This window comes from Peromyscus leucopus, chromosome 1 (assembly GCF_004664715.2).
Source record: "Peromyscus leucopus breed LL Stock chromosome 1, UCI_PerLeu_2.1, whole genome shotgun sequence".
NCBI classification, from domain to species: Eukaryota; Metazoa; Chordata; class Mammalia; order Rodentia; family Cricetidae; genus Peromyscus; species Peromyscus leucopus.
This window is the reverse complement of record NC_051063.1, coordinates 63,157,664-63,411,400: the sequence shown is the minus strand read 5'-3', so window position 1 is coordinate 63,411,400 and position 253,737 is coordinate 63,157,664. Positions and strand designations below refer to the sequence as shown.

Genomic DNA, 253,737 nt, shown 5'->3' with positions numbered 1-253,737 from the left:
GACATCTGCACCTATATGCACATACCCACAGGAACACACATATTTACAAATAATAGAAACAAATAGTTTTTTTCGAGACAGGGTTTCTCTGTGTAACAGCTCTCACTGTCCTGGAACTTGCTTTGTAGACCAGGCTGGCCTTGAACTCACAGAAATCCGCCTGCCTCTGCTTCTTGAGTGCTGGGATAACCGGCCTGCACTACCACCATCCCACTAGAAATAAATCTTTAAAAGTTAAAGTTAAGGGCTGGAGAGATGGCTCGGTGGCTAGGAGTAGTTTTTGCTCTTCCGGAGGATAAGGTTTGATGGTGGGTCACAACCATCTGTAACTCCAGTCCTAGGGGTTCGGATGCCCTCTTCTGACCTTAGGCACCAAGCATGCATGTGATGCACAAACATATATAACATGCATGTAAAACACCCACACATGGGATTGGAAAGATGGCCCAGAGGTTAAGAGCATTGGCTACTCTTCCAGAGAACCAGGGTTCAATTCCCAGCACCCACATGACAGCTTACAACTGTAACTCTAGTTCCAGGGCATCTGGCACCCTCACACAGACATACATTCAAGTAAAACACAAATGCACATAAAAATAAATCTTTTAAAAAATCCATACACTGAGCTGGAGAGATGGCTCAGCGGTTAAGAGCACTGGCTGCTCTTCCAGAGGTCCTGAGTTCAATTCCCAGCAACCACATGGTAGCTCACAACCCTCTGTAATAAGATCTGGCACCCTCTTCTGGTGTGCAGGTAGAACACTGTATGCATAATAAATAAAATCTTTTTTTAAAAATCCATATACATAAAATATATCTAAAAATATTTTTAAAAAATGAATAAAGTTTTAAAAAGAAAAATAAAAAAAAATCAACCATAGTCTCATTATTCTATAGGATACCTCCTTTCTCCTCTTCTCCTTTTCTTCTTTTTGAGACAGCATCTCTCTACATGCCATGACTGTCCTGGAACTCACTCTGTAGACCAGACTGGCCTCCAACTCACTGCCTCTGCCTCCTAAGCACTGGGATTAAAGGTGCGCACCACCATGCCTGACTCCATACATTAGGTTCTTAAGTTTTGGTGTATTAAGGCCAAACATGGTGATGAAGCCTTTAATCTCAGCACTGGGAGACAAGAGGTAGGCCCGATTTCTGTGAGTTCAAGGCAACCCAAAGCTACATAGGGAGCTCTTGACTCAAAGATACTTTTTTTCCAAAAAAAAAAAAGTTGTGGTCAGGCACACACATGAGCTTTGTTGTATATTTCAAACATGTAAAACTTATGCATATGTTTATATGTTTGTGTGAACATGTATGCTCACATACATGTGAGACTGGAGGACAGCCTTGGTGTCATCCTCAGGAACACTATCAATCTCAGGTCCTTGCATTAATGAAGCAAGTGCTGAGCCAGGCAGTGGTGGCACACACCTTTGATACATGCTAGGCAAGCACTCTACCAACTGAACTATATCCTTAGCCATTTATTGTCTTGTTCAGAAAATCCTACCTAAGGGATTTTTCCCATTTTTCATGTCTGTCTGTCTGTCTGTGTGAGATGTTCATGGGTATGCATGTTTTTGCATGTGAGAGCCCACATGTGTATGTATGTATACACATGTGTACATGTGCATGGGGAAGCCTGAGGCTGCCGTCAGGAATCATCCTCCATTGCTCTTCCAACTTATTCACTGCAGGCAGACTCTCTCAGTCAAACCCAGAGATCTTGGATGTAGCTAGTCTCACTAGCCATCTTGCTCTGGGGATCCCACCTCTGCCTTCTGAGGCTGGAATTACAGGCAAGAAGCCACACCGCCTAGAATTTAGGTAAGTTTCTGGGGAGCCAAACTACAGTCCTCACACTTGAGCAGCAAAGGCTTTAACTGATGAGCCATCTCTTTAGCCCTGAAAAGATATCTTATTCTAACTATTTTTAAAATGTGATTTATTCAGTCAGGTTTTCAACCCACATAGACTTGAGTTTGGAAGGAATGGCTGAAAGTAGAAATGCAAGAATACAATTCCCAGAGCAATAGCTCTTTATGTGAAGAAGCATCAAAAAGGCCATTTTTCTGGGCTGGAGAGATGACTCAGTGGTTAAGAGCACTGGCTGCTCTTCCACAGGACCTGGGTTCAATTCTCAGCATCTACATGGCAGCTCACAACTGTCTGTAACTCCAGTTCTAGGGGATCCAATGCCCTCTTCTGACCTCCTCAGGCACTATGAACACATGTAGTACACATACTTACATGCAGGCAAAACATCCATACACATAAAATAAAAATAAATTTTATGTGCATTGGTGTGAGTGTCAGATTCCCTAGAACTGGAGTTACAGACAGTTGTGAACTGCCATGTGGGTGCTGGGAATTGAACCCGGGTCCTCTGGAAGAGTAGCCAGTGCTCTTAACCTCTGAGCCATTTCTCCAGCCCAAAATAAATCTTTTTTGAAGATACAAGTTAGGGGGCTGGCAAGGTGGCTCAGCCAGTAAGAGTGCTTGCCATCGAGCCTGAGGACCTGGGCTTAATCCTTGGGTTCCACATGGTAGAAGGAGAAATAAGTAAACGTAAAAAAAAAAATAATTTTAGCAGGGTGTGGTGGTGTATGCCTTTAATCCAAGCACTTGAGAGGCAGAGGCAGGCGATCTCTGTGAGTTAGAGACCAGCCTGATCAACAAAGCGAGTTCCAGGACAGCTAGGGCTTTTATACAGAGAAACTCTGTCTTGAAAAATGAAAAAAAAAATAATAATAATAATAAATTTAACACAGTTTGGGAACTGGCAAGATGGCTCAGTGAGTAAAAGCATTTGATGCCAAGTCTGACAACCTGAGTTCAACCAATTCCCACAAGTTGTTCTTTTACCTCCACACATATACTGCCATGGCACAGGCACACAGCATCCAGTAAATAAATAAAAAAATATAATTAGAAGCATTAAAAAATTTAAACAGAATATCCAAAATGTTTCACATAACCCAAAATGAAGGCAGGAAACGGTAAGTGGATCCAGCTTATTTTGAGCACAGGCATCTCGAGCGTAACCACCATGATGCTCTGGGTAACCCTGGTCCGCTTTCCTCCACGGTTTCCCAGCAAACTATAAACATATAAGCCCACTACAGAGGCGTGCTTTCCTCCTGGACCCTGCCTGCTCCAGTGACACACCTGACTTGCTATTACCTTAACATAAACCAGGCATATTTTAGCAAAATGAAGTCACCTCTTTCTCACCAATATGCACACTTGGCCTTTGACCCTGATCACAAGGAGCCAAGGGCCTTGCTGCTGCCCAGCACCACCTTCCTACCAGTGAGTATTATATAGCCTTTACCCTATGCAATCCTTGATCTTTGTTTTGAAGCACCTTGGAACCAACCAGTCTCTAGACCCTGGGACCAGACTGTTTTGCAACAAAGTGGAAACAGAAATTAGAAGGAACAGAAAGCAGTAAGATGCTGGAACTAAAGCCAAACATCTCAATAGTTACATTAAATTAAAACAAAGACAGCACATTAATCAAGAGAAAGATTGGCAGCATGTTTCCAAAACTGAGCCTGACGGCACACACTGCAATCCTCGCACTCCGGAGGCTGAGGCAGGTTCTAGAGCATGGGTAGTCTTTGGTGGGAGGGTCACTGAGCAGGACTCCACCCCTAGGGACCAGTTATGCAGCTCAGGAGTTGCTGCCTGCTGCCTCCTAAGATCCAGTTGGATCTCAAGATTCTATGGCCTGAAGAATGGAAGGTGTGTCCTATGCCATGAAATGAACCCACCAGCATGACCTGGCCAGGGTCCGCGCCTTTCCTGCTTTTTTCCAGCTTGGTCGCCTCAGTGCTCTAAGCAAGAGGGCAAAGTAGTGTCCTAGGTCCTCCCCAAGAAGGAACAACTCAGCTAATGCGATCATTTCTCGTGTTCTAGCAAAATTGACGGAAGTTCAGGTACAAGGAAAATAGCTAAGACCTGGAGTCAGTACAGGAACAGCAAAGGGTGAAGTGCTGAGCTGAGATTCCCTCAGACCACCTGTTGCTGTCAGGGTGGGTGTTACTTCTATGGCTCTCAGAAAAGAAAGAACACTGTTTTGACCTTGAGGACACAGGTCTTGGTTTCCGCCATTCCTGCAATGTCACCTTGATGAGGAAGAATCTGATACCAAAGCATGGGCCACTCCAGTTCAGGGGCAGTGGTGCCACCTGGTGGAAAGGAGGAATCAAAGTTCAACTCTGAGCCCTTGTCCATTCTTTAACCATGGGAGGCAAAGTCCAGTTTCAGGACGACTGACCTCTCCTGGGAGCCATGAGTCAATATGATCTCCCTAATCTCCACACTCTGGTCCTTCCATGATCACCCTAGACCTGCCACTCAGGATTATTATTCTCCCCACATACTTCTCCACGGGTCTGCTGAAGACCCACTGAGGGTCCTGCGACAGGTATGGTCTCTTCTGCTAGGGATCCAGAAAGCCAAGAACAAGGGAAACACCAGACACTATCTTTGTATCGTAGGCAGGAGCAGCATGAATAGACAGGTTCAGCCAGGAGTCTAGGTTTCCCACTAACCGGGGAGGTAGACAAGGACATGGCCAATTACATGTTCTGGACACCAGTCCTGCCCTAGTGGCAGCAATACCTGCTATGGCTCTGCCTGGTGTCCCTCCCAGGCCCACGTTCTTCATTTTGTGAGAAGCTTGTTCCCAAGTCCATCCCACACTTAGGATAAGGAACTGAGCTCCACTTTCCCAAGGAAAGAACGTTAAATGTCAGGGTTGGAGAAGAACAGGAGCAGGGACAGCAGATTCCCAGGAGGTACCACGAACAAACTGGGTTAGCCTGGCTTTTTCCTCCTAGGACCAGGCATAGAGTAGCCAATGGCATGGGTACAGCCTCCCCCACCACCCAACACAGGGATAGTCCAAGGTAGCCCCAACCCTGCAGCCTACCTGGGTATCTGAATTGTAGGAAGAGGCTTACAAATGGAAGATGTGTGTGTGTGTGTGTGTGTGTGTGTGTGTGTGTGTGTGTGTGTTACATTAAACTAAAACAAACAGAGCACATTAATCAAGAGAAAGATTGGCAGCATGTTTCCAAAACTGTGTATTAACTGAGTATGATGGTACACACTGCAATCCTAGCACTCCGGAGGCTGAGGCAGGGGGATGGCAAGTTCTAGGGCATGGGTAGTCATTGGTGGGAGTACAACCAATGTAGAACACACACACACCCAACACAAACAAACGGACAAACAAACAAAACAGAAAAGAGAGAAATAAAAAGATTCTTTGGAGGGCAACATTAAAACTGAGCTTCAACTAGGTATAGTGGCACATGTCTTTAATCCCAGCACTTAGGAGACAGATCAGGTGGATCTCTGTGAATTTAAGACCAGTCTGGTCTACATGGAGACCCCAGGCCAGCCAGAACTATGCAGTGAGACCCTGCCTAAACAAAACAAACAACAAACGGAGCTTCTCCCAGTCTGATTTGATTTGCAGATTTGGGGGGTGGGTAGAAACAGGTCAAGCATTCTTAGGGACCCAGAGCCACAGCCTGCTGTACAAAGAGAGTACCCCTGAGGGGAGACTAAGAACAGACCAGAGGGTGGGCAGGGACGCCAGAAGAATGGAGGCCAGGTATATGGCTTCTCCATCAAACACCTACTAGGCCTCCTCCTTGGAAGACCCTGGTTTCTCACAGAGCCAAACCAATGACGACCACATGGCCTAAAAGGCTCTACACTCTGGTTCAAACCTGGGACCATATATTCCAAAGGCTGAAACCATGTGCTCAAACGACAAGATAAATCACCAGAATGAAAATCAACCTTCATCCACTGGATCCCTGGCATGGTTTACCCTCAAATAGAAACAGCAGTGCCCTGGGAGCCTTGCTGCCTGCTTGGTGCATGGTTTCTGCCAGGGACTGCCATAGTGCCCGTGGGCACGGGCACTTTCTCTTAGGCAACAGCCTCACTTATTACCGTGGCCCTGCGACCGACATGGGTCACACTGTATGAGCGCGGGTAAGGGTGTCCCTTCACCATTGTTGCTTCTAGGGTCTGTTTCCTAGTCTCCCTCAAACAGTACTTCTCTTCCTCTTACAGGAAGTGGTTCATTTCCTCCCTTAGGCCTGCACCTTCACCCCAGGCTTCTCTATCACTATGCAGGCCGGACACAGCAGTGAGGATTAACTGTCATCCCTGCGGTGGGTGCAGCAAGGAGCTAGGGCTTCCTGGTCTAGGACAGGGATTGACAGGGTGTGGGGGTCCTAGCTCCTGGTCTCCCCGAACCTCTTTCTTGAGCTTACCCCAGAACCCCACAAGCTTGGCAGCGCTGCAGCACGCTATCCCAGAAGCACGTGGCAGGCTACGGAAATACCCAATGGACGCTACTGGTCCTCAAGCCTGGATCCTGAAAGTGCCATGTTACTACTCCAGCCTAGCAGAGTTAGAGGTTTCTAAGTACCTGGACCCCATAAGACAACAAGACCAGCAGGCAGTCCCCAGAGTGGCTGCTCCCCTCCCCAAGCCAACTTCCAGACCTCCTTCCAGAGGCTGGTCCACAGCAGGGCTCCCTGTCCTCTGGCCAGAGCTCTGGTACCAGAGGCTACACAGTGAATTTCCCTGGGGCCTTTGGCAGCCTCCCAGGGGACCTCAGCCCCCTTGGGTGATCTCCTCCCACAATGATTTTGACTCCTGAAAACAGGGGCCACTGCCTGGGCATGGGCCAGGTTGCCACTGTGCTGATGGTGGTCCTCAATAAGGAAGATGCCTTTTGGGCACTGGCCCAGCTGCCAACCCATACCGTCCAAGTAGTCAGGCTCTCATGGCACCAAACAGCTAGGCTGAGTGACCACCACACTGATTAGTGATGGCGATTTACAGCCATGGCACCTTCCCTTCCCTCCTCCTCCTGAACCACTGCACCGTCTGCTGTAGTCAAGGGACCCCACCATGTCCCCTGTCAGCCAAGAACCTTCTATGCATAAGCAAACCAGGTGACATGTTCCAGCTGGTTATTCTGCAGCTCTCACCATCTATCGCCAAAACCCCGGAGACAGCATCAACCTATCCATGTCCTCTCCTGATCCTGCGCCCAAGAGGCAGCCACCAACCTCCATCCCTGTCCCTGTCCCCTGCTAGCTTCATGGACCCGATAGGCTGGTCATACCCTATCCACCACAGTCTTTCCTCTGCCTCAAAGGCTACCCTGCCCTTCAGGAACCAGGACATAGTAAGACAACAAGTCTAGCTGGAACTTGTTTGGGTGTTCCTCCTTCCTTCTCTGGGGCTGCAAATGCCTAATGGAGACAAGGAGTGGGACGAGGGGAAGCCTCAGGTTCCTGGGACACCTGCTACTGCCCTCAAGCTATGGCTCCACCCCTCTGGAATAAGTTCTACTTGTAGGTTATAGGCTCTCAGGATGCTATAAATGGTTCCAGCCACTGCCTTTCAGCTCCCAGCTTATGAGAATGAAGTAGAAAAGTATAAGGGTGATGGAAGGGACCTGCCTCATCCCCAGAGGCACTGGGTGGGACCTGGAATAGAGAGGTTTGGGGGCCATTATGAGCAGGAGACCCCGAGTAAAGCAGGACTGTGAGGAGATACCAACTGTCCAGGGCTACTGCAGTGTTATGGCAATGAAGTATATATAGACAGGGAAGGACCTTCCTTGATCCACAGTGCTAGTTTCCCAGCCCAGGGGTCCCAGGAGCTCTCCCACCTTCCAAGGCCAGGAGAGCCCATATCCAACAGATGAGCTAGGCCCTAGACCTCCTGCCCTCCTGCCACACAAGCCCCAGCACAGGTCAGAGTTTGAGCAAGTGCCACTGGCAGAGCAGGCCAGGCCAGGAGAACCAGGGAAACTCCGAGTCTTGGCAAGCCCCTGATCCCAGGGTCACACCTGCTAAGTCCAGCCCTGAGCAGTTACAAGCCTGATAGCAGCCTTATGGAATCACCTCTACAGAGAACCCAGAGGTTGTGTGCAGGCCATTGGTCCCAACTGGACAGGTGACACCCTCTCTTGCCTGATGCATTTGCAGACCTCAAGCCCCGCCCCGAAGCTCTGGGATGTCTATATCCTGGAGGATAAGGTTGTGGTCACGACCATGGCAAAAAAAACAAAACAAAACAAAAAACAGCCCTCAAGGTACATGGAAGTCACTTCTCAGATATCCAATACAGACCTTGGCTAGCTGTGGGCCATCCTCAAACCAACCATTTGTCTACCTCTCCAGTTCAGAGTAAGCCAGCCACAAAGGGTGGGCCAGGCCAGCTGTGGTCAGCTGGGCAGGGGGCAAGGTATTGTCCCAAGCACTAAGACCACCCCCCATACCACAGATAGAAGAGCTGAGGGTGTTTTCCTGGCAGGATCTCTTTGGCTGTGGTCTTATGTATATAAAACCACAGGCCGGTGGCGATGGCGCACGCCTTTAATCCCAGCACTCAGGAGGCAGAACCAGGAGGATCTCTGTGAGTTCGAGGCCAGGCTAGTCTACAGAGCAAGATCCAGGACAGGCATCAAAACTACACAGAGAAACCCTGTCTCAAAAAACCAAAACCAAAAACAAACAAAAAAACCCCCAAAAACCTGAGTTAGAAACAGAAGGGTACAGTATCCTTAGTAAGATGGACCTAGGAACAGGCAGGTCTTGGGCAACAACCTTTCCCAGGGCCCAGCACAGAGTCGAACTCCATACCTTTGAAAATCTCCCAAAGCCTCTCTGTAGGACATGCTGCTTCAGGCTGAACTATACAATGCTGAAGTACCTCCAGGCCTCCATTGTGGTGTCTTGAAGGACAGAATGTGACATTCTTCCCTTATTAGCTCCAGTTTGAGGTCCATTCCCGGGGCAGTCATGTCTAGGCCCCACGAGCTCTGCCTCCATGTTTCCCACCCTACTGCTTCCAGCAGGAACACGAAGCTCCTGTCCACCCTTAGAATCACAGCCCAGAATGTGCCCAGCCTACTAAAACCCCCAGACAGGGCCAAAGACAACGATTAGCATAGCAGGCCCTGTCTCCAACCACCTTCGTGACCAACATGGCTCCAAAGGAGCCACTGAAGCCTCAGAAGACACCTCAGGAGCCTCAAATACGGTGGACAGGAAAGCTGAACTTTTGGCTGCTGGGGAAGAGGGCAGGAGTGGTCTCTTCAACCGCTCAGCAGCAGGCCCTACATCATGCCTAGAGGAGCCTCCTCATAGTGCAAGTATCCTCTGAAAGAGGGCGTTCACTCAATTCCACTTCAGTCTTGAGAGGGCAAAGCATAGCCACCAAGGGCCCCAGCAGCCAGGATGAGGACCAGGATAAGGAGATGGACCCTCCGGTCGTCATGACCAGTGCTAGAATGAGGTCCTGGGCATGGCATGCCCTTTAGGAGCCGTGAGCAGCTACCTGGCCGGCATGTGCCTCTCAAGATGGTACTGGTGACTTGGAGAACATCTGTACACCTCAGAGAAGTGGTAGGAACTGGTAAGGCAGCTTCTACCTTCTCAGGGTGTTGAGATTGCCAGGCTCTAAGCACTGATGGGACAGAGGCCTGTGGCCACACAGAAAACACTGATGACCTATTTCCAGAGTTCTAGAAACCCCATCACTGGTCAGAAGGCTGAAGGATGCTGGGGCAGGGCAGGTCTTACACTCTGCAATCCTTGGGGCTGTATTTCATGGATCCCAGGATGCAGGAAATGTGTTTCCTGCTGGAGACAAGGGATACCCCCTTACTCTTAAGCCCCCCTCCTTCCATTACTTAAAGGACAATAGGTCACTTTGCGTATCACCTGATTATTCTTTTGTTGCCTATAGCTTTCTGCAGGAAACACAAGACAGCTGGGGCAGGCAGAGGGAAGGGCTACACAGTCCAGGATCCCAGGCTAGTCTCCCCAGCCTCTTCTCAGGAACAGGAACAAGGCAGATGATGAATCCCAGGTTCCCAGTATCTTCTGGGAGGCCACAGGCACTACACCTCCTACTCCCAGCCAGAGACAAGTCAAGACCATCAAATAATTTACTGTGATTCAACCTGTGCCCCAGAGGCACCCAGAGGGAACGGAGAGGGGTTGAGGACTGGGGTGCCAGTGGCAACAGGGACAGTTCATGACAGTCTGTTCAAATTGTCCATGCGAAGGTCTTGGTCACCTCTGTCCACCATCCCTGGACTGGACCGGCTCCAGCATCACTTCCTTCCTTCCTTCCCTGCTCTTTCCTTCCTTCCGTCTGCACCTCCTCCCTGCATCCGGCACCTCCACGTCCTGAGCCTGTGCCGGGACGGGCACAAAGGACACCACTGACCGTAGGCAGGGGGATTGGCAGAATGGGGGTGGGAGGGAGCAGGGACATCAGAGTGGATATGACGTTCATTCGGCTAGCTGGGGCCACTGGCCCAGATGTCTGCTGGTCCCTGCCTCACCTGGCGTCAGGACAGCACACACTTGCAGCTCATGCAGCCAGGGCCACTCTCATCAGGAGGGTTCAGCTTCCGCAGTTTGTGCTGCCGAATCTCACGAACGAGTGTGTAGAAGGCATCCTCCACACCCTGGGAACAGAGGAAGTGGATCAGAGGGGACGCTGAGGACGAAAGGGGTGCTGTCTGGGTAAGAAGCTCCCTGCCTGGATCAGGTAACACTCCAACCCTGGAAAATAACCCTTCCTCGGCTGTACAACCAGCACAAACAGGGAGCTGGACTCTGCATGTCTAAAGGGCACAGGGCCACTCTCCTTAAGCAGGCTCACTCCAGAATATCCTTGAAAATCAGAGCCGCTCAACTCGGGACTCTCCCAGACCCCCAGTATGGCTCAGGTATGAATACCCTGAGCACACTTAAGGGCTCAAAACTAACAGGTACCCACAGGACACTATGGGGACAGGAAGGACTAGGCCCCTGGGTCACCGCTCCGGCCTGGCTCAGGGCAGCTCTCTCCACGGACCCCCTCCTACCCTGGCACTGTGTCAACCCAGAACTGCAGGGCCTAAGCCCGGACCCTGACCCTTGCCTCCCTCACAGCCCTGCCGTCTGGGAGACTTACAGCATGGGGGCCGCTGGGTCACATGGGTCCCGGGGGGTCCCAGAGGGTCCCGGAGCTGGAGCCAGAGCCAGAGCGGCTGCCCTGTGTTGAGGGAGAGGGGCGATGAGCTCTGCTCCCTGGCTGGGGTGGGGTGGGGTGAATCCCTGACTAGCTGTGGAATGGGGAGCAAGCTCACCTGCCGGGTCTTGGCTGACGTTTCAATGTAGGGGATGCCATAGCTGCGGGCAAGGTCCTGGGCCTGCCGAGACTCGACAGTACGAGCGGCCAGGTCACACTTGTTCCCCACCAGCACCATTGGCACATCGTCTGAGTCCTTCACCCGCTTGATCTGCTCCCTAGAGGGAGATGGAGGGTATGTAAGCCAACTAGCGGGCCACAGGCATGGCTGTATCCAGGACATTTGGGAGAAGACATAAAGCCTCAGTGTGCACACGGAACCTTGCTCACCTGTGCCCTGGGCTCATGGGCTAGCCCTAGATGGCTCACCTGTACTGATGGATGTCTTCAAAGGACTTGGTATTGTTGATGGCAAACACACAGAGGAAACCCTCCCCTGTGCGCATGTACTGGTCCCGCATGGCACTGTACTCCTCTTGACCTGCTGTGTCTAAGATGTCCAGCAGACATGTCTCCCCATCAATGACCACCTGTTTCCGATAGGAGTCCTGCGGAAGAACATAGCTTAGGGGTCCCGCCTCTCCTCAGACAGACGTCCACAGAGCCAGCCTACCCTTGCACCTCTCATGCCCTGATGGCTCAGGTGGGAGCCAGACCCACACCACCTTCAAGACTCGGCTGTGTGGGCCTGTCCTGACTCTTACCCATGACCACTGCCAGAACCCAGGCAGGTAGCCAGAGCTCACCTCTATGGTGGGGTCATACTCGTCCACAAAATGGTTCTGGATCAGCTGGATGGTCAGGGCACTCTTTCCCACGCCTCCAGCACCCACCACCACAAGCTTGTATTCTGTCATCGCTTCTATAGGGACTGTCACTCCAGGAGCTCCTGCCCCACCTGCCAATGAGAACCACACTTAGCCAGGCCCGGGTCACTTGAGACTGCTAATAGGTGCCTGACCCAAAGGCCCTCTCCAGCATGGAGGAGGCAGGCCAGCCACGACAGTGGCCCAGTCACTCACCTGTGGCACCTCCAGCTGGGACAGGGAGGCCCCCCACCTCCTCCAGCAGCACTTAATGGCTGTGTGAGGAAGCAGGGAGAGGCCCCCAAGGCAGGGCTGACAGCTGAGAGCTTCTCCCAACCACGCACCCAAATTAGAAGTCGCTAGGTAGGCAGAAAGCCTCAACTGGAGGCGCCTGAGGGCTGAGGCCACCCCCCAAAAACAGGTCCTGCCACGGCGGCCTCAGCGTGCCCAGGCAGGCCAGTGCCAGCCGACAACCGGCTCCGGCCCGCCGGCATGTGGGTGCAACCGACAAGTATTTACTGAGCGCCTACTGCATGCCAGGCGCGGTCCTGGCAGCGGGGGAAGGGTAGCTGGAGAGGGACCCTGCCCTCCACTGAGAGAGACCTTCCACAAGGGGCCAGGGAGCCTTCAGCAAGCAGGGGGGAAAAGGCGGCCGAGGGTGTGGGAAGCAGGTGACTGCGGGAAAGACTCACAAGGGGCACGAGGGGTGGCTGGGGAGCAGAAGGCCCTGATTGGGGCCCGACGTGGGTGTCCTTGTAGCCCCGAGGCCGGAGCGTGATGGCCGCGGGGTGCAGAGTCTCCGGAGGCCCGGGCGGCGCCTCGCCGGGAGGGCGGCCACAGGCGGGGCGGGCCCGGTCGGGCCGCAGAGGCGGGCAGCCGGGCGCTTAGGCACGCTGCCGGGCTAAGAGGAGCAAGGAAGCACCGATCACCTGCGCCCCGCGCCCCACCCCGCGCCCGCACTCACCGCTTGCTGGAGCGACTGCCCCCGGGGCCGGGGCCGGGGCAGGGCGGGGGCGCGGACCGGCGCCGGCTGGGCCCGCGCATGGGCTCCGTCCGCGGCGGGTGCGGCTCAGGCTGCGGGCGCCGGGCGCGGACGGCGGGGACTCGGCCGGGCCCGCGCTCGCCCCGCCCCGCTCCGCCCCGCGCCCGTCCGTCAACTCTAGACGGCCGGTGATTGGTCGAGCTCCGGCTCATCTCGACCTGTTGTGGTTGGCCGAACAACCCATCCGTCAGGAGCCGCAGCTAGGCGGGGCTTCCTGGAGTGGCAGGGAGGGAAGTGTGGCGACCTGGGTACTGCACTCAAAGAGCGACGCCTAGTTCCGAGGTGCGGAAGAGAATGTGAGGGTGACGGTGCTTAAGAGGCCGAGATTCCTCTGCAGAGAAACTGGCGTACGCTCGGGTTGGGTCGCAGGGCCTTCCACAGAGCCCCCACCCTGCAGCCGCACCAGAGGCCCAAAGGCCCAGGGAGCGGAAAGGTCATTCCGACGGGGACCTGGCGTCGGGGACAATCAGCACCGCGGACGCGGGATACCAGAGGAAGGCAGAGTCCGCCGGAACCCCAAGCTGCCTGTTCCCGTAGGCCGAGGTGGAGCGAAGGTCCCATCTCGGGGCAGCGTCGGTCCATCACACTGTGCTCCCTGTACTTTGGAGAAGACCCCCCCTGCCTCCACCAAACTCGAGGTCCCAACCCTGCAGCAGCTCATACTGCGCCCCATTTGAAGAACGATCCCGGAAGTCAGAAAAGTTGGTATTAGGGCGAAATGAAGTGTTCCAATCACTCAAGCAAGTAGGGTACATCTGTGTCAGACGCAAATAACATGTTTTCAACACTTTTTGAAATTTCAAAGGCACGAGTAAGGAAGTCCTTCTCAGAAAACCGACAGGGCTTTACTCAGGTGATGCAGGCCTCGGGGCGCGCGCTCAGGTGTCGTCCGGGGTCCGAGCTCGGCTCGGTCGATGCGGCCAGCAGGCAGATAACCCAGAGCCTGCCAGAAGCCCCTCACGGGGCAGCACTCGGAACCACTGTGGGTGTCTTCTCTGCGTTCAGAGGTCCCGCTTGCCGCCCTTACTCTGAGGAGCCCTCCCACCGCAGCTGCCGCGTGTCCCGGCAACCGTTGCTAGGGGGCGGGGCTCATCTTGCCGCCGCCCTGGATGCCCCGGGCTCACGAATATTTGGATATTCAAATGAGGCCCCGCCCTCGTTGCCATGGCGCCAGGGCCGCAACCCCTCTGCGGTGGAAAAAATAAAAAAGCCCTCACCTAAGAGAGCGACCTCCGCGGTGGAGGGGCCCAGGGCTGCGCCCCAGATCTTGGGCACCCTGGCCCACCCCTCAGGTGAGAGCTGGGCACCGCCTCTCCATGTCCCTTTTACTAGGGGAAACCTGGGCCAAGGAGTGGGGCCTACATCTTGTGGGGCAAGACACACTGGACTGAGTAAGTAATAAATCATGAAGTGCAGTGGAAGGAGATAACTCTTACTAGAAAAATGTGTCTGGGAAAGATAGGTAGAAAGTGCAGGAGTTAGGTGTCGGCCAAACCTGAATGGAGGTGTAGAGGCACCTGAAAAAACTTCTCCAGAGGTATGGGAAGGGTTCAGGAAAGGTGGGCCTACAGAAGATTCAGAACCCCACACCCAGGATCCCCTTTAGGAGCAGAAGAAGCTGCAGGATTTGATGAGGACCGTGTCTTAGTTTCCACTGGGTGACCCAGAGGGACCCTGACTGTATTCCTCAATATCTGAGCCTCATCCCCCACTAAAATGGTCACAGGGGGTTCAGGACCAGGCCCCCAGCTAACAGCACTCCATTCTTGTACCTGCTTGCTTCTGAGCTGACCTTGGCCAGCTCAGCCCAGGTGCTACAGAGCATGGTGACATAGCCAGGAAGCTAATCTAACTCTGTCTTACAGGTGTTACATGTAGATACATGTGGCCCTCTTGCCCGGATGTTTGACCTACAGCAGGAGCCAGCTACCTGCAGGTGCGGCCTCAGTCAGAGAAGTGGGTGGTTGGAGGGAATGTCTGCTATCTTGATCCTGAACCTAGACTCAAGAGATCATTAATGAAGAAGGATCCACAGCCAGGGTCTGGGGCAGTGCAGGGAAACTGTCAGTAATAGCTGCCTGCTGGTCAATATAGGCATCTTGCCCAGTATCCCTAGTCTCACAGCCTTAAAAAAATTATTCTTTATCTTATATATATTTGTGCATGTGTGTGTGTGTGTGTGTGTGTGTGTGTGTGTGTGTGTGTGTGTGTGTTTGTGTACCACAGAGCACAAGTACCCTCAGAGGCCAGAAGAGGGCATCTGATCTCTTGGCTACAGGTATTTGTGAGCCATCCACTATGGATGCTAGGAATCAAATGCAGGTCCTCTGCAAGAGCAGCCAAGTGCTTTTTAACACTGAGCTATCTTTACAGCCCCAGCTCACAGCCTTTGTGAGGCCCAAGATGGCAAAGCCTTGAGCCGGTACTCCTTGCATGGACGCTGTGGGAAGCAAATACAAGACCAAATAAAGGAATAGGGAGATCGCTCAGACAGTAAATTGTTTGCTTTGTAAGCATGAATACCTGAGTTTGATCCCCAGAACTCACATATAAAATGCCAGGCATGGTAATGCGAGCTTGTAATCCCAGCACTGGGGAGACAAAGACAGGCAGGTGCCTGGAACTTGCTGGCCAGCCAGCTTAGCCAATTTGGTGAGCCACAGGCCAGTGAGAGACCTTATCTAAAAAAAAACAAAACAAAAAAAATATGCACACACACACACTAACACATACACACACAAATTATAAAACGGATAAATACATCTCCTTTTTTCCAAAATACTGAAGCAAATGGAGAGAAGTTATTAGCACAAGCAGAGAGTTTGAGTTGAAACTAGGAGAGTGGACATGTGCTGTCCAGTTATCTAGACCGCTGAGGTTGCCCAGGGCCTCTCAGGGCAGGCCAAGTCAGGCTAGGATGTGGGGAGATGTCAGAGTTGACCTAGTGACTTTGTGGGCCATTGATGTGAAGTAGAGCCTTGTAAACTAGGAGATTTGGCCCTCTGCCTCTCCTAACAGGTTGGATGTGGATGGACCCAGCCTGGGATGGATCCCAGGGGCCTCGGCCAAGCACAGCTAGTATCCGGATACGGGAGCTGAGCTGGCAGGGCCTGAACAACCCCTGCCCACAAAACAAGAGACTGGGCAGCCATGGGGATATCCACAGGGAGCGGCAGGTGGAGGAGCACCTTTCCCCTGCTCGGCTGGTAAGTGATTGGGGCCTGAGGCTCCGCCATGGGTCTGCATGAGTTGACATACTGGCACCCTTTCTGCTGATATCCAGCTTTCCCTCTGCTGGGTGCCCTCTACCTTTCCACCATCAGGGTCCCTGACAGCAACCCAGTGACACAAACATCCCCAGGCATTGAGATCACTGGCGCTGTTGGGCCCAGGCTTCTGTAACTCTTGGCTGAGGCCTGTGCTCAAGCAGACAAGAAGCCTCTTACTCAAGAGCTAATGTTGTAGCAAGGAGGACTAGAAGATAGCATATTGGGATGCTGGAAGGGCATGGGTGCATGGCTCCCCTCCCAAGGCTAGAGTTCCTCAGTCTACTCTCAACCTGCCCAAGGTGGGGTTCGTCCTTGGTTTGCTGACTCTATTGGCAGCAGGTAAAGACCTTCCTCCAAACCCAGTGGGACAGCCCATTGGTGTACCCCATCCCTGAGTCCTAAGGTTCTGTAGAGTCCATCTGGGCAATCCTGAAGCCCCCAGGACTTAGAGTTTGCTACCCACTCATGGTTGGCCACTATGAAGGAGAGAATCTTGATAGATGGTATCACCCAGGACCTCCTCAGAATAAATGTTTGGCCTGCTAGGCCAGTACCTGCACATGTTCCCCAAGGTGTCCCCTGATGCCATAGCAGGTGTGGCCCAGGGTCCTGAGAGACCATGCTTGCATTTCACATACAAGAAGTTCTTGTCTAGTCCATCTACAAGAACAGACAGACCAGTAGGCCCCCACCCCTTGACTTCCAGCATGAGTGTTTTTCTGTGTCCTCTGGTCCAGGTATGCTGTGGCTGGGTGCTGCTCAGCAGGGCTCTGGGCGCCAACTGCATCGCTGAATCTGTTCTGAAGGTCTCATTTGGAGACTGGCACCCCGGGTGCAGGCCCTTCCCTGGCAGCACTCCTTCCCTGATAATCAGTTACAACCTCTGCTCATGTCATGCCCACCAGCCAAACTGTTATTGCAAGCCCCGCCTGGATGAGGCAGGGGAACACTTGCCACCTGCTCCAGTGGGCACCTTTACAGAGTCCTCAGCCAAAAGCATGGAGAACACTGGAGTGACACCTGATGATTTCTGCAGCAGGCCCTGGCCCGGGTAGATGACCTCCAACTGGTGAGGGTGCTGGAGATGTGTGTGGACACCCGTAAGAACAGCCTGGGGAACTTCGGTGAGAGCCGCTGGTCACACCCATGCCCCTGTGACTGTCACAACCTAGACCTTTCCCTAAGCCAATTGTATTTCCTGTTGTAAATGAAAAGCTAGCAAACACCTTGGACAGCATGTCCCTTTCCTTAAGATTGGACTGTAGAACTAAGATGTATACTCAGTTTAGAAAGAAGTTTTAGCCCAGAGTATATATTCCAAAATGACTTTTCAGGGACCATACCCAAAGACCAGTACCAGTATGGCAAAATAGCAAAGGTACTCTGCTCCCATACAAGGTGCTCCCAGAGCTTATTTGGAAAGGATTTGGAATTTATAGACACATTGCACAAATGTTATATTGATCCATCATGTATTCTTCCTCCAGAATCCCCTCTGCAATTGTCTTACCATTTTCTCGCTTTCATGTACACACACACACACACACACACACACACACACACACACACACACCTGAGACACTTGTTTTTTTTAATCTGAGAGACCATTACACTTGTTCACAATGCCTCAGTGCCTACTTCCTAAGAAGAACATTATCTTAAATACTCTCAGGATAATGATCCAAGTCAGAAAAGGACACTGATAGAACACTCTTATCTGTGTCACAGACCTTGTTCAAATTTCACCAACCATCCCAACAGGAAAGATTCTTGCTGTTCAGGATAGTTGTGCATTTTGTTTGCTTTTCTCTGATTACAAGTGAGGTTAAACACTCCCGATCCTGGTTAGCTTGGTTTTCAGTTTTGCATTTAAGTGTTTAACAGCTCAGTGCAGCATCTCTGTGCACCTGTGAGATCAGGGGACACAAGCTCTTCCCTGGGGCCTTATAGGCCACCCTATACCTCTTTTTTCATCATTCAGGGATTCTGTCTCAACCTTAGGGCCAGAGTCTCACCCTAAGAAGCTTTGAGAATGGGGGCCTGGAGCTTTAAGGCTGTGCAGGACACTGGCAGGACATTCCTGAGACTTGTTATCTAATGTTGCATGTTGAAAGACAGCCCTGGGGGCCAAGAAGGGGAGATGCTCAGGGTTCACCTTATCCATGCCAACCTGGTTCCCCTCTTCAAGTTAAGTCCTTGCCAGTGTGTTCGCCACCTTTTTACCTGTTACCTGTGCTAGGCTGCATATGGGTGGAAGGGCATGCAGCCCCCACATAGCAAGAGGAGAAAAGGCTCAGAACACCTAGGCAGATCCTGCAGAAGCCCCCAGAATCAGCGCCACTGTGTGCCAGAAAAGGCCATATGCCTGTGAACAGCCCTTCAGATGTTGATGCCTCTCGGGGGTGTGGGGAACACTGCAAAGAGGTGGGCAGTGTTGGTGGGGCTAGGCCAACCTCTCCTTCCTGTGGCCCACAGGAGTGCACCTCCCTAACCTGATCCAACTGAAGCTGAACCACAGCTGCCTGGGCTCCCTCAGGTGAGAGCCTGGTCTAGGGCAAAGAGGGGCTGGGCCTGGAACTCAGCTGCTGCAGGCTGCCCCTCCTCTCAAGACTCTGCTCCACCCTGTTGACCTTTGGAGGGTGAAGGCTGCCATCAAATGGTTTAGAGACGTTCATTCAGGTGTGGGCTCCGTGGAAGGGAGAGAGGGAGACTCCAGGGTAGGATCCTTTATGAGTGGGGCCCAGGTGTCCTGCCTTCCAAGTTTCTTGGAGTCTCTGGCTCCTATTTTGACACCCTGCAGTGAGGCAGGTCCCTCTTCTCCCCCTCAGTGGGAAGCCCCTGCTACATGTGAGTGATACAAAAAAAAAAAAAAAAAAAAACCAAAGCTGGGTGCTGGTCAAGGTGGTCATACCAGGTCCTGTGGCTGATAAACCAAATGTAGCCCCTGACCTTTAGCAACGTGAAGGGTCTCTGGCAGACAGCCCAAACCAGTCTAGACTTGGAGGCTCCAGAGATCCCTTACCTCACATTGTAACCCAGGCATTAACTACACCCTAAAGACCAGAAGATGGAGGGAAGTGGCTAGTGTCCCTAGGAAGAAGAGAAGGTAGGAGCTGCCTCTAAGCTGACTGTCCACCTGAAGCCAGACCCAGCAGAACATATATCTCCTGAACAGGACTGAAGTGTCGAGGAAGCTTGATGTTCTCAGAGTTCTTAGGAACCTGCTTAAAAGATGACATTCAAAATGCAAGGCCACCTGTGGTTCTGTCCCACTGGACTAGAAAGAAAAAAGCCAAGAGAAGAGCAGACTATATCTGGTAGTTTGAGCAAAAGGCGCTTGGGAAGATGCTGCTTCTTCAAGCCTAGAAGTGTAAGGCAGGCAAATTACAGTTAAAACTCTAGAAAGAGGCTGGGGATATAGTTCAGTTGGTAGAGTGCTTGTCTGTCATGTATGAGGTCCTGGATTCAATCCACAGTAATAAACGTGTGTGCACACACATGCACACACACACACACACACACACACACACACACACACACACACACAGTCTCCATCTCTCTCTCAAAAGTTCTTAACTATCTGAATTGGACTCCAAGTGTAGCATCCAGTTGTTTCCAGTTGATTTCCTTACATTGCTGTTTAGCAAATAAAGCACTAAACAGACTTCAGCAAAGCAATGAAGATGTGCAAATACAGGCAAAGATAAGAGAGATGATGTTTCAGCAGAAACCATGGAGGGACAGATGTCAAGGAGCCACCTGGTACTGAAGTCCAGCAGCCCTTTCTAGGGATGACATGGGACATACCTTCTTTCCAGCTGTGCACCTGGAGTCACATGATGTTCTAGCAGATGGCTCTTCCCCCAGATGAACAGAGACGTTTTCTAGGTCTGGGTGAACAAATAATCTCAAGGAACAATAAAGGTATATTTTTAAAGAGCACCTAAAATAAAATAAAGGATTTTGGACATGGTGGCACACACCTTTAATCCTGGCACTCAGGAAGCCAAGGTAGTCTGATTTCTGTAAGTTCAAGGCCAGCAAGGTCTACAAAGTGAATTCTAGGCTAATCAGGGCTACACAGTGAGACCCTGCCTCAAAAAACAACAAACAAACAATAAATCAATAAATAATGGAAAACCTGACAGAGAAGTAAATGTATTATAAAACTAAGAAATAATGAAACTGGGTATATAGTGGGACAGGCCTGTGACCTCATACTAAGTATCAAAACTTCAAGGTCATCCATAGCTCCATAGATAGTGCATTCAAGGCCAATCTGGAATACATGAGATCTTGTCTCAAAACAACAAAAACCTGAAGAAATATAAGCCCAGTGGTGGTGGCTTGCACCTTTGATCCCAGCACTTGGGAGGCAGAGACAGCCAGATCTCTGTGAGTTCGAGGTCTACAGAGCAAGTTCCAGGACAGGCTATAAAGCTACACAGAGAAACCCTGTCTCAAAAAGAAAAGAAAACAAAACAAAATAAAACAAAACAAAAAAACCAAGCATAAGATAGTACTTGTAATAAAACAAAATAATTCTAAAGGAAATATAGTCAGATTGCAAATGTTTTGAAAATATCCTGATCAGTTTGGTCACAGCAAGGAAAAACAGAGTGAAATGTTGAGTTCTTTCAGTTATCTAATCCTGCAACTAGGCTAGTTGGTAGTTACCACCTGGTAATAATTGAAAATGAATAAATATTTGTAACAGGAAACTGATTGAATAACAGCATCCCATAAACTGCTGTTGTAAATGTAGATGACTGCAAAGATGAGCATTAAATATTAAAGTCTCAGGCAGTGTTGCAAGAGATGGGAAATAATTTTAATGTAGTTTCTATCATTTCACCCAAAGCTGAGATAATTTAGCCCCTGAAAATAACTGCCAGCATGCACACAAATGTTCTAAATATATGGGCTGGAACTGCTACCGAATGGCTTCATGCTAGCAAGCCTGAGGCAAGCATCTTTTTCTCAGTACCACTGTGTGTGAAACTCTACCTACATGTTCTGATGATACTCCACAGATAATTTAGAAACTGTTAAAACATATTTGGATGCATCCATTTCATACACCTTCATTGCTCGTCATTCCTGCGCCATGTGCTAATTTAAGGATGTATCCTCTTCTCTTGTTGGTTACCAGGAATTATCTTTTATATTCTGGATCATTTTCAGCTTTGCAAGACTTCTCAGTATATCCTTTTAGCCTAGAGGTGACCACCTATGCAAGGCCCTTTGTTTTGAGTAGTTCCAGTCCAACCAATTCTGAATCATACCTGTCTTCTTATTGTCTGCAAAGCAATGTCATTCCACTGAACTATTTGTCTGGTCCGTCATTTGTAAAGACCATGCGCCTTTGTTAGGAACTCTGGGTCATTAGCTGGTCTCTTGCCTCAGGGCTGTGTCATCTGTATCACTTCGGTCTGTAATACACTTCCCTCATCTGTATCACTTCGGTCTGTGCTACATGTCCCTCATCTGTATCACTTCAATCTGTGCTACACATCCCTCATCTGTATCACTTCGGTCTGTGCTAAACGTCCCTCATCTATATCACTTTGGCCTGTGCTACACTTCCCTCATCTGTATCACTTCGGTCTGTGCTACATGTCCCTCATCTGTATCACTTTGGCCTGTGCTACACGTCCCTCATCTGTATCACTTCGGCCTGTGCTACACTTCCCTCATCTGTATCACTTCGGTCTGTACTACACTTCCCTCTGTTGTCCTCACTCCAGACTGACCTTGACTCTCTTGGGCTTTACTTATCCTTGCACTTGGATTTTATAAGCCAGTCAGGCCAGTGGGCCTCATACACTCATGCATACTAATCTGTGATTTTAAAACTGGAATTTAAAAGGATTTATGTACTAGTTATGGGCATATACTTGTTAGGTTAAATACATCCATGTATATGGCCTCTTTCCATCAGTGTGTTTTATGTATTTAAATGGAGTTTTAGACTTTGCTGTCTATAGTGTGCCAGTTAGCATGCTCACAAACAGAATACATCAGCTTACTTCATATCAGCCTAAACTAGAGAAATTATTCCATGCTGCTACCCTAGAGCAAAACCCAGGAACACCTCAGTGAGAAGACATCACTATGTCCTGCTTGCTGTGGTGACAAGCCCTAGGGTGGGTTAGTTGAGTAGTCAGACTCACAGCAAAGGCCCAGGGAGCCTGTAGGTGAAATATGACCCTTTGTGACTTTGCCTGTGCTATCATGGGGCAGTTACTACAGCCTTCAATACAGGTGGCTAGGACAGTATAACCATTTTTCTGGGGCCACTATAACAAAGGAAGGCAAAGGGGGGCACTTCATCTACAGCAGGGACTGTTTCCCCTGGGAAGTATAGGCAATATACCCAGAACACTTTTCCACACCCCTTGTAAGAACTGTACCTGTCACAGTCTCATCCACCAACTATTATCTAGGAGATGGGAGTTACAGTTGTGAAGGACCAATCAGCTCCCCCACCAACCCCTGCCCCAGGACCAGGCGACACTAGACTCCTTGACACTGCACAGTGGCTGTGGTTGTAAATGCCATCTTGTTTCTGGTTTTTCACTGTTGTTTTTTCTTTTTGGGTAATTATTGAAAATGTGAAGAAATACGATACTGCCAGGTGTGGTGGTTCACAACTGTATCTCAACACTTTGGAAGCCAAGGAAGGGGTATTGCCATGAGTTGTGGCCAGACTTCGTTACAGAGTGAGTTCTGGCCCAGCCTGGTCTGCAGAATGACACCCTATCTCAAAAACTTGAAAGGATGGATAGGAGAGAGGGAGGAAAGGAATGAATAGAAAAGCTTTTAATTGGCAGAAATTGGGCTGAAGATATAGTTCAGTCAATAGAGTACTTTCCTAGTGTGGACAGAGCTCTGGTTAGATCCTCAGCATTGTATAAACCAAGCATTGTGATGCATGCCTATAATCCCAGAATGTGAGAGTTCATCGTCAGCTACATATGGAATTTGAGGCCAGCCTGGGATACATGAGACTCTGCCTGCCTACTCCCTGTGTTAGAGAGAGAGGGAGGGGGAAAGGAGGAGGAGAGGAGAGAGAGGGGAGAGAGAGAGAGGAGAGAGAGAGGAGAGAGAGAGGAGAGAGAGAGAGGAGAGAGAGAGAGAGAGAGAGAGAGAGAGAGAGAGAGAGAGAGAGAGAGAGAGAGAGAGAGAGAGAGAGAGAGAGAGAGAGAGAGACTGGGAAGAAACACTACTAGTTTTCCTTCCTGTCTTTGTGTATTTGAATTCTCCACAGTTCTCTCTCACACACACACATTGCACCATCAGCACATTATAACAGATATATGCTGCATGTGTGCGCGTAGTGTGTGTGTGTGTGTGTGTGTGTGTGTGTGTGTGTGTGTGTAAAACATATAACAGTCTTGCCTCCTCGTTGCCAACTCTTATGCGATTCTTTTCCTTGCTTTATAGTACTTGTCAGGGCCTGGTAGCCAGAACCTTTTTAAACAGCAGCAATGATAGCAGCCATCCTTAGCTTATTCCTGCTTTTGAATGACATGTGTCCAATGTCTCTCTCAAGGATGATATGACTGATATTTACCCTTTAATCTTATTAATGCTGTGTTCTCCCTTAATGGGTATTTTTGTTGGTGATCATGGTGGGTTTTTGTTTATTTTTGGGTTTTGGTTTTTCAAGACAGGGTTTCTCCGTGTGGCCTTGTCAGTCCTGGGGCTTGTTCTTAGACTAGAGATCTGCCTGCCTCTGCCTCCCGAGTGCTGGGATTAAAAGGTGTGTGTCACCACCACCGCCAGTGTGGATCATATTTTTTTATGTTTTCATAATTATTTATGTGGATGGGTGTTCACCTGTATGCATGTCTGTGTATCAGGTGTATGCCTGGTGCCTGAATAGAGCAGAAGAGGTCTTTGAATCCCATTAAACTAGAGTTACAGACAGTTGTGAGTGCCATGTGGGTGCTGGAACCCAGGTCCTCTGGAAGAACAGCTAGTGCTCTTAACATCTGGGCACTCTCTCAAGCCCTGGCCTCTAATTTTCATCCTCCTGCACCTGTCTAAACCTCCCAGGTATTGGGATCATAGACCTGTGCTACCTCAGGCTAGCCTAGAATTCTGTGTAGCCTAGTCTATACTTAGACTCATGATGATCCTCTTGCCTCTGCCTCCCGAGTGCTGGGATTAAAGGCCTGTGCCACCACTGCCCGGCGTCACCAGTTTCATAACATACTTTTCAACTTGACTCAAACCAGGAGAGTCCTACTTTCAAATCAGGTTGTTGGTGGTGGTAGTGATGGTGAAAATGGTGGGATGGAGTGTCTGTGTTTGTGCACATGCATATACTAGTGCCCTTGCCCAAGGATACACACGTGGAGACCAGAGGTCAACATTTTGAATGGCTTCCTCTATCCACATTATTTTTTGAGAATGGGTCTCTTATTAAACCTAGAGCTTGCTGTTTCAACTAGCTAAGCCGGCCAGTGAACCCTTGGGAGCAGCCTGCTTCCTGCCTCTTGCCTCCCAGTGCTTAGATTATGTGTATATGCTGCCATTCCTCATTCTTGTACATCAAGCTTTTAGCCACTTAGCGACCTCCCATCCTGTGAGCCAAGTTTTCTGTTTCTGTTAAGTGTCACTCTTGTCAAGGCTTAAAGCTGTTGGTGCCTGCTTCCTTCATAACTGGTCTTTTATCATCTTACATTGCTGCTATGGCCACCTTGATTGTCTTTTCAGATGCATTCTATTTGTAATCTATCTGTCTGTCTATCAGTCTATCTGTCTATCTATCTATCTATCTATCTATCTATCTATCTATCTATCTCTGGCTCTTCGTCAGTCTTGCCAGTTAGAAAATCACCTCTGGGCTGTCGTCCTTCTCTGACTGTAACAGGTTCATCCTTGTCTCGGCCTCCTTTTTCCTTCTTGGCTTTTGTTACTCTTCTTTCTCCTGGAGCTGAGTGCTTGCCACAGCTGTTCTAAGCTTTTTTCTTTTTTTTCATACAGTCTCAAGTAACCCAGGTTGACCTAAAACTCACTGAATAGCCAAGGCTGGCCTAGAGTTCCTCTTTCATTATTTTATTTATTAATTTATTTATTTTGTGGATAGGTATTTTGTGTGTGTCAACGCACCATGTGTATACCTGATGCCCTCAGAGGCCAGAAGAGGGTGTCAGATTCCCTAGGGCTGGAGTTATGGTCAGGAGTTGCCATGTGGTTGCTGAGAATTGAACTCCCATCCACTGGAAGAACAGCCAGTGCTCTTAACCACTGACCCATCTCTCCAACCCCTGGTCTTGAACTCTTCGTCTTCCTATCTCTGCTTCTACTTCTCAAGTGCTGAGAATACAAGTGTGAACCACAGTGCCTGGCTTGGTTTTTTTGGGGGGAGATGGTGGAGCAGGGCTTTTTGAGACAGGGTTTCTCTGTGTAACCCTGGCTGTCTTGGAACTTGATTTGTAGACCAGGCTGTCCTTGAACCCAGAGATCCACCTGTATCTGACTCCTCAGAGCTAAGATTAAAGGCATGAGCCACCACATCCAGCTTGTTCTAAGTGATGGGGGTCTCACTAGGTTGCTTAGGCTAGCCTTGAACTGAGGTCATGATGTTGTTTCCTTCAGCTTCCTGAACTTCAATACAGGTATACCACTACACCAGGTGTAGTAGTTTGAATGTAATTGGCCCCCATAATCCTATAGGGAGTGGCACTATTAGGAGGTGTGGCCTTGTTGGAGTGGGTGTAGCCTTGTTGGAAGAAGGGTGTCACTGTGGGGGTGGGCTTTGAGGTCTCCTTTGCTTAAGCTTCGCTTAGTGTTGATACTCCTTCCACTTCCTTTTGCTTCTGATCAAGATGTAGCCAGCACCATGTCTGCCTGCATGCCACCATGCTCCCTACCATGATGATAATGGACTGAACCTCTGAAACTATAAGCAAACCACCTCAATTAAATGTTCTCCTTTATAAGAGTTGCCGTGGTCATGGTGTCTCTTCATAGCAATAGAAACCCTAACCAAGACACCAGGCTATTCTAAGTTTTTGGTAAGTTTGTATACAACTTCAGACATTCTTTGTGTATTATAAGACTCTAAGAAGGGCATGTGCTTTGCCTTTTGCCCTCAACCCTAAGAATTTTATAGTTTTCCTGTCATTACAAAGTATGGCAAAATCTAATTATTTCCTGATACTTATTCCGCTACAACAAGAAGAATCCATTTTCAGCTCTGTGGTCCACCAAAAGAAATGGAAGTTGCCTTACTCCCTCAGCGCTCAGTCCAGTCATGTGACTCTTATGAGCTATGGGTGACAAGAAGTGGGCGAGCTCTGAAAAGGAATGGGCTAACGCAACAAAAAACACTTCGGGGACAAGACAAAGTGACCCCTCAGGAAACCAATGTGATCTACAAAAGACAGGGGTGATGAAAACTAACTGTCCGTGACAGAATTTAAAAGAGAGAGAGAGAGAGAGAACAGTGAAGGACGCTTGCCGCTCTCCCAAAGGACCTGAATTTGGACCCCAGTACTCGCGTTAGGGGGCTCACAACCATCTTTAACTCCAGCTCCAGAGTAGAGGGCTAAGCCTCTTCTGGCCTCCCAGGATACCTTCACACACTGCATACACTCAGATACACATACACATAAACAAGTAAATCTTGTTTTAAAATGATCACAAAGGAAGGACAGAACCAGTTCCAACAAGTTGTCCTGTAACCTCCACATGAATGCCATGGTGTCATATATACATGAGTACACACACACACACACACAGAGAGAGAGAGAGAGAGAGAGAGAGAGAGAGAGAGAGAGAGAGAGAGAGAGAGATTGCTGGTATGGTGGTACATACCTGTATTAAGAGGCTGAAACAGAAAAACTACCTCAAGTTCCAGGACAGCCTAGGCTGCAGAGTTAGACCATCTCAAAAAGTAAGCGGGGTGGTGTGCTGGAGAGATGACCTGCCCTTCAGAGGACTTAGATTCAGTTCCCAATACCCATGTCAGGTGACTTGTCACCACCTATTACTCTAACCCCAGGGGGTCTGATATCTTCTTCTGGCCTCCATGAGCACCTGCACAAATGTGGTGTATAATCACACACACACACACACACACACACACACACACACACACACAAGAACCTTAAAGAGAAAAAATGATGATTTAAGGCAACTGATAGGGTAAATGCTGAATCTTTGCAGCTGAAGAACAAAGACTGAAGTAAAATGTGCAGCCTAGGGCAACAGCAGGAAATAAGCCCCAGACAGGCTACATAGTAGATGAGTCCTTGCCAAAAAGACTTAGGGCCGTGGAGAAATAGTGCCAGTTCATGAAGCCTGAGGTCAGGTGGCAGTTGTACTAGGAGGCAAAGAGCAGTTCAGTGCTACAAGAAGAGCACCAGAGCAGGAGAGAGCAAGGACGGTACTCAAACACAGTATCTGTACACACTGCCGAGAAAAGAGGTCCAGGGGGTGCACAGGGACGGACACCAACAGGGAGCAGGTACAGGTTGCACGTAGGGCTGGATCAAAGGCATCAGGTTGAAGGCAGCTCCTCGTGGTCAGTCTGTATGCCTCAGGCTGGCACTTGGCCCTTCCAACAAGGTGTGGGTGCTGAGCACCCAGTCAACATGTTTGAGCAGGGGCCTCCACACTCCAGGGACCTCTGTGCCCACAGACGTGGGCTCTCCAGGGACACATTTTAACCATGCCTAGGATGCTACAACACTGACGTTAATAGGGATCTCTGGAGCCCAAAGCTGGAAGCCACCACAAGCAAAGTCACAACTATCCCTGCACCCGAGGGCAGCCAGAGTGGGTGGTAATTGGCATTGGCTTTTGTTGGCTAAAGACAGAACCCTCAACTACATGTCAGCACCAATCACTTACAGTAGTAACTTTTGGGGGGGGGGGTTCGAGACAGGGTTTCTCCGTGTAGTTTTGGTGCCTGTCCTGGATCTCGCTCTGTAGTCCAGGCTGGCCTCAAACTCACAGAGATCTGCCTGCCTCTGCCTCCCGAGGGCTGGGATTAAAGGCGTGCGCCACCACCGCCGCCTGGCTAGTAGTTACTTTTTATTATTGCTGCTGTGGCTAAATAGCTGTCCAGAAGCACTTCATGGATGAGAGGTTTATTCACGGTTTCAGGGATACAGCATCACGGCAGGGAAGGCATGACAGCATGAGCAGCTCCTAGCTGTGGAGTGGAAGCTTGCTCACACCTAGGCAGATCAGAAGGGAGAGACAAGGGAGTGCCAGCCATCACCTGGCTTTCTCCTTTCCCTATTCTATTTTCTTCAGGATCCTTGCCCATAAGGAGATGCCACTCACATTCAGGGTGGATTTTCCCTCCTCAGTTAAACCTTTCTAGAAATGCCTTCACAGACACATGCTCCAAATGTGTCTCCTAAGTGATTCTAAAGCCAGTCAAGTTGGCACTGAAGATTAACCATCACACCACTCTGCCTGCCTTCTGCAGAGACCTGGGCACTTCTCTGGGCCACCTGCAGGTGCTGTGGCTGGCTCGTTGTGGCCTGACTGATTTGGATGGCATTGGCTCCTTCTTGGCACTGAAGGTAAGTCTGTAGCACTTGGGGTCAAGGACCGGAGATCAAGTTAGACCCCAGCTGAGATTCCCCCATGTGGTCCTCAGGAACTTTATGTCTCCTACAACAACATCTCAGACCTGAGCCCACTGTGCCTGCTCGAGCAGCTGGAGGTGCTGGACCTTGAGGGCAACAATGTGGAAGACCTGGGGCAGATGCGGTACCTGCAGCTGTGCCCACGCCTGGCCACGCTCACATTGGAGGGGAATCTGGTGTGCTTGAAGCCAGACCCCGACCCTTCCAACAAGGTGTGGGTGCTGAACACCCAGGCAGCATATATCTGGGAGGGACCTCCCCTCCCGAATGGGGACCTCTGTGCCCACATGCACCTTCTGGCTTGTTGTCTGTGAGACAGAGCTATCTCTTCTGTCACGGGACGCCTAAACAGCCTAACTGTTTGGATGTATCAGGCATATGTAAGCTCCTTTGTAGCAAGTAAATCCACATGCACTCACAAAGGCCATGCATGCTCCAACCTCACTGTCCACCTCAATACCTGTTTGATGTTGGCCTATAATCAGTTCCACATGCTAGAGGGCATCCCTGAACCTTGGCTATGGGCTTGGGGGGTGAGGGTACCCATAGGCTACGGTAGGATGAGGCAGCATCACTACCCTGTCTCCTCTGTCCTGCACCATCGCAGTCTGGAAGAGGAAGTCCCAGGAAACAGCTGGTCTGCAGGGCCCACCAGACCCAGGTCTGCTGTCCCCCTCCCTCTACCCTTTAGGCACCCCAGGACTACAACTATAGGGCAGAGGTAAAGAAGCTTATCCCCCAGCTCCACATCCTAGATGAGGTCCCCACCACATGCACCAACCTGCCTGCTCCCCACAAGCTGAACCAGGACTGGCTGATGGTGAAGGAAGCCATCAAGGAAGGCAGCGTGCTTGACATTCTCCTCCCTCGGCTGGGTAGGCTGGGTATGGACCTCGATACTAAGCCCTAACCCCTGACTCTGGAAGAGACCTCCTCCAGCCCTCCAGGAAGACAGGCTTCTACCACTACCCCAAGAGGACAGGCCTCCTTCATCCCCAGGAAAAAAGACCTCCACTAGTTCCCCAGGCCTTGTAGAGATGGGTGTCTGCATTTTGTTCCCTTTCCCAGCCTTATCTCCTAGTCCCAGAACCATGCAGATTGGCCCCAGGGGGTCAGGATATTCCCATTAGCAGCACCAGATTGCTTCCCTTCCCTATGTTGAGGGAGAGGAGGGTCTGAGGCTGAGGGTCTTTCTGGAAGGAAAAGGAACCATCCCAGGCCAGCCCCTAGGTCACACAACTTGTTGAGGGACAGGGCTGTGTTCTGTGGTCTGAGTTTGAAACATGCTGGCTAGCATGAGCCCAGTGATCTCTGGATCTGACCCTGGACAGATTGTTCCCATGGAACCACCCTACGGAAACTTGACCCAACCTTGCCTGTGCCTGAGACCCAGCCATGGGCTCTGTCCCTGCTGGTCCCTGAGGTCCCCTTGCCTGAAGGTCTGCTTTCTGAGAACCCAGCCACAGAAGACCATGCCAGCAACCTCACCCATGGTAACTGAACCTATTTGGCCCAGAGCTGCTGACCCTGCAGTACCTTGACCCCAAACCAGGCATAGCCACACCCTCTTCTTCAGGTGCTGGTCAAGTTCTCTGTGGGAACCCCACCAAAGGCCTGCGGGAACGTAGATACCAGTACCAGGTATGCCTTCCCCACACTCCAAAGTGGGCTAGGACTACAGCTCTCCTTCCCAAAGTAGACCATTACCTATTGCCCTCACCCCACAGGAGACCATTACCTAGAGTCCTTCCCCCACCATACATCAGTGCTCAGGACTGCTGCCATGTCCATACTCTGGCTCTCCCATTCCAGGGTCAGGGTCCCTATACCAGCCCTTTCCCTTCCTAGGAATGGGCACCCCTGGAGCAGCTGCCCCCACATAGGCCTGATCTGGCCACCAGCCCCTCCACCCCAAGGCCTGACCCTGCAGAAAGCTGTGACCTGGCCGTGACTGGGCTTCGGGCCTGGAGGGAGCCTGGCCTGCGGTTGGTGTCCCTCACCCTGCCAGCCTACCACCTTTTGTCTTGTCTCTGGGGGGTGGGAGCTGGGCTGGAAGCTGCATTGGCTGAGCAGCCATTGGTCCCCCAAGATGGCCACAGAGATCCATCCCAGTGTGATGACCATTTGGGACTGGGTCTGAGACAGACATGGTTGCAGCTCTGCCTTCTCCACCTCAGTCCCCTCCTCCACAGGCAGCTGGAGTTCCAGCAGGAAAGGCTTGCTCAGGCTCCAGCTCAGGACCCACAGAGGGCTTCTGAAGAACAGGAAGACCAGACTGAACCAAAGACTTCCCTAATCCCCCCACGCCTGACCTCAGGTACACTACCTCAGTGCCTGAGAGTAACCTGACCCCCACCACCTGGGTATGGATGTCCCCACCTCAGACCAGTGTAGTATATATAGTTCAGCCCCTTCCTTTGCCAGGCTCTTGGAGGGGCTGCATGAGACAGTCCTCTTCTTGGTGGAGTAGGGGTGGGAGGGTTTCACTGCCTATGGATGGTCAATCCCAGCTTCTCCTCCATACCAAGGACACCTCAAGGGCACCTGGGCTAAATGAGAGAGGGAGGCATTCCACAAAAGGATACAGGGCAAGTCCAGAGGCAAGCACCTGTTAGGAGCCTCATGGTGGCCAAGGGATCCAGAAGCAGACACCAGTTGTCAGGAGAACCTGGAAGGAATCCAGGGGTAGGAAAGTGGCCAACAAAACCAGCAGGATACCAAGGCAGAGAAGGTTAGGAGCATTCAGTGGCTTCAACCCAGGCAGGACTGGCCTGTGCTGGCATAGGGATGCAGAATGAAGCCAGGTAGAACCCTTTCCAAGGAAGCCAGAGTGACTGCTGCTTCAGTGGAGAGACCCTTACCCAGCAATGCCTTAGAAAGGCACACTGTGGGCGTGGACAAAAAGACTGATGGCATAAAGGTTGCCAACCACCCTCTCTGAAGGACCAAACAACCACACTTTTGCCCCTGTGGAGACTGGCTAACACTTGAGGCAGTGGGCGGGAAGAGGGTCCTGAGAGTAAAGCGGGACCAACAGCTGGTCCTCCAGTGGACAATTGCGTGGGTTAAAGAACAATAGGAAGGTGACCAGCAGAGAGTTGGCTGGAATGCTGTCTACCCCTCTTGCTACAGATGCCAGGCCTAGAAGGCACTGGATGACCCTAGCCACCCACCTCACACTATCACAGAAGCTTAAGAACTAGCCTGGAACTCCCAGGCCCTCAGGGATGAACACATTCTCAAGGATGGAGCTCGCATGACCCAGAGCCAGAGCCCAGCCACTTTGTTTGCCTTAGAGCAGGGGTTCTCAACCGTGCTAACGCTGTGACCCTTTAACACAGTTCCTCATGTTGTGGTGACCCCCAACCATAACATTATTTCCTTGCTACTTCATAACTGTAATTTTGCCACTGTTAAGAATCATAATGTAGCCGGGCGGTGGTGGTGCACGCCTTTAATCCCAGCACTTGGGAGGCAGAGGCAGGCGGATCTCTGTGAGTTCGAGGCCAGCCTGGGCTACCAAGTGAGTCCCAGGAAAGGTGCAAAGCTACACAGAGAAACCCTGTCTCGAAAAACCAAAAAAAAAAAAAAAAAAATCATAATGTAAATATCTGATATGCAGGATGTCTGATACACGACCCCTGTGGGGATGGTGACCCTCAGGTTGAGAACCCACTACCCTAGAGATAGCCACAGGGCTGAAGCCACATTTCCTCTGGAAAGCAGATGAGGCCAAGCAAAGGGATGTAGTCTAATGGAACAGGTTCAGCAAAGGCCACCGAGCCTCTCTACCTGTGGCCACACTGTCCACAGCCTGCCACCATCTCCGGGCTACAAGATGACGGGTGGGCAGCAGCTAGTAACTCCTCACCTTGCCTGCCAGGTCCCCTCTGACATGCTGTCTTCTTCCTTGCTTTCTAGAACTTTCCAGGACATCGGGCTTTCACCTGATCCCTTCTCCCCCGAAGTACCCAATGCCTCCTGAGTCAGGCAGCAGCTCCTCGGGGAGACCTGCGAACCTGCCCTTCAGAGGGCGTAGGCTTAGAGTCCTGGGGAGCTTAGGGCCTAGCCTGGGTGAGGGGTCTGGCCTGGGTGAGAGGTTGGCTGCAGTGACCGCCCTGAGAGCCCTGGAGGTGTCCTCGGGTCCCAGCCATCGAGTCCAGGGATGTCCAGACCCACAGCCAGCACTAGGTCCGGCAGCTTGCTCCCCAGGCCTCCACTGCCTCCACCACCTGAACCCAATCCCTCCAGCCCATTCTCTCCCTTAGCGGAACCCTCTCTTGGCCTGGATGGGACCAAGGCTGAAGTGGCTGGGACTGGGGCTGGGCTCTTTGGATGCCCCAGGACTCTGGTTCACCTATGTGACCCAAGTTCCAAGCCTGCTTGTCCTTAGCCTCCAAAGGGCACAGCCATCCTGGGTGGATTTGCAGGTCTCCCTATGTGGGGCAGTTCCTTTCTCTCGGGACACCATAGACCCTCTGTGAAAGCCAAGTGAATCATTTTCGACTCTCAAGTGTGCAGAAATGTGCTTTACTTTGTAAGCAACGGTTGGTTCAATAAATTATGCAGCTGGCACTGCCTGCCCGGCCTGGCTGCCCTACAACCGCCGGGACAAATCCTCAGTGATGGGTGGGTAGCAGAGGAAGCGGAAGCCATATCTGCTCTCGGCCGTGTTCTGCACTGACAGGGCCACCATGGGGCAGCTCAGGTCCACGCTCTTCCGGCACACCTGCAGAAAACATTGGGGCCTGAGAACTTCGTGGGCCGGCAGACCAGAGAACCTGGGGCCACAGCACCACACTCACCTGGACCTTGCGCTGGTCCTGCCTACCCAGCGAGTCCTCGAGGCACATTCTTGAGGCACACTCTGGGATTGCAGGCAGGAGTTCAGATGTCTCGGTCTTCACCCCTTCCTGCTGTGCAGGAACTTCCCCAGGGCAAAGAAGCTTGCGGGTGCTCAGGAGCGGCAAGATATCCCGGGTCTCGTTGAGGCGAAGAGATCCTGAAGTCCTCTGTCCGCTAGTGCTGGTGCGGGAGAGCCTTTGCTGGCGGACACCTGGCCTGGAGATGTGGGAGGGGCCTGAGGAGGATCCTAGTCAATCGGGGGCAAAGGCGGGTGTAATGCAGGACAGTAGGGGCCAGGGTAGTAGTCCTGTCCAAGGCGACGCCTAGGAAAATGGGGGATGGGTTTCCAGAGGCAGAATCAGGGGCTTGCACCTACCTCGGCTTCTTGCGCCGGGCCCCAGCACCCCGCACCCTGCCCTTGTGTGGGGATGGAGGACGATGCTGCTCTTCGCCAGGGTCAGCATTGGGCTCGGACTCTGAGAGCGGGAAGCGGTCAATGGACCAGTCAGTGTTGTCTTTGAAGATCTTCGAGCCCAGGGTCATGCAGGGTGCAGCTTGATGCTCACTGAGGACCTGCAAGGCCATCGGGGTGTGTGGTTAACGCTAACCCAGTCAGGTCGGCTCCTCAGCTCCTTAGCTAGGATCAGCACTGACCTGGCCTTGAGGGTTGACCAGCATTGTCACACAGCCGCGACTGGATTGGAAGTAGAAGGGGTCCTGGCCCGAGGACACCGGCAGCTGCTTCTTGGTCCTGCTGGTTCCTTCGCCCCATACCTAGGAAAAGGCTGGGTGGTAAGTGAGGAACAGTGTAGGCTGGGGCAAGACAGTTTGAGCTGGCAGGCAGCAAGGGTTCACCGTGATATGGTGCTGTGGGGCTAGCAGAGTACCAGGCGGGAATCGGTACATGCACACAGGGAAGTCCCTCACAAGCTGCTTCAGAACAAAGCCACCCAGGTCGACGGTCTCTGCCTGAGACTGGTTGAGGATACGGATGAACTTCTCTCGGTGGCTGACCGCAGCGATCTTCAAGGAGCAGCCAAGCAGGCTGGACAGAAAGGAAGGCTGGGTAAGGAAGAGGGCCCTACCCACCCAGAAAGCCCGCCCACCACGCAGCCCTCCCCGCTTTTTTTGGTGTGCTCATGGCTGGGCAGCTCTCACTTCAACTGGGGCCTTGCATACTGGTGGTGAAGGTCTGTACAGGACTCCAGAACAGTCTTGCTAAACGACGCTGAGCGCCTCTTATGGGGATCTAGAAAAAGAAGTCCTTTAGGGGAAGGAGAACACAGAAAGGGTCCAGTGGGGCAGTTCCCCAGGAGGCCCGACCAGGGGTCTGCATAACAGGGAGACGGCAGCAGGGTTCAGATCCCGGGCAGAAGCAGCTGGACCGTGGGGGCTGAAGAACCTGAGTAGGACTTTGGGCTGAGGTGAGAGCTTGCTCAAGGGCGAAAGGGAGAGGCACCCAACTCCACCTTCCATGTGTCCACTGAAGCTCCCAGTGCGCTCCTGAATCTGCTCAGAAGCAGCTAAGTCTGTTCCCTGGGCCGGGTGGCCCGACACCTTCTTTGTTCCAGAATGCAGAACTAGCTGGTAGCTGTTAGAGTCAGAGTCTGAGCTGCTGGAGTCTACCAAAGGCAAGGCGCTCCACTCCAGGATTTTGCCAGGCTTCTCCATAGACTTGATGGCGCACTCCGAGTCCCAGGTATCCATATCGGGGGACGGGTGGGGCTGGATCAGCCTGGGACCATGATATGTTCACTGGCTGCTTTGGCTCCTAAACCCAGGACCCATGCCCCCGCCCCAGTTTGCCTCCCCAAGGCAATGGGTACCCTGGTTTGTGTTCCAGGAACTCCAGAGTCAGACCCAGCTTATGGTAAATTAATGAAGGTAATGGTGACCTTGGAGCTCCTCCCCTTGTCTTGAACCCATTCCACATATTACATAACAGAGCTGAGGCTTGAAGGGGTTACATGACTTGTCTAGGAACACTTAAGGATACAATGGGAACTGGTCCACTTCTGTCAAGCCAAATCCTCCCTTCCCCTGACCCCTGGGAACTCCCTGTTCAATGCAGTTACTTTTGTTCTGAGTGGAAACTCATGTTGGAGAAGAGGTTGGGATATCGTTGGGCAACGCTGTTCCAATCTACATCCTCCAATCGGAAACCCTAGCAGGAAAAAAAGAGGTATGTGCCTCCCCGACCTTGCAGGGCTTGAGAGACCTTATCATACACATGGAATGCCTCCTGTGGCTAGCCTTGCTCACCTCCGTGCCAGAGGGAACCTCAACATAATCAGAGGACTCAGTAGGGTCTCTTAGAACCTCTGCAGTAACCACCTGAAAGAAGGAAACACAGGGGGCTGGAGAGATGGCTCAGAGGTTCAGAGTGCTGGCTGCTCTTCCAGAGGACCCAGGTTCAATTCCCAGCACCCACATGGAAGCTCACAATTGTCTATAACTCCAGTTCTAGAGGATCCAGCACCCTCACACAGGCATATATGTAGGCAAAACACTGATGCACAAAAAATAAAAATAAATAATTAAAAAAAGAAGAAGAAGAAGAGGGAACCACAGACTAGCTGGCAGGGAACTTGAGGGAGGACACCCTTCCCCAACAGGGCCTCTCACTTTTGACTTTAACAGCACTTTATGTGAACTAGATGAGGAGGATGCTGGTCATATATATGATTCCTTCTTGTGGAAACATCCCAAGGAAGACAAGGTTTCTCAAGCATGCTGGCTGCCCAAGGAGTGTTGTGGGGGAGGGGGAGGTTGTCTGAAAGGTATTGGGCCACGGGCACAAACTCACCTCTACACTGCCAGTCTGAGACCGAATCACACGTCCCACCCAAGAGGAACGGGCCAGCTGTAGAAGGCATGATTTCTCGAAGGTCTGCAGCTCAGCCTCCATCTGCTGCATTGTACAGAGGTTCTGGCGAAGTTTCTCCTCCAACTGCTCTTTCTCCTGATCAAGAATGCCTGCCAGTGAGAGAGGCCTCCAGCAGCCCCTCCCTTCAGACCAACCTTAGGTGGGTAGCTGCTGTCTGCCGAGGCATTGCCCTGTTCCCTGATCCCATGCCCTCACCAGCTGAGCGTGTTCCTTCTGGGCTTTCAGCTCCAGCGTAAGCTTCTGGACCTGGTTCTGCAGGAATTTGTCTTGATTTTTGGAGTGCCTGGTAGGAGGGGCAATCTCAGCCCTTCTGGATCAGGCCAGGATTCCTGAGAGTAGGTCAGCAGTAAAGGATGCCCCACAGCCACCAAAGCCTGAAGGCACACATTATAGCAGGCCAGAGCAGAATAAACCCTAACAGGTCTGGGCAGAGGTCTACATGCTCAGGGGTAGGGTTACATTTCCAACACAGTAACTTATTCAAAAGTACGGTGGGGTGTCAAATCATGCAAAGACTACAGATAGCAGCAGTCAGGTCGAGGGCTCAGGGGTAGAGGTTGGCGTCAGACAGAAACGGCAGGGTAGGACCTAGGTTGGCCTGGGGGTTTCGCCACTGACCGCTCAGCGGGAATCCCTGCCACCTCCTGCAGGATGTAGTAGTGTCGGGCATTCTGGCTATTCTGGACAGCCCACCGAAGTGCCTGGATCTCTAGTTCTCTCTGTTCCCATAACAGCCGCAGGGTACGTGGGTCCAGGGTTTCAGGGGCTAACCTGTAATTCCAGTTCCATGTGGTTTGGTCAGGGCTGGTTCTTTGGCTGGCCCAACCCAGGAGGCTGCCCCATCCCCTGCCTCCTTACTGCTGCTTGAAAGAGCAGCCTACTGGTATGGATGCACAGTAGGGCTTACTGCTCTGGGAACGCGAAGGAGTCACTGTGTCCACAGGTGTGCCAACTGGGGACTCTAAGTCACTGCTGTCTGGCTTTACACCTGCTGGAGCTGGGGACACCTGCTCATCTTCAGACTCCTGGCAAGACTTAGGGGCCATGCTCGATGTTGGTCAGGAGCTGGAGAGGAAGGAGGTAGGATGGAATCTGCCCTGTCTCCCAGGTGTGGGAAACTCATGGGGCTCCCTTTGGGTGTCAGAGAGGCCCGGGCAGCATTTGCCAGTTCTCTCTGAGGGGATCTACACATGTGCCTAGCCAACAGGACACAGGAGTGCTGGTCATATGAGTGTCCTCCTCAGTATGTTTCAGGCTAGGACAGCAGGTCACCTCCCAGGAAGCAAGTCCCAAGTATGTACATATATTCCCTGCTGTCTCCTCTTTGTCCCCCTAGAGCTCAGCCTAGAGCTAAGATCAGAGGTGCTAAGCTTTTGCCTATAACCCTTATTCATGTGCCTCCAAACCAGAAACTCACCCCCACACTCACCTGAGGCCTAAACCCACAGAAGGCCTAGAGAAGGAAGCGTTCTATACTGTTGCCATGGATTTCTGCACCTGGGGGGAGGGTGTCTGTTACCAGGAGCCTCCAGGGAGACGCAGGGCCATGAGTGCATTCTGTGCCAGTGAGGTTTAGATACGTAAGCTCAGCTAAGCTGAGGTCCAGGGAACTATACAGATCCCTGGAACCCATCCCTAGCCAGTGGTGATAGGCAGGTCCTGGGGAATGGTGTCCTGTGAGTGAACTGAATGTGTGTGTGTGTGTGTGTGTGTGTGTGTGTGCAAGTGTGTAAATGGTCCTAGGGATCTGAGATGATTAAGGGAGCAGTTGAGGATGGTGGTAAGAGACTGGAGTGGCTGTGCTAACTCTAGCCTATAAATGAGCCTGTCTGATAGATAGCCATCTACCTAACCCTTGGAAGCCTTATCTTCCTGGGTCTATCTCTGTACCTCTGGGCTCTCCCAATGGTGGTTCCACTGGTGAACCCTGGGGGAGGGACATTGCTTCTGCTTCAGAACAGAAGTGAGGCCCAGGAGAGGCTCCTTCTACCTTGTCTCTCCCACAGCTTCATACTTCCAACATTTGCTTCCTTATGGCCACAAGAGCGTGGGTACCCCCTCCCACAGCTCTGTGATTGGGACAGAGCACGTGGGGCTGGACTGGCTCGATTTCGCCCATTGAGACACAGGGAAGACGTTAAGGCAGGGGCCCGCTTCAGGGAGAAGAAGGGCTGCTCTGGAGGGCACTGGGCCCACTGGGGGAGGGGAGAGGATGGAGCTTCAGACAAAGACCCCAGGGTCTTTGTCGCAGGCAGCCTCAGGAACGGTCCCCTCCCCCACCAGGGCTACAGAGCCCACCAGGTCAGCCGGCCCCTAAACTCCACCTCCCTGGGATGGCGGGCGGGAGACATTCACGTCCTCTCTAACTGGTGTTCTCGGCTACAGATTCCTAAGAAAGCGGGGATGAAGAGGCCTAGCCTACGGGGCTGGTGAAGGGAGGGCGAATGTTGCGCTCGGGTACATGTCAGAGTTGCGGGGTTCCAGGCAGGATCCCTCTCGGTGGGCGGAGACCAGTCACACTGAAAGTCTGTTGAGGAAGTCCGCTCTGGAGCTGGGAACACACCTGGGCTAACCAGGCCAGAGCGAACGCAGCTGCCGACGCGCTTCCGCGTCGATCACCGGCGGTGAGCATCCCCGGCGCCCGGGTCCTGCCCTTACCCACTCAGGGCCCCGCCCACACCTGGATGCCTGCGGGCGGGACCGAGTAACGAGCCAATGGGGCGTGGTGGGCGGAAGGCCGCCAATGGGAGTGGGCATGGGGCGGGATGCACACGCCTCCGATCTAATGGGGTGTCGTGGGGCGGGGCGTGCGGGCCGCGAGCCAATGGGGCCGTGAGGTTGGGCGCGCCGCAGCGCTGGGACAGCAGGTTGAGGCGGCGCTGGAGCGCCTACGTCCCGGAGGCCAGCGGGCGCCCAGGTGAGCTGTGCCGGGTTCTCGAGCCTCCTGAGCACTGGGCGCGGCACCCGGGAGCCGTCTCCGTCCCGGGAGAAGCGGATCTGGGCGAAGGGGCGCGCGGTGGCTGTGCTGCACCTGCGTCTGCCAGCTGCGGAGTGGGGACGTCTGGATCCCGCGCGGCCCGGATCAGCCGTGAGGCGGGCTGTGTGCCCCCAGCGGGGCGGGACCACTGGAGCCCAAAGTGCTGGCTGGACGGGAGGGACTGCAGAGGCGGACCAGGGACTGGCGGGGGGCTGCTCAGGTCTGGGGTCGGTTCGGAGATGGAGGTCTGTCTGGGTCGTAACTCTCAGCTCCTCCCGGCCTCAGACTGTTCCTTCCCTGGGGGGTTGGGGGGGGCGTTCCCATGACTGTGGACGGCGTCGTATTTGCGTATGGTCGGTGTTAGGTGCCTGGGGACAGCCGCCTGCGTGAAAAGCGTAGTGAGTGGCCCTTGAGCCAGGTGACCGGGGGACAGGAAAACTTGGACCTGGTTAATAATTTGCCCTGTTCCTGGAGTGGGGTGGGTGGGGCAAGAGGAGGCTGGTGCAGGAGGGGACGCCTCAAAATGCTCAAGAGGGCCAAACTAGTTCCCCTGCCACTCCAGGAATGTGTGGCCTGCGGGTGGGGCTGGGCACAGGAGGGCAGGGCTGAAGGACCACAGTCCTAAGTCTGTTGTGGCAAACCAAGAGAAGAGGAAGGCCAGACTGTGATGGGAGACAGGCCCGGCCTGATCTTAATGGCCTGTGTCCTCCCCACAGGACAGGGATGGTCTTGGAGCTTGTGGTCATGGAGCTGAAGGTGTGGGTGGATGGCATCCAGCGGGTGGTCTGTGGGGTCTCAGAACAGACCACCTGCCAAGAAGTGGTCATCGCGCTAGCTCAAGCCATAGGTGAGTTCCCCGGGGACGGAGAAGCAAACGGGGGGGGGGGGGGGGGGGGCCTGGAGTCCAGCCCTGTCTTCCCTCCGAGGAGGGTGGGGTTGGCTCCACCCTTTTTACTGCTCTGTTCCTCAAGCCAGGTGGATAGAGAGGGGTGATATGGACTGACCCTGTCTTTCCCCCGCAGGCCAGACAGGCCGCTTTGTCCTTGTGCAGCGTCTTAGGGAGAAGGAACGGCAGCTGCTGCCACAGGAGTGTCCAGTAGGAGCCCAGGCCACCTGTGGACAGTTTGCCAGTGATGTCCAGTTTGTCCTGAGGCGGACAGGGCCCAGCCTGTCTGCAAGGCCCTCCTCTGACAACTGTCCACCCCCGGAACGATGCCCAGTTCGGGCCAGCCTCCCCCCGAAGCCATGGGCAGCACCAGGCCGTGAGCCACACAAAGCACTGACCTTCAACCTAGGATGTCCCAAGCTGGTCCCCAACCCCTCGATCCCTGAGCCTGCAGCTCTGGGAGGAGCCACGCCAGACTGCTTTGCAGACCTGCAGGGCCTAGAACTCAGGATAGAGAGGAATGCTGAGGAGTTGGGCCATGAGGCCTTCTGGGAGCAGGAGCTGCGAAGAGAACAAGCCAGGGAGCGCGAGGGACAAGCACGCCTCCAAGCACTGAGCGCAGCTACTGCCGAGCACGCTGCCCGGCTGGAGGCCCTGGATGCCCAAGCCTGTGCCCTGGAGGCAGAGCTTCGGCTGGCTGCTGAGGCCCCTGGCCCTCCTTCAGCTACCGCATCTGCTACGGAGCGCCTACGCCAGGACCTGGCCATCCAGGAGCGGCATAGTATGGAGATGCAAGGCACCTTGGCCCTGGTGAGCCGGGCTCTGGAGGCTGCCGAGCACGCTCTGCAGGTGAGCCCCCAGGAGATCTAGACCCCTGTCCACGCCCTGCCTGCTACACAGCCAAACCGTCAACACTCCCGTCTGCTGTCTGGGCAGTTTGGGAGTTTGATATGAGACCAGGGAGCGTGCGGTATGTGGGAAAGAAGGTCATGGTCTTGTTCCTGAAGGTCCCGTGTGCCCCCAGGCTCAGGCTCAGGAGCTGGAGGAGCTGAACAGGGAACTCCGACAGTGCAACCTGCAACAGTTCATCCAGCAGACGGGGGCCGCCTTGCCACCACCTCCTCCACAGCTGGACAGAGCCGTCCCCGGCACACAGGTCAGAGCAGTTCCGGGAAGAGGTGATGGTCGAGGGGCCACCCCAGTTCTCAACTGACCTGCTTTCCCACAGGACCTTCTGCCTCCAGCCAGAGAGGAGCCCCTCCAGGGAGTCCCCCAGAGCCATATCCTAGTGCCCAGCCTGAGTCCCGAGGGTATGTTTCTCTCCCTAGCCCCAGTCCGCAGGAAGGGCCCAGCTCTGGCTTCAGCCCATTCAGCCTGTGTCTTTCTCACAGTTCCCCCCATGAGGCAGAGCTCCTGGAGGTAGCAGTTCCTGCTCAAGTAGGGGACGCTGAGGACAGATGAGCCAGCACAGCTGGAATGAGCCACCTGGACAATGGGAGAGTATGATCACGAGATTCTTTCCCTAAAGTGGGGAAGGCTACAGTGTCCCGGGGTGTCTGCTTCAGGGGGCGGGAGTGCTAGTGACATGTTGTCCTGGTCTTATTCAAGTCTCCCAAGGCCCCTGAAGAAGCAATGGGCACAGTTCAGAGCTTACCAGGCCCCAAAGGCCACTACTTATCGGAGGAGTGAGAAGTGTGGACAATGCATTCATCCTATGGGTGTGTGCCTGCTGTTCACTCCACAGAATGCGTGCTGCCTTCCTTGCCCTGACACACCTCAATAAACTAACTACCTTTCAAAGGTGCTTAAGTATGTTCTGACGTTGTGCCACTGGGCAGTGTCTGCAGTTCAGAACTGGAGGGCCACAAGGCGGCTACTGCTGGGTTCCTGAGAAAGCAGTGTTTTCAGAGGCCAGTACTCAGTAGGGTCCAAAGCTGGGGCTCCCAGGGTTCTGTGTTCTGACTTCCTAGGGGTATTTATTTGTAACCCCTAGCCTGGTGAGGCTTGCCAGCTCAGCCCTGGCCTGGGTTTTTATCTGGACCCTTCTTCCCTGGCTTTCCTTGTTTGGCCTGTGTGCCACCAGCAGCAGGAACTGAGGATGCCAGGACAAGCTAGACCCGCCAGTCAGGTTTGCTGAGAACTTGTGGGGGCGAGTCCTGGACTCCTGGGTCAAGTCTATGACTTCTGGGTTGGCCAGGCCCAGGGAGTTTTCCCTAGAAAACTTTGCCAGCCCCAGGGTGGATATGGGCATTGAATGGTAGGGGCTGTCCCTGTCCTCCTAGAGTGGGTGTGAAGCCTGTTTATGAGCCTCCAACTTCGACACTGGGGCAGGGATGCTTCCACAGCCCAGCCCAGCTACTGCTCTGGCTCCGGAGCAGATAGTGACCACTTCCAAAGTCCTAGTTACCCAGGCAGACCACATGTTCTGAGTTCCTGGGGCTGGAAATGTTTGCAAGGATCAGAACTATGGGTAGAATTGGGTGACAAGATGGGGACACCATAGATTATGAGGGTCTTTACACCATATTGAAGAAGACATTTGGGATGGGCTCAGCTTTCGCTCTGGCTGGCTCCTGAACTAGGTTCAGTGCTCACTATTTCTTCTGGGGCAGACTAAAAAGGGACATGGAAGTCCTGTGCTGGAAGAGCAAGTAAGACCATAGTGTGTGTGTGTGTGTGTGTGTGTGTGTGTGTGTGTGTGTGTGGTTTTTCAAGACAGGGTTTCTCTGTGTAGCATTGGCTGTCCTGGAACTCACCCTATAGACCAAGCTGACCTCAAACTCAGAGATCTGCCTGCTTCTGCCTCCCAAGTGCTGAGGTTAAAAGCATGTGCCACCACCACCCAACAGACCATATTCTTGCCTGAAGCAGGAAACAGGGAAGGGGAGAGGCCAGGCAGCAGAGGGAGGCTCCTGATCTGGTGTCAGCAAGCCAGAACTTCCAGCATACTCCTGTCTGCATTCCAGCCTGAGCCTGCTGCAGCCTAGACCTGCCTGACCTGTGGCCCCAGACAGGCAGGGTCAAGCAAAAGGTCACCTAGAGTAGATCCTAGAGTGCAAATGCCACTATGGCTGTATCCTTGGTAGGAAGACGGGTCTGAGGAACCTGCTCCCCCCACCTAAAGCCCTACCCACACTCAGGAGAGTTGAATAGATGACTTCTTGATGCTGGTCCTAAGCTCATCATGGCTCATCTCCCAGGCTAAGCACACAGTGTAGTGGATGCAACGCCAGGTTCCACCCAGAGACCACCCTACACAGGAAGCTAGGCAGGGGCAAGCTATAGCCTCCTCATTTGAGTCTTCACATGTTCCCTGTGTCCTGAGGAGCACCTGTTTCTCCTGAGACCTCTGCCAGGTCAGGTCCAGTCTGTAGTATGCTGAAGCCTTCTTCACGTGGTCACTATGCTTTGAGGGGGAAGGCTGGTAGAGATCCACTGTTCATCGGTGGCTGTTTCAAGTGGACAGACTCCCATACTCCAAACAGTTGCTAGACTGCTTTGAACCACCAAACAAACATCTGAGTTGATGAAAAGTTTACTTTGGAACTTGCAACTTTACTTTGGAAACAATGGTGTGATGTATGCTGAAATGAGGAACAGACAAGCTGCCCACAAATGTCTGGTCCCTGACAGGGCAGGACCTGGCCAAGTGAGCTACCTTACATGGGTGATGTTAGGACCTTACCAGGTACCAGTGTGGGGTAGGCAGTCTCCTTGTCTGGGCAATCCAACCAAAAGTCAGGTCCAGACTCTGCTAGGTCTCCTAGTCTCAGTGGTCTTGTTCCTTTCCAGTACAGAGGTGGAAGAACCCTAGTTCAGAGGATCTCCCCAGTAAATAGCTGTCCAGCAGTGAGTCAGTTTTGCAGTTTCTTAACCCAGAGGCCACATAAACCTCCTCTCATCTGCAGAACAGAGTTTGATACCACTGTGGTGACAAAATAGGGTCCCCTTCACAGGCCATGTCGGTTTGGAGAGGTCTGGACTAAGTCTGTCCCTCCACCTCCAGGGACTGGATCTGCTACAGATGTCCTAGCCCTGTAGCCTATAGCTTCCCTGGATAACCCTTTCCCTTTCTGCTGGACTTGAGAACACCTAGCAGGAATGTCCCTGGGAGAGGCTTGTCCCAGGAGCCCACAAAGAGGTCCACGGTACAGAAACAGGCAGAAGCATTCAAACTGTCGCTGTCTTCCTGTAGGAAGTTCCAGAGGTGGCCCTCAGGAGGTGGGTCCTTAGGCTCTGGTCCTGCTGGCTGAAGTTCACACCAGTGCCTGCCCAGAGATTCCTTGGATGACTTCAACAGTGGCTGTTCTGGGGATGCACACAACCTTGAACCCTAATACACATAAAAAGAAAGTTTCCTCCAAGAGGGTACCTGACCCAACCTTAGTCCAACACGTGAAGGGCAGAGAAGCCCCCAGTGTGCCCTCAGCCCAACCTGTCTCAGCGGCGCTCCCACACGCAGGCCTGTCTGTAGGTGCAATCCTCTCCTAGTGGCCTGCTACCCTGACTCTCTGAACCCAGGTGGCGCCTGCCTGCCTCTGCCAGACCCAGGTCACTGAAGGGCCAGGGGTTCGCGCTGCCCAGGGACAGATCAGCCGCTGTCACACGCACAGTGGGTCCGGAGCAACGCAGTGTGCTGTGGGCAGTGACTGTCCTGAGCCTGGAAGAACTGCCCCCGCTGGCCTGCAAGTGGAGGGGTCACCCTCTCTGTCCCCGCCCCCGTCCCCTCCAACTTGGACAACAGAGCCACTCCTCTCTTGTCCTGCCCAATCCCCATATCCCCCTGGGAAAGGCAGCCTCGAAGATGCTTCCCCATCCGCCAACCTTGTAACCTTACTGTTTCACCTGCGAACCCGGCACAGGGCCATCGCCAGCTCTTGAATCAACTTCAGTGGCGGCGGTGGCCACTCTCACACCCAAGGCGGGCCCCAATCGGGCCCAGTTACCCCGCCCCATATGCAAATAATCTATCCCTCAGCCAATGGCCGGTCGAGTAGGGCCCACCCTGCCGGGCTGCAGCCAGTGAACACGAGGAGGAGGCAGTACGCCCCGCCCGCCGCCGCGCAACCCTTCGCGGGCGAGGCCGGCGCGTTCCTTTCTGCACGTCGGCTTGGGGAGGGGCCGCCACCTGCTGGGCGGGGCTTGCGGGACTGCATCGCCGAACGGTGTGTGCCGGTGTCGGTCGTTGGTACAGTCCAAGGCATGTCCCCTTCCCTCGAGCGGTGGTACCGTCCGGGCTTACTGCATCTGGGCCTGGAGTTGGGACCGCTGCCTGGCCGTGGAGTGCTTCCCCGGCCCAGCGCGAGGAGACAGCTGGACAAGGCGGGCCCTTTGAGGCAAAGCAGCAGCTGCCCCGCCTCCCAGCCTGATGTTGGGGCGGACCGGTTATCCCCGCCCAGTCTAAGGACCGCCCCTCCCCGGGAACTCACAACACTCCAGGCGCACGTAGTCCTGGCAGTTACCCAGGAGTGGCCTGGATGGCCAGGGACAAATGCCCTCGGGAGGCACGTAGGCCCCTGCCTTTCTCCAGCGCCTGTAGATCTTCAGAGATACGTGGGTCCGCCTGGCTGTGAGGAAGGGGCTCTGTTTCTGTCTGACTTGCTTGGAGATTGCCTTTGCCGCGATCTAAGCGACCAACTCTGGAGGGAGAGTTCCGCGGAGCGCTGGGCGAGAGGGGCTGCTAGGGGAACTGTCACCTTCTTTAGGATAAGTTGGAACAATTACTGGACTCCTAGGAGGAGATCCAAAGGGGTGGGATGAGATACAGCCAAAAGAGAGTTACTTCCCTCCCTACACACCTCCCTCGCCCCAGGTTGTCCCTGCGGTGGAATCATGGGACATTTAAAAGCTCTTAATCACTCAAGATGCTGCAGCTGTTCTTTTGCTTCTGAGGCAGAGATCCTTTTTTTTTTTCTCCCGCTTTTCCGTCTACCTCAACCAGTCTTCCACACCATCCTCAAAGATAGTCTTCCAGGGGAACGACCTTTCCTTGCTCTGGGCAACTCCAAAGGGCTCTTTTGTCCACCACAGATACCCTGGTCCTTGGCTCAGGGTTTGTGGTGATATATTGTGTACCCTAATAAAATTTACCTTAAGATCAGAGGACAGAGCAAGCCACTAGATTAAACATAGAAGCCAGGCAGTGGTGGCACACACCTTTAATCCTAGCACTCAGGAGGTAGAGATCTGTCTGGATCTGTCTGGATCTCTGTGAGTTCAAAACCACCCTGGACTACATGAGATGGACTCAGTCTAGGAGAGAAACAGAGCCAGGCAGTGGTGGCACACACCTTTAATCTTAGCACTCAGGAGGTAGAGATCTGTGTGGATCTCTGAGTTCAAAACCACCCTGGACTACATGAGATGGACTCAGTCTAGGAGAGAAACAGAGTCAGACAGTGGTGGCACACACCTTTAATCCAGTATTTGGGAATCACACACACCATTAATCCCAGCACTAGGAAGGAAGTGATGGCTGGGCAGAGAAAGGTATACAAGGTGTGAGAAGACAGGAACTGAAGCTTTTTCAGGCTGAGGAGTTGGGGAGGTAAAAAGTGGTGGCTGTGGCTTGTTCCTTTGTCTCTCTGATCTTTGAGCATTTACCCCAATATCTGGCCCCGGGTTTGTTTTTTTTTTATTAAAAGGCTGTTTAAGATTCAAGCTGGAGGTGCCGGTCTTCTCAGCTCAGCCTCCTGTCCTTCAGCCCTCTGCCCTGCTTTTGTCCTCTGTTTCTTTGGCCTCCCTGTGTCCTGAATCTCATAAAGTCTGGGCTGGAGCCTGCCAGCAGCCATAACCCAGCCTAGTACTGAGGCCCTATCAGGGAAGTATCGGACCCAACCCAGACCTCAAGGGCTTGGAGCCAGGGACACAGAGAAGCCAGAGGATCAGAAATTGAAGGATCAAGTTGGATGGGTGATGCACCCCTGTTAGCCCAGCAGAGAGATTGATTACACCCCTATAACCTTGATCAGAGGCAGAAGTAGGAGGATGTGATGCAAGTTTCAGGCCAGACTTGAGGGGGTGCGGTTTGAAGGGTCAGCAAGACTTGGCTCACGTGGATCCTGAAAGAATTTCTAAGAGTCACTGGGAATCCTGAAAAGATTCATATCTTGAGAACAAGGCCTAGGTTCAAAGGACAGATGTCAGGGACTAGGGAGAGAGAGGGAAAAGTCTGGTTCCTTCCTGGCTTTGCCAGGATGCTTCCCATATGTGCCTCAAAACTTCCCATCTGAAATGTATTCCTGCTGGGCAGTGGTGGCACACGCCTTTAATCCCAGCACTCAGGAGGAAGAGACAGGCGGATCTCTGTGAGTTCGAGGCCAGCCTGGTCTACAGAACAAGATCCAGGACAGGCACCAAAACTACACAGAGAAACCCTGTCTCAAAAAGACCAAAAAAGAAAAAGGAAAAAAAATGTATTCCTTATCATTCTGTGGTGGGTCTATTGTACCATCCAAAATATTTGTCCAAATTCTATAATTGTGACTTTGCGAAAGAAGTGTGTGTGTGTGTGTGTGTGTGTGTGTGTGTGTGTGTGTGTGTGTTGGGGGGGGTGTCTTTGTAGATGGTTAAGAGAAAGATTTTCTCCTTACTTTACTATTTTTAGACAGGGTCTCATTGTCTGGCCTGGAACTCACCATGTAGACTAGCTGTCCTCACCTTTGACTCCCAAGTTCTGGAATTAAAAGTGTGTACCAGGGGCTGGAGAGAAGGCTCAGTGGTTGAGAGCACTTGCTCCTCTTCCCGAGGACCTGGGTTTAATCCCCAGCACTCACATAGTGGCTCAGAATCGTCTGTAACTCCAGTTCTAGAAGATCAAATACTCTTCTGGCTTCTGTGGTCCATGCATGTGGCAAGCAGACAAACTTGAAGACAAAACACACACATACACACAAAGTATACTCCAGCATGCTAAGCCAAGAGTGGATTTTTGAGACCATTATGAATGAACTGGGAAGCCCTAAACCCAAAGACAGTGTCTTATGACAACAGAGAGAACACAGATACAGAGGAAAGTCCATGAGGAAGTGTAATGTTGCCAAAGCCAAGGGACACCTGGAGCCCCCCACTGACAGGAGCAGTAAAAACTCTCCCCATGCCTATCCAGGGAGCAAGAAAGACCCTGGCTTACTTAGCTTGAACGCTGACATCTGGCGCCCAGAACTATGAAAGAATAAATTCTGTTTCTTTTCACCACCCAATTTATAGTCAAAGAAACAGCTGCCTTGCCTGGTCGGAGGAGGCAGCTCCTTGTCTCTTCATCAGTTCTGGGAGTTTCAAAGCCCTTGTTCTTACTCACACCACACTCACTACTGCCCTTGCTTCAGCTTCCTTTGGGAATCCCTTGACTGTTGGGCTTTTTTGTTGTTAGGGATAGGGTAGGGCCGAAGTCAGTGCCTAGTCTCAGTGCTCACCCAACCCTGTGTTGCTTGGTTGGTATTCAGGTGACAGGGGAAGGCGCTAAAGCCTCCGAGAGAGACTGATTTGGACTGGACAGAATAGAGGCGACACACAGCCTTGTTCCAAACTTCTATGTACCCAAGAACATGCATGCCATTTTTATGACTGTCTATACATGCATGAGCTTGAGCAGTGTGTGCCAGCATACATTAGGAATTCACTAGCCACCTCCTGGTGCAGGTCTAGGTGAGCAAGTTGCATTCCTGTGTACACTAGCAGGAACATGTGAGAAGTGGCCAGTAGACAACTCATAGCAACTCATAACCAGTAGGTAGGTCGTAGCATTGATGTGAAGGTGGGGTACGTATAACAGTCCACTATATGCTGACTGTCAATGTGTGTGGGGACAGGTGAGAAGTTGTTTATAACACTGGGTTTTTTTTTGGGGGGGGGGGAGGGCGTATATCAGCAGGTAGGATGTAGAGATATTTGTCTATGTTCTCAAGAGGTACTACTGCTGGGCATGGTTCGTCCATACCTGTCCTGTGTTACCTGTACTTTATGGGCAGAAGCAGAAAGATTGGGAGTTCAAGGCTAGCCTTGGCTACATAGCAAGTTTAAGGCCAGCTTGGACTGCATGAAGCCCTGTCTCAAAACAAATGAAAAAGGTACTATCGCCGGGTGGTGGTGGTGCACGCCTTTAGTCCCAGCACTCGGGAGGCAGAGCCAGGCAGATCTCTGTGAGTTCGAGGCCAGCCTGATCTCCAAAGCAAGTTCCAGGAACGACGCAAAACTGCACAGAGAAACCCTGTCTCGAAAAACCAAAAAAAAAAAAAAAAAAAAAGGTACTATCATTGCTGGGTTTGGCCCAGTTTGGCCATGGGCAGCTCCCTGCAGACACCTCTTCTCCCATGCTCGATGATGAGCATGGACTGGCATGGCTGCATAGGTGATGTGCTGCTCAAAGACACCAAGGAGGAGTTCTTCATGTCTCACTATGGCTGCATTTGCTTATTATAACAGTTTTTCTTTTTTAGCAGCTGCCTCCCCCAACAAAGGCAGCTGCGGAGGGAGGTAAAGGGGGCTGGCTTTTGTCTAAGGGGGCTCCAGGTTCTTCGTAGGCTGCCTTAGCCCTCCCTAGGAGATTCAGTGAGTGAGTGTTTCCAGGTGCTCCTGAATCTAACGATCCTCACCAGGTAGGCAATGTTTCCACATAGGGACCAACACATGTAGAGAGCCAAGCTGGGAGGGAGAAAGAGGTGTTTGGATCAGGGTGAGGGTGGCCTCCCAGGTTCTTTTTTTTTTTTTTTTTTTTTTTTATCATGCTGGACCCCAAATGAAGCTTTCTCCCTGTATTCACCCAACCAGTCCTCACAGTGGCCTCTGAAGCAAGTATGATCAACGTCCCTGTCTTGCAGCAAAGGACCCTAAGACACAAAGAGGGTAAGAAGGTCACCCAAGGCTACATAACTGATAGCCAAACATACCTGAGTCCAGATCCCCTTCCAACTGGATGGCCCACAGAAAGGAGAGGTCTTCTTCCAAGGGACCCCTCTCTGACTCCATCCTTCCTTCCTTGCACTCTACCAGTAGCAATATTTTTAAATTCATTACTTTTAGCTGTGTGTAGTTGTGTGTGTGTGTGTGTGTGTGTGTGTGTGTGTGTGTGTGTGTGTGTGTAGAGGGGGTTTGTGGGTATATACACATGGGTGCAGGTGCCCTTGGAGACCAGTGGCATTGAATCTCCTGGAATTGGAGTTGAAGCGGGTTGTGAGCCACCATGTGAGTGCTGGGAATTGAACTCTAGTCTTCTGGAAGAGCAGCAAGTACGAAACCATTGAGCAATCTCTCCAGCCCCGCCAGTAGCAATATTAATGTTTCTCCCACTTTAAACTCCTTTGAATTGTCTCTTCTCAGCGCCTTCTACTGATCTCTCCTTTCCCAGCAAATCTACTTCAGTTACTGTGCTGCTGGCTTTCCCTGTTCAGTCTTCCTAGTTTCTCTATATTTGCTCCAGACAGCCTCTGCCCCTCGATAGGGCTGATGCTCCCAGAGCAGGCAGCCTCTGCCCCTCGATAGGGCTGATGCTCCCAGAGCAGGCTGCCTCTGCCCCTCGATAGGGCTGATAATCTCAGAGCATCAGTAGCGCCTACCTTACTCCCAGCACCATCTTTTCCAAGTTAAGAGTCTCGGGTCGTCTAGGATTTTTTATTATTATTATTATTATATATACAGAAGAGGGTGCCAGATCTCATTACAGATGGTTGTGAACCACCATGTGGGTGCTGGGAATTGAACTCGGGACCTCTGGAAGATCAGTCAGTGCTCTTAACCTCTGAGCCATCTCTCCAGCCCCCTAGGATGTTTTTGAACTCCCTATGTATCCAAGGATGACCTTGGTTTCCTGCCTCTACTTCCCAACTGCTGATATTACAAGCACATACCACCATGCCTGGTTTATTTTGTGCTGGAGATGCAACCATGGCTCTGGGTATGTTAGTTAAGTACCTACCAACCTATCCATAACCCCACCCCCACCCCTCACCCCCCACCAGCCAAGTGTCCCCTCCTCCTTTTTTTTTTTTTTGAGACAGAGTCTTTTTGTAGCCCTGGCTGTTCTGGAACTTACTATGTACATCAGGCTATCTATCCTTAAACTCATAAAGATCCACTTGTTCCTGCCTGAGATTAAAGGTATATCTACCATGCCCTGCCCCAGGTCTGTTCTCCATGCATGTGCTTCTCCTCTCTTTGTTCTCTTAAGCCCCTCACCCTTGAATTCCTTAGCAGAATCTGGACTCTCAGCACTGGAGGTCTGAGGTTCAGATGCTGCTCCCCACCACCACCACATTTTATCCCCAAGGCAGCCTTTTGTTCATCTGCTCTCTGGGGATACCCTAGCTTTCCCCTTCTGAGTACTGAGTAGACGCCTATCTCCCCATCTTCATATTCTTCCTTTCCCCTTCTCCCTGCCCATTCACATCCACTTTCTCAGGAAATCCACAATCTCCGTCTTCTTTTGTTTTGTTTTTGTTTTTCGAGATGGGGTTTCTCTGTGTAGTTTTGGTGCCTGTCCTGGATCTCACTCTGTAGACCAAGCTGGCCTGGAACTCACAGAGATCCGCCTGGCTCTGCTTCCCGAGTGCTGGGATTAAAGGCGTGCGCCACTACCGCCCAGCTCAATCTCCGTCTTCTATTCCTATCAAACGCCTTCCTTTCTGAGCCACAGTGGTCCCTGAACCACAAAATGGACAGTGGAGTCCAGTGAGCCATTATTATCACCTGTTCAGGTCCCCAGGGCTCTCTGAGCACCTCAGCCTTTAGGTCAGTCTCATTTTTGTGGTCCGACTCTCCCCCTCAGCTCCATGGTCCTCCTTAACACTTATTGACACTGGCCAGTCCTCCTGTATTTCTGCCCCCAATCCTACTATGCTCCATATCGTCTCCCCTCTCTCCTGGGCCCTGTACATGCTGGGCAAGAAAGCGTTCTACTACCCAGTGCTCCTCTAGTCCCATTCTCTCTATGAGTCCCCTGTACCATACGGTTAAGTTCTCTACAGTGTTCACGATTTACTGTGCCTCCTCTCGGCGGGCTGAAAGGAACGGAGGAGACCGCATATACAGAATCCACCCTGAGTTACAAGCACCCTCCTGGAAGGAAACTGGAAGCCCCAGGGGACATCCAGAAGCTTTTCTCCAGAGCTCCTGCGGCCGCCGGCAGCACCTAAGCGCTGCGGCCAGGAGGTGGCGCTCACGGGAAGGCGGGCCAGTCGGGGGCGTGGCCCTGGTGCGGCTCGCATTCATCCGGGCGGCGGATGGGGAGCCGGACCGTACCAACTGCCCCGAAGTGGAGGGCACAGCGTGACCCGGTAAACCGGTGATAGTTCGGACAGCAAATGCCCTGCAAGACGCCGGTCTCCTCTCTGGGACAGTACTCCTGCGGCAGTCACTGTTCTGAGGGGAAAGGGCCGTTCCGACGTCTCGACATCCTCAGCCGCAGGTTCCTCCCCGTTTTGGCCTCAGTAGTTTCCACCAACGGGCAGGGCGGAAAGTTCCGGAAGAGTGTGGATGCACTTCCGGGTCGGAGAGCTCGCGGCGGCGGCGGCGGCGGCGGCGGCTGTCCGGCCTAGTTGCGGTCGCGTTCGGACAGAGGCGGGATCGTCTAGGAGCGTCTGGGAGGCGCGAGGTTCCCGGGTACGTGCAGTAGCCGCTCCGGTCCGGTGTCCCTGTCGCGTCCGGCCGCGCGGGCTACTTACGGTGGCCGTGTGCTTTGTCTGCGGCCTTCGGGGCGGGCGAGGCCTATGTCGCGCTGGCCGTGGGTCGGTCCGGAGGACGGGAGGGCGGCCGAGGCCTCGAGCCGAGCCCCGGGATGCCCGGCTGCGGTCGAGAGGCCCCTGGGCGTGGTGCTGGCCACCTGTGTGGTCGTGCGAGAACGTGGCCGGGTGCATGGGAAAGGTGTGACCCCTAGGTACCTTGTTCTCTGTCCCGATGGCCCTTGCCCGGGCCAGCACCATCTGCACTTGCCCAAGTTGTGGTTGGTGTCGCGGTGATCACATTCCTTACTTCGAAGAGCCCCCACGGCAGTCTGGAGGAGGCACCGCTGCTGGTTGGGGTTTTACAGTCGGAGTTCAGAGAGGTGAAGTAGTTGTCAATGTTAGACTGCGGCACAGTGGCACAGCCAGCCTCGCTCCCTTAAACCTTCTGTGGCCTCTGTCCTGTGTCAGAGACCCGGGTTGCCCCACCGAATCTTACAGTAACGTGTCTGGGGGGCGGGGGATGTCATTTTGGCCGCTGGTTGGAAGCACAGGCTCTGAGTTAGAGATTGGACTTGACGGGCAGCTCAACAGTCCTTGCTTCTGTCCGTCGACCGCTCGGTGTTCATTCCTTTGGGAAGAATGTTGAGTGAGAACAGCAGCCTGTGGCTCTCTCAGCCTGAGAGAAGCCTAGAGCCGTATGCTGAGGTTCAAAGAGTTAGTTATAGGTCCCCTTTTCTGAGAACTGGGGCCATGCTCTGGGTCACCCTACAGGAAAGAGGTCACCATCCTGAATGGGCCATGACTCTGTATCCCAGTGTATCTCAACCTGCCTTTTTATGTAAGAGATAGTGTTTGACAGGAGTCTGTGGCCAGGGCTCCTTTCCTACTTGATTAATTCACCAAGACATCAGGTAAAAGTAAGATAGTTCATCAAAACTCTTCTCACCACCATTCCCAACGTGTGACCATTGATTTCCTTAAGTTATCATGCCCTCACTGTTTCGAGAACATCAGCTCTTCTGCTGGCCCTTGGCAGTCCTGGCCCTGACCTGGCTGGCCTTTGTCCACTTAGAGAAGGGTTGCACTTTCCCCTTTGGCTTTGAGCATACAGCCCATGTATTCTCTTGGGGCCTTTGGAGACAAGTAAGCTTGTACCTGTAGGAACCAGAAGTGAGCCCCCCACCCCATCTCGAGCCCTACTTTTTGTTTTTATGCTGTTTTGGGGGGTTCTTTTTCCCCCTTTCTTCCTTCTGACTGTGAACATGAGGCTTGTGGGAAGCACATGGTGCCACAGCATAGGCTGATGAGTTCTTGAATGAATTCCCTGTGAGACGTGCTTCCTCTGGAAGTGACTGGGAAAATAGGTGAATGTCACTGATGAGGAAAGACCATGTATATGAGTAGGTTCTTAGTTGGGGGACCAAAGCTTAAGAGCTTAGTATAGAAGGAAGGTCATGTTCACTGACATTTTTTCAGAATTCCACATTGTTCTTACAGTGGCTTGCAAGGGAGTACTAACAGGTGTTCCCACAGAGAAGCCAGGAGAGGGACAGCCCCAGCATCTTCTGCCTTTCAGCCTGGGGCATGGGAATTCTATAGTCCCCAGGAACTTCCTCCAAGCTTTATAATCTGATGGTAGCCAGCTGAGCAGAGGCCAGTGGGCCAGCATTGGCCAAGAGTGACTTGCCCACTTGGTGACAGCAGGCAGATGGGCTACTGGAGTCCTTGTGATGGCCAGCTCTCAGTTGAAAAGCATTGCTCTGTCTCAGCTCAGATGTCCATTTGGCTCATCTTTGGTATTAGGACTCTCCAGGAATGCTCAAGTGAAAATATTGCTAGTTCTTAGGAATTAAGATCCTGCTTTGCATATGGTTCTGGAAATGAGTCACTCTGTCTTTTTATGAGGATATTAATATCTTATAAAAATACTTTGTATATTTATTTATTTTTGGTTTTTCGAGACAGAGTTTCTCTATGTAGTTTTTGGTTCCTGTCCTGGAATTGCTCTGTAGACTAGGCTAGCCTCAAACTCACTGAGATCTGCCTGGCTCTGCCTCCCGAGTGCTGGAATTAAAGGCATGCACCACTGCTGCCCGGCTTGTTTTTGTTTTTTGAGACAGGGTTTCTCTCTTTAGCCCTGGCCATCCTGGAACTCACTCTATAAACCAGGCTGGCCTTGAACTCAGAGATCCACCTGCCTCTGCTTCCTGAGTACTAGGATTAAAGGTGTATACCACTACTGCCCAGCTATATTTTCTATTTTTTATATTTGCATATGACTTTGTGACTAGGGTCTTGTGTATTGTGTCTCACAGTTCAAATTCTACATGTGTGGTGATGCTTGTGTCACTAGGGAAGTTACCTTTCAGAGGGGACTCTGTAGCCAAGGAAGTTTGGAGTTATTTGGCTCTGGTCTCTTTTAGAGCTGAACTCCAATGTGTAGCCATGGATGACGACAGTTTGGATGAGCTTGTGGCTCACAGCCCTGGACCAGATGGACCCCCACGAGTTGGCCTCTCAGAACTGGCTAGTGATGCTGGTAAGTCCCCCCACTGATGGCAGGGTATCTGCATCTTGTCCTTTCTTGAGATTGCTAGCTCCCCTTGGAAGCCTGAATGTCAGTTTTCACTTTCAACCTTTAAAAAAAAAACTGATTAAGTTATAGAAGTGTACTACATTCATTCTTTTTGTCTTTTTGTTTGCTTTTTTGTTTTGTTTTTGAGATGGTATTTCACTGTGTAGTCCAGACTATCCTTGAATTTAGGTGATCAAATAACTGGTAGCTAAGACCACAATCACGTGTCATTATATTTGGTCTTCCTGTGGGGAAAAAGGTATGAGGGATGGAACGTAAGGCCTTGTGTATGCTTAGTAAGAGTCTGCTGCTGAGCTGTATTCTCTGTTTTTTGAAACGGTCTTGCTGTGTAGTATAGGGTAGCCTTGAACAGCAATCCTTCTGACTAAACCTCCAGACTGCAGGGATTGCATGTTTTGTTTTTTTGTTTTTGATTGGGTTTCATGTATCCCAGGCTGGCCTTTTTCTTTTTGGTTTTTCAAGATAGGGTTTCTCAGCCGGGCGGTGGTAGTGCACGCCTTTAATCCCAGCACTCGGGAGGCAGAGCCAGGTGAATCTCTGTGAGTTCGAGGCCAGCCTGGGCTACCAAGTGAGCTCCAGGAAAGGCGCAAAGCTACGCAGAGAAACCCTGTCTCGAAAAACCAAAAAAAAAAAAAAGAGTTTCTCTGTGTAGCTTTGGACCTCACTCTGTAGCCCAGGCTGGTTTCGAACTTACAGAGATCCGTCTGTCTCTGCCTTCCAAGTGCTGGGATTAAAGGTGTGCACCACCACCACCACCACCACCACCACCACCACCACCACCGCCCGGCTCCAGGCTGGCCTTTAACTTGATGTATAGCTAAGGATGATCTTGAGCATCTGATCCTTCTGCCTCCACCGCTCAAAGTGCTGAGATTTCAGATGTGTACCACTGTCTCCAGTTTTGTGTGGTGCTGTGCTGGAGATAGAAACCTTGGGCTTCATCATGCTAGGCATGCACACTCTACCAGCTGAGCGGTATTCCAAGCCACTCTCTTATTTTTAATAACAAACAGCATAAGTGCAAAGGAAGAGCACTTGTTTTCCCCATCATATGCCTCTCTAGCCTCCTCACCCTACCTCTGGTAGCCTGGCAGTCCTTATCGCTACCTGTACATTCCCAGCAGTTCTGGCTCTTGGATGCTTAGGTTGTGACAGTGCCCTCACAGGCCTGTGCTTTTCACCTTGTGATCTAGAAGAAAGCAGCAATGGCCACAGTGGAGACTCTGAAGATGATACAGGCAGTGAGCATGAAGGTGACACAGATGAGGAGGACACCGAGGGGCTGTCTGAGGAGGAAGACCCAGAAGATAGATCTGGTAAGACTGTTGGCATTTGAGCCAGTTCCCTGGACTTTCCTAGTGAGGAGACATCCTAGGTTAGAACATCCGCAGCTGTCCACACAAGCTGTCACCTGCCACTGGAACAACTGACTCCTGCCACGGGTTTTTTAGTGTTGTGTTTTTGTTGTTGTTGTTGTTTTCTTTCTTTTAGTTTTTTTCTAGACAATTTTCTCTGTGTAGACCTGGCTGTCCTTGAACTCACTCTGTAGACCAGACCTCTGAACTCAGAGATCCACCTGCCTCTGCTTCCCGAGTGCTAAGATTAAAGGCATGTACCACCACCACCCAGCTGTAGTTTTTAGTTTTAAAGTTAAGTTTAGTGATAGGATTCTGTGGGTATCTCTTCTGGGAGAGACAGAATATGAACTATCTAAGAACACTGAGTGGCATAAGCCATGGGATGATGTAGGTAGACTGGAGTTCTAAGATGATGAGCAGGAAGGTCTTGGTAGCCCCTATTCATCTCACAAGGGCCAGTTGCTAACATTATAGGTGCTGGACAGATTAACATGCCATGAGGGGCATGTGGCCTGGGACCTCATTTAGGACATAAATAGTGGCTCGTTCTCTGCTTATTCAACAACCTCATTGTGTGGCATTATTAAAAAATTCCAGGCTTATATACACTGGTGAAAGTTTGTAACGTTAAACTCCCGCAAAGAACAGTGCTTGAATGGCACGCCTCTACTCTGAAAAACCTTCATGGCTACCCTGGCTTGTGGGCAGCCTATGAGGACTCTATGTGGTTGGCTTGGCCCCATCCACCTATGGCCACCTTTTTCAAAGTGTCTTAGGGTTTCCATTGCTGAGCTAAAACACCATGACCAAAAGCAACCTGGGGAGGAAAGGGTTTATTTCACCTTACAGTTTGTAGTCTATCATCTAAGGATGTCAGGTCAGAACTCAAGGCCGTAACTTATACAAAGGACGTGGAGGAGTGCTGCTTACTGTCTTGCTCCCTAGAGTTGGTTCAGTCTGTTTTCTTACAGCACGCAGGACAACCAGCCCAGGGATGACACTGCCCACAGTGAGCTGAGCCCTTCCACATTATCAATCAAGAAAATGCCCCGCAATCTCCTCAGTAGGACGTCTGGTGGTTCATTTTCTCAATTGAGGGTTTCTCTTCTCAAGTGAATCTAGCTTGTGTCAAGTTAACATAACATAACACGAGCCAGTGTTCAGTTGGACCAGGGTTCTGTTCATTTCAAGTTTCCTTCTGACACGGTCCTCAAACCAGGAGGTCACAGTTCCACAGCACCCACTGTGACCTGAATATTAGCCTTTCATTATATGCCTATGGCTGTCAGTGTTAAAGTAGTCCAGAAAGGTAACCCCTATAACTGGAGCAGTACTCATCACAAAGGATTAGAACTGATTGGGAGTTAGTAACTTTGTAATTATACTGACTGCCTGGTTTTCCAAAGCTAGCTATCCTTGAATTCACTCTATAGCCAAAGCTGGGCTCAAATTCCTGGCAATTTTCCTGCCTCAGCCTCTTAAACAACTAGGATTAGAGGCATGTGACTGCCATGCTTGCCCAGGTGTGTGTGTGTGTGTGTTTTGTTTTAATTCTGAGTATGGACTAGAGAGTGAGTCTGTACTGGGTTGAAGTCACAGACATGGCTTTTCTACATGTTTCCAGCCTTGAGGTAGGTTTGTTGTATCCTCAGCAGGACTGAACAGTGCTGATGCTGCCAGATCAGGGGGCAAAAGATGTCAAGCACTGTTGGGTGGCTCCAGCATCCTTTCCTGAAGTTTGGAGACTAGATGCCAGAAACTGATTATGGATTAAATTGAAAGTGGGACCCACTCAGCCAGGATTCCTGGTATTCCAGAACTCATCATCTAGAGGGAGAGACCAGCTGTGAAGCAGCAATCAGGGCTAGGTGCCCAGAGTGTAACATGGGTGGTGAGGAGCTTCAACAGCTAGAAGTAAAAAGCTTTTAGAGAAAGTCTCAGCTAAGCCACAGCCTAATTTACAGGAACTAACTGTATAATGTCTTATCAGAGAAACCAAGTAACTAAGACAGTGTCCAAGGGAGGTGCTAACAAGTGCTAGTACCAACTGTGCAGTAGACAGCTAGCCTGGAAACTAGGTGCACCTAAAGCCAGGCTCACTGGTGAGCAGAGTAGAGAAGGGCTGTCTTGGAATGGAACCTTGGTCCAGTTGAGCCCTTTGTTTGTGTGCTGGATAGGTTTTTGTTTGTTTGTTTTTGTTTTTGTTTTTTTTGAGACAGGGTTTCTCTGTGTAGTTTTGGTGCCTTCCTGGAACTTGCTCTATAGACCAGGCTGGCCTTGAACTCATAGAGATCTGCCTGCCTCTGCCTACCAAGTGCTGGAATTAAAGGTGTGCGTCACCACTGCCTGGCATGCTGGCTAATTTTATGTCAACTTGACACAAGCAAGATTCATTTGAAAAGAGAGACCCTCAGTTGAGAAAATGTCCCATTATTGTAGAGGTTGGGCTGGGAGCAGAGTATTAGTGAGGAACAGATGATGGATGTAGAGACCGCAGCCTCAGCTGAGCGTTGTGAAGGACGGGGAGAAGGCCCATTCTGCTCCTAGTGCCACACAAGAAAGTAGCCAGCATCTGGATTAGCTATCAGGAGATGCAGTGGAAGGCAAGGAGAATTGTCCACGAGTCCTGGGTTCCTTCTTACAGGCAATGTCTTTTTCCTCTGCCTCTTACTTTTCCCACACTGTGTCCTGCTGCTCAAGGGTGGCTGCTCTTGCTGCCGTTTGTGTGTTTCCCACCTTGATAGGAGTACTCTCTTAATATCTTATTCTGAGAAATGAGAATGACTGGGGCCTCGTGCTCAGCACCCGTTTTCCCCAGCTCCCCAAACAGTGTCAGTTATTGCAGCATCTATGGGTTGTTTTGAATGCACAGAGCCTTCCGCGGTTCCTCTGCTCCAGGACAGTCCTTCTCTACTCTGCTCACCAATCCTGTCTCTTTTCAGAATGGACACTATTTGAGCCCAGGTATTTCCCCACCCCCCACCCCGATTTTTCAAGACAGCGTTTCTCTGTTTAGTTCTTGCTGTCCTGGAATTCACTTTGTAGACCAGGCTGGCCTTGAACTCAGAGATCAGCCTGCCTCTACTCCCTGAGGGCTGGAATTAAAGGCACTGCCACCACTGCTGCCGCCGCCCGGCCAAGCCCTGGCATTCTTAGAGACTCTGGCTTTAGGTGCACCTTAGTTTCCAGGCTAGCTGTCTACTGCACTGTTGGTACTAACACTTGTTAGCACCTCCCTTGGATAGTGTTTTAGTTACTTTTTCTGTTTCTGTGATAATACACCATGACCCAAGGTAATTTGCAGAAGAAAGAGTTTATTTGGGGCTTATAGTTCAGAGGGTTAGAGTCCATCAAAGTGGGGACAGGGCAGTAGGCAGGTCAGGATGGCTCTGGAGCAGTAGTGAGAGCTCACTGGTAATGATGGTCATCTTTTGAAACTTGAAAGCCTGCTCAGAGTGACACACTTCTTCCAAGGAGGCCACACCTCCTGCTCCTTCCCAAACAATTCCATCAACTGAGGAACAAGTATTCAAATAGATGAGCCATTCTCTTTCAACAACATATTTTAAGGGCGTTATTTGGCAACCTAAATGAGAGTTCAGTGAGGGAAACTGCTCAGGTCTTTGGCTGTTTGTACCTTTTTTTCTCTCTCTTCAAGTCAATAGGGCCATTGTTACCAGCTTGCAAAGCATTGCTCTGTAGACACTATGGAAATCGGGCCAAACAAGATGACCAGTTCCCTACCTTCAAATTGCATAAGAAGAATCAGCTTACCTGTTCGATTTTGCTGCCATGAGCCTTTAATTACACAGAAAAGCTGAAGTTAATCATTCTGTTATGTGCTTAGTAATATTTCAAAATATTATGGACATGCCGGGCGGTGGTGGCGCACGCCTTTAATCCCAGCACTCGGGAGGCAGAGGCAGGCGGATCTCTGTGAGTTCGAGGCCAGCCTGGTCTCCAAAGCGAGTTCCAGGGAAGGCGCAAAGCTACACAGAGAAATCCTGTCTCAAAAAAATAAAATATTATGGACATCTCTTTCATCAGTTTTCCTCTGTGGTGTAACACATGGCCACAAACTCAGGAGCTAGGAATAGAATGTTTATTTGTATGTTTTCATGGGCCAACTGGGTCTCTCTCTCTCTTGGTTTTTCAAGACCAGGTTTCTCTGTGTTTCCCCGGCTATCCTGGAACTTGCTCTGAGTAGACCAGGCTAGTCTTAAACTCAGAGATCCTCCTTCCTCTACCTTCCAAGTGGTAGGATTAAAGGTGTGCACCACCACCCACTGGGTTCAACTGAGTTTCTTATTCTGTATCACCAAGTAGCTTCACAGTATCAGACAGGCCATGCTTCCTTTCTAAGCTTTAATCCTTCCAAGCCCCCTCCCTGCCTGCTGGTAGATTCTTCATGGTTTAAAAGAAAGGAGCCCTATTTTCTAGCTGGTTGTTGACAGCTCATTCTTAGCTACCAGGGTTATCGGCTCCCTTAGGAGTACATGTTAGCAATTTGTGTCCTTCTAACCCAGCAAGAGCAGCCTCTCTGACTTCTCTCTCTGCCAACAGCCGGGGAGCCTCTGTGCTGTAAAAGTGCTCACCTGCCGGGCGGTGGTGGCGCACGCCTTTAATCCCAGCACTCGGGAGGTAGAGGCAGGCGGATCTTTGTGAGTTCGAGGCCAGCCTGGGCTACCAAGTGAGTTCCAGGAAAGGCACAAAGCTACACAGAGAAACCCTGTCTCGAAAAACCAAAAAAAAAAAAAAAAAAGAAAGAAAGAAATTATCCATTTGGTCTGGAGAGATGGCTCAGAGGTTAAGAGCACTGACTGCTCTTCCAGAGGTCCTGAGTTCAATTCCCAACACCCACATGGTGGCTCACAACCATCTGCAATGAGATCTGGCACCCTCTCCTGTCTACATAATAAATAAATTTAAAAAAAAAAAAGTGCTCACCTGTTGCCTACCACTTGGTAGGTAGAGGCAGAAGGATCAGAAGTTCAGAATCATTTCATCTACATAGTCACCTTGGGATACATGAATGAGACCCTTTCTCAAAAAAAATGAACAGTAGCAGATGGTGAGATTGCTAAGTGCTTGCTACTAAGCTTGACAGTTTGAGTTCAGTCCCTGAAATTAACTTGCTAGGAGAAAACAATTCCCATAACTTAACCCTCATCTTGCCCAATAAGTAAACAGATTTTTTTTTTAAAAGCATTCACCTGGCCGGGTGGCAGTGGTGCACGCTTTTAAACCCCCCCCCAGCCCCCCAGCCCCCCACCCTCCCACCCCGGTGCGGGAGAGCCAGAGCCAGGTAGATTTCGGTGAGTTTGAGGCTAGCCTGGTCTACAGTGCGAGATCCAGGACAGGCACCAAAACTATACAGAGAAACCCTGTCTCGGAAAACCAAAAAAAAGAAAAGGGTTCATCTGGTGGGATTTCAGCCAGCTAGAGCTGTTCCCCTTTGTGGGTTGGCAGCAGGGCTCTGGAGAAGGGAGCCGGCACCTTTGCTAGTCCCACCCACAGAGAACTGAATTCGGCGCCCTCGTGAGGATCTGCTTCTCTAGTTCTTATGATTTATGTGTGTAGTGGCTCACAGGAGGATGTTTGCTAGCTGCAGTGGTACACGGAATGCATCTTCAATGTTCTGCTGGCCAGGCCCCTGCTTCATACTCCTGAGAAATTGACCACATCTTTTAAAGCCACTGACCCAGTTAGTGGCCATATCTTCTGGCTGTTTCCTACAAGGAAGGAGGTCTCATCTGATTACAGATATTTGTTGTCATTGTGTTGAAAGACTTGTGCAGCCATGCAAGAGGTGTTGTTCCAAGGAGGCATTCTCAGAGGCTTAGTCATTAGTTTGTCATGTGCCGTGTTCCCCTACCCTCCAGAGCTAAGAGCTGAGGACTGAACCCAGGGCCTTGCACTTGCTAGGCAAGTGCTCTATTGCTGAGCTAAATCCCCATCCCCTTGTGGCTTAGTCGTTAGCTCCATCTTCTCTGAAGCCAGTGATAGCTCCTGACACCTTACTTCTTGGATGCTCTGTCTTTACTCTGAGGCTCAGTTGTGAGGACTTAGCCAATATCCCTGTCCCCTTAGTTCAGAGAGCTATGGTCAAAGAGGATTTGGGTAAGGAGACGTGGTTAGCTTGGCTACTCAGAGTGGGCACTTTGTGAGTGTGGCCTTGCAGGTAAATGGGGAGACATGGCCCAAGAGGAGCTGGGATTCTGGCTGGCTAGAGGCTACTTTCCTGGGTGCATCCTGAGTCTGATCAAGGCTGGTCCTTGAGTATGCACTCGTTCCTGTATTTACTAAAAGTAGAATGCTTCTCTTTACCCAAGGTTCTGAAGATTCAGAAGATGGAGTAGAAATGGCAGCAGCAGCAGTGGAGACTCAAGGGAAGCTAGAAGCCAGCAGTGCCCCCACTTCTGATGATGATGCAGAGAGCTGCCCCATTTGCCTCAATGCATTCAGGGACCAGGCTGTGGGCACCCCAGAGACGTGTGCCCACTATTTCTGCTTGGACTGCATCATTGAGTGGTCCAGGGTGAGTTGGCTTTTCGAAACCTGTAATTACTGGGCCTGCTCCTCTGCAGCAAAGCTCAACACAGGACTGAGTCTTAGGTCCTCAGCACTGTCGAGAAGGTTTACCCTGGGGATGTGTCTGTGGGTGATGGGGCTCCGAAGAGGACTCCAGGTTTTCTGAGGATCAGGACACAGATCCTGAGGCAACCTCACATAGTATGAAATGGCCTCTGTAGATACTGAAATACTGTGTGATTACTCAGTTCTGACGGCCAGTAATGAAGAGACAAAATTACATCATGCTGCCTACCTCAGAGTGAACTTTTAGAAGCATTGCCTGACTCTTCCCCCAGTGGCAAAGAGCTTTATGCATGTACGTACAGGTGCATGGTGTGTGCCCGTGCTTCCCTGTAGATGCTGAAGGATGCCATGTATCCTGCTCTGTCACTTTCCACCTTATTCCTTTTGAGACAGGATGTTTTACTCAAGCTAGAGCTGGACAGGCAGCCAGTAAGCCCCAGAAATTCTCATCCTCCGTGGCATTGGCATGAAAAAGTCCATGTGTAATTTTGCCTAGGGGAGCTCCTTGATCCTCACACAACTATAGTGGCAGGACATAACAGGGAGGTGGCAGATCGGGTGGCCCTTCAGTTTATACATTTATCAAAATTTAGTAGAGTACACAGCTAAAGAGATTGTGTTTTATCATATACAGTAAAATATTTGTAGCATGAATCTGATCCAGCATATACTCCGAAAACAAATGCTGAAAATATACTAGAGATGTTCAAGGTCTTGTGTGCAGTTCACAGGTTTGAGAGAGAATGTGGGGTAGCAAACAGGCCGAAATGCTGTCCACTTGGTCTTTCCTTCCCTCCTCTCCTTTTCCTTCTCACCAACATGCCACCTATATGAAACATGCATCCAGCTTGCTGACCCATCTCCCTCACCAGCATGGTGGCTTCAAAACACAGACATGTTGCCGGGCTGTGATGGCGCACGCCTTTAATCCCAGGAGGCAGAGGCTGGCGGATCTTTGAGTTCGAGGCCAGCCTGGGCTACAGTGTGAGTTCCAGAAAAGGCTCTAAAGCTACACAGTGAAACCCTGTCTTGTAAAACAAACAAACAAACAAAAGTAGACATGTTTTCTTCAAGTTCTAGCATCTTTTTTTTTTTTTTTTTTTTAAGATTTATTTATTATGTATTCAGTATTCTGTCTGCACGTATCCCTGCAGGCCAGAAGAGGGTGCCAGATCTCATTACAGATGGTTGTGAACCATCTTGTGGTTGCTGGGGATTGAACTCAGGACCTTTGGAAGAGCAAGCAGTGCTCTTAACTTCTGAGCCATCTCTCTAGCCCCCCCCCCTTTTTTTTTTTAAAGTTCTAGCATCTTAGCATAGGAACTTAGCCAAGACCAAGGCTTTCAGTAAAAATTTCTTCGTAAAAGGAGTTATTATTATTTATTTATTTGTTTTTTTTTTTTTTTTTTTTCTGAGACACAGTTTCTTTTTGTAACCCTGGCTGTCCTAGAACTCACTCTGTAGACAAGGCTGCCCTCCAATTTGAACTTAAGGAGATCCACCTGCCTCTGTCTCCTCAGTGCTGGGATTAAGGTGTGCACCACCACTGCCTGGCTAATAAAAGGATTTTTAAAAATTTATTTTTATTTTTTTATGCAGTGGTGTTTTACCTGCATGTATGTCTGTGTGTGGGTGTCGGGGTCCTCTGGGACTGGAGTTACAAACAGTTGTGAGCTCCCATGTGGGTACTAGGAATTGAACCTGGGTCCCCTGGAAGGGCAGTCGGTGCTTTTAACCACTGAGCCATCTCTCCAGCACCTAATAAAAGGAATATTTTTAAAATTATTATTATTATTATTATTCTGTTTTGAGACAGAGTTTCTCTGTGAAACAGTCTTGGCTGTCCTGGAATTCACTCTGTAGACCAGGCTGGCCTTGAACTCACAGAGATCTGCCTGCCTTTGCCTCCCAAGTGCTGGCATTAAAGGCATGTGCCATCATCGCCCGACCAATAAAAAGAATTTAAAAATTTTTTTGAGACATACTCGCTGTAGATCAGGCTGGCCTCAAATTCACAATCCTCTTACCTCCCAAATGCTGGGATAATGGGCAAGTGCCCCAACATTTAGCTTGAAATAAGTAAATTCTTTATTTTGAAGACAGTAATGATAAATGAAGGTGTTTGTGCAGGATTCTGATATAATCTTTATTTCTTACAGAATGCCAACTCCTGTCCAGTTGATCGAACAATATTTAAATGTATTTGTATTCGAGCCCAATTTAATGGTAAAATCTTAAAGAAGGTAAGTGTACTTGCTGCCTGCCCCTGCTTGTGGCCTTGTAGGAAGGAAAATGATCTTAAATGGTGACTGGCTTCTCTCAGTGAGGAGGTTCTCAGTTCAATTAGGCTTGTAATTGAGGCACCCATTTTGGCTCTGAGCAAAGCCCAGGGCTAGGGCTGTCCATAGTTTCTGGGGCGCAAGGTAGGAGTCCTGGTGGAGACATTAGGGTTTCTGTCCACCACCCCTTCTTACTCCAGAGCTTCTCTCCAGCCTGCTCCTTAGGAGCTGTAGTCATGGTAAGGAGGGGTTGTCCTAGGATGGACAAAGGACCATGAACAGGTTTGGAAAGTGTCGGGATAGAAAGAAAGAAAGGGGTTTCCTCCTCTCCCACATAAACAAAGGCTTTGCAGATTGCTTATCTCTTGTCCCTCCCTTCCCCCCCTCTCCTCTCCCTTTCTCTTCTCTACCCTTCCCTCCTTCCTCCACTCCCTCCTCCTTCCTTCCCTCCCTTCCTTTCTTTTCTTTCTCTCTTTCCTGTCTGTCCCTTCCCCTTTTTCTCTCTCTCTCTTTCTTTCTGCCTCTCGTCCTCCTTTCCTCCTTTCCATGGATCAAATTCCAGGCCTTGTGCATCTAGGCAAGCTAGACAACTAAGAGCTACATCTTGAGCCCTGTTTGGTTTGGTTTGGTTTGTTTGAAAGAGAGTTTCACTATGTAGATCAGGTTAGCCTAGAACTCACTGAGATCTTCCCACCTAACTCTCCTGAGTGTTAGGATTAAAGGTGTGCCCTACCTCATAGCAGCCCTGTTTTTAAACAGATTGGTTTTTTTGTTTGTTTGTTTGTTTGTTTGTTTGTTTTTCAAGACAGGGTTTCTCTTTGTAGCTTTGGAGCCTGTCCTGGAACTTGCTCTGTAGACCAGGCTAGCTTCGAACTCATAGAGATCCATCTGGCTCTGCCTCCTGAGTGCTGCGGTTAAAGGCATGTGCCACCACCGCCACCCGGCCTGTTTGTTTGTTTTTAGAGCAGGATCTCTATGTAACCCTGGCTGTCCTGGAAGTCACTGTAGGCCAGGCTGGCCTCAGACTCAGAGATCTGCCTGCCTCTGCCTCTGAAGTGCTGGAATTAAAGGCGTGTGCTATCACTCCTGGTCCCTCATGTAGCTCTTTTACTTTTCTCTTTTACCTGACGTGCAGTGGAAAGAATATACAGGTCACCATATGTCTTAGTTAGGATTTCTGTTGCTGCATTGGAACACCATGACCAAAACATAAGTTGGGGGAGGGAAGGTTTTCTTTGGCTTACACTTCTGTATTGCTGTTCATTGTTGACGGAGGTCAAGACAGGAACTCACACAGGGCAGGAACCTAGAGGCAGAAGCTGATGCAGAGGCCATGGAGGGGTCCTGCTCATGGCTTGCTCAGACTACTCTTATAGAACCTGGGACCACTAGCCCAGGGGTGACACTACCTAATAGTGGGTGGCAAGAAAATGCCACCCAGGCTTGCCCATAGGCCAATCTGGTAGGGTTATTTTCTCAATTGAGATTTCCTCTTCTAAAATGATGTATGTAGTTTTATGTCAACTTGACATAAAACCAGCCAGCATAGAGTCCAAGTAGATCTTGGGCCAATAGATTTACTCTAGATTAGATACATATTGTCCTTTGAATTGACCACTCAGATCCTGAGGGTACATTCAGTGACCAGCAGTTCTGTCTTCAGATTCCAGTGGAAAACACTAGAGCCTGTGAGGATGAGGAGGCAGAGGAGGAAGACCCGACCTTTTGTGAGGTGTGTGGCAGGAGTGACCGTGAGGACCGACTTCTGCTCTGTGATGGCTGTGATGCTGGGTAAGGGGAATGGTGCCTTGTACCTGCCTTGCAGACTGTTAAACTGTCAGAAGAGCAGGGTGGGGAAGACTGAGGGCGCCCCTGTGGTGTAGGGCCTTAAACAAGCGCTGTGACTCATAGACAGTGACACTGATACCATTTGTGGCTCTTGTATCTGTATTTCCTTGAGGCTGCTCAAAGGCCATGCAGTTTATCAAGACCAAAGAAAAGCAGGACAGGAGAGTGGGCTTGCCTTAGGAGAGAGGGCACACAGGCTGAGGGGTTGCCTTGAGGACTACACCATCTGGGCTGCTCTGGCTCCTTGCACCTTTTTTACTATTAGTATTCTTTTCACTGTGTGTGTGGTTGATATGTGGATATGTGCATGTGAGTGCAGGTATCTGGAAGCCACAGGCATTGGATCACCCTGGAACTGGAATTAAAGATAGGTGTAAGTTCCTGAAGTACCCTTGTACCCTGCAAAAACAAGATACGGTTCTAACTGCTGAGCCATCTCTCCAGCCCTCTCCATTCACCTTTTCAGTACAATGGAAGTCACTCTGTCACTCCCAGCACAGCAGGAGGGGAGAGTCAAGAATATCCACTGTGTGCTTATGACCCTGTCTTCTGGGACCCTGCTGGTGTTCTTTGCTCTTTGAGTTGAGAAGGAACTGGCCTCCTCAGCCTCTTGCTGAGGCTTTTGGTTAGAAAGCTATAAAATTGAGACTAAAGAGTTTATACAAATACTCTTCCCCAAATGGTGAGGCTGGTAAATCTGAAATGTTTCTTAGGGCAGGAAATAGCAGTTTCAAGGTTTGGGCAAGAGGCTTTTCCTGTCCAGCTGGATGGAAGCTGGGAGCTGTCTTCTGAGCTTGCCCTCACTCCTTCCACTGGAGTTCTTTCTGTCCTGCCATTTGTGCTGGCTCCCTGGCTCTACTGCTGGGTGTGGTGTGCACCCCAGGAACTGAGCTCCATCGTCGCGAGGCGTGTGGCCGGCCGCCTGTTTCCTCCCGCGCCTCTTCAGCACCTCACAGTACTTGGGCCTACCTGCCCTCAGTGCCAGTACTCCATGGATTTGGTCTTCCTCCTTCCCTGAAATTTGTTTGAATCATGCATGTTTTGCCACAACTTCCTGAATGTCTCTACCTTACTGACTGTAACTCTTCAAGGGTCCTACAAGCATCCGTGACCTCTTCCCTCTTATCTTGTGGGTTATTTATTTATTTATTTGAAACAGGGTCTGATTATATTGCCATGGCTTGCCTGGAATTGTCTGTGTAGACCAGGTTTGCCTGCTTCTGCCTTTGCATCCTGGAATTAAAAGCATCTCGCACCTTGACTGGCTTGTTTTACTTGAGATAGGGACGTAAACTGGCCACAAACTGTGTAGGCCAGGCTGTGTTGTAACTGTTCTCTTCTCTGTGGGCACTGCAGGTGTGAACCACTGGGCCTGGTCTGCTAATTCCGTAAATCAATGTTTTGTTTCTAGTCCTAGGAACTTTTATCAGGGGTTTTCTGTCTTCATTAAGACAAGTAACAAGAGTTACTCATTAATTTATATATTTCACTTAACAGATAAAACAGTGTAAGCAGTCCTGTTAGATCTAAAATATTTAAATTAAAACATATTAGTAATTCTCATACTTTTTTTTTTTTTTTAAATACAATTCAGGATTTATTAAAAATCAGAGTTCCCCTGCTGGGCCCTCCTGGCACTAAAGAAATAACTAACCAGAGAGGGCAACACTGGATAAATGGAGAGAGAGATTAATCTCAAGGCAGAGTCTTAGAGCTCCCCCTCCCGTTTCCAATACCCCACCCCCACTATGGTTCTTGGGACATAGCACCTGAGCAGGCACCTCAGTCCAGGATTCTCATACTTCTAAGCACTTAAATACTGTTTATATTTTACAGTTTTCTTTATCTTCATAGTTGTGTTTCAACTCACAAGTCTTAAACTTTCTCATTCGGCCTGGAGTGATGGCTCAGAGGTTAAGAGCACTGGCTGCTCTTTCAGAGGTCCTGAGTTCAATTCCCAGCAACCACATGGTGGCTCACAACCATCTGTAATGAGATCTGGCGCCCTCTTCTGGCATGCATCTTCTGGCATGCAGGCAGAACACTGTATACATAATAAATAAATAAACCTTAAAAAATGAATTTAAAAAATAAATAAATAAACTTTCTCATTCATTTTGACATGGAGTCACAAGGCTTTCTATAGATGCTTTGGTTTCTGTGAGTGTATATATGCTTGATAGTTTACACAATAAGGTAAAGACTGTCTTTGAGTTTTAAAGAATTATGGCTCACTTTAAAGGGCCATGTTCACAGGGAGACTGGAGAAAGTGAGGGAAGAGCTTAGGATGCAATTTAGTTAGGTTTCTCTATGGCTTTTCAAGCTTTGCGTTGGTATATGAAGTGATTGAGAGAAATAAGCCAACTCTTGTTTGTTTGTTTGTTTGTTTTTTCAAGACAGGGTTTCTCTGTGTAGCTTTTCGCCTTTCCTGGAACTCACTCTGTAGCCTAGGCTGGCCTTGAACTCACAGAGATCTGCCTGCCTCTGCCTCCTGAGTACTGAGATTAAAGGCGTGCCCCACCACCTCCTGGCATAGGCTACCTCTCTTATATGTGATATCCCAGTGAGTGTCATATGCCTGACTGTCCCTTGTGGAGGAGTGGGTTTCCTCTGGTTCAGTGCTGTGGTCAGTACAGGATAATACGTCACACTGAATTCAGGGCTGGAATTTCAGAAGAACTTTAATTGGCTTGTGCATTTGTGCTCACCTCGGGGCCACTTGTATATTCTGCTGTATAGAAAGGTAAAAGGTTAGGACTAGAGAGTTGACTCTGCTTAAGAGTGCTTATTCCTCTTGCAGAGGACCTGGGTTCGGTTCCCAAGTAAGTTTACAGCCATCTGGGTAGTTTACAATCACCCATAACTTCCAGGCATTCACGTAGTACACACTTATATGCATAATATAAATCTAAAAAGAAAAAGAAAAAAAAAATTTTAAAGGAAAGAGAGGTAGAAGTTGCCAGCGCAGCACTTCTCAAAGTTTATTACTGGAAAGCTTGATAGAAAGAAAAACACCTGAAGCCAGGCATGGTGGCTCACACCTTTAATCCCAACACTCTGTGAGTTCCAGGCCAGCCAGGGCTACATAGTGCAATCCTGTCTGAAAAAGACAAAGGCTATAGACAAAGAAAAGCCTAGGGTGAGGTAGAGGATGAGTGCGGGGCTTCTTAGGGGACCCCCTTCAAGAACTCTGTAGCTCAGCTCTTTAAAGCTGTCAATGCCCTGTCCTTGAGGGTCTTGAAGGAGACTTAATGGCATAGTATGATTCGAACATGGACAATTGGGCTGAAATGTGATTGGACAGGCAGGGATCGCCAGTGCTTCAGGCAACAAAGCCTCTGCCCAGATTTGCTTGATCCTCTCTGCAAGCATGAGGCAGAACTTTTTCTAGGAAAGTGTTCTCTCCCCAGCCCCTTAGAACACTCTCTGAAAAGAAGGGTGACTTAGTCATCTGCTGTCAGACACAGTGGCTTAAAGAGTTCCTGTGACCCACCTTCGGAGTGGGAATTGGAGGCAGGGACTATGTTCAAGGACCAGGATATACTGAGCATCCCATAATGTGGGGATGTGGTTCAGCCATTGGCAGGATGCACTGTGGACTGGGTATATGTAGATGCCATCTTTGCAACTTGGTTTGTTGTGGGACTTGAGGTTCAAGGTCAGGACTAACACTGTACCTCTTGTTCCCATAGGTACCACATGGAATGTTTGGACCCTCCTCTCCAGGAGGTGCCTGTAGATGAATGGTTCTGCCCAGAGTGTGCGGCCCCTGGTGTTGCTCCCACTCATGGTAATGTGAGATCCTTTCCTGCAGAGCACTTGGGTCTTTCTTATTGTCAGTTTTGGAGAAGGACCGTGGAAAAAAGCTGGACTTGTTATATAGGGAGTACCTCCATCAGGGAGAGGGTTCTCTCTCTCTGTGGACTCCTAGGTAGGAGCTGGAGTTACTAAACCTTTGGAGGCCATGGCAGGTTGTCTTTTTTTTTTTTTTTAATCGGGGTTTAATTTTTTTGGGTTTTTTTGTTTTTGTTGAAGACAGAGTCTCTCTGTGTAGCTTTGGCTGTCCTGGAACCAAGCTGGCCTTGAACTCCCAGAGATCCTTCTGCTTCTGCCTCCCGAGTGCTGGGATTAACAGGTTGTCAATTTGGGGCTTTCAGTTCTTAAGGCCTGTTGGGGAAAGCCTATGATGTGTAGTACTCATGACCCAGCAGCCTATGGCTCTCTTCCAAGATGCAGCTCCTGTGAGTGATGAGGAGATCTCCCTGTTACTGGCGGATGTAGTGCCTACTACCAGCAGGCTTCGACCTCGAGTAGGCAGGACCCGGGCCATCGCTAGGACACGACAGAGTGAGAGAGTGAGGGCAACTGTGAACCGGAACCGGATCTCCTCTGCCAGAAGGGTCCAGGTAGGCGGCTGGCACTAGGCTGGGTCTACGAAGGGTGGTCTCTGGACCTGGGAACTGGACTGATGAGGCTCCACTGGCACTAAAGGGCCCGTAGCATTCTCACATGCCAGGCCTAGCATGCATGCAGTCAGCCTGGCAAGAGAGCAGGTGAGTGCATTGGAGACACTATACTTCTTCTGTGTGCCAGCAGGACCAGGGGGACTGCCTTCTCAAGTACTTTTGATGATTTTGGGAAATTCCCTCTGGTATGAAAAAGGCCACTCACTGGCTCTTCACCCCTTCCAGGCACAAGAGATTTTCTTCCTTGCGCCTGGCTCCTGGCACTCAATGTTAGATGTCTGTGGCCTCTGTTCTAGGTGCTGAGGAAGCTTAGAAGTTCTTTCTATGAAGTCATATTCCCGTGGTCAATATAGTGACATCAGGGTCCAAGCTCCAAGTGGGTTGGAGGCCTGGGGACTATCTCCTGTCCTATGCCCTAGCCCTGTAATCTCCACTTTAGCACTTGAGCCTGAGCTTATGCTTGCCATTCCTCTTTTGCGTTGTGCCCTGGAGGCAGGACAGTGTTGGGGGCTGCTGTTTCTCACTCACCTCTTTGTTTTCTATCTGCTGGCTCTTTCCCTATTCCCTGCTAGACGCTCGTCACCACATACCTGCCTCATTTGGGGCTTTCCTCTTGACTCACTCCTGCTCCCTTCCTTCTTCCTGCTTGGACCTCCATTTGCTCCTTCATAGCAGCTGAATGCCCCAGTTCATTCTTTTTTTTTTTTTTTTTTTGAGCTGAGGACCGAACCCAGGGCCTTGTGCTTGCTAGGCAAGTGCTCTACCACTGAGATAAATCCCCAGCCTCGCCCTAGTCCATTCTTGCCCTGACCTTCCCTTCTAGAAACTGCCAGGAACCACTGTCATTGTGATCATGCTGTCCATTCTTGGTAGAAGTGGAGGGAGGTGGCTCCAGTGCTAAACTCTTGTGCTTTTCTGGTCAATTCGATGAGTCTGCACTGACTCTCTACTCACATGGCCCGGCTCAGCATCCCATTCATGGAAAGGGTGGTCACCCATTGAGTGGCTCTGTGTCTTGTTTGCAGCATGTGCCAAGGTACCTCATGTCTTCTCTGCTGGATGAAACCATCGAGGCTGTGGCCACTGGTCTGAGCACTGCTGTATACCAGCGTCCCTTGACACCTCGTGTCCCTGCAAAACGGAAGAGAAAGGCAGGTAAGTTGGCATGGTGTGCAGACTCCCGCCGGGAGCTCTGTCCTGGAGTCCAGTTGTGTGATTGTTTCTGATTGCTCCTGCAGCCTTCTCAGCCAGAAGCACAGCACCCCCTTCATATCTGTGGCTTCCACACTGACAAGCCCATCTAGACCTAGCTAAACAACACTAGGGAAAAAGAATCACATCTGGGCTGATGGGGACAGATGTGCTGTTGTCATTCCCTGATTGAAGGCTATATTTGCTGTTGGCATGGCTTCTGCATTTCCTAAACCTGAAAATACCCAGAGGTAGTGTAAACTGTAAGCAAACACTGTGACACATTGTAGAGAGGACCTATAACCCTGAGACCACCTCTGCATCCTGATCTAACCGTACTGACCTGACCCTCTGCTTCTGAATACTGTTGGTGCTCCTCGTGGGCTCAACTCAGTGTGGACTTAGGGATTCCTGCCTCTCTAGGTGGGTCATAATTAATCTGTAGTCTCTTAAAAATATACTTTATTAAGCTGGCAAAATGGCTGAGCAGGTAAAGGTGCTTGCTGCCAAACCCGACAACCCAAGTAGGATCCCTGAAATCTACCTGATAGGAAGAGAACTGACATGTACAAGTTGTTCTTGATAGGCTGAGTCTGTGTGTCACGCGCACACACATACATACATTTTTAAATTAAATTTACTTTCTTGATATCTGTGCACAGTGAAGTGCATAGTTACAGGTTTGACAAATGATGACCTTGCCAATGTATAGAATACTTGTAAGAGGACATTCCCTCCCATTCCACCCAGCACTCATCATTGGTCATCAGTCTGGGTTCTCACAGGATTCACTGGAAGTCTCTGGTCTTGCTTTGTTTACTAGCACAGACAGCTTTTAGAACATGTGCAGTATATGTGTCTTTGCATTCTCGAAGAGTCTGTTAATGTGCCAATTTGTTTACTTACTTTTTGTTTGTTTGATTGCTTGTTTGTTTGTTTGTTTTGGTTTTCGAGACAAGGTTTTTCTGTGTAATAGCCCTAGCTGTCTTGAAACTCACTTTGTCGACTCAAGGTGTGCACCGCCATGCCTGGCTCAGTTGCTTTACTTCTTACTTGGTGGTCTCACTTGGGTCATTTCCCATTTAGGTGGCCTAAGGAGAAAGCTACAGCTGGGTGTGGTGGCATAGACCTTTGATCCCAGCACTTGGGAGATAGAGGCAGGTGGATCTCTAGGAATCTGAGGACTCCCTGATTTGCATAGTGACTTCCAGGCCAGCTATGGCTGCACAGTGAGACACTGTCTGAAAAACTAAGAAACAAACAAACAAAAATGATTCAAACTGCAGAAAAGTAAGCAATTCATAACCCCTACCCTTAGCTTAGGAACTATTAACGTTAGATGGCTTCTGGGGGAAGGAGAATGGTCTTCTTTAAAGGTGTGGCCTCTGAGAGATCTTGCTCCAGTGGATGGTCCCCACACCCATGCAGCTCAAATTGAACTTGGTGGATTATTTAAAAAAAAGAAGAAGAGGAGGAAATCATGATGTTGAGAGGGATTGGGAGATAGGGTTTGGTCCAGGGAGGAATAGGTATGAATTTTATTAAATTATGTTATATACGTATGTGAAATTCTCAAAGAATAATATATGCATTTAAAAAGAATAAAGCTGTCGGGCGGCTGTGGCACACGTCTTTAGTCCCAGCACTCGGGAGGCAGAGAGGCGGATCCCTGTGAGTTTGAGGCCAGCCTGGGCTACAGAGCAAGATCCAGGACAAGAACCAAAAACTATATACAGAAACCCTGTCTCCAAAAACAAGACAAACAAAAGAATAAGGCTGATGAAAACCTCATGCAGGCAGGTTATTTTGTGAGCAGATATTTTCTTTCTTTTTTTTTTTTTTTTTGTTTTTTCAAGACAGGGTTTCTCTGTGTAGCTTTGTGCCTTTTTCCTGGAACTCACTTGGTAGCCCAGGCTGGCCTTGAACTCACAGAGATCTGCCTGCCTCTACCTCCCGAGTGCTGGGATTAAAGGCATGCGCCACCACCGCCAGCTAGTGAGCAGATATTTTCATTTTTTTTTTTTTCTAACAATATGGATGGGTGAAGGAGTTAGATTATCAACTTATGTTTAACTTTAGAAAAAAAATTCCAGACTTGCTTCCAACTCAAAATGCTATCTCTTGTATCTCTGAAAGACCTAGTTACTCTGCATATTATGAGTGCATTCTCAGCAGTACTCATAACAGTTGCGTTTCAGTTTCTGCTCACCAGAAGGTAGGGGTGTGTGTGTGTGTGTCTGTCTGTCTTTAGAATCCTCTTCAGGAAGCCCCTCCTTTCATCAAGAGCAGAGTTTAGAAGCCAGAGCCTTCTCTGTGTTCTGAGCAAGCAATTGGTCATTGTCTAGGTCAGTGACATGGTCCTTCTTAAGGCCTCACATCTGCAGCTGAAGTTTAAGGTCAGGTTTTCACTTCCTGTGTTGCACATCTGTGCCTCCTGCTCTTCCTGTCACATCCTGCTTCTCAGTGCTGGTTGTTAACAGCTTATCTGCTTCACCAAATCATATGGATTGTGACCAGCAGCATTTGATTAGAGGTGGGAATTTGTTTCCCATTTAATCCCATTAAGGACATACAGTCGGGCACCCCTCCATAAAGGGTCTTTTAGTTTTTATTTTATGTGGATGAGTGTTTTATCTGCCTGTATGTGTGTGCATCACATGCATGCCTATTACCTACAAAGGCCAGAAGATGTTAGGTCCTTTGGAACTGGAGTTACGGTTGTAAGCCTCATGTGGGTACCAGGAACCTAACGTCGGTCCTCTGCAAGAACAGGCAGTGCTTTTACCACTGAGCCACCTGTTCAGCCTTAGTTTTAGTTTTGTTTCTGTGAACTTGTTTTCTTTTCCTCCTCCCTTTCTCTCCGATTCATTTTTTTTTTTTTTTTTTTTTTTTTAGACAGGATTTTTCTGTGTAGTTTTGGTGCCTGTTCTGGATCTCACTCTGTAGACCAGGCTGGCCTCAAACTCACAGAGATCCGCCAGCCTCTGCCTCCAGAATGCTGGGATTAAAGGTGTGCACCACCGCCACCCGGCCCCCGTTTCTTTTTTAAAACAGATTTTCTCTTTGTAACCCAGGCTAGCCTTGAAACTCATATCATAACCTTCCTGCCTCAGCTTCCTGAGTGCTAGGATAGTTTATTTGGGGAATGTGGGGGTGGGGAGCCAGGAGGATCAGGAGCTCAAGGTCATCCTCAGCTACATTGTGAGTTTGAGTCCAGCCTGGGCTACAAATGAAATCCTGTCTCAAACTAAAAATAAAAATGCTTATTTGAATTAAGACTCAAGTCAGATTCATGTTGGGGTATGTATATTTACCCCTTCTCTTTGGTCTTCACTGGCTCCTGCCTGTAGACTGTATGCTTGAGCTCAGACACCTGTTGGGCCTGAGTATGAGTTCAGTGTGTTAGATTTTTGTGTTGCAAGAGTATTCTGTGGAGCTGGACGATGGTGGTGCACAGCTTTAGTCCCAGCACTTGGGAGGCAGAGGCCAGACTAATCTATATAGTTCCAAGCCAGTCAGGACTATGTATTTAACAGTCATAACAATGCTCTGTAGTAAAAGCTAGGTGAGCTCATTCTTCCAAGTGTCTTCCCTTGTGACGATGTGAGATAGTGCAGTGCCTCTGAGAAGAGAGGCAATGGATGGCCCAAGTGCCTGGGCTACTTCATAAGGGTCCCATGAACTAAAACATTGCAGTCCCAGGTTGTCTAATAACCAGAATCACAAAGTAAGCAATAGGGGTTGACCCATACCTACACTCTAGGCAAAGACTGATTCCTGTCCTGGACAGGGTGGGCTAGAATATAGCTGGAGATTTCATCACATTACTCCAAACAATACAGTTTTAAATAGATTTATTTTTTTCTTCTTGAAGTTCCCACTTGGTGTTTATATGGTTACCATGGGTTATGGGAGCCATAGAAAGGACAACAGGGGAGAAGAGGCACGGTGTTCTCTGCTTACTAGGGGTTTCTGTGGAGGATCACGAACTGCCCTGGCTCTGTCTCACATGTGCAGTGTAGTTTGCAGGGCAGCAGGACCCAGCAGCCTTTCCTTATTTATCCCCTCAAAAGCGAAGGAGCTTCCAATTACCTGTTACTCTCTTCATACCCTGTCACATCCTGGTTGAATTTATTCCTGGCTTGTCAGAATCCTAGAAGGAAGTGTCATAGCAGCACCTTTGAAGGTAGGTTTAGACCACAGCATAGGTCCTTTAGCAACTGATGTCTGTTTTTAGAGTGTCTCCAGAAGTGTTCAGAGTGCTTACTTGTCTTCCAGTCTCCAGGGGAGCTCTCTCTGTTTCGACCATGAAAGGTCATGTTATAGTCGCTGTCTTCAGCACTTGGTTACTATGTTTTTGGTTTGGTTTTGTTTTGTTTTTAATTTATGTAATTTATATAATGGTTCTAAAGTCTGATCTACTCAGAGTAGTGGAACCCCATCCTTGCTTGCTATTTGAATCCTCCTTCCCCTAGGAACACATTACTTTTCAAAATGTTACAGGCTTATTTCTCTAGTTAAAAATTGCCAAGCCAAGCCAAGCCAGTGCTTAGAGCCCAGGCTGCAAACAAGTTGGCACGTCGTTGTAATTCCAGTGTTCTGCAGGTGAAGGCAGGGAGGATTAAAAGTTCAAGGTCATTTTCCACTACACGGTGAGAACATGCCTCAAAAAATGGTGGGTGAGATATCTTAGCGGATAAAGATGCTAGCTAACAAGCCTGATTTCAATCTCCAGATTCCACATGGTGGAAAGAAAGAACCAATTCCTGCAAGTTCTCCTCTGACACACATACACACAAATTTTAAAGGGGGGGGGTTGTGGTGGTTTGAAGGGAAATGACCCCCAAATGAAGTGGCACTGTTAGGAGGTGTGGCCTTGCTGGAGTAGGTGTGGTCTTGTTGGAGGAAGTGTGTCACTGAGAGAGTGAGCTTTGAGGTCTCCTATGCTCAAGCTACTCCCAGTGAGATAGTCCACTTCCTGTTGCCTTCTGATCAAACACCATGTAGCCAGCACCATGTCTGCCTGCACACCACCATGCTTCCCACCATGATGATAATATACTAAACCTCTGAAACTGTAAGCTACCACCTCAATTTAAATGTTTTCCTTTGTAAGTGTTGCTGTGGTCATGGTGTCTCGTCACAGCAATAGAAACCCCAACTAAGACAGGGTGCTGAGAAGATGGCTGAGTAAAGTTAAGAAAGGGCACGTCTTGCTCTTGGAGAAGACCTGGGATTGGTTCCCAGAACCCACATGACTGCTCATAACTGCCTGTTACTCTAGTTATAGGGGATCCCACACCATCTTCTGAATGCCTGAGTATTACACCCATGTGTGTACATACAGACAAAGTAGATACACACCCAGAAAGATAATCTTCAAAAAAAATTTTTTTAAAGTGAGGCATGTGTAATCTTTGAGAAGTTAGGTAGGAGAATTGCCATGAGTTCAGGATCAGCTACAGTAAATAGGACCGGAGAGATGGCTTTGCAGTTAAGAACACTGACCGTTCTTCCAGAGAACTTGGGTTCGCCGGGCGTGGTGGCGCACGCCTGTAGTCCCAGCTACTCGGGAAGCTGAGACAGGAGGATCGCTTGAGTCCAGGAGTTCTGGGCTATAGTGCGCTATGCCGATCGGGTGTCCACACTAAGTTCAGCATCAATATGGTGACCTCCCGGGAGCGGGGGACCACCAGGTTGCCTAAGGAGGGGCAAACCAGAGAACTTGGATTCAATTCCCAGCACCTACATGGCAGTTCACAACTGTCTGTAATTCCAATTCCAGGGGACCCAACACCCTCACACAAGATATACATGCAGACAAAACAACAATGCACATAAAATATAAATAGCTAATTAAAAATCTTGAAAGGAAAAAGTCTTTTTAAAAAGTAAATAAATTTAAGTTAAAAAGTAGTAAACCAAGCAGACAGTACTTGTGAAACAGAAGGTCATCTGTAACTACGTGCTGAGTTCTATGCCAGCCTGGGTTACATAAGACCAGAGTCTGTCTCAAGAAATAAAAAAGTAAAATCAGGAGCTGAAGGGATGGCTCAGCTTAAGAGAAGTGCTTGCTGCTGCCCAAGAGGACCTGAGTTCAGTTCCCAGTACCCACAATGGGCAGCTCACAGCTACCTATAACTCCAGTTCCGGGGGTTCTGATGCCCCTTTAGCCCTTCACAGTCACCCACATTTGTGTGAGTCACCCACATTTGTGTGAGTCACCCACATTGGAGCACATACACACACACACAAATAAAAAAAGAAACTGTGTGTATTATATGTAAAATTCAAGCCAGCACACAGTCTTGAGGTGCCCAGACCCTCTCGCTAGCTTCCTGGGCTCTGCTCCAACAGTACTTGGAGGATCTGGTCCCCTGGTCAGGAAGGGCCCTGCAGATACTGAATCACAGACATTTAATGTTGTTTTTTTAGGGAGACGGAAGAAAGTGCTGGGAAGAAAGAAAACCCGGTCCAGGTCATCTGTGAAAAGTAAGAGTGGGGGTGCAAGAGCCAAGAAACGGCAGCCCCGTGTGAGGAAGACCAAAGGGAGGAAGCTAAAGGTGAGGCTGTCCGCAGTGTCCAGCTTAGCCAGTCTTGTTCCCCTTCTGTGGCTCTGCAGCAGGAGCAACAACATGGCTGTTCTCCTGCTGCTCTGGTACAGTTTGGAGGTGGGTGGGTATGCTTCTAGGTCATTTGTACTGGGTGTGTTAAGAGTTGTGTATGATGCCGGGCGTTGGTGGCGCACGCCTTTAATCCCAGCACTCGGGAGGCAGAGCCAGGCGGATCTCTGTGAGTTCGAGGCCAGCCTGGGCTACCAAGTGAGCTCCAGGAAAGGCGCAAAGCTACACAGAGAAACCCTGTCTCGAAAAAAATAAAAAAAAAAAAAAAGAGTTGTGTATGACGACCCTGAAACATAGAGGCCAGAGGAAGGACTAGCAGGGCTCAGGAAGGAGGTTGGGCCTCCTTCTTACGGTCACTGGCTGGTCAGATTAAAAGGCTCTCAGTCTCACTTTAGGAGCAAGTATGGACAGACTGAGTTGAAGTCCTCAGGGCAGATAGCCTGGGTCCTGGGGAGGTATGGACAGTTGTTAACTGGACATAGTCACTGTCTGTCCTGGGGAGCCTCTCGTCTGTGAGTGAGAAGCCTATGTCCGCTGAACAGTGGTGGTGTACGCCTTTAATCCCAGCACTCGGGAGGCAGAGGCAAGGAGATTTCTGTGAGTTTGAGGCCAGCCTGGGCTACAGAGTGAGTTCCAAGAAAGGCACCTAAGCTACACAGAGAAGCCCTGTCTCAAAAAACCAAAAAGAAAAAAAAAAAAAGAAGAAGAAAAGCCTATGTCCAGTGGACTCAACTTAGGTACTGTGTTCTCTCTCACTCAGCCCTGCTGCCATGAAACAGATTTGCTACTTAAAGACACAGGAAGCTGAGACAATGTGTTTCCTGTGTTTTTATGTGAATTTATACTTGTTATCCATTGCCTGATAACTGTAGTATATGCTTGTATATAAAGACATGGATAGCCAGTAGTTTGAACATCTGTTCTGGAGAGTCAGAAAGTCCACAACTGTTCCTTATGTGGCTGTTGATGTGCAGGATGCCGCCATTCATTGAAATGTTTTCTGTCACTGATTTAGAATGAAGTCACAGCTCGCTCTCGCATTGCACGAACACTAGGCCTCCGCAGGCCTGTCCGCGGCACCAGCATGCCTTCAGTGTACAAGCCAGTGGACCCCTCTCTGGGGCTGATGAGGGCAGATATTGGAGCAGCTTCTCTCTCTCTGTTTGGAGACCCCTATGAGCTGGACCCTTTTGACAGGTGACTACAGTAGTGACTGTCCCGGTGTCCCAGCTCTACCTCAGGTTTGCTTAGGCTGCGTGAACTTACAGAGTGGTCTGCTTTCTTTGTCAGTGTCCCCTCCAGCAATGAAGAGCCATCTGCAGATCCGCCTTCCCCTTTGAGTGCCAAGAGGAGAGTGCTGTCCCGCTCAGCCCTACAGTCTCACCAGCCCGTGGCCAGACCTGTCGCCCTGGGGCTCTCTAGGTAGGGGGCAGCAGGAGCATCTGGGGTGGGTAAGGACACGGAATTACCTGTCCTTCTGTGTGGCCCTTATTGATGTGGCTGAGCAGCTCTCTTGCTTCCATGTGCTTGGGGTTGGCTCGGAGTGCTCCGTCAAAGCTCGTTGTCTCGGGTCAGTTAGCACAGCTGCTGGCCCTCTGGCCGCAGTCTCTGAGAGAGGAAGGGTCCTTGAGCAGGGCACGAGTGCTGGTCCAGGCAGTTGTAGGGACACTCTCCTGCCAGCTCTTGCCTAGTGGTAGAGTGGGTAGACCTACATTACAGGTGACCTCCCTACTGAGGGGTGGGGGTTCGGGCCAGAGGACCGCAGAGGGGCCAAGCTAGCAGAGCCACTCTGGTCTGTGTCTACAGGAGGCAGCTCCCTGCTGTGGCTCCAGAGCCCAGCGTGGAGGAAGCACCCGTTCCTGACCTCTTGGGGAGCATCTTGTCTGGCCAGAGCCTCCTCATGATGAGCAGTGCGGATGTTGTCATCCACCGGGATGGCTCTCTCAGTGCCAAGAGAGCAGGTGAGCTCCTGTGGGCTTGCTGTCCTTATGGATTTGGAAATGTAAAATCACAGTCCTAGAAATGGACGAGTTGGACGGGTTCTCAGGCTTTGCTCTGAGTTGGGGCGACACCACTAACAGCATAACCAGTGTGAGTTTCTGTAAGATCCTTCCGTGACCAAGTAGTTAGGTGAGTGTGGCATTTCCGGGACAGTTCAGATCTTCAGTGCCTACCTCCATCTGCAGCCTCTTGTCTGTGTCTCACTAGCTGGGACTCATTTGAACCATAGTCACGTCTGCAAAGAGAAAGACTACATGGCAGTGAGGGCATGTGTGATCCCGCAGGGTGGGTAGTGGTCATGGCAGTGAGGGCGTGCATAATCCTGCAGTTTGGGTAGTGATACAGCTAAGCCCATGATACTCCTGTTTCAGAGTGGCAAGTGTCCTCTCTGGAAACAACCATTTCGGTGTAACTTCCGGTCATACGTGACAAATGATTGAACTTCTTACAGGAGGTGGGAAGGGTTGCTATCTGACTTTTGTTTTTTAGCTCCTGTTTCTCTTCAGCGAAATTCTGTGACTCAATCCAGAGAAGAGTCCAGGCCCAGAGACACCCTGCAGTCTGTGGGACTACCCTCAGGGAGCGCATCCAGTGGACTCATGGGAGACAGGCGACAGAGCTCAGGGCTGAGCTGTGGGGACAGAGCAACCCTACGCTGTATCCCTGGCCGCACAGTGGAGACCCCTGTAAGGTTGGACTCATCAGTGACCCCGCGATCAAGTCAGGCTGGGAATCTTTCGAATGAGAGCAGACCTACCTTGAAGCAGACTAACAACCCCCAGCTTAATGGCTCCAACACACGGCCATTGCCTCTTGGTTCTGCCTCATCTAAGATGACTACTCACTCTAACTTTCCGTCTAGAAATACAGCTCTTGTGCGTCCCCAGAAAACAGATCCCAGGAGACCTGATTTCTCAAAGCTACCCAGGATACCAAAGATCCACAGGGACCGCAGTGACGGCACACAGGACCAGGCCCCAGCCAGTGGGCAGACTGTGGAGCTCCCCAGCACGTGCATCAGCCGCCTGACTGGCAGGGAAGGCCCCGGGCAGCCAGGGCGAGGCCGGGCTGAGAATGAGCCCAGCAGCAGGGGTCCCCAAGAGACTGGCTCACACACAGGTGGTTCTCGCCCTTCTGCCCCCAGCTCCCATGGCAGTGTGGCCCCCCTAGGGCCCTCAAGAGGAAAGGGCATTGGGTCTACCTTTGAAAGCTTTAGGATCAACATCCCTGGGAACACTGCACATTGCAGCCAGCTGTCCAGTCCTGGCTTCTGTAACACATTCCGGCCAGTAGATAGCAAGGTGCAGAGGAAGGAGAACCCTCCACCCCTCTTCTCCATCAAGAAGCCAAAACAACTCAAGAGTGAAATCTATGACCCCTTTGAACCCACTGGCTCGGACTCCAGCCCTCCTAGCAGTAGCCCTGAGAGTCTTGGCCCAGGCCTCCTGCCCTCTGAGATCACCAGAACTATCTCCATCAACAGCCCAAAGGCCCCAGCCTTCCAGACTGTTCGCTGTGTTACCTCCTACAGGGTAGAAAGCATCTTTGGGACTGAAATGGAACCTGAGCCCCAGCCCCCCGATGAGCCTGTGTCTGACGTGCTGGAGTTCCTGGGCAAGGGCCCTGCTGAGGGAGCCTCCGATATGGAACAAGAAGGACACGGGGAGATGGAGTCTGCGGAGATCCAGGGCTCTGCAGCCCGAACTCAGCGGCCTTCCCCCCCACCAGACCCTTGGGATGATGAAGATGGAGTGTCTTGTACACCCTTCTTTGGTGCTGAGGAACGGACAGTGACATGTGTGACTGTCGTGGAGCCAGGTGTTCCACCGAGCCCAGATGCTCCCCAGATAACCACCCACAGGATTGTGGAGCTCAGGGCCCCATCCCGTTCCCGTTCCACCTCCAGCTCCCGCAGCAGGAAGAAAACGAAGAAGAAGAAGGTTGCCAGAGAACACCAGAGGACACGCTCCAGCACTCGTTCTGGCTCCAGGGACAGGACCTCACGCTCGGGGTCTCCAGTGGCTGAGGAACACACCAGGAGACACCGAGCCAAGGCTAAGAGCCGGAGGTCTTCCAGTGACCGGGCCAGCAGCCAGGACAGAGCCAAGAGAAGGAGGGACAGGGACAGAGAGCGGAGGCGGGGCCCCTGGGGTCATGGCAGGTGCTGGAGGAAGTCCAGGTCCCGCTCAGGGAGTCCTGACAGTTCTTCCTGTGAGCGCCGTGAGAGTAGGAGACGGAAGAGGCGCCATTCGGGGTCCAGGTCTCGAGGCAGGGACTGCTCACCTCACAGTAGCCTGGAGAGGGACCGGAGACACAAGCGTCGGGAGCGGAGCCGAGAGCGGATGGACAAGAAGGAGAGTGTGACTCGGGCCCGGGAGAAAAGGAGGTATCGGTCTCGGTCACCCAGCTTGGAGCATAGGCCGCGGAGGCCACGTTCCCGTGAGAAGCGGCCCCATTCCCCAGAGAAGAAGGTGACTGTGAAGGAGGTTTCCCCAGCCTCTACTCCACAGGGGGAACCAAGGCAGGATGGAAATCACCCTGCCAAGCCTCCAGTCTCAGAAGTAAGTGTCCTGCCAGAGGTGGTTGTGGCAGACCTGAACCCTCCAGAAGCCCCTCCTGTCCTGGCAGAGCCTGTTGAGTGTGTGCCTGAGGACCTAGACTATGGTGATTCTGTGGAGGCAGGCCACGTCTTTGAGGATTTTTCAAATGAAGCCATCTTCATTCAGCTCGATGATATGAGCTCACCTCCTTCCCCTGAGAGTACAGACTCCTCCCCTGAGCGAGACTTCCCATCAAATCCCCCAGTGCCCCTAGCCAGCCTTCCACAGGACACTGCTCTACCTACCATCCAGAGGGAAGTGTTACTGGTTCACAGTGATGATATCTCAAAGCCTGCACCCCAGGCATTGACCTCTTCAGACCAGTGCCTGCTCAGGCAGGACACTGTAGAGACCACTGCTACAACTCTTAGCGCCCCGGGTGTGGTGCCCATGGGTATGGACAGTCCTTTGCTAAGTGGGAGAGGATGTGAAACAGTCAGGCCCAAGGATGCTGTGGCCCAGACCCCAGCGCTGCGGTCCAGAACCCTGGTGAAAAGAGTCACCTGGAACCTTCAGGAAGCAGAGGACAGCGCCCCAGCCCTGGACAGAGTTCCAAGTGAGTTGGCCCTGCCAGTGCCTGGGCCCCTGGTGGCGGTTGTCCTTGTGGATCAGGGGTGTAGAGCAGGCATGAGTCAGGGAGGCAGCCACCCCAAGAGGCTCTCCTGACTCTTTGGGGCCCCTACCTGAGTTCAGCCTCTTAGAGATAGATCTGCAGCTTGGCCTTGGTTCCCACTGCTGGTTCTCTGAAAATGTTTTGGCCAGGGTTGACCACAAGGCACCCACCTTCCCTGTCTGTTGGGTCCTCAGGGACACCACTTCAGAGGTCACAGAGGCCCCAGGAAGGAGACTGGGATGCAGAGAACAGGGCCCTCATAGGAATTCAGCAGGCACCATTCTCCGACCTGCCCCCTCCCATCCACGTGCTCCAGGAGTCTGGGTTACCTGATGCAGATCCCTCTCAGGTGGGTGCTGGGCTAGAGGAGCATGGTCCTGGTGCTGGGTATTTGGGGCTGCCTTGGTGAGGGCTTAGACCTCATGGCACTGCTTCCTTTCTGTACAGCCCCCTGGTGCTTCTGGGGCAGAAGGGCTGCCTGCTGTTGGGACTCTGCACTCAGCAGGAGGTGTTCTTGCCCAAGTTTACAGCCCCAACATGCCACCACCCCTGGCTCAGCCCTCAAGCATCCTGCCCTATGCACTGGTCAGCCAGCCCTCAGTCCAGTTGCTCCTGCAGGGGACCCTCCCCCTAGCAGGCTGCGGTGCAGCACAGAGCCTAGCCCCAGTGCCTACTGTGCCGGCCACAGCCTCAGAGCTAGCTGTCCCAACCACCACCACCACCACCACCACCAACTCGGAGGAAAAGACTGCTACTCCCAAGTCAGCTGCTGAGAAGACCAAAAAGGAGGAGGTGAGTGCTGCCTGTCCTTCAGGACCCCTGTCTCATTCGGGCCTGATTTTAGGTCTAGTATCCAGGCCTAGTGGCTTGGGCAGGGTGGTAAGAGAGCAGCGAGCCCATTGCCTTTAGTGTTCTTGGGTGAAGGGACATCCCAGAATTGCTGACTTCCCACCAAGGAGCCCACGGGCCAGTTTTGGCCATCTTGCCATAAGTCACACACATCCTCACTCCTAGTACATGAAGAAGCTGCACATGCAGGAGCGGGCTGTGGAGGAGGTGAAGCTGGCCATTAAACCCTTCTACCAGAAGAGAGAAGTGACCAAGGAGGAATACAAGGATATCCTGCGCAAAGCCGTGCAGAAGGTAGGCTGCCAGCAGGCAGACTCGTGCCTTTTGGCAACCTTGACGTTGTAAGGGACACATTGTGACACAGCTAGATCTGTATGCGACAGATAGTTGCTGTTTCTTGTTTGCATGGACTCCTGGGTCTCTAAACGTGGAGTCAGCCAGCTGGGCCAAGTGGCTGAAGCCTAAATAAGTCCTGTCTCTACTAAGTGCCCAGGCTTGTTTTTTTTGGCTTTTCAAGACAGGTTTTCTCTGTAGCTTTGGAGCCTGTCCTGGATCTCGCTCTGTAGACCAGGCTGGCCTTGAACTCACAGAGATCCACCTGGCTCTGTCTCCCGAGTGCTGGGATTAAAGGTGTGTGCCGCCACCACCCAGCTAGTGCCCATGCTTGTTAAAACTGAAAATTCCCCAGTCCACCCAGTTTCTTTGGAAGATCTGAGTCCCTGAGAGATGGGCAGATCTTTCCGTAGGAACAAGTCTACAGCTTCCTACTGACCCTTGACACATGTAGAGAGACGTCAGCAGCTCTGTTAAGTGTGGTGACAGGTGTGTGTATGGGGGGGGCATGTACTCTTCACAAGGCCAGGACAAGGATGCCTGCATGGGTTGGTCTCTGACAGGTTGAGAGCATTCAGGGTGATGTGTTCTTTCTTCAGATCTGCCACAGCAAGAGTGGCGAAATCAACCCTGTGAAGGTGGCCAACCTGGTGAAGGCCTATGTGGACAAATACAGGCATATGCGCAGGCACAAGAAGACAGAAGCCGGGGAAGAGCCACCCACTCAGGGTGCTGAGACCTGAGACTGGCCACTGTGGGGAGACGTCCCCAGTGGGAAAGAACCGGGGCTACCAGCACTCCTGCCCCTGAGCTTCCCGTGACACCTGTCTGCACCTGTCTTGCTTACAATTGAAAACTGGACTTTTTTATATGTATATTATAGATACACTGTTTCCATTGTGTTCTAATTTATCAAAAATGGCTTATCTTTAGAAACCTTGCTGTGTACTCAGTGCTTGGAAGGTGAAGCTCTTTGGGTTCCGCAAGGCCTGGTGGCCCAGTGGGCAGCTCCTCCATCTGCCCACAGCCACTTGCCGGCATTCACGCAGGGAGCCCTGCTCTAGCAGTTTCCTTACTCCAGTTGCTCTGGCTTCTGTCGGGAGACAGGACCCAGTGCTGCGGGCCTCAGACTCAGACACGCATCCCACCTTCCCCGGTACACCTGGCACTGTAAGCTGTTCCCGATGCCTGGCTTAGAGCCTTGGTATCCAGCAAGGGGTGCGATGGCTCAAGCCAGATCTTCACTGTAAAGATGAGTGCTGCGGAGGAGGCTGTGTGCAGGGATGGGCGTCAGCTTTCACGGGGCCCCACCAGGTCCAGTAAAGAGGTGACATGCAGCTAGGGAGTAAGCCTGACTCAGACGGCACTGGTTCTCGACTCTTTATTGGGAGTTGCAGCTCTGGGCTAGGTCCACTGACCCATCTCCATGAGGAAGTGTTCGATGTCATCGTAGAGACTGTTGGTGCTGGACAGGCACAGGCCAAGACTGCTGCTGTCCAGGGAGGACACACCCTCACGCTGCACACCTTCCAAGTATGCTTTGCATAGCCATGGCTCCAGCTGTGGAAGACATCTGTTAGGGCTCCACCAGCAGCCCACACCCACCTTTGCTTGCCAACCCAGGCTCTACCTTCACCAGAATTAGGCTCTTCTCCTTGGGCCTCCCTGCCGACAAGTCTTGCCCAAATCCCAGGTAGATGGTGTAGTGTGGTGATCCTTGCCGCTTCCGGGCCCGAAACTCTTCCAGCTCTGTTAGGAGGTAGCTCTGATGAGCAGGTTAAGAAAGGCTCCGGGGACCCACAAGGACAGCACCCCAGACAGGCACCTCACTGACCTCTGAAGAAAGTGCTGAAGTTGAAGATTGGGGTATGGCAGTTGCGCTCCAACAGCTGGGCTGGGGTGGAGGGGTTGGTGGAGCCCATGGGGCTGCCCACCTCCCAGTACACCTTGCACTTGCCCATGCGAAGGGCCCACAGTGAAGGCCCCCGCAGCTCCAGCTGAAGGCCTGGAGACACATGCTGCAGAAGTGTCTCTGTGTAACGCAGCTGCTTCTGATCTGGTAGTTCAGCGGGGCTGGGAAAAATCACTGGCTGGGGTGCCGGGTTTATCGCCGCCGAGTTCATGGGGCTATACAGGAACACGCAGCTGGGGTACCCCACCATTGCCTGTAGCACTGTGCGGCCCTTGTACATGATGGTCACGTCCAGGAACCCTAGATTGCTCTCTGTGTACAGACCAAGGCTGAGTGGTAGGTATGGGGGGCACTTGGTTCCACACCCCAGGACCCATTCCCCTCCCACTGAGGTACAGTTGTGAGGGGTGAGTGGTCCACAGTGTTCTGCCTGGGAGAACAGGTGTGTCCTGGGGAAGACCTGTGCTAGCTCCACAGCTCTAGCCCACACCAACAGGTCCCCAGTTCCTCACCAGTCATTAGAGCTGGGTGTTGAAGCCTGGGGCTGGGGACAGCTTCCACCTGCCATGCCGCATGTTGCTCCTCAGAAGCATGGTCTTGCTTCCCGCCTGAGGACGAGTTGAAACTGCCTGTCGATATTGCCCTTCATGGTGTGCTAGCTTCCCGCCCACCCCTGGCACCCTTATCTTTCCTCCTCTCCTCTAGGGTTCTGTTGTCCTCCCACACAGCCTCGGGCAGGTGAGAGACCTCTAGTTTAGCCCCAGCTCAGGAAAAGTTCTTCCTGCCTCTCACCAGGCTCCTGTGATGGGACTGAGTTTGCCCCAGACTCATATTCCAGTAGGTGGTCCTCCAGGAGGCTGTACTCCAAAACCTGAAGCAAGAGGTCCTTGGTATCACCAGAAAGCGCCCCAGTATCCCCAGAAAGTGGAAGGCTTGGGGTTTGGAGCCCAGCATTTCCTCTTGTGGAGAGTGGTCCTAGGGACACACCCTGCAAGAGAAAGTTCAGTGGTAGGCAGTTGCCCATCCCCCACACCTAGAAGGAGCGAACTAGATTATACCTGTGTGGGTACAGTGTTGCTGAGGGTCACTTCTTCCCTATTTTCCATGGCCCGGCCTTCTGAAGGAGAGAGGAGTGGGAATTTGGATCTGAGACTGACCTGCAACCTGGTTATGATGCTTGAGTAGTTCAAAAGTTTTCTTCCCAGTACCCTTTGTCCCCAAACCACCAGGCATCTCAGCCCAAGGCTCTGACTTAGGAAATGTGCCACCCGCCCTCCCACACCTTGGAAAGCAAGCCACTGGGCCTACAATCAGCCTTTTTCCCACCAGTTTTAAAAACCACAAATCCAACCATGAAGCCACCAAGACACAGCAGTCCATGTACCTCCCCAGCCCATGTCTATCTGTGGCATTCCTCACCAGTAGATCCAAGCTCCAGGCTAAGTTCATACACCTTGTGCGGGTCAGCGGGGTCCCCGGAATTGTCTTGACGCAAGATAAAGCGCCCTGTGCTGTGGAGTGCACAGCGGAAGTTGGTTTTCCAGCCTGCTCGCTCAGCAGCCTCGGCCTCTGGGGATGGCAGGTTACCGCCGCTAGGTGGCCACCTCCCTCGGGCCACAGCCCAGGCCTGAAGGAGAGGACAGAGAACGTGGGTTGAGGATGGACTCCCCAGGAGTTCTGGTTATGATGCTTGAGTAGTTCCAAAAGTTTTCTTCCCCTTTGTTCCCAAACCGCCAGGCATCTTACTCAGCCCAAAGCTCTAACTTAGGAGGAAATGTGCCACCTGCCCACACACCCACAAGCCGGCATCTTGGAAAGAGAGCCACTGGGCCTACAATCAGCCTTTTTCCAAACAGTTTTAAAAACCACAAACCCAACCGTGAAGCCACCAAGACAGAGCAGATTATACAGAGGGGCAGGACTGGGTACCACCTTGAAGATACGTGCGTCAGCTTCATCCAGATCCCTGCGCCCGAAATGCTTCCAGGGCACACGGAAGACTGTGTGAGCCTCGTCCAGCCACCGAAGGCCCTCATACTGGCCGCTACTGACCTCACCCAGTAGCCACTCTCCGAACAGCATGCGCTGGGGGCCCCTGCAAGCAGGGCAGCAACCCTAGGGTCAGGGCCAAATACAAGGCCTACAGGACCCAACACAAGCAGGGTGGGCATGTTCTCACCTCTCTGTGGCCATTGCTCCTACAAGGACAGTCTGGGAGAATCAGAGTGGTCCTACTCTGTGACAAGTTGTAATCACTGGAGCAGTCAGGTATTCCAAAGGAGGTAAGAATCCCTCGGGTGTCACTGATGTTTCAGGTTGTAGCCACGGATAGTGTGGCCAAGTGTCACAAATGTGATTATGTGTGTCGGTCACAAGTCGGAATTTAAGTGTCACAAATGTGACCCAGGTGTAGGGTGTTGAGGGTCACAGATGAGGTTTGAGAACTTGTAGCCACCTAGGTTCCGAACCTAAGTGTGGATTCCTCGGCCAGGGTGGCTATAGATGTGACTACAGATGTAGCGGGAGCGCACACGTGAAGTCACAGGTGTTGATCCAGCGTCCAAGCCTGGATGGGCTGTCGCAGGCTGGACCCTGCAAAGACACGATGAGAAAAGGGGGCGGGCCCAGGCGAGTAAAGCGAAACTGCAACCCAGGAAAATGAAACCTAAACAGCCTGTGGGCAGCTGCGGGCTTCCCTTTGTTCCAATGGCTACGGGCACAGTCCTCGGCCTCCACCGAACCCCTACCAGATCCCAACCCCACCTGCAGATCTTCCGATCGCAGATCCTGCCAGACCCTCTGCCCTCCGGTGTCCCCGATCTCTCTGTACTGCCCTTCCCCGATCGCTCGCTACTCCGTGGAGGGGACAAGAATTTCCCCGTGTGGCACTTGCTCGCTCCCTCCCCGCATGGGCTAAGGGTCCCTCATACCTGGTGCCGGAGCCGCCGGGACGGTTTTCTCTCAGTGAGAAGGAGACAGCCAGTGCTTTTATAGGACCCGGCTCGGGGGCGGGACGATGGGAAACAGGGTGTGGCTTAAGGGCTCCGGACGCCTCTGGGGTGTCACGTGGCGGTGGCATTCCACTCTCGGAGTGACAAGCCTCAGAGGGACAGTGGGAGTAGCAGCCTAGTCTACTTGCGGGGCTCCCTCCACACCTCCACACCTCCTCAGGAAAACACAGCAGGAGAAGGCAGGGGTACCCACAACGTTCCAAACAAAGTCAGCAACTTTTGTTTGTTTCCTTTAGCTCTCAGGAAAGCAGCGGGAAGTGTAGTCTAAAGAGGCTGTGACACAGTTTGGCTTCACACTGAAAATGGTACAGATAAAGACTATTCCAGTGGGGGGGTGGGGGGTGGGGGGAGCGCACACCTTTAGTTCCAGCACTCAGTAAGGCAGGTGGATCTCTGTGAGTTCAAGGCCAGTCTGATCTACAGAGTGAGTTCTAGGACAGCCAAGGCTACACAGTGAAACCCTGTCTCGAAACACACACACACCACACACACACACACTCACGAAGAATATTCCAAAGCCAGTATTTGTAATACCATCTCTGGAGAGGCTGAGTCAGAAGGACCAATTCTTCTGGGTTAAAGAGTAAGACCTGTCTCAAAATGTAAAATACAACCACAGATACAACCACGGAAGTTAGAGAAGCTTCTAATTGCAAGGAGCAGAACCTGTAACTGGCCCAAGAACAGAGGATAAGTAATGGAGTGTTCACTCTGAATGAGAGGGACCTCTCTATCACCCCCTCCAAGGCTCAGGGAACACCTCCCAAAAGTAGGAAGAGCCAGAGGATGGAGAGATGTGCAGAAAAAAAAAAGCCTTCTGAGCCTCACATGCCACTGCACCCGTGGAGAGCTCACTGCGGCTGTGGTTATCTGCACAAGACCTCCATCTCGGGGCCCAGGGCCCCTCCCCCACTATTGGCAACCGTTCGGATGAGGGGTCTCATTTATCCAGTGGTAAACTGTCATTGGTCCAGCTGGGTCAAGAAAGTACTTAAACTCAGAGGGCTGCTGCTCAGAAGATATGAGAGTAGGGGGGTGACTTGTGGAGAAGATTTCCAACAGGGGTAAGTTGAGGGGGTGACCTGCAGGGCCCTGTTTCTCACATCTAAGGTTTCTGTGTGGGGCAGAGGGCAGTGTTCACTGCCCGAACAGCCTTTTTGTTTGGGTCTTTTTGTTTGTTTGTTTTTGTTTTTGTTTTTCGAGACAGGCTTGAGAAAGGGTTTCTCTACATAGCCTTGGCTGTCCTGAAACTCCGTAGACAGGGTTGGCCTCAAATTCACAGACATCCGCCTACCTCTGCTTTCCAAATGCTGGGATTAAATGTGTGCCCTACCATGCCCGGCCAGACTTCTGAACCAGGCTGTGACCCTCAGGAAGGTCCCAGAGACTACCCTCTCCCAAATGAACGTACATGTAGCGTGGGCGGTTGTGGTTCTTTCACTTCGCTCAAGCAAAGCGGTCGACATTGGGTCAAGCGCTGACTTCCTTCCCTCTTCCCGGCGGGCTACCGTGGAGCGGAGCTTGCGGTGTGTGTGAAGGGCGGAGGGAGAGGGGACCCGGCATCCGGAAGCCAGCAGCTGGGCGCTCACAGCAGGTGTTTTACCCCGAGCGCTCCCTCCTTTCCGCGCTTGGAGTGGAGAAAAGCGGACAGAGGGATGGAGGGGGGGAGCAGAGGGGGCTGGGGATGAGAGGGGTGGAGGGCAGGGGCCAGATAACGCGGCTCAAAAAGAGGAGGCATGAGCGATTGGGCTTTGTTGAACGACCTTCCCTGGCACCCGCTCCCGCACACCCGCCTTAAGACTCAGGAATTCGAAAGTGCTACTTTAATTTGCAGAGAAATAGGGAGTGTCTTGGGGAGGAGGGTGGGGTTGCTGCGCTAGATGTAAGTGCTGTCGTCATCGGCGCCGAAGTGAAGACCCTTCTTCTTCTGGTCAGGGTCATCATCATCATCATCATCGCTACCCTCACTTCCCGTGGCACTGGCGCTGTCCATGTCTGCTGTGGGCTCGTTGAGGACCACCACGTCAGCCTCCTCCCTGATGTCCTTGCCGAACCAAACTGCTTTGTAGCCGCCCTCCCCCTCTGGCCGCCGCTCCTTAGTCAGGATAGACCTCACGGCTGAAGGACTGTCTCCGGCCTGGACGGTCTTAGGAGACTCGGGGGCTCTGAGCTTGGGGCTAGGAGGTGCTGAGCTGGGGGGCGTGGGTCTGGAGAACGTGGGGCTATGGGGTCCAGAGGGCGGCTGGGCGGGCTCAGGGCCTGACTGTGGCTGCGGGTTGGAGGTGGACGACCAGCTGGCCTTGTGGTCTGGGAGGAAGGTCACGTTGTCATAGCCATTCTGCAGCGGCGGCGGCGGCGGGTCCTACAGGCGCAGCAAGAGCAGAGGCCTTAGCAGCAAGCAGTGTTGTTACTCCCGCCAGGACCCTCCTCCCACCACTGGACTCCCACCCTTCCTCTGCCCCCGCCTCCCGCTAGCGTCCGCACGTCCATCCCAGCCTGCCTCCGCTGCTCTCCCCAGCTGTTCCCATTCATCCCTCCCTCCATGTCCCTTCTCTGTGACTCCTCAGCCCTGGGTTAGTCCCCTTTCTACTCGGACTAGCCCAGTACCCCACCGAGGCCCTTACCGAAGCCTTGCCGGAGCAACAATTGAACCGGTGACGGTAGTGCTTATGGATGAGGATGACCAGGCAGATGAGAGCCAGCAACAAGAGTGCACCTAGCACCCCGCCCAGCACTGCCATGTCCACCGTGGAAAATCGCTGGCTGTCACCCAGCTCGCCTTCTCCTGGTGTCTCTGTCCAAGACACCATGACCACTTACTGTCGGAACACTCCTAAGCACTTCCCTCTCTAACCTGGGCCAGTCTGAGGTACCATGAAAACAAGACAAGCATGACCTGGCTCCCACCCCCTAGAGCTGAGGTTCTGAGAATGGATGTTGTGAACTCCACTAGGGAGGCTGTCTGGGGATACCAAGGCCCCTGGCGGCATGGCTGCCAGCTTCTGATACACCAGGATGGCCTTCAAGGGCACACTGTCAACAGTTGGATGTGGACATTGTCTTATGTGGCTTCAACTCCAATTATGAATATATATTACACTCGACCAGCAGGTCTCAGTGACACTTGACACAGTTTTTAGAGAACACTCATGAGAAGTCCGCCATGTAAAACTGCCTCTGGTGGCCATCCAGACTAACTGTGTCTGGCCCTTGTGATCCTGCACCCTGAAGGGATGTGTGGGTACAGCTCAATGATCGATACAGAAACCTTTCGGTGGGAACCTTGTGTGTGTGTGTGTGTGTGTGTTATGCACTGTGTGTTTTGTGTGTGTGTGTATATATGTGTGTGTGCATGTTTTATTCATGTAGTGTGGGTATTTGTGTTGGTGCTGCATGTCATGGTGCATGTTGGAGTCAGAGGACAACTTGCAGAAGTCTGTGTTCTTCTTCCACTGCCCTCCATCTGCAGGCCATCTGGCCATCCAGGCCTTCTCACTGACCTAGAGCTGGCCATGTAGCTGGCTAAGCTGTGGCTAAGCTGTCTGCTCAGGGGTCTCCAGGGTTATTCCTGTCTCTGGCTTCCCAACACTGGATTGTAAGTGCATGCCCCCACACTCAGCTGTTTATGTGGGTTCTGGGACCAAATTCATGTCCTCATGTTTGGGAGGCAAGTACTTTTACCCATGAGTCATCTCCCCAATCTTGATTTTGTGTGTTTGTGTGTGTGTGTGTGTGTGTGTTTTGTATTTTTGTTATGTTTTGTTTTTCAGTAGTATTGCCTCTATATGTTGCCCAGGTTAGCCCTGAATTCCTAAGCTTAAGTGATCCTCCTGCTTCAGTCTCTCCATTAGATGGGATCACAGGCATGCATCACTACATCCAGCCATAATTATTATTTTTCTTCTTCTTCTTCTTTTTTTTTTTTTTTGAGACAGGGTTTCTCTCTATAGCTCTGGCTATCCTAAAACTCCCTCTGTAGACCAGGCTGGCCTCAAACTCAGGGATCCACCTGTCTCTGCCTCTCAAGTGCTGGGATTAAAGGTGTGCACCGCTGCCACTGGTTCATAATTATTTTTCTAAAGATAAGCTCTCTGTGTGTAGCTGTGGCTGGGCTGGAATTCACTATATGGACAAGGCTGGCCTCGGACTCACAGAGATCTGCCTTTCACTACCTCCCTAGTGCTGGAATTAAAGGGATACATTAGCACAACCTTATAGCCATAAAATCTTAATTTTTATCTTGTACCTCCCTAATTATTGGCCCTAAATATAGATTATCCTGGGAATTATGGGACTCACTGGCTCCAAAAATCTGCTTCTGTATCCCCATACCTTCTTCAACTCACCCCATTCTGCCCCCCTGGAGCCATCTGTCTGGGACTAGACACAGACTCCTTGGAGGTGGCCAGTGTGGTCAGGCCAGGTTAGCCTGGGTGGACCCTGTCCTAGAGCGCATCCCTGGAACCCCTGTCTGAGTGAATGAGGGTGATAGTGACTCCAGGGCAAACAACGTGTGGACTACCTGAGGGTGAGGGGCTCCTGATGGACGTAGTGGCTGTCGGCTGAGAGGTTCCTGGTTGGGGGGGCTGTGTTGAGCCCCCACTGGGTGTGGCTGGCTGAGAAGAAGTGCTTGTTCCTGTAATGGGGACCACTGGCTGAGAGGTTCCTGGCTGGGGGTCTGTGTTGAGCCCCACTGGGTGTGGCTGGCTGAGAAGAGGTGCTTGTTCCTGTAATGGGGACCACTGGCTGAGAGGTTCCTGGCTGGGGGGGCTGTGTTGAGCCCCCACTGGGTGTGGCTGGCTGAGAAGAGGTGCTTGTTCCTGTAATGGGGACCACTGGCTGAGAGGTTCCTGGTTGGGGGGGCTGTGTTGAGCCCCCACTGGGTGTGGCTGTCTGGGGGGAGGTGCTGATTCCAAGAGTAGGGGACCCCCCAGGCGTAGAGGAGGCAGAGGCAGGGGGACTTGGAGTTGTGCCTGAGGGTGGGAATGGGCCAGCACTTCCCCCAGAGCTGGTTGTAGCCGGTCCTTGAGAGGTCCCTGAGGTCGTGGGGGCTTCCAAAGTGGTGCTACTTGAAGGCCCAGTTGTTCCTCCAGCTCCGGGGGGTGTGGGGGACTCTGGGGGTGGCATGGACAGAACTTGGGTTTGCCTCTGTCCTCAAATATGCCTGTCCCAGAGGAGAAGCCCCCCTGCTTGGGGGCCCTGGGGCTCACCTGTGGAGGGGGGCTCCTGCTCTGACACTTGGATCTCAACAACAGAGGTGGCTGTGTCCTTAGTCACAGTACTGGTAGCTTCTACCTGGGTCGGGAAAGGAGCTTGTTCCTCTTGGGTCCCTCTTTACCCCGCACCTTTGATCCCCTTATCCCCCCACTCCACCTCTACATAGATGACTTCTGCACGCTTCATAGCCACAGTGGTCAGTATGACATCCTCGTCCATCTTGAAATCTGAGGAGTTGGTGATTCGATATGTGATGGCCGAGTTGAGGTCCTAGGTGAGACTGCAGTGAGACCTGGGCTTGGGTGCCCTACTGTCCATCCCAAGCTGCCCCCCCCCCCAGAGAACCAGAGTCCAGGCATACTTAGAGAGTTCCTAGGTGGTCGGGAAAGGACTGCATACCGGGAAGCCTGGGTATTGAGCCTGGATCCTCAGGATCTCGGAAGGGGAGGTCCTGTCCTTCACTTCTGTACCAGCCTCAGCACCAAGCACCACTGTGCCACGGTAGAGGCTCTGAGAGAACTGGAGTTCTCCACCACGAGCCTCCACAATGGCCTGGGTCATTGAGTAGCGGGCCATATCAGCCTGATCAGCCTGGGGAGTCAGGGGAAACCGGAGTGACTAATGGGGCTCATTGGAGCTGGGCCGCAGCTGGGGTTCAAGGGAATGCAGGAGACCCATCTGTCATCCAGGACTGGTACCCACCCTGACCAGCAGGGTGAAGATCATGGGGCTGGGGATACTTTTGGCCATCGTGAGGTTGCCGGAGTCTGCGTTGATGATAAATGTGTCATCCGTGTTTCCTGGGGGAATTCGGGATGGAGTTTGGCGTCTGGTCCCTCTGTGGTAGGGTCCAGGGGCTGTGGGGCTAGCCCTCACTCACCCCCTACAATGCTGTAGATGATAGGCTGGTTAATGCCCTGATCTCCGTCCACAGCATAGATGGGGCCAGGACTCAAGATGAGGGGGGATGGCTGTGGGGATAGGGATATCGTGAGGTTGTATGACCCCAGCTCTTACTCTTTTGTTGTCCCTCAAGGCCTGAAACATGAATTGGAGCTTGAAGGCAGGGGTGGTGCCTGCCTGGGGCAGAGCTGCAGCCACAGAGGGGGCTCAGTGGCAGTGAGAACTTAGGAAGGAAGACGTGCGCCCTCCCTGTGTGTCTCCTGCCCAGCGGAGGCTGTGGTGGCCTTGGCTGGACCCCACCTACCCAGTAGGCTCTCTAGCCTCAGGAGACTGTCAGCTGGGCAAGGATGTAGCAGTCCTATCAGCATCAGCCCAGCCCCTGACGTCCTCCCACCCCCGCCGACATCGCTGATTTGTGTCTGTATGTTCCCCACCTAAGGCTGGGATAGTTAGTGAATGATTATTCATTCATATTAGTTTCCAAAAAAAACCCAAAAAATCACAAAATTGCCTAAGCCACTCAAGGAGCACCAGGACCACTGCTGGATCTCTACCCTGAACCTCCTCCGACTTGGCTCTGGTTTCAAGTCAGACTCTGGGCTTTCTTACTCTACATTACCAGTATGTGTCCCGTGGGGACCACCCCATGGTACTGGGCCTGGATGCAGAAGTAGCCATCTGAGAAGGAGCAAGGCAGGAACCAGGGGGTCCGCAGGTCCGCCGGGAGCACATTCAGGACCAGGGTGGCAGTGGCCGTGTGGCTGGGCTCTGCCTGTTCATCCCAGGTATCCTGTAGTAACAGCCAGCCCTGACAGGTCAGGCCCACGATGGCTTGGACAGGCCTAGACTATCCAGGACTCAGGTAGCTGTGATCTGCTCACCCGCGCCAGCAGCTTGAAGGTCATGTTCTGAATCTTGTAGAAATCCAGGGCCTGCTGCAGCCGCAGAGCAGGGTTGCTTGGCCCCACGAGGGAGAAGAAGCTGCTAGCGTCCTGAGAAGGGGGCAGAGCGTACAACATGAGACTCTGGAAGCTGGAGGAACTGAGGCCTGGCGGCATCGGAGGGAGGGGTCGATAATGAGTGGGGACAGGGGAAGCACTGACCGGGGTCACTTCTTGCAGGGTGTAATATAGGGTATCATCTTTGTCAGCGTCTTTGGCCTCCAGTTCTGCCTCGGGGATGACGGTTGTACCCACTCTGGTGTCCTGGGGATGGAGAAGAGGTCGATCCAGCCATGCTCTGGCTTCTGTATATGAATCTCCCTGATGGTGTCCCCCAGACACCTCCCTGTCCCCCTTCCTTCTCCGTACTCAGAAGCCACCTGCTCTGGCTCCCCTGGACTTACCTCTGCTACATCAAAGCTCTTGATTGTAAAGGAAAACACTGGGGGATTGTCATTGATATCCAGGACAGCCACAAACACCCTCAACACTGTCACCTGCAGAAAAGCCAACAAAGTCAACCCCTGGCTAAGGAACTATGTTCTGATGCCCCCATCATTAATTCTTCCCTCCTTTACCAGTTCATTCATTCAGTCACTCTTCTGTTCTTTCATTTAACAGACATTGGTGACATCAACAGTGTAGCACCTATAGGCTCCTGTTCTAGGAGGAACTCAGACTATATATATATATAAAAACAAAAACTAGCTGGGCGCCGGTGGCGCACGCCTTTGATCCCAGCACTCGGGAGGCAGAGACAGGCGGATCTCTGTGAGTTTGAGGCCAGCCTGGGCTACAGAGCGAGATCCAGGAAAGGTGCAAAGCTACACAGAGAAACCCTGTTTCAAAAACACCAAAAAAGAAAAAACAAAACCAAATACCCTACTAAACTACATTTTAGAGTGTGGCAGTGTGCGTGCGTGCGTGCATGCGTGCGTGCGTGCGTGCGTGCGTGCGGTGAGTGTGCTGAAGAGAAATAAGGGGGCAAGCCTGTGGACGCGCCAGCAAAACATCATCAAAGGAAGAAAACTGAGTAGTCTCACAGCCTCAAAAACAGGTCCCCAAGAGAACAGCAGAGAAAGGAGCCTCGAGTTAAAAATCACCCTGCTATATCCCATGTGAGAGACCTTCCTGGGACCCAAGGAGAGGTGAACACAGCCAAGTGCTGGAGGGCAGAAAGGAAAGGCTGCTCTTCTCCAGTGACAGATGTCAAGACCATGGTCGCTATGTCTGTCTGTCTGTCTGTCTGTCTGTCTGTCTCCGTGTGTGTGTGTGTGTGTGTGTGTGTGTGTGTGTGTGTGTGTGTGATGTGCATTTGTGTGTTGAGGGTGGGAGCCCAGGGCCTCAACCATTACTAGGCAGGTACCCTACCACAAAAACCATACCTAAAAATGAAGTTTATTTTTTTAATTATTGTCTATTAGAGACATGAGCTGAGATATGTGTGGGTAACATGTCATGGTACAGGGTAGGGGTGCAGGGTGTGAGAGTCGCTCTTGGGAGAGCAGAAAGTATGTGGGGCCTGTTATATCTAAAGTTATATGTTATATGTTATAACTAAAGTTTCCTTTAGTAAAAGGCTGGAAACATGGTATAGGCTGAGGGCTGAGGGCGGAGATGTATGGGGTAGGGTAGGTGGACAAGGCAGAGCAGGAGGGTTAGGCATCCCCTGAGGAGATGACGTTTCCATGCTGACCTGAGCAGGCATAAGGAATGTCTACCCTAGGCCAGTGTTTGCATACCCTAGCCTCGCCCGCCCAGCTGTGAGATTAGCTTTGAGTTCCAGTAAGAAAATGTGGAAGTGTCTGCGTGAGGCTGGGCAGGGTCTGGTTGTCACTCTCTAGGGACTCACTGAGTGGAGCAGGGATTGAGGGGGCCAGGGACAAGAAAGCCTAAGTGCATCTGCTGGAAAGTTCAGAAAGGAGATGAGTTGATGGAAGTCCCATGGGACTCGAGCTAGGAAGAGTCTGACTCTGAGGCACAGCCGACGGAGTACCTTGGGTGGGGTGACAGAAAAGTGGGCTGAGAGGCTGGGGTGAAGGTGTCTCCCAGGCAAGGGTGAGGGGCGGACTTGCAGTCTCAAGAGTGTTAACTTAATACACGGCCCTAAGCTAGCTGAGTTTGAGTCTAGAGCTCAGGGCAGAGTCTGGGCTCAAAGAAGTGTGGGTCCAGTGGCCAGTAGAGAGCTGGTGTCCAGACTCCATGGGGTGAGGTCCTCTGACAGAGGGCAGGGGTGGTCAGATAATGGAGCTGACTTACCTGAACCTCTCCTCTCTTGCACTCCAGGACTGCCTCCAGTAATGTGGTTTCCTGAGGAGGAAGCCAGTGCCCGGTGAATCAGCTGCCCCATCGGAAATAGAGTGCCCTAGGCTAAGAGAGTGCCACCAGCAGAGCCCGTACTTCTCTCCAGGGCCCTGTCAGTCACCAGCGGCAAATCCTGGGTGTAGGGGGCATCAGACAACCCTGTCCTCAAATGGTCCTTCCCCTCAGTACCAACCAACCAAGTGCTGGGCCTGAAGGTACTCCTCACTACCTGGGAGACATAGAGCCATTGACCCCTCCTCCTCGGAATCGTTTCCAGGATAGGGGAGGGGGGCTCATGCATGTCCCCATGGGGCTCATTCCATCCAGCCTGCAGACTGCACCTCATAATCTGGAGTCACGTTGAGAAACAGCTGATTGTCCACGATCTTAAATGCAAGAGGAGTGGACAAGGATCCCAGGGTCACCCGCAGGTCTCCTGGGACCGAAATGTTCACCAGTGGCTCAGAAATATTCGAGTTCTCCGCAACTTGAAAAATCGTTTGGTTCACAGAGCAGACTAGAAAGGTGCAAAAGAGAAGTTGGTGCCTTCCACCCAAGCTCTGCTGCCTACCCATCCTGCCCCTGTCCAGCACATACCTTGGGCCTTGGTCCCCAGAGGTTGGCCAAACAGCACTATGAACAATGGCAATAGCAGCGGAGGCCACAGGAGGGCCGGAGCCCCCATGGTGGCGGCCGTCACCTGGAAGAAGGGTCCAGCTGCCTTCTTGTTCCAGGGCTGGTACAGTTCCTGCCTTGGCGACCTTCGCCCCTGCCAGGCACCGCCTCATTTTATGACTCTTTACTGATGGCCTCTACCAAGGGGGCTCCCGCTGGCCGGCACTGAGAGGGGACATGAGGTCATATTTCAGCCTGGACTTCCAGGAAGTTAAGTGGAGACTCAACCCATAGACACTACACATGAGGTGTAAAAAACATGAGAACCACTGGGCGTGAGGAATAGACCTGGTAAAGCTAGGACAAGGCTGGGGCCGCAGGTCTAAGGAGGCTGAGTCAGGGCTGAGGAGCTAAAACCATTCATAGATCTGGGGAGCCAAGGCAGGCCTGTGGGAGTGGAAGAAGGCTGGGGGAGCTGGAATAGGGCTGGAGGAACTGAAGAGGGATAGAAGGAGCTGGAGCAGGCCTGGGGAGCTGGGGGCAAGGACAGGGATGTGGGCTGAGTCACTGGGTCTTGGGTCTACTGTAACCCATGTCAGGATAACCCCTCATCATGTCTCTTTCTCTTCAGTGTCTTTTAGCAAAATTCCTGAAGCCACATTATGTTCCCTCCCTTCCCTGTTCCACTCCCAAAGGAAAAGACTGTCCCAGTGTGCTCCTACTTGTCTGGGAAATACAGCAGTTCCCCCAGGGTAGGGCCTGGCCAGGCCTGGCAGGGACTTGGTAATAGGATGCAAATGAAGCCTTCCTGCCTTAGCTGGGAGCTGGTGTTGGGGGGGGGGGCAGTATCTGATGGAAGACAGGAATCCTGGTGAACACACAGCCCAGGGCTCCATTAGACCTGCTCCAGCCTTTCTGGCTTCCTCCCCTCTCCCCTACAAGCCCTCAGAGCTGGGGAGAGGCCTCTAGGTAGAGCCAGGAAGGTGGTGAGCGGTGCTGTGTTGAAAGGGCCCTCACTACTCTGGGCCTCTACAGGGCTACTCTGGATGCCTGGGAACCTTCCTGAGGCTCCAGACCTCTGTCAGGACTGAACACTTTGTCTCATGACCCTTCCAGTGGTCCCACAGCTGTCTACTGGGAGATGACATCACTGTCCAGGCTTCAGGGTTGTGCCAAGACCACACAGACATGTAGAGCCAGGCTGTACGCTGGTCTTTCCATGCATGCCTGTGCCTCCCCACCATTCCATGTACCCTGACCACATGGCTGGACAAGGGCTGGGATCTCTGATCCCTGGAAATGTTGCTAAGTGGACCACAGGGCAGGCTGGGACACTGGGGGGGGGGGGCAGGGCGCGGTCAACTAGGAAAAGAGGAGTCCAGTTGATGCCAGAGATAAGGAAGAAATATCCTAGCTGACCTCCCAGGTTCAAAGAGCAACTGGGTGTGGTCCTAGCCATTGAATGAGGGCGGATGGACCTGTCCACACCTGCCAGGCTTACTGAGCAAGGGCTATCTTATTTTTTTTTTTTTTTCAGACATCACACACCACAAGCTAAAAGACTAAGGTCTAAATTCCTTCTTTATTGATACCAAGGACAACCAAACCCTAGCTCCAGCCAGCTCCTGGAGACTCCCCTTCCTCCCTCATCGGGGCTGCCTGGTTGCTTCAGTCCACTCTGAAACATCGACAGCAGGCTTTGGTCCAGGAGGCAGCCAGGGAGACCAGGACCCATCCAGGGGAAGCCTGGGGAGCAGCCTGTGGGGGGAGATAGGTGGTTAGGGGACTAGGACTGACCATCAGAATGCATGTGTGTACCCACATGGCTAGGGAACAGGAAGGGTAGCCTAGGAGGCCGGCTGAGGATGGAGTGCTCACCAGTTCTCTAGGGCCTGAGTATTCGACCACAGCAAGCAGAGCTGGTCCTCTGAGGGCTTGGACCGGGTCAGGCTCTTCTCTGGGATATTTTCTGTGTCCTGCTCACTGCCCCCCACCCCCAACCCAAATTAGAATTAGTGGTAGTACTGGGATGCAGCGGGCTGCTGATAGGGGACCATACCAGGCCTGTCCCATACCAGCAAGTCTGGAGAGTTCCACCTACACCTGCTCACCTGCGCTTCCCCACAAGACCCTGCAGCAGGCGCTGCAGCCTGGCGCTGTCCTGCAGGCGACTGAGCTCGCTGGTGAACGTCCCGTCTGAGTGTCTTGGGATCCTGGGGAGGGGCGGGGCGAGGAGGGTCAGAGTACGACCGTGTGGGCCTGTGGGCGTGGCCGTGGTGTAGTGGATCCCCCCCCTTGACCCAGCTCACCTCGGGGGCGCAGGGAGTGCGGTTGAGCCAGCGAGCAGCAGCAGCAGCAGCAGTAGCGGCGGGGTGGGCATGGTCGGGCTCCGTGTGTGCTGAGCGCTGCAACTGCAGCCTGAGCCCCGCGCCCCTGCTTTATAGCTGCCCCGGCGGCAGGCGGGGGGCTCCAGCACCGCCCTGGCTCCGCGCGGCCGGCCGCGCCCCATCGATTGCGGGAAGGTCAGGGCCGCCCCCCCAGCTGTCGTCCGGCCACCTCCCGTCCCCACCGCCGCGTTGGCGCCCCTCAGCCTGCTGGGCAGGGGGGGAGTAGCTACTAGGTAGCGAACTGGACACCTCCATCTGGGACCAGGGGCAGCGAACAGGGTTTGGCAGTTCAGGACAGGCGGAGGGAATAGCACTGTGAGGCCTCTCGAGCCTCAGTTCATACTGGCGCCCAGCCTAGACCAAGACCCTGGAGCACTCTTCTTGGGAAGGAAGGGGCTGTGGGTGTCTTGAGAAGCCTAGGAGGGGCCAGTGGACGACTGACAGGTAAAGGAGACCAGAGTCCTAGATCCTGGAGAAGCCAGGGCTGGCGGGGAACGGATGCAGAGTACTGTCGGAAAGGGCAGCCCAGCACCCAAAGCAAAGATGGGAATCCTCTTAGTCCCCCGAGGTTGCATTTTTGGATGGGAGAAAACAGACTATTCATGTTGGAAGCAGGAGGTAGAGATGGGTTAGAACAAGCGGAAAAAGCAGGCCTTAGAGGTCCTAGGAGGATGGGGAGGAGGAGTTACGGGTGGGGGATGATGAAAACAGGCTTGCAAAAGCTTCATCCCTGGAGTCAGGGACCTTAGTGCTAGAACACTTGTCTAGTATGGTTCAACCCAGCACTGAAACCCAAACTGAAAAGACAATCCTTAAAATCAAATTACAGGAGACAGAGGCAGGTGGATTTCTGTGAGTTCGAGGCCAGCCTGGAACAGAGCGAGATCCAGGAGAGCCAGGGCTACACAGAGAAATCCTGTCTCAAAAACCAAACCAACAAACAAATCAAATTACAAACCTAGCAAACTGTTATGAACTAGCTCTTGAGTAAAAATCTTGTGGGTTTTGTTGTTGTTATTGGGAATGTTTTGGTTTGGTTTGGTTTTTGGAGACCTAGTATATAGCTCAGGCTGCCTTTGAACTCACTATATAGCCCATGCTGGCCTGGAACCCTCAGCAATCTTCTTGCCTTAGCCTCTCAAAAGCAGAGATTGAAATCAGAGACCACCAAGTCCAGCTATGCTTGTATTTTGAGGGGAGGGATTAGGCTTTGAGCTTTGGAGTTCTTTGCTTTGAATCTTTGAGACAAGGTCTTATGCAGCCCAGGCTGGCCTGGAGAATTTGTGACATCGCTTAGGATAGCCTTGAACTTCGGCTCTTCCTGACAGTGTTTCTGGAGTTCCGGTATGCGGGTGTGCCGCACCATGCCTGGTTTTTTGCGGTGCTAAGAATGGAACTCAGGGCTTCACACATGCCAGGCTGGCACTGGGTTAAATGAGCTCTCCACCCCCAGCCCTCCACACGAGACTTTAAAAGCGGTTAGTAGACTTTTTTTTTAAGAGACGTTTTCAGTTTACAGAAAAACTGAAGCGAAAGCATGGCATTCAGTTCCCCAATGCCCCTCACATACTCCCTCCACCCAGAATCCCCTTTTGTTAAGAAGTGGGGAGTAGGAGGGAGGTATTGGAACTGGGGTTAAGAGAGCATACTGCTCTTGCAGAGGACCTCAGTTCCATTCCCAAACCCACACAGGGTGGCTCTCAACTGCCTGTAACTCCAGCTCCAGGGGAGCTGATGCCTTCTAGCCTCTACAAGCACTGCAATCATGCTCCCCACAGGCACACAAGTATACACAGAAACAAACAACACACTTCTTTTTCTCCAGACAGGGTTTCTCTATGCAGCCCTGACTGTCCTGGAACTCACTCTGTAGATTAGGCTGGCCTCGAACTCAGAGATTTGCCTGCCTCTGCCTCCTGAGTTCTGAGATTGAAGGCATGTGCAGACACTGCCCAGCTATTAAAAAAGGTGGGAGGAAGCAGCCAGATCTCAGCACTTAGGAAACAGAAGCAGGCAGATCTCTGAGTTTGAGGTCAGCCTGATGGACAAAGTGAGTCAGAGCTACACAGAGGAACACTGTCTGGAAAGAAAGAGCAACAAAGAGAGTGTGTGTGTGGGGGGGCACTAGTAACACACTTATACCTTAGCTTTTGGGAGTCAGAAGTAGGAAGAGTGCAAGCAAGCTTCAAGCCCAAAGGGCTACATGATGAAACTCTTATAAGTAAACAAAACTGCCGGGCAGTGGTGGCACACGCCTTTAATCCCAGCACTTGGGAGACAGAGGCAGGCAGATCTCTGAGTTCAAGGCCAACCTGGTCTACAAAGCAAGTTCCAGGACAGCCAGGGTTGTTACACAGAGAAACCCTGTCCCAAAAAAACAAACCAACAAAGAAAGTAAACAAAACACTCTGGCACCAAAGAGGTTCATTTGTCACAGTTTCTTTGTGTAGCCCTGCCTGGGCGTCCTGGCACTTGTTCTATAGTCCGGGCTTAGCTCTGTAGTCCAGGCTGGCCTCAAACTCACAGAGATCAATCTGCCTCTGCCACCACCACCCAGTGAGAACCATGGTCAACAGAGCAGTATCATCAAGGCTTGCAATTCTCACCAGGGGCCACTTTGGGGGTTGTACATTCTTGGACAGTGTAAACAGCATGGATTCAATACCACATATCAAAAAGAGTCATAGCCCTGAAAGTTCCCTGTGGACCCCTCTTCCTTCTGCCCTCAGACCCCTGATCTTTTCATTGATGTGGGTGGTGGTGCCTGTTCCAGAGTGTCAGGGCTGGAAGTATAGGTTGCATCCTTTTCACAATGGCTTCTAAATTTTTGTTTGTTTGTTTGTTTTGTTTTGTTTTGTTTTGAGACAGGGTTTCTCTGTGTAGTTTTGGTGCCTGTCCTGGGTCTTTCTCTGTAGACCAGGCTGGCCTCGAACTCACAGAGATCCACCTGGCTCTGCCTCCTGAGTTCTGGGATTAAAGGCGTGCGCCACTGCCGCCGCCGAGAGGCTTCTAAATTTTAAAGACTACATTTGCAGGCCGGGCAGGGGTGGCGCACGCCTTTAATCCCAGCACTCGGGAGGCAGAGCCAGGCGGATCTCTGTGAGTTCGAGGCCAGCCTGGACTATCAAGTGAGTTCCAGGAAAGGCACAAAGCTACACAGAGAAACCCTGTCTCAAAAAAACCAAAAATAAATAAGTAAATAAATAAATAAATACTACATTTGCTTGTTTGTGTGGGTGGGTAGGAGGGTGGGTGGGTACATGGAAGCCAGGGGACAGCTTTTAGGAGTTGGCTTTCTCCTTCCTCCTTGTGGGTTCCAGGGATCAAACTCAAGGCACGCTTGGCAGCAAGGGCCTTTACCCACCGAGCCACCTTGCCAGTCCTACACTGGCTTCTTTCATTTGGCAATAATCATTTACATCTCCTTTGAGTCTTTTCATGGCTCAGTAGCTCAATTCTTTCTAGGGCTTAGCAAATGTTCCACTGTCTGAATGGACCAGTGTGTTTATCCACTCACCCAGTGAAGGACATTTGCGTTGTTTCCAAGTTCAGGCAACTATAAATAAAGCTGCTATAAATGTGTGTGCGCGCACGCACATATGTGTGTGTGTGTGTGTGTGTGTGTGTGTGTGTGTGTGTGTGTGTTAGAGCCACAGACACAGCTCAGTGGTACAGTGCTTGCCCAGTGTCATGAGGGTTCAATACTCAGGACTGCAGCGGGGAAAAGCACCTGGCAGTCCTGACCAATGGAACCATAGAAATTACGCTAGAATCAAATCCCTGAGTAAATAGCAGAAGGAAGAAGACAGGTGGTTAGCGAGCAGTGACCTACAAGAACGGTGGTAGGCAGGAGGTAGCCCTCTGCCAGCCACCATGCTGATGTGCACAGGGCCTCATCGGGAAGACAGTCAGGCCAGAGGGAGGCAGCAGGACAATGGCGACTACCTGCAGGGGCCATGATACCCTGAGGCCAGAGAAGGGTGACAGAGCCACTTGAGAAGGACCCTGAGAGCCGAGCATGATGGCCTATACTTCTAATCCCAACAGATTGGAGACATTAGACGGGGAGGCAGAGACAGGAGGGTCTCTGTGAGTCTGAGGCCAGCCAGAGCTACAAAAAGAGACCCTGTCTTGAAACACCAACCAACCACGCAAACAAACCCAAAAAGGAACCTACTGTGGCCTGGCATGGTGGTACACGCTTTTAATCCCAGCACTCAGGAGACAGGCATGTGAGTCTCTGTGAGATCAAGGCCAGCCTGGTCTGTGTAGAGAGTTTCAGCTAGGGCTACACAGAGACTCTGTCTCAAAACAAAAACGAACAACAGCAAGAAGTGGAGAGAGGGATGGATGCCTTGGCTGTTTTCTTCCATCTTCCTGACAGGCTGGCCTGATTACCAGAGGGACTATCACCTTCCCAAAATGTTTCTGCTTCCAGCTGGTATTTGGCAGCAGCTGATGACAGAACAGTTCTCAGCAGGCATGGGAATCTGAGGCCTGCAAGGATGGGAAGTAGAGGTGAGGTCTGTGCTCCCTGAAGACCCTTGCCTAGGAGGGCACACAGATGCTCCTAGCAATTAGCTCCCTGGGGCAGAGCAAAGATGCAGAAAAATAACTGCCACCTCAATGCCCCCGTCAAGAAGGGCCAGGTGGCCAGGTGTGGTGACGTGATGCCTGTAAACACAGAGCCTGAGAGACAAAGGAAAAAGATCTCAGCAAGTCCAAGACCAGCTTGGGCTACATATCCGACCTCATCTGAAAAAGTAGAGGACAGGCTAAGTGGTGGGTCCACCTTGTGGGAGACTTCCTATGAACGGTCTGCCAAAGCTCTGTGCTGCCAAGCAAGGGAGCCCAGGCTGAGGCGGAGTACGCTCTGGGCCATGCTGTTGGAGTTATAACACCTCAGCAGCACTGGAGACGGTCAGTGCCCGCGGTCCGAATGGCACAAAGACCTCACACTGGCCAGCAGTGTCTAGTGATGTGCAAGGGCCACACAGCCGTGGAGCAGAAGTCCACAGGTGGCAGTGACAGCTGCTGGAAACTTGCCCACCACCCGAAAACTAGCCGTTCAAACGGATTCTCTTAACCAAATGTAGCTTCTGGTCTTTCCTACAGTTAAAGATGGGCATCTCTCATATGGGCTTATGAAGCCTCACGGTCCCTAGTCACCAACTCAGTGTCCTTCCTGAGGCCAGCAATCCCAGGGATGCTTTCTGTCTGCGGTTTACATCGGACTCTTGTCCACTTCAGAACAGATTGGAGCACAGGGGGAGCCAAGCCCTGGGACATCAAGTCCACCAGTCCACAGAACGCATGGGCCCGGTTGTCAGGAAGGTCACACCTATGTTTTCCACATCCATGCCTTTCCCCCAAGGCTTCTCATGTTCATATGCACAAGGACAGAATGCAAGGCTGACCAGAACCTGTCTTCTGGGTGAGGGTTGTCACAAGTGTGCTGCTTTTTAGGGACAAGAGTGATGACACTGGTGTCACCCTTTTCTTTTTTCTTATTTTTCTTTTTGCCTTTTTGCCTTGTTTGAGACAAGGTTTCTCTGTGTAGCCCTGGCTGTCCTGGAACTAGCTCTGTAGCCCAGGCTGTCCTCAAACTCAGAGATTCAACTGTCTCTGCCTCCTGAACTGCTGTTCTTGGTCTTCCGACATGAAATAATGATGGTTGGGACTCTCAGGTTGCTGGCTCGGCCTGTCCCAGTCTGGATAAATTACAACTCCAAGGGGTTGTTGCATTATAGGCCATGTGTATGTGTATGTGTGTATGGTGTGCAAGTATATATGCATGTTTGACGTGTCTGAACTCATGTATGAATGTGTATGCATGTGGGTGCTTGCAGTTGGAGGCCCGAGGTTGGTGTTAGGAATTAACCTTGATCACCCTTCTGCCTCATTCACTGAGGCAGGGTCTTTCAGTCAAACCAGAGCTTGCCAATAATATGACTATTCTCACTGGACAGCTTGCCCCGTCTCTGCTTCCCATGGCTGGAGTTACAGCCACTCACTGCATATTTACGCGGTTTCTGGGACTCTGGAGTTAAGTTCTGCTCCTCACATTTGTGCAGCAGCCCTTTACCCACTTAGCCATCTCCCCAGACACCCCATCCCAGGCCTCCTCCCAGCCCCCACCTGTCCCCCACCTCCCCACTTATTTCCATCATTTATCTTGTCCTAATGAGTTTCACATTGTCCTCTCCATCCCCCATGTTGACCCAGGGCCAGGGCACTGGACATGCTAGGTAAGTACTTTACCAGTGAGTCACATTCCCAGCCCTTAGCGATTTGAGACAGGGTCTTCCTCTGCAGCCCAGGCTGCCCTTAGACTTGTAATCCTCCTGCCTCAGCCTCCTGGATGCTGGACTCAAAGGTGTGCGCCACCACACCCAGTTTAGGGTGGTAGATTTTTGCAAAATGCTTTTTCTGATTCAGGTAAGATGATCGAGGGTCACATCATGTCCGTGTTTGATTAATGAAATGGGACTTGAGCCCCTGTGGGCTCTCTTTGTTCTGTTAATATGGAGTGCTGCTATGTTGGTTGTGTTTCATCTATAGAGTTCTTAAAGTCCTGGAAAAAATCCTTCTGGGTCATGGTGCATAATCCTTAAAAATTGCAGTGGGATTTTGCGGAGAATTTTTTTAAAGACTTGTCTATTTTTATTGTATGTGTATGAGTGTTTTACCTGCATGTGTGTATGTGCACCACAGGTGCCTTCAGAAGATGGTGTTGGATCCCCTGAAACTGGAGTTACAGTTATGCACTGCCATGTGGGTGCTGGGAATTGAACCCGAGTCCTCTGGAAGAACAGCCAGTGCTCTTAATCAACCTTTGCTGAGAATTTCTGCATTTACATTCAAAGGGGGATTTTTATAAAGAGTTTTCTTTCTGTGGTCATTGCTGTTGAATTTTGAGAGTTCTCTGTATGTTTTATAAAGACTTCATTTTGTTCTTCTTTATTTTTCAAGAGAGGGCTTCTCTGTGTAGCCCTGGCTATCCTGGAACTTTCTGTAGACCAGGCTGGCCTCAAACTCACAGAGATCCACCTGCCTCTGTCTCCTGAGTGCTGGGATTTAAAGGCACGTATTTCCACCACCCGGGCAAGACTTTGTTTTGTAATTGCTATCTATACACGATACTTGGTGGACATATATCTTGATAACATTGGCTTCCGTCCTGTGGCCAGGAGGTTTTAATTTTGACAGTATTCACCTCACTTACCTCCTCATTTGTCTGATCCCAGGTCACAAAGGTTTTCTCCCATCCTTTCTTCTAGAGTTTTTAGCTTTGAGTTTTACATTTAAGTCTGACTTAGGTCTAGGAATGTGTCTGAGTTGGTAGAATGCTTGCCTAGCACACACAAGGCCGAGTCCAGTCTTCGGCACCAGAGGCTGATGGTGCAGACATCTGCATCCCAGGACTCAGGAAGCGAGGACAGGAGGATCATAAATTCAACAGCTCTGAGATCAGCCTGGCCCCGGGAGATAGCTCAGTCAGTCAAGTGCTTGTCACCCCAGTGTGCGAATCTGAGTTCAATCCCAAGAACCCACTGGAAAAACCAAGGGACACTGGAAGGACATTGCAGGACACTGTAGGACACTGGGGCATATTCGTAATTCTAGATGGGATGTGGAGACAGGAGGAGCCTGGAGCTTGCTGGCCAGCCATTTTCTCCTGTTCAGGAAGCTCCTGGCTCAATAAAAGACCCTTCCTCAAAAGATGTGGTGGAAAGCAATTAGGGAGACATCTGATGTTGACCCTCTGGCCTCAACATGCACACACACACCATGCACACACACACATGCACGCACACACACACAATTCATTTGAAATTTTTTAGTTTAGTTTTTTTTTTTTTTGACAGGGTCTCCTGGGGAGCCCAAGTTAGCTTCGAACCAGCTATGTATCCACAAATGACGTTGAGCTAATCCTCCTAGCTACACCTTCCCCGTGCTCAGATTGCAAGTGTGCACTATCACATCCAGGTTTTTGTTTTGTTTTTTGAGACAGGATCTCACTTTGTAGTCCAGACTAGACTTAAACTCACAAGAGTTCTCCTGCCTCAGCTTCCCCAGTTTGCTGCCACACCCTAACAAGTTGTTGTGGGGAAAATTGTTTGTTTTTTCATATTATTAATATTATTAGTATGTGCGTCCTCAAGTGCACATGCACATTCGTGCACACATGTGAATATGAGCACACAAATGCCACAGAACGTGTGTAGAATCTGGAAGACAACTTTTTTCCATCATACATTCTGAGGCTCGACTCAGGTCCTATTTTTGTGTTACTGATACCAAGCACCCCTGTTGAAGGCTTCAGTAGGGAGGAGAGTCTATCTGCCCCCTATGATCAACCGGCCAAGGATGCATTAGAAGGATTTAGGTGCTCTAGGCAGGTATACTCAGATGCCCAGCAGCACGAGCAATCTGTATGTGTTCTTAGAGGGCTGGCCCAATTCCCCTAGAATATGTTGAATTCAGCTCCTTTTGTCCTGAAAGAACCCCCTGCAGCATGCCACACACCCAGGAGCTCTCTGCCTTCCTGCCAGAGGGATGTATATTAGTCTGGGAGTGTTTAGTCCACATCCACTTGAGGGATAGCCCTTCTGTCACAGGATTCCAGGAAATGTCTCTCAGCCTTCCGAAGCCCATACACAAAAATCCTTTCATCAACACAGTCCCCAGATGCTTTCACTGCATGAATTCACAGTCTTTCAGGGACTGGCCTCGCTGCCATGATTCTATACTGCCATCCCTGCCTGTGCTGCCCTGCTCCAGCCTAGGTTCCTGTAGTCCAACGCTGGCACAGGGTGAAAAGTGTGGCCTCCAGATGTGGCTGGGGGAAGAGGAGAGAGCGAGAGAGCCCGGTGTGAGAGCATTCTTAACTCAGATATTCCTTGTCAGATGTCACAGGTAGCTGGTGGTCCACACAATCTCAAAGGCAAGGAAGTTGGGTCAAGTGGGTCCTAAAAGTGGGAAATGGGGCAACCACTCGGCTGCCCACCGAGGATGGTTAAGGGTTAAAGCTAAACTAGGTGTGGTGGCCCACCTAATTCCAGCACTCTGGAGGCCGAAGCAGTGACTGGAGGATCTCTGAGTTTGGTGGTAACCTGGTCTACAGAGTGAGTTCTATGACAGCCAGGGCTACACAGAGAAACCCTGCCTCAAACACACACACACACACACACACACACACACACACACACACGCACACGCACACGCACACGCACACGTGCACACACACGCACCACATACACACACAAGAAAGGAAGGAAGGAAGGAAGGAAAGAAGAAAGAAAGAAAGAAAGAAAGAGAGAGAGAGAGAGAGAGAGAGAGAGAGAGAGAGAGAGAGAGAGAAAGGAAGAAAAGAAAAGAAAAAGTTAGTCTGGGCCCGGGAGGTGGCCTTGTGCGGTTTTGACCGTGGTCCAGTAACTGATGGAGATGGCAACACCAGAGACTTGGGAAGAGAGCTAGAAAGAAATGTAGGGTCAGGGAAGCGTTGCTGCACATCGGTCCATGTGTGAGTGTCCGATGGAGAGTGAGCTCGATGTGCCAGTTTATTTAGTATTGCTAAACCTAATGGTAAGGGGGCAGTCCCAGAACCGTCGGAGAAAGAGATGAGGCGCCCATAGCCTGTTGCAGAATCCAGAACTGCTGTCTTCCTACTTGGAAGGACACTGAACCAATGCAGGAGTATAGGTTCCGCCATGTTCTCCAAGACTTTTGGAGAGGCGCTCCCAACAGGTCATTTGGTGGCCTGAAAGGTCCTAAGCGTCTCCTGACCGGTTGGCTGGCTCTGGCGAGTCTGGTCCTGCCAACCTGCCCTCCGCGTAGGTTTTTTGAAGCACAAATTAGCCCGGATCACACAAAACACCAGCCGCTGCTGGGCCTGTTTCTGCCAGTCACTTCATTCAATTCTCTGTTGAAATCAAGCATTCCTTCCTCGGCCAGTTTCCTAGAGTGCAGAAATCCAAGCCGGGGCGGGGCGGGGCTGGGAGTGCTGGGGGCGGGACTCGTGCAGCTCCTGACTGCAAATCCCAGGGCTCAGCACCCAGCCGGAGCGCATTCAGCTGTCGCGCCATGGGGAACGACCACGCCGTCCACGACGGGGAGCTGTTGGCCGGGCGTGGGCCAGAGTCCCTGGGGACCGACGCCGGGCTTGGGGGCGCGGGCGCGGCGGCGCTGGTGGGGGGCGTGCTGCTCATCAGCATGGTGTTGGCGGGGAACTCGCTCGTGTGCGTGAGCGTGGCCTCCGAGCGCACTCTGCAGACACCCACCAACTACTTCATCTTGAGCCTGGCGGCCGCTGACCTCCTCCTCGCAATACTAGTGCTGCCTCTCTTTGTCTACTCCGAGGTGAGCCTCCATGAGCTCTTGCCCCATCTCGGTGCCTTTGCTCCGCTCCCCTCCGCCCCTCCTTCCCTCCCCCTGCCCCCGGCCCCAGAGCGGTTCGGCCGCTTGGACCTTCAGCAACCTTGAGCCAGGGCGTTTGCAGGGACTCCAGGTCTCCTCACTCCTAACCGCTCACCGTCTCCCGCTTTCCAGAATCCAGCGCCAGTTTTGCGTCTGTCGGTCACCCTACCATTCTCTGGATCCCTTCCTATTCTCTGTGATCTGCTGACCCAGAGAGGGCTTGTGTCCCTGGAACCAAGGATCTCAGATACTGTCTTTCCCATTGAAGTCTCTGGCCCACTCCAGAAATACTGTACCCCTAACCCCTGCCAAAAGCCAGCTAGACCGACAGGCAAGTGTGCAGACACACATCTCTGCCGATGACCATTGCCTTTTGGGGACACCCTACCCCAGAGAGAGAGAGAGAGAGAGAGAGAGACAGACAGACAGACAGACTTGCCAGCCTGTGCCAGCTCATCCTGTGGAAGAAACCCAAAGTCTGTAGCCACTCAACTGCCAGGAGCTTGGAGCAGCGAAGGGTGTAGTCAGAGAGACCTGGGGGGGATAGTCAGAACCTTTTGGAGACTCGGGGACAGAGTCACCCCAGACCAGGTCTGGTTCTTAGGTGTGTCTGCTGTGGTGCCAACTCTTCTCTCTGTACGAGGTTTGGCCAGAGAAAAGCTGCTTAGGACAGGAATGGGGACATAGTGGCCTGGACTGGGGGATGGGGGGATGGGCTGCATGGGATTTCTAAGGAAGACACTGAAGTCTGGAGCTAGGGCAGAGGCCAGCAGCCACGCTTGACCCCAGGTCCTCCCCGAGGGACTGACGTCACTGTGATGATTCTTAAGCTCCTAATCGTCCCAAATCAGTATGAAGGGATTTGGGGATGGGTGGGTTGAGATGGCTGTATGCTCCTTTGCCCTTGAAGAAGAACACACTATGCAGATTCACAGAGAGCCCTATGAAGTCTTTGTACTTTTAGAACACATCTGTCCTCAGAACAATTGTCATGTGTATACCGTCCAGCAAGTGAAGGGACCCATCCAAAGTCCCACAGCAGTGACAGTTGAAGCAGGCAGGATAACTCGTAGCTGAGTCTTGGAGGTGGGTAGGATTTGTGTTTAGTGGGCAGAGGGTCAGGCCTATACCCCTAAGGGCTCCTCCCCTCCAGCAGATGGTATCGATCCCCCCTGGGTCTGCCCCAAGCTTCTCATCTAAAGGAGACCTGAGTCAAGAGGCAGGTCTGTCTGCCCCCTCTGTCTCCTCCAACACAAGCGTCCCCCACTGTCTCAGGATCACATTGGGCTTGTATGCCCCCCAAACCCCTCTAATACACACCCATGGCCTCTCCCCCTCCCCAACAAGAATGGGGGGTCAGAAAGTCAGCGGCTGAAAGATCAGGTCTTGTGCTTCTTTTCTGCAACCTCTGCGTGCCTAGGTCCAGGGTGGCGTGTGGCTGCTGAGCCCCCGCCTCTGTGACACCCTCATGGCCATGGACGTCATGTTATGCACTGCCTCCATCTTCAACCTGTGCGCCATCAGCGTGGACAGGTGGGTATCCCAGACGGCCCCCCTCCCACCCCCACCTCCCAGTCACCTGCCCAACTCGGCGCCTTCACCATGCCTGTGACCCTCTAGGTTCGTGGCTGTGACGGTGCCGCTGCACTACAACCGTCAGGGCCAGCGCCAGCTGCTGCTCATCGCTGCCACGTGGTTGCTGTCCGCCGCGGTGGCTGCGCCGGTGCTGTGCGGCCTCAACGATGTGCCCGGCCGCGATCCAGCCGTGTGCCGCCTGGAGGACCGCGACTACGTGGTCTACTCGTCCGTTTGCTCCTTCTTCCTGCCCTGTCCGCTCATGCTACTGCTTTACTGGGCCACTTTCCGCGGCCTGCGGCGCTGGGAGGCAGCCCGGCACGCCAAGCTGCACAGCCGCGCCCCGCGCCGACCCAGCGGCCCCGGCCCGCCGGTGTCCGACAGTGCTCCGGGCCCCTTCTTCCCAGACTGTCTGCCCCCCTCACCCAGCCTCCTGCAGAGCCCCAGCGGCTCCAGCCGGCCTGAGCCAGATCCCTCTCAGGGACTCTGCGGCCCGGAGTGTCCGCTCCCCGATGCAGGGCTCCCGCAAGCGCCAGCGCCAGCGCCGCCTTCCCGCAGAACGAGGGGCGCCAAGATCACGGGAAGGGAGCGCAAGGCAATGAGAGTCCTGCCCGTGGTAGTCGGTGGGTTCCTGCCCTGGGGTTGTAGAGAGGGGTTCCAGGTGGAGGGGTCCCGGGCTCCGCGAGGCAGGCGGGAGGTGGGAGAGGTCTAGATTGAAAGGAAAGGGTGAAAGGTGGGTGGGGAGTCCCGGGTGAGGGACCTCGAGCGCAAGAGTACAGGCTCACGCCGCCCACCCCCAGGGGCCTTCCTGATGTGTTGGACGCCTTTCTTCGTGGTGCACATCACGCGGGCGCTGTGTCCGGCTTGTCTCGTGCCCCCTCGCCTGGTCAGTGCCGTCACCTGGCTAGGCTATGTCAACAGTGCCCTCAACCCCATCATCTACACCGTCTTCAACGCCGAGTTCCGCAGGGTCTTCCGCAAGTCTCTCTGTCTCCGCTGCTGAAAAGGTCACTGGTGTCAAGCAGATCCAAGCCTGTGTGCGGAGTACGCTGACCCTCATTCGTCTGATTAAACTAATTATTTCCTAATCATTTACGAAGGCTGGGGGTCGGGGAGGAGCAAGGAAAAGAGGAGGGGCTTTGTTTTGTTTTGTTGCGTTTTGGCCTGGATGTTGGGACCGGCTAACTCCTGCCTTTGAGGATGTTGCCGGCTCAGTTCTAGGCGGCTTCTGGTCTCTTCTGTCCCAGGAGAGGTGGAAGAACTTCAGTTGGCTTAGTTTAACCTCAACATGTAAAGTGACCAAGTGACTAGCTGGGAAAGGAGCTAGAGAAATTTCCCGGGCGGCCGCTGGGTCCTGGATCCTGTCCAGGGCAGCTCTTGCTCCTTGGAGAGCTAGGCAGGGAGGGCTCTGCTGTTATTGAAGGGGAAGGAGCACCATTTTGGGAGTTTTCTTGAGTACATAGCTTCCTGCCAGCCTCTCACCAGGAGATACCCAAATCTCCCCGTTTCACTAAGGTGCCCTCCCACTCAGGCCCACACAGGCCATCTTTACCCCATGGATGTCCAGCAGCAGGGTTCAAGGCAGGACTTGAGGGACCCAAGCAGCTCCTGCGCTCTTTGGCCAGGGCCCATCCCATCAAGAGATGACTCCCGGCAGGGACGACTCACCCTAACACTACCCCCTCCTGTCATGGGAGAGATGTAAGTCAGGACGGCTGAGGGGGTTCTTAGATTGGGGTTCCACACCAACAGCAACAGGCACAAAGTGTCATACTCTGTTCTCAGGATTGAGAAATGACAAGCTATGAGATCTACAGCAGTTAAAATAGTCCTTGTTGGGTAAGGAGCAATTAATTCCCCAGGACCGAGGGCGCTATGGCCTCACTGGGCTCTGGCAGCTCGATGCTCCCTGCTGGCCTCTGTTGATGTCTCAGGACTAGCAAGCTCCTGGCGGGGAGGTGTCAACGGAGTCATGGGTTCATATTTGTCCACACACTGTCTAACATTAGTGGAATTGGGGCTCCCTTAAGTTTTACCCCTCGAGACCCTGGAATACCAAATGCGCCTGCCCTTTGCTGACTCCCACTGGAAAGTTCTGCAGATAAAAATGTACGGCTGAATTCATGTGAGTGGGGCAGAAGTCACTGGAAGCTTGATGCAGCTTGGGGAACTGAACCCTAAGTGCCCATGTCCTGAGACCCTTTGAGTTTCTTCCTTAGAGGAAAGGGAAAGAATAAATTGAATCAATTCCACTGCTCTTGAATGGTCACCCTCTCAAAACCATCTTGGTGTTCTGGGACCTTCACACAGTGCCACTCCTTGGGGGGGGGGAAGACATCCTGGCTGCCCCCTGCGGGCTGTCCTGTGGTTAGCAGTGACTGGCCATTTTCCTGTTAAGGTGCGATGACTTTGCCAAGCTGTCAGTGTGCAAACTGAGCTGTGCTGTGTAGCCTCAGCCTACTCTGCATGGCCTTGGTGGCTGGTTAGAGCTGAGAGCTACTCCGCCACCAGAAAGCACTTCCGGGAAAGAAGGGCAAGGCCCAGGCTTGATTCCGGCAGAAATAAACAGGGTGGTCATGAAGACCTTACTCAATGGGAAGGGCCTCAGGCCTGAGGCCTCCAGGTGTGCCTGGCTCACTGATAAGCCTTGGGGAGAAGGTGGGGACCCCAGAGAATTGGGATCTCCTTATTTATATACATGTCCCACCCTCAACTATCCCTGTAGTGCACACTGAGGGGCCTCAGGGATCTGCTGGGTGCAGAAAGGGCCTTCTGGTAGGAGGGGGAACCATTCTTGGTTCAGGGCAGGGGATAGGGTTGATATTCTCACACACACCAAGGTGTAAAGCTGGTGTGTATCTCACAGGAACTGTTTTAGAAGTAGGTGTAAGAACTGGTGAACTGGTAAGTCTCTAAGTTCATCCTAAACCTGAGGGCACTCCTCTAGACCCTAGCGAAGTCTGCATATCCCCTACATGGTGCGGGGGAGCCCCAGGTCCCTGTTATAAGTTGGGGTCTTAACTCAGGAGGGCATTTCTGAAAAATTAGAAGCTTCCAGAATATGCTTCTCTAACAGTGTTCTTTGTCAGTAGGGAACACCAGGTCTCATTCCCAAATCAGCCAAGTCCAGTACTAAGTATGAGTCTCCCCCAAAGGTCTCCACTCCCTTACCTGCTCCCGGTGTCTAGGATGGCCCTGGGTGATGAGAAGAGAGAGTGGAGAAAAACAAGGCAACCAGGCCTTTGCATGCAGAAGCCCTGGTCATAGGCCAGACATTTCAATGAGCATCAAACATGATGCCCTGGAGATTCATGGGAGTCCTTTAGCTGCTCATGGCACTGCCTGGACACAAGCAGAGCGGAGAGGGTATGGAGGAAAACCTTGCTAAGAGGCCTAAGGTTCTCCTGAAACCACTTCCACTAGAGAAAGACAGGGTGAGACTTCCTTGGCTGTGAAGGCCGTGAAGGTAGATCAAGAAGAGGATTGCTGCAGGCCTGTATCATCACAGCAGGACACGGGAGTGCACAGCTCACACTCATACAATCAGGACATGGCAGAAACCCTCTGGCCATTGGAATATAAAGCGGGCTTTGTAATGGCACCATCCAGGCCGGGGATGGGGGCTTTATTTACAACTTTATTAACAGATAAAACAGATATGTACACGTGGCGTAGGGCACCCCCACGGGTAACGGGACACTCGTGATCCAGGGATGAAAGAGCACCACAATAGGCCAGAGGCCCTGGGCTGTGGCAGGGGCCCGTTCTGAACCCACCAGCATTCCTTGGTCTCTGGCAGGAGTTCCTTTCAAAGGGCAGAGTCTGTTTGTTAGTAACTTGTCCGGCAAGTTTCCCACGGCCTCACTTCTCAGCAGCCCCCATAGTCATCAGAGGGCCTAAGCCTGTGATGGCCTCGCAGTAGAGCAGGGAGAGGCTTGGCTCAAACAGCAACTTTTTCTATTACACTTTCTTCAACATGGACTTCATCAGCCTGGACAGTGACAGATGTTGACTGGCCACAGACATGCTGATGGTCTTTCCAGTCCTGGAAGGTAGGACACCCATGTTAGCAGGAAGGACCACAGGGACCCACTGTGGTACAGAGCAACATATCACCTGTGGATGGGCCCTGGACTTCACCATGAGGTGGCTGTGAGCTGTCAGAGGGAACGTTCAGATACATGAGGATAATAAGACTGAATGTTTACGCATCCATGTATTTGTTGTTGTTAGAATTGTTTTGTTTTGGAGACAGGATCTCTCTATTATTAGGTTCTGGCTATCCTGGAACTCACCATGTAGAGCAGGCTAGCCTCAAACTCATAGAGATCCTCCTGCCTCTGTCTCCCCAGTGCTAAGATTAAAGGTGTGGGCCACCATACCCTGCTGCTGTTAGGAATTAAATGAAAAGTTGGACACAGTGGTTCATGCCTGTAATCTCAGCACATGGGAGGATGAAACATGAGAATAGCCACAAGTTCGAGACCAGCCTAGGCTAACAGTATAAACAAACAAATAAATTTATATGTGATATTGCCACCCACCATGGTATTCATAACAGTGAAGATGATACTATCTGTACACACACACACACACACACACACACACATGAGAGCAGAAACAAACACATCCTGAAGGTGAGAGGTCATCTCAGGAAAGGCCTGCCTTATGTTCATAACAAAAAATTGTCCCAAGTAATAAAATCCCATAGCTGTAGCAGTGTGGGTGAGCAAACTGTGTGTGTGCATCAGGCCCAGACAGCCACCAGACCCTGGCAGCCACTACACAACTAGACACTGTTCCCCATAACTAGACACTGTTCCCCGTAACTAGACACCGTTATCTGTAACTGGTATGAACTGGCAGAGTGCCTTGGAGCTGTGGACCCTGGCCAGCTCCCCAGGGAATTCTAGATGCTTTCTTCTGTGAGGTGAAGGGGTCATTCATGGATGAGGAAGCCCAAGGCACATGCCAGTGTCCACCTGAAGCAACAAGCAGGCCTCCATCCAGGTCTTTGGGCAAATATCCAAGACTGATTCTTTTTTTTTTTTTTTTTTTTTTTTGGTTTATCGAGACAGGGTTTCTTTTCTCTGTGTAACAGTCCTGAATGTCCTGGAACTTGCTTTGTAGACCAGGCTAGCCTTGAACTCACAGATATCTGCCTCTGCCTCCTGATTGCTGGGAAGGAATAAAGGCATGTGCCACCACCACCCAGCAAGACTGATTCTCGAAACCTCAAATTCTGAATAAAACAGACAAACAAACAAACAAAAACAACAAACAAATATAAACTATTCTTTCAAACTTCATTATTTGAGGCCGGGTGGTGATGGTGTACAACTTTAATCCCAGCACTTGGGAGGCAGAGGCAGGCAGATCTCAGTGAGTTCGCAGCCAGCCTGGTCCAGGACAGTCAGAACTTTTACACAGAGAAACTTTCTCTCGAAAACTAAACAAACAAACAAACAAAAAACCCAACAACAACAAAAACTACTTCATTGTTTGAAAGTGCTCAGCTCTGACCAAGAAAGCAGGTGCTAAAGCTTGACAAAACTTCTTCAGAGAAGCCTTCCTGTATGGACATTCCAGATTCTCTACAGCACTGGAGCAAAAAAGCCTGGCACTATGGTGGGAAAGACACACCTTCACTCTAGAGTTCCTGGAGACAGGTCATGTCATGTGGGCAACGTGCAGCAGGTGTGTGTTGAGGGCACAAGCCATTCCTAACCCTCAGCTGATGCTTCAGGATACCCTGCGGCTCCTGCAGGTGCCTGCACACTCTTGTGCACAATCTGCAGATTCCCACACATTCTCTCCTGTGTATGCCAAGCCCAGCATAACTAAAACTTTAACACCGTTTTTGAAAGTTAAGCTGTTAGTCTAGGAATGGAATCCCTCAGCACTTGGGATGCTATGGCAAGAAGGGTCACAAGTTAAAGGCCAGCCTGGGATACATAGGAAACCTTGTGTCAAAAAAGAAAAAAAAAAAAAACAAGCTGGCCGTGGTGGCGCACGCCTTTAATCCCAGCACTCAGGAGGCAGAGCCAGGAGGATCTCTGTGAGTTCAGGGCCAGCCTGGTGTACAGAGCGAGATCTAGGACAGGCTCCAAAACTACAGAGAAACCCTGTCTCGGAAAACAAAAAACTAAAAACAAATAAACAAACAAAAAACCCCAAAACAAAAACAAAACAGAAACTGGAGGGGGGTGCTTTGAGATGACTTAGTAGAAAAGGTCACTTGCTATCCAGCTTGATGATCTGAATTCAGTCTCCAGGATCTACATATGGAAGAGGAGAAAACCCACTCCTTCAGGTTGTCCTGACATCCATGTGTGTGCCATGGCATGTGTCCCCCATAGGGATACTAAATAAATAAATGTAATTAAAAACAAACCAAACGACAAAAAAGACCAAGTGTAGCCCAGTGGTAGAACACTGGCACACACAAGGCCGGCCTTCAGCTCCCAGTACAGCAGAACAACATCCAGTGAGCCACGGAGCGGCTGCAGTGGGCCAGGGGCACCAGCTGTGCCCCTTTCGCTATGAAATGTCTACAACAAGCAAATGTACACGTGAAAGGTGATTATCCCCACCAGGGCCTGGGGGCAAGTGAGGCAGCAGGGTCGGGGAGCACCAGGGATTCTTTCAAGGGATGTTTGAAAATGCACTGGGTTGGGGCTGGAGAGATGGCTTAGTGGTTAAGAGCACTGACTGCTCTTCCAGAGGACCCGGGTTCAATTCCCAGCACCCACATGGCAGCTCACAACTGTCTGTAACTCCAGTTCCTGAGACCCAACACCCATGGCAAAACACCAATGTACGTGAAATAAATAAATTTAAATTAAAAAAAAAAAAAGAAGAAAAGAAAATGCACTGGGTTATTGTAACTCTCTAAAGTTCATGCATATATATTCATATATTCATGAATATATGAATATAAACCAAGGGGATTTTATGGCATGTAAATCAGGACCGATTAAAGATGTCCTGACGCCGGGGCGGTGGTGGCGCTCGCCTTTAATCCCAGCACTCGGGAGGCAGAGCCAGGTGGATCTCTGTGAGTTCGAGGCCAGCCTGGGCTACCAAGTGAGTTCCAGGAAAGGCGCAAAGCTACACAGAGAAACCCTGTCTCGGAAAAACAAAAAAACAAAAACAAAAAAAACAAAAAAAAACCCCAAGATGTCCTGACATACAGCTCACATGGGGTTTGAAAAAAATAAACACTGTGTAAGTTAAAAACAAAACAGGCTATGACTGTTATCTAGCACACAAGAAAGCCAAAAATAGCCAACTTTTCAGGTGCCTAGTTGAAATAGGTGAGGAAGTTACCTTCTTCACAAGTTACCACTTCTTCAAAGTGGCCTCTGGCTCCTGTTTCTTCAGATCCCTGCTAGTGTTCCCTTTGAAGCCAATATGAGAATTATGGATACGGACATTCACTTTTTAAAAAAAGATTTATTGCTGGGCGGCAGTGGCACATGCCTTTAATCCCAGCACTCAGGAGGCAGAACCAGGCGGATCTCTATGAGTTTGAGGCCAGCCTGGTCTACAGATCGAGTTCCAGGATAGGCTCCAAAGCTACATAGAGAAACCCTGCCTCAAAAACAAATAAACAACAACAACAACAAAAGATTTATTTATTATTCTTATTTTATGTGTATGGGTGTTTTGCCTGCACAGATGTCTGTGTACTGTTTGTGCCTGGTGTTCACAGAGGGTGTCAGATGCCCTGGTATTGGAATTAAGATGGCTGTGAGTCATCACGTGGGTGCTAGAAATTGAACCCAGGTTTTCTGCAACAGAGCACTCTTAACCACTGAGCCATCTCTCCAGTCCCCTACCTTCATTTTATATCATTTCAAATGAAGAAGTTGCACACACCTTTATCCCAGCTCTCGGGAGGCAGAGGCAGGTGGATTTCTGCAGGGCTACAGAGAGAAGTGCTGTCCTACCCAAAACAAAACAAAAGAAAAGAAAAAAGAAAGCTGGAGCATTTGTCTTTATTGACGAAGGACATCAAAAAGGGGCTGAAATCCCAGCACTCGGAAGTCAGAGGCGGGCCGATTTCTGTGGGTTCGAGGCCAGTCTGGTCTATAAAGAGAGCTCCAGGAAAGCCAGCCAGAGCTGTTACACAGAGAAACCCTCTCTCCAAAAAAAAAAAAAAAGAAAGAAAGAAAGAAAGAAAGGGTGGGGGGGGGAGCGGGCTGACTTAGCATGGTGTCTCCAAGAAGTGGAATCTCTCTTCCATACTGTTCCGAAAATCAAAGCTCCCAGAACACGAAGTGAGGGCTGAGACAGAAGCCCACACTGAGGCAAGTTCTCTATTGAGCCTGTGCCAGCACTTCCAGAAGCTTCCGGCTGGGAGTGAGGTGTGGTGATGTTTTGTGATCTAACAAATAAAGCTTGCCTGAAGATCAGAGTGCGCAGCTAAGCCACTAGTTAGCCATAGAGGCCAGGCAGTGGTGGCACACACCTTTAATCCCAGCACTTGGGAGGCAGAGGCAGAGACAAACAGATCTCTGTGAGTTCAAGGCCTCCCTGGGCTACACAGAGCCAGGCAGTGGTGGCTCACACCTTTGATCCCAGCACTTGGGATCTCATGCCTTTAATCTCAGCACTAGGGACGTGGAGACAGGAAGTGATATGGCTGTGTGGAGACAGGAGGTCAGGCACCCTTTCGGCCAAGGATTTTGTAAAAGTAAGAACTTGAGGCTGGCTGTTCTGCTTCTCTGATTTTTCAGCATTTACTCTGATATCTGACTCCGGGTTTTTACTAATAAGACCATTTAGAATCTGTGCTACAGTGAGGCTCCTTGGTTACCTGTACACTATGATCTCTCTTCCAGTGGCCCTGGCTCATGTCCCAGCATCCCCAAGTACCAATGGAACAACTTGGCTGAACTTTTCTCAGTGCAAAAGCTTGTTAGTAGACTTCAGAAGATGAACTTCCGATTTTGTTCCCCAAATCTCTGGCATCCTGGAGACAAGTGCAGCTACAGAGATGACCGGAGAACATAGGCCATAGCTTCCCTTTAAACCCTAGAGGCATTGGCTCCTGTGTGCTCACCAGGGCCACATGGGACTGCCAGGAGTCCACTAGGGTGAGAACATCACACTTTCCTTGTGGACGTCAGGGTGGGGAACACATGTCCACTTCATAAGCTGCCCTTCATGACTATCTTCCCATATCTACATTTTGTTAGCCTGCCAAGTTTCGGCAAGGCGCCAGGCCTTATGGAAGGTTCTGTCTGCCGACACAGCTTGAACCTGCAGTGACTACTGAGCATGTCTGAGACAGGTCTGCTTCCCTATTCACACACCTAGACCCACCCAAGGGCCTAAGGCTACTCCTCGGCATCCCCAGAACCAGTGCCACAGACTCCAGGTGACTGGGGCTGGGGCTGGAGATGTGTCTCAAGGGGAAGACTGCCTACCTAATTTAAGGTCATTCTTGACTACATGTGGAGTTCTAGGCCAGCCTGAAATACATGAAAGCCCGTCTCAAAGAAAAAAAGAAAAAACTCTCTTTAATGTTCTCAGAGCCAATGGTTAAATAATATAAACAAAGCCACCGTGAACCACGATTCTTACAATGCTCTGTGAGGCCTGCTGGGATAGAACATGATGATGCACCCTCAGAACACTGACTCTCTACCAGTGCAGCATGTCTCACCATGGGCACACAGATACACACATGCCTTCTCATCCCACAGATCCAGTTGGAAGCCTGCAGAAGGGGAAGGTATAGTCCCAGACCCAATACGGGTGGGTGAGGGAGGGTGTTGGGGATTCGAGGAGACTTTGGCCTTCTGCAGAGTGTCCAGCAGGCAGCTCCAGGCAGCCTCTGCCCGAGACCTTCTAGACGGCCCACAGCCCTGAAGCCAGCCTTCTGGCCCATAGGGACCTGGAGCGAGTCCACCTGTCTAGGCCCCTGGACAGGACACTGGACGGGAAGAAAAGGCTGAGGCAATGCAGGCATGTAAGCAGGCACAGTACCTTGCGCTGGCAGAATGTGGAGCAGTAGTTGACCTTGTGGCATCCGGTACACTCGCTCATGGCCTCCCGGCCACAGTTGACACAGGACTGCTGCAAGAAGGACAAACGCATGTCAGTGTCACAGCAGGTGCCAGGCTCCGGGGCAGGAACCCGGGCACAGCCTTATGGAACGTGTCCGTCCCAGTGCTCTTCGGTTGTCCAGAACTGGCCTTCCCCTTTATCTGAGTTTGCCCTGAACCATGTGCCAGAACGTCAGTGTTGGAACGCCAAGGAGACTCCCTTTCAGCCATGTGGGTACAGAAAGCCTGGTCGGGGGAAGTTCTCAACCCTGGACACACTTCCTCGAGTGTATCAACTACGGAGTCTGGGTCCTAGTACCCCAGTGGTGGCCAAGGCTTCCCCCACTGCTGTTCAGAGTCATTTCACTGAAGCAGCACTGATCGCCTGACGTTTGGTGTATTTTTTTAAGCTACATTAGGGGAGGACGGCTAATGAACTGAGGTGCTGAACACAACCTCTCAATGACTAATTTTTGTGGAGTAAGTGATTATGTATGGCATTTGGCAACTGCAAGATTGCTATCAACAAACACTTTCCAGGATGGAAGGAACCAGAAAACCTGAGACTGGGCTACAGGGTTGGGAAGGGTGCCCGTGTGTGTTGCTGGGTCACACAGGATGGAGGGATCTATGCTGCTGGGGCAATGAGCAGCAGCCTGCTGTGACCAACATACACAATATACAGATGTGACTGCTGTGCTCACAACGCTACCCAGGCCAGCTTGACCATAGTTTTTGTGGGATGCTGGAAACACAACAGTTACCTGTAGACTCTTGTTCTGAATGTCAGCTTTCTTCTGTGATCTTCACTGTGACCACCTTCCCACCTGCGAAACGTCAGCTACCTCATTCCCTTTAGAAAGTATGAACTGCAGATCCTGGGTGACTTAGCTGAACTCACTAGCACTGAACCAAGATTCCAAACCCTGCCTCCACCTTGAATGACTAAATACTACAAAAAAAAAAGTCCATAACCACATAGACAGAGTTGGTAGGTCAGAGTCTAGGAAGGCACCAGCAGGGAGGGGTGAGGATCCAGACACACGGAAGCTAAGAAGACAGCACAGGCCACAGCAAGAGATCTCAAAACTTCAGCGCATTCACCCTGCTGGAAATGCGTGGCCAGATAGGTCAGCTGTGCGGGAGATAAGTGGGTCTGAAGAGTCTATGGGTACTCTGTTCGGGAGAGCCCCAAGTGAACTTGCTCAGTGACCCGGTCTGCAGAGAGAGCAGAGCAGACAATGGCAGACGCCCCGGTCCAGGCTGCAAGGGCGGCGCTGAACACAGGGATGGGGTAAGACAGAACACACGTTCCTCTTACGGAAGCCACCTGTCAGTTCTGCTGTGAGAAGAGCCCGCCTCAACAGTCCAGATGAGCCGCCAGACTCTTCAGAGAACAGGAGAGCAGCCAGGCCTACGCAGCTGGGGAGACACCCCTCCCTCCTCGCGCTGGGGTAGCTTGTGTGCCCCAGACAGCCCTGAGCATAAACAACAAAAAAGGCAGTGACAATGAAAGTCACTGTGGAGCTGGCAGTTGTGATCAGAGGCAGGACAAGGGGGCTATGACACGCTCCTGGAGGACAGCCTGTGATGGTCACAGGGACCCTCTGTACTAATTCGGCAGCTTTTCTGAAAAAATGGAAGATGACCATTTTTTTTTTTTTTTTTTTAAATCAGAAACAATCTTTCTCCATGCCAGCAGAGGTGCACACACTCCAGGGACACCCATCTGTGCTGCCAGAGTGACCTGAAAAAGCCCTTTCTGAGCTTCCTAGATCACCACAGTGATCTCAGTACAGAGGCCACGGGACTCACAGGAGGACATGTGGTCCAAAGAGCAGGCCCAGATATGAGGCTGGAGTCTGAGGGCATCACGGCCTCAGCAGCTTCATAACAACTGCTAACAGGCACGAGTCCTTGGCCTCTGCCTCAGAAAGAATGGGTGCCGAGGCCCTGTGTCTCAGAAGGGCCAGTGAACGGTCCGTGGGCACAGCACCCAGGCCAGATTCAGTGTCAACTTACAGTGTGGCAGGAATATGTACAACAAGCAGCTACGCCACCCACTACTCTAGGAGTCACTCATTTCTAAATTATACAAACTGCACATCACAGGTAACTGAGCAATTCCTCACAAAAGATCCAAGCAATACGATGAAAAGATTACCTATAAAATGTTCAATAATCCTGAAATTGCTCAAGGAATAATCTCAATAATGTACTTGCCATTGGTTCTGCAAATGACCTTTAAGTCTAACTTGAACTTGGGAGCTGCACATGTTTGGGGTGGTTCAATGCCTTGTCCCCAAACAATTAGGTGTAGCTAGCCTGGAACTCATTTTATAGACCAGGCTTGCCTCAAACTCAGAAATCCACCTGTCTTTGTTCTCGACTTCTTCCTTGAAGACATTCAGTTCTTTATTACATTTATTCTTATGTGTGTATTTGAGCATATATGACATGGTACATATGTGGAGGTCAGAGAACAACTTGTAAGAGTTGGTTCTCTCCTTCTACCATGTGGGTTCTAGGGATCAAACCCAGGTCATCAAATCTGGCAGCAAGAGCCTTCTTTTTTTTTTTTTTTTTCAGAGCTGAGGACCGAACCCAGGGCCTTGCGCTTGCTAGGCAAGTGCTCTACCACTGAGCTAAATCCCCAACCCCAGCAAGCACCTTTATTTAATCTCACCTCTCTTAAGAAATAAGTCATTACAGTCCGTTTTCAGTGTGAGATGCACTGAGCTCAGCAGAGACTCACAGATAAGCAGGGGACACTAGGCCCCATCCTCCCTAGCTGTCACCTGCATGTCTGGGCTCTCAGTTCATCCTAGGGTTGAAAAGTCACAGGCAGTCTGCTGTGTGACTGAGTCCACGGATCAGGGGAGAATATTGAGCCCCAGGACATACACTAGATAAGGCTTTGTATCCTGAACCAACAGGGTGAGGATCTGGGGAGGGGGCAACACTGGACACTAGAGTGCATCTCCATGAAGGGCCCAGCTAAGAAGTCCAGGGAGCAGAGAAATGCGACCAGGAACTAGAATAAACACCATTTTGCAGCAAATCTGCACGCAGGCCATTTTGCCTTTTGTCCAGGCTGAGGCCTGACTTTACAAGACCAAAACAACAACAGAACGTGTCACTCTTCATTCATTCTGACTCTCCTGTACTCTTCCCCCCCACAAGACAGGGTTTCTCTGTGTAGTTTTGGTGCCTGTCCTGGATCTCACTCTGTACGCCAGGCTGACCTCGAACTCAGAGATCTGCCTGGCTCTGCCTCCCAAGTGCTGGGATTAAAGGTGTGCGTCACCGCCGCCCAGCTTTCCTGTACTCTTATTATGAAGTAAGGATCTTGGTTTCTCACAGCATGACCCCAAGATCTTACAACTGAGAACTATGCCCAGAGACGATGGCCCAGAGAACGTGAAGCCATTCCTCTCCAGTTCCAGTGAACTTCACGTGCCCCTCGGCCTCTGACCAGCCTTGTTTCTGCGCAGATCCTCAGATACATCTGTTCACAGCACCCAGTGCAGGTCCATCTGGCCTCTCCTGTTTCTGAACGACCCCTCTCGGTGGGACAAGGGAAGCAAAGATGCAGTGAAGTACCTCTCCTCCACCCTCATCCTGCCTCCTTCACCAGCAGTTTACAGACCGTCTGCTAAATCCGATCCATCTTGAGCAGTCAAGCGCTTGTGCTTCCTCTGTGTCTGTGCTTGCTGGTGAAGTTGCAGGAGAAACGTGTAGAAGACAGACATGTAGCTGCTGCCACAGTCTCATTTTCCTAGTCTATTAGAAGCACAGAAGACACAGACAGCCAGTCCCAGCCCTGGGGAGGTAGATACTGGGGGCTGCGAGTTCCGGACCAGCCTAGGCCAGCAATCAAGAAAGGTGTGTGTGCACTTGTGTAAGAGCCCCCATGCCACCAAGTGGGGGTGAGTGTGAATGAGACACTGAGGACCAGTCTTCACGGTGCTTGGCCCCCAGGCCCAGAAAGGAGTGTGTAGAGATTGTTGGTCTTATGAGACAGACGATAGTGTTGGTCTTATGAGACAGACGATAGCCGAGCTGGAGAGATAGCTCAGGTTAGGAGCACTGGCTGCTCTCCCAAGGGTCCTGAGTTCAATTCCCAGCAACCAAATGATGGCTCACAACCATCTGTAATTAGATCTGGTGCCCTCTCCTGACATGAAGGCAGAACTCTGTATACATAGTAAATAAACAAACCTTTTTTGTTTTGTTTTATTTTTTTTCGAGACAGGGTTTCTCTGTGTAGCTTTGTGCCTTTCCTGGATCTCCCTCTGTAGACCAGGCTGGCCTCGAACTCACAGAGATCCGCCTGCCTCTGCCTCCTGAGTGCTGGGATTAAAGGCGTGTGCCACCACCGACCGGCTTTTTTTTTTTTTTTTTTAAACAAATCTTAAAAAAAAAGAAAAGAAAAGATGGATTATAGCCAACAGCCACAGCTGTGCACTATGGGTTTCTCTGACTATCCATAGCCCTGGGTGAGAAAGCAGCAGTACTGGGATGATTGTCCACAACTGTGTCCCATCTAAGCTCTGTCTGATGGATACATCGTCAATGCTGGATACACGTGAGCTAGGCAGAGAAGATAAGGTACAGATGAGTGTTCAGTATCTGGAATCTTGGGCCTGTGCATTGATTCTCAGGGTGATTTCCACTGTCAGTGTCTATCTGTCAGGAACATGCCTGCAGGGGCACCTCTCGAGCTGCAGGTGGCATGGTGAATCTCAGGAGGAGCACTTCCAACTGTCCTCAGAGAACACAAAAGGGACCCTGCACCCCTCTCTGAGCACCTGCAGTATGTAAGACGTGTACTATGGGGTCAGACTTGGGTAGAGGACAGTCTTCCTTTCAGACACAAGCAGGCAGAATTCCAAAGGCTCCTTTTCCAGCACCGTGGCCTGTCCCTTTAAGGTAGCAGCTCTACTTCTGCAGGCTTGGCCTCCAGAGGTTACACAGAGGATGAGAGGAAGCAGTGGCTGGCACCTGGGCATCGGAAGAACCTGCCAGAGCCTGGTCCACACACATGCCTGAAGAACCCGCCAGAGCCTGGTCCACACACATGCCTGAAGAACCTGCCAGAGCCTGGTCTACACACATGCCTGAAGAACCCGCCAGAGCCTGGTCTACACACATGCCTGAAGAACCTGCCAGAGCCTGGTCTACACTTATGCCTGAAGAACCCGCCAGAGCCTGGTCCACACACATGCCTGAAGAACCTGCCAGGGCCTGGTCTACACACATGCCTGAAGAACCCGCCAGAGCCTGGTCCACACACATGCCTGAAGAACCTGCCAGAGCCTGGTCCACACACATGCCTGAAGAACCTGCCAGAGCCTGGTCCACACACATGCCTGAAGCCTGCAAATTGCAAGCAGGACGGCTGTGTGCTGGCTGAAACAGGGAACCCACCCAACTTACACCATGCAGGCCAGGCTAGAGGCTCTCACAGACGGATGGATGAATGGCCAGGTGGACATTCACCCTGAATGGATAGAAAGAAGCCTAGAGGTTGTTCCTACAATGGTTGGTCACTGCAGGTGCTGGCCACGAAAAAGGAGTCTTGAGCATCCTCCCTTGGCACCACTTAGTATCACCTAAGGAGGTGGGGTGGGGGTGTGTGGGGCAAGGAGGCCTCAAGTGAGCACAGGATAGGTGTGTTGTTTCCTAGACAAAGCAACTGAAATAAGAGGAAAGCCGCAAATGCGCAAGATTCATCAGAAGCAGGACTGCCAGCAGACACAGACCAAGGGGTTGGATTAACAGCATCTAATTGGAACCAAGAGCAAGTCCCTGGAAAGGGCCATGGCTGGCTGATCTGGCTGTGTGGGAGAAAGCCAAGTATTCTAACTATGGTAGCCTGTCTGGCCTGAACTTGCTATGTAGCCCAGGCTTGCCTTCAACTCATTCCCTGTTGGGATTAAAGGTGTGCACCACCACCACCACCACCACCACCACCACCACCACCACCACCACCACCACCACCACCACCACCACCCCTAGCCTCTTGTCTGTGCCTTTCTATGCCCTGGGCAGGTGTAAGCACTAACTGAATCACCACCCAGCCATAAGGACGGCTCCTCCCCGAGGCTGAGGCCAACAGTTCCAGGTTGTCCCACTGCTGTATAGACAGGAGCTTCGTGGGGGCTCAGAGATGAGCACTGGCATCTGGTCAGCAGCCCGGAAGACAAGAGTGGAGGAGCACGCTCCTCCTCTGGGACTGTCTTACTCTAGTGGATGTTAAGTTCATTCCGGAGAGGGCAAGAACAGCCCTCCCTCATCAGAGTCTGAGCAGATGGGCCTTCACCGGGGCCACTCCTGCACCTGAAACTTGGAACTGCTCAGCAAGTGAGCAAGGGCTCTTGGATGCAGTGGTTGATATAAGACCCCGAGGCTACCCAGCCAGCTTGGCTTCTGCTGGACACAGTGCCCTTGACAGGCAAGGGCATCCTCTTCTCTGCCCTGGTTAGTCTCTGCAGATCTAATTACAGACACACACATGAAAATCTCTCATTGTTAAAACTGGCACACATACACACAAAATCCTGTAATGACTTGCTTCAGCTAGGCTAAATTTGATTTCTTTTAAAATTCCAAATAAAATGTGAAAGCTGGCAGCCTTCGGACCCCTCCAGCTGTGTTAATGCCGCACTCTGTCCTGAAAGCCCCTCAGTGAGGCTTCTCAGCTTGTCCTAGTCCACACACCCCAAATGGAAAGGGTCCCAACACGGTCTTTCCACTCACACGCAAGCATTGTTTGCCTTCTGAACCTCCATTTCCTACGCCATGATCAACAGGACTACTTGCAAATAAAACTTCGATGGCATGGGAGTGTTTTTTCAGATAGTACGGGCCCAGGGAATGCAAACTCATTTTAACGCCAGCTGGTGTGTTTAGGTGTTAGTGTTTCAGCCAATCGCTCAAGAAAATTCGCACTTTCTGCAGTTAAAAAGGAAGCCACCTGAACTGTTGACCTGCGTCCCTCCCCTCCCACTCTGTACATTCAAGGATCCCTGTGTAGAGCCTTCCTTGTAGGATTTTGAGTTCATACCTACTGAGTTGCTAACAAGGCCGGTCCTCAAAGGATCTGAGTTCTAGTTTAGAATTCACCATTTCACAAGAGCTCAGGGACCAGCTGCTGGGGCCAGCACATTCATCAAAGCTGTCATCATATCTGCCTGGCTGTACCCAGGAGCAGATGGTAACAGGGCTCTTCACTTCCCTCTGGTTCAGTCCCACCAGCCATGTGACTCTGGCCATGAAGCAGCAGTCAAGGCCTGTTCCTAACCCAGGTTCAACACAAGCCCAGCCACCTTAGCCAACTGATGGCTAGTAGGTTCCTTTTGTTAATATATTTTTAAAATTTCATGTGTATGAGTGTTTTAATTTCATGTATGTGGGTTCACCACATGTATGCAGTCCCCATGGAGCTCCTCAGGCCAAAAGAAAGCCTAAAGACTTAAATAGTGCCAAATTATTGTGGCCTAATAATGCTACAGAATACTGAAACTAAGCCAATGGAGTTAAGCCATTATCGACTACATAGCAACACTCATCAAAACAGAGCACACACAGCAGCACAAAATGAATCCTAAAGCTCTTAAGCAGGATAAGGTGGCACAGTCCTGGAAATCAACACTGGGAGACTGAGGCAGGAAGATCATGAGATGGCTAGTCTGGGCAAAATAGGAAGTTCCTGCCTCCAAAAACAAACAGCTAGGTGAGGGAGTGGCACACACCTTTAGTCCCAACACCTGGGAGGCAGAGGCAGGCAGATCTCAGTGAGTTCGAGGCCAGCCTGGTCTACAGAGCAAGTTCCAGGACAGCCAGGACTACGAAGAGAAACCCTGTCTTGAAAAACCAAAACCTGGGGCTGGAGAGATGGCTTAGAGGTTAAGAGCACCGACTGCTCTTCCAGAGGTCCTGAGTTCAATTCCCAGCACCCACATGGTGGCTCACAACCATCTGTAATGAGATCTGGCGCCCTCTTCTGTATACATAATAAATAAATAAATCTTTAAAAAAAAAAAAAAAGAAAAAAAAGAAAAACCAACAAACAAAAAACACATCAGGCATGATGGCTTATGCCTATAATCCTAGTACTTGAGGGTTAGAGGGAGGAGGACCCCAAGTTTGAGGCCAACCTCATTTACATAACAAGTTAAAGTCTAGCCTGGGCTACATAACACCCTGTCTCAAAACACCAAGGTGGGTGTGGTAGTGCAACTTTTAATACCAGTATTCATCACTCAGCACTTGGAAGGCAGAGGCAGGTGGAGCTCTGTGAGTTCCAGGCTAGCCAGGGCTATACAGAGAGACTCTGTCTCAAAAACAAAACCAACACAAAATAGATACTTAAAAAAAATTGCTAAAATCTCACAGAGAACATTCTACAGAGCCGACTGCCATAAGAAATACAGAAACTCCTCAGCTATTCGAGAGTCACACCTATTTCTAAGTGATCTAGATTAAGTGTGAAAGCTGACCTACATCAAGCCATCAACTAGTTTTCAACAGATCTCTGAATGGGGAAAGGAAAGTCTTTCCCACAACTGCTGCTAGAATAACTGAAGGAAAACGAAACTTGAAACCCACAAGTGTTGTGCTGAGAGAAAGAAACAAGACAGGAAGGGCACACAGCTCAGCCTCTGCACTGGAGTGGAGCGCCACAGGTCGGTACTGACCTCTGCAGTGGAAATCGGACGGGTGGAAGGGGTAGGAAGGCTGGGGATGACACTGGGAGCCACTGCGGTGGGCGTCCTCAGTGTGATAATGTTTGCCCAAGCTCGTGCAGCCTGCACAGGATACAGGCATTTTACTGTGGTTGAATTTTGCCTTGATTATAAAAAAAAATCCAAACACAGAAAATGTTAATAGTCATTTATCTTTGGGAAACTGATGCTAGGGATGCATCGGGCATTTGCGGTAGAGGAAGCTGCAGGAAAACATGGTGGTCACAAGGTCACACAACCCTCCATGGCCCACAGGTCATTGCAAAGAAGATGGAAAAGTGTGATATGCATCAGAGCCACACAAAATGACACTTTTCCAAAGTTAAAATATGAGACATGTCTTACTACATAAAGATAGCCTAAATGTAGAAACATCTATGAATACCATGCATTCAAAAATAACGGTTGGTATATATAAAACTGTCTTCCCTGCTGAAATACACTAATCTTACACAAATGTTCTATCAGTGTCTGCTACCTATTATTTTCCAGATCTCTCTCCCCTGGGATAGTGGGGCAGTAAGCTTCGTGGGCCAGCACGGGAATCATGCTATCCCAGGGCCAGGGGAGGATAACGATACAGCTACAGGTCTAAGCTCACATTACCTCTTTCCGCTCGGCGTCAACCTGCATTCTCGCCTGGGTCACCGCGGCCTCCCTGCAAGAGCTCGCCTGCTTGGCTTGTTCAAACAGCGTCTTCAGCTGCTGGGCTGTGCTGAGCAAGGAGTTGACCATCTCTTCCAGGTACAGCCAGCTCCGCTGGTCTGACATCTCCAGCCCACTGACCACCGTGGGAGAGACAGCTTTGGTGGGGGTGGAGGGTGGCACAGCCAAGGCAGGCAGGGATGTCAGGACTGGAGGTAGAATGTGGGACAAACAAGAGGTTAGTGACGCCGGGCAGTGGTGGCGCACACCTTTAATCCCAGCACTCGGGACGCAGAGCCAGGTGGATCTCTGTGAGTTCAAGGCCAGCCTGGTCTAGAGTGAGATCCAGGACAGGCACCAAAACTATAGAGAAACCCTGTCTCGGAAAAAAAGAAAAAAAAGAGGTTAGTGACTTCCAAGCTTCATACAGCCTACTCAGGTGTGAGACAGGTGGCGAGGGGACAAACTGGTAATGAAAGGTGAAAAGGTCCTGTCCCTACTCCTTGTTCACATCCTCACATGTCTAATGTGATCAGCCAAAGTCTTCCTCAAGGGCTGATCACTCACATCATGAGACCGACAGCCCGAGAGAGATAAATGGCAAGCAAGGCACCCAGAGAAGGGGCAGCCATGAAACAGGGAAGGAAAGAGCCACAGGAAAACACACCAAGGACAGGGAATGGAGACTCAACCACCCCACACGCAGGGAAACCAAGGCTCATCTGCAAAGTCTCTCTGGGGTCTGCAGTCAATGTGGGCATTATTAAGGACAGTGGGAGTCATGATTGTCATGACTGGTGAAGAAGGCCACCAGGATAAAAGGAAGGGACCAGACATACTGTGATTTTATGCTCACTAGACACTGTGAACTCGCCCCGCAGGTAGGTCTAGAGTAGACATGTGTGTGTATAGATGCAAGGCCCTTTCTACCTCAGTGTACTGAGTGTACTGGGAACAGACACACCTAACAGCCTTGAATACCCCACGTGACAGGGCTTCTGCAGGATGCTGTTTCTACTGCTCAAAGCCTCTTTCCAGTCTCCACAGTGAACTGGATAAGGTACACAGTCATCACAAGGCCAGCACTCAACGGTTCATGGCCACTGTGACTTAGGCCAGATACACCACTGGCTTCTGAAAGGTGAGGGGGATGCGGGCTGGCAAGATTGCTCAGTGAGGAAAACACTTGCAGCACAAGCACAAAAACCTGAGTTCAAATCCCAGAAACTCTGTAAAAGTGAGATGTGACAGTGCACCTCTGCAATCCCAGCATGCCTACGGAGAAATGAGAGGTTAAAGCAGGAGATTCCACTCTGGATTGCGAGCTAGCCTGGCATGGGCAGAGGAAACACAAGAGACCTTCTGTCAGATACGGTGGAAGATGAGGACTCATACCCGAGGTTGGTCTCTGACCTCCACTCGCACATGCTCTGGTGCACCAAAGGAATCATATGTCCACACTCACATACATACACATGTGTGCAAAAACACACATGATAGGTAGGGTGGTACATGCCTTTAACTCCAGCACTCAGAAGAGGCAGGTGGATCTCTGGGAGTTTGGAGTTCGAAGCCAGCAAGTTCCAGATCATGCCAGCCAGAGCTATCCAGACCCTATTTCAAAACAACAAAAAAGAACACCTTCTCTCCACACAAAAAGAATGAGGGGGGGGGGGAGGAAGGGAGGAAGGAAGGGAGGAGAGAAGGAACTTGGGATGAACCTCAGCTGTCTGGTTAAGGCAGAAAATAAAAAAGTCCCTGCGATGAGGGGCAAGTCAACACAGAGACCACCTATGGGGTTCCTTCCTCCAGACTGGGAGGGTGAGCAGAAATCAGAAAAGCAGCAATCATGACCCACAGATTAAAACAGGAAGCCCTATGTCTAAGCTTGGGCAAAACAGGATGAGGCTTTGTAGACCTCTGTGGACTCAGGAACCTCCCATGAGACTTCCCTACCTCACTCAGGTGCCACGGTTACCCTGAGCAAGAAGAGGACAGGGCTCAGAAGACACAGCAGTCCATGGTCTATCCCAGGTCTGCACCATCACTGACAAAAACACACCAACCCATGCCACAAGAGTCAACGTCACAGAGTCAGGGTAGGGGACATTCTACATGACAGCTGTTGGTAACCTCCAACAAGGCGGACAAGAGGCCGAGTGTCAGGGGACAAAGTTCAGGAAGCAAGTCCGCGGGGCCACCAGACACTGGCTCACGGGTGCCTGCTGACTGAAGTCTTGAGTTTCACACAACCTTTTTTTCGTCTTTGGTTTTTCCAGACAGGTGCTGGGATTAAAGGTATGGGCCACCACTGCCTGGCCATACCATCTCCCCCCGCCCCACCTCTCTGTAGGAAAAAAACAAAACAAAACACTGAAGCATGTTGTGTGAAGACTGCAACTACTCTTAAATATTTAGGAGACAAAGTTGTTTGTATTTTATTTGTAACTTTTTTTGAATACCTGAGGTCATTTTCAAATTTTTGTTTGTTTTGTTTTGTTTGAGACAGGGTTTCTCTGTGTAGCCTTGGCTGTTCTGGACCTTGCTCTGTGGCCTCAAACCCATAGAGATCTGCTCGACTATGCCTCCTGAGGGCCAGGATTAAAGGCTTGTGCCACCACCGCCCAGCCTAAAAAAAAATCATTTTAATGTTATAAAGTATCTGTGTTCCCCGCAAGCTGAGTACCAGATGAGCAGGAAAGGACACAGTCCCCCGGGCAGCACAGGATCCAGCCTGCAGCAGGGACAAGGGAGGAGGCAGAACTCTGTTGGAAGGAGTGGAGTCGGAGTGTGTCTTCAGGATGGAAGGGTTCAGATAGACAAAAGGGAAGACAATGTGAGCCAGGCACAGGCCTGTGGCACACGCCTTTAATCCCAGCACTCAGGAGGCAGAGGCAGGCGGATCTCTGTGCGATCAAGGCCAGCCTGGTCTACAGTCTACTGGTGTCAGGACACCCAGGGTTGTTGCACAGGGAAAACCTGCCTTGAGGTGGGAGGTGGGAAGGAAGATAATGAAGCAAGCAGGAGAGGGGAAGGGATTTTATTTTATTTTTAGCTCTTTTAGACAAGTTTCTCATGCTGGAGAACCCAACAAATATAAAAAACAAATGTTCATCAGCAGGAGAAGGTTCAGGTAATATTTTATCCATAGTGTGGACCTTTAAAAAGTGTACTGACAGAGATTTGCCCCAAATGTGCTGCTAAGTGAAAACCCAAGGTCAAACTGCCCACACAGAGAGGGTCACCTCTGCTCTCAGGTACAAGGACACAGATACTGGCACAGTCCCTGTGGTGCTTTGAAAGAAAATGGCCCCCAAAGGGAGTGGCACTATTAGATGGTGTGGCTTTCTTGGAGTGGGTATGGTCTTGTTGGAGGAAGTGTGTCACTGTGGTGGCGGGCTTTGAGGTCTCATATATGCTCAAGCCATGCCCACTTCCTGTTGTCTTTGGATCGAGATGTGAGGATGCTCAGCTCCAGCATCATGTCTGCCTGCATGCTGCCTTGCTTTCCACCATGACAATAACAACTGAACCTCTGAACTGTAAGCCACCCCAATTAAATGTTTCCCTTATAAGAGCTGCTGTGGTCATGGTGTCTCTTTATCAAATAGAAACCCTAACTAAGAGAGTCTCTCACACGAGACACAGCTTGATCCAATTCCACCGTTTGTCAAGGCAAGGAGATAGTCTGCTCACACATTTCTACTGGGGTAAACCTGACAATAGCAATATTAGGTCATTTCAGTCTCTGTGGAAGTAGCCTGATACAAACAAAAGAAGCCTTACACATAAGTGAACAGCATGGCTGTGTCCAATAAAACTTTATTTACAAACACAGGCAGAAGCCTGGATCTTGCTAGCCCTGACCCAGCACTTCAAGAGGGGAAAAAAAAACAAACAACACATTAGCACAAGCCCTATTTCACTCGCAGGAAGCAATTCTGAGGCTGGGGCATGGGTCAGAGGTAGAGCACTTGCCTAGCATGTACGAGACCCTGGGTTCCAGCCGCAGCACTACAAAGAATAAAAATCAAGCCAAACCACGATTCTGAGGACAACAGCCTGCATACACATGAATTCTTTTATACTCACCGATTTTGGGATGTGATGTTGGCAATGCAGCTTCTGGAAACGGGGCAATCTGGCAGCTGTCCTGATAGCCAGGATAGTGGGGTTCAGGATGGCCAACCCTGCAGGGGGGCTGCACACCTGCCTCTTGCACTGTTAGTGAGAAAGAGGCAGACAGCCTCAGCACTTTGCTATTGGCACAGCAGAATCAATTCTATGTGCCTACAGCTGCATTCTCAATGCAGAGATACCAGCCCTGGGAGGCTGCTGAGTACCCAGAGTGTGTACTTTGAATTGACTGACACATTGGGATTTGGTGGTTGATGAAATAAAATTTATTACAAAAGATATCATCATGTACTTTGCTAACATGACTCTTAGAATAATTAAAAGTACACATGGGACTGTTTCTAGTGGCTGGTGTCAGCCTAAAGCAACGTCTACAAATGCTACGTATCTCTGTGTGTTGGTCACAGTGCCTTTTCTCCAATACCCACCAGCCTCCTAACAAGATCTAGCCTTGCTCAAGGCCCTTGCCGAGAAGCCAGGCAACAGACTGCCGTAGATGTTTGGGATATATCAGGCAGATACTGAGACAACTTACCTGTCGCTCCTGCAAAGACATCACCTTGGGCTGGGCTCTCAGAGATGACAGCAGTAGCCTCTACAGTGGATGCTCGGTCAAAGGTTAGTGCTCCAGAGGTAGTGATCTGTCCTGAGGGTGTCACAGTGACTGGAAAAGGCAAAAGGCATTTTACTCATGGTCAGGCCAGGCACTGGGCCCCAAGCATGCATTGCTCTTTGCAAAGGTTCAGGCTTCAGAGAGATCCCAGGAGCTGGGCCAAAGCATACACTGTGACATACCCCACACATGGTATGACACCAGGAAGCCCTTGACCTTGGCACGTAGAGGAGAGAGCCGGACAGGGCAGGATTCAGGCCTCTAGCTACACTGCTGAGTCTGACCGTGCTCCAGCCAGAAAATAAAATGTCAATTAACTTTAAAACACTTTGCAGTTTGAATCAAAGGGAAAGACTTCATCGGACTGTCTAAGAGATGAGAATCCCTCCACTGGGCGAAGGCAGAGAAACAGGCTCACACCTCAGCAAAGCACTGCCCTGCTAGTACTCACAGGTGGTGGCCGCCGTGGCAGGAAGCAGCGTGATGTTCTTGGGGGAATCCTTCTTAACTGGAGTTGTGGGCAGCTCATTCTCTTTCTTGCGCCTTTTGTAAGGGACGAAGAGCCTGACTGGGCCACTCTGGGGAGAAAAGTAAAGCTGACCAAGGGTTGACAGTGCCTGCTTCCCACACCTTATGGGGTTAGTCTATTAGCTCTGCAAAGAGCAGAAGCCCCCCAACCCCTCCCCGCAGCCCTCAAAATGGCAGAGAAGACATTTTCAGAAGAAATAGATGAGCAGCACAGCTGCCAAGCAAGAACACGTACGTCCTCAACATCTGGAGCTTTGGATTCTTAGAAGAGAGGAAGTGGGACCAAGTAAAGGAGAACAAGGAAAACCACAGCCTGAAATAAAAGTCAGCAGCAGCGAGGAGAGTCACTCAGAGCCGTCTGCAGAAACACGGAGGAAGCACTGGCAAGCTGCCATGGTCTATAATCTCAGCAACCAAGAGGCAGAGGCAAGATGATGTTCAAGAGGCCATGAGTTCAAGTCCAGCCTGGGTTACAGTGTGAGACCCTATGTCAGAAATAAAAAGCTCAGGGCCAGGAGTAGTGGCACATGCCGTTAATCCCAGCACTTGGGAGGCAGAGGCAGGTGGATCTCTGTGAGTTCAAGGCCAGCCTTATCTACATAGTGAGTTCCATGATATCCAGAGCTACACAGTGAGACCCTGTCCTGAAAAAAATAAATAAATAAAAATAAAAATAAATGCTGGGTGGCAGCGGCAGCAGCACACACCTTTAGTCCCAGCACTCAGGAGGCAGAGGCAGGCGGATCTCTGTGAGTTTGAGGCCAGCCTGGTCTACAGAGTGAGTTCCAGGACACTCTCCAAAGCTACACAGAGAAACCCTGTCTCCAAAAAAAAAAAAAAAAAAGAAAGAAAGAAAAAAACGAAAGAAAGAAAAGAAAAAAGAAAATTCCTTAGAGACATGCCCACAAGACAATCTGGCTGAGGTAATTCCTCAACTGAGAGTCACTCTTCTGGATAGGTTAACAACAATTACCCAGCACATCACGTGCCTCCACCTGGTGAGTGCGGCCACCACACGTGTGTAATTTATGTGGTGCAAGGCTTTGTGCATGCTGGGTAAATACTCTACCACCTGAGTTACAGCCCAGCCCTTCCCTCCTTCTTTGTGTGGCTCTGTGGCTTCTCCACCTCTCCTGCACCTCACCTGCGCCTCACCTGCGCCTCACCTGCGCCTCACCTGCGCCTCACCTGCGCCTCTCCTGCACTTCTCCTGTACCTCTCCTGCGCCTCACCTGCACCTCACCTGCGCCTCTCCTGCGCCTCTCCTGCACCTGCACCTCCTGCACCTTACCTGCACCTGCACCTCTCCTGCGCCTCACCTGCACCTCTCCTGCGCCTCACCTGCGCCTCTCCTGCACCTCACCTGCACTTCTCCTGTACCTCTCCTGCGCCTCACCTGCACCTCACCTGCGCCTCTCCTGCGCCTCACCTGCGCCTCTCCTGCACCTGCACCTCCTGCACCTTACCTGCACCTGCACCTCACCTGCGCCTCTCCTGCACCTCTCCTGCGCCTCTCCTGCACCTCTCCTGCGCCTCTCCTGCACCTCACCTGCGCCTCACCTGCGCCTCACCTGCGCCTCTCCTGCGCCTCTCCTGTACCTGCACCTCTCCTGCACCTTACCTGCACCTGCGCCTCACCTGCGCCTCTCCTGCGCCTCTCCTGCACCTCTCCTGCGCCTCTCCTGCACCTCTCCTGCGCCTCTCCTGCGCCTCTCCTGCACCTCACCTGCGCCTCTCCTGCGCCTCTCCTGCACCTCTCCTGCACCTCACCTGCGCCTCTCCTGCGCCTCTCCTGCACCTCTCCTGCGCCTCACCTGCGCCTCTCCTGCGCCTCTCCTGTGCCTCTCCTGCGCCTCTCCTGCGCCTCTCCTGCGCCTCACCTGCACCTCTCCTGCACCTCACCTGCGCCTCTCCTGCGCCTCTCCTGCACCTCTCCTGCGCCTCACCTGCACCTCTCCTGCGCCTCTCCTGCGCCTCTCCTGCACCTCTCCTGCGCCTCACCTGCACCTCTCCTGCGCCTCTCCTGCATCTCTCCTGCGCCTCTCCTGCACCTCTCCTGCGCCTCACCTGCACCTCTCCTGCGCCTCTCCTGCATCTCTCCTGCGCCTCTCCTGCACCTCTCCTGCGCCTCTCCTGCACCTCTCCTGCGCCTCACCTGCACCTGTACCTCTCCTGCGCCTCACCTGCACACTGTTGTGCTGTGAGGTCTGTTTCTTGCTCATCCCCATGTCTTAGTTTAGCTGCCAACCAGACCTTACAGGCGACACACTGTGGCCGCAGTGGGTACTGACACTCACTACACCTGGCTTTCTGCTCTCCTTTGTTGGAGGTCATGTCGTCTGGATGAAGCACTCCCTGCAGGGTGTAGTGGTCTCTGAGAGCTCAGCCTGGGTGTGCAGTTGCCTCAGATAAGAGCAGGCCTCTGATTGGCTGCCTCTGTTGGCTTCTCTGCTGAGCTGGTGCCTACAGGCAGAGCTACAGTAGGTTCCAGAGTCGCTGACAGATCCCTGCCATGTAAATTGCCATTATCTGAGCAGGTTCATCTATGGCTCTTCAAAGGTAAACCTCTGTAACCTGCTCTTAATCTGAGCAGGCTTTTCTTGGCTGCTGCTTTTCTTGATTCTCTCTAGCTGATGCAAGGCAGCATCTTGCTCTGATGTGGCTACTAGTCTTCCCACTGTTCCCAGAACATTCTTAGCTTTAGACATCCCTACAGTCGCTCTAAAAAACAGTCAGTTCATTAAAGAGTCATAGTTCACACTATCAGAACGGCAGGCAGCCCTGCTGTGTGCACAGGGATTAAGGCAGGGCCCATCACAATTCGGAAACTGGTCCCAGAAACAAACTGAGCTGAAGAAGCCAAGCAACAGGCCCAGCCAGCCCGATACAGGGCCGAGGTAAGGGGTCTCACCCTAGCACGGTTGGGAAGTCACTGTAACCCATAGCTGTCAGGTGAGCAAGGCTATAGCCTACTCCAACTGTGAGGTGACCTATCCCTTGTTAGGGAGCTGAGGGGGGAAGGACCAATCTTGAGAGGAGCCTCCTTCAACCTGAGCTGGAGGAGAGCTGGCCACGCCTCTTGTTCTTTCCTTTGGACTTGGCACTCTACTTAGGTGTTTACTGCCCTGGGGGGCCCTGGGGACAATCTCCAGAGATGTCAAGTAGTTGTCTTCCAGTTTTCACCGCTTACTCTCTGGGGGACAGTCTAGTGGAGCACCTCACATCCCCTAGTGCAGTGGTTCTCAACCTTCCTAATGCTGCACCCTCTAACACAGTACCTCATGCTGGGGTGACACCCAATCATAAAATTATTTCATTGCTACTTCATGACTGGAATTTTGCTCATAAAAGTGTTATGAGTCATAATGTAAATATCTGATATGCAGGACACCTGATATGCGACCCCTGTGAAAGGATCATTCAACACCCCCCCCAAAAGGGGGCTGTGACCCACAGGTTGAGAACCACTCTCCTAGTGGAAGCCAGAGCTTAAAATCTGACAGAGTCCAGTGGGCTGAGTGGCATTTAAAGACTGCAGCTTGGATCCATGTTTTAGAAACTCTGGGTCTAAGCCTAGGTCACAAAGAGAGTGTCATGTGTTACCTTTAAATGTCACAGCCTTGATCTCATGTTCAGATCTTTGCTACAATCTGAATTTACTTTTATCCATAGTGTAGTCTGGGTCAAAGCTCATTCCTTGCCCAGGAACATCCAATGGTTCAGCACCACATGTTGGAAACTTGGGGTTGGCAGCTGGACTCTGGTCAGTTCCCAAGAGATCTCAGATCCTGCTCACACACTGTACTGATTAATTACCACAGCAACATAGAACTCTTACAAGCCCATGGTGTGGGCTTGGCAATTTCAGACTTGTGTCCTGAGGCTCTTGAAAGACTAATCATGCTGCTCTGTGACTCCACAGATTCTCTGACAGTCTCAGCCATCCGTTTTTTGGGGGGTTTTTAATGATGTTTAAAATTATATTATTTTCACTAAACTTTTTTATAGTAGAATCATATTAAAATTAGATAAACTGGGCATGATGGCAAACCCTTTAATCCCAGCACTCAGGAGACAGAGGCGGGAAGATCTCTGAGTTTGAGGCCCGCCTGGTCTACATAGTGAGTTCCAGGGTGGCCAGGACTACAGAGTCTGTCTCAAAAACAAACAAATAAACAACAAGTTTAAATATACTTGGTATTTAAAGGTGAGATCATAGCATCTCTCTCCAATTACAGTTTCTCTCTGCTCTACACCCACATGCATGTAGACAGCAGTAACTGGACTCAGTGAGTTATGGGAAATGAAAAAAAGGCCATGAAGGTGAAGCGTGTTGAGGAGAGCCAGGGGCGTGGGAGGGGAGTCTTAGGTGTACATGATCAAGACACATCATACAAATGTATGAAACCGTCAAAGAAAATTCTAAAATTATTCTTTAACTATTCTCTGTCTCAGGAACCAGCTGGGCAGATGGTTCAGAGGTTTAGAGCACTGGCTGCTCTTGCAGAGGACCATGGTGGCTCACAGCCTTCTTTAGCTCTAGTTCAACAGGATCCTATGCCCTCTTCTGCTCATATACATAAAAATAAAATAAATAAACATTTTTAAAAGTTCTCTAACTTTTTGGGAGACGTCTCACTAAATAGCCATGGCTGGCCTGGAACTTGTTATGTAACCCAGGCTGGTTTCCAACTTGTAGCAATTCACCTAACTCCATCTCCCAAGTGTTGGGATTCCAGTCATATGTCACCATGCCTGGCCTAAAGTTTTACTTGTCACGTAGTAATTTACCAGATTAGTAATGAAACTAAAGCAAGGAAATCCTAATTAGGCAGCTTACGTTTAAGACACTTGAAAGTAATTTGTAATATTAAGGAACGTGGAAACAAATAGAGTATGTTCATGTTAGCATCTCACTTTTAAAAGCTACATAGCAATACTTAGCAAAGTCAATAACAAAGATCATGTTTCTTTTTGAATCAGTTAAGACTTTAGAATGAGGCCATGTGTGGTGATGCATACTTTTAATTACAGCACTTGGGAGGCAGAGGCAGGTGGATCTCTGAGTTCAAGGCCAGCCTGGTCTTCAGAGTAAATTCCAGGACAACCAGGGCTACACAAAGAAACCTACTCAAAAAAACAAAAAATAATTAAAAAAAAAAAAAATTAGAATGAGGAGCTATTTCAAGGACATTAAAAGATCTATCCATGATAAGGTGGGGGTTTTGTTTCCTTGTTGGGGATGCCAGGTAAGTGTTCTATCACTGAGCTATATCCCCACCTTCTAGTTTTTAACCCTTAGTGCTGGATTCAAGGTATGCACCACCACCGCCCGGCTTTTGGTTTTTATTTCAAGAGTTTCACTAATTTGCCCAGGTTGGCTTTGAACTCAGCCTGTAACCCGGGCAGGTCTTGAACTGTCAGTCCTCTTGGGCCAGCCTCCCCCGTAGCTGGAATTTAAGCTGATGCTTGCAGGCCTGGCTGGCGAACACTATGACCAGGGTTGAAAGCACGGAGCAGAGTGCCGCATGCATGTGCACTAGAACCTCTTTCAAAGGGGATGCTGCGTTGGGATCATGTGGCTCCATGGAGCTTTCCCATTCTGTGTCCTGAACTTCCCACAGCACCTTCTACCCAGTGAAGGCAGCAGCCTTCAGAGATGAAAACCCCTGAGAAAAGGAGGGCCAGAACTTCCACAGGCAGGAGGCACACAACATCTAGTGACTTACGAGAGTCATGTCGTCACAACAGGCAGCGCAGGTACAGGAGGCAGCGTGGGGGTTCAAAATACCATCCTGAAACATAGAAGGTGCCAGAGGTATCACAGAGGTATAAATATAGGATTATATAGACAGAAATACAGAAATGAGGGAATCTGCCACCACCAGGAGTTGTTCAGTGCTAGACTGCACCCCCACCAAGACAAAAATCTGAGCATAAATACAGTCATTTCTGGAAACTTCTTGTCTAGACTGCGCCACTGCTGGTAGGCTTTATTCTCTCTTCCTAGGGATGAGACTCCATAGACATTGACTAGCCACAGCCAGGAGCTGACCTGGAGCAAGAATCAAGTCTTCTTCCTTGGGCTGGAGTGTGGGTGTAGTGGTTAAGAGTAATTGCTCTTTTTTTTTTTTTTTTTTTTTTTTTGGTTTTTCGAGACAGGGTTTCTCTGTGTAGCTTTGCGACTTTCCTGGAACTCACTTGGTAGCCCAGGCTGGCCTCGTACTCACAAAGATCCACCTGGCTCTGCCTCCCGAGTGCTGGGATTAAAGGCGTGCGCCACCACCGCCCAGCCGAGTAATTGCTCTTGTAGAAGACCAAGGTTCAAGTCCAAGCACCCAATGGCTGCTCACAACTGTCTGTAATTCCAGTCCCAAGGGATCTGACATCACACGTACCATGCACATAGTACACATACACACATGCAGACAAAACACTCATACACATAAAATAAAAAAGTAAAGAAAAAATTCTTTCTTCCCTGTAAGGAAAATGGAGCAAAAGGGAGGCAGGTGTGGCTGGGTGCTACCAATCTGACTTCCTCTACCTTTATTCTCACAGGTCTGGTATTTCTCTTTTCCCTCCTGCCAACCCATCTGCTCCCCAGAGCAATTCTCTGAGTTAGGGACAGCACACACCCAGCGCACGCCCAAGAACATCATGAGAGCAGATAAACCGCTCTGGTCAGACAGTGAGTACATGTCATCAGACCCTGTCTGGTGCCATGTTCTGGGCACTTCCTACTGCTCATCTTAAAGCTGGCGGGTCCCAACACATACCTGGATGAGGCACTGCAGGGGTCTGCCCGCATAGCGGATGCTTCTCTTCCAGTCCTTGCTACTGGCTCTTCCTGCCATGGCCTCAAACTCTGTTGGGCTGTACCAGTTCTCTCCCTGCTTGATACACCGACCCCGCCCACCTGGAACGAAGGGGGCTGGTCTTTAGAATTCCTCAAGGCCCGTTGCTCCATTATGTCTTGCTGACATCAGTTCCTTCTCCTGCCTTTTTTCTTTCTCTGCCCTGCCTGGCCTCTAATCTCACCTTCCCTGTGGTCACCAAGAGGGTGCCTGGCAAGTCATATCAAATCGACCGTCCATGGCCACTGCAAGCTTCACTGGGTCCCCAACAAGCATCAGCCCACTTCAGGAATCCTCTGTCACCTGAGGCGTCTGAGATGACTGGGGAATATGGTTGAGCTCTGCCTCTCTCCTCTCTCCCATTTAGGGTCAACTATGACTTGTCCTTAGGTCTGTCCTTGCCTTGTGCCCGCCATGGCCTAGGCTTTAGTGACCAGGGATCCATTTCTTCTAACATATTCACATGACAGGCTTGCTTGGCCCCAGTCTACTAAGAGGCCCAAGAACAACAAGAAGAAAGTCTGAACGGGGAATGGTGGTAGCCAAGTGCTACCTCACCTGAGCCGAGCCTGCTCTTGTAGAGAGTGCCACTGATGTTCCGACAGCGCACGGGCAGCTCACTGTCATACACGGAAGGGTCCCAGTTGTACTTGGTGCCACCTTTCTCCTGGCCAGGTGCCAGTGGGGTAGGAGGGGACTGAGGACCTGGGCAAAGAGAAGCTATGAGGATTAGAGCACAGAGTGAGCAGAGCAGCCCAGCATGTTCCATCCCCAACCACAAAGCCCTCACAGGTACAGAAAGGACAGCCCTGAAGGGTAGTGCCACCCTTCCAACTGTGGGCAGCATCTCTTCTCGCCTGGAAACTTCTGCCCTTTCTACAAACATCAATTGTGTTTTCAGATTTACCACAACGGAGAACCAAAAAGAAGGCCTGGGGTCAGGTGCTGTGGGTACCTGGGGTGAGAGGTGCTGCTGGGCCCTTCAGCCCAGTGGTCTCCACAATGCTCCCATCTGTGTGGACAACTATTAGCGTGGCTTTCTCGGTGTTCAGGCTGTCCCCGATCTGCAGGGCTGTCCTACCAGACTAGAAGGAAAGACACTCTTGTCAGCTCTAGGGTAGCCAGAGGCCGATTACTTGACCCAGTGGAATGTGGTCCTACTGCGAGGCTCTCACCACTTATCAGCAAGATAGGATGTTTACCTCGGCCCACACATCCTCTCCACAGGCATCTCCAAGGCACACAAGGACAGAACCAAGAAAAGCACAAAGGCTGCTAAGTGTCTGCACACCTGTCAAAGCTGAAGTGTTCATATTCACAGTTCCTTTCCGGACACTGAGCAAGTGTGCCTCTCTAAGAAGACGGTGCCGTGTCTGAAGGCTTCGTACAGAAAGCAGAATGGTGTGACAGACCACAAAAGTCTCTGACTATGGACACAGGTGCTACTGAAAGCATCTTGGATGCTAATGGCTACAGGAGTGAACATGAAGAAAGGACTAATGGATTGTGGGCCTCGGAGAAAGGAGCAGAGAGGTCAGATATAGGGACTCTTCGTGTGTCTACAGATCTCAACGGAGTGTAAGCAAAGCACTAAGAAGCTCCATTAGGGGCTGAGAGCAGCCGGAGTCTGGTGAACACAAGCTGTAACTTGTGAACTCCAGCTGGCATGGAGGATGGCCTGACCACAGCCTAAGGGCTCCTCATAGATCCCCGCCTTTCTAGGTGTATACAGCACCTTTCATGGTGGTGACCTAAGGTGAAGATAATGTCCTAGCTCAAATTGGGTCTTCTGCCTTGCCTAGCCCAGCCCTGAGGCTCCTCAGAGCACAGGGAGGCACACAGGCCCCCCATGGCTCCCAGAACAGCAGGTGCTCACCCACATCTAAACCCTGAGAGGGTCCTGAAAATGAGGACTACCCTCATGGGCTGTGCAGAAGTCAAAGGCTCTGAGGACAGTTGCCAAGCACCCTGAACCACACCCAAGAAGAGCTTACCAAGACATGTCCTGATATCGATGCTGCGTTTGCCACTGAGGTCGTGAAGACGTTATCTGCAGAGGACCCCACGTTTGCCACGGTCACTGTGGTCACTTCTGCAACAGAATGGAACAGAACACAACTTCACACATGATGAAGGAGAGCACAAAAGGCAAAGATTGTGTGAGCTGTAAAGTACCCCACATGGGTATGCACTCTTCCCAGACACGTTAACACTTCTATGGATGCTCAGCTGACCTCTCCTGTAGTCCAGTCTATAAAGTACTTGCTTCTCCCAGAAGAGGGGGATAGCTACCCTTCCCCACCAAAGCTTTTCACATGCAGCAAAAATATCCACCATGACCTCCCATGCCCACTTCACCACTGGCCTTTCTCCCTTTGCAAAGAAGCTGCAAGTCTCTTAGGCCTGGGACACCTCCTTGACGATCAAGACATGGCAAACTCCAGTCCAGCCTCACCCCTCTCCACTGCCATAGCTCAGGCCATCCTACAGTCTTGTGTCCACTGTCTGAGATCTCCATGCCATCCTTCCCCAGAAACTCTTCCTCCTGAAAAACACGTGAACCTGCCACAGCCACGCCTGCAACATGAACTTGACACCTTGGGGCAGACAGGTCTATCAGCAGTAACTTCACAGAGCAGCTCCATAAAGATGTGTCTTGGCCCTGAGACTTCCAACCACACATACCACCAGGTTCTTCTGTATCCTGCTGCCTGACACTATGTATCCTTGCAGTTGCCCTTCCCGATCTCTACAAGAGGTTCCGAGGTTCCATCTGGCACCCAGCATTCTAAAATGCCCAATACCCAGGGAAGCCTCTGGCATATGGGAAGTAACCAAAGATGCCAACTGGAATCCTGCCAGCCCCATTAACCCAGCCCTGACCAACCTGCACCCCTGTACCTGTCTAGCTCATATCCATTACCAGTCCATACATGGACACACCTAAATCATCAACTCAGCTAGCACTGAGCCACCTGAACATCATCTGACTTCAAAAACTTACACAAAAAAAGTAGAAATGTTCTGATACATAAATATACAACTAAAATTCTGACACACACACACACACACACACACACACACACACACACACACACCCCAGAGTTGCAATTCTCTGATGTCACCATAGACATCTTATTTCTTTCCTGAACTCAGAAAAATATGTGCAAAAAGGACAAAAACTTCATAGCCCCAAATCCCATTATCAACCCAGAATTCACAGGAGAAAAAGGAGTATAAAAAGCTCCAAGAAGGCCTGGTGGTGGTGGCGCACGCCTTTAATCCCAGCACTTGGGAGGCAGAGCCAGGTGGAACCTTTGTGAGTTTGAGGCCAGCCTGGTCTACAGAGCAAGTGCCAGAAAAGGTGCAAAGCTGCACAGAGAAACCCTGTCTCAAAAAAACCAAAAAAAAAAAAAAAAGCTCCAAGAAAAGCCAGGTGGTGGTAGTGCACACCTTTAAGTCCAGCACAGATCTCTGAATTCAAACCCACTCTAGTCTACAGAGTTCCAGGATAGCGAGGGCTACACAGAGAAACCCTGTCTTGAAACAAACAAAAAAATTCTAGAGAAGGAACCAGACAGATGGCTCAGCAGTTAAGAGCACTGGCTGCTCTTCCAAAGGACCTGGGTTCAATTCCCAGCACGCACATGGTAGCTTACAACTGTCTGTAACTCTAGGCACAGGTCCACAAATATACATACTTTAAATTAATTAACTTAATTTGCTTGCTTATTTTTTTCTGAGACAGGGTTTCTTTGTGTAATCCAGGCTATCCTGAAACTAGCTCTGTAAGTCAGGCTGGCCTCGAATTCACATAGATCCACCTGCCTCTGCCTCCTGAATGCTGGAATTAAAGGCATGCACCACCACAGCCCAGCTGAAATTAACTTAAAAAAAAAAAAAAAAAAAAAAAAAAAAAAAAAAAAAAACCCTCCAGGAAGGGACCAGAGAGATGGCTTAGATGCTGAATGCATACTGTACTTGCAGAGGACCCAGGTTCAATTCCCATCACCCATGCTGGGTGCTCACAACCATGTTTTAACTCCAGCTCCAGGAGGAATCTGATACCTCTAACTTCCACAGGCAACTGCAATCACATACACATATCCACAAACACACATAAAAGTAAAAATATTATCTTAAAAAAAGGAAAAGCTCCAGGAAGCCTCCCTCACTTCCGTGACGGGATCTAGACTTCAGGTTGACAAGCAGAACCAAGGCTTCTCCTCCTACTGCTCTGAACAAATACCCAGAGTTGATGTGCCTCAGCTCTGATGTACCCTGAGCAGAATCCCAATGTCAAACCTGCAGAGCTTCAGATTGGAAAGCACCTAACATTACAAAAAGCATAGGAAAACGATGGTCTTCCAAGGATTCAAATGTACAAGTATAAGACATTCAGGAGTTCCAATTGGTAGGGAGCTCAACACTCAGGAAGGTCAAAGGTTGGGGGATATGGTGGGACTGTAAGAGGTAGTATGGTATGGCATCGCCTGTACAGGGTGATGCAGCTCAGCTCAAGGCTCCATTTGTCACAAAACATGAAAATTAGGGTACTCTATGTGTCAAGAAACCAGAAGAAGCAAAACAGAAAACTAAGTAATGGAGAAGGAGGGGATATCTGCATAGGAAAAGGCAGACTTAGAAGACCCAGCACAAGGAGATTCTAATGTCACTACAAAGCAAGGCTGATCTGCATCATTACCTTTGAAAAGCTGCCTGCCTTGGAGGACTCTCCTGGCCCTGGGCTCAGGTCACACTTGAACTGGCCTTTGGGGCAGACAGGTCTACCAGAAGTAATGCCGCTGACCAAACCTGGAGCACCTTCAGAACAAAATTCACATCTGACCCATCTGCGCTATCAGCTCCCAGGAAGCAAGAGAGGACAAGGCAGGTAGTAGGTATTGAGAAAGTTCCAAAAGGGTAAAAACAAAACAAAAAGAGCCGAGAGGCACATTCACACAAGGGAGCAAATATGTATACAGTGCTGAGGCAAGCTAGTGGAGTGTGCAAGATGTGTATGCAAGGCATTGTGAGATGCAGGGCAGGGACAGAGCAAGTGTGCAAGGCATTATGAAGTGCATGGGCAGGTGCAAAGTAGGTGTCAGGGCATTATGAGGTGCATGGGCAGGTGTGAAGTGCATAGGCAGGTGCAGAGCATGTGTACAGAGCAGGTGTGATGTGCAGGGGCAGGTGTAAGGTGCATGGACAGAGGCAGGGCAGGTGTGTAGGGCATTGTGAGGTGCACTGGCAGGGCAGGTGCTGGGCAGATGTGCAGGACAGGTGGAAGAGAGCCTTTCCTGTGAGACAGATGTGCATGACAGATGCATAAAGCATATGGGAAGCGGCCTGTACGTGGTGCATGTGTTCAGGGCTTGTACGCGGGAACCCGGTGAGGCGCGAGGCCGGCGGGCGCACTTGCCTGCGAAGGCGGCAGCGGCGGCGGCCTCATCGGGGCTGGGCAGAGCCTCGGTACCCATATCCATGTGCCCAGATTCGGCCGCCATCACCGCCACAGCCGTGACCCGCCGCGTCTCGCGCTCCGCCTCGGAGTCCGCGTCCTCCTCCGAGTCCTCGTCTCTGCTTAACACCGGTTCCTCCGCCTCGCTTTCTGCTGCGGCCGCGGCCGCCGCCGCCACAGCGGCCGCGGCCGCCACCGCTGCCGCCTCGGCCAGGCCCAGCTGTTTTGCCGCCGAGTCCGAGTCCTCCATACGGACTCCACCGAGTCCGCCCGAAGGCGCCGTCCGGGACCGCCCGAAGCGCCAAGCGCCGAGCCCGAAGCGGGGCCCGAAGAGGCCGCCCGAGTTGGGCCGAGGCCGCCCGAAGCCACCGCCCGAGCAGCGACCGAAGAGGCTGTCTGACGCCCGCCGAGCCGAGCCGAAGCCGCCCGCCGAGCCGAGCCGATTTCCCGAGTGTGGAACCGAGAAGCTCCGAAGTTTACCGAAGCGAAGAGTCGAGTCAGTACGAATGGTTCCGAAGCTCCACGGAAGCTGACGAGCGTTTCTTCCTCGGTGCCTAGGAGGCTCATCTGATTGTGGTCACCGGCCGATAGGGCTGGTCGGCTCTGGGCAGTTTCTCGCTGGCTTCCAACGAAGTTTAGGTTCGCCGACCGACCCTGGCGCCACTGGACTTTTCCAACCCCCTCTGGCGGCGGGGGAAGCCGAGTCCACACGAGGCCTAGCCGAACTCCGCCGAACGTCTCCGAGCAGGATTCTCCGGAGCCTCAGTGCCCGCCTCCTCCTGTCCGAAAGCTCCCGAGTGTTGCCGGACGGGAGAATCGGGCCTCGGCCGCGGTCGGCCGCCCGCAGCACCGCGCGGCGGGAGGAGCGAAGATGGCGGGAGGGTGCGGCCAAGAGGCTGCTGGGATTGTGGCGGACCCAGCGGCAAAATGGCGGCCGTGCGGCCAGGTGAGGCGGGCGGGGCTATACGGGCGCCGGGACAGTGTGGTCGTGCTGTCGCGATGAGAGGCCATTTGGGCTAGCTCCGCAACTCCTCTCATTGTCACCTCGCAATTCCGGGCCCTGGTGGCTGAAGCCCACTAGTACGGATTTCTGCGCCGGAGCTGGTGGGGAGGGGGCATGTCTTCCGGTTGGGCGTGAGCCTGGGGCACTTCGGGGATCCGGCGGTTTCCCTGAAGCTCATCTCTGTACACCAGGGACATACCCGAGATACACACTGGGGGACCCCCGTATACAACCATACAACGCCTGTGCACCCAGCACCCACCGGCGGCTCATCCCCGGTACACTACCGAAGCACACAACCATAGCTCACTAAAACTGACCCGCCTGGCATACTTGTGGCTCATCCTGAGCATACCCGCTGCTCACCCGGTGCACACACTTGACACACCCGTTTCTCAGCAAGCGCTACACCCTTGGCATACCGGGCTAGCATACTGAAGTTACTCGGAACACAACCATAGCACATTTTCAGCTCACCCCGGCAGACCTGCCGCTCACCCCAGGGCTAAGGATAAGTAAGAATTAAGTTTGTGGGAAGAAATAAAAGATGATGATTTAGACTATCTCAAACAGCTAGAGCAGGCTTGTGCCAGAGACATGACTATCATGTCCTGGCCACATGATGATCAGGACACGGGATCCAATCACTCAATAACCAGAGTTCAAGATAACAGATTATGTAAGGGAAGGGGTGCTTGTTAAGCGCATAATAGGTAAGTTAGCTCTTTTCCTTAGACAAACTGGTTTTGGAACTTCAGGGTCTGTTGTTCTTTTTGCAACCATGGAGTATCTAGGGTAGGGGTCAACTGCTTTTCTTTTGGACTCTGTCTGTCTGGAGTCAGCGCCAGCTGCTTTTCTTCTGCAATACCCAAATAGCTGGCTTCCTGGAACTTTGAGCTAAGTTTTAGGGCCTCGGCTTTTGGTGGGATTCTTTTTACCAATTATAGCCATGATACACCTGCTGTTTGCCCTGGGATACTCCATGACACACCTGCAGCTCACTACAGATTTATTCAAAGCACGTGCTGGGACATACTCAAGATATTCATAGCATGCATGCAGCTCACCCTAAGCACACCTATAGTTCTCCCCAGTACATCCATGGCATACCTAAGGTACCTCTGGCACACCTGGCACACACCAGACACAACCATGATATAGTGTCAGCTTACCCTGGGTGAATGCACACCTGTATATTCACACACACTCATGCCCCTGTGGCTTACTTGAGTCCTGGGCAGCCAGAAGCTGCTGTAGCCCACATTTCACCATGGCGGAGTCCCATGCCCAATGACCCGGGTGATGTGTGGGCAGACAGGGCCAGGTGCCAGCGGTGTGAGTCAGAAAGTGGTCACAGCCAGCTCAGACCTGTGCTTGTCCATCTATCCATCCATTCTCCCAAATGTTCCTTAATGGAACATGTTTCAGGAATGTGATTTACTACACAGGCAGACTAGGCTGCCTGGCACTTACTGCCGCAGGCTTGGAAGTGCTATTGTTGTGTGCATATTTAGAGTAAAAAGAAATGCCTATAGAAAATTCCTATAGAGAACGTAGTTTTGGGATTAAGTCACATAAAAGGCCCAGTTCAGGCTGGGCTGTTGGCCTAGTCCACTCATCCATCAGTTGAGACGCTGAGTCAGGAAGATGGCCTTGAGTTCCAGGCCAGACAGGTCAGAGCTACTTAGTGATGTCCTGTCTCAAATTAAAACAAAACAAACAAACAAAAAGAGTATAGTCCCAGCACTTGGTAGACTGAGGCAGGAGTACAAATTCAAGGTCAGCCTGGGCTACACAGGAGACCTTGTCCCAAAAAAAAGAAATAGTTCCTACCAGAAGAGCCTTTGTCACACCAAGAAAACACTTATTCTTTTACTCCCACAGTGAACATCTGCCTAGTATCTGTTGATAGCCACACTGTGATTACCAAAAATCATTGAAAAAGAAAGTGTTAAGTCCCAAAACCAGACAGCAATTCAGTCAGATGAACTCCTGTCGGTTTGAAAGTGTTAGAATTGTTTTAATTAATTAATCAGTTATTTTAAAGTGCCATTTAAGCTGGACTTAGTGGAGCACACCTCTAATTCAAATCACTCAGGAGGCAGAGGCAGGCAAATCTCTGTGAGTTCTAGGCCAACTTAGTCTACATAGGGAGTTTTGGGAAAGCCGGGGCTACATGATGAGACCCTGTCTCTGAAAATAAATATATATTATGCCATTTGAGGGTTTTATACAGTATTTTTAAAAAATGTTTTACTATATACATGTGAATAGGAACACTTGAGTGCAAGATGCCCACAGAAGCCAGAAGGCAAAATGTGGACTGTCCTGAAAACCCTGGGGGAGAATGGTCTATGTAAGCTATCTGGAGGATCGGGTGTCGGGGTCCTTCTGGCTTCTGTGGGCATCTTGCACTCAAGTTATAGACATTTGTGGCTGCCTGATGTGGATGCTGGGAACCAAACTTGGGTCTTCCGTAGGAACAGTATGTGCTTTTACCAGCTAAACCATCTCTCCAGCCCCCTCCCTATATAGTATTTTTCTCAAGTCTCACAATTTTGATCTTTAACAATAAATGGCAGCAGATACAATTTAAATGTTTCTGCTACCTTTTTTTGGGGTGGGGGAGGTGTACCATTGTTGGGGATTGGGCCCAGGACTTTTGCATGCTAGACAAGTGTCTTTTACATACATCCCAGCCCTGATACTAGGTGTTATAAAAGGATCCAAAGGGCCGGGGCGGTGGCACACACCTTTAATCCCAGCACTGGGAGGGAGAACCAGGTGGATCTCTGTGAGGTCTACAGAGTGAGATCCAGGACAGGCATCAAAACTACAAAAAGAAACCCTGTCTTGGCGGGGGGTGGGGGGGTGGGGATCCAAAGGGGGGCTGGAGAGATGACTCGGCTGTTAAGAGCACAGGTTGCTCTTTCAGAGGATTCAGGTTTGATTCCTAGAACCCATGTGGCAACTCACAGCCATCTGTAACTCTGGTCCCAGGGAACCTGACACCCTCTTCTGGCCGCTGCTGGCACTTCATGCATGAGGTGCACAGACATACATACCAGGCAAAACACTCATACATGTAAAACTAAAGGGGGAAATTGTAAAAATTTTAAAAAAGATTCAAAGGGAAGAAAAACCCCCACTGACATAAAACCAACCCAAATAATGACAGGTATCTAGGTAGCCTAGTTTAGCTGGGACCTGGAAAAGAACAGATCAGGTTTACTAGAGCACCCTGTGGAAACATGATGCCACCCCAGTCACACTTGGCTTCCTGCTCCCACACGTGTGCCCGCCAGGAGGCTGTCCAAAGGCTGTTACTAATGTCCTGTGTTTACCACTTGATGACTCGCCCATGCAAGAGTCCACCTCTCCAGAGTAGGCAGCTTCAAGCTGGCCTTCAAAGTCGAGTGACCCACGGGATCTCACAAAGCACTGCTTCCTTTTCTGCTGTAACCCCAGGGAGCACAGGAGACAGAGCAGAAGATGTGCACAGCTTGGGTTCAGGCGCTGTTGTCTGCTCAGAAGGCAGCTTCTTTTATAGGAGGTTTTGGCCAAATTCGGAGTTTTTATGGTGTGCATACACATGTAGAGACGTGCACAGCATGAGTGTGCAGCCAGTGTGAGACTACAGACAGGCAGCCTGACCCAGGTCACATTCCATCTAGGGATGGGCCAGGCAGGTTTTCAGGTACAAAACTTCAGACTCAGAGACACATGGGAGGTTCCATTACACCCTAGAGCTGACTCTCACAAGATGAAGGAGAATAACACCTACATGGAACATGAGATGTTCTAAGAGGCAGCATAACTACATGGATGCTTTCAAAAGAACCCCCCTCCCCCAGACAGTTATTTTTGGAGAAGTGAATAAAATTCCATCAGAAAGCAATGTCCTAGGAGGCGTGGATGTAGAGGTGATGCAGGAACCCAGCTGTGGTCATGGTTTATCTCCATTTATAAACATGGAATCAGAGAACTAAATGACTGCCATGTTGCTGTTGATGTCTTACTGGCAATCCTTTATCTTCCAGGGAGAGGCTCCTTCAAGGTGGTATCCTGCTGCTGCTGCTTCCTGAGGCCTTGACCAAGCATAGCCCCTTTAAGGGCAGTACCACAGTGATTAGCTGGCCTGACACACTCAGCTCTCTGCCTTTTTGTGCCTTTCATTCTCCCCCCACCCCCCATTTTCCTTTGCTTAAATTCTGACTAGTAACTTGTAAGAGAGAGAGAGGTATTCCCTGGTGTGCTGGCTTTGTCACTCACCAGCTCAGCCCTGTTCCCTTCACAGGCCTGGTATGTTATAGGGATTGGCCACTTGCCTGCCACCAACCAAACCAGCATGGCAGAAGGTGAAACCTATTACTTTGAGTGGCCAAGTAATACATTTTCTCTAAAGAAAATGAGAAGGACCCTCTTTGTGACTCATGACACAAATCAGAATGAAGAACCCCCTCTGTCCTGCCTGCATCTGCTGATAACTGGGGTACTTAGGCCATGCCCTACCAGGGTGGGAGGGGTCCAGCATCACTCTTGTGACCACTAGGTGCCCTCAGGTGAGCACTCCAGGAGCCCATGTAGCAGTAGAAGCCCCAGGTAGGCAGGAGCCAGTGGCTGGGTTCCGTGACCATCTGTAGGTACCCTGTTGGAACTTACCCAGACCTGCTGATTTGCAGCTGTGGGTGGCAGGATAGGCCTCTCTGCTTGGCCATCTGAGTAGGTGTACTCCATTGGTGAGCTTAAGGATCCTTGATGACTTACCAGCTCTCGTCAGTTCCTCTTCAGATGCTGTTTCACGTCAGTGGGCTGTACTATGCCCTGTACTTCCTAGCTACATTCCTGATGATTGCATATAAAAGTAAGTTCTGAGTGCCAGGCCCATCAAAGAAATTGTGCCCCTAAGACGCTGATCTGAGTTCTGGTTGTATGTGTGTTCCTAGGTCAGGTTTTCAGCTATCCTTGTAACTATCTGGTCCTGGATCTGGTCCTCTTGCTTCTGATGGGGATTCTCGAGGTAGCTCGACTATACCTAGGTGAGTTGGCTGTGAAACCATAAAATGCTTGTGATCCCATAGGTGTTCTTTCAAACTTTCTGAACCTTTAAATATTAATCATTTTATAGTGTGGGTCTTGGAGACATTTTCATGCAGGCAGCTTTACCAGGTGCTTTGCAGAGTCACCTATGGAGTCATTAAGTATTAAGCATTTGTTCAGAAGCTATGCTCCAAGAATAGACAGGTGACATCCTCCTGTCTGGAAGGATGTGTGTACTGCAGCTGTCCTCAGACCAGAAGCCCAGCCTAAAATAGGGCTCCACAGTGCTCCCCTCAACTGCCCTCATCCCTATTGCTTTCAGCAGTCAGGGAGAAAGTCTGGTAGAGAGGGAGTCTGGAGTGTTTGCCAGATCCCTGCAAAGACAGGGGACCCTGCCTCCCCAGCCCACTCTGTCACATCAGGTCCCACCTTGAGGTCACTCTTAGCCAGTTGCCTCTTTATTTTATTTATTTATTCGTGTGTTTATTTACTTATTTATTAAGACAGTCTTATGTAACTAAGGCTGGCCTTGAACTCCTGATCCTTCTGTCTCTTGCTCCTGAGTGTTGAAATTGTAGGCATGCATCAGCATGTCCAGTTTTTATGCATTGGTAGGCTCAAACCCAGGGCTCACGAATGCTGGACAAGCACTGTATCCCGATCCCTTCCCTTTTTTCTAAGTCACACAGTTCATTTAGATAAGGGTTAGGGTTCTTCCTCCCAGAGCTGGCTGCAGTGATGGGCACATGTCTAGGTCCCTAGCTCTGCCCCTGCTCTTTCCTATACTCAGTTCCAGACGTGTAAATAAGGCACCTCATCCAGGTACATGGCACTGTCAGGCTCTGATCCCTCTCTTTTGATTGGATCTGGAACCTTCCCTCCCCCTCTGCTGGGAGTGGCAAGTATCCTCTGCTCATCTTAGACAGAGACTCAGTGTCTGCTGCCATGGCCTGTGCTGGATGGAGTTTGTACAGCTTTCGTAGTAGGCAGTGCTGCCCATGGGGTGCAGAGACTGTCACCACATCAATAAAGAATCAGGCCAACCCTTTACAGGGCCCTGTAGGGGCTGTCAGCATTGGACCTCTCCAAGCACTTGGCATTCAGCAAGCCCGTAAGCGCTCCCTACCACTAGAATCAGCATAATCAGACACCCAGGGTTAGGGTCCGCGAACCTTCAGATTTCCCCAGCAGCTGGGGTCAGCAGACGCTCAGGCACCTCTGGCAGCTGGTCAGCTATTGGCAGCTCCAAGTTGGCATTTTCCATGACTGACCCATTTGTTTGTAATGTTTTTCATAAGTATTCATGAAATTTTCCAGGACCAACTTGCCTTAGCCCAGAGTAAAATATTTTTAGATATTTTAAACAAAATCCTTTTGATCCCACTTGGATTTAGAAAAAGGTGGCAAATGCCCACAGTTTTAAAACCACACTGTGTCTCAAGAGTACAGAATCCGAGATTGACCCGTTGCTGACGTGGAGTGGCCTGAGAGGGCAGTTTTCCCGAATCCTGTGACTTCATTGACCCTTAGCAAGCACAGCACCTGGAGCTGGGCAGCTGGTGGGGTGTCCTGTGGCCCCTGCCTCATTCTCATCTGTGCTCTTTTCCAGGCACGAAAGGCAACCTGACCGAGGCTGAAGTGCCGCTGGCTGCCAGCCTGGCATTCACAGCACTCAGTGGCCTCCTTTCTGTTCACTTCCTGCTCTGGCAGACCTTGGTACTGTGGATGGACTCGGTCCTCAGCACCATTCTCCTGGTGCTGCATGGGCTGGAGGCTGGCTTGCAGGTGGTGGTCATTGCTGACTTCATCAGGTAGACAGACCAGGATAAGCTACAGAGCAGTGCTCCTCAGCTTCTAGTCAACTCCTTTGCTCCCAGACACAAAGGGTATCTTTTCTTTATTGATTGTCTGTAGATGGATGTAAATGGTTTGTAAATCTTTTTTAGTGAGGGGGGTACGGGAACCAGGGAGGGACAAACTTAGGAGCCTAGATGTGGAAGTTGGCCATCACGGACAGTAGTCAATCCCAAGATGTCCTCATGTCATGTGGCTGGGGTCCTGGCTGTAGCAGCAGGACCACCAGTGATTGCCAGGCCAGTGGAAGGCAAAGCCCTTCAGGAAGTCAACATCTGAGGGCAGCCCAGAGCTCCACCCTGTCTCAGCCCCAGACAGCAGCATCCTGGCAGAAGGACTTGGCTCTGTTGCTCTGTCACCATGGGTTTTCTCACAGCAATGACTGACTTCTGTGCTTCCCACACTGGCCCTGCTTCTTGTTCTGAGAACCGCCTGTACAGTTTCCAGGCCTTGGTCCAGGCCTGGGATCACTCTGGAGCTGCAGGATGACAGGCCCTGTGTTCCAATGTCCCCCCAATTTGGCTCCCCGTAAGGCCAGCACTGAATAAAACTCTCTAGTTTCCAAAAGGAAACAAAAGCAAGTATATACCAGGTGTGGTGCCACACAAACACCTTTAATCCCAGCACCCAGGAGGGAAAGGCAAGCCTGTCTTTGTAAATTCAAAGCCAACCTGGTCTACATAGTGATTGCAGGTCAGCCAGGGTTACATAGTGAGACTTTGTCTTTAAAAAAAAAAAAAACCACACACAAAAGCAAAAGTAGGGGGGTGGGGCTGAAGAGATGGCTCAGAGGTTAAGAGCACTGGCTGCTCTTCCAGAGGACCCAGGTTCAATTCCCAGCACCCACATGGCAGCTCACATCTGTCTGTAACTCCAGTTCCAGTGGATTTGACATCCTCACACAGATATACATGCAGGCAAAACACCAATGCACATAAAATAAAAATAAATTTTTTTAAATAAACAGGCCAGAGAACTGTGTGTGTGATGTTACCTCAGCTACTTTCGGTGGGGTGGAGGGGTGGAAGGTGGTTTGTAGGGGACAGAGACAGAATGGAAGAACAGTGTTTAGCCTGGGAGTCTGTCCCAGTCCATTAAACTGTAGCTTCTGTCGAGTGCCACCTGAGTTCCGTCTCATCTCTTGCTTTTCTATTCCTAGCCCATTTTTTCTTAAGAAGTATTTAAGCAGTTTTTTTAAAAACAGATTCTTTCATTTGTTTCTGTTACGTGTTGTCTGTTTGTGATACTATGTCTAATTATCTAGTTTCTCTTTTAAAAAAATAAATAAGTAGTTAAGCTGTCGTGAGTTTGTCTTAATTATAAGCACCTACCTTCCCCCAGGGTCCAGTAGAGAGGAGCGCATCCTGTTGCCTCTTCTCAGCTCTGTCCTGGGACTCGCCCTGTACCTTCTACCTTCCTCTCTCTACCCCAGGAACTACCGAGAAGCTCCCTGTGGAGTGTGTAGAGAGTGGTAGGTTGCTGGGCCATCCAGAACCTTCTCTGGGACCAGGGGACCGTCTGTGCTCATGGATCTTTGGCTGGTTTCCTTTAACCCATATCTCCCGGAGACCATGGTAAATACCAGGATGGCCTGGAGACATGCTCTCCCTGTCCCACAGGCAGGCTTGGGAAGGACCAGTGATCTAGAAAGCCTAGGGGCACTTCCCTGTCCACTGGCCCTGTAGCTCAAGCAAGTCTAGTCTGGGTAATACAGAATGGGCTAAGGCTAGTGCATCTGGAGGGCTCAGCCACTCCCTGCAGATCAAGTCAGGGCCTCAGTTGGGAAGGCAGCTTGTCACCTTCCCACAGAATAAACCAGTTTCAAGCCTTGAACACCTCTACTCTTACTGGCCACATGGAGGTGGTATTTCAGGTGGCCCGGAGTGGACATCAGCTACAACCAACAACTTGGGCTGCCTCGAAACAAAGTCAGTGAACACTGGTAGCAGCTCTAGGGAGCCCCGCCTGAGCTGCCTTACATGTTTCCCACACCACCCTTACCCAGCTCTGCCCAGGAATGTCAGGGCCAGCACATGCACCTGCCCCTCCCTTTACACAGCTGAACACTTGACCCCTGCTTTCTGGGCCGGGGCAAGGTCATAGGCAGAACAAGATTGGGCCAGTTCTGTGAGGTCAGCAGTAAGGGCTGGGAACCAGGAAGCCTCTCTGGGGTTCATCAGGAGCTGGGCCTGGAGGACCAAGTCCACCTCTGCCACCCAGCTTACCTGTGGTGTCCCAGACAGAGTGTGTCAGGAGGGTCAGTGCTGCTGGCCCTATGTACGAGCAGAGCACTCAACCTAGGAAGTGAGTGCTAACTGCCCGCTCAGGACAAACATGCCAGGGCCCTGCCTTCTGGGACTGTAGCCTGGGCCCCTGACTTCCTGGCAGCACCCATTTCCTCTGTCCCAACTCAGGGAACAATAGCCGGGACCTTAGGGTCCCTTGTTCACATCAGGGCAGTACCCTTGGCTAATGGACCATAGCTCCATTTGTTTCCTCCTAGCCAGCCAGTTGACCGCTCTAAATTCACCCATTCTTGGCCCGAGCTATCAGCAGAGTGGGCAGGGTATTCTAGAAGTCAACACGGTGGGACAGGTAACTCTCCATAAATAGCCCATCCCTCAGGGGATGCTCCAGCTGGACAGACTTTAGGAGTTCCTATATGTGAAGGAGGGAGAGGCCCCCACCCAGGAGGCCTAAAAGCTCTCAGACTCAAAGCCTTGAACCCAATATCCCAGACCCCAGACTGAACCACTAAAGAGCTCTGTCCCAGTGCAACCTGGGGGTGGAGGGCACCTGATGGGGGCCTTGTTGAAAGCCCCGCACGGCTGCAGCCCTCGTAAGCTTCATCCAGTACTGCCCCTGCAGGCCGGCCCAGGCCCCCACCTGCTGCGGCAGGCTAGCCAGTTAGAGCAGCTGGGGCCGCACCCTGCACTTCAGGCCCAGGTGCGAAGGGGCCCCAGGTGCTTTGGGGACCGCTGGGAGGACAGATGGAGACGAGGGAGGCGGAACTGTGCTGGCGGGAGGAGGGTGGGGGGAGTGGTGCCCCAGGCCCGCCCCCTTCCTTCAGCCTCCCGGGTGCCCACTCCCGGGTGACTCGGTAACCTGTCGCTCAGGTTCCTCCTCTCACAGCCCCGCCCCGGCCTATCCGGCCCAGCAGAGGTCCCGCCTGTCCGGGGAGAGGGAGCTCCACTGCCGCTGAGGCTCTGACAGACGGCCGGGCGGACAAACTGACCTAGGAGACTAGCCAAGCGCCGGCGCTGGCTGCCGGAGCATACAGGTGAGCTCTTCAGCCAGGGAGTTTGCCAAGCTGGGTCTCAGTTTCCCAGAGTAGTCTTGGGATGTGGATCTCTGGCCCGAGACTCTGGGTCGGGCGTTGGGTTTGGAGGGCAACCCAGCTGAGGACACCTGAGTGGGAGGTTTGGGATGATCTGGATCGCGGGACTCTGGGGACAGCTAAGTCTGGGTTTGGGGCTGCGGGTGGGCCGTAGGAACTTGGGAGAGGGGCTGGGCCTGAGTCTTCCTTGGACTTTTAGCCCAAGAACCGCTCGGCTGAGGCCCGGTCGGTCCAGCGGGCGGCGGCCAATGTTCAATGATATTTTTAAGCCAGTGGTGTGTGACTCACTCGCCCTGGTCCCGGCCCCCTCCCAGCCCTGGGGCGGATGAGGGGAACCTGGCAGTTGACAGGAGAGGTGGTGAGGACGGGAGGCCCTTCATTCCATCCAGCAGGCAGGACCTCCTTCAGGGTCTAACTCTGGAGTGCGTATACCACCCAGTGCCTGAAGGTTGGCTTTTCCTGCCTGCCTGAGCCCAAAAGAAACCCACAGCCAGGAAAACATCAGTCTGGGTCAGTCTCCAGGTCAAAGTTGGGGTGTGGAGTCTCAGGGGTAGCAGGGAGAAGCTGGAAGTAGATCCTATGGTGATGGGAGATCAACCAGTGGGAGGGCCTATGGACATCCACAGCTTGGCTGCCCAAGTTCCCTGGGACTGACAAGTCTGTGCTCCTACATGAAGGTATGCCCTGAGGCAGGGAAGGGGAGGCATGTCCACAGATCATCTCTGCTGTCTCCCCTCTGCAGCCTTCCTTGGCTGTTGAGGGAGGCAGGCCACTGCTGGGCCCCTCCCACCCTAGACTGTGGTCCTAATTGTGCATAGACCTCTACTAGACCTGTCTGTTAACCAGGACTGGTTGGCCCGTCACTCCCACCCAGCCTGCCTGGATCTCTTCTGGTGCACGCATCCCCTCCCACCAATAGCTTTCCAGTTTATCTCAGCCTCTGTTGCTCCCCACTGATGATTCCTGAGCTTTGTTCCCAGAGTAGGACCCAGCCAGGACCCAAGGGACTCCCCCATCCCATTCCAGGGCCACACCCAGCTCCCACGAGGACAGCCAAGAGCCCAGGTGACTAAGCTGACCCCTCCCCAAGGTCACTCAGCATGTAGAGCTGGAATTTGAACTTGGAGCCAGTTCTTCCGCCCTCCTTGCCCTGCCAGGGCCTCCTCCCCGTCCACTGGAGAACCTACCTACCAAACACTCCAGCATGCTGGGCCTCCCTTCAACCCGGAAAATGGCTACAGTAAATCAGTAAAACACCTACTGGGCCTGGGTGTTCCGTCTTCACCAGCAGTGGATTATGTAGATTTCCTGTCCCTCACCCACCCCACCCCCCTTCAGCTGTAGGCGCCTCCTGGGAGTGAGCCTTTTGCAGGCTAGAGGTAGCCCGGTGACATCCCTCCTACCTAGGCCTAAGGTCCTGGCCTAGATTCCCCCAAGGGCAGGGCTGCGTGTCCGAGCCTGTTCAGAGTCTGTGTGCCTTCAGGCCTGGGTCTCTAACAGTTTGTTTTGCCCTGGTGTGTGTATTCCTGGCCCCACGTGCTTGGTGCCCTTGGCTGAGCTAGCCAGGAATCCCATTAAGCAAACACTAGAACTCACCTACTGAGGTCATGAGCATTCCGGACATTCTCCATGGATAGGTGGACCTAGAAATCTGGCCCAGCCCCTTCTCACAAGCCAGGACCTGGGGTGTGGGTAGGAGTGCAGCAAGAGAACTGGTCAAGCTAAGGCCTACAGTCCTCACCTCCTGGGAGCCCACCCCTCAAGACCTGGTCAAACCAGAAAGTACTAGAATACTACAGGCCTGCACCTGAGCCTTCATACCAGCATCCTGGCTGGTGGCCTTACCCCAGCATACTCAAATGCTAAAGCTAAAAGAGATGGTGGCCTTGCTGATAACATCAGACAGAGGTAGACTGTATGAGCTGGCCACAGAGCCCCAGAAGGACAGCCAGAAATGCTGTCTACCTGTCTCTCCAGGGGCATGAAGGCAGCCTATCACTGAAGGCTCCAGCCCTCATTTGTTGTCAGGCTTGCCCAGGCCACCGGCTTCTGTTATGTTCAGAGAAGGGTCCAGGTCTAGGATATAAGGAAAGTTTGCTCATACTGATGGTCGTGCCTCAGTTTCCCCAAAATGTAATTTGGAGAGGTCAGGGCTAAGAAGTCTATTCATGGAGGGGCCTTGCATGTGGTCACCTGTGTTTGTACTGAGGAGGCCAACCACCCCAAAACTTCTGCCCTACAACCACCCTCTCCGGGGTCACCCAAGAGCTGGCCTCCTTGCTGGATCTGGAGGAGCTGTCTCCTGTGGGCATGTCCACATGTATATGTAGGGGTCTCTTGGAGTGAAGCCTGGGGTAGGGAAGGAGTAGTGGGGTCCTTCTATACTTGGTGCCCTCCTGGGTCTCCAGCCTTACCCTCCCCTGCTATCCTCTCTCACTTCCTCGGGGTGTTTGTTTGTTTGTTTTTTCAGGACAGGGTTTCTCCGTGTAGTTTTGGTGCCTGTCCTGGATCTCACTCTGTAGGCCAGGCTGGCCTCGAACTCACAGAGATCCGCCTGGCTCTGCCTCCCGAGGAGTGCTGGGATTAAAGGAGTGTGTCATCAGACTTCCTCAGGGTTTTTGAAGGAGCTGTTTTCTCTCCTCAGAGTAATCCTCCCCCAGCCTCTCCTTCAAAGCCTCCCCGACCGCTTCTAGGAGCATCCCTGCAGAGAATCAAAGGTCTGAGGCCACCAGCAACAGTATGGGTCTGAAGGACTCTGCTTCCTGGGGATCCCCTGAGGAGTCCTGCCAGGCAGGGAGGTTCTAGTTCCTGGACCAGGAATAAGAAAGGAGACCCAGGCGTAGCCTGCCTGGCCAGGAGAAAGTGTCAGCTGAGCTCCTCTGTCCTCAGGTGGAAGCCAGGAACTGGGCTCTAGACTCCAGCCAGACTGAGGTCTGTCGACCTTGACACTGGCCACCACTGGGGACACCATGAGCCAGTCAGGGTCCATGAGCTGCTGCCCAGGAGCTGCCAAGTAAGTGTCCTACCTCCCCTCAAGTACCCCGGGTGTGTGTGTGTGTGTGTGTGTGTGTGTGTGTGTGTGTGTGTGTTTTCACACAGAGACTAGAAGGGAGTATTGAATCTCCTGGAGCTGGAGTTATAGGCAGTTATATGTATGTGGTGTGTATATGTGTACTGTGTGTGTGCCGTGAGCCTTGCCCTCACCTGCCTCTCCCCCTCCAGCGGCAGCCTGGGCCGGTCTGATGGTATACCCAAGATGAGCGCGAAGGACTTGTTTGGTGAGTGAAGTTTAAGGACAGTATGGACTTAAGGAAGATGAATGTGACCATGGTGATTCATCCCTGCTTGGCTCAAGGCTGAGCTCTAGCCTTGGGTCGTTCAAAGTGCCCAGAGGAGGCCTTTGGACCCTAATCCACTGAGAACTTTGGATGTCTATCTGCAAAACTCCCCGGCCACTGAACACTCTTTGCTATGCTGTAAGGGGAGAGGCCTTTACGAATAATTCAAGGAGCATTAATATTGATTCTCCTGTGCAGCCCTGCAACCCGATCGAGTAGGTGGGGTCAGATGGGACCCAGCTGCCAGGTATCTGCTCCAGGGGACCAGGCTCCTTCTGCCCAGCCATGCCCCTCGTTTGTGCCTCTGGATGCTGGATGCTAGATGCTAGAAGCTGGAGGCCTGGAAAGCAAGAGCTCCAGAGAGTGGGCCGTGTTCCGATGGTAGCTTGTAGGGTAGGGAAGCCCTGGCCTGGACTCCTTCCCTAGGGAAGTGGACAGCCTCCATTACATAAGACTGAGTTTCCTGCCCACACCCAAACAAACCCTCAGTGAGAGGCTGCCCCCCACCCCCAACACACTCTGAATAAGTCTCTGTCTTCTGAAGCCTCAGGTCCCCAGGGGGGCCTGTCATAGGGCCAAGCCAGAGGGCCTCCTGTGGATCCCTCTTGTCCCCACAGGCACCTCAGTGCTACTTTCCAGCCTGCATCCTCCCTAATGACTGTGAGGGGTTCAGAGAGCAGCACCCTCATCTCAGTTCTCCTCTGTGCCTCCTGGGGGTCAAGTCCCACTAGACTGGGCCCTACCCTCTGGGGTGCATATGACATCTGTCTCTCCAAACAGAGCAGAGGAAGAAGTACTCCAACTCCAACGTCATCATGCATGAGACGTCGCAGTACCATGTCCAGGTGAGGATCAGGAAACTCCCCCTCTTCCCTTTGTTCCTGGGACAGGTAGAGAAACTGAGGGTCAAGGAGAAGTGGGAAGGGAGAGCCAAGGACTGCCCCTGCTGGTCTTGGACCCAGCCGGGATGGGGACACAGCTTTCCTTAAGGCTGAGGGCGTTCATAGTGGAGCCTGTGTGGAGTCTGCTCTAGAAGTTGGTGACCGTGGCCCACACCACCCATGTCACTATGTAGCCCAGAAAAGACCATGGAAGGAAGTTGTCATCTTGGCCCCAAAACAAGGAACTGCACTGGGAGGAACGTGCTGGAACAAAGACACCCTTTATTGAGTGCTACAGGGAGCCTGGAGAGCACTGCTGAGTCTAGACATAACCTGTGCCCTTTGACCAGCTGCCAGCTTGAGTGGCCCTTCTCATCACTTTTAATTTGCCCCAAGCATTCAAGAACTGTCTTTTAAAATGTCCTTCCCGGGCCTGGGGGCGGGCTGGCTTCCTAGCCATAGCCTGAGCTTGTAGGATCATGAAGAATGACAGAAGAAAGAAGGGGAGCCCCGGAGTAGCCAGCACTGGCAGTGGGTCCCCTGTATTGCTGGCTCTCCCCGGCCTCCTCACCCCACACAAGACCCATACCCCAATGTGAGGCAGGTTGCTGTCCTCGGGACCTTGCCTCCTTGTCTGTAGAATGGACCACAAGAGCCATCAGGAATCCCCATGGCTCCTCAGTCCTGCTGATCACCCACCTGGGCCAATGGGCCGTGACATGGTGAGCACAGCAGCTCAGTGTCCCAGGACAGGACTTGGAGGCACAGAGGGGTCACCTCTGGCCTCTTCCTCTGCAGACAGTGTGCCACCTTTCTCAGAAGGGGAACTTTGTCCTCCTTGGTGAGGAACTACCTGGAGCATCCAGCCTGGCTCCTGGACTTCGGTCCACACTGCTTACCTCTGCCCAGCTGTTGTGGGGACCTTTCCTGCCTGCTCAGAGGCCAGTGGAGCAGGGGTGTCATTAAGGTTTTTCTGCCCCTCTCCAATGGCTGAAAAAACAGTGGGGGTCACTGAAGTTGTGCTTGCTTCTTTTGACTTTTTTTACAGTAAATTAAGGGAGGGATGCAGCTCTGTTGCCATCACAGTGGGACATAGAACAGTTCCCCCACTCCTAGACTTCTCCACACCTCCTCCGGTTCAGTGCCACCCAGCCCCAACCCCTAGCAATGCTGGTCCGTCTTGCATCCCCAACACTTGTCTTTTTGAAGACTATTGTCCTAAAAGGGGGATGCTGTAGTTCACAACCACCTTTGTTTATCGCTACGTGAACTTACTTTGAGAAAACCATGTACAGAGTGTGAGAAGACTTTCCAATCATCTCTTCCACGGCCCAGTCCAGGCTTTCCCCTACCACTGCCCTGCTTCAGGTATGCAGGGGTGCCCTGGCTTTATAGAAATATTTGTGCATATGGTTAGACATGTAGATTAGAAATAGCTTCCACTATGCTGAGCATAGTGGCACATGCCTTGAATCCCAGCACTTGGGAGGTAGAGGCAGAGGCAGTTGGATTTCTGTGAGTTCAAGACCAGACTGACCTACACAGAGAGTTCCAAGATTCTGCTTACATACAGAGACCTTGTCTTTAAAAAAAAAAAAAAAAAATCGGGGTTGGGGATTTAGCTCAGTGGTAGAGCACTTGCCTAGCACATGGAACCTCCTGGGTTCGGTCCTCAGCTCCAGGGGGAAAAAAAAAAAACTTCCTCCATTAGGTAATTTGTTAACTAAAGTGTGTCATTGTGTTTTGGTGAGCAGACACATTTGATTTTGGAGACATCTAGTTATATGCCCATTTTTCTTTTCTGGTTATTTATTAATCTCCAAAGACTTCTTGTCTAACAATGAAGAATCCTTCCTGTGTTTTCTTGGTAGAGCAGTCTTTTGCATCTAGGCTCATGATCTAGGCTTTATTTTATTTTGTTTTATTTTTTGAGACCCTTTCTCTAAATAAATAAGCACATTGCTAGCATTTGATTGGTATTGAGTCAAATCTGTTATCAGTTAAGGAGAACTGGCATCTTAACAATATTTTGTGTTCCCATCCACAGATATGGGATGTTTCTCCATTTATTAAGGCATCTTTAATTTTTTTCATTTTTCAAGATAAAGTTCTCTATGTAACAGCCCTGACTGTCCTGGAACTTGCTCTGTAGACCAGGCTGGCCTCAAACTCAGAGATCTGCCTGCCTGGGAAGATTTCTTTAGTTTTTTTTTAACAATGTTTTCTGGCTTTTATTGTGGGCGTCATATTTATTTTTAAATTCATTGGTTTACAAATGGTGTTATGAGAGGTTTTCCTAGTGCAATGGTTATTACATCATGTTTATCACATAAATCATCATATCAGGTTTTATTGTTGTTTGGTTTTGGTTTTGGTTTGGGACAGGGTTTCACTCTCTAGCCCTAATTGATCTGGAGCTTGCTATTTGGACCAGGGTGGTTTTGATAGAGACCCACCTTCCCCCACTCTCCTTGTGCTGGGATTGAAGGCATGTACCACCACATCTGGCACAAATGGTATTGGTTTTGTTTTGTTACTTATGTTGTTGTTTTAATTTTTTTTTTTTTTTTTTTTTTTTTTTGGTTTTTCGAAACAGGGTTTCTCTGTGTAGCTTTGCGCCTCACTCTGTAGACCAGGCTGGCCTCAAACTCACAGAGATCCGCCTGGCTCTGCCTCCCGAGTGCTGGGATTAAAGGCGTGCGCCACCACCGCCCGGCCTGTTGTTTTAATTTTTAAGATTTATTTATTTTATAGTATTTTGCCTGTATGTATGTATGTGTAGCACATGTATGTCTGCTCCCATTGGAGGGCATCAAATTCCCTGGAACTATAGTTTCAGACAGTTGTGAGCTGCCACGTAGGTGCTGGGAATTGAACCAGGGTCCTCTGCAAGAACAAAAGGTACTCTCAACAACTGAGCTGTATCTCCAGCCCCTTTTATTTTATTAGTTAGTTAGTTAGTTTGTTTGTTTATTCGGAGCTGAGGACCAAACCCAGGGCCTTGCACTTGCTAGGCAAGCACTCTACCACTGAGCTAAATCCCCAAGCCCTATTTTTTTGGTTTTTCAAGACAAGCTTTCTCTGTATAGTCCTGGAACTCACTCTGTAGACAAGGCTGGCCTCAAACTCACAGAGATCCGCCTGGCTCTGCCTCCCAAGTCCTGGGATTAAAGGCGTGCACCACCACCACCACCACCACCACCACCACCACCACCACCACCACCTGGCTGATTTTTTGAAATTATAATTACACCATTTCCCCTTCCCTTTGCTTCCTCCAAACCCTCCCATTTACCTATTCTAGCTCTCTTTCAAATCCAGGACCACTTTCTTTTTCATTAATTGTTGTTACATACACACACACACACACACACACACACACACACACACACATATATATATATATATATATTCCTAAATATACAACCTGCTCAATCTATACAATGTTGCTTGTATATATGTTTTCAGGGCTGACCATTTGGTGCTGGATAACCAGTTAGTGTGCTCTTCCCTGGGGAAGACTGTTTCTCCTGCTCTCAGCGTTCCTGGGTTGCCTGTAGTTCTTTGTGAGGGATTGAGGTGCAGGCCTGGGGGTTCCCCCATCCTCTTCCGCATGTCCACTGGTGTCCTACTGGTTACGTTCATGTTTGGGCAGTCATGTTGGTGAGACTTTCTGAGTGTAGCTTCTGACGTTACTAGGAGACAGTCTCACAGCAAACTCCCTGGTCCTCTGCTCTTACAGTCTCTCTCCCCCTCTTCTGCAATGTTCCCTGAGCTTTAGGTGTGGGCATGGTCTTGTAGATTTGTCGTAGGGACTGGGTGCCACAGCTCTGCGTTTTGATTGGTTGTGGTTTTTCTGTAATGGTCTTCTTTTGTTGCACAGAGAACTTTCCTTGTTGAAGGGTGAGGACTACACTTATCTGTGGGTACAAGGACAAATATTTAGAATGTAGTTAGGGATTATGCTGATGTAATAAAGTGGACGTTGTAGTTTCTCCTCCAAGATCCACGACTTTACTAGTCCTGGGTAGAGGCCAGGTTTTCACTACCAGGTATGACTTCCCTCCTGTTAATAGGATCTTAAGCCCAATAGAGAGCTGTGGTGACCACCAAGGAACGTGCACCACAGTGTTGTTTTTTTTTTGCCTTTCAGTTACCTGCTGTTTAAGGAGGCAGAGGCAGGTGGGTCCCTATGAGTTTGAGGCCAGCCTGGTCTACAGAGTGAGTTCCAGGACAGCCAAGTCTATATACAGAGAAACCCCTGTCTCAAAAAAAAAAAAAAAAAAAAAAACAAGAAAACAATAAGGGTTGGGAATTTATCTCAGTGGTAGAGCGCTTGCCTAGCAAGCGCAAGGCCCTGGGTTCGGTCCTCAGCTCGGGGGGGAAAAATAAATAAATAAATAAATAAGCAAACAGCTGGGCATGGTTGCACACTCCTTTGTTCTCAGCACTTGGGAGGCAGAGGTAGTTCAAAGCCAGCCTGACCCACATAGTGATTTCCAGGACAGCCAGGGCTATATAGAGAAACCATGTCTCTTGACAAAAAAGAAGAAGCAAACAAAATGTATTAGCCTACTGAACATGGTGGCACAGCCTATAATCTCTTAGCACTTAGCAGGTGGAAATGGGAGGATTAGGAGTTCAAGGCCAGCTAACTGTACTCCAGCCTCCACAGGCACCTGCACTCATGTGCACATACCCCTACACAGATACACACACCTACACATAATTAAAAATAAATTTTAGCCGGGCGTGGTGGCGCACGCCTTTAATCCCAGCACTCGGGAGGCAGAGGCAGGCGGATCTTTGTGAGTTCGAGGCCAGCCTGGGCTACCAAGTGAGCTCCAGGAAAGGCGCAAAGCTAAACAGAGAAACCCTGTCTTGAAAAAACCAAAAAAAAAAAAAAAAAAAAAAAAAGGATACTTTAGATGTGTTCATAGGCCACTTGCTAAAATTTCATTGAAGACTTTTAAATTTTTTATTATTTATTTATGTGTAAATGGATTTTTCTTTCGACTGCCAGCTCACAAAAAAAGAAAAAAAAAAACATGAAGACTTATTATCAATTATGGAAGCTCAGCCTTTGCTAAGGCTTGTTCCTAACTAGTTTTTATAACTTAACCCATATTTTTTAATCTATTTTTTAAAATAATTTATTTATTTTTTAACATTTATTTATTATGTATACAGTGTTCTGTTTGCATGTATCCCTGCAGGCCAGAAGAGGGTACCAGATCTCATTACAGATGGTTGTGAGCTACCATGTGGTTGCTGAGAATTGAACTCAGGACCTCTGGATGAACAGCCCAAAATAATTTATTTTTATTTTATGTGCATTGGTGTTTTGCCTGTATGTATGTCTGTGTGAGGGTGTCAGATCTTGGAGTTACAGACAGTTGTGAGCTGCCATGTAGGTGTGGGGAATTGAACCTGGGTCCTCTGGAACAGCAGTCAGTGCTCTTAACCACTGAGCCATCTCTCCATCCCCAACCGATATTTTTTTATGTGGCTCAGTTAGTTACCTTTACTCTGTGCTTCCCATACTGCTTCCTCTCTGGCTGGTTGGCGACTCTGCCTTCTTCCCAGAGCTATCTCTCTGCCCTGAAGCCCTCCCTGCCTCTACCTCCTGCCTAGCTATTGGCCATTCAGCTCTTTATTAGACCAGTCACAGCAACACATCTTCACATAGTGTACAGAAATATTCCACAACATTCATGTGTATGTATGTGTCTCTGTATGTGCCCAAGGAGGTCAGAGAGGTGTCGGCTCCCTGAAGCTAGAGCTCCAGGCACCTGTGAGCTTCCTGATGTGAGTGCTGGGAATTAGACTCCGGCCCTCCACAAGAACAGTATGTGCTCTTAACTAACCACTGAGCTAGTTTGCCAGCTCTGAAGACATTTTTTTTTTTTAATAAATGTCTCTTAGAGATGCTTATCTCAATTTTCTATATGCTAACCATGGCATGTTTTGTTTTGGTCTTTTTGAGACAGAGTTTCTCTGTGTAGCCTTGACTGTTCTGGAACTGTAGGCCAGATCTCAAGAGATCCACCTGCCTAGGCCTCCTGACTGCTGGGATCAAAGGGAGCGCCACCGTGCCTGGCCTTCGAGATTTCCTTTGTATACAGGTTTCATTCTCATGTCTGTATGATGTAATAATGTCTCTTCTTTTCTTTTGGTTTTTGAAAATCATAAGGGTATTTTTATTTGTTCATTTGGGTTTTTGTTGGTTTTCTTTCTGTGGTTTTTTTTTTTTTTTTTTTTTTTTTAGCTGAGAATTGAACCCAGGGCCTTGCACTTGCTAGGCAAGCACTCTACCACTGAGCTAAATCCCCAACCCCTTGTTTTTGTTTTTGAATTATTACTATTATTATTGTAGTTTTTCTTTTCTTTTTTTTTTTTTTTTGTGTGTGTGTGTGTGTGTGTGTGTGTGAGAGAGAGAGAGAGAGAGAGAGAGAGAGAGAGAGAGAGAGAGAGAGAGAGAGGGTCTTTCAAATTAGCCCTAGCTAGCCTAGAACTTGCTACGTAGACCATGCTGTCTTTGAATTTGCAGTGACCCTCCTGCTTCCACCTGCCTCTGCTTCCCAGGGTGTTGTGATAGCAGGTATACATCATCACCACCGCCTGCTTGGATATCAGTGTTGCCTCTAATTACCCTTGCTGAGGGGCTAACTTTGGACTTCATTAAATTTTCTGATTGATTGTTCGTTCACTAGTTTGTGAATTTCTGTCCTTAATTTCCTTCCTTCTATATACTTTGGGTCTTGTTTTATTGTGTTTTGCTTGCTTTGTTTGTTTAGTTTCGGGGTTAGTGATGGAAACCAGGGCCTTGTACATGCCAGACAAGATTCTACCACTGAACCACACACCCAGCAGGTTTTTCTAGCTTATTAAGGTAAAAGCTTAGATAACTGATCTTAAATGCTTAAAAAAAAAAAAAAAAAAAAAAAAAAACTAGTATATTCATTGAAAGCTAAAAGTTTTGCTGAAACATTAGTTTATCTCACAAATTGTGATATGTAAGTACATTGTAACTTTGTGGCTTCATTTTTTATTTTGTTTTTCTTTTTTCTTTTTCTTTTTGTTTTTTTCCTTTTTTTTTTTTTTTTTCTTTTTGGTTTGAGACAGGGTTTCTCTGCATAGCTTTGGAGCCTTTCCTGGAACTCACTCTGTAGCCCAGGCTGGCCTTGAACTCACAAAGATCCACCTGCCTCCACCTCCTGAGTGCTGGAATTAAAGGCGTGTGCCACCACCGCCTGGCTTTCTTTTCTTTTTCTTTTTTTTTTTTCTTTTCAAAAATTTTATTTATCATGTATACAGTGAGTGTTCAGCCTGCCTGCCAGAAGAGGGCACCATATCTCATTGTAGATGGTTGTGAGCCACCATGTGGTTGCTGGGAATTGAACTCAGGACCTCTGGAAGAACAGCCAGTGCTCTTAACCTCTGAGCCATCTCTCCAGCCCCTTTTCTTTTCTTTTTAAGATAAGGTCATACTATGCATCCCTGGCTGACCTGCAACTCATAGACCAGGCTGGCCTGGAATTCATAGAGAGCCACCTCCCTCTGTCTTCTGATTACTGGGACTAAAGGCATGAGCCACTGACATTTGCCTGGTTATGACTTCATTTTTGACCCATAAGTTATTTTACGAATGTCATTCATGCATTCATTCATTCATATGTGTTTGAGGCAGGGTTTCACTCTGTAGCCCAAACTGGCCTGGAACTCTTGATCCCACTGCTCCCAAGTGTGAGGATTACTAGCATCTATCCCCATGGCCAGCTTAGTTCTAATTTATTTATTTGATTGCTTTTGAGACAGGGCCCCATAGCTCCCAGACCAGCTAGCCTGGAACACTACATAGATGAAGAGGACCTTGAACCCCTGCCTCCCTGTCCTGTACCTTCCAAGTGTTGAGATTACAGCTTTGCCCCACCACACCCTGCTGAAGTTTTTAGTACTGATTTCTACTCTCAGTCCCCTAAGGTCAACGAACTCTGTGATTCAGTCTTCTGGTGTTTCCTGAGTCTTGCTTCATCACCTAGCAGCATGATTTTGTTTGGTTAGTTGTGTGGCTGGATTTGGTTTCCGTGTTTACTCTGCCTCACAGAAATGAAGACTTGTCTCCTGTCCCACTGTCTACTCATTGCTGAACCTGTCTGCAGCCACCAACCTGTACTAAACCTGCATCTATGCAGATTACCTGCAACAGACTGCATCTGTTGGGAAGATGCAACCATATGCTTTTCAAGATGCCACCAATTTGTCAGTAGAGAGGCTTGGCAGGATGAGAGCAACTAGCTGCTTCTCTGGGTCTAAACACACAAGTGTAGCTCACGGGCGAGTAGGATAGGTGAAAAAGTCAATGGCCATCTCAATCCTGAAATAATAGTCTCTTAAGAGTGTCAGTTTGCAATTTTTTTTTATTTAGTCAGACTTCATCTAGTTCACTTTGTCAAAAAGTTACATTGGGTCGGGCCGTGGTAGTACGTGTCTTTAATCTCAGCACTTGGGAGGCAGAGACAGGCTTTTATGTTACATCAGGGACTGGAGAGATGGCTCAGAGCACAGGACCTGGGTTTGATTCCTAGCATTCACATGGTGATCTGCAACTGTCCCTAACTAGTTCCAGGGGATCTGATGCCCTCTTCTGAAACCCACGGGCAGCAGACACTGATGCACATTCACACATGCAGGCAAACACTCATACGCTACATATGCATGCATATAGATATAGATGTGTGTGTGTGTGTGTGTATATAGTATTTTGTCACATGTCTGTAACACTGTGTATTTGTATATGTGTATATACATATATATACACACACATTGTGTGTGTGTGTGTGTGTGTGTGTGTGTGTGTGTTATGTCTCATGCCTGTAATTCCAGAAGCACTTAGAAGATAGAAATAAGAGGATCTCGCCACAAGTTCAAAGCCAGCCTGGACTACATAGCAATAACCTGTAAAAACAAAAACAAAAACAAAAACAAAAAAAAAACAAAACAGAAAAACAGAAAAAAAAAAAAGAGACTATTCCTCCTTTAGAACCAGGATTTTTTTTTTCTCACTTGCCTTAATAAAGCTCCATTCATTCTGATGAAACAAATAAAAAATAAGTCCTGGCATAGTGTATACCTTTAATCCCAGAGCTCCACATGCAGAAGCAGGCAGATCTCTGTGAGTTCAAGGCCAGCCTGGTCTATATAATGAATTCCAGGAAAGTCAGAGCTACATAGTGAGATCCTATCTCTAAAACCAAATAAAATAAAATAGCTGGGTGTGGTAGCACACTCCTTCCATTCCAGCACTTGGAAGGCAGAGGCAGGTGGATTTCGGTGAGTTCCAGGCTAGCCAGGGCAAAAATGAGACCCTGTCTCAAAATAAGCAAATAAAAAAATAAATAAAAATAAAAAGCTATTTATAAGCCGGGTGGTGGTGGTGCATGCCTTTAATCCCAGCACTCGGGAGGCAGAGCCTGTGCTGAGTTCGAGGTCAGCCTGGGCTACAGAGTGAGTCCAGGAAAAGGCGCAGAGCTACACAGAGAAACCCTGTCTCGAAAAACAAAAACAAACAAACAAAAAGAGCTATTTATAACCCAGTGTGGTGGCACACACCTGTAATCTCAGCTGTGAGTTGGTGTCTCTAGAAGAACAGTCAGAGCTCTTAACCACTGGGCCATCTCTCCAACCCATGGTGTCTCAAAAACCTATAACAAAACCAAAACATTGTTTATCTTTCCATAGACTTTGTGCTCCTGTCCTTCCTCTGTTTTTTGGTTGGGTGTTATCTTTTTTTTTTTTTGGGGGGGGGGGCGGTGCAGTGGGATAGGGTTTCTTTGTGTAGCCCTGGCTGTCCTGAAACTCGCTCTGTAGACCAGGCTGGCCTCGAACTCACAGAGATCTGCCTGTCTCTGCCTCCCAAGTGCTGGGATTAAAGGAGTGTACCATCACTCTTTATGTATATAAACAAAACTAAGAAGGGCTAGAGATGGCTTTTACAGAGGACCCAAATTTGGCTCCCAGCACCCACATCCGGCAGCTCACAACTGCCTGTAACTCCAGCTCCAGGGCTCTGACACCAGGCACACACATGGTACACATACATACACACATGTAGGCCAAACACTCATACACATAAAATAAAACTAAATTAAATAAAAAGAAAACTAGCCAAAAGCAAGAAGTGGCACAGGCTTGTAATTCCAGCACTCGGGAAGCTGAGGCAGGAGGATTACTGGAAGTTTGAGGACATCCTGGGCTACATAGTGAGTTACAGGCCAACCTGGGCTACAGAGTAGAACCTTCTCTCAAAAAAAGGGGGGGGGGAGGGTGAGGTTGTGAGTTTGAGGCCAGCCTGGTCTACAGAGGGAGTTCCAGGACAAACTCTAAAGCTACAGAGAAAAACCAAAAAGGGGGTGGTGTGGGGGTGGGGAGAGGAGCTTGGAGTGTGGCGCAGTGTGTAAAGTACTTACCTAAGATGCACAAGGCCGGGCCGGGCAGCGATGGCACACGCCTTTAATCCTAGCACTTGGTAGGCAGAGCCAAGAGGATCTCTATGAGTTCGAGGCCAGCCTGGTCTACAGAGCGAGATCCAGGACAGGCACCAAAACTGCACAGAGAAAACCTGTCTCAAAAAACAAAAAACAAACAAAAAGAGATGCACAAAGCCTTGGGTCTGATGCTCAATCCCCAAACACCACAGATTTGTACAGATGTGATGGCACAAACCCGAAATCATCGCGCTTAGGAGATGGGGCAGGAGAATCAGGAGTTCAAGGTCATCCTCAGCTACATAGCAGAGTTTCCGTTTGAGACCAGCCTGGGATGAATGGTACCCTGTCTCAAAAAGACAGAAGAAATGAAAACAAAGGCAATAGGGACGGTGGCGTCTGTGAGAGCAGGGAGGCCAGGACAGTGGGGGCGAAGGCCGAGGCTCCTAAATGCCGCTGTCCCTCCACCACAGTGTCAGACACAAGAGGAGTGGCACCAGGCTGTGCAGTAGTCTGGTCACTTGTCTATTTGTTTGTTTGCTTGTTTATGTACATTTCTTGAGGCAGGGTCTTGCTGTGGGTGGCCTGAAACTTACAGTATAGACCAGGCTGGCCTCAACCTCACAGAGATCTATCTGCCTGCCTCTGCAGATGGCATTAAATCCTGGATGCTGGGATTAAAAGCATGTACCACCCTATCCAGGCAGTCTGGGAAACGGTTTAATTGTTTTTTCACGTGTATGGGTGTTTTGCCTGCATGGATGTGTCTGTACACCACATGTGTGGCTCGCGGCTGTAGAGGTCAGAAGAGGGCATCAAAACCCCTGGAACTGGAGCTACCGGGGTTGTGAGCAGCTGTGTGAGTGCTGAGAACTGAACCCCAGTCTTCTGTTCTTAACCACTGAGCCGTCTCTCCTGCCCCAGTCTGAAAGTTTTTGAGGACTTTAGTCAGCAATCATGACCCACAATGACACACACCAGAGCAGAAGGGCAGTTCCTCCCACCTGAGGTATAGCTGTGGCTCCCTCAGGGTCCCCAGCCGGCTGAGGCCTTCCCTGGTGCCCAGGGTTTAAGTAGGAGAAGAGCTGTGCCTAGCACTGACCTCTGACCCTTCCCTTAGCACCTGGCCACATTCATCATGGACAAGAGCGAGGCTATTGCCTCAGTGGATGATGCCATCCGGAAGCTGGTGCAGCTGAGCTCCAAGGAAAAGGTCTGGGCCCAGGAAGTGCTGCTGCAGGTGAACGACAAGTCACTGCGACTGCTGGACGTGGAGTCTCAGGTACTAGTTGGCAACAGCAGGTGCAGGGAGTTGATGGGCGGGGCGGGGCCGGACGTGCAGTTCACCCAGATGTGCGTGGCCATGCTTGTCTGTGGAAGGGAATGGGGCTGAGGGTAGGTAGGGGAAAATGGATCTAGCTGAGAGTCTGGGCCACTTTTGGCAACCTAGGCTGGCTTAGATCTGCATCTGCTAGGTTGCTGAGCAACCAGGGCAGCACTGTTCTCTGCAGGAGCCTGGCTGGCTGTATCAAGCCAGACCTGGCTGTGCCTCAGGGACCTGTGCTCTGGGGCATCCCCATTCGTGCCTGTCCCTGCCTATGGGCCAAGTCTGGGCTGGGTTCCTGTTTTGTACCTGTGAGTTACACGTGTGTTTCTATCTGTGGAGCATATTCCACACACGATGGCCAGAACTATCTATCACGGCTGGGGTGTGGGTCCCTTCCTCAGCGGCGTACAGTGTTATCTGTGCTCGTGATGGCAGCCTCCAGCCATATCCAGGGCCCGTCAGGCATGGCTGGCCCATCACACACCCTCCCACAGGAGGAGCTGGAGAACTTCCCGCTACCCACTGTGCAGCACAGCCAGACAGTGCTAAACCAGCTTCGCTACCCCTCCGTGCTGCTGCTGGTGTGCCAGGACTCGGACCAGAGCAAGCCGGACATCCACTTCTTCCACTGTGATGAGGTGGAGGTGAGGCAGGCAGCCAGGGGTGGGCAGGGCGCCAGGTGGCCGAGCTGGCTTGACACCTCTGTGTCCCCAGGCGGAGCTGGTTCAGGAGGACATCGAGAGTGCCCTGGCTGACCACCGACTGGGGAAGAAGATGCGGCCACAGACCCTAAAGTAGGGCCTTGCCCTGGGGGTCTGGAAAGTGAAGGATCTTGCCCTTTTGCTTGGGGCACAGTAGCCTGGGTAGTGAGGGCTGCAGGGTGGCCCGGCTGAGCCGTGCCTTTCTTTCCCTCCCCTCTAGGGGACACCAGGAGAAGATCCGTCAGCGGCAGTCTATCCTGCCTCCTCCTCAGAGCCCGGCCCCCATTCCCTTCCAGAGACAGGCTGGAGATTCCCCTCAGGCCAAGAACCGTGTGGGCCTGCCCTTGCCAGTGCCATTCAGTGAGCCAGGTCGGCTTAGGGGTGGGTGGGGACTCCCGGGGACTCCCCTTGGGGTTTATGGAGAGCCCTTCAGCACCTGCGTCATCCCCCAACAGGTTATCGCCGCAGGGAATCCCAGGATGAGGAGCCACGGGCTGTGCTGGCTCAGAGAATAGAAAAGGAAACGGTGGGTACCCAGCTTTCCAAGACTCTTGGCCATCCTCACCCACTTCCCGTCGGCACTGGGCCTGGCTCGTTCTGTTGCCAAAGTGTCCCCCCAGCAGGTGGGGATGACAGTGGCTGACCCCTGGTCCCTCTTCTAACCTCAGCAAATCCTCAACTGTGCCCTGGACGACATTGAATGGTTTGTGGCCCGGCTGCAGAAGGCAGCTGAGGCTTTCAAGCAATTGAACCAGCGGAAGAAGGGGAAGAAGAAGAACAAGAAGGGGCCGGCAGGTACCGACAGGAATAACGGGGAGGGGATGGACAACCCTGGGGCAAGACGTGGCACGCACACACGGAGCTGGAGGAAAGTCCAGTCTGGATGGGGACAGTATCCATCAACGGGCGGGACCCATCAGCCACTCCGTGTGGGGTCCAAGGCTCACCGCTTTCCACCTTTTGCCAGAGGGTGTCCTCACGCTTCGAGCCCGGCCCCCGTCAGAAGGAGAGTTTGTGGACTGTTTCCAGAAAACCAAGCTAGCCATCAACTTGCTGGTGAGTCGGCCCCACCCTGTGCTAGTCGTGAGGGCGGGGTGTCACACAGGCTCATACACGCACATGCCACCTGTCACCTGCTTGATCTTTCCACCCCCAGGCAAAGCTGCAAAAGCATATCCAAAACCCCAGTGCGGCTGAACTGGTGCACTTCCTCTTTGGGCCTCTGGATCTGGTGACTAGGGCTGGGGCAGGGTGGGACCAGGGGTGACAGAATCAGGACACACCGTGGGTTTGGGGCGGAGGGAACGAGTGCCCACCTAAGCATATTCAGGCTATGTCTAGGTTCCCAGGAGGCCACAGTCCCCGCCCCTGAGGGCCAGCCTGTAGAGCTGTGGTGGGTAGGTGGTTTGATGGGCTGGGCCCCCCGACTGAAACTCACTCTGTGTCCAGATTGTAAACACCTGTGGCGGCCCAGACATTGCACGCTCTGTCTCCAGCCCTCTGCTGTCCACTGAAGCTGTGAACTTCCTGCGTGGCCACCTGGTCCCCAAAGAGATGACACTGTGGGAATCATTGGGGGAGACCTGGATGAGGCCTCGGTATGGAGAAGGGACAAGATATGAACTAAGAGGGAGGTCCCTGGTGGGTTGGTCCCAGCAGGTTAGGTGACTGACTTTTTGGACTGCCAACCACAGCTCTGAGTGGCCCCGGGAGCCACAGGTGCCACTTTATGTACCCAAGTTCCACAGCGGCTGGGAACCACCCCTGGACGTCCTACAGGAGGCTCCCTGGGAAGTGGAAGGACTAGCATCTGTGCCCAGTGACCAGGTCAGAACGCCAGCCCAGCCCCACCCCGCCTATGGCCACCCCTCCCCAGAGCTCACCTCCTCAGCCCACCTGTGCTACCACCTGAAGGCCCCAAAGCAACATGTACAGCCTCCCTTAACCCCTGCAATGTCAGGCCACCTTGGCTCACCTGGGTATTTGACCCTTTGTCCTCAATGGTGTTAGGTCACAGCTAGGTCACAACACATTCACCAAGCTCCTCCCCTGTGTCCCTTGTCCTGAGACTCAGCATGGTCCCTCTAGTCCAGCTTGTATCCCACATCAAGCCCAGGCTCCCTGCTTTCTCCACAGCTGACCCCTGCGAGGCAGCTCTCTGTACGGCACTCCCCGAAGCACAGCCTCTCCTCTGAGACCCCGGTCCCAGAAGACATTGTACCACCAGGCAGCTCCCCACATACTAACAGGTAAGCCCCCTAGAGAGAGAGCCACATGCAGTGGCAAATGGCAAGTAAGCTTGCCCCCACACATGGCAAATTCCTTGTTCTGGTGTAAAATACTTATTTTCCAAATGGGAATCCAATTTTATTCTTTCTTTTTATATAATTAATACTGAAAATAATTTTTTCATATCATATATTCTGATCATGGTTTCCTCTCCCCTAACTCCTCTCAGATCCTCCCCACACACCCAAATCCACACCCTTTATTTCTCTGTCTCATAACAACAACAATAACAACAAAAAACACAAACCAGAACAGGACGAAACAAACAAGCAGAAGAAAAGAGAGCCAAAGAAATAGCATAAGAAGAAACGTACAGACACAGAAACGTGCACACACAGAGAAATCCCATCAAAACACGAAATCGGAAACTTCTATAATACATAAGCAAAAGACCTGTAAGGGGAAAAAAAAAAGCCCAGGCAAAGCATTATGTAACAAAAACCCTACAAATATACCACTGAGTTTGTTTTGTGTTAGCCACCAATTTTCTTCTTAACCTTGTAACATACAATTGAAGGAAAAATTTTAAGTTACGTATGCTTTTACAACCTTAATTCACATCAGTTCTTCTGTACTTCCTTGTTTTAGAAAGGGATAGAGGCTGGGTGTGGTGTTGCACACAGGAGGCAGAAGCAGGCAGATCTCTGAGTCTACATAGTGAGCTCCAGGACAGCCCAGGCTGCTGTATGAGACCCTGTCTCAAAAAACAAAGAGCAAAAACGCCAGGTGTGAAGGCTTTTTTCCTAGCACTTAGGAGACTGGAGCAAGAGCTTTGCTCAGACTCCAAGGCCAACCTGAACTACCTGGGCTACATAGAGTCCCAAACCTGCCCTAGGCTACAGGGTGAAAACCTGTTCTTCCCTCCCCTAAATAAGGCCAGGGCATAATCGTGCCCACCTTTAATCCCAGCACTCAGAGGTCTCTGTGAGTCCCAGGCAGCCAATGACTGGCTGCCTCAAAAAAATCAATTAATTAAAATCAAGGTTAGAAACTTACTGAACTAAAAAAGAACAAAGAAACAGATGTACTGGACGGCAGCAGCTGCAGCTCTAGCAAGCGCTGCCCACTGTGGTGCTGCTGGGACAGAGCGAGGGGCCCCGGTTGTCCCCTCCCCTGCTGTGCATCCCACATCTCACAGTGAATAAAACACAAGCCCAAGAAATGGGGGTACCCCTCCTGTCTCTCCCTCCTCTGCTTCTTACTCCTATCCAGGGTCTACCCGGTGATCCCAGGGCTCCCTTTCAAGAGCTAGACACAGGAATTTCCAGCAAGCAAGCCCCTTTCCTTGGCCTTCGTTAGCTTGTTTACAGTGTCCCTGCTAGGACCACATGTGAGGATCATTCTCAGCCTGTCAGTACACTGGGCACACACCTGAATCCCCGAATCCTCCTTCCTCTCCAGTGCTCCTGAATTGCCCTATAGCAGGGCCACGCTAACCAGGAATGTGACCTGGCTGAGGGTGGTAAACCAACAGCCACAGCCCACCCTGCCCCAGGGATGCAGGAGGGCTTCCAGAAGACACATGGTTGCCTCTAAGGGACTATGACTCTGAAACCATCTTAACCTTGTGGTCAGCTGGGAAAGTGTGACCCTGTCACTCCCCAGGCACACCTCTGCCTCTAGTCCCTCTGAGGAGCAGGGCAAGAGAGACTCCCTGAGACAGTTTGGGCTGGGCCAGTCTCTTGGAGTCTGTTCTGCCCCCTCCTGCCTGCTGGGGTGTCACAGTTTCCGTTCCCAGCTAATGAGCACAGCCTCTCTCCACTGCAACCTGGGCAGCAGAGCGCGGAGGCAGCCGCAGCTGGGAAGCTGGAAGAGACCCCAGTCCAGCCCTGGGCCCTAACCTTTCCTGGTCCTGCAGGGGCTACCAGCCGACACCAGCCATGGCCAAGTATGTGAAGATCCTCTATGACTTCACAGCCCGCAACGCCAATGAGCTGTCCGTGCTCAAGGATGAGGTCCTAGAGGTGAGGACTTGGGCTATCCAGGGGAAGTGGGGCGGGCGTACTCTGGGACCAGGTTGTGTGATCCACCCGTCTTCCCAGGGTTCTTGACCTGGGCCCACAGGGGCCTCTCTGGCCCCCCACCACAATCTGGCCGAGTCACTGAGCTGCCTTCTGGTGTCTGGGGCATCCCTGAAGGTCTACCATGGTGGGTGGCCTTTCAATAGAAACCAGCAGGGTCTTGTCACTCATGCCCACCCAAGAGCACTACGGTAGACCAGCTTCTTTGTGCCAAACCTGAATCCAGGCCACCCACCGAGGGACAGAAAGTGGAGCAGGATGAGGGAAGCTCTACATTCAGAGAATCAGGTTAAAAGGCACCCTATCCCCAGGACTGGGGAGGCCAGGCAGGCGTGGGGTAGCCCCACTAGGCCAAGATGGTGCCCAGAGGATGAAGAGCTGGGCTTGAGGAGACTCCTGGAGGACTCTCTGCCCCTCTGTAAAGGGTCTGGCAAGGGGTCCCAGCATCTGACTCTCGTATGTCTAGGGGTCTGCACACGGGTGTTGGTGGGTCTCACGGACGTTCTGATACCTTGGCAGGTGCTGGAGGATGGTCGGCAGTGGTGGAAGCTGCGAAATCGCAGTGGCCAGGCTGGCTACGTGCCCTGCAACATCCTGGCTGAGGCTCGGCAGGAAGACGTGGGTGCCCCCTTGGAACAGGTGATCGCCTGCCACGGCTCCATTCTGTCTCCAACACAGTCAGAGCCCCTAAGGTCAGGGGTGCAGCTGGTCTCAATGTGACGTTTGAACCTGAGCCCTGGAAACCTGCTGCCCCCAAGCTGGGCCCAGGGCTGGTGTGGGTTCCTGGGGTCTTACTCAAGGGAAGGAAGGGCTGGCCTACACACCTGGGGTCCTGGGTAAGCCCTAACAGTCCCTCACCTTACCCCTCACCTCTTCCCCACCCTTTGCAGTCTGGCCAGAAATACTGGGGTCCTGCCAGCCCCACCCACAAAGTGCCCCCAATTTTCGCAGGGAACAAAGAAGGTAAGTAGAACCATTTGGGGTCAGAAGTGCGGGCGCGAGGGGGGGGTGGGGAGAGGCGAAGAACTGGAGGGGCTTAGAGCGTGTGCCCCACAGAGCTAATCCACCATATGGACGAGGTCAATGAGGAGCTCATGAAAAAGATCAGCCACATCAAGGCACAGCCGCAGCGCCACTTCCGCGTGGAGCGCAGCCAGCCCGTGCACCTGCCGCTTACCTTCCAGTCAGGTCCCGACGAGGTCCGAGCCTGGCTGGAAGCCAAGGCCTTCAGTGGCAGGTGAGCCATGTGTACACTGCCGGAGGGGCAGGGCCAGGACACCGCCACGCCCACAGCCCTGCCCTCATGCCCACCTGCCCCTAGGATCGTGGAGAACCTGGGAATCTTGACCGGGCCCCAGCTCTTCTCCCTCAACAAGGAGGAGCTGAAAAAGGTGTGCGGGGAAGAGGGCAGTCGCGTGTACAGCCAGCTCATGGTTCAGAAGGCCTTCCTAGAGGTGAGCGGCTCCTGCCTACTTCCTTCATTATTAGCACGGGAACCTGCTCCTGGGGTCACTGGGAAAGCAGAAAACAGCCCTAACCTGTACACCCTATCCCTCCACCTCCCGGCTGAGGTCCAATCTCTCTTTCCTAAAAACAGCAAAGTGGGTCGGAGCTGGAGGTGCTTATGAACAAGATTCATACCAAGAACCAGAGGAGGGCGGAGGACAGCTAGACCAACCAGACAACTTCGCCAGAGGCAGAGGGGAGGCTGCATCTGTCGCAGGCCCAACCCTAATGTATGATGGAGTATTATTTTTATATGTGTATTATTTTATACCGAGGACACAGATGGGCTGGGTGTAGCTGGGTCACCTGTCTCCGGGCAGGGTACTGTGCACAGGCCGAGCTACACCTGCGGGCGGCTCCTTTGCCACCCCAGCCCCAGCCCCAACCCATACTCTCCTCTCCAAACCAGCCTCAGCCAAACCTGTATCTGGCAGTGCCAGTCCCCGCCCCCCAACCTGCTGCCAAGGCCCCAGCACTCAGCAGATGGACAAGGCCTCTTTCCCTGGCCTTCCCCGTGCACATGGAGGCTCCTGTCCCTTATGATGCTGGGCCCCAACTCCACACAACCCCCTTGTGTTGCTTGCTTCTACATCCTCCCGCGCCTGCATCCACCATGCACGAACTGCAGGATGGGCCTGAGCTCCCAGCTGGCCAGCTTGATGACCTTGCCCACGCTGCTAGTACCCCAAGAACAACCTGGTCAGGGGCTCCGGGACAGGAGGCCTTGGGTGCCCTGCTGGTATAGAGTATGTTGTATTCTTTATTCTTTCGTGATCTAAGCATGGACTAGACATAGGTACTGATTTCAGATGTCCTATCCCACCTAAACAGCCCGGGACAACAGCTGTCTCTGCTGGCTATTTCCGCCAGCCTTCGTGCTGGTGGCTGGTGAGTTTCCCAGCCACTGGCTGGAGACTCAGAACCACAGATGTGAGTGGGGACTCCACGGCTACGTCAATAAACCAGTTGTCTCCTAGCAACTTCCATGTCTGTCTCTTGGGGTAGCAGTGCTGCGACCTTAGTCTTCAAACTGACTCCTCTTCTTCCTCCTCTTTTTCTTCTGAGATAGTACATTGGCCTTGAACTCTGAGCCATCCCGCCACAGCCTCCTGTGCTGGGATTCCACATGTGTATCACCTAGCTTGGCCATGCCCCTTCAAAGAGCTGTCCAGCAGAGAGCGGCCCGTCCACAGGTGGTGCTGTGGTCATGCCAGGGGACATCTCTCACCTCCACACCCATCCAAAATAGCCCTAGGGGTATTTCTGGGAGAGACTCCAGAGGGTGTCTAGATGGCCCAAAGCCTTCCAATCAGCTGGCTTTCAAGGAGCCCATTCTGAATAGAAGCAAAGTCCAACAGACCCGGGAGCATGAGCCAGAGAGGAGGTAGAGGCACGGTTTAGAGATGAGGGAGATGTCAAAAGAGGGCTTGGGCCTGAAAGACCCCACTGACAAGTTATCGGGGCACTCAGGTATCTGCTCTTCAAGGGCACCTGCCTAACTGGCCCAGAGCAGGCCTTTGGAGCAGGCCTTTGGTGCCATCTGCTGGCTGCTGTTTATGCATCTTGGGTGAGGGCTTGCACCTGGTGTGGGTGGGGACTGCCTTGCATTCTAATATTGCAGGGAGCCAAATCCTGGCGAGGGTCATCCGAGTCCTCAGTGTACTGTGCAGAGTGAGCCGCACAGACTCTGTTCTTCAGCTAATCCACCACCCAGCCAGGCTTGGCCCCCAGCTCTCAGACCCTCCAGCCTCCCAGCTCAGACAAGTCCATGGCCCAGTCTTTCCAACAGTCTTTGCTCCAAGATGGTAAGGGGTCTCCAGATCCTGTATCTGCCGCCTCAGCTAGCTCTACTTCCACATCCCTGAGGCACCTCTTCTCAGACCCTTAATGCTGAAAAGAGCTGAAGAGGCTCCAGACCTCTAAAGCAGTCTCCTCTATCCCAGAAGCTGCCAGCTCCTCACTCCCATGTGCTCTGGCCCCATCTCGACAGTCTGCTCAGGCTGCTGGGTTCTCAGAAGTTGTCCCTGCTTCTCTCAAGGGCCTTCCACCACCTCTAGAACCTTTGAAAATTAGACGGGTAGGTGTGGCGGCACACACCATTAATCTCTGTAATTAGGAAATAGAGGTAGGAGGATTTCTGATCTACACAACAAGCTCCAGGCTAGCCAGGGGAGGGTTACGTAGTAAGACCTTGTCTCAAAAAAAAAGTAAAATGTTTACTTTTAAATGTTTTTTTCAGATTTTCTTGTTTTATTTTATGTGTATGAATGTTTGCCTGTACATGTATGTATGTACACCACATATGTGCCTGATGTCCACAAAGGCCAGAGAGGATATCAGATCCTCTGGAATGGAGTTTTGGGTAGCTGTGGATGCTGGAAACCAGACCCTGGTCCTCTGCAGCAGGAAGTGTTCCCAAAGACTGAGACAGCTCTCCTTTTTAATTCTTTTGAGGCACAGTCTGACCTCAAACTTTGATGTGGCTGAGGATGGCCTTGACTCCCTAATGCCTCTACTTCTCAAGTGCTGGGATTATAGGCATGTACCCAGTTTTATGTGGTACTGGACAGAGAGGCAAACACTGTGCCAACAGAGTTACATCCTCAACCCTCAGGACCGTTTTAAAAAGATAGCAAAGGACCACCAAACCCAGCTGCCTAGTAATGAGATAGAGATCCAAGTGCAACCGTGTCGGGCAGGGTAAGTCAGCCCAGGCCCTGTCTTCTCATTCATGGCCTGCTAATGAAGGATAGCATTATAACCATGTACCAAGCGCTATCCTCAGCACCAGGAGGCCTCAGTCACAACTTAAGATACAAGCCTAGACCAAGAATGAGACACAAAGAGGCCAGGTCACCTGGGCTGGGGTTCAAGTGGAACTTTCCTAATTGCAACACGTCTACACCCTGATCCCTACCCAACAAGTCAGCTGGGGAGGGGGAAGGTTGGCACTCCCCATGGGGCCCCAGCTGAAGAGGGTCTGGCCATAGACTGGAGAATGTACGTAAGACCCCCAAACCCAGGGACGGTTTCCGAACTGCTCAGCCTATGAGCTCTCTGTGTATGGGACTGCTGGTGGCTACTGCTCTGTGCCTAGCTCCGCCACCAGCAAATATTTCCATGAACAAGGCCCTTCTCTGTCCAGGGACAAGCATGTCTTTGTGGTCTGCCAACCCCCAACCACCCACCGCAGGCCATGGACGCCTGCAGCTACTCAAGCCAAGCAAGACACAGGGCTTCCCACACCACTCAGAAAGGGCTTTCCCTTCCTTCTTAGAAAATGAATTATAAAATAGTTACCTTCTCTTCAGGGCTGTTACACAGAGAAACCCTGTAAAAACAAAAACAAAAAAAGTTGCCTTCTCAAGATATTTGTGGAAATGATGCAGATGGTGAGATGTCCCTCATGATCCAGCGCCAAGATGTACATGTTACCTGGGGAGAGTGACGCTTAGTCAAAGTGGTGCTCAGAAAATGCTTTGTGTGTGGAGAAAAGGAAAGGATCTCCCCTGCCCCCTAAAAGTGAATGTGTCCCAACACATCAAGGAAAACTGTCCAGTGCCTGGGAGAAGGTATGGAGACCTGTGACAAGGCAGTCGAAGATCTGTGCTCAAGCCAGAAGAGACGACTGTGGTTTCAGGGACCCTGTCCTGCTACATCTGAGCATGCAAAAAATAGAGAGGGTCCTTTACCAGGCCTGGTGACTCGTGCCTATAATTTTAGCACTTGGCATGCTGAAGCAGGAGGTTTACCATGAGTTTGAGGCCAGCAAGGGCTTGTAGTGATACCCTGTCTCAAAAAAATAACCAAAACCCAAGCTTCTTTTGGTGAGCACTGCTCCTCACAGTGCCTTCAAGAGACACGTCACACACTGAGTGGTCTGGAATGCACACCACCGTGCCTGGTATTTTGGGAAGACATCTGCTTAAGTGTTTCAGGGTTGGAGGTAAAGGGGACTAGTGGGGGCTGGGGAGAAGGTTGGGGTGTAGCCCAAGGAGGATCTTTGGATGCTTGCTTAGGACTAGGCATACAGGAAGCATAATTCATTCATGTACAATGGACACATAACTAAAATGAGTTCAAAACCCAGAGAATCCTGCTCAGCTGTCCACTTACAGGTCCTGAACAAGAACTTTCTGAGGGGCTGGAGAGATGGCTCAGTGGTTAAGGGTACTGGCTGCTCTTCAAGAGGACCTGGGTTCAGTTCCCAGCACCCACATGGCAGCTCACAACTGCCTCAAAAACAAAATGAACAACTTTCTATAACTTCCCAAACAAAGTGTTTGAAACCATCTTCCTGCTATGAGTGCAACAGAGAAGTGTGTGTGTGTGTGTGTGTGTGTGTGTGTGTGTGTGTGTGTGTGTGTGTAAGCTCACATGTGGAGGCCAGAGGTCATTGATTTCTTCTATCTTTACATTTGGGGGGTGGTGACACTGGAGATTGAACCTAGACCTTTGTGCATGCTGTGTCCCGCTTAGTCTTTTTGACAAGTTGACCAGAGCCAGAGTCATTTGGAAAGAGAAAACCTCAACTGAGCAAGTGTTCCACCAGATTGGCCTGTGGGCAAACTCGTGGAACATTTTCTTTTCCTTTTGGTTTTTCGAGACAGGGTTCTTTGTGTAGCCTTGGCTGTCCTGGAGCTAGCTCTCACAGAGATCACCTGCCTCTGTCTCCCAAGTGCTGGGATTAAGTGTGTGCCACCACCGCCCAGTGGGACATTTTCTTAATTAATGACTGATGTGAGAGGTGCCATCAGATCTTGTATAGTCAGATCTTGTCACAAGAAGCGGGGAAGGGGCTGCAGAGATGGGTCAGGGATTAAGAACACTTGTTTCAGGCTGGAGAGATAGTCAGAGGTTAAGAGCACTAGCTGGCTGTTCTTCCAGAGGTCCTGGGTTCAGTTCCCAGCAACCACATGATGGCTCACAGCCATCTATAATGAGATCTGGTGCCCTCTTCTGGCATGCAGGCATATATGCAGGCAGAACACTATATACATCAATCAATCAATCAATCTTATTTTTAAAAAAAAGAACACGTGTTTGAAAGGGTATACAGCGATGGTTTGGCTAGCACTGGCTGGTCAGTGCTAGATCGGCAACGCGGAGCTGGTTTGGTCTATGGTGGAAGAGTCACAATTGGAAGAATCAGAAGCCATGGTTACCAGAGTTAGAATGGGCTTTATTAGAGAGAGGAGGGGATAGGACAGGAGAAGCCAGGCCTGGCAGAGAGGAAACAGAAAGAGAGGGGTGCAGAGAGGCCAGAGAGAGACAAAGACAGAGACCGAGAGAGAGCATGGGGGTGCACGACCGACCTTTTGGCTGGGACGCAGTCACCTGCTGATGATGTAATAAGGCGCCAGGCGAGACCCAGCTGCGAATATACAGAATCCTTACAGTGCTGCTCTTGCAGAGGATCCAGGTTTGATTCCCAGCACCCACATGGTGGATTACAAATATCTGTGACCCCAGTTTTAAGGAATCCATCAGGCATAGATAGACATGGTATACATATATGCATGTAGGCAAAATATTCACATACAAAGTAAAATAAATCTTAAAAAAAGAAAGAAGAGCTGGGTGGTGGTGGCACACACCTTTAATCCCAGCACTCAGGAGGCAGAGCCAGGCAGATCTCTGTGAGTTCAAGGCCAGCCTGGTCTACAGAGCGAGATCTAGGACAGGCACCAAAACTACACAGAGAAACCCTGTCTCAAAAAACCAAAAAAAAAAAGAAAGAAAGAAAGAAAGAAAGAAAGAAAGAAAGAAAGAAAGAAAGAAAGGAAGGAAGAAAGAAAGAAAGGAAGAAAGAAAGGAAGGAAGAAAGAAAGAAAGAAAGAAAGAAAGAAAGAAAGAAAGAAAGAAAGAAAGAAAGAAAGAAAAAAGATAGAAAGAAAGGAGGCTGAGCAAGCCACGAGGAACAAGCCATTAGGCAGCACTCCTCAGTTGTTTCTTCTTTAGTTCCTGCCTTAGTGTGGTGGTTTTCAATAAAAATGGCTCCCATAGGTCCATAGGGAGTGGCACTATTAGGAGGTGTTGCTTTGTCGAAGTGGGTGTGGCCTTGCTGGAGGAAGTGCCTCACTGGAGGGTGGGCTTTGAGGCCTCAGATGCTCAAGCCTGGCCAATGTGTCACTGTTACTTCCTGCTTCCTGTAAAAAAACCGTAGAACTCTCAGCTACTTCTCTAGCACCATGTCCGCCTGCATACTGCCATGCTTCCAGCCATGACGCTAATGGGCTAAACTACTGAAAGGATAAGCCAGCCCCAATGAACTGTTTTCCTTTGTGAGAGTTGCTGTGGCAAGGTGTGGGGTCTCACGCCTTTAATTCCAGCACTCCAGAGGCAGAGACAGGTGGATCTCTGTGAGTTTGAGGCCAGCCTGGTCTATAACGTGTGTTCCAGGACAGCGAGAGTTACACAGAGAAACCCTGTCTGGAAAAAACAAACAAAGAGTTGTTGTGGTCATAGTGTGTCTTCACAACAAGAGAAGCCCTAACTAGGATGGATACTTAGCTGATCATGGATCATAACCTGGAAGCAAATGAGCCCTTTCCTCCCAAAGTTGCTTTTGGTCATGGTGTTTTATTACAGCAGTTAGAAACCTAAGACACTAATCCAGCACTCTACCACTGTGCTAGATCCCCAGCCCTGTCCACCATATTTTTTTAAGTTCAGATCTCTCACTAAAACTGGACCTGATTTTGATGGCTATTGGCTGGCAGTGAACCCTTGGGATCTACCTGTCTCTGTATTCCCATTGCTGGGTGACAGTATGCCCTGGTTACAGATGCCTCACTTGTTTTGATTTGGTTTGGTTTTTTAAAACAGGGTTTCTCTGTGTTACAGCCCTGACTGTCCTGGAACTCGCTTTCTAGACCAGGCTGGCCTTGAACTCACAGAGATCTGCCTCCTCGGAGTGCTGGGATTAAAGGCATGTGCCACCATGCCTGGCTGCTGCTCCCAGTTTTCACATGGATGCTGAGGATCTGAACTCAGGTCCTCGTGGTTTTTGTGAATTCTGAAACTCAAGCCCAAAGCATCCTGCGTGCTAAGCAAGCGTTCTACCAACTGAGTTACATTCTCAGCCCAGTCAGACCTCTTGTCAGGATGGGGGTCCCTGTGCATTCCTGAAGGTAGATAACATCCTGGGCTCTTGAGGCTGGATACCACCCTCCCTCACCCGCCCACCTGCTCACTAGGACAATCCTCTCAACTGCTGAGGCTGCTGACCTATGTGGCAAGGTCCCAGCTATTCAACTAACTAGCAGCCAGGGTTCAGGATTAAGGTGCCCTGGAGGAGATGGTACAGATGCAGGCTGAGCAGGGCCTATTGCAGCACCTGGGATCGAGGACACAGGTCAGGCAGGCAGCAAGTCTCGGTTCCCCCTCCCTTCAAGCTTCTTCCTTGCATGGCTCCCCTTCTTCCTACAGCCGCAGGCTTCGGCTACCCCTCTTCCTCCTGGTAAACACAGAAGAGAGCCGTGATGGGGAAATTCCTACCCTGGCCCCAGGAAACCAAGCTACACTTTCAAAGAGCAAGCAAAGGTAAAGTTCCCACTGGACCTGTGGGGAACCGGGACCAGAAAGTCCGCTGCCCTACCAGTCAGGCTGCCTCAGTGGCGGGAAGAGGAAGATGGTGCTTGCACAAAAGTAACCGGAAGCCTCCAGTTTCTCTGTATGCTGGCAAGGAATGTAATTTCCAAATAACTATTTAACTCTGTTTTGCTTCCTTGTTACTGGGGTTTTTAGGGTCAAAGCCAGAACCTTGGCCCCAACAAGCTGGTCCTGGCCACTGGGCCTATATACACCCATTAGAGAGACAGGACTAGTTCAAAAGCAGAAAAAGGAGATTTAATTCAATGTGGCTACATTAAGAATCATAAGTAAAACAGACCAGACCCTCATGTCTATCTTTTTTTTCTTGGTTTTTCGAGACAGGGTTTCTCTGTGTAGCTTTGTGCCTTTCCTGGAACTCGCTTTGGAGACCAGGCTGGCTTCGAACTCAAAGAGATCCGCCTGGCTCTGCCTCCTGAGTGCTGGGATTAAAGGCGTGTGCCACCACTGCCTGGCCCTCATGTCTATCTTTATCTTCAGGGAACTGACTGGAGGTTTAGGTTGAAACTATGGTCTGAGAAATTGTCAGAACTGCAGAAATCTCTTCCTGGAAGACAAATAACCTCCTCTTCTCTGAGTAACACCAGGACTTCAGAGGTTCCCTCAGGTTCCCTTACGCCATGTTCTGGCTAGTCTTATGTCAACTTGACACAAGGTATAGTTATCTGAGAGGAGGAAGCCTCGATTGAGAAAATGTCTCCATACTATGGGGCTTTAAGCAAACCTATAGAGAGTATTTTCTTAATTAGTGATTAATCGGGAAAGGTGGGAGACCAAAACAGGAACAATATACCTTGCAGGTTAAAGGTTCTGTCTACAGTTAAGACTGTTGAGAGTAAGTTCCTGGTTCGTCCTGTGTTAAGTCCTTGCAAGTTAAGGTTTCTATATGTAATTAACAGTAAGTTCCAGCCGGGCAGTGGTGGCGCATGCCTTTAATCCCAGCACTCGGGAGGCAGAGGCAGGCAGATCTCTGTGAGTTCGAGGCCAGCCTGGGCTACAGAGCGAGATCCAGGAAAGGCGCAAAGCTACACAGAGAAACCCTGTCTCGAAAAAACAACAACAAAAAAAAGAGTAAGTTCCTAGCCCAGCAGTGGTGGCACATGCCTTTATTCTGAGCACTCCAGAGGCAGAGACAGGTGGATCACTATGAGTTCAAGGCCAACCTGATCCACAGAGCGAGTTCCAGGACAGCCAAGGCTACACAGAGAGACCCTGTCTCAAAAAACCAACCAACAAAACAAAGTCTTTATCTCAGCCAGCTGGGCTTCCACTCAGGTATTTGGGATCTAAGTGTAGCCCCAAGCATTTAGTCCAAGAGGCTTTTAACAGAAAAAAAAAAAAAAAAAGAAAGAAAGAAAGAAAGAAAGAAAGAAAGAAAGAGAAACATCCTGGAATCTCCCTCAGCCTCTGCTTGGGGAGGTTTGTGCAAGCAGGCAGTTTAACAGAAACTAAGCTGGCTGGGGCATCTTGGCCTTGGGTCCTAGAATAGAGTTGGGTGATTTTCTATGGGATTCTCCATCAAGGAGATCAAACTCTAGTTAAACCTAAATGGCCTCAGGAAGAATACAAGATGGAGGGACTAATAGGTTTTCTCCACCTTCCCCCTAATAGGTTTTCTCCACCTTCCCCCACCCCAATAAGTTTCTCCTCCGACACAGTAACCCAGATCAAACCAAAATGAAAAACCATAACAACAGGTATACTGAGCAAAGCAACTCCTGGGCGGGTTCACTGCTCTCAGAGATCAAGGCCAAAGAAGCTGCACACCAAACTAAGGCAGGTGGGTTTTATAGATTAGGCGAGGGGTCATGACATGTCCCCCACAAGCTGGGTTCGTGCCCAAGTGTGGTCAAAAGCTGAGCGCTTAGCTGGGGACTCGGGTGGCTGGCGGCATCAGGGGAGGAAGTTGTAGTCGTCACCAAGAACTCGGAACTGGACTTTTGGTGCCTTTCCTCTGTTCAGAGACTCTCTGAGCAGGAGGGGTTTGGAGAGAGACAGAGACAGAGAGAGGAATGGTGCTTTCTGGACCAGACCTTGCAGAGGCTCCAACCAAACAGGAAGCTCTGCGCTTTCTTGCCCTGTCACACCTTCACTTTCATAGTTATTCTACATCATGCTCAATTCTCTGCTCAAGACATGAAGAACATGTCGTGGAAGACCCCTGAGACAATCCCCTCCTGTAACAATTCCAGGGTTGAAAATTAAGACCTTTTAAAAATAGTTTTATTTAGCAGTTAATATAGAAATTATTAACTTTATTATGGAATTATCAAACATAATTTGTTTTTTGTTGATCCTCCCTACCAAAATCTTTATTTTCTTTGTTGATAGTGTACGTATGCATGGTATTCCTGTGTCTCTGTGTGTGTGCCTGTGTGTACACATGTGCAGTAAGGGTGTGCTTGAAAGCAAAGAGGTTAGTTGACATTTGGTATCTTTCTTACCCAGATGACACAGGAGAAACCATGGCTCCCTCTTGCGGTTCTTAGTCTCATTAATAAAATAATTTAAGAATGGACTCGTGGTGGTGGTGGTGGTGGTGGCGCATGCCTTTAATCCCAGCACTCAGGAGGCAGAGGCAGGCAGAACTCTGTGAGTTCAAGGGCAGCCTGGTCTACAGAGCAAGTTCCAGGACATCCAGGGCTACACAAAGAAACCCTGTCTCTCAAAAAGAAAACAAAACAAAGAACAAACAAACAAAAAAATAAACTCACACAGAAGCTCAAGAATAATTTTATTAGAGCCGAAAAGAAAAACACCATGGAAGGCCAGGTACAAACCTCAGCAGCTGTCTGGAGGAGGGTGGAGGAGAGGAGGTTAGACACAGGCCTGGGAGAGAGGTTTTAGAGGGAGTCAGGAAGCCCAGAGTATCAGAAAAAAAAAAAAAAAAGTATAATTAGGTTCTGACCAGCATATGAAAGAGACAGAGGAAAAGAAAAGGCCATGTCTTTCCTGCCTCGAGTCTCATGTAGCCAAGGCTGGCTTTGAATTCTATATCATCAAGGATAACCTTGAATTCCTGATCCTCCTGTCTCACCTTCCAAGTGCTGGTATTATTACACACGTGTACCAGAATGCAAGGCTTTATGCATTGCAGAGGTTCATACCCAAAGCTTCCTGAATGCTGGGCATCTCTACCCTCTCGTATTAACCATATATGTGAAACCAGCCACACACACACACACACACACACACATGGCCACTATCAGTGAGTTAGACCTGTCACATGGGTCTCATAGGAATCAAATCTACCGCCTCATGGGACAGGCTCTCCCCCCACCTTGCTCTACTTCAGCCAAGCCTGGTGTAGTGGTGCAACTTACACGGAGGCAGTGTCACCGAGGAGGCAGAGAGAGGTGGACTCCCGGGCTCCCCTGACAGCCAGTCTAACTATGTGGACTAGTCCCAGCCCAGTGAAAGGAAGACCCAATCTCTAAAGAAAGAAAGAAAGAAAGAAAGAAAGAAAGAAAGAAAGAAAGAAAGAAAGAAAGAAAGAAAGAAAGAAAGAAAGAAAGAAAGAAAGCTCTTTTCCATGGCACCTCTGATGTGACAGGCTTTGTTAAGTCCAGATGAAGCTGAATATCTTCTTCTTCTTCTTCTTCTTCTTCTTCTTCTTCTTCTTCTTCTTCTTCTTCTTCTTCTTCTTCTTCTTCTTCCCACTGGCTATCAGAAACTCATCAAAGTGGACAACGAGCATAAGCTTCAGGTCGTTGTTGATGCTCTGGCTGAAGGGTGGGGGATTATGTTGTCTAACTCAGTGGTGGGAACCACAAACATGGTTTTCCCATGGAGCAAGGCTGTTGAGTAAGGGTCATTATTCTTGTTATAGACCAAGGAGAACTGGAGAGAGAAAGCACAAGTTTGTTCAGGGATACATTGTGGATGCTGGTCTGAATAATCACAATGTGGTTATCGTAAAAACAAAAAAGAAGGAGAAGGAGAAGGAGGAGGAGGAGGAAGAGGAGGAGGAAGAGAGGAGGAGAAGGGTACCTGGACTGACAGATAACTACTGTGCATGGGCTGCTGGGGCTGGAAGAAGCAGAATCTGAAAGCTTTCAATCTCTCTAAAGATTATGTCTGCCAATATGCTATCAGAAAGCCCTTCAAGAAGGTAAGAATCCCAGGACCAAAGCCCCTATTGTGGGTCGGAGCTCCAAATTAATCCAAGCAGACACAGAAGTTCCACAAAGCAAGATTTATTACTGGATAGCATGACAGAAACTGACCAGTTAGGAACAACAGTACAGACTCGGGAGCTGTGTCCCCAAATGTTCATTTAAGCAAGTATTTAAACACAAAACCCACAAATATCTGTGCCAAGTTACAGTTACATTTTCCTACCAACTAGTATTCAAAGAAAGGGGCTTTCCCTATGTGTTCCATCATTGTCAAATGAGACAGAATGTAAGCTTTTCAGTCCAACAAATCAGATTCATTTGTTTTGTTTTGTTTATTTATTATGTAAACAGAGTTCTGCCTGCATGCATACCTACAGGCCAGAAGAGGGTGCCAGATCTCATTACAGATGGCTGTGAGCCACCATGTGGTTGCTAGGAATTGAACTCAGGACCTCTGGAAGAACAGAAAGATGCTTTTAACCACTGAGCCATCTCTCCAGCACCTCATTTGTTCTTTTTTTTGTTAAGAACAGGCATAAGTTCTCCATTTGTTTTGGAGAACTAAAGATGCGTAACTGTCTGTTTCTATTGTTTAAGGAGGAAGTTGGTCCATTGTTGGAAAGTCCCCAGATTCCCCAGGTGTAGGTTAAAGAGGGCCAAGGAAAGAATACCCGGCCCCTGACTTGACCCAAGACCTGGGCCAAGGAAAAAACACCTTTACTTGACCCCAGGACAGGGCTTGAAATCCCACCAATCCCTGAGCTTGCCTCAGAATCAGGCTACAAAAAAACCACCAATCCCAAGCTACCCTGGAGAAGTATGCCCCCCCCCAACCCTATATAAGCTCTGTACTCTGTTCAGCTTGCTGCTACTTCTCACCCTAAAAGCAGCCACCATCCTGGGGTTTTCCTTCCCAATAAATCTCTTGAGTGAGGTTTGTTGTGTGGTGTGACATTTCCGCTGGAGCAGAGCCCAGCTGTAACAACTTTCCCCCCCAGCCTGAGCAAAGCAGAACAGTAACCCTTTCCCTGGGGAAACATTCCCCTAGTGGAGCAGAGAGCTGTAATACTTTACTCTCCAGATCAGAGCAGAGCTGTAGCAACTTCCCTGGGGAAACCCTCCCCCGTGGGAGCAGAGTTGTTACACTTGCATTGGGGAAAACTTTCCCTGGGGCACGGCTATAAGCTGCAGCACTTAGAGTGACTTTGTGGTATTCCTTGACTCCCAACTGCCAGGATACCTTTCCATCCAAGCTACAAGACTTACTGCGGCCTGGGAACTTGAACTTTTTTTCACTCTCCTGAATTCAAATGGCAGTACTTAGTGTTAGGGTCCTGGAGAAGTCCCCCCAAAAAGACCACCAACCATGTATACAATCAACAAGAGCGTTTATTATCTCAAGAAGGTACCAGCATGCTGGGGCCATGCGTTCAACAAAAAGGAAAAATGATAATCCCCAAGAGAAGCTTGCAGGCTCTTTTATATATAACTAAAGGAATTCTAAAAGCAGTGTGATCATTCTACCTAGGATTGGCTTATGCAAGTGGCAATCACTTTAGTAGATTTCTAATTGGTTAGGCCTATCAGGGGTGGACTAAGGCTATAGCTTTTCCACTCTTAGGCAAGTCTGGACAAGTCCCAGGCCTTAGCCTTATTTGGTTGTTGCTTTGAGGTGCCTGTGGAACGGGGGAAGTTGGCTCAGGCATAAGTACAATTCTCCTCCTCCTTACTGTCAGGGGCATTGGTGATTGATTGCCTTTTGTTTGTGAACTGAGGCCTAGTTCTTAACTAAGTTGTTAGGGGCCTGTCATGATATTTGCCTGGCCCTCTCATTTAGGACAAGGTACTTTTTCCTGTTCGTAATATACCCAAGGCTCAGCATCCTGTTACTCCCCATTCCTCCAGTAAATACTAGTGAGAAGAAATGGACTAAGAAAAATATGATGGAGGCTGGAGAATATGCTAAAATTTTGATCTAGAGAATGGAGGAAACCAAAACAAAACACCAGAAATAGATTGAGAAAAGACAGAAGTAGGCTGAAAGCTTCTACTTTTTTTGTTGTTGTTGTTGTTGTTTTTCGAGACCAAAAAAAAGCAAAACAAAAAGTCTTTAAGAGTAACAAAGAAATGATCAGATCTTTTGTTGTTGTTTCAAGGCAGGGTTTCTCTTTATGTAGCCCTGGCTGTCTTAGAATTCATTCTGTAGACCATTCTAGGCTGTATCTAGATATGAACTCAAAGTGGACTATAGAAGGATTTCTGGTGGTTAGATAAAAGCCAGCATATCTCAGGAACTCGTGAAATAGGTTTTTCAGCCCCAAAAGTGATCCCTCAAATACTGGTCCTTACTGTATAAACTAATGACATGAATATTTTTATTGTAGATATGCGAGAAAAAACAGCCAAAGGCATTTGGAAGAGTCCAGAGCAGAGAGAGAAAGTCGGTCAACTGAACATGGTCAGCAGACTGGACATGGCCAGGGCTATCTATGAGAGAGGGGAGAATAGCAGGGACAGAGAGCAGAGAAAACATAGTGAGAGAAGCAGGAGCAGAGCAAGAAGGGGGAGGAGAGACCTGAAATAGCAGGGTTATAAGGAGAATAGGGGCTGGGCGATGGGGGCACACGCCTTTAATCTTAGCACTCGGGAGGCAGAGGCAGGCGGATCTCTGTGAGTTCGAGGCCAGCCTGGGCTACAGAGCGAGATACCGGAAAGATGCAAAACTACACAGAGAAATCCTGTCTCAAAAAAAAAAAAAAAAAACAAAAAAACAAAAAAAAAAAAAAAACAAAAACAAAAAAAAAAACCCAAAAAGCTTCCCCTAAGGGGACAGTCGGGCCAGCAGATTCTTTACTGCACCCCATCACATACAAAAGACACTCCAAATTGACCTCTGGCCTCCAGACATATGCCTCCCTGCTCTCCTGGACCTCCTAAATAACTGAAGGAAACTAAGGCTTTGGGGTTTATAGATCAAAGCTCCTGATTACAACTTCCACCTTCATTTTGTGTCTGGCTTCTTAACATTGACTCAGACTCCCGCTGGCCTCTGCACAGGCTTGTTAATCACAGGGACTGTCTCTGACATGCTCCACCTGTCTTTGAGGTGGAATGCATTGTCCTGAATGCTTCCTCCTGAGTCACTCTGGATTTCAGGACCCAACTGAATGATAAAACTCTCACTGATTGGACTGAAACTACCTCTCAGGCAACAGTCGGCCTGAGGATGCAGTAAGCATGGGGGCAGGGTGGCAATTACTCAGGATGGCAAGGTTCAACCTGAGACAGATTCTCTTGCTTGTTTGTTTTTCAAGACAGGGTTTCTCTTTGTAGTTTTGGTGCCTGTCCTGGACCTCACTCTGTAGACCAGGCTGGCCTCGAACTCACAGAGATCCGCCTGCCTCTGCCTCCAGAGTGTTGGGATTAAAAGCATGTGCCACCACAGACCGTCACTACAGACTTTCTTATAGGAACCTGATTAGTCCCCTCCGTAGATGAGAGTGACAGAGATTAAAAATCTAAATCTCCTATCAATGCTCTGAAGACAGACTAGAGGACAGGGTGTAACCATCCTGAAAAGAATGCACACCTGTAAAAAGAGACCTGTGTCCACCCCCCTTTGTCTGTTTCACTATTGAAACAGTGGGTTCCAAGAGACTGGGGTTTCCCCTGGAATCCCAAGATGGGAGAAGGAGAAGTCTAGGGCCCAGGTGCCAGTAACATAACAGGGAGCTTACCTCTGTCAGAAATGTTTGGGGTTGCTGGCCAGGTAGTGGTAGTGGCAGCGGGCGGTGCACACCTTTAATCCTAGCATTTGGGAGGCAGGTGGATCTCTGAGTTCAAGGCCAGCCTGGTCTACAGAGGGAGTTCTAAGACAGCCAGGGTTACACAAAGAAACCCTGTCTTGAAAAACATAGAAAGGAAGAAAGAAAGGAAAGAAGGAAGACATCACTCTTAATCAAGAGGGTGTGCTTGGAAGAGATGACACAGTGCTTTTGGTTTTATTCTAACTCAGATGGTGACTGTCTCTCCCCACTGGCTAGGATCCCACCTCACAGTCTTACTTGATTGGCTAGTCTGAAAAGAGTTGGAACACAGGAAATGAAGGAGGAATGGGGAGGGGTCACTGCTCCAGACCATCAAATTCCTTGGAATGGGGTGGGGCTTTGTGGAAACAAAGGTTTTACTAGGGATTCAAACATTTGCATAAAAGTCTTACAAGGTGTTGGGATGGGGGATAAAAGATTTGAATTCTTTATCTTAAACACAAGTTTTACAGTATTTGAAAGAAAAGACTCATATTTAAAGGGCTGGAAAGATGGCTCAGTGGTTAACAGCACTGTCTGCTCTTCCAGAGAACTCAGGTTCAATTCCTAGCACATGCTGGCTTACAACTGTCTGTAACTCCAGTGTCAAGGGATCTGACACCCCTTCTGGATTCCCTGGGCACCAGGCATGTATGCAGTACACAGACATACATGCAGGCAAAACATCCATTCACATTAAAATAAAAATAAATCCTGTTTAAAAAGACTTTTTATATTTAATATTTGTTACATCTCCCGGAAAGAAGTTTTAGAATCACTTGTCAAACTTCCTTACAAAAGAGACTGGAATCAAAGCAATGATGGGCAGAACCACACCTGGGCCATTACTTAAACCTACACCTCAGGTCAGGACACCGAAGATGGATTGGGGAGGTCACTGGACCCCTTTGTTCCTCTTGCCCACATAACCACTTGGAATCAATCTCGTGGCTGGCTGCAGCAGCCATGCCGGCAGAGGCAGAGGAGAGTGCTTATTGGAAGAATCACAGGCATGGTTACCTTTTTAGAGCTTTATTGGGAGAGGGGGGGGGGCAGGGAGGGATAGAGAGAGAGAGGGAGAAAGAGAGAACAGAAAGAGAAGGAGGTCCAGACAGAAGGAAGGAGCAGAAAGGAAAGAGAGGGACACACAGAGGGCTGGCCTGCTTTTTAGGCTGATGACGTAATTAAGAACTGATTCCTTACATGAACCTCTTTCTTCTTCTTCTTCTTCTTCTTCTTCTTCTTCTTCTTCTTCTTCTTCTTCTTCTTCTTCTTCTTCTTCTTCTTCTTCTTCTTGAGACAGGGTTTCTCTGTGTGGCCCTAGCTGTCCTGGAACTCACTCTGTAGACCATACTGGCCTCAAACTCAAAGAGATCTGCCTGCCTCTGCCTCCCGCATGCTGGGAGTAAAGGTGTGCCCCCATCGCCTGGCCCTTGTTTCTTTAATTGGCCCTGGGATAGGTGACCAAGCCTAGCCTGCTGAAGCTACCAGCACTTCTGCCCCCAGACTCCAGCTGCAGGTGAAATGGGAAACCTTGGTTAACCCTCGGCTCTGCTGGCTTTCATCCAGTGTTAGAGGTCACCTACTCAGCAGTTCATTCCCGATAGTGCTGCCACAGACCATACCTCTGTCACATGGGACACAGTGGTAACTGGTACCTTGGTACTGGCTGTCAATGTTGATTCAGGAAGCTGGAGGCCACTTTTGTCTATCTCAGATGGAATGAAAACACCCCCCTTCATAGGAGACTTGGTGACCGTTGGTAGCAGAGTGACAAACTCCACCCTGGAAGGCCTTTAACCCGAGGCAAGAATTTGTATTAGTAAATTGAATTAGTAAAATTGGTGCTATAGAGAGAGAATTTGCTGCTAAACTCAATTAAAAACTATCAAGTCATACAAAATAGAATTTTGCTAAAGGAGCGCCACCTCCAATACGACTGGAAGCTAGTAGTACACTGACCAGGCTTGTTAGAAACTGTAGGAAAGAACATTGGTGCCATAATTGAAGTCTAGGGTACTGAGAAAGTTTCTGCTAATGTTTGTTCACCAAGACTGACCTGCAATTATGTCCCATCCCCATAAGGAGAGGAGGCAGCCCTGACTGACAACTAGCCATTAGGCCCATCCCCTTATCTAAGAACATGCCTCCAAGGGGTAGTTCAAGGGGGCAGGCAGAATCACAACCATCATTAAATCCTGGTCTGCCTTTAAGACCCCTAAGTCATTATCAGGAAATCATAATTCTGCCAGGTGGGCAAGATGGCCCTGGGTAACAACTACCAGAAAAGAACAACACAGGTGTACTTAAGAAATAATCCTGGCAATATCTTTGCTGTGTAAATCTCCCATCTGCCCAAGTGTCCAGACTTGCAGTCTCCTGTCTCTCTTTAAATTGTTCTAAGTGTGACCTGGAGCTGGGACCTAAGAGACTTAAGGGTGACTGTGTATGTAGAATGCATACATCTAAGGCCTATATAAATTGTTAAAGCTTTCTGTTCCAATAGCCAGGTGTGGTGGTGCCCACCTTTAATCCCAGCACATGGTAGGCAGAGGCAGGTGGATTCCTGTGAGTTTGAGGCCAACCTCATCTATATTGAGTTCAAGACAGCCAAAGCTACATAGTGAGATCTTGTCTCAAAAAAAAAAAAAAAAAAAAAAAAAAAAATCAAAATGAGGGCTGGAGAGATGGCTCAAAGTCAGAGCCAGGTGGATCTCTGTGAGTTCCAGGCCAGCCTGATCTACAGAGCAAGATCCAGGACAGGCACCAAAACTACACAGAGAAACCTTGTCCCAAAAAACCAAACCAAACCAACAACCAACAACAAAAAAAAAAAAAAAAAAAAAAAAAAAAAAAAAAACAGCCTTTTCTGTTCCAGGCTGGTTCTCTTTTGTGCAACAGCCAGAACCAGTTATGTGCTATTATTAAAGAGCTCATGCCTAGGGGCTAGAGAGATGGCTCAGAGGTTGAGAGCATTGACAGAGGTCCTGAGTTCAATTCCCAGCAACCACATGGTGGCTCACAACCACCTATAATGAGATATGGTGCCCTCTTCTGGTGTGCAGGCAGACATTCAGGCAGAACATAAATAAATCTTTAAAAAAAAAAAAAAAGAGTTCTTTTCTTTTTCTTTTTTCTTTTTTCTTTTAATGCCGAATGCTGTTTATTGAAGGAGGGAAGAGAGGTCTTAAATACAGGCTTACAGCACAATGGGAGAACCCCGGAGGGCAGAAGTTCGCTACCGATGTTTTACAATCTTGCATCTAAGCTGTTGACGCCCATTATGCAGGATACGCAGACAAGGAACTTCCCTTAAGCATTCAGGAGAGTGGAACCTGGCAGGGAATTAGCATAGGGAGGATATCAAGGTTAAGGTCAGCAAGCAAGGCAACAGTTACCCAAAATGGGGACCAGGGCCCTACAGGTGCCCCTTTTACTAAAAAATGAGCTTCTGGCTTAGGTTGCGTGGGAAGTCAGCAGGTCACCTTACCCGTCATGGAGATGTCTGCCCAGGCCACACAGGCGCTCTATCTTAGGTTGGTGAGCACCCCCCAGGTATTACCCATCTCTGAATACTCATTATCATACAGGCTCAATCGTGTGTAAGAGTTCTTTTCTTATTAATCTCAGTGTGGAGTGATTTCTCACTGGGAAGGCATATTAATTCTATAACAACCATCTTCAGAACACACAGGTTCCTGTTTTGTTAACCCCAAGAGGCTAGGTTCTGCCAGCACCCCAATATGCAGATCAAAGAAAGAATAATGGTGAAAAAGAGGGACATATGTTCAGTGTGATCACATTAGGAAGAGGAATACACAAAGGGGACAGTTACCCCAAGTCTATCTTCCAGGCACTGAAGAGCTATAGGTTGAAGTAGAAGAGAAAAATGGGGCAAGAAGCATTCGTAATTAAGCAGTCCTGGTCTGTGTGTGGTCCTGCCTATCACTCTCAGCTCTGGCTTGGCAAGGTAGTCTGAACAAGTCCTGTTTAAGGGAATAAAATGGTTCTCCAACACTTCAGCTTGAGGGTGCAGCCTGGCCTTCAGGGATAATTGCTCTCAACTGGTTCCTCCTGTCTTTGCAAGTTTCACTCTTCCTGGAATCCAAGGTGAATGCAATGGCCAATGAGGAATGAAGAAACAACACACACACACACACACACACACACACACACACACACACACACACACACACAAAAGCTGGGATCAGGTAGGTTGTATGCTTTGAAGGAGATACACCAGCTGCCTAGAAACTCAACACATTTATTATATACAGCCGAAGGAGGAAGCAGGTTAGCTAATAGCTCTGTAGGGGTCATATATAAGGGAACAGCCTCAGGCCCCAGTCATCAGGGAAGAGGAAGCTGTGGTCTGCTCACACTGTCAACATCTTACTCAGACTAGAGGAAGGCCTTGACACTCCTGAGCCTGACCCAGGGAAGGCCTTGCATCTGAAGTCTGAGGCATCAGTGCCCTTGACATGACCATGCTCATGTCAACAATACTCATTCACACAAGGATACACTCATTCCCCATACTGCGGGTTTAGCAATGACTTATCTCTAGGCCTTCTGTCTTGAAGAGGATGAGATGGGTCAGACGGAGACTCCTGAGTGATTACAGGCTGACAACAAAGGTAAGCAGGCGACTCATGGTAAAGGAGACAAACACAAATTGAAGGTAGTGGTACCATCATTTACTCTTCATCCTGCATTTACTACCAACGTAAAAGACAGCTCTCATCTCAAAGGGAATAATAGAGAATTTACTCCTAGCCAAATACGAGTGTTTCAGGATTTCTGGATGTAGTCCAAGGTAGATTGGTTACAGGAATCTTCGTAGTCAGAGGACAAAAGTCACTGGAGAGATGGCTCGGCAGTTAAGAGCACTTCCTGCTCTTCCAGGAGACCCAACTTCGACTCCTAACATATGAGGTGCCTCACAACAGCTCCAGGGGGATCTGACATGGTGTTCTGAATTCCACCAATGAACAGAGAGAGAGAGAGAGAGCGAGCTAGCTTACACACACACACAAATAAAAATAAAATCTAAAAATAGAAAGAATAGCCAGGCAGTGGTGGGGCACACCTTTAATCCCAGCACTCGGGAGGCAGAGCCAGGTGGATCTCTGTGAGTTCGAGGCCAGCCTCCTGGGCTACGGAGTGAGTTCCAGGAACGGTGCAAAGCCACACAGAGAAACCCTGTCTCGAAAAACCAAAAGAAAAGAAAGAATAGATGTCAAGGCTGGAGTTGGGGCTCAGCAGACAGAGTGCTTGCCTAGCACTCACAAGCACGTTGTTTAATCTCCAGCAAACCTTAAACTAGGTGTGGTGGCACAGGCTTGGAGTCCCAGCACTCCAGAAGTAGAGGAAGGAGGATCAAAAGTTCAAGTTCATCCTCAGCTACAAGGTCTAGGCCAGACTGAGACGCAAGAGACTGTCCCCCAAAACAGAGCTAGGGAGAAGGCAATGGGTAAAGGGCTTGCTACTGAAGGATGAGGACCCAAGTTCAGGTCCCCAGCAGCACATATGGAAAAAGTCAGTAGGACAATTTATACCTGTAACCCTACCCGGGGGTGGGAGGGATGGGGGGCAGGGGAGGGATAGGGTGGGAGGGGACAGAAAGAAAACTCCAGGTTCAGTGAAAGACCTCATTTAAAAAAATAAGGTAGAGAAGCCATTGAGGAAGACATCCTGATGTCAACCTCTTCCTCCATATGTGATAGGTAATCACATACATAGCCACACACATACACCATATAAGTGCACACACACACACACACACACACACACACACACACACTCAAAAGGTTTAACCTAAAAAAAAAAAGATGTTAGGTCATACCTACATGTGGACAATGGATGACTATTCAGGGATCTAGAGAAAGATCAAGATGATTCTGCTCTGGAACTGAAACATTCTAGCTCTCCACAAACCATAAAGATCTAACCAGTCTGGGCATGGTGGTAGCTCAAGCATTTAATTAATACCAGCATGCAGCAGGCAGAGGCAAGTGGATCTCTGAGTTAGAGGCCAGCCTGGTCTACAGAGTGAGTTCCAAGACAGCCAGGGTTACACAGAGAAACCCTGTCTTGAAATACCAAAAAAGAAAAGATCAGCTAGATGTGGTGGCACATGCCTTTATTCTTAGCATTTGGGAGGCAGAGGCAGACAGATCTCTGTGAGTTCAAGTCCAACCTTAGCCCTACATAGGGAGTTCCAGGACAGCCTGTCTCAAACAAGCAAAGATCTAACTAGCTTACCATCAGCCTTGTAGAATTTTCAATAGAAGCACTGGATTCCACTCCCCCACCCCCAACCCATGGGAACCTGAGTTCATAGTTCCCCCTGTTGACCAAGCATCACTTTTTGTTTGTTTGTTTTGTCTTTCAAACTCAGAGATCCTTCTGTCTCTACTTCCTGAGTACTGGGATTAAAGGTGTGTGCCACCACCACCTGGCTAGGCCCCAAGCATCACATTTTAACATGCAAAGGCTAAATGGTACCAGGAAGGCTCGCTCATTTCTGGGATCTCAGAGAAGGCAGAAGAACAGTCTTCAGGAGCGAGAAATAACCATTAAAGCCATTAAGGAAGAACCCCTGGAAGGTAGTGAAGCAACTGTCCCCTCTTTTAACAGGACTGACCTTAACAGGGCCAGTTGTTTTGTTTGCTTGTTGGTTTTCCAGGAGCCAGTTTGCTTAGACCTCTGCCCAATATTACCCCACCATCCTATGTTGACTCATGTCTGGCTTCAATCAGACCCTCAGGAAGTATGTCCGGTCTGGTAGCCAATCAGGGTCCTACCAGGCCACAAGCAGGAACTGTTCTTGCTATTATCAGTCAAACAGACCCTGACACAGCAGACAGACCCCTGACACTGCAGACAGACAGACCTCTGACACAGCAGACAGACAGATCCCTGACAGCAGACAGACAGACCCCTGACACAGCAGACAAACAGACCTCTGACACAGCAGACAGACCTCTGACACTGCAACCACAGTTGCCGACCAGATGTCATGAGCCAATCATAAGATGATTCCTGTACCAGTAAGGGTCTATACCCAATCACTTCAAAGTACACTTAACCACAGCTGAAATTCCCCTAATCCTGCTTAAAAGGAGCCTTTGAGCTTCTCTGGGGGGTCACCATTTGCCACTGTGTCAGATGGTTGACCCCTGCATGCTGTAATATTTTTTATTAAATGTTATTGCTGATTGCATATGTGACTGGTGGTCTTCTATGGGACTTCTCGAGGACCTGAAAAGTAGTAACATTATCAGTCACCATGATCCATTCTAGCCTCATTCTTCTCCACCATCTGCATCTGATGTAACATTTACGTGGATATAAAACAGGAGTATCTCATACCTACAGTTAAAATAACCAAGAGAACAGTATAGCTATTATGGTTATTTTTTATTTATTTTTTTGTCTGTGTGACAAAGACAATTTGGGGAAAGGGGGGCATTTTAGTGCACAATTCCAGGTTACAGTCTAGGATAGCAGGGAAGTCACAATGGCAAGAGCTTCAATGACTATCATATCCACACCAAGAGCAAAGAGACATAAGCACACGCAGTCTTTCTGGCTTGGGCTCAACTCTATTTCTCCACAGTTCAGAACTCCTGCCTAGGGAATGGTGCTGACCACAGAGGAATCTGTCCATCTCTACCCACTCTGTTCTGGAATTTTTACATGGATGCTGACGATCCCAACTCAGATCCATACACTTGTATACCAAGCACTTTATCAACTGAACCCCAACACACTACCATTTAAATTCGTTCCCAGGCCAGTCATGGTAGCACATGCCTTTAATCCCAGTATGTCCAGAGACAGATCTCTGTGAGTCCAAGGTCAGCCTGGCCTACATAGTGACTTTGAGGACAATCAGGGTCATGTAGAGAGACATTGTCTCAAAAATGAAATAAGAGGAAGAGGATATGGCCTCTCCTAAAGTATGGAGAAGATTTTTATTATAGATATAAGGAAAAAAGCAGGCAGAGGGAAGAGTCCAGGCTGAACATAGCCGGCCAACTAAACATGATCATGAGAAGAGAGACGGGAGGGAGAGCAAGAGAAGCCCCTCAACCAAGAGAGGTGACCAAGGTCAAGAGACCTAGAGACCAATGTAACCAAAATGGCTGATTTATATAAGGATCAGTCTGCGGGTGGGGGGGGGGAATCGGAAGCCCAGCCCCTGGGAAGAAGTTTAGGGTAGGGGGCAGGTGAGACGTGCTGGGAGGAGGCACAGGTACTGAGTGATGCTGCAAGAGCAGACCTGTGTCTGCTCTGACATGTTAATAGACTCCTCAGTTAGCCATTTATTATTCTGAGACCTAACACTTTCCCCACAGTTATTAATGACATATATAGAGTCTTATAAGAAATCAGGATTGCATAGATTATAAACAAATTACATCATTTGACAATCAGAAAGAGATGAGCTGGAAAGATGCTTCAGTGGTTAAGCGTGTAGACAGCTCTTCAAGAGGTTCTGAGTTCAATTCCCAGCACCCACAGTGGTTCACAACCATCTATCATGGGATCTGATGCCCTCCTCTGGCATGCAGGTACACATGTAGATAGAGCACTCATACATAAAATATGTAAAATAAAATAAATCTTAATGAGAAATGGATGTCCAACACAAGTCAATTTGTAATATTACCCATCTACTTCCCATTGTCAATTTAAGTAGGGTTTAATATTTTCCAGTCCAGCTATACTGTACTAGAGATGCCCTGAAGACTCAGTTTATTATATTTAAACTTTTTTACATTTTATTTTTATTAGAATTATTATTATTATTATTATTATTATTATTATTATTATTATTATTTTGGTTTTTCAAGACAGGGATTTTCTGTGTGGCCCTGGCTGTCCTGGAACTCACTGTGTAGACCAGGCCGGCCTCAAACTCAGAGATCCACCTGCCTCTGCCTCCTGAGTGATAGGATTAAAAAAATACATCATCATGCCTGGATTTTTTTTTTTATGTGCATTGGTGTTTTGCCATGGGTGTTGTGTCCCCTGGAACTGGAGTTACAGACAGTTGTGAACTGCCATGTGTGTGCTAGGAATTGAACCCAGGTTCTCTCAAAGAGCAGTCAGTGTTCTTAACCTCTGAGCCATCTCTCCAGCTCCTAATGCATGGCTTCTTTATTTTGTATGTGTACATACATGGTGAGAGGGTGTCTGTGCCATATATATTTAGAGAGAGAGAGAGAGAGAGAGAGAGAGAGAGAGAGAGAGAGAGAGAGAGAGGTCAGAGGACAATTTGAAGGAGTTAATTCTTTCCTTTGGCCATGTGAATCCAAGGAATTGATCTCAGGTCATCAGACTTCATGGTAAGTGACATTACCCACTGAACCGTTTTGCCATTTCAAGAGCTAGTGCGTGCATGCGTGTGTGCATGTGCTTGTGCCATGGTGCTGTTATGCCCAGATTACAGGGACCCCCAAAAGACCACCAAGGAGACTGAGTCCCGCATGTAAAAGCAAAGAGCCTTTATTTCAAGCTCCAGAGCTTGATCCTCTGTCTGACCCAGCAGTGAGAGCAGAGAGTTCTGAGCTCAGGTGGGGCAGAGTTTTTATCATAGCAGAGGTTGGGGTGAGGGGATTTCCAGGGTCCAGGGCCCTGATTGGCTGACAATTGTCTAGGGGTATCTGTAAAACAAAAATAGGTGTGTGCTAGACTCAAGGGCATTTGGCCACTTTATCTAATGGTTGGAATGTTTGGGTGGTCAGGTACTTCCTCATCCGTGGGTGGATCCCTGGGTGGTATCAACTTAAGGCTTTTCCTGGATCTGGGTGTTGCCTGCCAGTAAGCCTGTCACAGAAGCTGTGTCTAGGCTGTGTGGTCAAGCTGTTTTGGGGGCCCTTCACAGTGCAAATGTGGAGGTCCAAAGAAAACATGCAGCTGGGTGGTGGTGGTGTACACCTTTAAACCTAGCAGTTGAGAGGCAGAGCCAGGCAGATCTCTACATTTGAGGTCAGCCTGCCCTACAGGGTGAGTTCCAGGACAGCCAGGGCTATACAGAGAAACCCTGTCTGGAAAAACAAAAACAAAATCAAACAAAAGAAAGAAGACAGCGTGCAGGACTCTAACAAGCAGTTCTCCCAGCCCCACACAGGCTGCCTGTGAATCAACTCTTTCTTCTCGACAATCATCTTTTTGGTGGCTGGCACTGTGTAGCAGGCAGCGTGGACTGCCAAGGGACAGGATCAATGCCAGGCAATGTGCTAAGTACCTAGGAAGCTCCCCTTCATTGTTTTAGGCAGGAGGTCAGAAGCGTCACCTTTGGAAACCCAGATCTGTCACCTGCTCCAGTAACTTCTAGAGTTCTAGGGAGTGTCCAGGTTCCTTCACAGTAGGCTGCACAAGAAAGGAATGACTCTGGTGGTTCCTTGAGTAAGCAAAGGGGTCAGGTACAAAGTCCCAAGGCAATTCTCTCTTCTATCATCCAGTCCAAGCCTGACCTGGCCAGTTTCTGAGTGACAGGCCGACTCACCCAGCAAGATTCCTCTTCCCCTTCTGACACAGCACCTCAGCCTCCTTCTACACAAGGCAACCAAGGGCCAAGTGTGGTAGCACAGTTTTGTCCAAGCACTTGGGAGGTGGAGGCAGGTCTGTCAGTTCAAGATCACCCTCAGCTATATAGCAAGTTTGAGGCTAGCCTGAAACATCCGAGACTCTGTCTCAAAAAACAGGTGGGAGGGGGGTGAGTGAGAACTGAGCTGGACACACCTGCTTGTTAGCTCTGCTTGCCCCAAACTGATGAGAGCAAGGTCCAATAAAGCACAATAGATCCTTTTCCCCCCCATCAATTGCTATAAAGTGTGCATGGTGGAGGTGGGGGTGGGGGGTGAGGGATGGGGTGGAGACACTACTTATTTAGCTCTCTACAATACATAATTGTCTCCTGAGAGCCATCCTGCATCCTCATGCTGGAGCACTGTGCATCTTTCTACCTTTGAGGGATCTTTCAGGGTGGATTACTGCTGCTCTGTCTGGGGCCATGCTCTGGCCTGCTGCAGCCACTCAGATTCCCTAGATCTGACAAGTGCTAGTCCAGGACACTGTGAGCCACACATGGCTACTGAAAGGACCCCAGGCTGAGCCACCAATCTCCAAGCCTGGGGGAGAAAGGAACAAAGATACTCTGTGGAGATAATGGCCCACCCGGAGGACAAACTCAATTCTTTTCATCTGCTCCTATCTCCTTATCTGTCTTACCTTCCCTCTTGCCCAGATACTTTTGGAGGCTGCTAGGAACCAATCCAAACCAAACAGCCTCAGCATTCATTCAAGTCTAAATAATCTGCACAGTAATATGGAACCAGAAAGTCTTCACCTTGACATAGGGCCTCTGGATGCCCTTCAAGGTCCTCACCTGCAGGTCACTTTAGGCATCCTCTTGGGAAAGCTGCTGGGACAGATCCACCCCACAAAGTCTTCCTCCAAAGCAGCAAGCACTGCAGGAATCACCAGCACATCTTTGGTGAAAGGTCACAAGCATAGCACTTGACTTCCTGTCAATTTTCCCCCTATGACTCTAGCTCAACACAAATCTTCACACATTCGCTTTCACTGGATCTACACAGTAACGATTACTTTTCCCCCTTTCATTTCCTCTTGAGTTCTTTAGCACCATCCAAAGCTGATTTACATTCTAGTCTAAGTCATTCAAATCCAACAGGGCTTTTCCTATCTGTAAAGATCATGTCCCACAATAAGGCTCTGCCAGACCAGTCCTAAGGTCCCTGCTGAGCCAACTTCTTTCTTAACTCTCCACTGAATATGATTCCATCTGGCTTGGTAGCTTGGGCATTGCACACCATCCAGTCCTGGCTTGGTGAACTACCATGCCTGATTTCCTCTGTAATATCCTCCCTCTATTGTCCTGCAATCTCTGATATTCACGGGGACCTCAGCTAGTGACGATCAAGTGTCCCTAATGACGTCTATAAGCCAGTCCTTCAGAAACCAATCATTCTCATATGGCCTCAGATTAGGCAGCCTTTATCTCAAAAAGGGAGGAGTAGAAATATCACTCAGGCCCTGCTTTCATGGCATTCAGAATGGTCCCATCCCCTCACCCAATACCCTTCAGACTGATCCCATCCCCTACCCAACACCCATAGACTCTTAAGCCAAGCTGTGGGAGGCTTTCATTGCTTCTTAAAAACTTCTTGTTAATTCATTTTAAATTTAATTAATATTTAAAATTTTATTTTTATGTGTACGGATGCTTTGGCAGCATGTTTGTATGTGCACCATGCGTGCCTGGAGCCTGCAGAGGTCAGAAGAGGGCATCACAGCTGTGAACCACCATGTGAATGCTGGTAACCAAACCCAGGTCCTCTGCAAAAGCAGTAAGTGCTCTTCACTGCTGACCCATCTCTTCAGTCCCTCTTTCCTTATTTAAAGAGTCTTTCCCCAGCCAGGGGGTGGTGGCACACACCTTTAATCCCAGCACTTGGGAGGCAGAGACAGGCAGATCTCTATGAGTTCAAGGCCAGCCTGGTCTACAGAGCGAGATCCAGGACAGGCTCCAAAACTACTTAGAGAAACCCTGTCTCGAGAAACAAATAAACAAAAAAGGCTTTCCCCAATTCAGGCATTTCAGATGCAGAATATTCCCTGATTATAGGTTTCCTGCATGGAGCATAATTAAGGACCCCCATCTAAACGCTGAGTCATAGATTTCCCTGGAGCCTGAGGGGTGTCTTCTATGACTTCTAGCTTGCTTTCTACTGTAGATGTAACTGTCTTGTTAAATAAGAAACACAAAGCCAAATACAGAGTTAAAAGCCAAGAGGTCAGAGCAATAGCTAAGAGCTGAGATTAAAAACCTTACCCTTCACTGCCGCTGCTGTTCTACCTCTCTGCAAGAGGCCTACTTCCTGTGTGTTTGTCCTTTTATTGACTTCATATTCTGCCATCTCATTGGTTGTAAACCCAACCACATAACCTCTTCACTGCCCATCCATACAGACCTCCAGGTCTTCTATGGTTGGTATTGAGATTAATGGCATGTGTCTCCATGCTGGTGGTATTCTTGAACACAAAGATCTGCCTGTCATGTGATCGGGATTAAGGGCATGTGCTACCACTGCCAGACTTCTGCTATGGCTTGCTATTAGCTCTGACCCCCAGGCAACTTTAACATACAAATAAAATCACATTTCAGTACAAATAAAATATCACCATATCTCCCCTTTTCTATTTTAATAAAAAGAAAAAAGAAAAAAGTTATAACTAATATAAGAAAAACTATATACAAAAGGATAATAATTATGTAGCATATATACAAGCAATAAAAACCTAAACAATGTCTAGTCCATATGCATTTGACAAATTCAGAGAAAATAATTTCATTATCTATCCTATTTTGCTAAGTCCAAAATGTACCTGATTCACTTTCTATCCTAACTTATATTACTAACAGAACTATCTTATAACATCTTTCAAATTTATACACTTACACCTCTTTAGTGAGTTTCTTTTCTGAAATTCTTAACAAGGAAAACTATAACTATCTAATCTTCCACATAACTAATCTTCAACTCCCTCAGAGACCCAAGAAGGAAATAATATTACCTAACAAAAAATAAAAACAGGAAGTGCATGCAAGCAACTTCCAAAAAAAATGTGAGTGGACAAAACAGCCAGCTGCCTGGACAGTCACCTGAGGTTTCTCCGCAGTGTTGGGGCATCATCTTCAGCCTATAGGCTTAGCGTATCTGACAGACTCATTTGTGAAGTAGGATGTACACAAGGTCAACAGTTCAACCTCACATTGGGTGAGAGCAGTCCATGTACCAGAAACACCTGAATTCCACTAGTGTCATGTCATGATTCATGATTTTAAATTCTGGAAATTGTTGATTTTTTTTTTTAAATTCAGCTGTTCATTCTTCTTGGCTATGTGTGTGTGTGGCTTCATTTCAGCATCCTGTTCTTTTTTCCCACTAACTCTTCCCAGGAGGAGCACTTTAGGAGAGTTCATTTGTACTGCCTTTCCACTGCGCCACCCCCAGTCACATGAAGCAGAGCCAACACCTTCAGCTCATGTTGTTCCCCTCCTCCCCACTTTCAGACCAGCTCAGAGGCTAGTGTGGAAGAGAGCATCTGTTATCTTTCCCCCAGGATTTCTGTCTTACATAGTAGAATCCTTTCTGTGCAGACAGCTGAGTCTCAGTTTCATATCTTTTTTCATTTGTTTTGTTTTTTTGGGGACAGAGTATCACCGTGTAGTGAGAGGACAGAGCAGATACCATTACAGGTTGCTCAGTCTTCTGTCAGAGATCAGGCCTCAATTTCAGTTTCCTGAGACTGACAGTTTCTGAGGAAGCCAAGAACAAAGGACAATCCATCTTCAAAACCCCTAATTGTGCGTGCCAGCCTGAGCCAGCCCCCACAGTCAATTGCTCAAGGTAATAACCAAATAAAGACAAAGCCTGGGACTTATCCAGACCTGCCCCAAATTGGTAAGTTGTAGACTTAACTAGCCCCTGACTAACTTTAGCCAATTAGAATGTACTAATATGATCGCCACTGCTTAAGCCAGTCATACCTGAGATGACCTAACTGTCCTAGGAACTCCCCTTAGCTGTGCTTAAAAGGAGCCTGCGAGCTTCTCTCTGGTTGTTGCCATCTTGCGTTTGTGTAGGATGGACGGCCCCAGCATGCTGGTATAATAATCGTTCTTGCTGATTGCATACGGGGATGGTGGTCTTTTGTGGGATTTCTCCAGGACCCGAACATGTAGCCCTAGCTGTTCTGGAACTCACTCTGTAGACCACGCTGGCCCTGATCTCACGGAGATCCTCCTGCCTCTGCCTTGCTACTGCTGCAATTTAAAGGTGTGCACCGCCGCCTGGCGCAGGTTCATATCTTATCAGTTCTACAGCAAAGGCCACACAAGCAGTGCCACAGCTTGCTCATTATTCTGGCCCTTACTGCCTTAGGGTTACAATTGCTATGATGAAACACCATAACCAAAAGCAACTTGGGGAAGAAAGTGTTTATTCCACTCACAAGTCCTCAGTTCATCATCAAAACCAGTGAGGTAAGGAACTCCATCAAGCGGGGTTGATGCAGAGGCCATGGAGGGGTACTGTTTACTGGCTTGTTCCTGCTGGCTTTCTCAGCCTGCTTTCTTATAGAACCCAGGACCACCAGCCCCAAGGGTAGCCCCGCCCACAATGGACTGGGCCCTCCTACATCAATCAATAAGAAAATGTCCTACAGCCTTGCCTGCAGTCCAATCTTAAGCAGGCATTTTCTCAATTGAGGCTCCTTTCTCTCAAATGACTACAGTTTGTGTCAAATTGACTTAAAACTAGCCAGCACACTTACATACTATTTTAGAGACTAATATATCTTCTATTCCATCAGGAGTTTGGGAACATTCTCACATTGATGTGGTGGACCCCATTCCTTATTAAGAAGGCATGCCTGGTGGTGGTGGTGGTGGTGGTGGTGGTGGCTCACCTAGCCTTTAATCCTAGCACTCAGGAGGCAGAGGCACGCAGATCTTTGAGTTTGAGGCCAGCCTGGCCTACAGAGGGAGTTCCAGGACAGCCAGGGCTACATGGAGAAACCATCTTGAAAAACAAGGAAAAAAAGAAAAAGAGGGAGGAAAGGGAGGGGGCAGGAAGGGAGAGAACAAGGGAATCTGTGGCTATGTTATGTAGAACTGAATAGTATTGTAAAATAAAATAAATAAAAAAAATAAAATAAAAAAATAAAGAAAGAAAGAAAAAAAAAGAAAAAGAGGAAGACTGCCTTCCTCACATAACAGCTTAGGAATCCATATATAGCACAGACTGGCCTTAAACTTGTGGTAATACTCCTGCCTTCGCCTGCTAAGCATTGAGATTACAGGTATGAGCCACCATGCCTAGCTTATCTTTTTTCTCTACTTCAGTGTTTTATCATCCAGGGCAGGGCTAAAGCAACCGCTGGCACAGCACAGAGGCATGCTGCCCCATACTACACACAGTAAAATGGCCTGCCTCTTCAGGCTTGCTCCCGTTTCCAGAGTTCACTCTCAGATGGTTTAGGTTCAGTTACATGTCTCATTCCCTCTTCCCCCTTTGTGAGACTGATCCTGAAGAGACGTAAACAAATGTCTACTTACCCCAGATTTGGAAATGACAACAGATCAAAGTACAGATACCACCAAAGTCCAATTCGGTTTTATTGTGGTTCCTTACAGAAGCAGAAATGACTCAAAGACAGCTATCTCTCTAAAGTCACCCTGGCATGGGTGATAAGACATAAAAGCTGGGGGTCTGGAGGACACTGCACAGCCTGCAAGAAACTCAACAGCCTGAAGAATGTCTTTTCCAGGTGGCTTGGTTGGTCTGGGCCTCTTCCAGAAAGTTCTGCTGGTCTTTGTGTCTTCTAGATCTCTGCTTCTTCCAAGCAGCTGGAATTGAGATAGAGACAGTCTTCACTGCTTATAAACTACCCTCCCTAGTAACACCGCTCAGCTTCAGGGACTTCCTGAAGCTATTCTGAGTTGTTTACTTCTCATCTTAGTGAGCTTTCCTGAAGGATGGAATGATAACACCCCCATAGCAAGAACTGCATCTGGTCCTCCCAAACTCAGTATAGCTCCTGTTCTGCCTAATTGGATAATAAGTGTTGTGTGATCTCTCATTGACAGCACTGTCCTCTGAGCCAAACTGCCACCATCTCTGCCAGTTCTGGTTATGCTTGTTGACTGCTGATGTTCCTTTATAGGAGGAGGAGGTGGAGAGGGTCATGAGACACTCACCTGAATATCCAACCACTTTTCCCAACCAGTTGTACGCAATTCTCTAACTACATGGGCCTCAGGCCTGGGGTCTCAAAGGGGGTTAGAGTATACAGATTAGGTAGGACTAGAGAGGGAACTCCATCTGTGCAAGCCATGGGAGAGCCATCATCCCTGAGGGGTGCAGACTTTCCAGTGTGGCTGCTTTGGGTTTGACTCTTGTCAGTAACCTCTTTGATAGGCTCTGTAAGAAAGCCCAATGATGCTGTGGGACGGTCTGTATGTCAAATTGCTCTGATTGGTCAATAAATAAAACACTGGTTGGCTAGTGGCCAGGCAGGAAGTAGGTGGGACAAGGAGAGAGGAGAATTCTGGGAAGTGGAAGGCTGACGGGGAAAGACACTGCAGCCGCCGCCATGACCAGCAGCATGTGAAGACGCCGGTAAGCCACCAGCCACGTGGCAAGGTATAGATTTATGGAAATGGATTAATTTAAGCTATAAGAACAGTTAGCAAGAAGCCTGCCACGGCCATACAGTTTGTATGCAATATAAGTCTCTGTGTTTACTTGGTTGGGTCTGAGCGGCTGTGGGACTGGCGGGTGACAAAGATTTGTCCTGACTGTGGGCAAGGCAGGAAAACTCTAGCAACACAATGATGCCAGGCAGGAGTGGTGCACACCTTTAATCCCAGCACTGCAGAGGCAGACGCAGGCAGATCTCTGAGTTCGAGGCCAGCCTGGTCTACAAAGCAAGTTCCAGGACAGCCAACCCCTGCATTGCTGATGACTTCCTGAAAGTTCTATCGGTGGAGTATCCCTTTATTTAACCTAACCCTCCAGCTCAGTGGTTCTCAACCTTCCTAATGCTGTGATCCTTTAATACAGTTCCTCTAATGTTGTGGTGACCCCCAACCATAAAATTATTCTCATTGCTACTTCATAACTTTAATTTTGCTACTGTTATGAATCATGTTTTTGTTATTTGTTTGTTTTCTTTTCTTTCTTTCTTTCTTTCTTTTTTTTTTTTTTTTTTTTTTGGTTTTTTTGAGACAGGGTTTCTCTGTGTAGCTTTGCTCCTTTCCTGGAACTCACTTGGTAGCCCAGGCTGGCCTCGAACTCGCAGAGATCCTCTGTGCCTCTGCCTCCCGAGTGCTGGGATTAAAGGCGTGCGCCACCACCGCCCGGCTCTTTCTTTCTTTTTTTTTTTTTTTTTGAGACAGGGTTTCTCTGTGTAGTTTTGTGCCTTTCCTGGAACTCACTCTGTAGACCAGGCTGGCCTCGAACTCACAGAGATCCGCCACCTGCCTCTGCCTCCCAAGTGTAGCTAGAGTTTTCCTGCCTTGCCTACAGTCAGGACAAATCTTTGTCACCCGCCAGTCCCACAGCCGCTCAGACCCAACCAAGTAAACACAGAGACTTATATTGCTTACAAACTGTAGGGCCGTGGCAGGCTTCTTGCTAACTGTTCTTATAGCTTAAATTAATCCATTTCCACAAATCTATACCCTGCCACTAGGCTTGTGGCTTACCGGCATCTTTTCATGCTGCATGTCAGGGTGGCGGCTGGCAGTGACTCCTTCTGCCTTCCTGTTCTTTTATTTCTCCTGTTAGTCCTGCCTATACTTCCTGCCTAGCCACGGGCCAATCAGTGTTTTATTTATTGACCAATCAGAGCAACACATTTGCCATATAGACCATCCCACAGCACAGCCAAGTGCAGACCATCTCAGACACCTACACTCAGGCCCGTGGTCCTAATCATCCTCTATGCGGACCTGCTGGGTAAAGCCACGAGGAACCCGAGAACGGGCTCCCACAGGACATACAGAACATCCCACAGCACCCAAGTGCTGAGATTAAAGGCATGCGCCACCACTGCCTGGTTACTGTTATGGATCATAATGTAAATATCTGATATGCAGGATATGTGATATGAGACCCCTGTGAAAGGGTCGTTTGACCCCCAAAAGGGGTCGTAAGCCGCAGGCTGAGAACTACTACTCTAAAGGCAGCCTCTGTAGCACCTAGTATGTGAAAGTCCATCTTCCAGTGAACTTAAATGGAGTCAGCTGAAGCCAAGTATGGTGGCCCATGCCTGTAATCTTAGTACTTGGGAGGTAGGAACAGGAAAATCAGGAGTTCAAGGCCAGACTCCTCACCTGGTCTCAAACCCCACCCCCCATTTTTTTTTTTTTTTTTACCAGATACTGAGAAAAATGGATAGTGTGCTGGTTATTTTATTTTATTTTATTTTATTTTATCTTGTCAACTTGACACAAGCTAGCATTATCCAGGAAGAGAGAATCTCAAATGAGAAAATGCCTCCTCCATCAGATTAGCCTGAAGGAAAGCCTGCGAGGCATTTTCCCTTTGGCATGTCTGGAACTCCCTATGTAGAACAGGCTGGCCTTGAACTCACAAAGATCCACTCCAACTGTTGGGATTAAAGGTGTGTGCTATCACCAGCCCATTTTCTTGATTACGATTGATATGGGAGGGCCCAGACGCTGCGGATGGTGCCAACCCTGAGCTGGTGGTCCTGGGTTGTACAAGAAAGGAGGCTGAGGGTTGGAGAGACAGCTCAAGCTGAACAACCAAAGACCAGGAAGTGGTCCGAGCAAGCCAAGAGAAGCAAGCCGGGAAGCAGTCTTCCTCCAGGTTCCTTTCTTGAGTTCCTACCTTGACTCTCTGAGTGATAGACTGTTACCTGGTAGTGTAAGATGAAATCAACCTCGCCGAGTTGCTTTTGCTCGTGGTGCTTATCACAGCGATACAAAGCAAACTAGGATAGATGGTAAAGAAAATATTGAGAGGAAGTATCTGACATACGTGTGCGTGTACTAACTTGAGCCAGCATATTCAAAGAACTGTGAATCAATAATGAGTGAGAACACCCTAAGAACGTTGTCCCCACGGTTCTTATTATTGACTGAAGAGACAGCTCCCATCTCCACCTTCTCAACCTGCTACTTCATTCGGGACGGATTTCCAGAGAGATGCAGAATCAAGGGCAAGGGAGGGATCACCCGGCAGCCTAATGCAACACCGGGAACACTCTTATCTGGGAAGCGGAAACTGGTGGCTTTGCCAGAGGTTGCCCAGGCGGCCGCACACCTGTTGGATTCTCAGACTGCGAATCAGCTTGTCCGCTTGTAGGCAAAGGCTGTGCCGAGCCGGCCTTCCCACGATCGGGTGGGCGCACGGAGAGGTGCACCTCCTAGTAACCAAACTGGGAGCAGTAGAGAGCTACGAGGTCTCACAGCTGGAGAGAGGGGTGCACCTCGAGGTTCACCCGCTGGGGTGGGCGCATCTGTAGGGGAGGCACTGCTGGAAGCCAGAGCCGGCTCAGGGGCGTTGAGGACTGCAGAGTCTCATCCATCCGCAGGCTGTTGGGGTCTTAGGCTTAGAGCGCGAGTCTCAGTAGAAGCAGGCAGTCCGTTCATTCTACACATCCGAGCTCTAGAGAGCGACCGCATCTCGGTTCCACCCTGGACCGGTGGAAAATAACCAAGTACTAGGGAGGAAAAGACCAAGGACCGTGGGCGTGGTCTACAGCGTCCGCTTCCAAGTACAAGGGCGGGGCTCGCCTCCAGGGGTGGGGCCACACTTAGCTTTGACTCCGATTGGTCAGGACGCGCGGAGCATTGTGGATCGCCGCGCTCCTGCTGCCTCCTCAGCTGTACGCTCCTCGCCATGTCGGGGTCCCCGGTAAAGCGCCAGAGGATGGAGTCTGCCCTGGACCAGCTCAAGCAGTTCACCACCGTGGTGGCCGACACGGGTGATTTCAATGGTGAGAGGACGCGGCGCATGCGCCCTGAATGAGCTGCGGCACCCCCAATTTTGGGACCAGGACCGGTGTGGGTGCCTGGGGCGGGGCCTCGAGGGCGCTGGAGCCCGGATTGGCGAGTCTGCCGAACTCTCAAGGTCCTACACCGGCCTCCGGGCTATTGGTGACCCTGGGAGCCCCTTGCGAAACTTCGGTGGGTCGAGGCGATCTAAGGAAGAGTCCCGCTGACCCCTGGTGTCCAGCCTACTATAACACAGGCTCAGCTTTGGAGCCGGTGCAGTCTGCAGGGCCGACCCGGCATCTGTGGACACCACCTGCTTTTGCAGCTTGTTGCATTGGCCTTCCAAGGTGGCAGCTGGTTACTGTCTGGGTACCCAGTACGCTGGAGTCAGACCAGATGCACACACTAAATCACGTGGTTATTCTATTGCCAAACCTCCTTTTCTTCTGAGACAGGGTTTCACAGGCTGCCCTGGAACTCCTGGTAATCCTTCTGTCTTAGTCTCTTACTTAGTGCTGGATCGGGCAGTGCCACCACGCCCAGCTCCAGCACCCAGATTTTCCTGGACTTGGAGAGAACTTGGAAGACATAGGTAGAAAGGCTTGACCTGCTAGTCCGACTCTCAGCCGTGTAGAGTGGGCTGGCTGAACTTGTTTTCACATCTGCTGTGAACATGAGACTTTGAGGAAATGCTCCACGAGAGCCCAGTACAAAAGCACCTTCTGCTCTTTTCTGCTTTCTCACGGTGACTTGAGTAACAGGCTTTAATTCCTCATGAGTAAGTACGTTGTTTGTCTCTCAGAGAGTCAGAGTGATGAGGCATATTTGGGCTGCTTTAAATATAAAGGAAGGACAGACCCGATGTGGGTCTAGTAGTGAACCTGTCTGACAGAAGCTATGTGTTTGTCAGAGAGCTTCTAGAAATCCACCTGGGAGTCCTGAGGTCTTTCCACTGTGAGTGTAGTGCAGATCTTTCTGCTAACGTTTATGAAGTGTGCAAGAGCCAGGCATAGTAGCACATGCCTGCATTTGGGAAGCAGAGGCAGGCAAATCTCTTATATTGGAGGCCAGTCTGGTCTACATAGTTCCAGGCCAGCCAGGGCTACATGGTGAGACCCTGTCTCAAGCAAAAATAACAAAAGTACATTCATTGATAGTGTAGCTTAATACAAGTTAAATAATTACAAGCACTGTGTTAGATTTGATGTCTATTGTGTGGTGAAGGTTTCTTAACTCCTTGGGTGTCACAGGCCCCTGGAAATAGAATCTGATGCCTAGAACACTTACCCCCGTCATTTTCCACTAAACGTAAGGGTCTTTGGGCCTTAAAGCCCATCTGTAGGGGTGGGATAGGGATCAAGCCCAGGGTATCTATCACACAGGTGCTCTTCCACTGAGCTGTGTCTCCAGCAGCCTTTGGGTCTGCAGTTTTTGTTTTTGTTTGTTTGTTTGTTTCCGAGACAGGGTTTCTCTGTGTAGCTTTGCGCCTTTCCTGGAATTCACTGGCCTCGAACTCACAGAGATCCACCTGCCTCTGCCTCCCAAGTGCTGGGATTAAAGGCATGCAGCACCACCACCCAGCGGATCTGCAGTTTTAGACGAAGAAAGCTACATTTTCTGTGCACCCTTCAATGGGTTCACACCTGAGCCAGCACCACTCCAGAGCACATTTTCCCCTACTTGTTATTTTGAAATAATTACAGGCTCTGGAGATGTTGCAAAAGTAGCCCAAGCACCCTTTGCCCAGTTTCCCTAGTGATGTCCAAATCAGGAAGCAGACACCAGTGAGCCATGCACTGTGCTGCCTGTAGACCAGGCCGGCTGTGGTTATCTCTGCAGCAGTTTCATAATGTGCAGACTTCTATGAGCACTATGAGGACACAGAGTTATCCTGTTCTTATTCTCAAAAGACTTATGGTGGTGTAGACCTGTAATGTAATCTCAACATTGGGGAGGTCAAGGCAGGAGGATTACAAGGTTTTGGTTTTTCGAGACAGGGTTTCTCCAAGTAGATTTGCACCTTTCCTGGAACTCATGTGGTAGCCCAGGCTGGCCTCAAACTCACAGAGATCCTCCTGGCTGTGCCTCCCGAGTGCTGGGATTAAAGGCAAGTGTTACCATCACCCAGTTACAAGTTTTTAAAAAAAGAGTTAAGCAAGCTCATGAAGCTGGACATTGGTGGCTCTGCATCTGTGCTGAGCTGACAGGGCCTCATTGGCTTTTCTGAATTCCTGAGTGTGGGGGGGAACTAGTATGTTAAAAGAGCTAATACAGCTTGGCATGATATGCACCCCCTTGCCCCAAAAACCAACCAACCAAACAAACCTAAAGAGAGAAGAACTGAAAGGAGTGTGGTGTCGGCATACTCAGCAGTGGTTTAGGATTAGTGCGCCTCCTACTGGCTGTGAGGCAATAGGACACACTTGTGAAGCATGTTCTAGCATCCTCATACTTCCTTCCAAGTCATTAAAAATCAGCTTTTGTGGGAGGATGATTGTTCTGGGGTGCCTAGTTTTGTTTGCTGTTGTTGTGGTTGTTGCTTGCTTTGTTTTGTTTCAAGATAGGGTCTCACTGTGTAGACCTGGGTAGCCTGGAACTTACTGTGTAGACCGGGCTGGCCTCAAACTCTGGCTTATTTGTTTTGTTTTAAACCTTATTATAAAAAAATGTTGCAAATTGAACACACACACACACACACACACACACACACACACACACACACACACTCACCACTATAGTTTGGTGGTCTGTTTTGGTTTGAGACAGAGTCTCACTATGTAGCCCTGGCTGGTCTGGAACTCACTAAGACCAAGCTGGCCTTGAACTCAGAGCTCCTCCTGTGTATGCTTCCAGGGTGTTGGGATTACAGGCATGTGTCACCACACTTAGCTTTGGTCTTTTGAGACGAGGTCTTGCTCTGTAATCCAGGCTGGCTTTAAACTCTCGGTCATCTGAGCTAGGATCATAGGCTGTGCCGCTGTTCCCAGCTCAAGTGTGTGGCGTGGATTACTGTCTTCACGTGGAAGCCAGCTTCTGGAGCTGCTGTGAGCATTGTCACTGTGATCCACTTGGGCACTCTTCCCCTGTATCTCAGGTGAAAGCTGCTTCTGGTCACTATGACAGAATACCTGAGAGAAAACTTAAGGGAGGGATGATTTGTTTTGACCCACAGTTTCTAAGGTTTCAGTCCCTTGTGTCAGAGAGGTCACAGGTAAAGCCGAGCAGCTCCTCTCAGGGCAAACAGGATACGGGGAGACAATGCCTGTGCTAGCAGACTGTCCCTCTTATTCCACTGGACCTCCAGTCTGTGGTTATACTGTCCACATTCTTAGCAGGTCTCTCCCTTAGTTAATCCTCCTGGAAGCACAGACAAGCCCAAAAGTAGTTTAGATCTAGATGCTCCTTGGCCCAGTCCAGCTGATAACAAAATTAACCATCCTGCCTGCTTTTGAAATGTATTTACCTAGCCATTGATGAGTACAAGCCCCAGGATGCCACCACCAACCCATCCTTGATCCTGGCTGCAGCACAGATGCCTGCTTACCAAGAGCTGGTGGAGGAGGCCATTGCCTATGGCAAGAAGCTGGGTGGGTGAGTATGGGTGATGGAGAGCTCCCCGCAGGTCCCACTCCCCAAGTTGGCCATATTCCTCTTCCAATTCAACACTGTCTTTTGTTCATTGAGATGTGATTTGTATGGAGTAAATCACTCTCACTGGATCTGTGGCTCTGGGGCTTGCCAGTGTGAACACCTGAAGCTGAGATGTAAAACACTGACAGCCTTCCAGGTTCCTGTCTCTGACAGGCTCTCTATAGCTCTGACAGCCATGCTTTGCCTTCTGGTTGTCATTACTTTCTGTCTTTGTTTTTTGGAGACAGGATCTCTACATAGCCATGGCTGTCCTGAACACACTCTGTAGAGCAGGTTGGCCTCACAGAGATTCACCTGCCTCTGCCTCCTGAGTGCTGAGATTAACAGAACACACCACCTTGCCCAGATGTCACTACTTTTTAACAATAGGCTAATGAATTTTAGTGAACTGTGCATTGGCACAACCATCACCACAATCTCTGATCCTCCTCCTACCTCCTTGTCTATGTCCTCAGCTTCTTTCCTGTTTGTATGATACAAGGTATTCCCTGCCCAAGTGCTAAGATAACATTGTGTGCCACAGTGCTGGCCTCCAATCTTTTTCTTGTTCCTATAGTTTTACCTCTTCTACATTATCACACAGATCATAAATGTGTAGTCCTTTTTGATATAGTAATTATAATATTTATGAGGTATGATGTGATTTTTGTTTTGTTTTTTCAAGACAGGGTTTCTCTGTGTAGCTTTGCGCCTTTCCTGGATCTTGCTCTGTAGACCAGGCTGGCCTTGAACTCACAAAGATCCGCCTGCCTTTGCCTCCCGAGTGCTGGGATTAAAGGCGTATACCACCACCACAGCCTGGCTATGATGTGATCATTTTATACATACATACATACATACATATATATATATATACATATATATGTACACACACACACACACACACACACACACACACACACACACACACACATATATATATATATATATATATATAGTTTGTGGTAAGATCAGGGTGATTGGCATTTCACTCTCCTTTCTTGGGGTTTCTTAAAAATATAATTTTATGCTGGGTGTGGTGGTGCATTCCTTTAATCCCAGCACTGGGGAGGCAGAGGCAGGCAGATCTCTGAGGCAGAGTTTAAGGCCAGCCTGGTTTACACTGTGAGTTCTAGAACAGCCAGGCCTACATAGAGAAACCCTGTCTTGAAAAAAAAAAAGAAAAGAAAAGAAAAAGTTCTGAAGATGATGGTAGTATGATTTAATTTAACGTTGTTGAACTATAAACTTAAAGTAGTCAAGAGGGCATGTTTCATGGGTGTTTCACTATAATAAAACAGTGCCTCCCTCCCTCCCTTCCTTTCCTTCCTTCCCCTGGCTGGCCTCAAACTTGGAGTCTTCCTGAACTACCCAGCAAGTGCTGAAATTAGTAGTTCTATGAGTCTGAGGCCAGATTGGTCTGTCTATATAGTGAGTTCCAGGACAGTCGGGGCTTTATATAGAGACGCTGTGGCAAACCAAACAAAATCAAGTAGCGTGTGCTCTCATGCCCATGGTGGGGAGGATGAAGGGAAAGAAAATGGGCAAAGAGTCAGAGTTGGTCTTACAGGTTCCCCAAAGCCTTCCAAGTTTCTAATACAACTTGACCTCTGAATTTCAGGCCACAAGAGGAGCAGATTAAAAATGCTATTGATAAACTGTTTGTGCTGTTTGGAGCAGAAATACTGAAGAAGATTCCAGGCCGTGTATCCACAGAAGTGGATGCAAGGTAGGTGGGGAATAGGGTGGGGAGGCAGCAGGTATTCTGGTGGCGTCAGTGGCTGAAGAGGAAGTTTGCTCTTGATAGTCTCCACACTCATTTGGTAGTGTAACATACATTATATTGAAAGACTATACAGAACTGATGGCCTAGAACTCTGACTAATGGCTCATCTTGAGTCTTGTGTCTTTTATGAAAATATACTTGCACTAAGGTGTCCAGAAATTTGGTGATTTTGTTGTTAGTTTTTTTGTGTTTTTAAAGACACGGTCACACTCTGTAGCTCTTGCTGTCCTGGAATTCACTGTGTAGACCAGGCTGGCTTCCTTTGACACACAGAGATCTGCCTGCCTTTGCCTCCCAAATACTGGGATTTTTAATTGGCCTGTGCCAATATACCTGGCAACTTAAAAATTTTGTAAGCAGGATGGTAGCACACATCTTTAATCCCAGCACTCAGGAGGCAGAGGCCAGGGATCTCCGAGTTCGAGGCCAGCCTGGTCTACAGAGTGAGTTCCAGGACAGCCAGGGCTACACAAAGAAACCCTGTCTTAAAAACAAAAACAAAAAAATTTAGAAAGTTTTTATTTTATGTGTATGAATGTTGTTTTTATTTTTTAATGTGTATGAATGTTGTTTTTATTTTTTAATGTGCATGAATGTGTGTGGGTGTTTTGTCTGCATGTAAATCTGAAGAGGGTGTTGGATCCCCTGGAACTGGAAATAAACTACAGTTGTGAGCCACCAAATGGGGACTGGGAATCAAACCCAGGTCCTCTGGAAGAACAGCCAGTGCCCTTAACCACTGAGCCCTTTCTCCATCTTTTGGGTGTTTTGTTGTTCTTTTTAATGTAACTTAGAGACAGGGTCTCGTGTAGCCCCAGCTTACCTCAAACTTACTATGTAGCTGAGAATGACCTTGACCTTATATGGGCCTGCCCTTACCTCAGTGCTGGATACAAGAGTACCCCACCATATTTTGTTTATGTGATGTCGGGGATTTGGGCTTTGTGCATGATAGGCAATTGCTCTACCAACTCAGCACAACTCTGACCCCATTTTTCTGTTTGGTTTGGCTTTTTATTTACTTTTAAGGCCAAAGTCTCCTTGAAAAATTTATTTTTATTTTATGTGTATGAGTGTTTGCCTGTATGTATGTATACCACATATGTGCCTGGTGCCTGTGGAGGCCAGAAGAGGGCATCAGATCCTTTGGATCTGAAGTTACACAAGGCTGTGAGCCTGTCATATTGGTGCTGGGTACCAAACCTGGGTCTTCTGCAAGAGCAGCAAGTGCTCTTAACTCTTAACCACTGAGCCGTCTTTCCAGCCTCAAGGCGGTGTCACAGGCTGACCTTGAACTCCTGATTCTCCTGAGTGCTGGTTACAAGGTTTGGCTGCCAGGCCTGCTTCTGAAATTGGGTCTCAAGTTGCTCTGTGTCCAGAGTAGGGGTTGGGACGGGTCGCCCAGAGAGCCACTCAGCTACAGAATACCCTGCTTCTGACATGCTCCGTTGGTGGCTGTCCTGTGTGATCTGAGTACCTGAAATAACTTGCTTTTACAGGCTTTCCTTTGATAAGGATGCAATGGTGGCCAGAGCCAGACGCCTCATTGAGCTCTACAAAGAAGCTGGGATCAGCAAGGACAGAATTCTCATCAAGTTATCCTCAACCTGGGAGGGAATTCAGGCTGGAAAGTAAGTATTCCCTACATGGAGGCAGCTTCTGATTCTGATTCTAATTCTGTTCCTGGACAGCCAACACCAGTTTCTAGGGGGGAGCCCTTTAGACAAGCCTATGCTCTGCTCCGGGGTCAGCTCAGACAGAGCCTCTTCGCAGTGGCCAGTTAAGAAAGAATGCCTTTTGTTGTTATTGTTGTTGTTTTGTTTTTTGAGACAGGGTTTCTCTGTGTAGCTTTTCGCCTTTCCTGGAACTCACTCTGTAGCCCAGGATGGACTAGAACTCACGGAGATCTGCCTGGCTCTGCCTCCCAAGTGCTGGGATTAAAGATGTGCGCCACCACTGCCCGGCATGAATGCCTTTCTTACACTTCCAGGTCTCAGTCTCCTACTGGAACAGTGAAGCCAAAACTGACATAAGTGTTGAAGAAATTGTCATACAAATAGTATGCTCTAAGTGGAAGAGAATGCCAAATGGTGAAAACCAGTCAGACTCTTCCTTGATGCCCTCTCTAGAAGTCAGTCCTGCCATTCTAGGTCCTGGGCAGCAGAGATGCTCATTTCCTCCCTGCAGTGTTTGCTTTTTCCTCACCTAGAACCTGGATCTGCCTGTTCTGGACATCTCATATAAGTAGAGGCAGATCATGTGTGAACTATTGTGTCTGACTCAGCATGTTCTAGTGTCTATGCCTTGTTTCCTGGCTGGACTTTATTCCACTGGTGGCTGGATTGTGTCTTTGCATTTGTTTCTTGTTGGGCATCAGGGTCTGTTGAGAATAATGGTACGAAGACAGGCCTGTAAACATTTTAGTGTGGACATGGGTTTTCCTTTTTCATGGGCAGATGCAGAGAAGTAGGCTTACTGGGTCACGTGGTCAGTAGAGGAGACTCTCTCCCCTTCGGCTGAGCCAGCTGGTATGAACTACACTTGTGCTTAGACACCCAAGTAGCCACGTGGTGGAGGCACCTCTGAAACTGGCCCCCGGGAAGGGAACTGTGGCTGGAGTAGCTTAAGCATAGGCTTGGCTCTCAGGCCTCACCCATGTGGTGGTAGTGCTGCCCAGGAGTGAGTATTGGGCCAAGGGGCTTCTCAGGAGAGAGACTGGGCTTGCTGCAGGGTAGCTCCAGGAAGAATTAGGTCCTCATCACCCTTGGTGATGACCCGCTGTTTCTAGCCTAGGAGTAGAACCCAGAGAACTGATGGGGGTGGCACCCTGACTGCAGCGCAGGAGGGCCTTTATCTGTTATGCAGTGTGGATATGATGGAGGAAGTCCTGGTCACTCCTTGTCCAGACCCACCATGCTGAGTCTCAAGCTTGTTCTTAACTATGTACAGCCCTGTTTCTGCCCCTGCTATTAAGAAACTGAAGGCTCGGCGGTCGGTGGTGGCGCACGCCTTTAATCCCAGCACTTGGGAGGCAGAGCCAGGCGGATCTCTGTGAGTTGGAGGCCAGCCTGGTCTACAGAGCGAGATCCAGGACAGGCACCAAAACTACAAGGAGAAACCCTGTCTCGGAAAACAAAAACAAACAAAAAGGAACTGAAGGCTCTTGGGGAGCAGCCTGAGGCTACACTCAGCAACACCCGTGCTCATCTTGTCCACAGGGAGCTGGAGGAGCAGCATGGCATCCACTGCAACATGACACTCCTTTTCTCCTTCGCCCAGGCTGTGGCCTGCGCTGAAGCGGGTGTGACGCTCATCTCCCCCTTTGTGGGGCGCATCCTTGACTGGCATGTGGCAAACACAGACAAGAAATCCTATGAACCCCAGGAGGACCCTGGTGAGCTACTTTTTAAGATCATGGGGCAGGGGAACCACTGTGTTGATGAGCAGGGCTGGAGGACCAGGTCAGGGCGGGGTCAGGCAGCAGCCCGGGCGGCTCTAGGGCCATCCTGGAATATGCCCATGTTTCCTCCAGGTGTAAAGAGTGTCACCAAAATCTACAACTACTACAAGAAGTTTGGCTACAAGACCATTGTCATGGGCGCCTCTTTCCGTAACACCGGTGAGATCAAAGCACTGGCAGGCTGTGATTTCCTCACCATCTCACCCAAGCTCCTGGGGGAGCTGCTCAAGGATAGCACCAAGCTGGCACCTGTGCTTTCCGTCAAAGCGGGTAAGGCCAAGGGGCCCGATAAGGACCTCTGTGTGGGCGGAGCTAAGGCCTGACCCTGATGGGAGATACTCAGCCTAGGCTGAGGGACAGTTATGAGTCGAAGGGTAAGGCAGGCATGGAGAGCTGTGGTATCCCCCAGCCCAGACCAGTGACTTGGAGAAGATACATCTGGATGAGAAGGCCTTCCGTTGGCTGCACAATGAGGACCAAATGGCTGTGGAGAAGCTCTCCGATGGGATCCGAAAGTTTGCTGCTGATGCCATAAAGTTAGAGCGGATGCTCACGGTGAGTTCCTGTGTGGGCAGCTTTGGGCCTTTTCTCCTTCACCCGGGGGCAAAGTTGGTGCAGAGTTGAAACTTACTCCAAGAGCCTGGCATGGTAGCACACGCCTACAGTGCCATCATTCTGGAGAGTGAGGCAAGAGGTCACAAACAAATTCAGTACCTGGGCCAGGAATGCTAGTACATGCCTTTAGTCCAAGCACTTAAGGGACAGAGACTATCTCAAGAAACAAAACTAGGGCCAGGCAGTGGTGGTGCGTGCCTTTAATCCCAGCACTTGGAAGGCAGAGGCAGGAGGATTTATATGAGTTCAAGGCCAGCCTGGTCTGCAGAGCAAGTTCCAGGACAGCCAGAGCTATACAGGAGAAACAAACAAATCTTTTTTTTAATATACAGCTAGATAAAGATAGGTGTGTGTGTTTGGTTTTATCTGGGGAACCATGGATCCCAGCTGGTTGCTAAAGCAATTCGGGGACCTTGGTGGGTCTTGTCTGGAGCCTTCCCAGGCCCTGCAGCCCTGGCAGAGTAAGGGGCTGACATGACTCTACCTCTGTTCATTTCCAGGAACGAATGTTCAGCGCTGAGAATGGAAAGTAGCGCAGCACCTGAGGCTGGACCCCAGACCTGCACTGCCCTTGAGCTGGGTCCTAATTGCACATGGCTTGTGATGAATCTTGCATTTTTTAGTGATTGGAGAAGGGATGGATCATAGGTTTCTGACTTTATGTGAAATTTTGTCTAATTCATTAAAGCAGTCGCTTTTCCTATGTGTGTTTCATTTCACCATCTCTGTCCCACCCACCTAAGTACCAGTCACCCAGGACAGACAACTGTGGCCCTCATCCTCATCTTCATCTGGACCACAACTGGGACATGAGATGGCAGAGGTCTTTGACTTTTGGTGGCGAGACTATCCAGTAACTCCCCCTGTACCTGGTGTCCCTGTTCCCTGCCTGGTCTTAGAGGGTGCACTAGTAGAGTTGGAAGACAGATGGTGGGCTCTGCCCGTGGCGGGCAACAGCTGAACATAGTGTTACACTGTGGCGAGCCACAGGAACATGAAGTCCAGCTGTACATTATAAGCTGTACCTTGATGAGGCCAAGGGTCAGTCGAGTGGGAAAGACAGTCAGCAAGGTCTTTTGGTCTTATGCGGCTTAATATTCAGTTGTGTCTTGCTATGAATTCCTTGTGCTCATAATTCTCCTAAAGTGTGTATGTGTGTGAGTGTGAGTCTCCGTTTCAAAGCACCTGAGAGTCAGTAGACAGAATCTCGGCCTCTGAGCTCCAGGCCCCGTCTTTAGCATTTGTTTGGGGTACCTGCCTTTTGCAAATCCCCTCCTTGAGCTACTTCCTAAGACACAGTCAACCCCAAACAAAGCCTTAAAAGACAAGCAAGGAACAGACAGCTACCAGGCCATCTGTTAGACCCCAACTTAGATAAAATGTCCTTTCTGAGACTACATGTCTCACAGGCCAAATGCCTACCAACCTGAGGAACGAGCTTTGTTTCTTGTGCAAATCAAGGCTTACCCCTCTCTCACTGAGGACTTTCCTCTTACCAGGCATTTCAAACTGAGATGCAGACTGACTAGCTAGCAGTACTCTTCCCCCACCCTGTCAGGAAACGAGCTGCAGAGGGGAAAAGTGACAGTTTTAACTTTTAGTGACCTACAGACTTTTCCTACCTATCACCTGTAAGTCTGTAGTTGATAGATTCGGAATGCCTTCACCTGACCACAGTAAGGATATATTTCTAGCACATACATTCCTTTTCTGATTTATCCCAACTACTGACTGACTCCACTCTTATCTCCCCTCTTGTGTTGCAAATAAAGTTGCCAGGAAGCCTCTGGTGGGGACGTCTACAATCTCCTGCTGTGTACAAAACATGAGGTGTTACTGTTGGGGATGGGATATAGACCAGTCCCGGAGGAGGGAGACCAGAGAAGGACTGAAGGATGGGGAGGAAGGACTGAAGGATGGAGAATTGAGGGATGGAAGATGGGAGAAAACTAGGATTGGAGAGAACTAGGAATGGAGGGAACAGAATTGGGGGAATGAAGAATTGAAGGAAAGGAATGGAAGGATTGAAGAATTGCGAGAACTAGGAATTTAAGATTGAAGGATTGAGGAATTGAAGATTAGAGGGAATTAAGAATTGAGGGAACAAGAAGAAGGGAACTAAGGAAATAAAGAGATCTGTGAACTAGTGACTGAATGATGGTGGCTGAGGAATAAACCAAATGAACTAAAGAGCTCCGAGCAGCTGGATTCATTCCTTCGCCGTTAGTAGTGTCTCTCCTGGGCCCCTGGACTTATATAAATTTAAGGCTGAACCCTTAAATATTATACAAAACTACAGCCAGGCCTGCCCACTGCCCAGAGTAAGTCCAGTGGTTTATTCTCCTATCTAGGTGCTCTGTCTGGTGTGGCCAGGGTCTAAAGAGCAGCGGCACCACCTTATGGGGACAGCATAGGATGTGGCACCAGCTTTGAAGGGGCATGGAAGCACATGCCAATAATCCTGGAAGGCAGCAACCAGATTGCCCACATCTAAGGATAGCCTGGTCTACTTAGTGAGTTCCAGGACTACATAGAAACCCTAAATAAAACTAAATAAAAACCAGAGCCAGGCAGTGGTAGCACACACCTTTAATCCCAGCACTCAGGAGGCAGAGGCAGGTGGATCTCTTGAGTTCGAGGCCAGCCTGGTCTACAGAGGGAGTCCCAGGATAGGCTCCAAAGCTACACAGAGAAACCCTGTGCCGAAAAAAATAAATAATAAAAAACAGGCAGTGGTGGCCCATGCTTTTAATCCCTGCACTCAGGAGGCAGAAGCAGGTGGACGCTCTGATGAAAAAGACCCCATGGACCCCTATTAGGGAGGATCATAGAGCAACTTTCCGGGCCCATTTCCCCAAATTCCCACCATAAGTGGCTCCGGAGCTAAGTACCTGCCTGGGCAGTCTAGCCCTGTCCTGGGTGTGAAGTGGGGAGCGGCTTCTGCAGCCCAGCACAGCTGGTGCTCACTTCCCCTGGTCGAGACCCACAGCTATTCTGCCACTTCTGTCCAGCAGCCGGAGCCTGTGGGAGCAGCGCTGCTTGAGGCCGACCGGCTTCAGCATGTAGTAGGCAGAACCTTGTGCCCATACCACCACAATCCTCAACCTTTGGGCTAGCAATAGTGTGTCCTAAAAGGACATCAGGGTTTTGAGTCTTTCCAGCCTGAGGACTCCAGGGATACTGGCCAGGCATTCATTATGCATGCTCTGTGGACCTCTTTCTTGTGTTTTTGGAGACAAGGTCTCTGTACATAACCAGGTGTCTTATAGTTTACTATGCAGACCAGGCTGCCTCTGCTGGGGTTAAAGGTCGCACCACTACATATGGCTGTGTATCAGAATGTATGGCCAAATACTTGACTGAACTGGTGACATTCCATTGTAAAGAAACCACTAGCTGGGTGCCGTGGCAAACGCCTTTAATCCCAGTCCTCAAGGTTTCATTTCTCTAAAGTAATTAAAATGTGTTTGTGAACATACCCCGAGCTCAGCTGCCACTTTTCAGAGTTTTGTTCGTTCTGTCTTCTCCAGCCTGCTGTCCCCTTCTCCACCCAGGACTGGCTGCTGGGAAGGCCCTTGGGGCAGAGCCCAGGCACAGTCAGGGCCACCTCACTGCTATAGCTATGCGATGCCTCAGTCTAGAACACGGGCGGTGGTGGCAGGGGCCTGCCTTTAATCCCAGCAGAGGCTGAGTTGAGGACAGCCAGGGCTACACAGAAAAACCCTGTCTTGAAAAACCTCCCCAGTGTCTGAAGCTGTCCCCTAATTCATGCTAAAACCTCGTCTCCTCGGTGACAGTGGTGAGTGGGACTTCAGCTCCATGAAACGATCAGTGACCTCTGACCAGGTTCCAGAGAGCAGATACCCCTTCCACCAGGTAAGAAGCAAAGAGGTCTGAGCCAGGTAGCCCTTAACAGCCACACCTGCCACACTATAACCTTGGACTTCAAGCTTTAAGATGTGTGTGAAATATATTTGTTGTTTTACAGACCACCCAGTCTATGCCTGAACCAGCCAAGCCTAGGGCACAGCCTCAGATTTTTAAGTTTTTGTCCAGGAATATCCATCATTACATAGTGTTTTTGGCAGATGGGGGCAGTGCATGGCTAGGGAGGAATCCAGAGACAGGTAGGCTTCTCCTGCTTCTTTATTCCACTTGGTTCTGGACTTCCCTCATTAAAGGTTTTTCACCGCCAAAAGGTGTTCCTCTAGGTCTCTGGCACTGGTGCTCCTCTGGAGCTTGGGATGTGCAAAAGGTAAGTGGAGATGGAAGTTGGGAGGTCCAGTTGGAAGGCTTTATTCCAGGGCTCGAAGGCTGCTCACTGGAGGCTACAGTCCAGGCCAGGTGCCCCAGAATTGACAGCAAACAAGCATGTCCAGGAGGGAGGCGGCTACGTGTCCATATCAGGTCCTCAGCAGAAGCCTGTCTAGGGTCTGGGAGGCAGGACTCATGGCTATTCCTAGTCCATATAGCCCAAGACCATCTGCGGCCATCCATTCTAGGAGTAGATGAAATACCTGGGCTGAGGCTTCCATAAGCCAGAGGCCACTGGACAGACTATGGGGTAACAGCAGTTTAAGGATCTCTAGGTGTGACACTCATGTTTTTTCCATGCCATACGGGGCAGGGTGACATCACTGTGTCCACTCCAAGGGTCCAGGGCCAGGCCAAGCTGGGGCCTCTATTACATTCAAAACCACAGGCCAGCAAGGCTTAAACAAGGGCAGACTTCTTCAGCAAGGATGCAGCCTGCTTAGGGCTAAGGAAACATATACTGTCCACCTTTGGCAAGATGAATTCAGGGGAAGCTCAAGCCTGTTGGTCCCTTCCCCATGGTTCCCACCAAAGAAAGGGATAGGAATAGCCAGAGGGCCATGGAAGAGCAACACCCCATTCTAAAACCCCAAGAATGGACGATTCTTCTTGGAATGCTCAATTTGCAGATCTCAGGGACTGCCTGGCCAGCTAAGACGCTCCACACTATGTGCTGGGAATGGAGGAAGGAGTGTTCAGTTTACATTAAACTGATACTCTACAAGTCTTAACTCCTAGAGGCTTCCAGCATCCCACAAGGTCCCGATAGAGGCTTGAGGGCCCCGTCAGGTAAGGACCAACAGAAGAGGCCACAGTGAGTTCAGCTGTTGTCTCTAGGCCACCAGGATCAGGGACAGCATCCACGTTACTTCCTATAAGATGAACAACACATGGTCCAGACTCAGCACCAGCAGGTAGGGCATCGCGGACAAAACTGCCCAGTAGAGGGAGCCAGTTACAAAGCCGGAAACCACCCAAACCCTTTCCCAGGGCCCTCACCGGCTGCCACAGAGGAAGAGCAGGTTCTGGACAGCAGGAACAGTGGAGTTTGTGTTCTGGCCAGTGACCAGGTGACGGTCCAGCACCACATGCACCGCGTCAGGCTCACTGGCTAAGGCAGAGGGCACAAACCTTAGGCCCACAAGGCCTAGGCCCAGTCCCACTTCCACCCACTGAGGTGCTGTGACCAACAGGGGCCAGCAGGAAAGCCTGTCTGGGCAAACCATTCACCACAGGGGTAGGCAGGACCTAAGACACCAACCCAAGACACAGGAGGTGGCCCCACAAATCTAGGTGTAGGGGCACCAACTTAGGCTCACCACTGAAGCCAGCACCAGAATCCTTCACAAAGTCTTCAACAACCAGCGGCAGGCGGGCAAAGTCGGGTGCCCTGATGAGCTCGTACACAGAAGGCTGCAAGTCAGGGCCTGTGTCAGACCAGCTAGTGGCTCCACCCTGTCCAGTGCCCGCCCTACTGTCCCCAAGACCAACCCTAGGGACCAGGCAGGTCAAATCAAAGCAGCAGCCTCAGCTACCACATGGGGGAGATGCGCAAAGGCAAAACAGTCATCTTTTGGAGACCAAGCCACCGTGGCTTAGAGTGCCTGGCTCCCCCAGCATCAGGGCATAAGTGTGACCAAAATGAGATGGGCTGGTATCCTCTGGAAGGAGTCCTTTCAGGGGTTCCATGATGTTCATGTGAGGGGCTCACCCCAGAGGGGCTCAGGCTGTGCTTGCCATCTTACAGTCAGCTCATATCACATGGACAAGGAGAGAACTGCTCTAACAGTATGGGGACTGGCAGGTCACAGTGCCTGTAGGAATCTCTTCCTGGTTCGGGTAGGAGTAAGGGAGAAAGGAAGGAACGGACACTGGCTTGTCCATGGAATACTCACCCCTGTCAGACTGTAGCCTTGGAACACCCAGGACCTGTCTTCATTGGTAGCACAGCACAGGGCAGCAACACCATGGCCAATGGCACAAATGGGCTCTAAAAGTAGCAAGGTACTCTGAGGCCCTGGGCGCTGTCTTGGGTAGGGTCCCTGCCAAGTGTCCCTTCCCCCGAGGTGGATGCTAAAAGACTATAGAGTTTAGAGCCCAGGCTGCCTCAGCTTTGAGATGTGTAAGCACACAGGACTCCCAGTCCATGTACCAGCCACTGCTTCACACTGCAGAGGAGCCACTGTGCAGCTGGGGGTGGTACTGCCAGGGGGTCTCCTGCTCTGCAACGAGGCTCCCCTGGCTCCTCCCCAAAGGCAACCTAATGGCCAGTGTATTCCCATGGCAGAGGTAGCTGGAACAACTGCTTCTTGTCTATGCCCAGAGGACCAGTTCTCACCAACAAAGGACACTGAATGGAGCCTGTCTGCATTCTGGTCTCTGATGAGCATCCTGCCCCAGCCTACAGATGTGCTTACCACAACAGATGTTGCCGATTCCCACTAGGAATCCAGATAGTATCCTAGTTAACCTACCATGGAAAGGGCTAAGAGGCCATGGTCACCAGCCCTCTCTGGGCCTTCAGAGGCTCACAGTTCGGAGACTAACAGTGCACACATTATATTTGGTGAGATCACTCTGTCGTGCACACGGACACAGAGCAAACTTACCTGTGTGCAGGTCAGAACCACTGCGGCTCTCCACGCCCATCTGAGGGGCTGATGAAATCACCAGGCACGCCCAGTCCTGAACCCTAACCCCGAACTCCACAGCCACCCCATATCTACCTTCCAGACCCTGTCTCTCGTTCCCTGTCGCCCGCCCGCTATTTTGGTCACACCCTCCTACTCTGCCTGCCAGCCTGTTCTCCAGTTTCTTGTCACCCACTGCTCTCTGAGCGGAAGTGCTGCAGTATCCGAGCCAGGGACCCGCTGTTGGCAAGGTCAGCCAGTGCTCCAGGACAGCTGGGAATCAGGAGAGCATGGTACCGGGCACCTGGGGGGGGGGGGGGAGGAACCACAGGTCAAATAAGGGCACAGCCAGACACAGAGGCCCTCCACAGGGACCCACTAGCTAGAAGTTACCACTTGTCACTTTTGCCACCTACCGTCTATGGACTCAAGCTTAGCGGGGCTGGCATAAGCTTTGAGGCGGAAGTCTTGTACCCAACGTGCATTGTTCTCGGTCACATCCACAAAGTCCATGGCCTTTCCCTATAGAAGCAGAGCCTAGGTGAAGGGTCAGCACCAGCACCTTCCCCCCCATTTGGATGACAGAGAACTCAGAAAGGCTAACAGATTTCAAAACAGCCCCTGGGGCACAAACACCTGCCTAGACAGTCACTTTTACTGGCTGGCTCAGGCAGGGAGCCTTCAGTGGCTATAGAGAGAGAAAAATCAAGTACAAGGTAGGCCCAGAGGACCAAACCACCAGGGTGCAGGAGCCCAGTACAACACAATGCTGAGGTCTTACCACAGGAGATCACCACACCCTGCTCCCCCGTGGTCCCCAGTCTCCTGATTATAAAGTAGCAACAACTGTCCCAGCCACCTTGTGACTTCGAAACATGCAAATACACAATGCACATTTGCCATGGCCCATTTATATCTGGTGTTCCCAGGGCCACAGTGCAAGAATCGGGAATCTCTCCTATTAGGAGGATCTGGGCAGGACCCACACACTAGGACCAAGTCTTCTTATCTTTCACTTATAGACTTGCAAAAGTGCAAGCCACAATGAAAAAAGCTCCCTTAACACAGGTGGTCACAGTCCAGGGAACTGGGACCATGACTTAAGGATTCCACCAAGTTTGGGTGTAGATCCCCTTATCTGGAGATAGCTCCTCCTGGCCCTATCAACCACAGAGGGCTCGCTACACTCTCCTAGCCTCAACCCAAGAAAGGAGAAGAGCGCAGGGGTTCCCTGGAGAAGGGTGACTGTACTCACCCCAGGGGTGGCCACCTGGAGGTTGAAAGCAGCACTGGCCAGTGTGAAGCAGTGGAAGAAGGACTGGGCTGACACACCTGGGAGAGAGAGTTCCAAAAAGGCAAGGGCCCGACAGGGTCAGCTGGCCCATCCCTGTTCCCCGGAGACTGCCAATGCTCCTGGGGACTCTCCTGGTCCCAGACCCAGCCTCAGGAGCAGTCCATTTCACCCACCCCAGGGTCTACACCCTGGGGGCAGGACAGCAGCCATTTGGGTCCTCCCCCACAGACCCACCAGTATCCAGGGTCCCCACAGCCTGGGGAGAGAAAAACTGAACAGGTCACAGCCGTAAATGCAGCAGGACAGCATGGTGTTTGGGGCACTCCCCACACTCAGGACACCTAGAGGGTCCCATCTTCTTAAGAGCCTCACCATGCTGTTCTCGGCACTCTTCTGCCCATCAAGAGGCCTTCAAAAAGGAACAAAGCCTGCCTGTTTCATTTGACTCCAGAAGCCGGGTGCGCACAACTTTAATGCCAGCACCTGGGAGGCAGAGGCAGGCAGATCTCTGAGTCGGAGGCCAGCCAGGTCTACAGAATGAGTTCCAGGACATCCAAGGCTACACACACACACACACACACACACACACACACACACACACACACGAAAAAACCTGTCTCAAAAAAACAAGACTTCCAGCCGATTTGTGGGTACAGCCTAGCCGGCCCTCAGCTAGGGAGTAGAGACCCACATCACCTTCTCAAGTGCAGTGATGTCTGTGCTGGTTTAATCTAAGGGCACAACCCGTTAGCTTCATCTTTCCATCTTCCCCTCTCCCTCTCCCTCTCTCCACCGTTCCTGGAGGTACTGCAATACCAGGTCAATGCGTGGAGTGGACGGAGCAAGCTCCTACTCCAACTCCTAGTTCCAAAAATCCATGTAATACATTGTCCTCGGATAGAGGACGTATCAGATATTAAACTGATAAGGACAGATACTACACTTGATCTTAGCCAAAAGGCCGAGAAGCGATTTCCCCTCTCTTTTTGAGATAGCATCTCCTGTAGTCATTAACCTCTTTATCCTCCTGCCTCTAACTCCTACACTACTTTTGCTTTGTGGATTTTGTTTTGGTTTAGTTTTTAAGTCAGAATCTCACTATGTAGCCCTGCTGGCCTGGAACTTGCTATATAAGTTCCAGACTGGCCTCAAACTCCCAGAGATCCATCTGCCTCTGCGTCCTGAGTGCTGGAACTAAAGACACGCACCACTAGGCCCTGCTTCTTTACTTTTATGACTTTATACATTTGCAGTGACCAAGCCCAGATTATCCCCATCAGCTCCTCAATCCTTCACTGCCAAACTCTCAAGTAAGGCCTACCTAGGAGCAGCTGTAGATTCTCCTACAGGCTCCCTCGGGCCCCTCCCATCTCCACCTGGGAGGCTTCTATGTGGACCCCAGGGATTCATCAGTTCAAGGCTCATGCTCGCTTGAGATGCTCTATACGGTTTGTGAGGGATACACCGGGTCGCAGCCCTGAGCTCCGTCACCCCGCAGTGACTATCTTGGGCTAGTCAGTTCCCTAAAGACCCGTGAAGTAATCCTCCGCCCAGCTTCCCAGACACACACGGGGCAGTTGGAACCCATAGCTAGGAGACCCCTTTCCGTGTGCGAGTCCCTTCTGTGCAGCTCTTTCGAGCAACCCCTTTTAGGATCGCGTCCTGGAGGCGCGTGAAGATAGGCCCAGGATCAGGACCGAGCCCCTGCGGCTGACCTGGGGGCAGGGTCATCTCCGCAGTCGCAGGCCACCCTGCCTGCGAGCTCAGACTACACAGGCCTGCCCCAGGGAAACAGGTGCAGGGTCCCAGGATCCCAACTCCGCAGGCACAAACGGTGACCTGGAGTCAGAACGGCAGGCCACTGCACCATACAGCTGCCCTGTGCGCCTCACCTTCGGAAGCGCCGCTGGCCACCAAGAGACAAGCAGGCCTGCTGGGCAGCCGCTCGGACGCCATGGCTGCGGACTCCCCTAATAAGAGCGGTAGGGGCGGTGTGGGGCGGGGCTTGCCTGCCGCGGGAGTGGAATGCGCGTGCGTGAGGTGCGGAGGGCGGGGCTCGCCTGCAGGATGTGCCGGGTTGGGGGGCGGAACTTGCGTTCAGATGGGGGCAGCTTGCGCGTGCGCAGGGACTGGGTTGGAGGGGGGGACGGGACGCGCTTAAGCGAGTGGAGACGCGGGATGAGCAACGAGTCCCTGAGTGCTGGTTACCCGATTGTTCGGGCCAGGCAAGGCTGGTGACCCTCAGGCGCACATCAGTTGAGCGCAACGGGCTGGGCAGACGTTACTCAGGGTCCCAATTGGCCGCAGGGCTACCGCGCCTTGGGCCTTTGTCAGTAAGTTGAGCCCGGCTATACTTGTCTGGGAGCGAAGAACGGTCAGGCTGACTGGATGAGGGACACAGAGGTGGGTCGCATGTAGGCGAGTCTTCCTCTGCGTGTTTGGGAATTTCTAAAGACGCCTGGGTCCCTGGAGTTTTGGATGAGGCTGGAGAGAATGGAGTGTCACTTTTCCTGAGCTGTGGACGCCTCAACTTGGGACTTGATGTTGAGTTTCCTTAGGAAAGGCCAGATTGTCTGGGGAGGCCAACCTGTATCTAAAGCGATTGTTCCTTATGTTGCACCGCCTGAGTGTGGGGTTTCTGGTGGGGCCTAGGAAAAGGAGCCTGAAGCCCAGGGTCCTATGCTGTCTGGGTGGTGATGTTTGAGGATTCACAAGCTAGAAGTCAGACCACAAGCTGGACCTAGCCACAAGGAAAGCCTTCTAGATCTGTAGACTACCCCATCCCTAAAAACCTATCTGTTGACATGAAGCCCATGAAGGAGCCCAGATTGAACATGGCCAAAAGGTCCACGTGCTCACACAGCTCCACCTTTGTGCTGCCCCAAAAGCAGTCTTAAGGCACCAGAAATGGCAGAATCTTCCATAGGCTTGAGTCTTGAGGAGGAAAGGATTTACCTCAACTCCCAAGTTTTGGATAAGTTTTGGGTGGTAAATAAAGAGACCACCATTCCAACTGAAGTGTCTGGACAAGGCAAATTTTACCCTTGACCAGGAGAGTGTGCTCAAGGAAACACACCAAGCAGGAAGTGCATTTGGTTCTTCCTCTAACTCAGGTGGTGGCTGTGTCTTTTCCGGGTTGGCTGGGGTCTGACCTCACAGTATCATCGAATTGGCTGGTCTGAAAAGAACTGACAAAAAATGGAGGAAAGTGAAATGGTCCCTGACTGAAGGAGGGTCACTGTTCCAGGCCATCATATTCCTAGAATGGCCAGGAGCCAGGGCTGTTACGTAGAGAAAAAACAAAAGAAAATTGAATTCCTTATCCTAAACTCAAATTTTATAGTATTTGATAGAAAAGAATAATATTTGATATTTCTTACACAGGTTACAGTCCTGTACCTGTACAGGGAAGTCAGGGCAGGAACTGAAGTAGAGACCATGAAGGAACACTGCTTACTGGCTTTTTTAGCTACCTTTCTTATACAACCCAGGCCCACCTCACACATTGGACTAAGCTTCTTTCCCCCCATCAATGAGCAATGGAGAAATGTCCATGGACATGCCCATAGGCCAATCTGATAGAAGCAATTCCTCTGTCGAGGTTCCCTCTTTCCACGTGTCAGGTTGACAACTGAAGCTAACTATGACACTTCACTGGGGGTTATCTACTCATCCCCCAGCTTGCCTCCTTGAACACTGGACCTTGTTAAGCCATTATCTGGTTCTGAGTGAGAAAGCTGGAGGAGAAAGCTGGGGCTCCATCTCTGACACCAGCAGCAAGGCTGTTGTGTGTTCAGTGTGTCCAAGGGTGGTGGTGTGTACCATGCCTGACAGATGATTCAACATGGCTAGGAGGAAGCATACCTAAGTAATTCTATGACCTGTGTCCAGAGTGGCATGTTTGTCTGGTTTCCAGAAGAGCCTATGAGGATTCTCAGGATCCACGTGGAGTTGAGCATTCAGGCCCACATAGGTAGCTGTAACAGACAAGCAGTGCTTGGCCAGGAGCCATGCTCTGGATCTACCTGATGTTCCTAGCCCAGTCTCCCTTTGTCTGCTGTGATCAGTGGGGAGGATTTGAGGTCCTAACACATTACCTGGGGTCGGGCCCTAATGTGGAGTTACCTGCCAAAGTGCCTGTTGCTGAGCAATATCCCAGATCCTTTGCCCCTAGGGCCTTCCTGCTACAGTGACTAGGCCCTGCCCCTCCACCCGGTAGCATCCTTCAGGGCTGACATCTGGACCTGGATACCTGGACAACATCAGGGCTACTGTGAGGAGTAATGGGCAGGTTTTGCCATTTGAGACAGAGCACTTAGAGGCTCAAGGATGTCCTTGGGCAAGACCCATGACCCCATCATGAGGGATGCTCAGTGCCCCATCCTCCCCTGTAGAGCTTTCTCTCAGTCTCCTTCATGGTTATGTCAGAGGTCCTGATTATGAGCTTACACACCTGGGCCCTGGACATGATACACTAGGACATCAGATCTATCAGCAAGTACACGTATGGTGAAGGTGGGGGAGGGTCAAGGACTACATATGTAGAGTCTGCTTGTATGCAGAGATCCTGAGTCGTAGGAACTCTTGATATCGACAAGTTGAGCATCAGGAAAAAGGATCTCCTTTAACCACCATGCAGGAGGCAGAGGCAGGTGAATCTCTGAGTTCCAGGACATCCAGAGCTACATAGTGGACCCTATCTCAAAGGAAAAACCACAAATTTCTTCATATTCAGCCCCTGCTATTGTGGGTAGCTGTTCCAGCTTTGACCTTGAAGCATTGCCCCTAGTGAGGCAGCAGGTAACTGCTACACCTGCCTATGACCTGCCCCTGGGGCGTGGCCTCTTTGGACCATTAAGACCTGAGATGCGTATGTGCTCGAGCTCTCTTGTCTACCTCATGATCTTGGATGCTGGATTGTAGACCAAGTCAGGGTTCTCCAAAAAACCACATGGACTGTACCTCACCTCTCCTGGATCCTGTAACCGATCCTATTGTTGGTTGTAAGTCGCCCCCAAATAAACCTCTTTCGACTCTCAGATACACTACGTGGAATTGCCTGGTTAATTGCCGCTTTACCCTGCTTCTGTTGGACTGTAAGGGTAGGTGAGAAGTCCTAGGAGACTTCTGCCGTGCTGGGCTAAACTTGTGCCGCAAAGCCTCCTGCCTGCTGCCACCCTGCTGCCTCTGAGACTCCTGTTTCAGAGGAGACCTGGGCCTATTCCTGGCCTCTGCGCACATCTGGGAGGTCCTTTCTCTCGAACTGCCAACCATCTCAAAGCCTGGGGCACCAGATGCAACATCTGCTAAGTGCTGCCTTTGTGAGGACACAGGCATTGCCCTGAGTGCCCTTCTGTTAGTTCAGGTGACCATCAAGTGGACCTTGATACGAGGACTAAGTGTCCGAGGCATAAAGTTCTCTTGGGTTTGGGGGACAATCTTTATCATGTAAACACTCCAGGGTGGAGGGCGGGGAGCTGCCTAGAGATGAGAGGTGGTTCTCAAGTAGCCTTCAAGAGCCAGATGAAGCTGGGCGGTGGTGGCGCACGCCTTTAATCCCAGCACTTGGAAAGCAGAGGCAGGAGGATCTCTGTGAGTTTGAGGCCAGCCTGGTCTACAGAGCGGGTTTCAGGAGAGCCAGAGCTGACACACAGAAACTGCTTGAAAAAACAGAACAAAAAGATCCAGATGAAGCCCATTCCCCATCAGGGCTCAGGTGGGTCTCTCCAGGGCCAACTGGACTGGGTGAAGTCTGGAGCCTCCAAGTTAAGTCATGCAAAGCTATACAAAGCAAGCAGCATGCAGCCAGTGACAGCCTTGCTGTCAGGTATGGAGTTGTGAAAGTTCTTTCACCTAAGGTGGTCCTCTGCATCACTGGTGAGCATCACCTAAGGTGGTCCTCTGCATCACTGGTGAGCATCACCTAAGGTGGGTCCTCTGCATCACTGGTGAGCATCACCTAAGGTGGGTCCTCTGCATCACTGGTGAGCATCACCTAAGGTGGTCCTCTGCATCACTGGTGAGCATCACCTAAGGTGGTCCTCTGCATCACTGGTGAGCATCACCTAAGGTGGTCCTCTGCATCACTGGTGAGCATCACCTAAGGTGGGTCCTCTGCATCACTGGTGAGCATCACCTAAGGTGGGTCCTCTGCAATACTGGTGAAAATGCTAAAGCAGCTGGCTGGTCAGGTGTCTAACCTGTGGGCAGGTGATGGCATTGTGGCCCAAAGTAGGGTGATGTGGCCCTGAAGCAGGCACAGAGGGTCCATGTGAGTAACAAGGAAGCAGAGGTCAGGTCTAGGAGCTTTACTCAAGACACTCCTAGATCCACAGGGCTGGAGGGGGCAGGGGAGGCAGAGGATAGGTGTGTACTCCTCTCTTACTGAGTAGCTTATCCATCCCGGAGACAAGAGCCACCTCATCTGCCCTCTGAGGATTTGACTGTACTGTGTCCTTTTTCCTTGTTGGAATTGTAAGGCAGACAAAATCAGTCTCTGTGAAGCAGCAAAGAAGGTTCTGTTCTTGGCCAAAGAATAAGAGAAGCCTGAGTGGAGCTCAAATCCACTTCTCAACTGTGGCCGCTGGAGGTCATAGATATGGCTCAGGTAGGTAGGATGTGTGTGTGTGTGTGTGTGTGTGTGTGTGTGTGTGTGTGTGTGTGTGTGTGTGTGTGTCAGCAGGGTATCTAAGCACAGGTACAGATGTCTATCTTCTCATCCTGATGTTTTTTTCCTCTTTCCTTCCTTTCTGTTTTCCTTCCTCCTTCCTTCCTGCATGCCTGCCTTCCTTCCTCTTTCTTCTTCACTATGTAGCCCAGACTGAGTACTAGGTTTGGGATTACTGGTGAGAATTGGGTGCTCCTCTCTGATCCTCTTACAGTCCTTTCCAGTGATTGTCACGGTGCTCGTCATGTGTCATGGCATTAAAGGGCAGGGCCTTTACGGAGTATATACAGAGTAATTAGATGGGAAAGAGCTTAAGGTGAATGGTTGGTTAATATGCCTCTATTGCAGCAGAAGCCTGGCTCATCTGCTTTTATCTCCTGCTATTCCTGAGGGCTGAATGGGCAGCTGGCCAACTTCCTTATGTCTAGGATGCAGAAAGCACCAACAAGCAGGTGTTTATTTATTTATTTATTTTTCTGAGACTCACCTAGAACTTAGCATATAACCTTGAACTCTTTTTTTGTTGCTGTTGTTTTCGAGACAGGATTTCTCTGTGTTACTTTGGCTTTGCAGGAACTCACTATGTTAGACCAGGCTGGCCTTGAACTCACAGAAATATGCCTGCTTCTGCCTTTCAAGTGCTGGGATCAAAGGTGTGCACCACCACCACATGCTCCGTTAACCTTGGACTCTTGATCCTCCTAATTGTCAGACAACCTTGCAGGGCAGGCTGGAGCCGAAGATGGGTGAGGCCACATCTTGCCCAGGACTGCTTAGTTACATATCTCTTAGGTTCTAAACCTAAACCTCTTGAAGGGACTCCAGAGATAGATTTGGGGGCCACTGAACATCATTATTTTCATCCACATTGAATAAATCTCTGATTTTCACTGTTTGTTTCTTTTTTGTTTGGTTTTGAGACAGGGTCTTACTGTGTAGCCTTAGCTCTTCTAGAACTCTGGAACCAGACTGACCTCAACCTGCCTGTGTGTGTGTGTGTGTGTGTGTGTGTGTGCGCGCGCGCGCGCGCGCGCGCGCGCGCGTGCAAGTGCTAAATACTGAGACTGCTTGGTCTTTTGGTTTTTTGGGTTTTTTTTTTTAATTTATTTTTATTTTATGTGCATTGGTGTTTTGCCTACATGTATGTCTGTGTGAGGATGTCAGATCCCCTAAAACTGGAATTACAGACAATTGTGAGCTGCCATGTGGGTGCAGGGAATTGAACCCAGGTCCTCTTGAAGAGCAGCCAGTGCTCTTAACCACTGAGCCATCTCTCCAGCCCTCTATTTTATTTTTTTAAATCTAACTTAATTTTTTTTCACTTTTTTAAAATTTATTTTTCTATTATCGGCTTGATACAGTATAAATTCTTATCCTAATTGTGAAATGTTTCACTGAGGCTTGCCCAAAGATTGAGTAAAACCAAAACTTATTATAAGCCACAGTCATCCTAGGGTTCCCCCTGCTATATAGCCACCCTGGTTCTGTGGGTTGCAGTCTGATTGTTCTTTGTTCTATATCTAGAATCCACTTATGGGTGAGTACATACCATGTTTGTCCTTCTGGGTTTGGGTTACTTCACTCAGGATGATATTTTCTAGTTCCATCCATTTTCCTGCAAATTTCATGCTGTCATTGTTTTTCTCTGCTGAGTAGTACTCCATTGTGTATATATACCACATTTTCTTAATCCATTCTTCAGTTGACGGGTATCTAGGTTGTTTCTAGCCCCCTATTTTTGTTTTTGAAAATGTGGGTTCTGGGAGGGGGTTGCACTCAGGGCCTCATGATTTCAAGGAAACTGCTTGTCCACTGAGCTGCCCCCCAGCTCCTTACTTGCCCTTACTTCTTTAGCTTGCATGTTGGGGATGGGTGAGCAAGCCTTGCTTGTTAGGACTGTCAAAGGCCAGACTTTGAACCGAACAACTCCTGGAACAATTAGTTTAGTAAGGCTGCTGACGCAAAACAGGACTTTCACTTCAAAGTGAATAAGAGATGTTTATTCTGAACCAAATATGAGTGATCGTGGTCCAGGAATGCCAGTCAGGTTACCCTGAATGGGTTCCAGTGTAGAAGTGGTTATATGAACTATAGTTATAAAGCAAAAAGTCATAAATCGAGGCATTTGCTAGATATATTGATATGGGGGCATCAGGTAGTTAGGTAGCTGAGAAATCTCTGCTATAAATTTCAGATGCAGTCTGATGACATTCTTAGTGTTTGAGTTGGTAGAAGTTAGAGATAGTACAGTCCAAAGGTTCTTACTGATAGAAGGATGTTAGATCATAGGCAGAGATGGACAATGAGTAACTACAAAGGGAACTAAAGATAGCCCAAAATAATTTGGCTCTGGATCTGGAACATTCTACTCATACAGTTAACCTTGTAGAATTTTTTTTAATGATTTTTATTTTGTGTGCATTGGTGTTTTTTCTGTGTGAGGATATTGGATCCCCTAGAACTGGAGTTAGAGACAGTTGTGAGCTACCATATAGGTGCTGGGAATTGAACTCTGATCCTCCAGAAGAACAGCCAGTGCTCTTAAGCACTGAACTGTCTCTCCCACCCTGCTTTGTAGAATCTTTAATGTAGGTGTGGTTTTTTGTGGGGGAGAATCTTGAGTTTGCAGGTCTAAGCAAAGTTGGCCTTTCTTTCCACCTGCCTCCCTTCCTCCTGTCTGTATCTAAAGGAAGGCCGAGAGGTGATCACAGTCAAACTGAGGAGCCGTTCTAGGGTGTGGCTCCCTACATGAGCTGCACGTGGGTGCCAGAGAGTACCCACCGCGAGTGTCTCGCAGGAGCCCCGTGTGTGACAGTGGCTCATGGACAGGAAAACCGCTTTACCCTGGCACAGAGGCTCAGAAGAGACAAGTACCGGTGGCCAGAGCTCTTGGGGCCCGTGAGTCTGCTGGGGACAGAGCTTAGACACAGGTTCTCAGAAGCTGCTTGCGCTGAGCCTGTGAAATAGCCAGCGGGCAAAGGCCACCAAGCCTGACACCCTGTGTTCCATTCCTAGGACTCACATGATGGGTGAAGAGAACGGACTCCCTTCCACAAGTTGTCCTTGACCTCCATATGTGCATACACACACAAAATAGAAATAAATTTTAAAAATTAGCTGGGCGTGGTGGTGCACGCCTTTAATTCCAGCACTCGGGAGGCAGAGGCAGGCGGATCTCTGTGAGTTCGAGGCCAGCCTGGGCTACCAAGTGAGCTCCAGGAAAGGCGCAAAGCTACACAGAGAAACCCTGTCTGGAAAAACCAAAAAAAAAAAAAAAAATTTGAAAATTAAAAAATCTTTAACTAAAAAGTATCCCCCACTTGGGCCTACAAGGTAATCATAAAGACTAATTTTCATTGTCTTAATTGATAGGTTTCAGAATCACTATGAAAACAAGCCTCTGGGCATGTGTAAGAGAGTTCCTAGATTAGGTTAACTAACATGAGAAGATCCACACTAAATGTGGGGGACGCCATTCCCTAGGCTGGGACCCCAGACTCTGACAAGGGCAAAGGGAGCTGAGCTGAGGACCAGCACTCACCGCTCTGCTTCCTGACTTCCGATGCAGTGTGACCAGCTGCCTCACGCTCTTGCTTCCTGCCTCTCCCACCACGATGCACTGCACCCTCCGTTTTCATCATTGGCACAGAAAGCAGCTGAGCTGACCTGCTGGGGCTGCTTGAGCTGAGTGACATCCTGGGCTCACCTCCAAAGCCGAACTCCCTCCAGCAGTGTCCAGCCCATGGACACCTCTGTGGAGGTGACATGACCTATCAGAACATTTCTGTTCCATGTTTCTGTGTGTGATTAAAAGTATACTGAATATTTACTATATTTACACTTGTTTGGTTATGAAAGTTGTGAAAAAAGTAATTGAAATCAGCCCCAGGACTGCTGAGAGTTGTGGAGCTTTTTTTCCCCCTCCCTTCTGGAAGGGTCCTCACTGTACTCAAGCTGAAGGTGCTGTGAAGCATGAAAACCCGGCCTCCGGGACCTCTTCACCTGGTCAGGTGTCTGTTTTCTCTGCTGCAAACTGGATCTTAAGCCTTGCTCACGGTAGGCAAGGGCTCCACTGCCGGTCTACATCCCAACCTCATTGTTTTGTTTTCGAGACAGGGTTTCCCTGTGTAGCCCTGACTGTCCTGAACTCGCTCTGTAGACCAGGCTGGCCTCGAACTCACAGAGATCCTCCAGCCTCTGCCTCCTGAGTACTGGGATTAAGGTGTGCATCACAGCCCAGCCCAACCCTCATTTCCATGGGGATCTCAGAGTTTCCCTTTTATAGTTCAGGCCACCCTTGTGTTTATTACCCTCCTGACTTAGCCTCTCTGTAGCTTGTGCCAGCAGATCCAACTCTTTCTGGTTTTGTTGTCGTTGTTCTAAGATGTTCTCATGTTGTAGCCCAGGCTGTCTGAGACTCCATCCTCTGACCCTGCCTCCCGAAGGTTGAAATTACAGCTATGTGCCTCCATGTGCATCTTGCTCCCTAGTTGTAGCGTCCCTCTGGAAGTGAAGAAAGGACCTACCGAGCTGCAGTCACAGGTGGCAGGTGCAAGCTTACACAGGCTGCACTAAGAGCAAGAGGAGATAGCGTCGCAAGTTCATAGCAAGGGCTGTCTGCTCTCTTAGGCCGGGGCCATCTTGGCTCTGATGAAATAGAAAAACACCTTGAGGCTCCTGGCGGATCACCCACTGGGAGCCTACCTGCTCAACTGGATTAAGTGAGTACATGCTGAGATTGTTGGACTAAATAATAGATAACATGGCAGGGTCTCCTAATGAAGATTCCAGAAGGTAAAGGGACAGTGTGACATGATGTTTAGTAAACCTCTGTGCACCAACTGAGAAACCATTTGCAATAAACTGTAGCATTAAAGGCTTAGAATGCAAAATGAATAATAAAGTAGGGGGAGAAGCTCAGTCAGGTTACCTGAGTGGGATCCCCAGAAACCACATCATCAAAACAAAGAATGAAATAAGCTGGGGCAGTAGTGGTGCAGTCTTTAATCCCAGCAGAGGCAGGCAGATCTCTGTGAGTTTGAGGCCAGCCTGGTCTACAGAGTGAGATCCAGAATAGCCAAGGCTTCACAAAGAAACCCTGTCTTGAAAAAGAAACCAAAGCCAAACCAAACAAACAAACAAAAAGAAAGCTGCCACCACCACCACCACAACAACAACAAATAGACAAAGCCAGGTATGGTGACTCAAAACTGTAACCCCAGCACTGGGGACAGGAATCCCTGAGGGCTGATGAGCAGACAGTCTAGCTTAGTCCCCCACCAGTGAGAGATCCTGTTTCAACACAAAAACATAGATCAGGGCTGGAGAGATGCCTCAGTAGTTAAGAGCACTGGTTGTTCTTCCAGAGGACCTGGGTTCAATTCCCAGCACCTCTGAGGCAGCTCACAGCCATCTGTAACTCTAGTTCCAAAGGATACTATACCCTTTTCTGATCTCTTGCTGTCAGGCATGCAAGTGGTGCCCAGACATACATGCAGGCAAAATGTTCATACACATACAATTTTAAAATTGAAAAACAAGGTAGATAAATTAAACAGCGCCTAAGGTTTGATACCTGAGTTGACCTCTGGTCCCCGCCCCCTGCTTGTGAGATTGGTTTTAGCCAGGCATGGTGTTGCAAGCCTGTAGTCTCAGTGTTCCCAGTACTCGGGAAGCTGAGGCAGGAGTTATAGATTTGAGGTCATCCTGGGTTACATGCTGAGATCCTGTATATCCTAGCAAACAGGCTATGGAAAGGGTTCAGTGGTTAAAAGCACTTGCTCCTCTTGCAGAGGACTCAGTCAGCACATACACATGGCTGCTCACAACAGTTTGTAACTACAGTTCAGGGGATCTGATGCTCTCTTTGCCCTCCACAGGCACCAGATATATGTGCAGTGCATATACATACATGCAGGGAAACATTCAACTGTTTGTTTGTTTGAGACTGGGTCTCTGTGTAGCCCTAACTATCCTGGAATTCACTGTGTAGACCAGGCTGGTGTCAAACTCATGAAGATATCCACCTTCCTCTACTTTCTAAGTGCTAGGATGGAAGGTATATGCTACCATACCTGGCTTAAAAATTAACAACAGTGTTCCAGGACAGCCAGGACTGTTAACACTGAGAAACCCTGTCTCAAAAAAATAAAAACAAATGAACAAAAATTAACAACAACAAAAAAGACAAATAACATCAAATAAACGACCTCCTGGTGACAAGAAGTTTCCTAGGCTCTACCTTGGTGTTCCTACTACCTTCTAGTGTTGCACCAGTTGACAGCCAAGTCTACTGTACAACAGTGCCTACAAAGAACATTCCAGGTCCAAACCAGAGACTTTCATTTCTGCTTTGCCTAAGGTGCCAATATTTTCTTTTACTGAGATTTAGTTATTTCTATTTTTATTTATTTGGTTTTTCACGATAGGGTTTCTCTGTGTAGTTTTGTGCCTTTCCTGGAACTCACTCTGTAGACCAGGCTGGCCTCGAACTCACAGAGATCCGCCTGCCTCTGCCTCCCGAGTGCTGGAATTAAAGGCGTGCCCACCACCGCACGGCTAATTTTTTTTATTTTATTTTATGTGCATGGGTGTTTTGTCTGCATGTGTATATACACCATGTATGTGCAGCTCGATTGCCT

At 50.3% G+C, this 253,737-nt stretch overlaps 14 protein-coding genes, 1 long non-coding RNA gene and 1 other non-coding gene across 41 annotated transcripts; 7 read left to right on the top strand and 9 right to left on the bottom strand.

Moving 5' to 3' along the window:
• Positions 1 to 9,767: 9,767 nt before the first annotated feature.
• Positions 9,768 to 13,019, bottom strand: Hras (HRas proto-oncogene, GTPase). Of its 4 annotated transcripts, none has more exons than XM_037209294.1 (6): positions 12,913 to 13,019; positions 11,889 to 12,040; positions 11,512 to 11,690; positions 11,201 to 11,360; positions 11,026 to 11,106; positions 9,768 to 10,534 (listed from the first exon to the last, which is right to left on the bottom strand). In XM_037209294.1, the coding sequence occupies exons 2-5, from the start codon at positions 11,997 to 11,999 to the stop codon at positions 11,044 to 11,046; spliced, it is 513 nt and encodes a 170-aa protein (XP_037065189.1). In that variant the 5' UTR covers positions 12,000 to 12,040; positions 12,913 to 13,019; the 3' UTR covers positions 9,768 to 10,534; positions 11,026 to 11,043. The 4 variants fall into 4 exon arrangements, with proteins under 4 accessions (XP_037065189.1, XP_028725854.1, XP_037065182.1 ...); XM_028870021.2 differs by lacking the exons at positions 11,026 to 11,106; positions 12,913 to 13,019 and adding an exon at positions 12,641 to 12,780 and having other exon boundaries at positions 9,768 to 10,256; positions 10,409 to 10,534; XM_037209287.1 differs by lacking the exons at positions 11,026 to 11,106; positions 12,913 to 13,019 and adding an exon at positions 12,165 to 12,414 and having other exon boundaries at positions 9,768 to 10,256; positions 10,409 to 10,534.
• A 142-nt stretch (positions 13,020 to 13,161) lies between these two features.
• On the top strand, positions 13,162 to 33,451 carry Lrrc56 (leucine rich repeat containing 56). 5 transcript variants are annotated; one of them, XM_037209272.1, is made up of 13 exons: positions 13,162 to 13,739; positions 14,856 to 14,926; positions 16,009 to 16,196; positions 17,296 to 17,383; positions 18,735 to 18,795; positions 28,714 to 28,810; positions 28,888 to 29,088; positions 29,568 to 29,760; positions 30,208 to 30,369; positions 30,453 to 30,517; positions 30,725 to 30,861; positions 31,054 to 31,193; positions 32,798 to 33,451. In XM_037209272.1, the coding sequence occupies exons 3-13, from the start codon at positions 16,014 to 16,016 to the stop codon at positions 33,142 to 33,144; spliced, it is 1,674 nt and encodes a 557-aa protein (XP_037065167.1). In that variant the 5' UTR covers positions 13,162 to 13,739; positions 14,856 to 14,926; positions 16,009 to 16,013; the 3' UTR covers positions 33,145 to 33,451. The 5 variants fall into 5 exon arrangements, with proteins under 5 accessions (XP_037065167.1, XP_028725875.1, XP_037065159.1 ...); XM_028870042.2 differs by lacking the exon at positions 13,162 to 13,739 and adding an exon at positions 13,752 to 14,282 and having other exon boundaries at positions 29,568 to 29,751; XM_037209264.1 differs by lacking the exon at positions 13,162 to 13,739 and adding an exon at positions 13,752 to 14,282.
• On the bottom strand, positions 33,388 to 39,300 carry Lmntd2 (lamin tail domain containing 2). 3 transcript variants are annotated; one of them, XM_037209255.1, is made up of 14 exons: positions 38,038 to 39,300; positions 37,467 to 37,673; positions 37,227 to 37,379; positions 36,804 to 36,891; positions 36,528 to 36,683; positions 35,984 to 36,055; positions 35,797 to 35,885; positions 35,191 to 35,456; positions 34,880 to 34,970; positions 34,577 to 34,766; positions 34,376 to 34,495; positions 34,098 to 34,294; positions 33,682 to 33,937; positions 33,388 to 33,605 (listed from the first exon to the last, which is right to left on the bottom strand). In XM_037209255.1, the coding sequence occupies exons 2-14, from the start codon at positions 37,652 to 37,654 to the stop codon at positions 33,474 to 33,476; spliced, it is 1,998 nt and encodes a 665-aa protein (XP_037065150.1). In that variant the 5' UTR covers positions 37,655 to 37,673; positions 38,038 to 39,300; the 3' UTR covers positions 33,388 to 33,473. The 3 variants fall into 3 exon arrangements, with proteins under 3 accessions (XP_037065150.1, XP_028725886.1, XP_037065156.1); XM_028870053.2 differs by lacking the exon at positions 38,038 to 39,300 and having other exon boundaries at positions 37,467 to 37,742; XM_037209261.1 differs by lacking the exons at positions 33,388 to 33,605; positions 38,038 to 39,300 and having other exon boundaries at positions 33,810 to 33,968; positions 37,467 to 37,742.
• Positions 39,301 to 39,423: 123 nt separating this feature from the next.
• On the top strand, positions 39,424 to 42,280 carry Rassf7 (Ras association domain family member 7). Its single transcript, XM_028870066.2, is given in 7 exon segments — positions 39,424 to 39,525; positions 40,302 to 40,432; positions 40,608 to 41,320; positions 41,496 to 41,627; positions 41,700 to 41,730; positions 41,733 to 41,781; positions 41,863 to 42,280. Coding segments are annotated over 6 exon segments (1,119 nt in total). The 5' UTR covers positions 39,424 to 39,525; positions 40,302 to 40,308; the 3' UTR covers positions 41,933 to 42,280.
• Positions 42,281 to 43,990: 1,710 nt separating this feature from the next.
• On the bottom strand, positions 43,991 to 45,411 carry LOC114695086. 2 transcript variants are annotated; one of them, XR_005090977.1, is made up of 2 exons: positions 45,296 to 45,411; positions 43,991 to 44,804 (listed from the first exon to the last, which is right to left on the bottom strand). It is a non-coding gene; the product is annotated as an uncharacterized LOC114695086 (long non-coding RNA). The 2 variants fall into 2 exon arrangements; XR_003734802.2 differs by having other exon boundaries at positions 45,309 to 45,411.
• A 7,518-nt stretch (positions 45,412 to 52,929) lies between these two features.
• On the top strand, positions 52,930 to 87,418 carry Phrf1 (PHD and ring finger domains 1). 2 transcript variants are annotated; one of them, XM_028870091.2, is made up of 18 exons: positions 52,930 to 53,065; positions 55,551 to 55,666; positions 56,920 to 57,039; positions 63,414 to 63,619; positions 65,838 to 65,921; positions 67,621 to 67,748; positions 71,499 to 71,596; positions 72,037 to 72,212; positions 73,298 to 73,427; positions 79,899 to 80,026; positions 81,102 to 81,283; positions 81,377 to 81,508; positions 81,893 to 82,047; positions 82,577 to 85,243; positions 85,495 to 85,649; positions 85,748 to 86,092; positions 86,315 to 86,443; positions 87,082 to 87,418. In XM_028870091.2, the coding sequence occupies exons 2-18, from the start codon at positions 55,573 to 55,575 to the stop codon at positions 87,223 to 87,225; spliced, it is 5,073 nt and encodes a 1,690-aa protein (XP_028725924.1). In that variant the 5' UTR covers positions 52,930 to 53,065; positions 55,551 to 55,572; the 3' UTR covers positions 87,226 to 87,418. The 2 variants fall into 2 exon arrangements, with proteins under 2 accessions (XP_028725924.1, XP_028725915.1); XM_028870082.2 differs by having other exon boundaries at positions 56,917 to 57,039.
• Positions 87,419 to 87,845: 427 nt separating this feature from the next.
• On the bottom strand, positions 87,846 to 91,428 carry Irf7 (interferon regulatory factor 7). 4 transcript variants are annotated; one of them, XM_028870099.2, is made up of 10 exons: positions 91,325 to 91,428; positions 90,574 to 90,986; positions 90,327 to 90,489; positions 89,814 to 90,021; positions 89,453 to 89,511; positions 89,187 to 89,382; positions 88,907 to 89,002; positions 88,317 to 88,706; positions 88,113 to 88,231; positions 87,846 to 88,042 (listed from the first exon to the last, which is right to left on the bottom strand). In XM_028870099.2, the coding sequence occupies exons 2-10, from the start codon at positions 90,585 to 90,587 to the stop codon at positions 87,887 to 87,889; spliced, it is 1,401 nt and encodes a 466-aa protein (XP_028725932.1). In that variant the 5' UTR covers positions 90,588 to 90,986; positions 91,325 to 91,428; the 3' UTR covers positions 87,846 to 87,886. The 4 variants fall into 4 exon arrangements, with proteins under 4 accessions (XP_028725932.1, XP_028725943.1, XP_028725934.1 ...); XM_028870110.2 differs by having other exon boundaries at positions 89,187 to 89,265; XM_028870101.2 differs by having other exon boundaries at positions 89,453 to 89,508.
• A 1,785-nt stretch (positions 91,429 to 93,213) lies between these two features.
• Cdhr5 (cadherin related family member 5) lies at positions 93,214 to 101,520 on the bottom strand. Its single transcript, XM_028872293.2, is given in 16 exon segments — positions 93,214 to 93,767; positions 94,030 to 94,199; positions 95,928 to 96,082; positions 96,084 to 96,519; positions 96,616 to 96,700; positions 96,779 to 96,892; positions 97,022 to 97,213; positions 97,325 to 97,422; positions 97,503 to 97,593; positions 98,145 to 98,315; positions 98,407 to 98,517; positions 98,629 to 98,730; positions 98,871 to 98,963; positions 100,726 to 100,776; positions 101,112 to 101,287; positions 101,368 to 101,520. Coding segments are annotated over 16 exon segments (2,619 nt in total). The 5' UTR covers positions 101,456 to 101,520; the 3' UTR covers positions 93,214 to 93,281.
• Positions 101,521 to 102,948: 1,428 nt separating this feature from the next.
• Positions 102,949 to 103,807, bottom strand: Sct (secretin). The gene is made up of 4 exons (XM_028872299.2): positions 103,695 to 103,807; positions 103,497 to 103,598; positions 103,264 to 103,368; positions 102,949 to 103,143 (listed from the first exon to the last, which is right to left on the bottom strand). Exons 1-4 carry the CDS (start codon positions 103,763 to 103,765, stop codon positions 103,032 to 103,034), a joined length of 390 nt encoding a protein of 129 aa, XP_028728132.1. The 5' UTR covers positions 103,766 to 103,807; the 3' UTR covers positions 102,949 to 103,031.
• Positions 103,808 to 113,842: 10,035 nt separating this feature from the next.
• Positions 113,843 to 118,440, top strand: Drd4 (dopamine receptor D4). The gene is made up of 4 exons (XM_028872320.2): positions 113,843 to 114,134; positions 115,612 to 115,724; positions 115,812 to 116,389; positions 116,567 to 118,440. Exons 1-4 carry the CDS (start codon positions 113,859 to 113,861, stop codon positions 116,767 to 116,769), a joined length of 1,170 nt encoding a protein of 389 aa, XP_028728153.1. The 5' UTR covers positions 113,843 to 113,858; the 3' UTR covers positions 116,770 to 118,440.
• A 943-nt stretch (positions 118,441 to 119,383) lies between these two features.
• Deaf1 (DEAF1 transcription factor) lies at positions 119,384 to 153,392 on the bottom strand. 6 transcript variants are annotated; one of them, XM_028870177.2, is made up of 13 exons: positions 152,057 to 152,754; positions 149,807 to 149,896; positions 149,346 to 149,443; positions 148,307 to 148,436; positions 147,910 to 148,071; positions 147,274 to 147,413; positions 146,224 to 146,289; positions 140,418 to 140,544; positions 139,889 to 140,017; positions 139,309 to 139,437; positions 135,178 to 135,425; positions 125,763 to 125,852; positions 119,384 to 119,811 (listed from the first exon to the last, which is right to left on the bottom strand). In XM_028870177.2, the coding sequence occupies exons 2-13, from the start codon at positions 149,820 to 149,822 to the stop codon at positions 119,707 to 119,709; spliced, it is 1,440 nt and encodes a 479-aa protein (XP_028726010.1). In that variant the 5' UTR covers positions 149,823 to 149,896; positions 152,057 to 152,754; the 3' UTR covers positions 119,384 to 119,706. The 6 variants fall into 6 exon arrangements, with proteins under 6 accessions (XP_028726010.1, XP_028725976.1, XP_028725984.1 ...); XM_028870143.2 differs by lacking the exons at positions 149,807 to 149,896; positions 152,057 to 152,754 and adding an exon at positions 152,774 to 153,392; XM_028870151.2 differs by lacking the exons at positions 149,807 to 149,896; positions 152,057 to 152,754 and adding an exon at positions 152,774 to 153,392 and having other exon boundaries at positions 147,910 to 148,056.
• A 274-nt stretch (positions 153,393 to 153,666) lies between these two features.
• Positions 153,667 to 161,343, top strand: Tmem80 (transmembrane protein 80). The gene is made up of 5 exons (XM_028870190.2): positions 153,667 to 153,758; positions 157,856 to 157,875; positions 158,586 to 158,679; positions 158,762 to 158,854; positions 160,465 to 161,343. Exons 1-5 carry the CDS (start codon positions 153,740 to 153,742, stop codon positions 160,668 to 160,670), a joined length of 432 nt encoding a protein of 143 aa, XP_028726023.1. The 5' UTR covers positions 153,667 to 153,739; the 3' UTR covers positions 160,671 to 161,343.
• Positions 161,344 to 163,801: 2,458 nt separating this feature from the next.
• Eps8l2 (EPS8 like 2) lies at positions 163,802 to 187,576 on the top strand. Of its 3 annotated transcripts, none has more exons than XR_005092355.1 (21): positions 163,802 to 163,989; positions 166,936 to 167,059; positions 167,269 to 167,324; positions 168,165 to 168,229; positions 179,873 to 180,034; positions 180,574 to 180,723; positions 180,794 to 180,873; positions 181,001 to 181,149; positions 181,236 to 181,306; positions 181,449 to 181,575; positions 181,748 to 181,836; positions 181,937 to 182,011; positions 182,230 to 182,378; positions 182,475 to 182,607; positions 182,917 to 183,029; positions 184,928 to 185,033; positions 185,610 to 185,782; positions 185,981 to 186,053; positions 186,147 to 186,327; positions 186,412 to 186,544; positions 186,688 to 187,576. XR_005092355.1 is itself a non-coding variant. In XM_037209179.1 (21 exons), exons 2-21 carry the CDS (start codon positions 167,016 to 167,018, stop codon positions 186,760 to 186,762), a joined length of 2,142 nt encoding a protein of 713 aa, XP_037065074.1. In that variant the 5' UTR covers positions 163,808 to 163,989; positions 166,936 to 167,015; the 3' UTR covers positions 186,763 to 187,576. The 3 variants fall into 3 exon arrangements, 2 of the variants coding, with proteins under 2 accessions (XP_037065074.1, XP_028726035.1); XM_037209179.1 differs by having other exon boundaries at positions 163,808 to 163,989; positions 181,001 to 181,140; positions 185,610 to 185,729; XM_028870202.2 differs by having other exon boundaries at positions 163,808 to 163,989; positions 185,610 to 185,729.
• A 34,963-nt stretch (positions 187,577 to 222,539) lies between these two features.
• Taldo1 (transaldolase 1) lies at positions 222,540 to 232,894 on the top strand. 2 transcript variants are annotated; one of them, XM_028870213.2, is made up of 8 exons: positions 222,540 to 222,702; positions 226,168 to 226,291; positions 227,952 to 228,059; positions 229,616 to 229,747; positions 231,335 to 231,510; positions 231,649 to 231,846; positions 231,986 to 232,131; positions 232,692 to 232,894. In XM_028870213.2, exons 1-8 carry the CDS (start codon positions 222,606 to 222,608, stop codon positions 232,722 to 232,724), a joined length of 1,014 nt encoding a protein of 337 aa, XP_028726046.1. In that variant the 5' UTR covers positions 222,540 to 222,605; the 3' UTR covers positions 232,725 to 232,894. The 2 variants fall into 2 exon arrangements, with proteins under 2 accessions (XP_028726046.1, XP_037065060.1); XM_037209165.1 differs by lacking the exon at positions 222,540 to 222,702 and adding an exon at positions 225,652 to 225,794.
• Positions 232,895 to 236,319: 3,425 nt separating this feature from the next.
• On the bottom strand, positions 236,320 to 242,435 carry Gatd1 (glutamine amidotransferase like class 1 domain containing 1). 4 transcript variants are annotated; one of them, XM_028870226.2, is made up of 8 exons: positions 242,322 to 242,434; positions 240,391 to 240,467; positions 239,552 to 239,657; positions 239,332 to 239,439; positions 238,401 to 238,495; positions 237,825 to 237,918; positions 237,505 to 237,616; positions 237,210 to 237,377 (listed from the first exon to the last, which is right to left on the bottom strand). In XM_028870226.2, the coding sequence occupies exons 1-8, from the start codon at positions 242,383 to 242,385 to the stop codon at positions 237,371 to 237,373; spliced, it is 663 nt and encodes a 220-aa protein (XP_028726059.1). In that variant the 5' UTR covers positions 242,386 to 242,434; the 3' UTR covers positions 237,210 to 237,370. The 4 variants fall into 4 exon arrangements, with proteins under 4 accessions (XP_037065042.1, XP_037065048.1, XP_028726059.1 ...); XM_037209147.1 differs by lacking the exon at positions 237,505 to 237,616 and having other exon boundaries at positions 236,320 to 237,377; positions 242,322 to 242,435; XM_028870227.2 differs by lacking the exon at positions 237,210 to 237,377 and having other exon boundaries at positions 237,501 to 237,616; positions 242,322 to 242,435.
• On the bottom strand, positions 241,212 to 241,402 carry LOC114695431. Its single transcript, XR_003734864.1, has one exon. It is a non-coding gene; the product is annotated as a U2 spliceosomal RNA (small nuclear RNA).
• Positions 242,436 to 253,737: the final 11,302 nt, after the last annotated feature.

Excerpts from the sequence above, each read along its gene's own strand:
- Hras (XM_028870029.2), bottom strand. The coding sequence starts at position 11,999 with ATGACAGAATACAAGCTTGTGGTGGTGGGTGCTGGAGGCGTGGGAAAG. Across the intron at positions 11,691-11,888 it reads AGTATGACCCCACCATAGAG|GACTCCTATCGGAAACAGGT; the intron begins GTGAGCTCTGGC and ends GTTCTTCCGCAG. Across the intron at positions 10,535-11,200 it reads CGTCAGCCAAGACCCGGCAG|GGTGTGGAGGATGCCTTCTA; the intron begins GTGAGCTTGCTC and ends CTCTGTTCCCAG.
- Lrrc56 (XM_037209272.1), top strand. The coding sequence starts at position 16,014 with ATGTGGATGGACCCAGCCTGGGATGGATCCCAGGGGCCTCGGCCAAGC. Across the intron at positions 30,370-30,452 it reads TGCCAGCAACCTCACCCATG|GTGCTGGTCAAGTTCTCTGT; the intron begins GTAACTGAACCT and ends CCTCTTCTTCAG. Across the intron at positions 31,194-32,797 it reads CCCCCCACGCCTGACCTCAG|AACTTTCCAGGACATCGGGC; the intron begins GTACACTACCTC and ends CTTGCTTTCTAG.
- Lmntd2 (XM_037209255.1), bottom strand. The coding sequence starts at position 37,654 with ATGGCCCCTAAGTCTTGCCAGGAGTCTGAAGATGAGCAGGTGTCCCCA. Across the intron at positions 35,886-35,983 it reads AGGTTCCCTCTGGCACGGAG|GGTTTCCGATTGGAGGATGT; the intron begins GTGAGCAAGGCT and ends TTTTCCTGCTAG. Across the intron at positions 33,606-33,681 it reads AGGACCAGCGCAAGGTCCAG|GTGTGCCGGAAGAGCGTGGA; the intron begins GTGAGTGTGGTG and ends TGTTTTCTGCAG.
- Gatd1 (XM_037209147.1), bottom strand. The coding sequence starts at position 242,385 with ATGGCGTCCGAGCGGCTGCCCAGCAGGCCTGCTTGTCTCTTGGTGGCC. Across the intron at positions 240,468-242,321 it reads GGCCAGCGGCGCTTCCGAAG|GTGTGTCAGCCCAGTCCTTC; the intron begins GTGAGGCGCACA and ends TCTCTCTCCCAG. Across the intron at positions 237,378-237,824 it reads TTCTGGTGCTGGCTTCAGTG|GAAGTAACGTGGATGCTGTC; the intron begins GTGAGCCTAAGT and ends TTCATCTTATAG.
- Eps8l2 (XM_028870202.2), top strand. The coding sequence starts at position 167,016 with ATGAGCCAGTCAGGGTCCATGAGCTGCTGCCCAGGAGCTGCCAA. Across the intron at positions 181,307-181,448 it reads AGAGAATAGAAAAGGAAACG|CAAATCCTCAACTGTGCCCT; the intron begins GTGGGTACCCAG and ends TTCTAACCTCAG. Across the intron at positions 186,545-186,687 it reads TTCAGAAGGCCTTCCTAGAG|CAAAGTGGGTCGGAGCTGGA; the intron begins GTGAGCGGCTCC and ends TCCTAAAAACAG.
- Drd4 (XM_028872320.2), top strand. The coding sequence starts at position 113,859 with ATGGGGAACGACCACGCCGTCCACGACGGGGAGCTGTTGGCCGGGCGT. Across the intron at positions 114,135-115,611 it reads CTCTCTTTGTCTACTCCGAG|GTCCAGGGTGGCGTGTGGCT; the intron begins GTGAGCCTCCAT and ends CTGCGTGCCTAG. Across the intron at positions 115,725-115,811 it reads TGCGCCATCAGCGTGGACAG|GTTCGTGGCTGTGACGGTGC; the intron begins GTGGGTATCCCA and ends GTGACCCTCTAG.
- Sct (XM_028872299.2), bottom strand. The coding sequence starts at position 103,765 with ATGCCCACCCCGCCGCTACTGCTGCTGCTGCTGCTGCTCGCTGGCTCA. Across the intron at positions 103,599-103,694 it reads GCACTCCCTGCGCCCCCGAG|GATCCCAAGACACTCAGACG; the intron begins GTGAGCTGGGTC and ends GCCCCTCCCCAG. Across the intron at positions 103,144-103,263 it reads ACTCAGGCCCTAGAGAACTG|GCTGCTCCCCAGGCTTCCCC; the intron begins GTGAGCACTCCA and ends CTCCCCCCACAG.
- Deaf1 (XM_028870143.2), bottom strand. The coding sequence starts at position 153,062 with ATGGAGGACTCGGACTCGGCGGCAAAACAGCTGGGCCTGGCCGAGGCG. Across the intron at positions 139,438-139,888 it reads TGTCTTTGCAGGAGCGACAG|TGCAAGAGGCAGGTGTGCAG; the intron begins GTAAGTTGTCTC and ends TCTCACTAACAG. Across the intron at positions 135,426-139,308 it reads AACATCACATCCCAAAATCG|TCCTGACATCCCTGCCTGCC; the intron begins GTGAGTATAAAA and ends TTCTACCTCCAG.
- Irf7 (XM_028870099.2), bottom strand. Across the intron at positions 89,383-89,452 it reads GCAACACTGTACCCACACAG|GGTGTGTCCCTAGGACCACT; the intron begins GTATAATCTAGT and ends TTTCTCTTGCAG. Across the intron at positions 88,707-88,906 it reads ACACCCAGCTCTAATGACTG|AGAGCAATCTAGGGTTCCTG; the intron begins GTGAGGAACTGG and ends GTCTGTACACAG.
- Tmem80 (XM_028870190.2), top strand. Across the intron at positions 157,876-158,585 it reads GGAGAGGCTCCTTCAAGGTG|CTCTCGTCAGTTCCTCTTCA; the intron begins GTATCCTGCTGC and ends ATGACTTACCAG. Across the intron at positions 158,680-158,761 it reads CCTGATGATTGCATATAAAA|GTCAGGTTTTCAGCTATCCT; the intron begins GTAAGTTCTGAG and ends GTGTGTTCCTAG.
- Taldo1 (XM_028870213.2), top strand. The coding sequence starts at position 222,606 with ATGTCGGGGTCCCCGGTAAAGCGCCAGAGGATGGAGTCTGCCCTGGAC. Across the intron at positions 228,060-229,615 it reads TCCACAGAAGTGGATGCAAG|GCTTTCCTTTGATAAGGATG; the intron begins GTAGGTGGGGAA and ends TTGCTTTTACAG. Across the intron at positions 229,748-231,334 it reads GAGGGAATTCAGGCTGGAAA|GGAGCTGGAGGAGCAGCATG; the intron begins GTAAGTATTCCC and ends TCTTGTCCACAG.
- Phrf1 (XM_028870082.2), top strand. The coding sequence starts at position 55,573 with ATGGATGACGACAGTTTGGATGAGCTTGTGGCTCACAGCCCTGGACCA. Across the intron at positions 71,597-72,036 it reads TGGTGTTGCTCCCACTCATG|ATGCAGCTCCTGTGAGTGAT; the intron begins GTAATGTGAGAT and ends CTCTCTTCCAAG. Across the intron at positions 72,213-73,297 it reads CCTCTGCCAGAAGGGTCCAG|CATGTGCCAAGGTACCTCAT; the intron begins GTAGGCGGCTGG and ends TCTTGTTTGCAG.